The 288,358-nt window shown below is 38.7% G+C and overlaps 2 protein-coding genes and 2 non-coding genes across 5 annotated transcripts; 2 read left to right on the top strand and 2 right to left on the bottom strand.

Moving 5' to 3' along the window:
* Nucleotides 1-27,143: 27,143 nt before the first annotated feature.
* On the bottom strand, nucleotides 27,144-31,268 carry FOXA1 (forkhead box A1). Its single transcript, XM_031001986.3, has 2 exons — nucleotides 30,786-31,268; nucleotides 27,144-28,609 (listed from the first exon to the last, which is right to left on the bottom strand). Exons 1-2 carry the CDS (start codon nucleotides 30,855-30,857, stop codon nucleotides 27,263-27,265), a joined length of 1,419 nt encoding a protein of 472 aa, XP_030857846.1. The 5' UTR covers nucleotides 30,858-31,268; the 3' UTR covers nucleotides 27,144-27,262.
* A 15,837-nt stretch (nucleotides 31,269-47,105) lies between these two features.
* On the top strand, nucleotides 47,106-281,854 carry TTC6 (tetratricopeptide repeat domain 6). Of its 2 annotated transcripts, none has more exons than XM_055360775.2 (32): nucleotides 47,106-47,240; nucleotides 57,896-58,849; nucleotides 117,482-117,592; nucleotides 120,091-120,297; nucleotides 134,856-134,974; nucleotides 139,459-139,653; nucleotides 152,763-152,904; nucleotides 162,993-163,097; nucleotides 173,972-174,061; nucleotides 175,721-175,795; nucleotides 176,838-177,217; nucleotides 187,626-188,088; nucleotides 188,401-188,530; nucleotides 189,744-189,916; nucleotides 191,792-191,928; nucleotides 226,243-226,412; nucleotides 229,482-229,602; nucleotides 231,027-231,177; nucleotides 234,022-234,104; nucleotides 235,046-235,122; nucleotides 235,538-235,698; nucleotides 243,415-243,549; nucleotides 245,096-245,245; nucleotides 246,060-246,200; nucleotides 247,473-247,586; nucleotides 251,047-251,166; nucleotides 256,296-256,369; nucleotides 262,748-262,958; nucleotides 265,195-265,347; nucleotides 266,197-266,367; nucleotides 280,427-280,652; nucleotides 281,138-281,854. In XM_055360775.2, exons 2-32 carry the CDS (start codon nucleotides 57,911-57,913, stop codon nucleotides 281,272-281,274), a joined length of 5,661 nt encoding a protein of 1,886 aa, XP_055216750.2. In that variant the 5' UTR covers nucleotides 47,106-47,240; nucleotides 57,896-57,910; the 3' UTR covers nucleotides 281,275-281,854. The 2 variants fall into 2 exon arrangements, with proteins under 2 accessions (XP_055216750.2, XP_055216749.2); XM_055360774.2 differs by having other exon boundaries at nucleotides 47,106-47,300.
* Nucleotides 158,516-158,646, top strand: LOC115930703 (small nucleolar RNA SNORA42/SNORA80 family). Its single transcript, XR_004067318.1, has one exon. It is a non-coding gene; the product is annotated as a small nucleolar RNA SNORA42/SNORA80 family (small nucleolar RNA).
* On the bottom strand, nucleotides 266,805-266,912 carry LOC115930761 (U6 spliceosomal RNA). Its single transcript, XR_004067359.1, has one exon. It is a non-coding gene; the product is annotated as a U6 spliceosomal RNA (small nuclear RNA).
* Nucleotides 281,855-288,358: the final 6,504 nt, after the last annotated feature.

Here is a 288,358-nt window from a genome sequence, read left to right as displayed (position 1 = left end):
TCTACTATGTGCAAATAGCCCTGGACTGGTCGGCTTTTAAAAGCCATCCAACTTTTCACATTAACAAATCAAAGCATTATTATTTCAAGCATTGCAGAAGCTGCTTCCATGTCCTTAAGGTGACAAAGCATATGAGGACTTTGCAAGTACTTGGAGTGAAGGAAGAGAAGAGAATTCACAGAGTGAAAAGAGGAGAAAGAGTGCTCTAAAATATCACCAATGGACTGCAACATGTATGTATGTACACATAACTTTATGTGTATGTGTGTATATTATGTATGTGTTTATATATGTGTATACATACAATGAGAAGAATGAGTGAATTTGGAGAGAAATAGCCTTCGTTAAAGTACAATAGGAATAGGCATTCACATTTCAGTCCAGAGTTTTGCGTTAAAAATAGGCTTACTAGTTTAGTGTTAAGTCCTATGATACCAATAAACCAAAATATATCATGGTACAACAGAAAGTTTGATCAGTTTGGAGTCCCACATTCTAAAACCTGGCTTGCCCTAAAGTGTATTTTGAGATAACCTCATCAATCAATAGAATTATAATAAAAGAAATGACTTGTACATTGTCATTATAAAAAATTATTGTATAGGCCTAAAAAAGAAGTTAATTTTATCATAAATAAAAGAAGCTACTTAAGAGCTCATTTTAAAGATTCTAATTGCTATTGGAAATGAAATAGAAATTACCAGTAACAGCCAAAACTTGTGTACTTCATTAACCTACACTATTCTGTGTGCTTAATTTTGTTAATCTATAAAAGATAATATACTGTCTATTCACATCAAATAATTAAATGTATTTTGTTAGTGAGGTATAAAAGAGAAACTGGTAATAATTTCCAGCTTTGCCAAACAGAATTCATCCTGGCTGTTTTGCACAGAAGGTATGTGTATATGTTGGCCATAGAAGATACTGTCATTGACATTCTCACAGGGGATATCTGGTATCAACTTTAAAATACTTGTTTAGGAGAACTAATTTTTAAATATCAATTTTTGCCTCCTATTCGTAGGCTAAGTTTAATTTCTAATGAAAATCAAAACAGACTCTTTAATCTTTTTAAATAGCAGATTTTCTCTTTCCTAAAGTGCCTCAGATTAATTTCTTAATTTTTGTGTTCAGAAAAAAAAACTAGCATAGCTCTATTCAAACTTTATGCTTCTGTTACAAAATTGTTCATTATTAAGATCACCTTGAAGCAAAGATACCTTCTCATGTCGTCTTTTAATGACTTGCTACTTTGCCTATCTGGTTGTAATTTATCTTCAAACCATACCCCGATTGCTCTGTAGTAAATTTTGGATTTCTTCTCACATACAGTCTTTTTTTTCTTGGTAAAATTATCCCATTGGCCTTCTTAAACATAGTAAGCCCTTTCAACCTGTGACTATTTACATTGGTTTGATATCTTTCACTTATTTTCTTGCTGTATTGTAATTGTCTTCGAGATGTTCTAAATAAAATTGCACTTGGGTGATCCAGATCCAATGCTTATGTTCATGAAGAAATACTATCTTTAGAGTTGTTTCTAATTCTCACCTAACCTTTCCCTATCTTTTGACCAGGATTCCCAATACTGAGACCCTCTTACCTAGGACCTAGCCTGGATTCACCTGCCCCCTTGTGGTGTTCCTCTCTGAGAAGTTAATTTCTGAAATTTGGGACGGTTAATTAATTTCTGATATTTGGATTTGGCATTACATAGCCTGAGAAGAGAAACCTCATTACCATTGTCTAGTAGGCTAGAGTCGGAAAAGTTATCTTCTTTTAGCCACTGGCTAACATGAAAAGATGAAAGGTATTTTTTCTTATTCAGAGCACAAGAAGGAACTTGAGCACTATAAAGAAATGAGAAGTATAAAATAAGTGACGATGCTTAATTTTGTCTAGAATCAATATTAGTGACCTGCAGATTGATAAACTAAAGTGTTACAAAAATTCCATATAGCAACTAAATCAAGTTTATTCTTTGTCAGTGTCTCCATTTTTTAGTGAATGGAGAAGAAAGGGAGACTGGTATTCTATTTTATTTAAATTTTATATAGATTGCCTAAGCCTTTCATCAAGGATGAATATATAAATATAAAAAATAAATAAAATATTTTATAATGTATAGTCAAGTGTGTTTGATATAATTGATGCAAATAGATTGTTTCCTTTTCTCAAAAGGAATTCCTTCCTCACATGTCACAGCACTAACTTTTACTCTTCAATTGAAGTCAATAGAATTTGCACATGGAAAGGGGATGTGTATATTCAATGAGTGACTTTACCTAACCACAAATTCAGTGACATTTTTCAAGAATAAGGACTTCACAAATAGGCCTCTAGTTAATAACAACATAGAGATAAAAGCAAGGGAAAGGGGAAAGAAAAGTACTATTTTCATAAATAAACCATTTGTCTTTCTTAGGAGGAAGAGACAGATTAATAAATTATTATTGTTAGCAAGATCCCAGGTAAAATTTTAAAGATCTCCGTTTCTGTCTGTTAACTGTCAAATATTTTTAGCAGAAAACAGTTGTCTCTTTACATGGTGTTCTACCTCCCACCCTACCTGCACCCAAGCCTGTTTGGATCAAGAAATAGTGATACTCTGTGACATTTTAAATATCATGTCACCTGACCTGAGATCTAGAAGAAGAAACAGTATGCAAGCTTTAATAAAGCTATTTGCAGGCCAACTCCCAAATTTCTAGTATTTACCGCTCCTTTGCAGTTCCTCTTACATTTGTAACAGTTGACCTACTAACAGGTTCCCAGAAACACAGATTCAAATTTTGGCAGGCTTACCTCACCTCTTTGTCCTTCCAAAGTACATAAATGCTAAACTGGGTTCACAGTGAGAATGAGAGTCTCACTAACAAGACTTTTAAAACCAAGGCCCTTTCTGCTCCCTACCAAGTTACTGCCATCTTCTCCGAAGAAATAAAGTTTTGTCAGTGTGCCCTTGGCATAATTTCTTCAGCCTGGATTAAACACAGGTGACTGAGAGTCCGCCTTATCTCCACAGGGCATTAGTCACTCTATAAAAGTTAAATTTATTATGAAATGCTTTGTTTGTGTTAACATATATCTTCTCTGGGAAGCTGGAAACAAAGGCATGTCCTTTAAGACTCCACATGGGGAAAACACATCCTCCTTTGGAATTTAACCTTAATTTGAACCAAGATCTGTGAAAGAAAAGTACTTTAGTGTATTGTTCCCTTGCTCCACCCTTCTATCCCCTTATCTAAATGGAGTTACTGTTGCTTCGTGTTTTTTTAACTCTTCCAATTCCAGTCCTTGCTTTCCTGAGTTTAAAATTTATCCTGGGAAAGAAATATATTAAAATAATTGTGGCAAACAATTACACTTTGCTTTTAAGAATGAATTTTTTTGTAATATATTAATTCCATTATCCTTAAAGTTAAGTCAATGCACAGCCAGTTTATACATCTTCATTGTTCATTTTGTTGTTTTAAGATACATTGTAAAGAATATTTTATTTCCTAAAAATGTTATTTCCTGCATATCTTCTCTAAGATTCTCTGGCTAGCAAACATTGTTATATATGCATAGTTTACACCTTATTAGAAGTAAAAAAGAATTAAAAGTAAGAAAAGTTTCCACTAGGAACAATGATGAGGTACTATTTGAAAGACCAATTTTCGATCTGTTTTCCTTCAGTCTGTTTGCAAAGTCTTTGTAAGGGTTTCCTATGTATCTAAAATCCAGAGATGCTCCAACGCTCCTTTTCAGAAGCAAAAGCAGAACCTCCATTACTGCTGCCCCAGCATAACAGCCTGGTTGTTTCATAAGCATCAAAGAAAGCATTTCAAAAAGAAAATACTTTTATTTGACATTTTAAAAACACTGCTTCATATAAATGCTTAATATGTTTTAATAGTGTCTACCAACAAACATGTAATCATCCAAATGATTTTCCTTTCTTGACTTTTGTTGCATTAAAGAAAAATCAGAAACTAAATTCAAATATGTTTAAGTATTAATTTATTCTTAAAAACTGAACATAATTTTAAAATATACTTGTATGTAACCCCTCTCAAAATAACTATCCTCAGCATTATTGAATTGAAAATTTTGTAGCAAAAACAAAAATAATAATTTTAGAACAAAGCATTTACAGATTCCTTTGCTCACATACTTCATTATCTCACAGTATATTTTATTTAAATGGTAATATTGAAATTAGTTTGATAGACATATTTTTAAAATATGGAATATATATAAATAATGCATTTAAGGGACTGGGACATTTATCACAAGTTAATATCAAATCAAGATATCATTGTTTTCCCACCTCAGTTCCATCTATTTATATTAGTTCCACCCCAAGCAACCCTCATATAATGATCATTGAAGCTTAGTCTCTACTACTTGTTAGCACATGATTATATACTATCATTGTTATTTAAGTTCATAATATGTATCAAGTTTCTTCATGGAAATTATAAACTCACATGGGGTAATAATGAACTGACAACTTGAATACTTCACCTCTTAGACTCTAAGTTTTTGGTTCTCTTGGACTTTGTGCTGCATTAGATACTAATTTGATTTAAAAAAATAAAACTTTCTTAAAAGATGACAGCCCTGTTCCTCTTGATGCCTTACTAAATGCAGTCCCCAATTTTTTCCAAGGATGATCTGGATGATTATCTTCATGGCATATGTAGATGCCTGTATCGTTATTCATAGATAGTTGTACCATATGATAGGAAGGTCATAGGAAGACCTTTCACTGGAGTAAAATGGTCAAAATAACAGATGAACAAGATAATGGGAGAAGTGAAGATAGGTAAGTATAGGGTTGAATAGGCAAATGTTAACCAGAATTAAAGAAAATAATAAAAAGTGTGAGCTTTACAGGTGATGAGAAGAAACAATTTAGCAATAAAGGAGCAAAAGGAAGAGAAAGAACCAAACTAACTCTAAACTGTCATATGTATCCAGGGTGGTAAATTCCAAAACATTTGCAAAATTGGATGAAAAAGAGATTAATAGTGTGTGTGTTTATAAAAAATATAGACAAGAATGGTCTTCACATGTTAAATTTCAAAGATGCAAATATTTGACAAAACATTAGAATAATAAAACACTGAATTTCTTTATTGATCATGAGGAATATTACTTAACCATTAGCTGTATTACTAGACAAAACCATGTTAGATAAAATTAGAAATAAATAATGTTTGTTCACGAGAGTTGTTTATTTTTATCAATTCTTATTTATCTTTGAATCTTAGACACTTTAAAATGTTTAGCTAAATCAAAATAGTCCTTACCCAATGAAATCACAACATGATAGAGTCATGAGAAGTATGGATAATAAACTGTGGCAATGGGTGAGGGGTAGGGAGATAAGAAGACCGATTGTGAAACATCTAAGCTTTATCAATATATATTAATCATATAATGATTTACAAATAATGTACAGTACAAGGAAAGGTAAAAGTAACGCTCTCAGAGGAAATGTTTCCATTCTAGTTCTATTTGGAAGTCCTTGGGACAATTTGTGTTTTGATTATATTTAGAAATCCTCAGTATTTTGTCTTGGCCAGGTGTAGTTGCTCAGGCTTGTAATTGCAGCACTTTGGGAGGCTAAGGCTGGTGGATTACCTGAGGTCAGGAGTTTGAATCACCCTGGCCAAAATGGTGAAACCCTGTCTCTACTAAAAAATACAAAAATTAGCTGGATGTGGTGGCAGGTGCCTGTAGTCCAAGCTACCTAGGAAGCTGAAGCAGGAGAATCGCTTGGACCTAGGAGGCGAAGGTTGCAGTGAGTCTTGATTGCGCCACTGCACTCCAGCCTGGTGACAAAGAGAAACTCCGTCTCAAAAAAAAAAAAAAGAAAAAAAAAGAGTCTTCAGTATTTTGTCTAAAAGTGTATCCTGCAGAGAGGATTGAATGAGACAATAGAGGGGGGTTTATTGTTCGTATTTCTTAGTTATTTAGGCAATACCATACCTGGTGCTGGGGATACAAAGTTGAATAAGACATAGTCTCTGACCTCATGGAAATCACAGTTGAAAGGGAATTCACATAGCTTTAAATAATTGTAATACATTGTGTTAGGTGCCATGACAGACATAGGCTCAAAACAGGTAAAAGGGCGTCTTGTTCTTTCTGTGACATTAAGGAAGGTTTCCCAAAGGAGATGATGTTTGAACTAAGTGCCATTGGGATTGGCTATTAAGAAGTCCTGGTGACTTTAATGAGAGTGATTTCTGCTGAAATGAGAGACAAAATCCAGATTGCAGTGAACTGAGAGGTAAATGAAAAATGTAGAAATGGAGACAGTAAATATAGACCACTTTTCCCAGGAAATTGCCTTCTACCTGTTCTTACTTGCTGCCTCTGAAAAGATATAGTAAGGAATTTCATGTTACATAGCACAATTAAGTGCTGATTGTAGCAATGGATTATTTTCTGGGTGTTAGTGAAATAATGGCATTCTACTTGTACAAGCTCAGTAACATGAATCCTTCCATCAAGAGCCTCAGTACTTGAAGGAGGGTCATATCTACACCTTTGTATTATGAACATCTTTGATTCCCAATTCTATTTCTTTTTTCTACTCTGGAGCTTCACAGTCTCTATTGCCAAATACACCCAGATGAAATTTTCTCTTTGCTTCCTGTCTTTTATCTTTCTTATAAATTCTCCTTATACCTCTAACCATATCTCTTCAAGGGATTCAAATATTTTATCATCCATACATTATCTTTCTAATGTTAAATATTATTAACTGAATAAACACCAAACTTCTTAGAGCATTTAAGGCCCTTCAGACTTTTGTTCCAACCTACTTTCTCAGCTTTTATCTTTCTGTGACCTCCCCTTTCATGCTTCAATGTCACCTTGGGCTCTATGCACCCTGAACTTTCTGGCTTCCAATTTCTTACACTGTTAACTCTACGTGGACTTGTCCCTCACTGCAATCTCATATCTAAATCCTAGATCCTATCTGACATTTATGGTTTTACTCAGTTGTCATATTCTCTATAAAAGCCTTTTTTGTTTGTTTGTTTGTTTTGAGACAGTGTCTTGCTCTGTCTCCCAGGCTGGAGTGCAGTGGCATGATCATAGCTCACTGCAGCCTCGACCTTCTGGGCTCAAGTGATCATCCTACCTCTGGCTCCTGAGTAGCTAGGACTACAGGTGTGCACCAGCTTCCTGGCTAATGGTTTTGTTTATTTGTTGTGTATTTGTTTTCTCCATAGAGATGAGGTCTCTCCATGTTGCCCAGGCTGGTCCTGAACTCCTGAACTCAAGCAATCCTCCCACCTCAGCTTCCCAAAGTGCTGGGATTACAGGCGTGAGCCACCGCACCCAGACATTTTTAATCTTTCTGCATATAAATAACATTTCTTCTCAACTCTTGCTATTTTATATGTGCTTCCTATGTCTTTCATTCATTCATTCACTTATTCGTTCATTCCACAAACCTGTGTTGGGCACCTACTATGTGTCAGAAACTAAATTGGCCATTTGCTCTTTTTCTTCTAATTATTCATGTGTTATCTCATCACTCATATCACATTATAAATTCCTCCAGATCAAGGATCATCTAACATAACTCTATAAATAGCTAACACAATGCTTTACCCGTGTTTTCAACAAACGTGCTGAATGTGTTAATGAATAAATTAATCTCAAATGGAGATTCATCCCTGAAATTCGATAAGGCGAAGATAGCACCCAAATCATTTATCCTCCCTGCCATGAATTTCCCTCCTGCCATTATCTGCAAGAATACTGTTTGACAACTTCTCAGCTTAAATGTCTTTATATGGCATTTTTTAAAATGGCATTTATCTTCCTTATATTTATTCTCTTAACCTCTTCCCTGCCCTTAGCTCTGTCATTCCACCGAAAGATGCTGCAAGTTGTAGTATTAATCAAATTCTTCCACTTTATGTCCATTACTACCTCACTTAGCTGGTGACCATGCTACAATTTCTTTCTAAAAAGATTCATGCAGCCCCAGTGACTTCCTTCTTTCAATCGACACTACATGTGTTTTCTTTGAACATAGACTCAGATTATATGCCTTTCCAAATTTCTTCTCTTCCAACACACATTTTAAAACTGTGTAATACGGCCGGCCGCAGTGACTCATGCCTGTAATCCCAGCACTTTGGGAGGCTGAGGCAGGCAGATCACTTGAGGTCAGAAGTCCAAGACCAGCCTGGCCAACATGGCGAAACCACGTCTCTACTAAAAATACAAAAATTAGCTAGTCATGGGGGTGCACACCTGTAATGCCAGGTACTCAGGAGGCTGAGGCACGAGAATTGTTTGCACCTGGGAGGTGGAGGTTGCAGTGAGCCAAGTTTGCACCACTGCAGTCCAGCTTGGGCCAACAGAGTGAAACTCTGTCTCAAAAACAAAACAACAACAACAAAAAAAAACAAACAAAAAGACAGAACAAAACGAAAAAACTGTATAATACCAACACTAACACACTTTCATTTCTTTCCTAATCCCTTATCTTCTATTTGTCAACAATCTTTAGCTTAAAATGTTGGTCACCTCTGGAACATTCTATGTGTTCACTTCCACCAGCATAGTTTACTATCACTTCAGCTTTCTAGAACCCAGTTCGTAATCCATTTCCAAGAGAGTTTTTTGATTAACCTAGATTTGTGTATCACTTAATTGTTCAATTACTATATATTGTTTAACTACTATAGTAATTTGAACTAAATTTGTATTCAGCTTGCTCTCTGTAAGAGTACTCCATTATGGGCATTATCTAATCCAAACTGGGCAAACTACAATAGCAATCCTGTACACTGATCTGTATTCTAAGTGTGAAGATTTGCTCTTCATGATGATGTTAATCTGTGTTTCCTAGTCTTGAGAAATGGATTTTAAGCTGGGTTCTAGAGAGCTAAAGTGATAGTAAGCTGTGCTGGTGGAAGTGAAGATGTAGAATGTTCTAGAGGTGACTAACATTTTAAGCTAAAGATTGTTGGCAAATAGAAGATGAAAGAATACGAAATAATTCCAAGATCTTCAACTCTTCTGCATTACAATATGTAACCAAATGATCTTAATTGTCTAGTCAACCGAAGTTTACAAAAAATAAATTCTGCCATAACTGTGACTCAAATATATGCGAATGCATAAAACATGGGTAAGAAAGTGAATTTGAGGCTTGAACACAGGTAATTAAGAGGATCTTATAAGAATTGCCAAGACTTGATGGCTAAGGACTCAGGTTTAGAATATAATAAGGAAAGGTCTTCTGCTTCTGGCTATGACAGAGTTGCTAGAATCAGATGAATTCATCCACTGAGAATAACTATAAAACTTGAGAACAACTATAAAACTTGGACAAAATACAAAGCAAAACAAAACAAAATCTGAAAGCTCTGTAGAACAACCAGTGCAGCCAGGACCTCAGGGACCAAGATCCTGGAGAGAAGGAAAACATATTGAAGTGAGTACTGCTCTGAGTACAGCTATTTTGCCTTGGAATGTCTGCTGACTCAAGGCTTGGGGCATAGAGGCATAAAAAATGGTGCATTCTTGAGCCTGTGGCAGTTGTACTGGGCTGAGGAAACAAAAAATGGAGTTCAGAGTTAAATTAAGCAGTTATTACACGAGGGGCCAAGATCTAGAGAAAAGTACTATGGACAGCTAAAACCAACATTCTATGTGCATTTTTCCTTCAAGGCATTTTCTGATATCCAACAGGCTAAACTCAAGACAAGACACAGAAAAAAACAAGTAAAAAAAATACCTATTAGGAAGATTAAAAACTGGGGAGAGAATCTGTCAGTTCCGTGATTCTGAGGAGACAAAAGTTGGAGTGCAAGTCTCACCAAAGAGGAGAAACTCAGCTTTTGATTCACACCCTGGAAAATCTACATCATAAGAGTAAGGACAAATTATAACTAGATTAGCCTCAACTATACCAAGGTGATCTTCTCAAACTCTTAAAAAAATTAAAATCTCTGTAGAAAACAACAATATCAGCTAGAACCCCCACTATTTTCATACACAATATTTATCATTCAACTGAAAGTTATCAAGCATGGCAGACAATAAAACTAAATTACCAAAAACCAACACAAACAAAAAAACAGAAAATAGAAACAAATCCACATGTGATTCAGATATTGCAGTTATCAGACATGGACTTTAAAATCATTATAATCATTGTAATCAAATATGCTCAAAAGTGGATTTTAAATGGAAATTTTAAAAAAATTAAACGGAAATCTTAGAGCTGAAAAATATAAGAACTAAGTTAATAATTCAATAGATGGTTTTAGTGGATTAGACCTAGCAGAAAAGTGAACTCAAGAACTGAAAAGGAAATTCAGAAACTGAATTTCCTGAAAAGGAATTCAGGAACTGAAAGAGAGGCCAATGGAAAAAATCCAAATTGGAGAAGAGAAAGAAAAAAAGATGAAAAATCTATAAAACATTGTAAAAGATACATAGAACATAGTAATAGACTTGGTGTGTGTAATTGGGGTCCCAGGACAGAAGGAAAATGGGATAGATAGAATCAATATTTGAAGAGATATTGACCAAGAATTTTCTAAAACTGATGAACAATATGCTACTGAAACATGAGATTCTAAAAACCTAAACACATACACACACACACCCCCCTAGGCACATCATAGTAAAACAGCTAAAAAAAAACAAATACAAATAGACAAACCTTCAAAACAACCAGAGAGACAGCTCTACTTCCACTTAGGATGTAGAAAACCATAAGAAAGTGTCACACCTGCCTAAGAATGAGAAAAATAAATTATTATGTATCAAATCATAACTTTTTAGCCTATCAGAGAGTTGAGATTACAAAGCAACCAGGTGAATTAAATTCCAAAGAAGAATGAGTCCCTCTGAGGAGAAACGAAACACACGAATTGTCTCATTTTTTGGCAGAGCATGGGAGAAAGAGGCGGTAGCCATAAAGTGGGTAAGCAGGAAAGAAAATGTTAACAAAGCCATAAATGTACCCATGGACTAGCGTGACACTTCAGAATCCCCGGGAGTCCCAGAGCACAGAGGATGTTTGCCCACACCCACCAACACTTTTTCGTGGGCCTCCACTGGGTACTTATGAGAAAGATTGAGAGTAGAGCAGGGACCTGAGAGAGTCTTCTTTTCGATGGCAGATTTCTGCAGGGCCTGCCAAGGTTTGAGGCTAGAGCAGGAGTGCCTGGAGAAGCACACCCAAGGTCCAGGCCTCTTTTGAACACAGGTTGGTGAATGGCCACAGCTATGAGCAGGTGTGCATCTAGGAACAGGTATAAAACCCACCTACACTCTGGGTCCTCCACTGATTCGAGGCAAAGAGCATCTACCAAGTGGAGAGAGGCAAGAAATCTGCCCACACACTGGATCTAACCCTGCTTTAACATGAGGCAAAAGCTGTCTGCACAGGAAGAAGGGCAAGAACCTATGCCTTAGGCCTAGGTAAAGATTGGTGACATTTAGAAAGGTTCAAGAAACTCATACACACCGAAGACACTCCAATACAAGGTAGAATTTGGAGGAAGGGGCAAGGAACCTGCCTGTGTGTTTTTATGTTTTTAGAATCTCATGTTTCAGTAGCATGTTGTTTATCAGTTTTAGAAAGCCTGCACTGAACAGGAAGCAAAGATCGTCTGCTGGAGGATGCTTAGGTGTACAGATCTTGCCTAAAATCAAGAAGAGAGCAGGAGAACTGAGAAAGTCCTCCCCTTCCCCCACCAGAAGCCTTGTGTCTAGTAACAGGTAACAACAGCCATCTACTGTTGGAGAAAGAACAAAAGCATGGAAAGGATGGAGCAGGGAAAGAGGAAAAAAACAACCACCACTCTCCAGGACTCCAGGTCTTAACATTAAGCACAAAATAGGAGCAGCCTAGCCCACCACCGGAGGGATTTCAAGTCTGTTGTACACTGAAAATAACCATGGCTACAACAAAACCCAATTCACCGCAAATGCTGACTAAATTGACTAATAGCCCCATGCTAATAGCTTGATGGAAGGATAGATATTCCCACTTTGAACATTTGCTTCAGTGTCTACTCTTCTTCTATACAACATACCTGGCATTTAATTAAAAAAAAAAGACACATTTAAAAATGTTAAAAGACCTATGTGAAAAGATAAAATAGCAGAACCAGACCCAGAGGTGACTCAGAAGTTGGAACGACTAGAGACTACTAGAGACTGAAGAAAGGAACAACAGAGAATAAAACGACATATGGCTTTCAAAAGAGTAGGAGTAAGTCTGTCTTCTCAGAGAAACAGAAGCCAGAAAAAATGAAGTAGCATCTTTAAAGGGCTGAAAGTAAAACAACAGCAACAACCTGGAATTAAATTCCCAGCAAAAAGTGAAAGAGTATCACAAGCAGAACTTCACTAAAAGAAATCCTAAAGGAAGTCGAGTAGGCAAAAGAAAGATGGTCACAGATGGATCATACTGACAGAGGAAAGAATGAATATACCAGGAAGGATAAATATGTGGGATAAAGCAAATGAATATTGACTGCATTTTAAAAATAGAATACATGAAATAAAAAGTTCATTTTATTCTAAACAAACATATCTATTGTAATTGAAAGTTGAATGATTAGAGCTAAGTAAATAAAGCATAAGTTTGAGGAAAATATATATCCAAGTGGTCATCTCATATACATTTGAAGCTTCAATGTTGAGAAGCTCAGTATTTCCTGAGGTGACCTACTCAATCTAAAACCATGTTACAGATGTCTTCATATGAGCTGTAATCTGTAAGTCTCTAATTTCTACCCTCTGGCCCTAATTCTGCCCTCTATACTCACATACAATAAATGGTTCTAGTCTCCCTCACATATGCTTGAAATAACTGTAATATCCTTCAACTGTAACAGAAATATTTTATTCTGTGGCCAAACATCCCCATTCTAAACCATCCTTCACAAGGCATGATTTAATTCTCATCTATATTCACAATCTCCTAAAGGTCTTGCTTTTTCTGTGTTTCTCTATTTTTCTTTTTTCTTTTCCTTTGTGTGTGTGTGTGTGTGTGTGTGTGTGTGTGTGTGTGGTTTTTTTTTTCTTTTGAGTCAGGGTCTGTCTTGTCACCCAGGCTGAAGTGCAGTGGCGTGATCATAGCTTACTGCAGCCTCCAACTCCTGGCTCAGTGATCCTCCTGCCTCAACCTCTGAGTAGCTGGGACTAGGCACATGCCACCATGCCCAGCTAATTGTATAAAAAAAATTTATAGAGGCAGGGTCTCACTTTGTTTTCCAGGCTGGTCTTGAACTCCTGGCCTCCAGCAATCCTCCCACTTCAGCCTCCCAAAGTGCTGGGATTAAGTGTGTAAGCCACCACCATGCCTGGCCTATAGTTCTCAAACAAGAAGTCCTAACATATGAAACATGACCCTGTGTTGACCAGTGCATTCTTGCTTTCCCCATTTCATGTATGCAGCCTAAGATGACATTATCTTTTCTAAGGGAGGAAAAGCATGCCAGTTATTCCTGTATAATTTCTAATTTTACCTCTGTGAAAACTCTGGCCTCAAGAGGTTAGAACTTAACTGCACTCACTGGAAGCTTGTTGTTCAGAACCATTAGGCTAGAAATGATGTACAGGCAAGAATTGGCCAAAGAGCATCTGGAAGGTATTTTAACAGACAATGGACAGTATTATGGACTAAAATTGTGACCTCTGTAATGTCCAGAAAATAGAGATTGGGAATGGGAATTATTGACAGGGCATATTAATCAATTGGAGATATATGGGCAAGAAGAGAGACAAATCAATGATGACTATGACTTTTCGAGCCTGAGTGATTAAGAGTTTGAGAGAAATATAAAAGTCAGGAGGGATGCTCTGTTACTGAAAGAAATGTGTTTCTTTAATTTAAATATATTAAATAATCATGGAAATGCCTTGCAGACCGGTATAGAAATAAGAAGGGAGTTTTGTTCAAAGGGCAGGGGTGAACTTTTAGTTTGCTGTGTGATAATTCAAGCCATGAAACAAAGGAATGAAAGGCCTGTCAATATTCTCACACCAGACCATTAGAGGCATATCTATAGTTGAATAAGTTGGGTTTGTAGCTTGTTGCAAATAAGGGAGACTACACATCATGCAGAATTGTGTGGCATTTCAGTTAAGAGGGTGTTAGAAATGACATTATAGGATTGCGGCTTGTGTTAGGTTATTCAGTGGAGAGTTCAAGATAGTGGGACTTTGGCTACAGCTGTAATTTGTAAATAAGCAACAGTCACTCTTATTAGCTGGGATGAGGGGATGCTTGCTATAATTGTAGTTTACATAGTGATCTTGTTTTCATCTGTGCTTAGACAAAATTACAAAGTGTTCTTGGTTTTGTCTCACTTCACTCTGGTTACAGAGTGGCCTTGTCTGATGTTGGTGTTCCATAATTTCGTTTGGTGGGTATGTTTGCTTCAGAGAGCAGGCAGGACTCCTCATCCACGACCTTACGGAGGATACACTGGTATAGGAGTAGAAATGTTCAGTTGGGATAAGGGTAGATGAAGAAATAGATGACAGGTAAAATCATCTCTCTCTCTCTTTTTCTTTTATTTTTTTTTTCTTTTTCAGTGAAGTTAGAGACAAGGTCATCAGCCAAGATTGGGGAGAAAGGGAGATGAAAAAGCCTGGAGAAAGTTTAACTCATCTAAGAGGCTGTTTAGTGAATCAACAAAAGATGCCATTTTCTATTAAGTCATCTATTTTATTAAAGAGTTAAATGCAACTGTTGCTGTATATCATAAATTTATGAAAGATTTAGGAGTGGGAGTTCTTTTTTTCTCAAAAAAAATGAGACAGGTTACCATCTTTTTATATAGGAGTGGTACAAACCTTTTATTTGAAATACCCATCCTAGGGTAAATATTCATTGATACAAATAATTGGTAACCTTTGTTTTGGCTTTTGGACTGTGTCTCTCCAAGGAAAAAAAAAATCTTGCTGTTTTCAAAAGTTAAATAGAACATCAACCAGGGACCATGGCCATCCAGAAGACTGAGTTCCATAAAAATGGACTCCCCACTCCCACTTGAATCCTCTGTTTTTGTGTATCTAAATAAATAGACGCCTTGCTCATTCCTGGTATTAGGTGTGATTGAGAGATAACTCACTTAGCGGCAGCAGCAGCAGCAGTTTCTGTGCATGCTATAGCCCATGCTCTTGTGAGCATCAAAAGGAGATGAAGCCTGATTAACCATTTTGAAATCTATCGGATGAGAAGTCCTTACAAAACAACTTTTATACGCTTTAATTAAAAACGTGTTCCGGCAGCTCAGAGCTGAATGGGCTTCAGGGGGAGCAGGGCTGAGCCCGTTGCTATGACGACACCAAATCTTTTCACGCCTGGCCCTTCCTCAGCACACTCTGTCTAGCTCTCTCCAGCTATTAATTTGCTTCTGTCCCAGCTCTCACTCCCTCAGTCCCCTGGGCTGTGAGTCTATACATGACCTAATACCTTTTGCTGCTTCTATGGTACTTCCGTTTCTCTCATCTTTTCATCACTTATATTTCCTTGGGAATCTCTGTTTTCTGTTCCTCTTGAAAACAAGTTACCCGCCTGAGTTAAAAACACTTAAAAATGTTATTTCAAAGCATGGTAATCATTGTTTATTATCCCTAATGATAAATTCAATTGTAAGGGTCTTACGTATAGTTGAGAAGAATCTTACTATGTTCTACATTTTTTTATATTTCAGGTTGAACACTGGCTACTACACCACTCTTTCTGTTGCTGAGGGTAAGATGAAAATAGGAAGGAGTCTGTTATACTCTGGGAAAGTTAATTCGTGCTTAGTGTTAAAATCTCAGGTTATTCCACAAACAGCATCACCTGGTAACAACTGTAAGTGAACATAAGACTTTAAAATATGTGTTTACTACAAATCCTGAAAAAAAAAGCAGACCTTACTTTATTTAAGAAGGCTCTTTGGATATTTTAAGGTAGTACTCATTGTACAGGGAATTAAATAAAACTCAACACTGTCACTTGCTATATCATATGAATCATCAAGAATTGGATAGAACTTTCCCCTCTCAATACCCCGTAGCAAATTGGAAGGAAGCTGATATCTGTGCAATCTTGTATTCAATGGATGTATATAAATTATACTATTATTACACAACTTCTCAATGTCACTCTTTGACTCATCAGAGACCTTACAATCTTTCATTTTGCTTACAATTCCCATTCTCCCTGTTCACCTATTCTATTTTATAAGATGAGATAGGTGAATGGAATGCAGTGGAGATCATTTCTCAATATTTCTCATTTCCTCTCTCTCTGCTTACCTCACAATCTGTTCTTGCTATGGTTATACTTCTAAAGTGAATTATCTGTCAGACTAAAGGAGCATTTCCTTCCGAATTGCCTGACTCAGTGGAAATGCTGAAGTGTAAAAGACAGGTGCAGACTCAAGGGTTAAGCCTAGGCCTGGCTTTTCACTGTCCAGAGGGCGGGCTACTCCTTTGGCGCATTGGGAGCCCAGAGTCTGGTTTTGAGTCTAGGATGCCAAATCATAATGCAGTGCTCCAGATCCAGCTTCTGAATCTCTGCAATTGAAGTATAAAAGTTTTACTTCTCTTTGGAAGTTTTATAATGAACTGCCTTGGCCTATTTGCTGTTGAAAACTCTGACATAATATATTCCTGATAGGACACATGTAAACCTCTGGGTCACAAGGAACAAACACTCTGAAATCTCTCCAGTAAGAACAGTATTCTCAATGAACCAACTCCCAATTGGTTTCTAGTTTTTCTTTCTTTTAATTTAAGAATTTACCATATTTTAAGAAGTTGAGGTCCTGTAATGTCTTATCATAAATTATACTTAAAAGGCAAAGAGGCTTCATGACTTAGCATTTGGGTGACATCTCACAAATGGATCAAGTCTCACATTTATAATGCTGGTATCATTCAAAGGAATTTGGAGATTTAAATTTATTATTTCCCTCTCAGTATTAAGAATAGAAAATCAAATGCTTAATACATATTAAAGGAAGTTTCCCACCTGGGCATTTTATTTGGATCAATCTTATGTAGGAACTAAATAAAGTAAGTGTGTATAGACTGGCTGAATAAATGAAGAGACAAGCGTTCAGGTATCTGAAACAGGTTTGAGAGCTAATAAAAATGGATCCTCAAAGAGACATATTTAAAATGCAAGACAATTTTACCTTAATAAATAACCAAGAAAATACTCAGTTGGCAAAATGTTTTGCACCATGAATATAATTTCTCCAAGAAACTCAGGAAGTGGAAGGGAGTCCTTCAATTCTTGACATTTAAATCTATTCAAACCATGGCTTGGGAATATTCTGAGGAGAATAATCTTTAAGATGAGCGAACTAGAAGACAGAAAGAGTCTTTTCCATCACCATTTTCTGTGGCTTCATGATTCATGATTCAAGGCTGAAATGGGCATTGGGGTTGCACTTTAGAGAATACTGAACTTTCATTTCTGTTGAAATGCTTCACATCTTCTTCCTTCCTAATTCTGTTCCATGGCCTAAGACATCTACATGAAAATCATAGTATCTTTTGTTTAGTAATTCATCCATCCTATGGGGCCCTGCTCACCTGAAGCCACATAATCCTTTATGTGTGCTCAGACACTAGATAAATTGTTTATGTGATCAACCACAGGCCTGTCCTCTATCTTCTGTGGTCAGGTAGACTATATGTCAGAATTAAAGCTTTTGTGGTGGTTGTTTTGAACATATTGTTATGCAGGGAATAGTTCTTACCCTGGGTCCTGAGTCCTCTGAAGTCCTCAAAATATCATAAAAATTAATTCTTAAATAGCTATACCTACATATAACTTATTCTGATTATACATATTATGTTAAACTCTTATTCAAATTGTTAATATGTAAAATCTAATTCACTGCCATCTTTACCCTGTATAAACATCTTTCTCTTCCCAGTATTTCTAAGCATGTGACAATGAATATGCAAAGGAAGCGCAGCAGCCCACCAGGTGTGGGATATGTGTGGCACAATTCAAGACAAAGATTAAACCTCCACTTGATGTTGCAAAAGAGATTTTATAAAAGGTGACTGAAGTAAGTCACCACAATGTAAATGAACCAGCCACCAAGATTCAAACCTATTTTTAATAAGTTAATAAAAAATAGGCTAAGGGTCCAAAAGAGAATTCATTCATTTTTTGACAACCTGTAGAATCCAGAGTTTAAAACTCATCTAAAGAATAGAATTTCCCATACACTTCTTTATTAGACACTCAGAATATCTGCAAGGTAAATGTTTTACATCCTTTCTGAGGTAAATGAAAACTATAAAGACTTCACAAAAGTAAATATATATTTTAATGTAAATTACATTCAGGATGCTGCTCTATAAGACAAAGGGGAAGAAAGAAAGCCTGGAGCGAAGAACTGAAGTCTTTTAATCTTACGTACTGGAGAGGAACCCCCAGTGCTGAGGCCTAAACATTGAAGGTTGTAGTCAGAGTCAATGGGTTAAATTTGTAAAGGTTACTCTATGCTGAAGAGAATTAAATAATTAAGCCCCGTATCTCCTGATGAAAATAATGCCTCTCTGAAAGTCAAATCTGAAACACTTCTCTCGGTTGACCTCAAATCAGCATATTACTCAATTTCTTGCTTCCTTGCTTTCAGGACAGTTGTATAGATAGGAAGTTCTTGTGGATGCTCCTCTAAGTCGCTATATCTATTTGTGTGAATATATATAGATAGCTATCTACCTGTCTATATACCTCCTACAGCATGTGTGTGCTGGCTCTAATTCTCTGAAGAGAAAGGTGAAGAGTCCATTGCTTGGAGGTTGGGATAGTCATGACTCATTAGTGAGGAACGACCAATCCACAGTTACTACTGCAGAGCATTTCAATAAGTCTTCTGTTTGTTTAAAGTACTTTAAATTGTTATTATTATTATTATTTATCTGACTGAAATAAAACTTCAATCCGAACTTTCCCCAGTAATGGGGGTGAAGAGGGGGAGTAAGGTTGTGTAGGAAGCATCTCAGTAATGCCTTGAACTGCAATTTAATAAGACAACAGGCTATGAAGTCTTCTTTGATCATGAGTCTGAGAAATTCAAAATATAATCTCTCTCTTTCCCTCTTCTTCTCTCTCTCTCCCTCTCCCCCTCTCCTCTCTCTCTCTCTCTCTCTGTCACACACACACACACACACACACACACACACACACACGAGGTCAAGACCCGCAGTGTCTTAGTGGGTTTTCACCTCCACCTCCGTACAATCAAGAGGGCAGAGAAGGCGGGGGCTGGAGGTGGCTGAAAGGGCAGGGATGGCGGTGGAACCCGGGAGGAGGCGACATTCGTGTCAGGTGGCGGTCCCAGGCTGTGTCCACGGGCCCGGAAGCCGAGGGGACCAGGCATCAAGCCCCGCGTCCAGATCCCTGCACCCGGGGGCGGGACCTGGTGTCCCGCGGTCCCCGCCCAGGTTCCTGGGGCGCTTTTCCGCAATGGCTGGCGTGGAAGCGAGAGGGGGCCCAGTTTTTCCTTGCCAGGTTGCGGGTACAGCCAGCTCCGCGCCGGGGTTGGGCGGCGCGGCCGGGATGCTGAGAGCCCTGCGTGCTCAGCCAGGGGAGCAGGGCGGCCCTTCTGCCCAGCGCGCCCCGGGCACCAGAGATGGCTTCCCAGCTGGAGGCCGGGAGGGAGGAGAGTAAATACCCATTCTGCGGGGGCCGCCCTCGGGGGATGGTTGCGAAGGGAGAAACGAAAAATAAATCAGACAAGAGAGCCGTCCCGCCCCTCCTCGCCCGGTCCTGGCGGGCGGCGCCACTGGTCCTGCAGCCTCGGGCGTGCCCGCGCCCCCCGAGCCCAAGGGGCGTCGCAGCGGGCCGGGCGGGCCAGGACTGCGCCTGTGTGCGGGTCCCCAGGAGCGCTGCTCGCCTGCCAGCCCCGCCCGGCCGGGCTCCTCCGGCGGGATAGAGCCCTGCTTTGCTCTTTTCGTTGGCCAAGCACAATTGTGTTATTGGAGATAATGAATTCAATCCCCATCAAAGGGCATTAGGCTCGCCCGGGGCCTGGAGTTGCTGATGCCTTTTTTTTTTTTTTTTTTTTTTCAAACCAGGAATGAAAGGCTGAGGGGAAAAAAAAATTCTCTGGGGGAGCCTTTCCCCTGATCGCTGCTTTTGAAGTGAAGGGGCCCGGGCATTGTTGTTCACCTCGCGGCCCATACGGCTGAAGAAAGCCTGGGCTTTTGATGGGCTGAGAACCGCCTCGGCAATGAGCACTCCGTCGGGCCGCGCGGCCTGCGGGCAGCATATGTCTCAGGGCACCCGGGCACCGTCTGGCGGGTGGGGCCCAGGGCCCGGTGGGGAGGGGGTTCCGCCCGGGAGGCCGGGGCTGGAATGAGGCCGGCACCCGGTGGCGGGGACCCTTGGGCTTCAGGCCTCCGGCCAGGGATCTGCCGTTCCTCCCGCCCACCTGGTGTAGCGCAGGAGATCCACCTGTGGGGCTGATGAGTCCGACTGGGAGGCCGCACAACTCTTTGGGGGTGAGGGTGGGAAAAGCTGGCTTCTCCTTGAGGGCAAGGAGCGGGCTGGTCTTTATTTTTAAGCGCTGGGACCCAGCATCTAAGGTAACTGGCTCAGCTAGAGATTAATGAGTCTGAGTCCGTGAAGGTGTGCACTCGTCAAGAGGCCTTCGTGCGACACGTAGTTAGGACTTTTCACCCGTGACTCCGCACATAGCGCAGCGCGGCGGAGCTCTCGGCCCGGGGTGGGGTAGGGGGGGCGGACACTTCGCGGCAGGCGCGCGGCCCGCTCCGCCGGAGGGGCAGTTTCTCCGGCGTCCGCGGCGTCTGGCTGCGCAGTTTGTGCCCAGGACCGAGCATTAGCATCAGGTCACCTTTTCTAAAACTTGTTTCAGGCATTTAAGTTTACTTTCAGTGCCCCCAATGTGAACTTTCCCCACCTCGATTCGCTCCCCCACTCCTGGTCCGCCCCAGGGCTCTTTGGCCCAAGGGTCAGCAACCAGAGCTGTTCGGTTCCCTTCCCTGCCCTCCCCATCTCCAACCTCCCCCTCCCCTCCGCTAAGGATCCGGGTTATCTGCCCCATTAATATATTAGCCAGGCATGACACAAAGGAAGCGCGTGTCAGCAGAAGGCGGTGTGACTCCTGGGAGAGGCGAGGAAACCTGGACGAGGCCCTGCGCTACAATACGGCTCATTGCGGCTTGAGCTCATGAATCGGCCTCCACCTGCGAAAAGCGGCGGAGGACGCAGCGGTAGTTGGCGCCCACGGTTGAGCCGCTGTTGGGTTACGGGTATATAGCTGGACTGCGGTAGTGAAGCACAAAGCCCCCAAGTGGGACCCAGAGCTAGGGGAACGTTCCAATCATATCCTAGTCACCTGAATCATGCAAAGAAATTCCGCTTTCCAGGAGCACGGAACTAGGAGGGCGCCTACTTCCTCCCTGGTGCATAATGGGCCCTTAAAATTAAATATACAAAGGATACAAACCGCCGCAGAGCTCCTTAAAGTCTTTTCATTAAATTGTTTGTGTTTTAAAACAATCTTTGGCGTAAGAGAGAGAAACCAGAAAACTGACCCGGGATATGAGCAGGCAAGCAAAAGAGTAACAAATGTACTCCTTTTTAAAAGTGTGTGTGTGTTTGCGGGGGGGGGGGGGGGGGCGGGGGGATTGGCTAAGGAGGTTTCCAACTTAATTCATTGTTCCCAATTTGCAGGCAATGGCAATGCTTTCGGGGGAATTTCCAGGTTGTTTTTTTCTTGGTTTCAGAAATTAAAGGAAGAGAAAAGAAAAAGCCCCTGATATGTAATCTTGAAGGGGAGTTGAGAGACGCAAAAAGTTAAACCAAGGCAACCTCACACTTAAATTCTGAGTCAGGCCTGCCGTTGGTGTCACTGGCCTGGTTCTTGATTTCGCCAGTGACTTGACCCGCATTCCACCTGGATTCTGATGTATTCGAGCACGATTCTACTTAAGCCCTTTCCTTCCTGGATTTTGAGGGAGAATATCTTGCCTCTGTCCTGTAGGTTGACTGGAACATAGAGAACCCCAAAAGATCACGAAGTGGCACCCAGAAAAAGGAGGGCTCCTTATTTCCCGGGACTGCAAGGGGGAGGAGTGCTTACTCTCACCATGTGCTTTGCTCTTACACTGTAGTCACAGCTAACATAATTGGAGAAATAAGGAAGTTAAATAGAAAAAGAAAGGTGGCAAGTGAGGATTTCCCCCTTGTCAGGTGTTTTAAAATGTTTATAACAGGAAAATTCATGTATTTTACAAGTTAAAATTGAATGGCCATGGGTATTTTCCAGCCCCAGATTGCTTGGTAAAATGATGGTGGAGAACAAAAAGGTGAGGGCTGCAGTCCTAGCTGGCCAAAGTTCAAAGAACCATGCTGGGCTGGGGCTAAAAGAGAAAAACCAATGGAATTATTATGCCCCCAAACTTAACTATTTGGAAGAAAAAACACAAGATTTAAGGTAATCTGTTGTTAAATGTTATTTGGATACACTAACATCGTGGATGAAAATAAAACTTGTGTAAGTGGCTACTTTAAGAAACGCTTTACCTTTCCAAATCAATTCTATTTATAAACAGGAAGATTGTGAAATATTCACGTTTTTTTCATTTCATTTTCTTACATTCTTACTCTCATGAGAATCTATTGATTCTAACGATTCTTTCAGTTTGAGAAAATTTTGTTTTTAAATTTCAGCATAATTTGATTACCTATTTAGTTCTAGGTATCTTTAAAACAATCATCTTTTTGCATATAAGTATCTTGGAGTAATTAGGCGTGCTCTTAACTCCATTTAGTTGCAAAACACACTTTATTACAATTCAAATAAACAATTGGTATTTAATTTTTGAAGGCAAAATATTTCCTACAAAGGTATAAAATGTCTACTAACTTATTTAAGCTATTTTATTTTTCAACGAATTTTTTCCTGTTGACATTGAGGGATCACATTAAAATACATTATAGCTAAATGTTCTACAATATTACTGCTAAATCAACAGAAAACCAATTGATCTTGAGGAAAGGTTAATTAATTTGGGTGACAGGTCTTCTACTTTGGCCAGCATTGGAAGGAATTTGTATTGATCTCGGCAGTTTTTTGCAAAGAAACTTAAGCATGTTTGTGGAATTGAGACCAATTTTTTAAAATGCCAAAACAAGGGCTTACATTTTTATCACTTTAGGACTTCTTTTCTGCTATGGCTCGTTCAAATCTCTTAGACTTCTAAGAAATATAATGTTTTTTATGCTTTCAGTGAAATCAATTAGGTATCTAGCCTTCTGAAAATGAAAACAGGTTGGGAGCTTTACTAGGATCTTGTTTGTTTTCATCCCTCCTTCCCTAATAATTCTCATCAGTTTATCCTGTATGAGGGGGATCACAAAGGGACAATGGAAATTAAATTTTGCCTTTGATGTAAACACTGTATTAGCCATCATGTAGAAAATGGACGGAGCTGCCTTCTACTTCCGAACACTTGTGAGTTGTTTAGTTTTTGCTGAATAGAACTGGTGAGCTTTTCTTCTTCCCTATCTTTGGTTCTCTTTTTGTCACCTTAAAAATGTTTCATACCTGCCCTTCCTAAATGCAAGGTGAGAGTAACAATTGCAGCTCCCCTCCCCTGTCCTATGCTCACTCCCAAAACATTTGTTTTTTTCTTTTTTGTAAAAATGTTTGCTCGGTAGCGTTGGTGGGTCCGAGCGCCACCGGAGCTGTACACTTGGGTCAGGAGGAAGGCTTTCCCTCCTCGCCCCTCTTCGCCCCCTCCCTCCCTTCCCCGGGGACCCCTCCCCCCATCTCGGGCGAAATTCCTAAGACCAGCGAGCAGGAGCACCGCGGCGGGACGGTCAGCAGCCCCTTTCCGGCCCTGGTCTTCGGGAGCTGGTGAGGTGAAGAAATGTGGAAACACCCAGACGAAAAGGGGATGAGGTGGGGGTCGCAGGAAGGCGGCGCGCTCAGGCAGGGTCTCCGCACTTCCTCGGAACCACAGATGTTTTCTTCCTGACCCAGGGGCGCGGCGCCCCAGCCCCGGCGCCCGGGTGTTTGTGTGTCCGGGTTTCCGAGGAAGGGATTACGCAGCGGGAGCAGCCGCGGCAACGCGGGCCGCCGGGGCCGCAGGAGCCGTAACGAGGCGGCTGGCCTTCTTTGTTGACTTTTAGGTCCCGGGCTCAACAGGAGATTTATTCGCTAGGAAGGGAAAATGCCCAAACAATGAAGAACTATCTGCACTGGTCACCTCGAGACGCTTGCTGTCCTGCTCTGTCCGCCTTCCCTGGCAACCAGCTGTCCTGGCCGCCAACCCGCGCGCGTCCTAACGCGCGGGTGGCAGGTCGCATCGCCCAGAGGTGGCGGAGTGTGCGGTCTGAGAACTGCGAGAAGCCCACAAAGCAGGGGCTGGGCCTGCAGGCTCCCCGCGGTCCAGCTCCCGAGGCAGGTCTCCAAAGTGCCCCCGTCCCCCGCATAACTAGAAAATGTCTCCGGCAAGTAACAGAGCAAGAGCTAAGGCCAACTTAAGCTTGGTGGGGTGAAGGCAAGGCGCTGATGTTTCTAATACGTTGAAAAGGAGAAAGGCAACATCACAGAGAGGACAGCACAGAAGTTAAACATCTTAGATTCAGTGGGGGCGGGATTCCGAGGCCCAAGCCCACGCCTTTATATTACATTTGGAAGCTGAATTTGCCAACGTTTGTTTACCTTATGTAAATAAGAGTAACTGTTGGGATTGGAAGCTTTTTCCTCTCTTTGGGACTTTGATGTCCTTCCGAGGTCTCCAAATTAGGGTTTGAAATTATTCAAACCAGTAATTTCCCTCCCCTCCTCCTTTCATTAACTGAAGTGAGTGGGGGTTTGGGATTTCTGGATTTTTCTCAAGTGCTACATGGCACCCTTTCTCTCATCTGGGGAGGCAATTACGCGATAATTAAGCGACTCACACGGCTCTTTTTATCTTGTCCGCGGTGTGGAGTGGGGCGATCAAAGTAAAGGCTGTCCAAGTTCAAGCCCTGGTGAGGATGGAGTTCATACACAAGGGCTCAGGCAGGCAGGCCTCTGCTTGAGCTGGTGTTGTTATTGTTGATGTCAATCCGAACAAGACTTACAAAGAAATAGGTGGACTGGAAAGTGAGCCTGCTATCAAAGGAGATTAATGATTTTGTGATCCCAAGAAACGATGGAGTGTGAAGTTGCATTTAAAAGCTCCTTAGAAGGAAACAAATTATCAACTTTAAGTTCTTAGGAACGACATTTTTGAATCAAAATTTAAAAAAATCTTCACAAAATGCAAAATAGCGGCTACCCTAAAATGTCCTGTCGGTACAACGCTTCCCCTGCGAGAGTGAATTAACTCCCCTCCTCCCACCTCCTCCAGAGCTACCCTGATGGCTAAGTTTTGTTTCTCTTCTAATGAGAAGAGAGTTCATGAGTCTCCGTTGGAGACAACTTAATTCTATCAGCCACAGCTGATATTTTATTTTCATTGGAAGAATTCTCAGATAAAGAAAAGTGATACATTGGGGAAGGAGGAAAGGTAGTTAAATTAATATTTGATTTTGTAGTGAAAAGGCTCAAAGGAAACACAGAAGGCTTAAGCCGGTGTCAAAAAAAAAATGAAGTAAACATCACTGGGAATAAAGAATCTTAAAAATCTCAACTCTTGGAATACTAAATCAACTTATACACTTTACTTGAATTTCTTTCACTCCTTTTTACTAGCTACACATTCACTATAACAACAGACAAAACAATTTTATTTTCATTTTTGTCATTTATATTCAGTTCTAGAATTTGAAAAATATCGTATTCAGAAATATTCACTTCGGATTTAGTTAAGTGAAAAAAAATAACAGAAATGCTCTTTTGTTAACATTTGATTTATTTAAAGTCCTTAACTGCAAATGATCAAGAACATTTTCCACGGCTTAAAATCTGGTATTATTTTTGTTATTTAAATCAAAATATTTTTAATTACAATCACATTGATAAAAATTAACAATTTAAGTTGTAATTTTAACCATCATTTAAAGCAATTTCAGCTGTAAAGAAAAAGAATAAACCATGCAATAAATTAACACTGAGAAAGCAAAGAGAAATAATAATGAAACCCGTCTGGCTATACTAACACCATGTCCAACTGTGGAAAGTGCATAACACTGGATGAAACAAGCACACGATGGCAATGATTAAAATGGCCACAATCAATAGGATTTTTGAATCTTGGACCACCTTTTGAAATCCAGCTCCCTATAACTTATCTCTCCTCCAACATTGTAATATTCCCTTTTACTGAAAAAAAAATTCTTTAAATGGTATACACTCATACAAACTAATTTTATGTGTTATGTGACCTCAGAATGACATGACCATGGCACTCTGCAAAGCAAGAAGCAGAGTTCTTGAGGGCAATTCCTGAGGAATTGATTCCCAGGGCCATCTGTGGGTAGAGAGGACAAAGGGGTTGGGGTCCTTGTAACTTTCGGTCAAGCAACTCTTGAGAATGTATCATGTATATCACCTATCTATTACCTCTATATGTTATGTAAATATACGGAGGATGTCTACACATCTGAGCATGTGCATAATTAAATCCATACACAATATACATGTATTTCATTTAAAGACATCTGCTATCTGCATGTATCAGAAATGTAAACTGAGAAGCAAATGGCTCTGATGTTTATAATCTGTTTATGTCTTGCTATATAACAGCAGTATTGTCTTTCAATACTTTTAAGAGCCTCTAGTGTATACTTGTTTCTTCACCATTTCAATTCTTATGGTTAAGAGTATTGCCACAGACCTGTAAACTCTTAGGGGGTCAGGTAAGGAGGGGGAAAAAGCACAAACAAATATTTTACAAACTTGACCATCTTCCTTTTTTGTTTTTTTAAATAACCCTCCACAAACTAGAATGTCTGGAGGGGAAAGAGGGAAGAAAGAGAGGGGGGCAAGGAAGGAGGAGAATTTCATATATACACTTGTGGATCATTAAACTTCGCAGGAAAAAAATTGGTTTGGGGTTGTCTTTGTAGTAATATACACAATGAATTTTGAATACAATAATAAAGTAACAGTCTTTTGCACTGGGGGAAAGGTTGTGCATGAAAAATGAAATAAAAATAGTTGTTGGGATTTTATTATGCTGTTGTCGGTTTGGTTTGTGTGGTTTTGTTTGCTGTTGATTTTTTCTCTCTTGCTACCAGCATGGCTATGCCAGACAAACCCCCCAGTCCCGGGAGCTAGGAAGTGTTTAGGACGGGTCTGGAATACACACCTTGGTAGTATGCCGGCTCCAGGGCTGAGGGCTCGATGGGGCTCCTGGTGGTCACCGAGGCGCTGCCTAGAGGCAGGCTGGCGGGCAACGTAGAGCCGTAAGGCGAGTACTGCAGTGCCTGCTCGTATGCCTTGAAGTCCAGCTTATGCTGCTGCTCCGAGGAGGACATGAGGTTGTTGATGGAGAACGGGTGGTTGAAGGAGTAGTGGGGGTCCCCTTTCAGGTGCAGCTGGGACTCGTGGGGTGCCAAGCCGTGTGCCGGGTGAGAGGCGGGCACAGAGGCCAGCGCCCCGGGCCCGGAGCTTATGGGGGGCGCAGTTGAGGAGGCTGGAGTCTTCAACTCCGAGGCGCCCCCTGTCGCCGTCGCCCCACTGTGGTCCAGAGTCTGGGGGCTGGCGGCGGGCCCGGGGGCCGGCGCGCCCTCTAGTTGGCCGGTCTTCCCGTGCACACCCCGATGGAGGGGCGAGTCGGCGCTGGGGTTAGAGGCGCCAGAGGGGTCCTTGCGGCTCTCAGGGCCGCCCTTGGCGCCGCTGCCCCCGCTTCCGCTCCCGCCCCCGCCGCCGGCCCCCGGCTGCTTCTCGCACTTGAAGCGCTTCTGGCGGCGCAAGTAGCAGCCGTTCTCGAACATGTTGCCGGAGTCCGGGTGCAGCGTCCAGTAGGAGCCCTTGCCCGGCTTGTCCGGGGAGCGTGCCACCTTGACGAAGCAGTCATTGAAGGACAGCGAGTGGCGGATGGAGTTCTGCCAGCGCTGCTGGTTCTGCCGGTAATAGGGGAAGAGGTCCATGATCCACTGGTAGATCTCGCTCAGCGTGAGCATCTTGCTGGGCGCCTGCTGGATGGCCATGGTGATGAGCGAGATGTACGAGTAGGGCGGCTTGGCGTGCGGGTAGCTGCGCTTGAACGTCTTGGCGTCGCCGCCGCCGCCCGCGCGGCTGCGGCCCAGGTTGGACGGCGCGTACGCCATGGGGCTCATGCACGGGTTCATGGCGGCCGCGTAGGGGCCCAGGCCATTCATGGAGGCCGCCTGCTGCGCACCCATGGCGCCCATGCCGCTCGGGCTCAGCGCCGTACCCATGGCCGTCACGCCGGCCGCAGTCATGCTGTTCATGGCGCCCGCCGAGCCCCCCGGCATGCCGGCTACTGCGCCGGGACTCAGGCCGGCCCCTAGGCCCGGGTTGGCATAGGACATGTTGAAGGACGCCGGGGTCATGTTGCCGCTCGTAGTCATGGTGTTCATGGTCATGTAGGTGTTCATGGAGTTCATGGAGCCCAGGCCTGAGTTCATGTTGCTGACCGGGACGGAGGAGTAGGCCTGGAGTGGAGACAGCGAGTGAAGAGGCCCCGGAGCGGGGGGTTAGTGGTGGGCACTGGAGGGCGGCCGTCCGGGACCTAACCCGGGGGCAAGTGCAAAGCACTTTGCAGAACACGGGACACCCCCACCCGGGGCAAACGGCTAAGCGCCCTCCCCAGACCGAGCAAAGATGTCTTGCACGGCAGGGGGAAAATCCTAGCGCGGCAGGCATGAAAGATAAACGCTCACAGAAAATATGTCCCCAGGAAGATGTGTAATCGCCTTACACGCCAGGCTCAGGGGCTGGCTTCCAGGGCCCCCCCTCATCGCCTCCTCCATCCACGCCAGGCGGTATCCCAAGTCTCCACCCCAACCAGCCTCGGCAAAGCGCCCTTTGGGGGGAAATCGTTGATAGAGCAAATCACCTATGGACATGGGACCCCCTGAATCATTTGTTTCCCAACAAGTGGGTTTATTGTCCTAGGGGTTTTTGCCTATGGTGACTTTTTGTTGTTTATTGTATTTAGAAGTAGTGTTTTCTACCTGCTTGTAGCAACTGTAATGTTAAAAGGGAAGCAAACTCAGAGTTAAATAAGTTTTGGAAAAATAAAACTAAAAGTAGATCCATAACAGAAAGGGCTGGGAGGGGGTGCTATAATAATCTCAAAGTGCGATATGCATTTTATTTTAACATGACTTTACATGTACACCTTTGCAAGCTATTTAGAAACTCGCATTAATTTTGTCACTTTACAGTCCCCTGTTTGAAAAATTTGGTGACACAGTTTGTCAGAATATATCTTTTTTTTTCACATGCTGATGTTGCTGCCGATGATTTCAACGCCTGGCTTTGAAATTCCGTGAGTAGTCTTGAATAATTTAAAATTCGAAAATCAAATTCTACTTATTTTCTCTTAATGCTATTGTATTTCCTAATTCTCAGCTTTAACATGTAAGAAAGTACTTTCGCTAGGGGTCTTAATTGAATGGTGGGGTCGAGATGACTGCGTCAGAATTAAATCTCTGGAAGACCTCTGAGCTCCTTTTAAAATCATCAACAAGCGAAAATCCTTATCAATAGCGATGTGGGAATGCACTAGGTACAGTATTTTAAACATACAAAACCTAGGCATATTAAAAAGCACTCCTCTGGTAATTTAATAAGGAATAATGATGTCCTTAAGTTTATTTTAATCAGCAAGTATGACTCAATTTGAAAACATGAGAACAAATAGATTTAAATAGGAACACCCAGTAAACTATGGTATGCAAATAAACTCAGAGGTAAACTTGTGAATACATAAATCTAAATAAGTCAGTTACCATCAAAATATTACGTGATCCTATATTTTTCTGTCCACGTCTTAAAAGTATTTTTTACCTTGGGGCTTTATATTCTTTCCCTCTTCCCAAGATTATCCAAGGCAGTTCCAATACGCGTTTTCAATAATGGTAATTAAACTTTTGGAGGGTAATCGCCAACTGTTTCCAGAAAAATACTTTTAATAGGTGGTAGTCCTCCCTGTAACTGGTTTTCCCTGTAATCCTTTTGTGCACATTGTAAAAATAACCCCCATGAACGTGCCACCAAGGGGACAATGAAGAGAAACAGGTTCTCGGCCCAGAGTTGTGAATATTTTGGTCGCACTAGCGCCACCCAGCGGTTTTAGAGAAGGAGCACACTTCTCCCCAAATAGGGCTTTTGAAGAACAAGTTTTACAAAATTTAGAAATCGTTTCATTATTGAGACACCCAACTTGGCGGCAGAGCGCTTTAATCAGAAGACGTCTGCGAATTAAACGGTGGGACGAAGAGGTCGCCTTGCGGGTATGCTCCGGCTTTCTCAGAGTTGCTTCCAACTCGCACCGGCGCTCGCCCGCCCGCTGCACCCCGGGCCCGGCTCCTGCTCCCGCTCGCTGCTGGGAAGAGGCAAGCGCTTCCTAGAGCCGCTGTTTTCAAAGCCCGGAGTTTCCTAAAACTCCCACTCCGGCTGCGAGAGTCGGGACAGAGCAGGGCAGCAGGTCCCGCTTCCAGGCCCGGCCAAGGCCACACCGGCGGGCGGGCAGCGGTGGCACCGAGAAGGCGCCCCCGGCCCGCCTGCCTGCCTTGCCTGGCGCCCACCGCTCCCCGGCCTCCCCCGGCACGGGCTCCAGCGGCGCCCCACCGGCCGCCCGCCTCGCCTCGCCTCGCCTCTCACCTCCTGCGTGTCTGCGTAGTAGCTGTTCCAGTCGCTGGTTTCATGCCCTTCCATCTTCACAGTTCCTAACATCCTGGAGCCACCCTGCCCAATACAACCATCCAGCCCTGTGCGAAGCGACGGGCGGCCGCGCGGCGCGGGGCGGGGGAGGGGAAGTGAGCAGCTGCAGTCACCCGAGCGCCCGCGCGGGCCCAACGCCACCCGGGCGAAGAGGAAGCCCAGAGCTGCGGGGCGCGGCGTGCGCGGCGGCGGCGGCGGCGGCGGCGGCGCGGCGGGCGGGGGCAGCGCCGGGGGCAGGCGGCTGCCGCGGAGCGCGGCGCCGGGGAGCGCCTCCGCGGGAAGTGAGCGGGCTGCCTCTGCGAGGCGAGTGCAGTTGAGCTGATGTGGATCTTACGTCGCTTGAGTGCCCACCTCCTCGTCCTCTCCCCATTTGTCCGCCGCACAAAGACGCTCGCACCTACAAAGCCCGAGGTGCACCTGCAAGGCGGCCGCCCGCCAGTCCGGCCGCCGCGCCTCCCGCCCCGCCGCGCCACCGCTGCGCGCGACCCCTCCCCCGCGACCCCTCCCCCAAGCGGGGCCCTCACTTTGTTTGCAAAGCAGTGTAATTGGTTTAGGCCCGGAGGCTAGGGAAAGAGGGAAATGGGGTGGGAGGGGGTGTAACCCCCTTTGGAAAAAGAAAAAATAGGCGGGGCCAGGCGGGCGGGCGGGCTAGGGCTCTGGATCGGAACCTCGCAGCCGGAGAAGGCCGGGGGCGGTGGCGTCGGAGACTGGGCTTAGAGACCTTCTGGGATAACTGACCCCGGGGTCCCTCCCCAGAGGTACACGCCACCTTCCGAGCGCGGGCTGCGGCCCAGTCTCGCGCCCCTCCTGCTCTTTGCTTCCTCCCTCCTGATTCCTGACCCAAAGTTCAACCCCGGGAGACTGGAGAATACAGACTGTTTTTTTTTCTTTCCTCCTGAGAGCTTCAGACTAGAAAAGGGAAAAAGCCCCACTTTTGCTTCGTCACTAGAAACCGGGTCATCTGAGTCAGCCGAGCCAAGTGACGTTAGGCCGACCCGGGCCCCGGGCTAGCAGAGCGGAGGCGCTGCCACGAAACTCGTACCTGCGGCTAAGAGCAGGTGAGTCACAGCACCGGTTTATATCTTTATGACATAACTTTTTTTTTTTGTTACGCCTCGGTCCGCTCCTCTCCCCTTGTCATCAGTAGCGACCACAAAGAGGAAGAAACTGAGAGCAGATGTCTGTGTGATAGGGCAGGCGGACCCAAGTCGGGCCGTCCTTCCTCTGCCGGGCTCCTCCTCCCGCCCCCCTTCAGCCGCTTCAGGGAGTGAGCTGGAGACGACCGTCTGGTTTCTGATAGGAAAAGGTCAGGGGGAGGGGACATCTCCCATAACACGCGCGTTAGCTGGGAGAGCAAGGGCCTGGGCGCGGGAACGCATCTGCACTGCTAAAGAGATGCCAGGCAGAAGCCCGAGACTGCCCGCAGCGGCGCTTGGTCCTGTCTGTGACCCGGAGGGTCCGGGCTGAGATCTCAGGGGCTCGCTTGGTTCCTAATGGGTCCGGGACGTCGGTGGGAGAGTCTTCCCAACGCAAAGTCTCTTTACTCTCATGAGGCCCTGGGTGGTGGTTGCCCACTTGTCCTGGGAGAGAGAACAACTGAAGTGACCGGGTGATAGGCAATTAGTTGGTGATAGATTGGGAGATGGTGCGTGTGTTTCTGAGTTTGTGACTGTTTGTATATTTCTGAGCATGTGTGACTGAGTGTGTGTGTTTCTGAGTGTCTGTGACCATGTGTTTGTTGTACTGCCTGTAGAACCACTAGGTTTCCTTAAGTAACAATAAAATAAAATCTAAAGTAATTAAGAATCCGCAAAATCTTCTTGTTTTGCAAAGTTTTTAAAATGTTATTAATCTCATTTTAAGAAATGTGTTTTAACTTGTCTTCCAAACAGATACCTTTTTCCCTGTGCTTTGTTCTTTTAAATCTCTTTTACTTGAAATCTGGCAAGAGAATCACTTTAAATCCCTGAACCAAACAAATCTCTTAAGTCAGCAGGGGAGCAGAGAGTGAAGATGTGCAGTTAAGGAAATAAAAAAAGATAAAAGCATTGGATTACATTTTTTTTTTTTTACAAAAAGGGTGGGGGGGGGGGTAGAAACGTCACATCATAAGGAAAGGAATGAGTGAAATTAAATCCACCTGGAACTCAGTAGGGCAGGAACCCTCCCTAATGCAGCCTGCTCCTGTGACTGCAAGTTGTCCCATCAGTTTGTGTAAATGTATCTGCGAATTGTGTGTCAGAAACTAATTCTTTTGTGCAAAGTTCCCATTAGTAGCTGACTTTAGTTCCATTTGTAAAGTATACGGATGCTTAGCTTCCTGGGCCTGATCCGGGGGACTTTCAGTGCTAATGAGCTTCCTTGTTCCTTCTGGAGGTGATTCTCCAATACCCTCTTGGCTCTTCAATAACACCGAGCAAGACTAGGTTATTTTCTACCGAGAGTAACAATTTATGGATAATAATAGCTTTTATAGTGCACAAAAAAGTTGGTGCTTTAAGTAGGGGAAAAACACTGTCACCTTAAAGGGGGGGGGGGTCAATTAGAATATCAAATGTTCTTTTAGCCCACTTCCCAAACCTACTAAGTCTCATATTTTCAAAAAAAAAAATTGACTTAAAAAAAAAATCCACTTTTCATAGCGTGATGGCCGAAGCGGAATTTCTCCTAGGCTTCTTCAAAGCCCAAGACCGGTGATGCAGAATGGACTCTGCCAGCTTCGGAGCCTTGATCCAGGTCAGGGATCCCAGGTTCGCAGCCGGGGGATTTCCACGAACACAGCGCCTCCTGTCGTGGAGAGGGAAAGCTGAATTTTCCCGCAGGCGCCTCCGGGGAGCACCGCCAGGCGATACTGGATTGAACTCCGCACGCATCCCACAGTCAGGGATTTAGGTTCTTAGAGCCGAGGCCAAGATGGAAGGAGAGATGGCCGTTCGTCCAGCTCCCAGCCTCTCTCCATGTCAGTGGCCGCATTGCAAGATACCTAACAAATTTAGGAGGTGAGGTTCTAGTGTACCCAGATGCCCGCCAGTCACTTTCCCTGAGGTTTAAAAGCGAATCAGCAGGGTCGTGTTTGGTCTTTGACTTGGAAATGCATACATACATACATAAAGTAATGCTGCTGTCTGGGAGTTGCTGGCCAGTCGGTATCCAGGTCCAGCGGCTGCAGCCTGCTCTTTTCCAACCTCTTTTCCCAAATAGGCACCTACACTATTGCAAACTGTGCTTTGCAAGGATTGTGCTGCTCGTTGGAGGAAACCAGGCCTGTCTTCAGCTCTGGGGAGGATGGGTGGACTCGGGGCAGGGTACCCGCGAGGGCAGGCACGTGGCGGCTCCTGCGGTGTCCCGGGTTAAACTTGCCTGTGTTTAAGACGGGTCTGCGACAGCTTGGGGCGGTCCAGGTCGCGGGGACGGCGGGCTCCTCAAGTGGGGGATCCGCGGCAGTGAGGACTGTAGGGTGCACGGGTACTCCGGTTAGCCGCCAGCGGAGGAAGCGGCTCCGCCCTTCCCGGAAGCTGCCCTTGCTACCCCCGTGGGGCCTGCTCCCGGCGCAGTCCCGCAGTACCTGAGCGGCACTCGGTCCTTTGACCACGCTTGGCTGCCTCAGCTTACACTTCCCAGCAGGATCTGGCTGGGAGCCCCTTCCTCAGATATTCACCAGGCAGGTAGAAGCAGAGGGAGACGACGGCGAAAGGTGGAAGAAGAGGCCGCGGCCTCGGGCCTCGGGCCCCGGGCCCAGACGGCGGCCTCTCGCGGCGACAGGGTCCTTCCTATTTAGCAGGACCGCAGGGTGGGCAGACAGCAGGGCCTGGGCCGGCGGGGCTCTGCGGTGCCCATTCGAGTCTCTCCAGGGCTTCCCTCTGTGGCTGTCCCTCGCCTGCCCCCTTTCCTTGCCTACCCTTCCCTGGACGGGGTTGTTGTCAGGTGACGGCTTCAGCAACCCAGCCATGCTTGGTGTGGAGTGGTTCGAGTTCCTCCGTGGGCCCCCACCCCCCACCCAGATAAGAAGCTTAAGTCCTCCTTCTGCAGGGGAGAATCGGATGCAATGAAACTAAGACCTGTGGTCGTTAACGCGGTTCAAAGCCGACCCCAACTGGGACACGGCTCAGCTTAGAAGTGAGGAAGGCCTGGGACGCTGGAAACGAGGGGTCACACCTGCGTGTGCCTGGCCTTCGCAGGTGGATGTGTGCGCCGAGCTGGGGAAGGGGCCAGGGAGCCGCGAGACTGCGGTCCCCCGCGAGAGAGAAGTATGGGCCTGGCCAGGGTTCGAACTCCGTTTCTGCGCTGCCTTCCTTTTATTTTTCTTCCTCATCTTCCTTCCTCTCTCCCTTCGTTCCATCATTAAATCTTTAAGGGATTAATTCACAACTCTGTAGTAGGTAGGGGCCCTGGGACCACTTGACGGGCCTTTGCAGGCAGTTCTGTACAGAGTCCTAACCCGTAACGGGCCTCAACCCCGGCTGTGTGTGCGTGTGCTTGTGTCTGTGTGTCTTTGTGTGTAAAAGCAACGCATAAACATAACCAGGGCTTTCCCTTATTTTATTGAAGCAAACAAAAACAGCCACTGGGTTTGTCTTTTCCCCTACTCCTGCCTGAGCGCCGCCGGGTTTCTGAGCTGCTCTGGGCGCGGACCTAGCTCACCCGCAGCCGGATGTCGGAGCCGGAGCTGCTCCCCACCCGGCCTCGCCCGCGGGCGACAAAACCGTCCCTCTGGCCACGGGAGAGCATCGCCTTGCCAAAATCAACTCGCATTTTCATGTATTCAAATGAGAAAGACTGAGAAGGGCGATTTCCCCTGCTGGGCAATCGACAGCGTTGGAAGGAAGAAATGCCCCCTAGGGCCTCGCGGAAACGGGAACCAACCTCCCTCGAGGCCCCCGGAACCGATCTGGCGACCCCGCCCAGACCCGGGTCCCCGCGGCCGCGCGCGTCTCCCGCCGTTGTGGCCCCCGAGTTACTGACTTTTGTTCACACCGGTCAGCGCCTGTTGGAGGATGTGCTCAGCCCCAGCCGGTCCCTCCTCATCCAGCCGATCCCCCTCCTGGGGAGCGCGGTCTCTGCTCTGTGCTGCTGAAAGGATCCTCGGGCTTTCCCGCTCTACTTTAAAACCCCTAGGGCTAGGGGCCTAGGGGAGGGACTGGCAATGCACGCTTCACACAAAGAGTTGGAAAATTAGAGGGAAACGTGACACCTCTTAGGTATCCGTTAGAGCAGAAAGGACCTGAGCAGCTGAGGTCCTACTGCGTGCCACAGACTTGGCAGGGTGCTTGGAGATCCTGGCGTTTCCCCACCTGCTGCTCCTGTGTGCAAGAGCTGGGAGGCTGGAAACCTGGGCGAGGGTAGGTCAGCACCTCCATTCCTCTCCATCAGCAGAAGCCCGGGTTAATGCGGAGCAGTGATGGAAGCCGAGGGGCTTGGAAAAGTCAACTATTTCATCTCCTGCCTCAAGGCTGGCAGCTTAAATCTAAATCCATCCTGAAGGGTCGACCAGTGTTTAGCTTCTCCGTCCCAGGCCGGTCAGCCCCCGCCAATCCACTCACGCCCCTCCCCCACACACCCAGGAGCTTTCCCACGGTCTCTCAGTTGTCCCTGGTGGTTTAGCTTTGGCTATTCATATGTGATTACCCTCAAATTACATGGCACTATTTAACAGATGCTTTAATAACAATCATATGTCATATCCTACACTTAGAAAGAAAATAAAAATATATTCTGCCGGAAGTTTTTCATTGTATCAGTTTTCTGATTTCCCCCCATATTTTGAAATTATGCTTTGGACTGCTGACTAATTTACTGGCATGCCTAGAGGGAGATTATCTTCATTACTTAAAATTCGATTGGAGAGCACTGTTGGGTGGCTGCTTCTGAGACTTCCAGCAGCTATTCCAAGAGCTAACATCAGAGGAAAGTTTTGTTTTAAGAGTTGTGCATTTGCATAAAGTTTTTTGATTTTCCTTGTTCTGTGGACCACAGAGCAAAACTACTGCTTAGCTTACCTTGCAGTGAGTTTGCTTCTAAACAGAAACACTATGAAGCAGCCTCCTTGGCAGCATTTGCTTTTGCTGGGTTACTAGCAAGATTTGCAGGAACTCTGACCACTTTCTGAATGTAGTAATTTTGGTTGCCTACCAGAATCATGGATCAAAGTAAACAAATGCAGCAGCCACCACTGGACACTACCTGTGGTGGCAAGTCCAGAGCAGCCTCCTGGAGTCCCTGTTAAAAACTTTGCAGCCTTTCACAAACAACTGAGCCCTGCCCTCCTTAGGTCCACACCTTGCTCTGGATGCCTTGCCAGGTTCTTATCACACATCGACAGCAAATTCTGTTGGTTTATTTTTCATTTTTTTCTCTCCCTTACTGGTCTAGTAGCTCCTTGAGGGCAGGCACTGCTGTGGCTCCTGCTGCCAGAGCAAAGCCTGTAGCGTAGCAGACTTTGAATAAAGATTTGTTGAGTCAGTCAACTAACTAGCCCATCCCTGAGACTGGCCAGGTTAGCTTCAATCAGGGAAGAATTCCTGAGTCTAGAAACCATATCCGTCACATCCAAAGTCCCCAAGTGAGAGGATCTGAGGGACTTGATTCAGCTAGGTGCACTAGGAAAACAAAGTCTTTGTGGAATGAATGGGCCGATGGACTGAGTGAAGAATTGGATGGGAAAGATGCCCTGGCACAGCGAACAGGGTCTCAGACACCTGAGAACCTTGAGCTTCCAAACCCATTGGGTCTGGCTCTTACCCTGTCATCAATGCCTGATTTTAAGCAGTATAATCGGGTGGCATAACAAATAAATGCTCCCTTTCCTGGGCACCTGGACGTGGGCAGAATCAGCAGCTCGCTTTGCCCATATAGGGTGGTCAACGTGTGACCCAAAATCAAATATTTCACTTTTCCTCGCTGTAGAAAGGCAGCAGCCACACCTTTCAATAGCAGATATTGACTAAAAGTTGAAGAACCCCACGAATTTTCTGTCAGGCAACACTTTTCACTAGGAGCTGGAAAGGAAACATCGGTGTTTAAATAATATGTTTAAATTGGCAAACAAATAAAGCCGAGCCCACGTAGTGAGAAGGAAAAGCCTTGCACTAGAGCTCTCTATTAGTCCGAGGCTGCGCACCCGGCTTAGAGCGCGCTGAGTGTTGGTTGGGGCCCCTGCTCTTGGGGGCGCCTGGGGCTCTGCGCGCCCGCGGGGCGGGTTTGCGCACCGAGTGTCACAGAGGTGATCTTCCTCGGTACCGGCCTCTTAGCTCGCCGTGGCGGAGACAGCGCACTTGAAACTACCAGGCGTTGACCTTAATTGCCTCTCTGTCTTGTACCATAAGATACAGAGTGTTTTATTCTACATAAGATACAAAGTATTTTAGTCTACACACTTGCCATGTGTAATGTAATGATTTCCTTAAAGGACCACCAATCTCAGAACCTGTAGTGTTGTGGCAAGGTAATAACTGGAGACCTCTCGTGTCATTTTTTCGTCCTTAAATTTTATTTGCCACGAAAGCAGGAGTTGGGGGAGACGTTACAAGAGTAAACATGCCTACCTCCTCTTCTGGGCTGCTATCACTCGAGAAGGCACAAGGCTGTGCAATCCTCCGGCCGCATCTGGTGTCCTCGATGTTCCTCCCACCCCCACTGTCCCACCGGGTGGATGAACCCACTGAACCCACGGTTCAGCCGTGGCTCCGATGCGGCGGAGGATCTGCGCCCCAACCTTCCTGCTTTCAGGTCCTCTTCTCCAAACTGCACCTTACCCCGGCCCCAGTCACCGCTGTCGGGGAGAGGGGGTCGGAACTTGGATCAAGCCTCACCCACCTTAGAGACTCAGGTTTCGAGTTTTAGCAGATCTGGTGTAGATTTGTTTTCTTTCAAATGCTTTCGGGGATGCAGTTGGTGGCATGGATCCCACTCTTCTCACCCCACTGGCCTCCTCCCGCCAAAATACCTTCCATTGTGAATTGCTGGTCTCCACTGACCTCCTCATGAACCTCTCCCTACACCCCCGCCAAGAGAAGTAGTTTCAATAAATAAAGCCCAGTGCTGGGGTTGAAGGTCAGTTTACACTGCAGCAGGAGCTTCACGAATTCCTGCAGGTGCTGGATGGGAATAAACCACCGTCCCAAGAGATGACAGAGAGAGAGAGAGGAAGCGAAGACTACAGAAGCTGTGTGGAGATGCGGACCTGGCGTTAGGATTGGGGTGGGGCAGCATGGTTCTGACGCTGACCGCAGTGCTGCCGACCTCTAATATGCTAGGAAACCCAGCCAGGCCCTCTGTGCCTCCGTTTCCTCTTTTCCCAAGTGAGGAGCTTGGACCTGATGCCCGGATTCTGGCAATCGTCAGTTGTAGGAACAAAGTCTGGAGTAGTGGCTGGCATGAGAGTCAGCCCTGACGACCTCACCTAGGGAAATGAGGAACCCGTGTGAACCTAAGAAGGAAACCGCTATGGTGGTTGTGGTGGTGGGTGGCTCAGCTCCAGAAGTGGTGAAGCGACTTTCCCGAAAGGGAGGAAGACTCTGGGATAATTGGTACCGCAAAAATTTCCTTCCTTTTTGCTGAATATCCAGGTTTGTGGTATACGTTTTATGGTAAATTTAGGGCGAAAGCTTTCCTCCTTTTCACTGCCTGTCGTCTCCAAAGACAGCAGCAGCAGAAGAGACAGACCAACCTGTCCTCCCAATTTCCAAGCCCAGGCAAAGCCTCCTCAGGGAGGCGAAGGCTCAGCACCCTACACACTCCTCTCCCTAGGGCTGGCAGGCTCAGGCCACTCGTGTCTGAGGCTGAAGATCTCTGAGACTTTTACTCATTAGACAAACTCCATTGGGGGCGTATTCCATGCAATCGACAGTGCAGTCGGACATGTTCAGTGCAATTCCGGCTTGGAATCAGACCTGGATTCCAATCGAGATACTGCAGGGGACTAGTTCTCCCTGAGCCTCAGTTTTCCCAACTGTAAAATGGGCATGGGAGTACCCACCTCATACCAGTTGAGTGTAGATTGAGTATGCAATAAGTGGCAACAAAAAGAACCTTCACAATTCTGGGAGCCTGAGAGGTGCTGGATGCTGGGGCATGTAGTGGCGGGGGCTGCTGACAAGGTGTGCCTCCTGTGCTTTGCCTTCTAGATCTTTTGCATGTTGTCACCATTCTCTGCGTTGTCGCAGTTCCTCCAAGCTACAGTCCAGGAGGAGAAGGGAGCTCTCCCATGGGAACTGGGCTGCCGGGGGGCGGAGTCTCAGTGTCCACCAGGACCCTGCCTGGAATTTCCTAATTTCCTTGACTAGTGGAGCTACTCTCCACACAGTCAGTGATGGATGACAAAAGAAAAGCACCATCCGAAGGAGATCCAGAGACTGCATCAAGTTCACATTAAGGACCTTCAGGGGAAGGTGGTTCAAGGGGAGAGGAGATGAGAGGTCTTGAACCTCCTACCCTTTAGGTCCTGCTGAACCCGACTGGGGTAGCAGAACACATTGTCCCTTCCTCCCCCTAGGCGAGAGAGGGAGGATGCCTCCCCAAGAGTCTGCCTGTGCCTTTCCTGGGCTCCTGAGAGTATTGTCGGAGCCCACCTGAATTTACTAGCTGAACTTGTAGGCGTTGGGTGTCTGGGCACGCCTCTGTCAGAGACCCTGATCATCGCCCTGGCTATGTGTACCTCAGGCAAACACGGGGTTGTGGTTTGGATCTAGGAGGCACCCGGGAAGGAGAGGGAAGATGAGGAAGAGGAAGAAAATGAAGTCTAGGCTTCTGAGAGGCCAATCCATCCTCAGCACCTGAACTTGGGGAGAACTGAGATGAGAAAGCAAGACTCTTGATTTCACTTAGACACTTTCTCCTTCCTCCTCTGCCCTTCTCATGGACAGTAAGGACCACTTATGATTCATTTAGAAAAGTATACTTAGACATTTTCTAAAATCCTGACAACCCAAGATGTCATTATATCAAGGAAGCTTTAGTTGCTGTCTTCAAAAATTATTTTGATTTAAATTCCCTAAAAGTTTCTTCCTGGGGGTTGAAGTCCACCTGAAATGAAATGAGCATGCTGGGCTTATGGTGTATGCTTCAAATATTAAAGATTTAAATGTTACCTTGCATGTGCCAGAAAGCTTAGTGGGATGCTAAAGTTTAATTAAGATAGACAATATAGTCTGTGAAAAGACCAAATCACAGAGGGGCTTCAGTGATTTGTCTACTCAGATATAGATATGTCTGCTCAAGTGAAGACCAGAAATTGATTAAACCCTCCTATTGATGAAGTTTGGAAGGGCTGCAGTTCAGCTGTGGATCCAGGACTCTTTCATGAGAAATGTCCCACAAATTTTAGACAGAGTTTGGATGGGCTAAGAAGGTCCTGCATAACAGCTTCAGTAAGTTTCTGAATTCTGCTTCACTCAGTAATCAGGATCCGGGTGGATAAAATAAAATATTTCCTTCACTGGAAAACAGAAAAACAACATATCTTCAAAGCTTATTAATTTTTCTTGGATTGGTATGTGGGTGAGTGAGTATGGGGGAAGTGGGATGGTACACAGAAGTCTCAGGCAGTGATCTCTGGCTAAATGCAGCTTCTGTTTTTACAGCTTACTTGGGAGAGCTGTTAGTTTTTCTAAGCATAAACCAGGCATTGGTTCTCTAAGCTCAATGTTTAGGCTACAAAGCACATACAACAGTCTTACATATCTACCTTTAGAAAAGGAATGTCTCTGACCTCAAACTCAGCAAAATCTCTAGTGTATTACCATAGCTGGAGAACATCTAAGCAAAGCCCTTTGGAGGTGTAAAATGTAAATGGAATGCTAAACATCAGCTACTACCTCCAAGAAAAATAAATCCTTAATTCCTGGCCAAGTACACCTGCTTTAGACCAGGCTCATTAGTGTTATTTGTATCTTTTCTTTTTCAAATGGATAGTTTTATTCACAGGTCGTTTTTTTTTTTTCTGTCTGCTCAGTGCTTGCTATTTTTATCCTGCCTTAAGAACCCCCGAGGTCATGCCCCAGTGCCAGACTTCCAAGGTGCTCCAAAGAAGAGTGGTAGCTGACTTCCCAGGGGTCCATTTCTGAACTCCATAAGCTTAGATGTTAGAACCCCGTTGGAGTTTGGGATCTGGAGGGAAGCTTGGCAGATGTTAATTAGGTTACCATGGGTAAGGTGGGGTGAGCAGGTGCTTGAAGAAGTCTGGAGGTAATCAATGCCAGGGAGGACCCTAAGGCAATGGAAGGTGTCTCAATATGTTCATTTCTGTGGATCAATGGCAGTACAGGCAACTTTTGGTAAGGGACTCTGCGGGTTATTCTCTGTTATACTCTCTGGCTGCCCCCTTTGCCTGCTTCTCTTTAGGCCACGTTACTTAGTCTTCCTTGCCTTTGGACTTACAAATGGGTTTGACCAGTGGAGGACAATGGTGCAGGACTGAAGGGCAGGAGGGTAGAGTGTTAGGAGTACTTAGGCTTCCTGCTTTCTCCCTGCATCACTGTGGTTTTGTCCTTTACTTCCCCTCTGTGTCTCTACAGTCCCATCAGCAGCTCCTCTTCCACAGCTTCAGCTCTCGCCAGTCTCTGTTAACACCTCCTTTTCCCCCGTTGCCCCTTCAGATCAAAAGTGTCAATACCTTCCTAATATTGCTAGACCTTGAGTGACTCATTTTCTCTTGTTAGTTCCCTTTAATCCCACCTTCTAATTTTTTTCCCTAGGAAAACCCTTTCCTGTGTGCCATCTGTTTTCTGTGGGGCCCTGACTGATGAGCAGAGGAACAAGGATTCATGGAAGTGAGGTTTGATGTCTTCAGTTCTTGCCAGTTTGTCCTCATCGTGTAAGTCATCAAAAGGCTCTACTCCTTCCCTGTCACCATCTTGGAGTACAGCCATGAAGGCTCCAGGATTTCTGTGGTGGCTGGTTTCTACAGGAAAGGCTGCCTATGGGTCTAGCAGGAAAGCACACTCTGAGTTTATTTGCATTACATTTGCCATTTTAATTTGCTGATTTGCATTTGACATAATTGTTAAAGTAATTGATGCTAAAATAAAATATTGATAGTATCAAGTTTTTTTGACTTAGGCTACAAAGCACATACAACAGTCTTGCATATCTACCTTTAGAAAAGGAATGGCTCTGACCTCAAACTCAGCAAAATCTCTAGTGTATTATCATAGCTGGAGAACACGTAAGCAAAGCCCTTTGGAGGTGTAAAGTGTAAATGGAATGCTAAACTGAGCTTTGCTATAAATCAGGGACTGAGACTTTTGCTAGTGGTGAGTTGTGTTAATAGAAGCAGACACTAAACTAAGTCCAGTGACCGAGGGGCTCATGGGAAATGTCCTTGTGTGTTCCCCAAGGCCTCAGCATCTTTGGTTCCTCATCTCTAGAACATTAAGTCTAGAGCTCAGTCCTTTTCAGGTCTGTGTCTGGCAACAACTCAGTCTTGACTAGTGCTAAACCAGTGACATTATTTAGGTGTGACCATCAATGAGAATTCTATGTGCCAACATTGTGCTAGAAACTAAAGATACTAAATTGAAGACAAGATTCTGCCTTCCAAAGATTAAAACAAGGTTTAAATATTACTATTTGAAAATTTTGCATACTTCTATGTAGGAAAAGTTCATGAAAGTAGAATTTCTGGGTTAAAATACATGCAAGTGTTTAGTCTTTTTTTTTTTCTTTTTCTTTTTTTGAGACAGAGTCCTGCTCTGTTTCCCAGGCTAGAGTGCAGTGGTGCAATCATAGCTCACTGCAGCCTTGGACTCCTGGGCTCCAACAATCCTCCCACCTCAGCCCCAAGGTAGCTAGGACTATAGGTGCGTGCCACCAGGCCCAGCTAATTATTAAAATTTTCTTGTAAAGGTGGAGTCTTGCTATGTTGCTCAGAATGCTATATTTAAGACATTTGAGACATTTTGCTATATGATATCTAGCAGGATGCTCTCAGAAATCTATGAGTAATCCTGTTTCCTCACTCCCATGCACATACTCTTACTAACTTTGTAATTTGATTGATGAAAATTGCATAACATTGTTTTAATTTGTATTTATGAGATTAGTTGAGTTGAGTATTTTTATATCTCTATTGGCCACAATAGCTCTTCTTTTTGGAACTGCCATTCACACCTTCATTAGCCAATTGAAAATTTGGAGTGTCTACTTCTCATCTACAGAATATTGATCCCATGTCTGCTATAAATGTTGTGAAATTTTTACCAGGTTTTTATTTGCATTTTAATTTTATTTTTAAATGCATAATGCACATGTTTCAACAATCAGTATTTTTATTTATAGTTTCTGCCTTTTATGGTTTAGCGCTTACAAGTTTTTTTTGTGTGTGTGTGTGGTTTTTTTTGTTGTTGTTGTTGTTGTTGGTTTTTGAGACAGGATCTCATTGTGGCACCGAGGCTGGAGTTCAGTGGTAAGATCCTGGCTCACTGCAGCCTCGACTTCCTGGGCCTAAGCAATCCTCCTACCTTAGCCTCCTGAGTAGCTGAGACTATAGGTTCATGCCACCACACCTGGCTAATTTTTTTTGCCAGGTGAGACAGGGTTTCACTATATTGCTCAGGCTGGTCTTGAACTCCTGGGCTCAAGTGATTCTACTGCCTTGGCCTTCCAAAGTGCTGGAATTACAGGTGTGAGCCACCAGTGCTTGCAAGCCTTATCTACACAAAATCAAAATCTTTCATCCAGTTGGAACTTATTTTGTGCGCAATGTCAAGTAAAGACATGATTTTAATATTTTATTTCCCAAGTATATAAACCTTTAGGTGGGCCCTAATTGTGGGGAGCCTCAAATTCTCTTTGGAGAACTGTGTTCGGACTTTGTTCTGCGGTGATACATCAAAGGTGTGGGAGCTGGAAAGTCACACTGGCCCTGCTTTCACTCATACTGTAGTGAACTACAGGGGGCTTCAAAGCTGGGTAGCAAGAGGACTGGTGGGTGGTGGTTGGAAAGTGGCAAAAGCTAGAGGAAATCGTAGTGTTTCAATGACTACTTGAATGATTTTATGCTGCTCTTTTGAGTCTAATTCCCCTCTCTTTAAGATGTACTTGAAGTATTAACATTTCCATATGAAGGCATTATAATATCAACAAGTTTGAAATACCTTTAAATCAATAACTAACTCCTCCTCCTCCCACATTTTCTGTCTCCCACTCTCACCTTTTTAAAATGAAACTAGATCTGCCAGGCACAGTGGCTTGTGCATGTAACCCAGGCACTTTGGGAGGCAGAGGTGAGAGGATTCCTTGAGCCCAAAAGCTCAAGCCTGGGCAGCGTAGAGACCCCTGTCTCTACAATATATATAATTAGCTGGGCATGCTGGTACACTCCTGTAGTTCCAGCTACTTGGGAGACTGAGGCAGGAGGATTGCTTGAGTCTGGGAAGTCAAGGCTGTAATGAGCCATGTTTGCCCCACTGCCCACCAGCCTGGGTGACAGAGTGAGACCTTGTCTCAATCAATCAATCAATCAATCAATCAATAAACTAGACCTAGAACAGAGGTTCCTAGCACAGGATTACTAGCTAGGGGACCTCAGGTGAATTCCTTAATCTCTTTCTATAATCTCTTATCTGTACAATGAAGATGATAATACTGCCTAGTTCATGGATTGTATTATCCTATGATATGGATACCTGAGTCCTTAGTTACTGTTTTTTGATTACATGAAGTATTAATGAACACTATTTATTTGTCATTTAAATTGTTTCCTGACTATATGATAGACATATTTCAAGGTTACATTAATTTGAAATATTTTTTCAGTTTAGGAACATGGCATGTATATTATTTTTGTGCAGCATTTGGGAAGGTACCATGAACAATTAGTCACTTCACAAGCACTTTGGCTATTTGCTTATTATTTTAATTAGCAGGGAAAAGTAATTTACTCCTGGCCTGAAGGGGCTACTCCTACACTTAGAGTAAAGCTGCCCATACAGAGTGCTCACAGGGCAGTGAGATGTGATGTAAATGCAGTAAAATCGCAGGGTTGGCAGATCTTTTTCTGCAGAATGCTTCTCATCTTGAGAGCATTCAGCAACCATTTTTGAACACATTGTATTAGGGAGTGAAATAACAGACGTTAGAGGGTGGATTATGATCTCAGTTTTACAGATGAGCATGCAGAAACCCAGAGAGGGAAAGCAACTGGCCCACATGGTAAAGCTGTGTGTCCCAGGCTGGCTTTGTCTGTTCCTACAGCAGGAGCTACTTTCTGGGAGGCCTGAGGATGCCTGAGTGCATCAGTCTCCAAAGCAAGGCTGTTCAGATGCCCCGCTCTAGGGAACTGTGCAGCACAAGACTTTTATCGTGAACTTTCTGAGAAACATGTTGCCCTCTTCCAGCACAGATCTCATGGAGGATCTCTAGAGCGTTTATTTCTTTTGACTATTCACGGCAACAAACTCCAGTACATTTTATCTGCCATTCTCCCCACCTCATTTTTTAGTTGCCTGAATTTGGAGAGAGAGGGGTTGGTATAGAGGAATATAAAATAAACATGTGTGGGCCTGCTAAGTGTACTGAGTGAGCAAAGCACATTCATCTACACTATATTATCTAATTGGTTTTTCTTTTTCTTTTTGAGCTTTTAAAAAGTGGTGAGATATTACACAAGAAAATGAACACAACAGAAAACAATGGTTTATCACAAAGAGAATATCTGAGAAGCCATCACCAAGGTTAAAAAGTAGAATGTTACTAGCATCCCGACTGCCGTAGTACTGCCTGCCCACTCACCATCACTGTCCCACTCCCAAGATGGCTACTCTCTGGACTTTTATGGTTATCACTTTCTTGTGTTTATTTGTAATACACCAGCTGAGTCTACATCCATAAGCACCACAGTTTTTGAGCTTTGTGTGATGAAATCATACATTATGTACCCCTCGGTGTCTGGCTTCTTCGCTCAACATTATGTTTGCGAGACATTCATCTGTGTTGCTTCCCAAAGCTGAAGTTTTAAGTCTCGGGGTCCAGCATTATTCTTTTAAACGCAGAAAGAGCAAGAGTGTTAAGTAAGCAGTTGGTTAAGCTCCGCAAAAGCTGCCAATCCAGGCGGCTTCAGTCCAAGAGGCTCTTCGGGAGCAGCGTCTTTTTAGCGCCGGGAGAAGTGAGGCCTGGGTTTGGGGTCCAAGTCCGAGGCTGCCCCGGAGTGGGTCCCGCAAGGCGGGTGCACTTGAGGTGGGCGCCACGGTGCTGGGGGCTCCTACAGGGCAGAGGCGCGGAGAAGCGGGGCGGGGGAGGGCGCGCGGCTCGTTGCTGGGCGACCGAGCGCGTCCTCTCTTCGGTGGAGCCAGTCGAGCCCACCCGGCCCCTAGGCACCAGAAAGGCCTGTTGGACACTCGCCTAGCGGCGGGGCCAAGCTCACCGCCACCTGAACTGGAGCGGAGGCGCCCTCGAGGCCGGGTGAGACGAGAACGCGGCCTGGGGCGCGGTGACTTCGTGTGGGCGCTTTGCGAAGGAGAGGTGCGTTGTTTGGGCGGAGCGGTTGTCCCCTCTGTTCCGCCTCGCTAATCCGCTGTGGCAGGTTCACCCCGGCAGAAATCAGGGTAGAGAAAGGGGCTGGGGCACTGGGGCTGGAGTTTGGGCTGCCTTTCGTGGGAGAATGAGCACGGGTTGAAGAGGAGCTGGAAGGATTGAGAACCTGGTGGAAGGGAGTGGTAGGTGCACGACGCCAGACCGGGCTGTGGGGACAAGAGAAAAAGAGGCTAGGAAGGAGAAAGAGGGGGATTCAAAGAGACTTCGGGAGGTGAAAGGTCACAGTGGAGGGACTTTAATTTCCATCTACCTGACCTCTGCTGTCCCTTTACAGGGCAGCTTGTTTTGAGTAAACCTCAACCACCATTAGGTGGTTGCCCCCACTAGGGTCAATGTGTGTAGTTTCAGAATAGAGACCAGTTTCCTGAGTTTGGCTCCACCTCCTTGGTGGACGGTGAGACACTGTGGGCTTAATGCAAGGATTGTTGGCATTGAAACCCACGACCCACAGTGGAACTATTGCAAACTACTGCTGCAGAAATTTAAAGGAGATTGATAGTTTTTTTTAAACATGCAAATCTAAAAGTTGAACAAATTGCTTTTTTCATATCTACAACTTTATAGAGGCATAATTTATATTCAGTAAGCTGCACAAATGAACAGTTGTACAGTGTACAAGGTACAGGCATACAATTTGATGAGTTTTGACAGATTCATACACCTTTGAAACATCTCCTGCAATCAATATAACCGAACCTTTTCATTCTTCTGCCCTCTTTGCTCTTCATCCCTGCTTTTAGCCCACACCCTGTAACCAACCAATCATGGATCTGCTGTGTGACACTATAGAAGAGGTTGCATTTTCTAGAATTTTATACACAAGAAGGCATACAGTATATGCTCTTTTGTGTCTGGCTTCCTTTACTTGGCATAATGATTTGCCATGACCTTTGCCTTGATTACTGTAGCTTACTATAATAGGTTTTGAAATTGGATAGTGCAAGTCCTCTAGCCTTTTCTTTTTAAAAATCACATTGGTGATTTTAAGTCATTTGAATTTATGTATACATTTTAGATTCAGCTTGTAATTTCTATTTAAAAACCTGCTGTATTTTTTATTGGGATTGCATTGACTGTATAGATCTATTTGGGAGAATCGTGATTTTAAGAATATTGAGTCTTCTAATCTATGGACATGGTATGTCTCCATTTATGTAGATCTTTCATTTCTGCAAATAAGATTTTGTAATTTTCAGTGTAGAGATTTTGGACATTTTTTGTTAGATTAATTCCTAAATTTTATGTTTTGTGGAGGCACTAGTGTAAGTGGAATTTTAAAAATATTTTCCAGTTGTTTGCTGCTACTATATAAACATGGAACTGATTTTGTATGTTGTTAACTGTGTATTGTGCAACCTTGATACTTTCACTCTTAGTACATATAGATTTTTGTAGATTCCCCAGGATTTTTATCCTAAAAATTATGTCATCTGCAAATAGGGACACTTTAACCTTTTCCTTTTCAATCTTTATTACTTTTATTTCTTTACCTTGCCATATTGCAATGGCTAAGACCTTCAGTATGATGTTGGATATGCATGAAAAGAGTGAGACATTTTTTTCCTTGTTTCCAACTTTAGGGGGAAAGCATAAATATAATGTTAGCTGTAAATTGTTTGAAGATTCTCTTAATCAGATTGAGGATGTTCTCTATGATTCACAGTTTGCCTAGAGCTACTAATTTATTTTTATCCTGAATGGTTGTTGAATTATGTCAAATGTTTTTTACTACCAAAATAATCATATTATTTTCATGTACTCTGTTAATATAGTGAATTATATTGATTTTCAAATAAATATAATAAAATCAGATACTTAAATCAATTTTTCAACCCTCAGATAAACTCTATTTGGTCAAAATGTATTATCCTTTTCAAAAATATATTTTTGGATTTGATTTGCTAATATTTTGTTAATGATTTTTGCATGTATGCTCATAAGGAATATTAGTATGTAATTTTCTTTAAAAAATGCCTTTGTCAGGTTTAGTATTATGGTTATGTAGGTATCATAAAATAAATTTTCCTTCCTCCTCTATTTGCTGAAAGAAATTTATTTAAGATGGGTGTTATTTCTTTCTTGAATACTTGAGAGAACCATCCAGGGCTGGAATTGTCTTTGTGGTAAGATTTTTTGATAACAGATAAAATTTTTTAAAAATATAGAGCTATTCAGATTTCCTGTTTCTTATGTTAATTTTGGTAAGTTGCAATTTTCAGAATTGCCCATTTCATCTAAATTGTTAGATGTTGTTGGTATAGTGTTGTTTATCACATTTTTAAAATTGTCCTTTAGTATCTTTAGGTTTTGTAGTGAAATCCTCTCTTTCATTCCTGATATTGGTGATTTTCGTTCTCTTAAACAGGCTAGCCAGATGGGTTTTTAAATTTTGTTGAGATTTTAAAAGAACCAACTCTTGACTTAGTTAATTTTCTCAATTCTTTTTCTGTTTTCCATGTGATTGATTTATATCCTTATATTTATTATTTCCTTCCATTAGTTTGAATATGCATTATTCTTCTTTTCCTAGATTCTTAATATGGAACTTTAGGTTATTGATTTTAGACCTTTCTTCTTTTTGATTTCATCATTTAGGGTATAAGTTTCCTTCTAAACACTGCTTCAGCTACATCCCACACATTCTGATATGTTGTGTTTTCATTATTATTCAGTCTAAAATTTTTTTAAGATTTAATAATATCTTTTGTTTTTCATTTCCTTACCTATTGGCTTTTTAGTTGCACCTCTTTGTATTACTTTAAAAATGGTTTCTCCAGTAATTACAATATACATTCTTAACATTTCAAAGTCTACTTAAAGTTAATATTGAACTAGTTCACATAAAATGCAGAAACTGTACAACCATATAGTTCCTTTACCCACACCTATCCCAGTCTTTTTGGTTCTGGTTGTCATATGTACTGCACCTACTTACATAAACATCCCACAACACAATATCATAATTTTTGTACATTATTTTTAAACTTAAGAGAAAAAAGTAGCTTCATGCACTTACTCAGACATTTGACATTTCTCATCTTCATTCATTTTTAAAGATTTAAATTTCCTTCTGGTATCATTTCTCTTCTGCCTGAAGACCATTCTTTAGCATGTCTTGTAATTCCTATTGGCTGGTGAGTAATTCTCTTAGGTTTTTTTTTTTTTTAATCTGAATATGTCTTTATTTTGTTTACCTTTTAAAAAAGAATATGCATGCTAGGTATAGAATACTTGGTTGACAGTTTAAATTAATCAATTAATTTATTTATTGAGACAGAGTCTTGCTGTGTTGCCCAGGCTGGAGTGCAGTGTCACAATCTTGGCTCATTGCAGCCTCTGCCTCCTGGGTTCAAGAAGTTCTCTTGCTTCAGCCTCCCAGGTAACTGGGATTACAGCTGCCCAGCACCATGCCAAGCTAACTTTAGTATTTTTAGTAGAGATGGAGTTTCACCATGTTGGCCGGGCTGGTCTCAAACTCCTGACCTCAAGATATCTGCCTGCCTGGGCCTCCCAAAGTGCTGGGATTACAGGCATGAGCTACTGCACCTGCTCTGGGTTGACATTTAAAAAAAACTTTTAGCATGTTACAAATCCTGTTTCCCTGTCTTCTGTTCTTAGGGGTGTCTGATGAGAAGTCCATGGTCTTTGAATTATTGTTTCCCTGTCAATAACGTGTTGTTTCTCTCTGTCTGCTTTTGAATTTTGTCTTTGTCTTTGTTTTTCATCGCCTTACATATGATTTTCTTTACATTTATTCTGGCTGAGATTCACTGAGCTTCTTGAATTTATAAATTTGCCTTTCTTCAAATTTAGGAAGTTCTCAAACATAATTATTTTTTATTTTTTGAGACAGATTCTCTCTTTGTCACTCAGGCTGCTGGAGTGCAGTGGAGCAATCATTCTCCCTTTTCCTTGGGATACTAATTATCTGAATGTTAGCGCTTTTTGGTATTATCCTTACAGGGATATCAGGCTTTCTTTTTTCTTATAATGGATAATTTCTGTGCATTTATCTTTAAACTCAGTTACTCTTTTCTCTGACATCTCCATTTTCCTAATCAAATTTTTTTGAAAATATATTTTCAGGTATAAAATTTCTATTTTTATTTTTTTAATTTCTCTGCCAAGATTTTCTTTTTATTAATCTCTAGCATATTTTCCTTTACTTCATTGAGCATAGTTATAACAGTTGCTTTAATGTCCTTTTCTAATAATCTGAACATCTGAGTCATTTCTGGACTGGGATCTGTTCAATTTTCTTTTTCTTTTTATTAGTCTCTAGCATATTTTCCTTTACTTGATTGAGCATGGTTATAAGAGTTGCTTTAATGTCCTTTTCTAATAATCTCAACACCTGAGTCATTTCTGGACTGGAATCTGTTTATTATGTTTACCTCTGAGAATGAGTCAATTTTCCCAAGTCTTTTCATGCCAAGTATTTTTGGACTATATCCTGGACATTGTGAATGTTTTGTCATGTAGAGTCTAGGTTCTGTCATATCCTTTCTGAAGAATGTTGTTGTTTTCCATTTAGCAGGCATTTCACCAGTCAAACTCACTGTAAGACTTGTCTTACTCTGTGGTTGGTGGTTCAGTTCAGCTCTTTAAGCCTTTGCTGTACTACTTTGAGTTTGTCCTGCATATATGTGAATCAAAGGTCAGTCGGAGACGTGGGGTTTAGATAGAATTTGGGGATTATCTTCTCTGGGTCTCTTCCATCTGGAATTTTTCTCTCACTTCTCAGTGATGTTTGTTGTCTGGGCTCCTTTCCCTGATTCTTCTGGCTAGAATGATGAAGGGCTTCCTATCAATGTTTTTGACACTTGCACTATGCCATTTCTGCAGTTATGGACTGTGTTTGAAGAAAAACCACAATAAACCTGGAAACTTCTCTCCAGGCCAGTTTACACAAATGTTGACTTTCCTCTACAATCTTCCTGCTGTTGTTTACTCTGAAGAATTCTTAGGTCAATAAAAAAAATTTTCTCCAGACTTTATATGTTGCTCTGAGGAATTGATCTGTAAAGATGCATCTGTGAATTAGCCAGGCGTGGTGGCGGGTCCCTGTAGTCCCAGCTACTCAGGAGGCTGAGGCAGGAGAGTGGCGTGAACCCAGGAGATGGAGCTTGCGGTGAGCGAAGATTGCGCCACTGCACTCCAGCGTGGGCAACAGAGTGATACTCTGCCTCAACACTGCACTCCAGCCTGGGCAAAAGAGTGATACTCCGTCTCAAAAAAAAAAAAAAAGATGCATCTATGGCTCTCCAACAAATTGCTTTTGAAACTGACAGCAGGCAATATTTTAACATGTCAAAAGTACAATGACCATTAAATACACACACCCATCATTTTATTTTTATTTATTCTTTAAAAAATTTATTTTTATTTAAGACAGAGTCTTTGTCACCCAGGCTGGAGTGCAGTGGCACAATGATGGCTCACTGCAGCCTTGACCTCCTGGGCTCAAGCAGTCCTTCTACCTCAGCCTCCTGTCTAGCTGGAACCAGAGGCATGTGCCTGGTTAATTTTTTACTTTTTGTAGAGACAGGGTCTCCCTATGTTGCCTTCGTTGGTCCTGAACTCCTGGGGTCAAGCGATTCTCCGTTCTTGGCCTCCCAAAGCGCTGGGATTACAAGATGAGCCATGCACCTGGCCACATTTTATTTTTAAATTTTGGCTTTTTAAGCAATTAAAGGGAGTCCAAGAAGTGAAGACAGAAAGTGGAGAGAAGAAAAACGCAGGGGAGTATTTTGTTGTTTCATTAGCTGTTATGTATTTATATATGTATGTATTTTTGAATGTAAGTATATTCACAAGGGATATAGGCAAATTCTAAGTGACTGTTATAAAGGGCTGAGCTTTTAGAGTTATTGAAATTTCTGTGAGCTTTTGAATAGCTCAGAGAGAAGCCTCTTCTGAGCCTGAAAAATAGCTTTTTCTCTATTTTCTATATCCTTTTAAATGAGCACATGTAAGTGGTTTTTACTATTATTGGTATTAACAGGATTAAAGGCAGCAAAACAAGTATAGAAAGTGCAGAAAAATAGAAAAAAAATCACTGTTTTCCTATTCTCTTAGCAAAATTATTAATATGTTTATATATTTCTTTTGAGGCATTTTTTTTGTAAATGACAATGTGGACACAAACAGATCTCATTTCTCCCACTGATATTTCAGAAGCAAATATTGTTTTCCGAATATTTTTGTTTTCCTTGCAAGGCTGAAGATTTTACTAAATGAGATAGATTGTCCTTGGGTTAAGAAGTTTCTTTTGGAACTTTAGTACTGTGCATTGGAAATTGACATTGGCCTGAAGTTTAGGAGGTATGTCAGTTGAGATGATACTTGATTATGGACCTAGGAAAACCCAAATCTTGTTCTTAAAAGGTTATCCTTCTCAGTGTGGTCCCCTGACTGCATATAGGAAGAGGTGAAGGTCAGGTAATCCATATTACTTTCTGGGCCCATTCCTAATGTAATACTCTGATGAGCTAGGCCTAACATATGCAGACTGCTTTCCCTTTTTGAGGTGGGTTTGTGTAGCTTGGAACCAAGTCATGTGGTAATCTGCTCCATTTATTTCGACTTTAGTTACAGTCTAGAGCAAAGTTTTGGATTTTCCGTTCCAACAGGAGAAAGAGATACAATTGCAAGAGCCAAAGAGTAATGGTCTAGAGAATTCAAGTGTGCAGCCCTGCCTAAGTCTTTAGCCATTTTTGGCTGGAGAACTTTCTTCTGATGGCTGACCTGGTCTTGTGAGAGAGAAGAAAAGGCTGGCTCTTGACCCTTCTGACTGCTTCACTGCTCAGGCCTTGAACCTCCTGGCAAAGAGAAAGGAAAAGGCATAGACAGATTTTAAGAGCATTCTGTCTCGTTTTAAAGTGTAGGGTAAACATAATCAACCTGGTTTGTGAGCTGCCTATTTGACACATCATGTAGATGAACACTTTTTCCTTTAGAGACAACTACATTATTTTTCCCTTGGTATCTCCAAACTAGAACTAGTCTCTCTTAGTAAATTGCTCCTGTGAAAAAGAGAACATGCTATTTTCTCATGAGAATGAATGTTTAAAAGTCATTTTATGTATTTTGTGTTGTAGGAGTGGGTGGGGGAATTAAGGCACTTAGCTTTGATGGACTGGCCCATGAAGCACTGGTATACCACTCATCTTGAACGCACAATAGAAGTTCCTGTTGAATTTAGAAGTTCTATTTCCTGTTGGTTTAATTTTAGATAGAAAGAGCAACTTTCCTGTTAAGAACTCATGGGAGTGTACTGAGAAGTGTTAAACAATGAACACTTGTTATACTTCAATAGCAAACCAAAGGCCTAGGAGAAGTGGGAAAGCAGGAACTAAGAAATAAAAGGGAAGTGCAAGTGGGAGAGTCAAGTCAGATTCTCATCAGGTACTAATGTACTTCTGGTTTGTGCTCTGTTCCAGTTACTACCTTTCAACCTTTTGCAGGAAGAAACGCAGATAGTGTTGATATGAACATATTGCCACCTGTGCAAACAATAAGAGCCAAAATACTATGCGGGGCGGGGGGATTATACAGCATTTTTTAAAGTAGGGAAACTTTCTTAAGGGCTTTAGAAATAATTTCTAATGTTCATATCCTATGGCCTGGAAAACTGGCAACAGATTATTTTTACTTTTTAATATGAACCCTTGGTATGGATAGAATTGAATTGTCCAAGGTCTAGTCAGTCATGGAGCTAGGTAAGGAAAGAAAGCCTATTGATTCCCAGATATGATGAGCTCTTCGTGTAGCAGGGTCTTCAGTTAAAAGCAATAAGACTATATTTGGGGGATAAACAGGAGATTTTCTTCATACTATCAAACATCATGATAAATGAATAATTACAATTATAAAGATAATTATTTCATGAATTGATATGAGTCCAACTAAGAAATGTAGATAAGTGATAAAAATGCAAAGTAAAATAAAAATATATTTTCCACATTTAAGTTTTAAGTCTATATGGATTTATTTGGGTACATGTCATGAAATACACCAAAAAATTGCACCAAATAGTTGTCCAGTTGTCTCAGCACAATTTATTGAAAAATTCTTTTATCATCAATTTAATGCTGCCTTTATAATATAACTAATATTATATTTAATCCTTTTTCTCACTTTCTCAGTGTAGCTATTGATTTTAGCAGCAGTTTTTCAGTTCTAATTCTTTTATCTGTAAACCTTTTATTTATCTGGTTGCTCTTCATTGAGGGACAACTGCTCCCTTGTCATTTATGTTTTCCATTTTTTTTTTGGCTAATCCAGCCTGTTTATTATTTCAAATGAATTCAGAATTACCTTTCAAAGTTCAAAATATCATTTTCAGAGTTTTGCACTGGCATGAAACCAAACCAGTATTTTGGGAAGACCTGATATAATTAAAATATTTGGTCTTTCCATCAAGGAACATTAACTTCTTATTTAGTTGAATCTTTCTTTAATGTCCTTCAGTAAAATTTTAAAAAATTAATCACCTAGTTTCAGTACATTTTTCTGTTAGGTTTATGCCTAGATACTTACTTTAAAAAATATTACAAATGAAATTTTACCATTATAGTAAAAAAATTGTTTTAAATAGGGACAGGGTCTCTGTTGCCCAGGCTAGAGTCCATTATGTTTTTGATAGGACCATTTTGGTACAAAGAAATTATTGGGGGATATATATATATATATATATATAAAATTCAAATCCCTTGCAGAATCCTATTAGAGTTCTAGTGTCTGTGTTTTCAGTAGATAATCATATCTGGAAATAATGATGACATTCCAGAGGTGTTTCTGCCTTACTGTTTTATTTATTTTCAAAGAAACTTGACCTTGGGTATTCTCTAAAGACTTCTAGTTCATTGTATTTTGTTTTACTTTCATTGTTTTACCCTGATTTCTTGAAATGCTCCTCTTGGTGTGTTCTGTGGAACACTGTCCTCTTCGTTTTTCTAACTCTCTGATTACTCTTGCCCCTCCCGCCTCACACAGGTAAGTGTGCCACAGAACCTGCCATTGGTTCCCTATTTATATTTACTGCTAGCCTGGCTTTGTGTAATGATCTTTCAAGATCTCAAAATCTACTTATGATCATAGCTAGCTGGCCCTGCTGAATAATAGAAGTTTTTAAAATTGTAGTTAAAATCCACATAACAAAATTTGTCCTCTTTACCATTTTAAAGTGTACAGTTCAGTGAATAACAGAAGTTTTATTATGACTAAGACTTCATTAGGCTGACTCAAAGTCCCTATTTTTTGAAGGAGCTTTCATTGCTCCCATTCATTCCTAATCATTGGCCAGGTCCTGTCAGTTTTACCTTGCTTTGTCTCTGTTTTTACTCTGCTTCATTATCAAGGTCAGACTCAGGCTCCAGCTACCAGATTCTTACTTGTCCTGCCAGCCTTTATTCTTTCTTCTAGTCAATATATCAAGTTACTTTTCTGCTAAAAATTTTGAGTGGTTTCCAGTAGCTCACAGAAAAAGTACAGAGAGTGGCACTGAAGGCCTCATAATCTAGCTGCAGCCTGCTCTGAGGCTTCCCCCATTCCCTTCCTACACGCTGCTGTGGCTCAGGTGACACTTGGAGGGAGTGAGCTGGGTAAGGAAGGGGACACCTGGGACCAGCTGGAGAGAGAAGGGGAAACAGCTGTCTAGCCACAAGAACTGGGATTTGGCCCTTGCACTGACAGACCCTTCATTTTTCTTTTTTTTTCAGAGAAACTGCAAATCTGAATTGGTTTATGAAAATCTTCCAATTTAAAATAGCTGGCTATGAATTAAGATTGTGGAAGTAAGCCAGACATGGTTGCTCACGCCTGTAATTCCAACACTTTGGAAGGCTGAGGTGGGAGGATGGCATGAGCCCAGGGAGTTAGAGACCAGCCTGGGCAACACAAGGAGACTGAATCTTTACAAAAAATTAAAGTATTAGCTGGATGTGGTGTACCACATTTGGTCGCAGCTACTCAGGAGGCTTAGGTGGCAGGATCGCTTGAGCCCAGGAGGCCGAGGCTGCACTAAGCCATGATCATGCCACTGCACTCCAGTCACTTGGGCAACAGAGCGAGATCTTGTCTCAAAAAAAAGAAAAAATTGTTGAAATACTCTGAACTATATGGGCTGAATGATCCAGGCCTCAGGCCACAGTTTGTGGCCTTTATTCTGTTGTAGCAGGGGTCCTGGGGATTTTCTAAGCTATGTTTAGTATGATGCTGCTTGCCTGGAAGTGGAACATTACTAATTAGAGTCTAAAGAAGTGTTAAAAGAAATCCAATAGGGGTTTGGGAAGCCTCCACCGAAAAAACTGACTGTTTTAGAGGTTTTTCATGGTTCTTGTGAAAGGGCCAATAGGTGGATATAAAATTACATGATAATTTTACCCGCTTGTGCCTCAGGGAGCACAGTGAGGTTCTCTTATGAGAAGCTTTGCTGAGCTGGAATTTTATTCCAGTTTTGTTTTATATTTATGTATATACGCACACAACATATATGATTGTTTTGGGGGCTTACTTTACAGGTCAAATTTGTCAAGATGTCTATGATCCCGAGACACTTTGGCCTGAAATACAAAGAGGAATCGTATATGTTTAAAGAGCTTGAGAAAGTTCGGCAGGAAACTAAAAAGGATTTTCTCCGATTCAAGCAGAAGTTGGCCTCCAAGCCGGCTGTAGGTGAAAGCCCAGTCCACAGCCTCCATGCCCCCGGCCCGGCCCGCCCCGCGCGCGTTTCCTGCGCCGCAGCCCGGACGTCGAGAAGATACCCTCCGGCTAAAGGCCCTGCGATGTCCGCGGCCGCCCTCCTGCAGGAGGTGCTCGGAGGCGCGCCGCGTCCCTCGGGCCTGGGTGAGGCGGCGGCTCCAGGCAAGACCCGGTCGTTTCGCCCCCGGGACTTTTACTTGCGGAGCTCCGCGTTCCTACGGCACCAGGCCCTGAAAAAGCCCCCAGTCATCGCCTCGGGGTTCGGCACGGCCAGACCCGTGGTCCTGCTGCCGCCGCCCGAGCCGCCCGTGAAGCGCAGAGCGCGCGGGGTCTTGGAGAGCTCGCGGCACGCGGCTCCCAGGCGGGTCTTCGACTTGGGAAGGGAGCGCGAGGAGAGCCAGGAGGTAGCTCCTCTCGCAGGGCCCTGCATGGCCAAAGAGAGGAAGGCCAGCTCCGTCTCTGCAGAGGACAGCTACACGGAGGCCAGCAGCGGGCGGAGGAAAGTGAGGATCCGCAGCAACTTCGTGAGCGAGAGCGGGGCCCGCGAGGCGCGGGAAGCGGCGGGGTTAGGAGCCCAGGGAGAACAGGAGAGCTGGCCACCGAGCGACGCGCGGGAGGCCGCCTGGCAGGTGCTGCTGCCCTCCCGCGTGATCCCCACGTCCATCGAAGAGATCATTGCCTCTCTGCCGTCCGAGGCCCAGCTGGCCTCCGACCAGACCATCAAAGAGCTCATACGGAGCGTCCTTGGCCAGAACTACGACATTACAATGGAAGTAGGTGAACCAAAACAAAAGTAACATTTTTCCCAAATGCAATTTGGGTTACATTACATATGTAAGAGTAGTTTATTATGGATAATATTTCAGTGCATAAGGTGTCATGTATTATAACACAAAAACACTGGGGTGTTATTCAACTTCTTTGCATTTTGTTTGAATTTTCCATTTGAATTTTTGAATTTTCTGTCTTATCCTCTTTTCAAAGTGAAGGAAACTGAGCCATGATCCCAGAAACTGGTTCAGAGAACATTAGCTGAAGACTTCAGTAATAATGTCACTAGGAACCTTCTCCTTCAAAGGTTTCGTGATTATTTAGTGTTAAAGGAACCGGCATTTTATGTGAAAAACTCTTTTTTCTGTTACAGTTTAGTATTATTAGTAGTAAATTACAGTAAAAGTGCATTTATATTCTAAGAAGATCAGCATGTTACTATTTATAAGAATTCTATATTTTCAGTGAAAGTCATTCCTTAAAACATTTTTAAAAACTTTATTTTCTATGTCTTCCCAATCATAGAGATTTGTAAGTGCTTCTTGTGTGCCAAACTCTATGGGACACACTTCACATGCATTTTTGTCCCCATGACAACCCTATCAGGTCAATAGATACTAATAAAAGTCCTGTCTGACGTGGAGGCCTTCTAGCTTTAGTGAAGTTAAAAAAGATTGGCACAGTGTTCTGGAGCTAATGCATGGCAGAGCTGGGATTCCACCCCAGGCAGTCTCATCCAAGACACTGAGCTGGAACCATGCCCAGGACAGCCCATTGATTCACTATGACTTGTCCCTGGCAGGAAGCTAAGCTAGATGGGGTCATATTTAAGTTTAAGATATTTTGTCCATTATACAGACTTTGCTGTGGCAGGGACATTGACAGCAAAAGCAGTAACAAGGGAACTTGAGCCCCAAACCCAAAGAAAGAAAGAAAGAAAGAAAAAATATGAGACACGGTCTTTTTTGAGAATGACAGAAGCAAGAAGATTCTATTACTGTTCTTGGCTGCAGCTACAAATATCTTATTAGTACACAGAATACTGCTACTGCATTATGTCTTTAAAATTGTTTCAGCCCCAGAATACACTCTTGGCTGTGATTTAAGGAATGTGACCATAAAGGGAAGCAAAAACAGGTATGAACAAGAGTCTCTGGTGTTGCCTTTGGCCTAATGTTTGTGGGCAGAGTATGACAAATGTTCTGAGTTGAGACTCACACCTCCCCATTGTTACTGAACAAGATTAGGGTGACTGCTCAGGCCATTTCAAAATGGGTATTTCTAGTTAGATTTTCTGTGAATCTAATAAGAAAACAAATCAGGGATGCCCAATGAAGAGCCTTAGCAAAGAGAAGAAAGGCCTCGGTGTCCCTACTTCTGACATAGGCTCCATGCTCTACGACATAGTTAAGGTACTTGACATGAAGAGAGGATGGTATTAGAAACTGGTCCAGAGGTCCCGTACAGTTGAGGAAAGTTATACCTCAGAGCAGGGTCCCATAAGAAAGATTGTATTTTGACAGGCTCAAATGGACTTAGGGATATATGAAGAGAGACTATTAAATGAATAATGAACATTGCAGTGTATTCAGCTCTTCTACCAGAAGTGTTAATTCCTCTTGTGTTTTCTTTTTTTTTTTTTGACGGAGTTTTGCTCTGTCGCTCAGGCTGGAGTGCAGTAGCGTGGTCTCCGCTCACTGCAACCTTCACCTCCCGGGTTCACGCCATTCTCGTGCCTCAGCCTCCCAAGTAGCTGGGACTACAGCCGCCCACCACTATGCCGGGCTAATTTTTTGTATTTTTAGTAGAGACAGGGTTTCACTATGTTAGCCAGGATGGTCTCGATCTCCTGACCTCGTGATCCGCCCGCCTCGGCCTCCCAAAGTGCTAGGATTACAGGCTTGAGCCACTGCGCCCGGCCCCTCTTGTGTATTCTTTTTATGGCATTTCTCCTACATATTGTTTTATGTAGGAGAGTGGCATGGATCATGGAGCATTAGAATCAAGTGTATCTTGGACAGTATCAGGTGTCTCAGTCCCATCCCTGCCTCTCATTATCTTGATTTTTTGAGTGCAGCCTGGATTTTGTTCTTGGCTTTTAAAATTTTGACACCCCCACCCCACAACAATTCCAGAAGATAGAGCTTGCATTTCTTAAAGTAAAAGTGGCTTCAGAAGTTTTATTAGGGTGAAAAATGTACAAAGGGGAATTTGTTGAAATGGCACTGGGTGGTAGGTGAGAGATAGCAATAAGAATGCAAGTATAGGCCGGGCGCGGTGGCTCACGCTTGTAATCCCAGCACTTTGGGAGGCTGAGGCGGGTGGATCACCTGAGGTCAGTAGTTCAAAACCAGCCTGGCCAACATGGTGAAACCCCATCTCTACTAAAAATACAAAAATTAGCCGGGCGTGGTGGCAGGCGCCTGTAATCACAGCTACTTGGGAGGCTGAGGCAGGAAAATCTCTTGAACCCGGGAGGCGGAGGTTGCAGTGAGCCGAGATCGCACCACTGCACTCCAGCCTGGGGGACAAGAGCGAGACTTCGTCTAAAAAAAAAAAAAAAAAAAAAAAGAATGTAAGTATGCAAGTATAAAAGTCGTGTCCAAATTACGATTTTAAAAATTCTTAAGAAGATTCGAATAAGGACTTTTGTTTTAAACGTTTGGGGCTTATGTAAATGATGTTCTTTCCAGGAAAAACAAGGAACATGATTCTTCCCTTTAGAAATCGTAACTTGCAGCCACATAGCAATCCCTAGAGGGAAGCTGAGAGGTAAGATGATCTCAGCAGGCTGGACTATCTTTGTCGAGAGCTTGGGAAAGGACATTCCACATGCAGCACTTGGAGGTCCATAGTTACGTGGGCCTGGAGTTGCAAAGAATACGGAGGGTTAAACTTAGCTGTCAAATGTCAGACATCTAAACCGGGATTTCTCAACATTGGCACTATTGACATTTTGGGCCACTTAATTTTTCATTGAAGGTGGCTGTCCTGTGAATTGTAGGATGTTTCAAGGCATCCGTGGCTTCTATACACTAGATACTAGTAGCACCTCCCAAGTCATAACAATAAAAAATGTCTCTAGATGTTGCCAGATGAGCCCTTGAGGCGGGGGCAAAATTATGCCACCCTCTTTTATCCGATTGAGAACCACTGACCTAAACAGTATGCATATACCATGGCAGGAGAAGTAGAAATGTTACGAATGTTTGTTTGTTTTGCTAAGACATTCAATAGTATCAGTCACAAAAATACATTCTAATTACATGTGGCTGGGGTTCACAGACCACTTTCCAGATGTTAATTGGAGGATGAAGTATCCAGGTGGTCCTTGCTTCTGTCATGCGTAGTTGTTTTTGATCATATAACTCAAAAGGAAAACGGCTTAACATGACCTAGATAAGAGAAAATTCATAGTCCAAGGTCTCCCATAAGCAAATAACATACAGTCTACAAAAATGTTATGTCATAAAACTTATGCTTATGTTTGCCTCGGGGAAGATGAAATAGATATCCTTTTTCTCTATTCTTCCTGCTAAGTAAAACTAACTATAAACCCTGAACATTATATATAAAACAAATACCAGAAGACCCCAAAACGTGAATAGCAGAAGACAGCTCATCTAGGGACTTTGGGACACAAGGAATGAACTGGTGGTGAATTCTCTGACTTTTCTTTTTGCCTAATTTCTCCCAGACTTGTAGCTAAAGAAGCTGGTAACATACATAGGAATGCTAGTGGTTACAGCTAGAAAAATCTGCAACAAAAGCCTGCTCTTTAGCCAAAGGATCAGGAAAGGGGCAGCCTAGCAAGACAAAAAATTTTTAGACAATAACTATGTTACTCCAGCTAAATACTGCGGAAAAACCTGTGGCCCCACTCCCACCCCACCACTCAAGGCTGAATGGGGAGCCTGTATTTCTGATATAATTTGGGTATTTGTTCACACTCAAATCTCATGTTGAATTTTAATCCTCAGTGCTGCAGGTGGGGCCTGGTGGGAGGTGTTTGGGTCATGGTGGGATCCCTCATGGCTTGGTGCTCTCTTTGCAATAGTGGGAGAGTTCTTGCAAGATCTGGCCATTTAAAAATGTGTGGCCCCTTCCCCCCACTCTCTCTTGCTCCTGCTTTCATCATGTGAAGTGCCTGCTCCCACTTTGCCTTCCTCTATGATTTTTAGCTTCCTGAGGCCTCCCCAGAAGGTGATGCCAGATCTGTGCATCCCGTACAGCCTGTAGAACCATGAGCCTATTAAACCTCTTTTCTTTATAAATTACCCAGTCTCTGGTATTTCTTTTTTTTTAAATTGTATTAAATCTTTTATTTTTATTATTATACTTTAAGTTCTGGGATACATGTGCAGGTTTGTTACATAGATATACAAGTGCCATGGTGGTTTGCTGCACCCATCAACCCATCATCTGCATTAGGTATTTCTTCTAATGCTATCCCTCCCCTAGCCCCCAACCCCGACAGGCCCCGGTGTGTGATATTCCCCTCCCTGTGTCCATGTGTTCTCATTGTTCAACTCCCACTTATGAGTGAGAACATGTGGTGTTTGCTTTTCTGTTCATGTGTTAGTTTGCTGAGAATGATGGTTTCCAGCTTCATCCATGTCCCTGCAAAGGACATGAACTCATCCTTTTTTATGGCTGCATAGTATTCCATGGTGTATATGTGCCACATTTTCTTTATCCAGTCTATCACTGATGGGCATTAGGGTTGGTTCCAAGTCTTTGCTATTGCGAATAGTGCTGCAATAAACATATGTGTGCATGTGTCTTTATAGTAGAAGGATTTTGGGTATATACCCAGTAATGGTATCGCTGGGTGACATGGTATTTCTGGTTCTAGATCCTTGAGGAATTGCCACACTGTCTTCCACGGTGGTTGAACTAATTTACACACCCACCAACAGTGTAAAAGCGTTCCTATTTCTCCACATCCTCTCCAGCATCTGTTGATTCCTGACTTGTTTTTGTTTTTGTTTTGAGATGGAGTTTCGCTCTTGTTGCCCAGGCTGGAGTGCAATGGCATGATCTCAGCTCACTGCAACCTCCACCTCCCAGGTTTAAGCAATTCTCTTGCCTCAGCCTCCTGAGTAGCTGGAATTGCAGGCATGTCCCACCACACCTGGCTAACTTTGTATTTTTATAGAGACGGAATTTTACCATGTTGGTTAGGCTAGTCTCGAACTCCTGACTGAACTCAGGTGATCCGCCCACCTTGGTCTCCCAAAGTGCTGGGATGAAAGGCATGAGCCACTGTGCCTGGCCTGTTTCCTGACTTTTTAATGATTGCCATTCTAACTGGCATGAGATGGTATCTCATTGTGGTTTTGATTTGTATTTCTCTAATGACCAGTGATGATGAGCTTTTTTTCATATGTTTGTTGGCCACATAAATGTCTTCTTTTGAGAAGTGTCTGTTCATATCCTTCACCCCCTTTTTGATGGGGTTGTTTTTTTTCCTGTAAATTTATTTAAGTTCCTTGTAGATTCTGGATATTAGCTCTTTGTGAGATGGATAGATAGCAAAAATTTTCTCCCATTCTGTAGGTTGCCTGTTCATTCTGATGATAGTTTGTTTTGCTGTGCAGAAGCTCTTTAGTTTAATTAGATCCCAGCTGTCAATTTTGGCTTTTGTTGCCATTGCTTTTGCTGTTTCAATCATGAAGTCTTTGCTCATGCGTATGTCCTGAATGGTATTGCCTAGATTTTCTTCTAGGGTTTTTATAGTTTTAGGTTTTATGTTTAAGTCTTTAATCCATCTTGAGTTAATTTTTGTATAAGGTGCAAGGAAGGGGTCCAGTTTCAGTTTTCTGCATATGGCTAGCCAGTTTTCCCAACACCATTTATTAAACAGTGAATCCTTTTCCCACTGCTTGTTTTTGTCAGGTTTGTCAAAGGTCAGATGGTTGTAGATGTGTGGTGTTATTTCTGAGGCCTCTGTTCTGTTCCATTGGTCTATATATCTTTTTGGTACTAGTACCACGCTGTTTTGGTTATGGTAGCTGTGTAGTATAGTTTGAAGTCAGGTAGCATGATGCCTCCAGCTTTATTCTTTTTGCTTAGGATTGTCTTGGCTATACGGGCTCTTTTTTGGTTCCATATGAAATTTAAAGTAGTTTTTTCTAGTTCTTTGAAGAAAGTCAGTGGTAGCTTGATGGGGATAGCATTGAATCTATAAATTACTTTGGGCAGTACGGCCATTTTCACGATATTGATTCTTCCTATCCATGAGCATGGAATATTTTTCCATTTGTTTGTGTCCTCTCTTATTTACTTGAGCAGTGGTTTGTAGTTCTCCTTGAAGAGGTACTTTACATCCCTTCTAAGTTGTATTCCTAGGTATTTTTTTTTCTTTGCAGCATTTGTGAATGGGAGTTCATTCATGATTTGGCTCTCTGTTTGTCTATTATTGGTGTATAGGAATGCTTGTGATTTTTGCACATTGATTTTGTATCCTGAGACTTTGCTGAAATTGCTTATCAACTTAAGGAGATTTTGGGCTGAGAGGATGGGGTTTTCTAAATATACAATCATGTCATTTGCAGACAGAGACAATTTGACTTCTTCACTTCCTATTTGAACACCCTTTATTTCTTTCTCTTTCCTGATTGCTCTGGCCAGAACTTCCAATACTATGTTGAATAGGAGGGGTGAGAGAGGGCATCCTTGTGTTTTGCTGGTTTTCAAAGGGAATGCTTCCAGCTTTTGCCCATTCCGTATGATATTGGCTGTGGGCTTGTCATAAATAGCTCTTATTATTTTGAGATACGTTCCATCAATACCTAGTTTATAGAGCATTTTTAGCATGAAGGACTGTTGAATTTTATTGAAGGCCTTTTCTGCATGTATTGAGATAATCATGTGGTTTTTGTTGTTGGTTCTGTTTATGTGATGAATTATGTTTATTGATTTGAGTATGTTGAACCAGCCTCGCATCCCAGGGATGAAGCCGACTCGATCGTAGTGGATAAACTTTTTGATGTGCTGCTGGACTCAGTTTGTTAATCTTTTCAAAAAACTATATCCTGGATTCATTGATTTTTTTGGAAGGGTTTTTCGTGTCTCTGCCTCCTTCGGTTCTGATCTCATCTTAGTTATTTCTTGTCTTCTGCTAGCTTTTAAATTTATTTGTCCTTGCTTCTCTAGTTCTTTTAACTGTCATGTTAGGGTATAGATTTTAGATCTTTCCTGCTTTCTCCTGTGGACATTTAGTGCTATAAATTTCCCTGTAAACACTGCTTTAGTTGTGTCCCAGAGATCCTAGTATGTTGTGTCTTTGTTCTCATTAGTTTCGAAGAACTTGTTTATTTCTGCCTTCATTTCGTTATTTACCCAGTAGTCATTCAGGAGCAGGTTATTGCGTTTCCATGTAATTGTGCAGTTTTGAGTGAGTTTCTTAATCCTGAGTTCTAATTTGTTTGCAGTGTTGTTTGAGAGACTGTTTGTTATGATTTCCATTCTTTTGCATATGCTGAGGAGTGTTTTACTTCCAATTATGTGGTCAATTTTAGAATAAGTGCGATGTGGTGCTGGGAAGAATGTATATAGGTTTGATTTGGGGTGGAGAGTTCTGTAGATGTCTATTGGGTTCGCTTGGTCCAGAGCTGAGTTCAAGTCCTGAATATCTTTGGTAATTTTTTATCTTGTTGATGTGTCTAATATTGACAGTGGGGTGTTAAATTCTCCCACTATTCTTGTGTGGGTGTTTAAGTCTTTTTGTAGGTCTCTGAGAACTTGCTTTATGAATCTGGGTGCTCTTGTATTGGGTGCATATATATTTAGAATAGTTAGCTCTTCTTGTTGCATTGATCCCTTTACTATTATGTAATGCCCTTCTTTGTCTTTTTTGATCTTTGTTGGTTTAAAGTCTGTTTTGTCAGAGACTAGGATTGCAACCCCTGTTTTTTTTTTCTTTTCTTTCATTTGCTTGGTATATATTCCTCCATCCCTTTATTTTGAGCCTATATGTGTCTTTGCTCATGAGATGGGTTTTCTGAATACAGCCTACTGTTGGGTCTTGACTTTTTATCCACTTTGTCAGTCTGTGTCTTTTAATTGGGGAATTTAGCCCATTTACATTTAAGGTTAATATTTTTATGTGTGAATTTGATCCTGTCATTGTGATGCTAGCTGGTTATTTTGCCCATTAGTTGATGCAGTTTCTTCATAGTGTTGATGGTCTTTACAATTTGGTATGTTTTTGCAGTGGCTGGTACTGGCTTTTCCTTTCCATACTTAGTGCTTCCTTTAGGAGCTCTAGTAAGGCAGGCCTGGTGGTGACAAAATCTCTCAGCATTTGCTTGTCTGTAAAGGATTTTATTTCTCCTTCACTTATGAAGCTTAGTTTGGCTGGATATGAAATTCTGGGTTGAAAATTCTTTTCTTTAAGAATGTTGAGTATTGGTCCCCACTCTCTTCTGGCTTGTAGGGTTTCTGCTGAGAGATCCACTGTTAGTCTGATGGGCTTCCCTTTGTGGGTAACCCAACCTTTCTGTCTGGCTGCCCTTAACATTTTTTCCTTCATTTCAACCTTGATAAACCTGATGATTATGTGTGTTGGTGTTGCTCTTCTCAAGGAATATCTTTGTGTTGTTCTCTGTATTTTATGAATTTGAATGTTGGCCTGTCTTGCTAGGTTGGGGAATTTCTCCTGGATAATATCGTGAAGAGTGTTTTCCAACTTGGTTCCATTCTCTCCGTCACTTTCAGGTACACCAATCAAACATAGGTTTGGTCTTTTCACATAGTCCCGTATTTCTTGGAGGCTTTGTTCATTCCTTTTCATTCTTTTTTCTCTAATCTTGTCTTCACGCTTTATTTCATTAAGTTGATCTTCAATCTCTGATATCCTTTCTTCCACTTGATCAATTTGGGTATTGATACTTGTTTATGCTTCATGAAGTTCTCGTGTTGTGTTTTTCAGCTTCATCAGGTCATTTATGTTCTTCTCTAAACTGGTTATTCTAGTTAGCAATTCCTCTAACCTTTTTTCAAGGTTCTTAGCTTCCTTACTTTGGGTTAGAACATGTTCCTTTAGCTTGGAGGAGTTTGTTATTACCCACTTTCTGAAGCCTACTTCTGCCAGTTGGTCAAACTCATTCTCCATCCAGTTTTGTTCCCTTGATGGCAAGGAGTTGTGATCCTTTGGAGGAGAAGAGGCATTCTGGTTTTTGGAATTTCAGCCTTTTTGCAGTGTTTTTTCCTCATCTTCTTGGATTTATCTACCTTTGGTCTTTGACATTGGTGACCTTTGCATGGGGTTTTTGTGTGGACATCCTTTTGGTTGATGTTGATGCTATTCTTTTCTGTTTGTTAATTTACCTTCAAACAGTGAAGCCTCCCTGCTTCAGGTCTGCTTGAGTTTGCTGGAGATCCGCTGTAGACCCAGTTTGCCTGGGTATCACCAGTGGAGGCTGCAGAACGGCAAAGATTGCTGCCTGTTCCTTCCTCTGGCAGCTTTGTCTCAGAGGTGCACCTGCCAAATGCCAGCTGGAGCTCTGCTGTATGAAGTGTCTGTTTACCCCTGCTGGGAGGTATTGCTCTGTCAGGAGGCACGGGGGTCAGGGACCCACTTGAGGAGGCTGTCTGTCCCTTAGCAGAGCTCTTGTGCTGTACTGGGAGATCTGCTGCTCTCTTCAGAGCCAGCAGGAAGGAAGGTTTAAGTCTGCTCAAGCTGCACCCACAGCCGCCCCTTCCACCAGGTGCTCTGTCCCAGAGAGATGGGAGTTTTATCTATAAGCCATGACTGGGGCTGCTGCCTTTTCTTCAGAGATGCCCTGCCCAGAGAGGAGGAATCTAGAGAGGCAGTCTGGCTACAGCCAAGCTGTGGTGGGCTCTGCCCAGTTCGAACTTCCAGGCAGCTTTGTTTACACAGTGAAGGGAAAAACTCCTACTCAATCAGTGCCTCAGTAAGGGCGGACAACGCCCCCTCCTCACCCCCACCAACCTTGAGTGTCCCAGGTTGACTTCAGACTGCTGTGCTGGCAGCGAGAATTTTAAGCCAGTGGATCTTAGCTCGCTGGGCTCCGTGGGGGTGAGATCCACTGAGCGAGACCACTTGGCTCCCTGGCTTCAGCCCCCTTTCTAGGGGAGTGAACTGTTCTGTCTTGCTGGTGTTCCAGGTGCCACTGGGGTATGAAATAAAAACTCCTGAAGCTAGCTTGATGTCTGCCCAAATGGCCACCCAGTTTTGTGCGTGAAACCCAGGGCCCTGGTGGTGAAGGCACCCGAGGGAATCTCCTGGTCTGCACATTGTGAAGACCATGGGAAAAACGTAGTATCTGGGCTGTAGTGCAATGTTCTTCATGGCACAGTCCCTCATGGCTTCCCTTGACTAGGGGAGGGAGTTTTCCAACCCCTTGCACTTCCCAGGTGAGGTGATGCCCCACCCAGCTTCAGCTGACCCTTTGTGGGCTGCACCCACTGTCTAACCAGTCCCATTGAGATGAGCTGTGTACCTCAGTTGGAAATGCAGAAATCACCTGCCTACTGCATTGATCTCGCTGGGAGCTGCAGACCGGAGCTGTTCCTATTCAGCCATCTTGCCAGCAGGTATTTCTTTATAGCAACACAAGAACAGCCTAATACAATTTCCAGTATCAATGGGCTGTAACAAGTTCCCCCTACCCCTTCCCAGTGGGATGGAGACAGTGGAGTGTCTAAACTTTCAACATCGTCCAGAAGTAAAGAGGCCACCTGCTCCCTCTTCCCTCTGGTGTCAATGGAGGCCATGTGGAGAACAGTAATGAGACACTCCTATTCTTTCCAACTAGGATGGGATCAGCAGAGGCCTAGTGGGGAGCCAAAACTCCTAGTCCCACCATGCAGTAACAAGGAGGCCCCCATCCCTGGTGCCAGTAGAGGCTGAGTGGGAACCTAGACTTCTACCTCTATTTGGTAGTAACAGGGGAAGTGCCTCCCTGCACTGCCTCTTTTAGAGCAGTGTCAGAGAAAGCCAGCTAAAACAGAAAGTCAAAGTAATATCGAGACTCTCGTAATATCCAAAATGTCCAGGTTTTAATAGAAAATCACTCATTATGCCAAGATCCAGAAACATCTCAATTTGAAAGAAAAAAAAGACAATTAATAGATGCCAAAGTCAAGATGACAGAGATGTTGGAATTATCTAACAAAGATTTTAAAGCAGTTCCTCCACCAAAATACCTCAGTGAGCAATTATGAATGTACTTGAAACAAACAGAAAAGTAGAAATTCTTAGCAGAAAAGTAGAAAGTCTCAGTAAAGAACAAAAAAATCAAAGAAGAACCAAAGGAAATTTTTAGTACTGGAAAATATAATAACTGAAATAAAAACTCAGCAAATGGGTTCATTAGCTGATTGGAGAAGACAGAGAAAAGAATCAGTGAACTTGGAGAACAATACAGTATACTTGAGCTGAAAACAGAGACAGTAGACTGAGGGAAAAAAAATGACAGAGCCTTACGGACCTGTGGGACTGAAACAGAAGACATAACTTGGTGTCATCATAGTCCTGGAAGAAGGGGAAAAGAGGGCAGGACTGAAAAAGTACAAAAAGAAATAATGGCTAGAAACTTCCCAAATGTGGCAAGAGACATAAACCTACATATATTCAAGAAGATGCTGAGTGAACTCCAAACCAAAGAAATCCACACTAAAACCCATAATAGTAACACTTCTGAAAACTAAAGTCAAAGAAACAAAAATTTAAAGCAGTGAGGGAGAAGCAATATGTTGACCAATATGATAAAATAATTTGACAGTAGATTTCTCATTGAAAACTATTATAGTCAGAAGGACTTGACACAGCATTTTAAAATGCTGAAAGAAAAGAACTACCAGAATTCTATTTCCAGTGAAATAATTTCCTAAGAATGAAGGGTAAATCAACACATTCTCAGATGAAGTAAAGTAGGATTTTTTTTTTTCCAGCAGTTCTACCCTAGAAGGATGACTAAAGGAAGTTCTCTAAACAGAAAAGATTAGAAAAAAGAATTCTTGGAGCACTAGGAAGAAAGAACATAATAAACAAAACTATGGCTACATACAATAGATTTTCCTTCTCCTCTTGTGTTTTCTAGATTGTGTTTGATGATTGATGCTAGAATTATAACACTGTCTGATGTGGCTCTAAATGTAGGTAGAGGAAATATTTAAGACAATTACAGATAGAGGAGTTAAAGTGGATATAAAGGGAGGTAAGATTTTCATGTTTCACTCTAATTGGAACAATTTCCATTCTAGGAGAGCGTGCTAATGGTACTGGTATCACGTACTATCTAGAGAAATGACTAAAAAAGGTATACAAAGCGATTCACTCAAAAAACAGTATAGACACATCAAAATAGAATTCTAAAAAATATTGTTACCCATAGGAAGGCAGGTAAAAACAGAAAGAACAAAAAGAAAACAAAAAATAAAGTGGCAGACTTAAATCCTAAGATATCAGTAGCTGTAAGTGGTCTAAATGTACCAACTGAAAGGCAGAGATTGGCACGTGGTTTAAAAATATGACTCAATGATGTATTGTCTACGAGAAATGTTTTTCCAATATGATGATATTGGTAGGTTGAAAGTAAAGTATGAAAAATATATATTATGCATATATTAGTTGGGAGGAACCAGGAGTGGCTATATCAATACCAGATAAGGTAGACTTCAGAGCGAAGAAAATTACCAGAGATGGCTGGGTGCGATGGCTCATGTCTGTAATCCCAGCACTTTGGGAGGCTGAGGCGGGTAGATCATCTGAAGTCAGGAGTTTGAGACCAACCTGATCAACATGGTGAAACCCTGTCTCTACCAAAAATACAAAAATTAGACAGGTGTGGTGGTGCATGCCTGTAATCCCAGCTACTCGGGAGACTGAGGTAAGAGAATTGCCTTAACCCAGGAGGTGAAGGTTGCAGTGAGCCAAGATTGCGCCATTGCACTCCAGCCCCTGGCAACAAGAGCAAAATTCCATTTCCAAAAAAAAAAAAGGAAAAAAAAAAGAAAACTACCAGAGACAAACAGGGCTTTATAATATTGTAAAAGGATCAACACACCAGGAAGACAAATCACAGTTTTAGGCATGTATTTACCAAATAACATAGCTACAAAATATGTGAAGTAAAAACTGGAAGGAGAGATAGACAAATTGAAAATTATAGTTAAAAACGCGTAACACCCTTCTTTCAGCAATTGGTAGAAAAACTAGACAGAAGATCTCTAAGGATATAGAAGAACTCAAGGACTCTATCAGCCACTAGGCTGTAACCTACATTTTTAGAATACTTTACCCAACAACAGGAGAATACACATTTTTGTCAACTGCCCGTGGATCATATACTAAGATGGACCATATCTTGGGCCATAAAATGAACCTTAATACATCTAAAAGAATTGAAACTATATAGACTGTATTCTCTGACCCTATGGAATCAAACTAGAAATTGATAACAAAATGATGATAGGAAAATCCTCAAACACTTGGAAACTAAACAATACAATTCTGAATAATCCATGGGTCAAAGAGGAAGTCTCAGGGAAATAAAAAAAATTGAGCTGCTTTAAAAAAAAAAACATGTCAAAATTTGTATACCACAGCCATAGTAATGATGAGGGGAAAATTAATAGCACTAAATGTATACATTAGGAAAGAGAAAAAGGATCAGATCAATTATCTAACTTTCCACCTAATGTTATAATGGCTCGTTTACTGAAATAAGTAACATGGTATCCACTTGGAAGAAAATTACATTTAAAGCCATTTGATCCAAGCAAATTTTATTATAGTTATAGAAAAACAGATTTCTAAAATTCAATGAAAAGGCAGAGGAAGTAGAATGGTTGAAATAATTTTGAAAACGAAGAAAAAAGTGGGAGGTATCAGTGTACTTTATTGCAAGCTTTATTATTTAGGTATAGTAATCAAGACTGGTGATATTGGGGTGGAGGGGAGAGAGAGTGGAATAGAGAACACAGAAGTGGAGCCACACAGATATGCCCAGTTGATTTGACAAAGTGCAGAAGCAGTTAACTTCATTTCAACAAATGGTTCTGGAACTAGTAGACATCCACAGGCAAAACAACAACAACAAACAAAACAAGCAAACCAAACCAGAAAAAAAAAAGAACAAAAAACAAAAACCAAAAAACAAAACCACAAGAAAAAAAACCCACCTCAATCTGTCTCATGGACTTAAATGTAAAACAATAAAACTTTCAGACAAAAACATAGAAGAAAATCTTCTAAATCTCAGGCTAAGAGTCCTTAGACTTGACACCAAATGTCTGATCCAAAGGACAAATTGAGACATTGGACTTTACCCAAATTAAATTTTCTTGTTCTACAAAAGACCCTGTTAAGACGATGAAATGACAAGCTGTGGACTGGGAGGAAATATTTGCAAACCACACATTCAGTAAAGGACTGGTATCTTGAATTTATAAAGAACTCTCAAAACTCTACAGTAAAAAATCCAATTAGAAAATGGACACCATTGTGGTGGGTCATGCCTGTAGTCCCAGCCACTCACATGGCTGAGGCAGGAGGATCTCTCGAACCAAAGAGTTTCAGGTTACAGTGAGCTATGATCGTGCCACTGCACTCCTACCTGGGCGACAGAGTGAGACCGGGTCCTGAGGAAAAAAAAGAAAAAAATAGGCAAAAGACATGAACAGATATTTTACAAAAGAGGATATACAAATGCCAAGTAAGCACATGGAAAAATGTTTAAAATCATTCATCATTAGGAAAATGCAAATTAAAACCACAGTGACATGTCACTGCACAACTACCAGAATGTCTAAAATAATAATAAAAAAAAGTGACAACACCAGATGCCAGCAAGGAGGCAGAGATGCTGGATTACTCATACGTTGTTGGTAGGAATATAAGATGACATAGCCACTCTGGAAAACAGTTTGGCAGTTTCTTAAAAAAGTAAGCATGCTACTACTATGTGATCTAACAATTGCACTCCTGAGCATTTATTGCCCAGAATAGAAAATTTATGCTCACACGAAAATCTGAGACAAATGTTCCTAGTGGCTTTTTTCCTAATAACCCCTAACTGTCAACAACCCAGATGTCCTTCAAGGGGTAAATAGATATATAACTTAGGAAGAAAAGGAAATGAAGTATTGATACCTGCAACAACTTGGATGAATCTGCAGATAATTATGCTGAGGCAATAAAAGCCAATCTCCAAAAGTTAGATACTTTATGATTACATTTATATAATGTTCTTTCTTTTTTATTTTTATTTTTTTGAGATGGATTCTTGCTCTGCCGCCCAGGCTGGAATGCAGTGGTGTGGTTTTGGCTCATTGCAACCTCTGCCTCCTGGGTTCACGAGGTTTTCCTGCCTCAGCCTCCCAAGTATCTGGGACTACAGGCACCCACCACCATGCCCGGCTAATTTTTATATTTTTAGTAGAGACGGGATTTCGCCATGTTGGCTAGGCTGGTCTTGAACTCCTGACCTCAGGTGATCTACCCGCCTTGGCCTCCCAAAGTGCTGGGATTACAGGCGTGAACACTGCCCCCGGCTTATATAATATTCTTGAAATGACAAAATTACAGGAATGGAGAACAAGTTTGTGGTTGCTGGGAGTTAAGGGTGGGGCGGGGGGGGGGGCTGGGAGGGAAGTGTTTGTGGCTTTAAAAGGGCATTTTGTATCTTGACTGTATCACTGTTGATATCCTGGTTGTGATATTGTATTATCACACCCATTGTTTTGCACAATGGTACCGTTGGCAAAAGCTGGTAAAGAGATATCTCTGTATTTTTCTTACAGCTGAATATGAATCTACAGTCATCTCAAAATAAAAACTTTAATTAAAGATGTTAGCAGATTCTTTATAAAAGTGTGTTCCTGTTTTTATAAGTTATAAGAAGGTACATATGAAAATAATATATTCTCTTTAAAACCCCAACTCCCCAGACTAACCAATACTTATTGTTGTTTATCCTTCTACACTTCTCAATTCTTAGTACAAATGTGTGCGTACATACATACGTACAAATACGTTTTTCTTTGTAAAAATAAGAACATACTATACATATTATTCTGCAACTAACTTTTTGGTACATATCAAAGAACATACATTGCTATGTATAACTTACGATGTATTCTTTTAAGGAGTTGCATATTGCAGAATTCATAGTATTTAAATGTTTTCTTGGCCCTTTGCTTTTCAAATTTCATCTTTTCCTGTCTTAGGAACATACTTTTGCTCATTGAAGGTATAAATCAAATAACCTACCAGGATCTGGGCAGAGAAAAGCAATCTGTGTTGTTTGAATGACACCAGTACAATTGGAAGGGACTCATTTGGGCAAATCTTTTCTACTCAAAACTACAGACACTTTTATTACACTTTTCTCTTAACATTCCCTTCATGCAGTTTTTTGTCATCCTCACAGATGTAACAGCTTATGCTAGTACAAATGATATAATAATTAAGAAGTTTCCTTCTATTGCCAAATTAATTACAGTTTTTTTCTGTGTAAATGTGAAAGTTCTCACATAACATTTGGATGCTTTCAGTAAATACAAATGCTATGTATTTAATTTTTATTCATTTTTAAAAAATGGAAAGTGACTGGGTGCAGTGGTTCATGCCTGTAATCCCAGCACTTTGGGAGGCCGAGGAGGGAGGATCACTGGAGCTCAGGAATTCAAGACCAGCCTGGGCAACATGGCTAAATTTGTCTCTACAAGAAAAAAAAAAAAAATTAGCCAGCTGTGGTGGTGTGCACCTGTAATCCAAGCTACTTGGGAGGTTGAGGCGGGAGAATTGCTTAAACCCAGGAGGCGGAGGTTGCAGTGAGCCAGTCTTGTGCCACTACACTCCAACCTGGGTGACAGAGTGAGACCCTGTCTCAAAAAAAAAAAAAAGAAAGAAAAATAAGATATATATATCTATATATCTATATATCTTCATTTTCTTTTATATAATATATACTAGGTCACATACATGTATATGTATATATTAGGTCTTAAGGAAAATACCTATTTCTTTAGCTGGTTTTATTGTAACAAGGATTTCGAATCAAGCTAGAAGTTGTTTCTTCAAAATAAACTTATTCTTTGTTGGATACAGGTGCAGCTTATTTTCCATGAGAGTGTTTTTTTCAAGATTAGAATATAGAGTTACTTGAAAAATGAAATGCTAATTTATTATAGAATGCATGTATATTGTTTTCCATTTCTTAGTACAGATGCTACCCAACAATGATTTTTTTTTGCTTGTTTGCATAATTAAGTCCCTTAATTTAGACTCTAAAGGACAATGGCCAGGTGCATTTGAATTTTGGAAGTGATCAATTTCTATGCATACCAGAGTTTAAGATCTGCAGATGAGATAAAGTGAATAATTTTTAAATGTTGTTAAAAATAATTGCTTTTTCTGGCTATTTCAGGTACAATTACTTGGATATTTAGGGTAAAACCATCTCCTTCTAGTCCTCCATGGATTTTTTTAAAAATACATAACTCAATTTCACCTTTGATTTTGTAATGTAGAGGTTTTTTTTGTTTGTTTTGTTTTTTGAGACAGAGTTTTGCTTTTGTTGCCCAGGCGGAGCACAATGTCACGATCTCGGCTCACTGCAACCTCAGCCTCCTGGGTTCAAGCAGTTCTCCTGCCTCAGCCTCCCAAGTAGCTGGGATTATAGGCATGTGCCACCATGCTTGGCTAATTTTTGTATTTTTCGTAGAGATGGGGTTTTGCCATGTTGCCCAGGCTGGTCTCGAACTCCTGACCTCAGGTGATGTAACTGCTTCGGCCTCCCAAAGTGCTGGAATTACAGGCATGAGCCATCGCACCTAGCCAATGTAGACATTTTTAATGCTTTTACATTTTAAGCACTTGTCCAAGGCCTTAGAATCTTGCTAAGTGGGAGGTGAGGTGGGCCACAAGCTGACAAGCTGCATAGTTAAAATCCAGCACCAATTGCTGTCTTTAACATTGTAGATTGTTAGTCTACTTTAAGGATAATTTTTGTGATACCGTCAAGTCATGATTTTCATTTATTGAGTGTAAAACTAGAGGAAGGAACTTATACAATTTAAAACAGTTGCTTAACATGTAAAGTTGATATTAGAGCTTAAAATAATATAGTTATCTTGACAGCAAATTGAACCAACTAAATATCCCAGTTAGGTTACACATTGACATATTGTACATTGGAAGCTGTTTATTTTTTATTACTGAAAAGTACAGTATTTGGTTGCGATTGAAGTCAGCCATTCTGTAGCTGTGAACAGCCTGAAGCTAGGCAGCTGTATTCTTTACAGTGTTTGTTTTAAAGCAGAATAGGTAAATATGTGGGTTTTAGGGATGGGTAGATAAACAGTTTGACAGTAAAATCAAAATCTTGAGAGCTAGCCAACCACAATCATGTTTAAGCATCTCTTATCCCAAATGAAAACAGTCTAACAGACTGCACAGCACATTTTCTAGTTGTGTTGGATATGTGTTTCATTTTTGGAGGAATATTCTTTTATAAGTACCTGGTTTTCTCAGTTCATTGCTAAGGATGCTGAATCTTAGTCTCACTACAGTGAAGAGGGATAGCCTGACAAAATTAGTTGTATTTATTATCTTTGTGAGTTTTTATGAACATGGTAGGAAAAGCTTTAAATTTTTAGTCTATCTTATTGAAACTGTAAGTAATATGTTCTCATTTAATACATTTTCTTTGACATATTTTACTTTGTTTTTTCATTATATGGAAAAAAACTTTCATAGTCCTGGTGATAAATTTCCCCATAGTGTTTCTTTACTCTCATTTTTTACTAAAATAGTGTCTAGAGCTGGGAGGTAACCTGATGAATTTTGTATTATAGATAACAAAACTGAGACCCAGTGAGGAAAGTGACTTTTGCAAGGCCATACAGTTGATTAGCATAGTTGAGACTGGAACTATTTAGTTCTTCTGACAGCCAGTCCAGAACTGTTTTTATTCGGATTGCATCAGACGTATTACGTACATGCAGATGGCACTTTGCTTTCTCTGTTTTACTCCATTCCTACCTTCCTTTTTTCCTTTACTGACTTAAGACCTAGATGCTCAGGTATCCAGAATTCTTTGTCCCTTGACTTCTCTTTCAGATCTCTGCTTTGGTGGGAGGACCATTACACTTTCCTGTGTTTTGATGGTCCCATAGCCTCCGCTGGTAGCTTCTGAGCCTAGCACACCTGGGCCTGAGGAGGGTCAGCAAGAACTAAGGATTTGCTCATAGTGCCCTGTGGTGTTGGTAGGAGTGGTGGGTGTGGAATGAGACTTGGGCTGAGCACCTAAGGTAGCACACTTTGTCATCAGAGTGAAAGGATACAGGTGGGACAATCCGCAGGTGGTGGTGACATTTGCAATTGGTTATATGGTCACTAACCAGTTACATTCAGTCAAAACCCACTGATTTTGGCAACTTAAGTTGCTGTTAATATGAATAAAAGATAAAATCTTTATATGCCGTCCATAACAGACTGGCCTACTTTTACTTACTCTTCTTAGCTTTATTATTTTTGAAATCTTTAAACTGTTCTCAAAGTGAATACCTGCAAGTACTTTCTCGTCTTAGCCTGATGGGCATGGGTTATATGAGTCCCTATCTCTTTTTTTGGAAGAAGAGCTACTTTGACTCTTAACAATGGGAATACTTTCTGAGAAATGTGTCATTAGGTGATTTCATCATTGTATGAACATCGCAGTGTACTTACACAAACCTAGGCTACTACACACCTAGGCTGTGTGATACAGCCTGTTGCTCCTAGACTCCAAAGCATGTTACTCTCCTGAATACGCTACCCAACTGTAACATAATAGAAAGTATTTGTGTATCTAAACAGTGTAACTAATGTATCTAAACTATGTAAACATAGAAAAGATAGAGTAAAAATGCAGTATAACCTTATGGAATCACTGTCATATATGGGGTCTGTCATTGACTGAAATGTCACTATGTGGCACACAAAATGACATTTGAAATCTCATTATCTGGCCGGGTGTGGTGGCTCACACCTGTAATCCCAGCACTTTGGGAGGCTGAGGCAGGGGAATCACTTGAGGTCAGGAGTTTGTGACCAGCCTGGCCAATATGGCAAAACCTTGTCTTTACCAAAAATACAAAAACTAGCTGGGCGTGGTGGCTCACTCCTGTAATTCCAGCTACTCAGGAGGCTGAGGCAGGAGAATCACTTGAACCAGGAAGGTGGAGGTTGCCGTGAGCCGAGATTGCGCCATTGCACTCCAGCCTGGGTGACACAGTAAGACTCTGTCTCAAAACAAAACAAAAAACACCCCAAAACCAAAATAAAACAAAAACAAACAAACAAAAAAGAATTCTTAATATCTGTGGTGAGTTTTAGGGTCTTGTTGAGAATTTTCAACTTGAGAGAATGGGGTGTGTCTATGGCCTTACCAGGAATTCCCGAAAGCCAGGAGGAAGAGCCAATGCTTTGGATGTTATTTAAGGAGGGCTACAGGATTGCTATGATCACATGGCCAGCTGTTAATCAGCATACTCATCATCAGATTTTTTTCAGTCTTGGTAGTAAGTAAAATTCCCTGTACCCTTTACCCTTTCCTCACCTTTTAAAGAGGAAGCCTATCTTTTTTAGACCTCACAGATAATACAATAAATAAAATTCCTGTCATTTTCTTGGCTTACTACACATTTATTAGGCATACAGGAGCAGATTATAATAAAGCCAGACCTCATCATTTCAGCCAAATTTCCCCTCAAGAACATCACTAGTCTCAAGCTCTTCATCTCTTAATCATTGGAAATAGGGTTATGAAGAAAGGAAAGATTGAGACAGCTGAGACACTTTTCATTGTTCTGATTTCATTATGCTGTCGAGACCTGCCTAGTTGTATAGTCTTTGACAATCAATTATTACTCTGGAAAGTGATTATTAAACAGTTTACGGAATTATGGCTTTTTATGCATGACTGTTCTGTTGCTCTTTAGGGTTAAGTGAAAAGGCTTATTAAATATCCATTTACAATGGAATCTTTGAAAACGTTAAATGGAATGCATAATTCATATCAGCTGTCGCTAGGACAAAACCAAATCGGTTTAACTAAGTATCGAGTTGCAATGAAAGAGGGAGTAAGAGGCAGCCCTAATAGAACTAGTTCAGAGTAGCTAATGGGTCCAGATAATCAGAAAACCCAAAGTAATATTAATAGTGGATTAGACAGGATGAAAGTTTATTTCTGTCTTGTAAAAAAAGGTCTCATAAAAAGGTAATGCAATACCAATGTGGTGTTCCATAGGGCCAGGGATCCAGAATCGTGCCATTTGAGTGCTCCACTGACTCATCTGCATTCCCAGGGCCATCGTAAGGTCCAACGTAGCTGCATCAGTTATCACCTCTGTATTCTGGCCAGCAGGAAAGTTTTATACAAGAAATGCATGTGTCTGAGATTGCACACCACTTCTGCTTATATTTAATCTGGCAGAATTTAGCCGCATGATAACATCCAGCTACAAAAGAGGATGAAAAATGAAATCACTATCCTTGGCAGCCATATGCCAAGGTTCACATTCTATTACTATGGAAAAGGGTAGAAGAAATAATGAGGTAGTTTCTGACATGGTCTCTATGGCGATACACCTTGTGTAGAGACTCTTATGGCTCAAAGTGTTATTCACTCTTCCAGCAAAGTTTTTTTGAGCACCTGCAATATTTAGCCCTGTGCTTGGCACTAAGTATGGAAAGATTTTGTTATGTGACACAGTTTTTAGCTTTAAGGAATTAGATAACATAACAAGGGAGCTAGCAGACAATGGAAAAGGGTGGAGAAAGCCCTGGGTTTAGAGTTAGATGACCTAGGTTGGGATCCTTGATTTGTGATTTATTTGTTTCTTAAATTATTGGTGCCTCAGTTTTCTTATCTGTTCAATAGGGCTAATAATACTTACCTTAAAATACTGTGAGAATAAAATGTTCTTAAATATAAGACAATACATGTTAAATAGGCTGCATTTAAAAAGGCTCTTGGTACGTACTACTACATTGCATCCCAGTAAGGTTGAACTAACTACTTTCCAACTAGTAGGGAGTACAAGTCTGTTTCCCCACATCCTCACCAGCTTTGTGCATTATGGTACTTTTCACTCTTTGCTAATTTGAAAGGCCAGTAGCTTTCCAAAACTTTTCAGCTGTGGAAAAATTTCTTCAAATGAAATATTCAGTGAAAGTTCAATATCTCAAACATTTAGTAGCATGTCAGCAGTGTCTCAATTAGAAACGGAGGACTTGGTCCTACCTGCTCAATCCAGACTCTCAACAGCACACTTATTGGTCTTTAAAACAATTATTCATTCTTGCAATATAATTGGGTGCCTGTTATATCTGGCGCTGTACCAGATGCTTGGAAATGTCAGTAAATAAGTGAAATCCTTGCTTACAATCTAGAGGGAGGAGGCAGAGAGCAAACAAATCAGTAATGTCTTAGATGGCAATAAGTAACAAAAGGAAGAATAATTTAGGACAGAGTGATAGAATAATGGGGAAGCGAGAGACATTTAAATAAGATGATCAGAAAAGGACCATAGGAGAACATGACATTTGAGCAGAAGTCTGAAGGAAGTAAGGGAACAAACCATCCAATTCATGTATGAAGGAGAACATTCCAGGCAGAGGGAGGAGATAGTGCAAGGCTCCAAGGTAGAAATGTTCTGTGATGTTTGAGAAACAACAAGGTGGGGATCTTTGAATGGGGAGTATGGTAGGAGATGATGCCACAGAGGTAGCCAAGAGCCAGATCAACTGGGGCAGTGGTTCTCAATACTATCAGACCCAGCACACTTTTCTTGCTGGGTATATTTTGCCCTTTTTAATATCCTGAGCAAAATTCATAAATAATTATCGTTTACCTATTCATGCAATGTAAAAATTAATATAACACCCTTTTTGTAACATACAGGAACAATGACAGTAATATGTGGTTAAATCAATTATAAACGACTACACTGGAAGACATATGAAGTTGTTAGCTGCTTTTATCTACCCATAGTGAATCTCTTTGGGTAGGAATACAAGGAACCATAGTGTGTATGAAGGACTGGAAAATGAAATAACAGTGCAGTTGGCACTATAATACATTAGGATTTACGGTAGCAGACCAGGCATATGTGTACATGATGAGAAAATGGTAAATAACATTACATGAAGTTGGAATGTATGCCAAGACCAGTTATAGACTTTTGAAATGGAGAAAATGAGCTAGGCCTCTTTATAAATGTAATGTCAAAATAAATCTCTGTTGTGACATTGGACAAAGTGACAAAGTATCAGAAAACCAAACCAAACCAAACCAAACATCTCTCCCATCTTGAAATCTCAACACATCAGAACATATTCAGTTTCTGGTGCTTAAAAAGATGTTGGAAGACATATCTTTCAAAAGATGATGAGACTATAGGATGGATAGGAAAAAAGAAAGTAATACAAGAAGACATGAAATAGACCTCTGTGGACAATTTCAGGGTAAAACAAAAACAACAGGCCATTCAAAATTAATAATTTCAATATGTAACCTTCCCAATATAGAGGTATTATTTTGCTAAAATATTAAAACATTATATAGATTGGCAATAACATTTATTTTAAAAACCTCACTAATGCACTATTCCTTATTCCCAAATTTTACTTGTCTCTGCTAATTTAATTATGATTGGTTCTAAGTTTACAAAATGAACTTCATATATTCTCTGTATATATTTGTATATAACTGCTACCAATGCAGAGTGAAATAGGTGTGTTGTTTTGGTGACTATTAGCATAGTTGCTACGATTTACACAGTAGTTGCATTTCTGGAAAATACAGAATGGGTTAAATGAGGGATATATTTTGTGTTTAAAGATTCTGGCCTCATCTATTTATGAAACTTTTTTTACCCACATGAAAGTCTTTCAGGACATGTATTTCTTTGTTTTGTGGGACTGCCCTGTGAACTGCAGGATGTCTACCATATCCTTGGCTCCTTCTTGCCCACTAAATGCCAATAGCACTTTCTCATTCTAGCAACCAAAAATGCTGTCTCTCTCACCCACTGGCAAGCAATTTCTAAATGTTCTCTAGGGACTAGTACTGTCCCTTCTGAGAATCACTGATGTGTAGAGTCTTGTAGCCCATGGTAAGAAATGTGGATTTCACTCTGAGTGATGTGGGAAGACACTGGAGGGTTTTGAGCAGGGACATGACATGATCTGATCTTGTTTTAAAGGGATTATCTGATACTGTGTGGACAATAGATTATAGGTGGAAAATGGTAAAGGAAGGAAGATATGTTAGGCACCTGTTAAAATAATCCAGGTGAGAGATGATGGTGGCTTGGGCCAATCATGGTGACAGCGGGAAGGATGTGAGAAATGGTCACATTCAGCATCTACTTTGAAGGTTGCTTATGGTTTGTATGTGTGTTGCAGGAGTGGAAAGAGAAGAAAAGTCAAGGATGACTTTATGGTTTATGGTGTGTGTAGCTAACTGGTAGAATAGTTTCCATTTTCTGAGATGGTGAAGATCAAGGGTGGGGCAGCCCGATTGTGAGGTTGATTTTAGACATGTTAAGTTTGAGGTGCCTAATATACTTCCAAGTGGAGATATCAAATATGCAGTCAGTTATAATTCTAGGGTTCAGGTGGCAGGTTAGGGTTAGAGGGATGGGAAGTCATCAGTGATCAGATGGTATTTGAATTCATGAAACTGGAAGAGATGACCCAGGGGATAAGTGTAGCTAGAAAGCAAAAGAGACCTAAGGGCTCAAGGACACGCCACTGTTAGAGGCAGAGAGAAGTGGAATTAACGAAAGAAGCTGAGGGGAGCCTGGTAGAAGAGAAAAACCAGGAGAATGTGTTTGGTGGAAACCAAGTGAAAAAACATTTCAAGAAGGATGCAATAACTGTGTCAAATACTGTCAAGTCTAGTAAGATGAAGACTACAAGGTTTAACCATAGCGTTATAACTATAATATTACAAACACACACACACACACACATTCACACCTCTCCCCATCTTATAGATTTTATTGCTGTTGTACATGGGATGCATTTTCTATTTGCATTTTCAAATTGTTTATTACCATATTGGTTTAAATATGTTGAACTTGTGGAATTTCTTGTTTAATACTGTTGGTGTTTAATGAAAGTGGTGGTAATAGGAGTTCTTGTTTTATCCTTGACTTTAAACCAAAGGCTTCTAGAGTTTTACCACTAAGCATGTTGTTCACTATAGCTTTATGATAGATATTCATTATTAGGTTCACTTCCTTTCTCAGCTTGCCAAGAATGTTTATCACGAATAAGTGTTGAAATTTGTTGAGTACTTTTTCTCTTTAATCTGTTACTGTGATCTACTAGTTAATCTGAACTATCCTTGGATTCTGGGAAAAATGTTCTAGGTTACAGTATGTTTCTATACACTGATGATTTCTATTAGAGTTTTTGCATTTGTCTTCATAGGTGAGATTGTGTATTCTTTTTTTTCTTCTACTGCATTTGTCCACATTTGATATCAAGGTTGTACTATCTATCCTCATATGTTGGATGTCTGATTTCTTTTTCTGTTCTCCAGAAACAGTTCGTATAAGAGAGGGATTATATTTTCCTTGAAAGTTTGGTAATTTTCATCTGTAATGTTGTCTGGGCTTGTGTCTTGGGTAAAGAGATTGTAAAAAATTATCTCAGTTTCTTTAATGATTACTAATTTATTCAGGATGTTAATTCCAACAATGCCCCAGCTCAGTTTTGTGACTCATGTATTTCTAGGTAGTTATTCTTTTTATTCATGTTTCCCCACATTTATTATCATGAAGTTATTAATAGATTATTTCTTGTTATTCTGTGGCTTGGCCTTTTGATTTTATAGCTGTGAAGTCTGTCTCAGCATGTAGTGGGTTTGAATCTCAGTTTGTAAACAGAGATGTGCAAGAATCATGTTTATTTATCTACAATTTGGAGATCCACACCTCCCCACCCCCCAGGATATATAGAGTTTCTTAAGATCACATGCCATGCTGGACACCTCTGTTGAGACATCCATACTTCTATCTGATGGTCCACTTAGGTCTTCCCAACACTGTTAGTCCACACAGGTCCCTTCTAAATTGCCCCTGTTCCAATCTCCCCCTACTCTTGGGTGCACAGAAATCATTTTGCTGTTCTCAGGCTAGTCTGGGGCCTGCTAAACTTTTGTGAGATGATATAATGCTCCACCTGCCTTGACACTCCACAGGGCTGTTTGTTCTCTGGCATCTTACTGCTTCCTGGATTCTCCATGAGAAGAAGTCCCAGGTCTTTTTTGTTCTTCCTTCCCACAAACACATCTTTTTGTTTCCTTTGAGCTTAGCCCTGGGGAGCTGGGTATAAGCCCCTAGCCCAGGGACCCCACAACATTTATGTTTTCTTCACGTCCCTGCCAACTTCCTCTGGGCCAGGAATTCAATTCATTTCTAACTGCAGAGAAAGGAAATGATACTGAAACTCGTTTTGTTTTCTCCCAAATCAAATCACTTGTCATTTATTCTTTCTATTCCACCTGGTTCCCAGGTTTTTTGAAACCCGAAAGCCGGAAAGAGGCTCTTGTCTGTCATTTTATGCTCTGCGGTAGTGCCTTTTACCTGAGGCCATGGACCCTCAGTGGTCTATGTGGGTAGAATATTGGGTATGTGAGTTGGAGGGAAACATTGGTGGATACTTCACAACTATCTCTTTAGCCTCTTCATTTGACAGATGGGGAGATGGAGTCTCAGGGAAGTAACTCATTTGCCAAGGCAACGTATAGTTAGTGGTGAAGCAGAGACCAAACTGTAGATACCCTATTACTCCTGTATTCTTTGATGTTATATATTGTCAGTTATTTGAAACCCTTATGGAGTTTAGGTCCTACAACCCCATATATATTTCAAATAGATTTATAATTACATCGTAACTGCTATCCTTAACAAATGAGTCATCTTTAGATACTGACTTTTCTTGATATTTAGCGATTCAGTATTTTAAGGACAAGTAAGCTTTCTTTCATGCTTAGTCTTTCAGAAGAAACACTTTCTAAAATCTGCTATACTCGTTCCCCTTTGTGAAAGCAGGTGTTGCTTGTTCCTTCTTGCATTTCCATTACCTGGCACAGGTGTGCCCCGGCAGAGGCGCTAAGTTGATCTTTTTCTTGAGGACGAAGGGCACCATTTTGGATGTCGATCCTCTATGCTCTACTATGATATAGTGATGCCCCAAGATCTCATTGGGTGAGTGAAGCATTTGCCCCCAAACCCTGCATTCAGCTGTGTTTTGAATTCTTTTGTTTCCTTTTTTGTAATTTTTGTTTCCTCCTCCTCATTAGGCTGACAGTTGGCTCTGTTTTGCAGTCAGTATTTCGGTTTGCTGTTAAGTACCCCTTCTCTCACAGCTCTCATCCTAATATCTTATTCTATTCTGCCCTAGGCTTAGAAACTAGATAAATAAGCTTGGCTACATTGTTTGTAAAGTGAAAGTAAATAGCCTCCAAGGGAGGGCCTCAAAGCTTTCCTATGGGAAAGTGTGTGAGCTTCCTCTGCACTGGCCTTTGCTAACATCTCTTTTGCCTCTAAAGCCTTTTTTGCTTACATCCTGCTTCTTGTCTCTGCTAGATCTGTGAGGTCAGGTCGTTGGATGACTGCACACTGGATAGGTGAAGAATAACAGCTTGCTTTTTTTTCTTATAAATTGACTCAGAGATACTGTAAAAATATTTTTGCATTTGAATAATCCGTATTCTTAGCATGGCGCTATTAACTGGATCCTTTGCAAATCAGAATAAAAAATAACAGCCATAGAACCACAGAATACCTTTGGGCAATTTGGTTACTTACAATGCAAACTATAACGCTGACCTTGGGGGCTTTTGAACCACAGCTGTCAGTTTAAACAAAACTCCAAACCTAATTAAACATTTGTTGGATTGGATGCTAGTTTGAGAACTGGTTGGGCAGCTTTTAAAACTTAATGATGCAGTTCTTCACCAGAAAACATGTAGAAGTATTAATACTTGGTACATATATGATTTAAGGCTAACTATAAGGACTTCATTTCATTACTTTTTAGAAAATGGAGAAGAATTTCCTGCACACAGATTAATTGTAGTGTTTATGAATTTTCTTTACTTAGTTGTTACATTGTAAAATTGAGGTGAAGCTGTTTTCCCATACCCCTCTCTGCCCCTCCCTTCCCTGCTCCTTTTCTTTTTCTAATTCTTCTCTGTCAACACAATTCATACATTGTTCTTAGATTCCTGTCACTATCCATTTGAATATTTAAATAACCATAGTCAGGCCTTTTAACTTTCACTTGGCTCTTAGAAATTGAATATATGCACTGTTTATGTTATATATATATATATATATATATATATTTTTTTTTTCATCCATGATTCATTTTTGGGTCATTAATGAAAACAATGAATTTTCCTTTCATAAATATTTATCAGGTACCTTCAAGGTGCCACATATTAGAGATATTTAATCTCCCATATATACATTTTAATGTATGAAAATAAAAGGAACATTTCTGCACATAAGTTGTTTAGTGTGTCTCAAGTACAGAGGGTGCCAGGCACTGTGGTGCACACCTGTAGTCCCAGCTACTTGGGAGGCTTGAGGCAGGCAGATGCTTGAGGCCAGGAGTTTGAGGCCGCAGTGTGCTGTGATTGCTCCTGTGAGTAGCCACTGCACTTCAGCCCTGGCAACATAGCGAGACCCTGACTCTAAATATAAAAAAAAGTATAGCGGGCACAAATGGGGTGAAGCCAGGGTGGGATGCAGAGTCTAGAGGGAGATGAAGCTGGAGAGGCAGGCAGTGGTCAACATGTGGCCATGGAAAATAGTTTAGGTTTGATTCTGATGGCACTGGGCTGCCATTAGAGGGTTTGAAGCAGGTCAGTGATGTGATACAACTAAAGTCTTCAACAGATCATTCTGGAGGCAGTGCTAACATGGACTGGTCGGCAAAAGAGTGAGGAGCCGAAGCCTTAATCCAGAAGGAAATGAAATATGTCTGAATTCAGGCAGGGCAGTAAGGCTGGAGAGCAGGGCATGGTTAAACAGGACAGCAAGTACTCAGGTGATGGACTCAGAGTTAGGTGGTTGAAATGACAGTAAACTATTAGGTTGAACCATATGAAATTGCTGTTTCTATAGGTAAAAAATGATCAGATCAGCAATTTTATATGGTTCACCTTAATCCATTGCACAGGTTGAGGAGGGATGGTGAACACCCGATCAGAGAATAATTTACAGTAAGACTGGCTGTGATAGAAAGAAATTGGACTACAGCTGAAAGAGGTTAAATAGGGATTTTCTTTTAAATGAATGTTTATATGAGGAGAGGAATGATCTAGCAGAGAGAGAGAGAGAGACGGAAGATGCAAGAAGAAATAGATTTAATTTTTGTTGTTGCTGTTATTATTTTAGTGCTTTATTTTTGTTATATTTTAACTTTTATTTTGTTCAAAGTAATACATGAACATAGTTTTAAAAAATCATATAGTATGACTAGGCTTATTAAAGCAGTTCCTCATCAAACCCTTTTCACACCTCTCATTTGTACTCCGTAAAGACAACAACTTCCCAGGCTTTTAGTTATTTCATTTTATAAATGCCTTTATATTCTAAATCATATCTTAATGTTACTAGTTTCTGACTTCCCCCCCTCCATTAGAGAAGATTTGTTGATTCCTGTTATGGAATATAATTATTTATTGCTTTGACTAGCACCCACCCCTACCCATGGCACATGCACTTTCCTAGCTTCCCAACATAGCTAATTATAATTTTTGATGTCTGCAATATTATATTTAGGTAGATACCACAGGTAACATTTCCTTTGTCAAGTAGCTGCTTTTTCCTGTACAGTTCATGATTGTAAGGTTTATTTTTTTCACGAAATAACCTAATTTTTCTATGTGTGTATCACTAAGTTATCCCTAAACTCTTTATACACATTTAAATGTCTTCTTAAAATATTCAGACACATCAGGTAATCTCTCCTTTTTTTTGAGACATTCCTCTTGGAGCCCTTTGATCTCCTGGTATAATCAGGATTAATGGCCCTCTGGGCTTGCTACTTAGCAGTGGCCCCGGCCTTTGCCTTCATCTGTTGATTGGATCCCATATCTTCCCCTTTCTTAATTTACTAACTCTACCAACAAAGGATACATGGGAAATATATATGACATGAAATGATGTGGCTCCTTTTTCATTTATTTGTGATGGGTCCTGAGTGGTCCTTTCATTCCAACATCCTTCATTTCTGGGAAATTTCCTTTTAAAATATTTTCCCCTTTGTTTTCTCAATTCTCACTTTCTGTAACTTCTATTATTTGGATGTTGGGGGTCTGGACTGATTGTCTTATTTTTATATGTCTCTCCTATTTTCCTTTTTGTTCCCTCCTTTTCTGAGAGGATGTTTTCAATTTTAGCTTCTTACTTTGCATCAAAGTATTAATTCCTGCTAGCATGTTTCATGTTTAACACTTGCTGTCTTCTGCTATGGTGGGGGAGAGATGTTACTGGACTGTGTGGAGGTGGATCTAGGGAGGCTGTTTTCAGTCCACTTGCACTATCATTTTTGGAGTTAGGTGCCTCCAATTCCTAAATCTTTCTGAGGTCTTATGATATGACTTGTTTTGCTTCTGGGCTTTCATTTTAGTAAAATGTAGTTACATTTCTTAGAGAGTTGTTGATAAAATAATAAGAAAATATTTACAAGACATTCTCTTGTCAACTTATTCATATTTGTTGTTGTTTTTAAGTTACACCTTTTTAATTTATTTATACACTGGCAACATACTACATGCATTACAATAGTCGGTCACAAGAATAAATAACCATCTTGTAGAATACATTTTGAGGTTCTTACTGTCTATCGAGTCATGTCCAAAGTAAACTTCCTTTTATATATTTGTCCCCAATTAGAAGAGTGTTTATTTAAAGCAATGTCTTCTTATAGTTAAAGCTTGTCTAAGAAAATTGTTTCTATAGATGCTTAATATAGTTTGTATGTTTGTTCATGCCCAAATCTCATATTGAAATGTAATCCCCAATACTGAAGGTGGGGCCTGTTGTGAAGGGACTGGATCATGGGGATGGTTTTCTCATGAATGATTTAGCACCACCCCGCTTGGTACTGTCTTTGAGATAGCGAGTGAGTTATTGTGAGATCTGGTCATTTAAAAGTGAGTAGTTTGTAACTCAAAGGATAAGTGCTTGAGGGGGTGGATACCCCATTTTCCATGATGTGGTTGTTTCACATTGCCCCATAAATATATACACATATGTACCCACAAAAAATTTAAAAATGATGAAAAAAAATTAAAAGTAGGTAGCACCTACCCCCTCACTCTCTTGGAATATGGCATGGCTACTCCCCCTTTGCCTTCTGCCATGATTGGAAGCTTCCTGAAGCCTCCCCAGAAGCAGATGCCACTATGCTTCCTGTACAGCCTGCAGAACCGTGAGCCAATTAAACTTCTTTTCTTATAAATTACCCAGTCTCAGGTATTTCTTTATAGCAATGTGAGAAAGGACTAATACAATGCTTTTTAGAAATCCTTTCTTTATAGAAAATATATTAAACGTAGCCTTAAGAAAATAGAAGTTAGAACTGACAGAATTATCACTCAGAGGGTAAGCAGCTCAGGGATAAATTTTTCTCCTTTTTAATTTAATCTCATGAATTTAAGAGAAAATATATAGTTGATATCCAGACAAAATTCAAATTATTTTACATAATAGCACGCCCAGAATATGGTCAAGTCAGGTATTTGAATCTTTGAAAACTGTGGTTTTCTAATGCACAAGGAATGATGTTAGGTTTCCTAATCTGCTTATGTTAATCTGAAGATCATACTTTCCTGTTTATCAATTTGTTCCTTCCCTTATTTCTAAATTGATACTAAGTGCATGATTTTAGTACCCTGGGAATGGGTTTGGAAATACTGCGAGGGAGTTATTTTGGCTGCTCTTCGCATGTGCATTATAGTTACTGCCATTGACAGCTCTCATTCCCCCAGCTGTCAAACTACTTGCTTGTCCAGTGTAGCAGGCCCAGACATTTTGACACAAAGACTGGAAAAGCAAGAATCATGGCCAAATACTACCCTTGAATTATCATACTCTAAAGATAAATATTTACGATAAAACAAAAATTGATAAATATATTTATCTAAAAAGAGAAGCTGATCTAGAAGAGCAAAAACAAAAAACGTAAAATTCTAGGAACAAAATGGATAGTTTCTCATATTATTCTATTTTTAGTTTAACTTTCTGCATTTTATTTCCAGCAGTTTGAAAATAAAACTTCGTCTTTTAATTTCTGTATTGCTACTTTGCTACCATGCTATTAATGAGTCATGACATCTTGAATTTATGGGGTACAAGCAGCCAAGCAGTCTTAACCTTTTTCCTGGAACTCCCTTTGTGTTAGTTTGAAGTACCTTTCTTTCTCTTGAACTTTCTGCCATGTCTATGATAAAGGTATGTGACTTCCCTGTTCTAGATTTTTGTTTTCCTAACAGCTCCTCCCAGGCTTACTCAGCATGACTCAGCAGCATGAAAGGACCCCAGATAATCTGCACAGGGACCAACAGAGGACAATGAAATAAGACTGTGAATTTCCAAGAAATACAATGACATTCAGGAACAATTATTTGATACCACTACCCAGTATTTCATTCATGGACATTAATAGGGGTCTTTGTTACAAAATCCGTCTTCTTTGTAGTCCGCAATTGAAGGCTACACATCTTTAGACTTTTAACCATCTCTCTTGACTTCAGTTTTTGTTTTTTTTAATTTGTAAAGTTGGAATAATAGCAACTACCACATGGATTTGTTGTGAGCACTAAGTGAAATAATGATTGTAAGGTGTTCATCAATGCCTGGCACACTGTAAGTGTTCAATAATAGCTCTCATCTCCACAGTACCTTCTTTTGCTAATCTCTTGTTAGTTATCTAGCCTTTGGAGCTGGTTAGGATTTTTTTGGAAACAAACAAATGTCACTTAGAGCAATGTCTTGCAAATTAAATGTGTGAACACTTTGATTGGGGTGAAACCATCTTGAATCAAAAATCCAGGTGTAGCAGTGAAAAAGGAAGACAAATTTTCTTTTGTGAATGGCAAGTGGTCTCTGAAGTCAGTTCCAAAAGGCATCCCCAAAACTACAGACATAAGTATAGAGCTTCCAAGATAGACTCCTTTAAAGTAGTTGGCAACCTTGAGGGTGCAAAGAATTGTTGCTCTGCGTTAACTCACCCATAAAACATCTTTGAACAGCTACTATGTACCAGATATTGTTGTAAAGTCCCTGTTTTATCATCTGGTGAGAGAGACAGGCTTCAAACTCTAAACAACTTTGTAAGCTGCCTTGTGCTGTGAGAGTCTATGGGTAGTTAACCTAGTCGGGTGTGTGTGTGTGTTTGTGTGTGTGCGTGCGTGTGTGTGTGTATTGATGGGCATTTGACTTGACAGGATTGCCTTTACTTTAGTGTGAAGAATGAATAGCTGTGGTGGAAGGAGGTTAGAAGTCTGGGTTATAATGGTTAAGAGGCTCCAGTGGGGATTCCAGAGACTTTCAGGCAGCAAATTTAAGGGTTTAGTTAAATTAGATTTAGAAGGTGAGAGAAAGGAGAGACATCAAGGATGGCTCCTCCTTTTTGGCATTTTCAGCTGGCTCCTTGGAATTCCAGGGATGGGGAACACCAGGAGAGAAGTACCTTCTTGAAATCTGCAAGGAACTAGGGGTGGTTGATCCTAAAGGCACATTCTAGTAGCCTAAATGTATAACAACCTAAATGCCAAATAGAAGTACAAGTAATGTGGCCAGGAGCGGTGGCTTACGCCTGTAATCCCGGCATTTTGGGAGGCCGAGGCGGGTGGATCACCTGAGGTCAGGCGTTCCAGACCAGCCTGGCCAACATGGCGAAACCCCGTCTCTACTAAAAATACTAAAAAATTAGCCAGGCGTGGTGGCGCACGCCGGTAGCCCCAGCTACTCGGGAGGCTGAGGCAGGAGAATCGCTTGAATCCGGGAGGCGGAGGTTGCAGTGAGCCGCGATCGCGCAGTTGTACTCCAGCCTGGGCAACATGAGCGAAACTGTCTCCAAAAAAAAAAAAAAAAAAAAAAGTACAAGTAATGTGTTGTGGGATCAATAAATTCTGAGTGAGTGTTTAAGGAGTGGCATTTTAATAAAAAATAGTTTTCAAAAGGTGTGGAAGTTTTGGAAGCTTTCTATTTAAAAAAAAAAAAAAAAGACCGCTTCCATCAAATAAAACAAAAAAATCTTTCTTATCTTCCTGTGCTACCTGGGGAACTACCCAGGAGAGTGTTTGGGAAGTGAATTCCTGAGTGGGAGAAAAGCATAAACGAGGACGCCGAGCCAAGAAAGAGCCTGGTGTCTTTGGGGGACTGAATATCCTAATGTGAATGGTGTGAACAATCTACAAAGAAAAATGAAAAGCTTATTTGTTGGCTTTATGAATTGAAAATTATTTAATACACTATTATTAAGTAGATTTCTTTCAAAGATGATAATGTAGTAAAATAGTATTTTAATAAAAAATCAAGTTAAAGTAGAGAGGAAGAGCAGAGTGGTTGCTTAATTCTTAGGCCTAAATTCTAAATGAAATTAATTTTGGAGGAAGATGAGAATTTATCTTGTTTTTCAAACAACCTGGTATGAAACAGAGTGATAAAATCGGCATAGCCTATGTAACTCTATTACATAAAGGAGAGAGTTTGATTTTTTTTGTATGTACCAACCCTTAAAAACATTTTTGTCTGACATTGCAGGATGAAAAATTCATTCCTTTGGTTCATTTTAGAGATGCATTTGTTCCAAAGAGAAGTACTTTTTTATTAGTTGTCATTTATATCAAGGATGGCCAGACTTTTTCTGTAAAGAGCTAAATAGTAAATAGTTTAAGCTTTGTTGAACCAGGAGACAAAATCAAGGATAGTATTTCGGCACTTATATAACAAGAGAGAAAATAATTTCCACAAATTTTTAATTGATGAAATTCAAAACATTATTAATGGATACGGAAACTTAAATTTCATATAATTATTCTCACTTATGAAATATTCTTCTTTTAAAAAACCATTAAAATATAAAAGAACTGTTCTTAGCTTATAGGCCAAACAAAAACAGGTGGTGAGCCAGATTTGGTCTGTGGGCCCTTCCTTTGCCAACACTTATTTACATTACACTGTGAAAGAAAGAGTCTGTTAGTCATTTTATGGGATCAGGGTTTTCTCTTTGGAACAAAGGAGAGACCATGAGGACATTGGCCATTGTTACTTGAAAGTGTGTGTGAGGTGGTGGGGGCCTGGTGTGGGCATTTTGGGTTTGTCTGATCTTTTGGTTTTCTACTTTTAGAAAAGCCCTGGGTAGCTGGGAGCTAAATAATGTACACACATGGATGTAGTGTATGGAATGACAGACAGTGGAGACTTGGAAGGGTGAGAGGGTTGGCAGGAAATGGAGGATAAGAAATTACTTAATGAGTACATTGGGTTATTTGGGTGAAAGATACCTTAAAAGCCTTGACTTCTACACAATCTATGCACGTAGCAAAAACTACATTTACACACCATACATTTAAACAAGAAAGAAAAGAAAAGTCCTGGGTAAGTAAAATGTCTGAAAAAACCTTTAAAAATTTTTTTATTTTAGGTTCAGGGGTGCATATGCAGGTTTGTTATACAGATAAACTCACGTCATGGGGATTTGTTTTACAGATTATTTCATCACCCAGATACTAAGCCTAGTACTCAATAGTTATTTTTTTCTGCTCCTCTCCCTCCTCCCACCCTTCACCCTCAAGTAGGCCCCAGTATCTGTTGCTCCCTTGTGTCCATGAGTTCCTTCCTTTGTGTAATTTAGCTCCCACTTACAAGTGAGAATATGTGGTATTTGTTTTTCTGTTCCTGTATTCATTTGCTAAGGATAATGGCCTCCAGCTCCATCCATGTTCCCACAAAAGACATGATCTTATTTTTTTTTTATGGCTGCATAGTATTTCATGGTATATACGTACCACATTTTCTTTATTCACTCTACCATTGATGGACATTTAGGTTGATTCCATGTGTTTGCTATTGTTAATAGTGCTGTAATGGACATTTGTGTGCATGTATCTTCATGGTAGAATGATTTATATTCCTCTGGGTATGTAACAACCTAAATGGGATGGCTGGGTTGAATGGTAGTTCTGTTTTTAGCTCTTTGAGGAATTGCCACACTGCCTTCCACAATAGTTGAACTAATTTACACTCTTGCCAACAGTGTATATGTGTTCCTTTTTCTCTGCAACCTCTCCAGCATCTGTTATTTTTTTGACTTTTTTTAATAATAGCCATTCTGACTGATATGAGATGGTATCTCATTGTCGTTTTATTTTATTTTATTTTATTTTAATTTTGAGATGGAGTTTCACTCTTGTTGCCCAGGCTGGAGTGCAATGGCGCAGTCTTGGCTCACTGCAACCTCCCAGGTTCAAGCGATTCTCCTGCCCAGCCTCCCGAACAACTGGGATTACAGGCGCATGCTACCATGTCCAGCTAATTTTTGTATTTTTAGTAGAGACAGGGTTTCTCCATGTTGGTCAGGCTGGTCTCGAACTCCTGACCTCAGGTGATCCGCCCACCTCGGCCTCCCAAAGTGTTGGGATTACAGGTGTGAGCCACTGCGCTTGGCCTTCATTGTGGTTTTGATTTGCGTTTCTCTAATGGTTAGTGATAGTAAATTTTTTTTCATAAGCTCATTGGCTGCATCTGTGTCTTCTTTTGAGAAGTGTCTGTTCATGTCATTTGCCCACTTTTTAATAGAGTCGTTTGCTTTTTCTTGGAAATTTGTTTAAGTTCCTTATAGATGCTACATATTAGACCTTTGCCAGATGCATAGTTTGCAAAAATTTTCTCTCATTCGGTAGGTTGTCTGTTCACTCTGTTTATAATTTCCTTTGCTGTGTAGAAGCTCTTAGGTTTAATTAGATCCTATTCGTCAATTTCTGTTTTGGCTGCAATTGCTTTTGGCATTGTCATCATGAAATCTTTGGCCATTCCTATGTCTAGGATGGTATTGCCTAGGTTGTCTTCCAGGGTTTTTTTTTTAATTTTAATTTTTAGTTCTGGGGTACGTGTGCAGGATGTGCAGGTTTGTTACGTAGGTAAACGTGTGCCACAGTGGTTTGCTGCACCTGTCAACCCATCACTTAGGTATTAAGCCCATCATGCATTAGTTATTTTTCCTAATGCTCTCCCTCACACCTCACCCCTGGACAGGCCCCAGTGTGTGTTGTTCCCCTCTCTGTGTCCATGTGTTCTTATTGTTCAGCTTCCACTTGTAACTGAGAATATGTGGTATATTTGATTTTCTATTACTGCGTTAGTTTGCTGAGGATAATGGCTTCCAGCCTGGCTGCATAGTATTCCATGGTGTATATGTACCACATTTTCTTTATCCAGTCTATCACTGATGAGCATTTAGATTGATTCCATGTCTTTGCTATTGTGAACAGTGCTGCAATGAACATTTGTGTGCATGTACCTTTGTAATAGAATGATTTATATTGCTTTGGGTATATACCTCATAGTGGGATTGCTGGGTCAAATGGTATTTCTGGTTCTAGATCTTTGAGGAATTGCCACACTGTTCAATGGTTGAACTAATTTACACTCCCACCAATGGTGTATAATGTTCCCATTTCTCCACAGCTGTGCCAGAATCTGTTGTTTCTTGACTTTTTAATACTGGCCATTCTGACTGGCATGAGATGGTATCTCATTGTGGTTTTGATTTGCATTTCTCTAATGATCAGTGATGTTGAGCCTTTTTCATATGTTTGCTGGCTGCATGAATGTCTTCTTTTAAGAAGTGTCTGTTCATGTCCTTTTCCCACTTTTTAACAGGGTTGTTTGTTTTTTTCTTGTAAATTTGTTTGAGTTCCTTTGTAGATTCTGGATATTAAACCTTTGTCGGATAGATAGATTGCAGAAATTTTCTCCCACTCTGTAGGTTGCCTGTTCACTCTGATAACAGTTTCTTTTGCTGTGCATAAGCTCTTTAGTTTAATTAGATCCCATTTGTCAATTTTTGCTTTTGTTGCAATTGCTTTTCATGTCTTTGCCATACAATCTTTGCCCATGCCCATGTCCTGAATGGTATTGCCTGGATTCTCTTCTAGGATCTTTATAGTTTGGGATTTTACATTTAAATCCTTAATCCATCCAAGGTTTGAGGAAGGGGTCCAGTTTCAATTTTCTGCAAATGGATAGCCAGTTCTCCTAGCAACATTTATTGAATAGGGAATCCTTTTCTCATTGCTTGTTTTTGTAAGGTTTGTTGAATATTAGATGCTTGTAGCTGTACTATCTTAATTCTGAGTTCTCTATTCTGTTCTATTGGTCTATGTGTCTGTTTTTGTACCAGTACCATGCTGTTTTGGTTATTGCAGCCTTATAGTATAGTTTGAAGTCTGGTAGCAAGATGCCTCCAGCTTTGTTCTTTTCTCTTAGAATTGTCTTGGCTATATGGGCTCTTTTTTGGTTCCATATGAACTTTGAAATAGTTTTTTTCTAATTCTGTGAAGAATGTCAATGGTAGTTTAATGGGAATAGCATTAAATCTATAAATTACTTTGGGCAGTATGACCATTTTCACGATATTGATTCTTCTTATGAGCATGGAATATTTTTCCATTTGCTTGTTTCCTCTCTGGTTTCCTTAAGCAGTGGTTTGTAGTTCTCCTTGAAGAGGCCCTTCACTTCCCTTGTTAGCTGTATTCCTAGGTATTTTATTCTCTTTGTAGCAATTGTGAATGGGAGTTCATTCATGATTTGGCTCTCCACTTGCATGTTGTTGGTGTACAGGAATGCTAGCAATTTTTGCACACTGATTTTGCTGAAGTTGCTTATCGGCTTAAGAAGCTTTTGGGCTTAGAGGATGGGGTTTTCTAGATATAGGATCATGTCATCTGCAAACAAAGAAAATTTGACATCCTCCCTTCCTATTTAAATATGCTTTATTTTGTTCTTTTGCCTGATTGCCCTGGCCAGAACTTCCAATACTATGTTAAATAGGAGTGGTGAGAGAGGGCATCCTTGTCTTGTGCCAGTTTTCAAAGGAAATGCTCCCAGCTTTGCCCATTCAGTATGATACTGGCTGTGGGTTTGTCATAAATGGCTTTTATTATTTTGAGGTATGTTCCTTCAATATTTTGTTTATTGAGAGTTTTAAACATGAAGATATGTTGACTTTTATTCAAGGCCTTTTCTGCGTCTATTGAGATAATCACATGGTTTTTGTCTTTAGATCTGTTTATATGATGAATTACGTTTATTGATTTGCGTATGTTGAACCAGCCTTGCATCCTGGGACTGAAGCCAACTTGATCGTGGTCTTCTAGGGTTTTTATAGTTTTGGATTTTACATTTAAGTCTTTACTCTGTCTTGAATTGATTTTTGTATATGGTGAAAGGAAGGGGTCCAGCTTCAGTCTTCTCCATATGGCTAGCCAGTTCTCCCAGCACCATTTATTGAATAGGGAGTCCTTTCCCCATCACTTCTTGTTGTTAGCTTTGTTGAAGATCAGATGGTTGTAGGTGTGTGGCCATATTTCTGGGCTCTCTATTCTGTTTCGTTAGTCTATGTGCCTGTTTTTGTATCAGTACTATGCAGTTTTGTTTACTGTAGCCCTGTAGTATAGTTTGAAGTTGGGTAGCAACTTGCTTAGGATTGCCTTGGCTATTTGGGCTCTTTTTTGGTTCCATATGGATTTTAAAATAGTTTTTCCCTAGTTCTGTGAAGAATGTCATTAATAGTTTGATAGTCATACCATTGAATCTGCAAATTGTTTTGGGCAGTATGGCCATTTTAATGATATTGATTTTTTTTTTATCCATGAGCATGGAATGTTTTTCCATTTGTTTTTGTCATCTCTGATTTCTTTGAGCAATGTTTTGTAATTCTCATTGTAGAGATCTTTCACCTCCCTGGTTAGCTGTATTCCTGTATTCCTAGGTATTTTATTCTTTTTGTGGTAACGGTGAATGGGATTGCATTCCTGGCTTATTTCTTGGCATGACTGCTGTTGGTGATTTTTGTACATTCCTGGTGATTTTTGTGTGTTGATTGTGTATCCTGAAACTTTGCTGAAGTTGTCAGCTAAAGGAGCTTTTGGATTGAGATTATGGGTTTTTCTAGATATACTGAAAAAGTCTTTATTTCACCTTCACTTTTGAAATGTATACAAAATTAAATGACTATGGAAACTCAAATGATGTTTTTGAGAATATATCTGTGCTTTCATTCTAAAATTTGGGTCTTTTGCCTTACAAAAATGTAATCAATCATTGTATTGCACAGTTACATTTTTTTAAACATTATTTATTATGATAAGTTATCAAGATTTGTGAGTTGATTTGAAGTGTTCATCCCCAATTATCCTACTCATACTATCAAATTCAAACTTTTTTACCTTATTAGTTATGCCAGTTACTTCAGACATGCGGTGTAGGGTGTTATCATAGACAAAGATTTTGAGAAAATATTGGTGTTGTGTCACAGTTGGCTGTCTTTGAAAAATCAAACACTGCTATGATGAAAGTTAGTATGAGGTTCATGTGATGAGGAGGTCATGTTCCCAAATCAGCACTTACTTTAAAAAACCCTGTTGTCCTTGTCCTCTCCCTGTCCCTCTCCCTGTCCCTGTCCCTCTCCCTGTCCCTGTCCCTCTCCCTGTCCCTGTCCCTCTCCCTCTCCCTCTCTTTCCACGGTCTCCCTCTGATGCCGAGCCGAAGCTGGACTGTGCTGCTGCCATCTTGGCTCACTGCATCCTCCTTGCCTGATTCTCCTGCCTCAGCCTGCCAAGTGCCTGCGATTGCAGGCGCGCGCCGCCATGCCTGACTGGTTTTCGTATTTTTTTGGTGGAGACGGGGTTTCGCTCTGTTGGCCGGGCTGGTCTCAAGCTCCTAACCGCGAGTGATCTGCCAGCCTTGGCCTCCCGAGGTGCCGGGATTGCAGACGGAGTTTCGTTCACTCAGTGCTCAGTGTTGCCCAGGCTGGAGTGCAGTGGTGTGATCTCGGCTAGCTACAACCTCCACCTCCCAGCCGCCTGCCTTGGCCTCCCAAAGTGCCGAGATTGCAGCCTCTGCCCGGCCGCCACCCTGTCTGGGAAGTGAGGAGCGTCTCTGCCTGGCCGCCCATCATCTGGGATGTGAAGAGCCCCTCTGCCTGGCCGCCCAGTCTGGGAAGTGAGGAGCGCCTCTTCCCGGCCGCCATCCCATCTAGGAAGTGAGGAGCGTCTCTGCCCGGCCACCCATCGTCTGAGATGTGGGGAGTGCCTCTGCCCAGGCCGCGACCCCGTCTGGGAGGTGAGGAGTGTCTCTGCCTGGCCGCCCCGTCTGAGAAGTGAGGAGCCCCTCCGCCCGGCAGCTGCCACATCTGAGAAGTGAGGAGCCCCTCCGCCCAGCAGCCACCACGTCTGAGAAGTGAGGAGCCCCTCCGCCCGGCAGCCGCCCCGTCTGGGATGTGAGGAGCGTCTCCGCCCAGCAGCCGCCCCATCCGGGAGGGAGGTGGGGGTTCGGCCCCCACCCGGCCGGCCGACCCGTCCGGGAGGTGGGGGGCGCCTCTGCCCGGCCACCCCTTCTGGGAAGTGAGGAGCCCCTCTGCCCGGCCGCCACCCCGTCTGGGAGGTGTACCCAACAGCTCATTGAGAACGGGTCATGATGACGATGGCGGTTTTGTCGAATAGAGAAGGGGGAAATGTGGGGAAAAGATACAGAAATCAGATTGTTGCTGTGTCTGTGTAGAAAGAAGTAGACATAGGAGACTCCATTTTGTTCTGTACTAAGAAAAATTCTTCTGCCTTGGGATGCTGTTGATATATGACCTTACCCCCAACCCGGTGCTCTCTGAAACATGTGCTGTGTCCACTCAGGGTTAAATGGATTAAGGGCGGTGCAAGATGTGCTTTGTTAAACAGATGCTTGAAGGCAGCATGCTCCTTAAGAGTCATCACCACTCCCTAATCGCAAGTACCCAGGGACACAAACACTGCGGAAGGCCGCAGGGTCCTCTGCCTAGGAAAACCAGAGACCTTTGTCCACTTGTTTATCTGCTGACCTTCCCTCCACTATCGTCCTATGACCCTGCCAAATCCCCCTCTGTGAGAAACACCCAAGAATGATCAAAAAAAAAAAAAACAAATAACAAAACCCTGTTGTCTCAGACCAAAAGCTTCTTACATTGATAAGCAACTTCAGCAAATTCTCAGGATACAAAATCAGTGTGCAAAAATTGCTAGCATTCTTGTACACCAACAACAGGCAAGCAGAGAGCCAAATAATGAATGAACTCCCATTCACAATTGCTACAAAAAGAATAAATACCTAGGACTATAGCTAATAAGGGAAGTGAAGGACCTCTTCAAGGAGAACTATAAACCACTGCTCAAAGAAATCAGAGATGACCCAAACAAATGGAGAAACATTTCTTGCTCATGGATAGGAAGAATCAATATTGTGAAAATGGCCGTACTGCCCAAAGTAATTTATAGATTTAATGCTATTCCCATTAAACTACCATTGACATTCTTCACAGAATTAGAAAAAGCTATTTTAAAGTTCATGTGGAACAAAAAAAGAGCCCATATAGCCAAGGCAATCCTAAGTGAAAAGAATAAGGCTGGAGGCATCACACTGCCCAATTTCAAACTATACTAAAGACTACAGTAACCACAACAGCATGGTACTGGTACAAGAACAGACACATAGATCAATAGAACAGAATAGAGAGCTCAGAAATGAGACGTCGCACCTACAATCATCAGATCTTTGACAAAGCTGACAACAAGAAGCAATGGGGAAAAGACTCCCTATTTAATAAATGGCACCAGGAGAGGTGGTTATCCATATGTAGAAAATTGAAACTGGACCCTTTCCTCACACCATATACAAAAATTAACTCAAGATGGATTAAAGACTTAAATGTAAAACCCCAAACTACAAAGACCCTAGAAGAAAATCTAGGCAGTATCATCAGGATAGAGGTATGGGCAAAGATTTCATGATGAAAATGCCAAAAGCAATTGCAACAAAGGCAAACATTGACAAATGGAATCTAATTAAACTAAACAGCTATTCCACAGCAAAAGAAACTATAATCGGAGTGAATAGACAACCTACAAAATTGGGGAAAATTTTTGCAATCTATCCATCTGACAAAAGTCCAATATCCAGAGCTTACCAGGAACTTAAATCTACAAGAAAAAAACAAACAACCCCATTAAAAAGTGGGTAAAGGACATGAACAGACATTTCTCAAAAGAAGACATACTTATGGCCAGCAAACTTATGGAAAAGAGCTCAACCTTACTGATTATTAGAGAAATGAAAATCAGAACCACAATGAGATATCGTCTCATGCCAGTTAGAATGGCTATTATTAAAAAGTCAAAAAACAACATTTGCTGGAGAGGTTGTGGAGAAAAAGCAATACTTTTACACTGTTGGTGGGAGTATAAATTAGTTCAACCATTGTGGAAGACAGTGTGGCAATTCCTCAAAGAGCTTGAGGCAGAAATACCATTTGACCCAGCAATCCCATTACGGGGTATATACCCAAAAGAATATAAATCATTCTACCATAAAGATACATGCATGCAAATGTTCATTGCAGCACTATTCACAATAGCAAAGACATGGAATCAACCTAAATGCCCACCAATGATAGAATGAATAAAGGAAATGTGGTATATATATACCATGGAATACTATGCAGCCATAAAAAGAATGAGATCATCTCCTTTGCAGGGACATGGATGGAGTTGAAAGCCTTTATCTTCAGCAAACTAATGCAGGAACAGAAAACCAGACACCACATGTTGTCACTTATAAGTGGGAGCTGAATGATGAGAACACATGGACACGTTGAGGGAGAACAACACACACTGGAGCCAGTCAGTGGGTATGGCAGGAGGGAGAGCACCAGTAAGAACAGCTAATGGATGCTGGGCTTAATACCTAGGTGATGAGATGATCTGTGCAACAAACCACTGTGGCACGTTTACCTATATAACAAACCTGCACGTCCTGCATATGTACCCATGAACTTAAAATAAAAGTTGAAGGAAAAAAATGATGAACTGGCAAAATTAACCTTGAGCATCTTGAAGGAAAAGGGCTATGTGAGAAGAACACAAGCAAGTTAAGCAGGGTCAAGCTGAACTTGTGATGAACTGGCTGGTTAATATTTAGGGACTGTACCTCTCCTTAAGACCAGAATCACACTCTTTGTGATGAGATACTCAAACTCCAAGGCTGCACCAGGAACTGAGAGTGACCTGAAAGCAGCTAAATCAAGCTTGTCCTCTCATGCACACACCAGAGCCTTGATTTAGCATTACTTCTTTCCCCTCTTCTACCTCCAAAATACAGAGTTTACCCTATGGGAGCTAAATGAATATAGGATCACTAAACAACTTAACACATGAAATGATTCTAAGTGTAAAGTTGATTTTAGATCATCCATCTATATTATACTGCAACTTGCAAAAGCAGTGATTTCTAGTGTTTCAGAGAGTCCTTGGGTCCTGTGGAGGGGTGAGGGTAGGAATGAGTGGGTGGGCTGTGGTCCTTCCAGCACCCTCCATCGGCCTTCATGGCTATGGTCCTTCCAGCACCCTCCATCAGCCTTCACCTGACTGCAACATTGCCCATCGATCTGCTTTATACACTGGGCCTCCAAGTATGAGTTTGTTTGACAGATAGGTCCTACCATTTAAAAAAGTTGAAAGTGGCCAGGCTCAGTGGCTTACACTGTAATCCCGGCACTCTGGGTGGCTGAAGTGCGAGGATCACCTGAGCCCAGAAGTTTGAGACCAGCCTGAGCAACATAGTGAGGCCCTGTCTCAAAAAAAAAAAAAAAAAAAAAAGATGAAAGCCATGGATGTAGAGTATAGTTTCAATATTCTTAATTTTCCAGTATCATAGCAGTTTCCTGGAGCAATGCAGGTAGAGTGCCTGGTTAGGCCACCGAGGAGATTTCTTGCTTCTCTCAGAGGGTGGCTCTTTTGTCAAACTGCCCATTAACTCCCTTAGGAGAGAAAGGGATGGGAAGTAAGGAAAGATACCCTCAAAACTTGTTTGCTCAATCTGTGAAATTTACCCCCTTTTTGTAATTTATTACACATATCCTTTGAGGGGATAGGCGGGGGAAAGACAGTTACCCAACCCCTGTCCTGGTAAGGTCCACAGCAATTCAGGGCTCTCAGGGTTCCAAAGTTACACTGTGGGCTGGGACCAGGGATGCATTTTGACTTTGGTGGGCCTCAAGCACTTTTGCCTTTGGGGGCACTTCTTACCATAAAAATACTGAAAAAAAATGACTATGGTGGTATAAAAGTAAATATTATCCAGGCTGATTTTATTATTATATGTTCATTATTACTATATCTATTTTTCTTCTGATTTTTTATTTTTATTTCTTTAACTCATTCTCTATTATTGGACATTTATTGTATCTAATTTTTTACTTTTATAAACCATGCTGTTTTCTTTTGATTTTAAAATAAATTAAAAATAAAACATTTTTGTGGGTCCTTAAAATATCCCGGGCCCTAGGCACTGTGCCTACTGAGTCTACTGGGTAAGTCAGCCCTGCTTGGGACAGGGAGATTAGATTGGGGGAGAAGGACTCCTCTTCATGTCTTAGTGGGACAGTTTTAAGTTAATCAATTATTTCTTATTTCACTTATAGTACCCACGTTCTCATTTTCTGGTTCCCCACCCCCTGCCCAGCATATTAATACCATGAATCGGACGTGAATGTCATTGGGGTGGAACTGGAGACAGATCAGAGAGATGGAATCGCACCCTTTCCCAGAAGACCAAGGTTTTCGTATGGGGCTCTGCTCATCAAGCTTAACTTCTTCATTCATTGGGAGGTTTTCCCAAGTAACTCTCCGTTACTCGTGCAAATGAGATTTTGAAAAGTCTGTCCTGTCAGACATTGTCAGACATGCACCAAACATGTTTGAATCCCGTTTAGACTCAAGGCAGGGCTCCCTATATTTAAAAAACGTTAGGGTTATTTTTATTAATCTTTTCTTTTGATCTGTAAGAATACCTTAAAAGATGAAGAATGAGAATAAGGGGTGTTTATAAGTAGATATTGTTATTTCCACTGTCTGTGCCTTAAGTTAGGCTCTTACCAGCTTTCACTTGGATCCTTACAGTGTCTTCAGGACCAACTTTCAGTTTTTACCTCCACTAAAGTTTATTCACCAGACACTAGTATTAATTTATTTAAAAATTTGGCTGGGGCCGGGCATGGTGGTTCACACCTGTAATCCCAGCACTTTGGGAGGCTGAGCGGGTGGATCATGAGGTCAGGAGTTCAAGACCAGCCTGGCCAACATAGTGAAACCCCATCTCTACTAAAAATACAAAAATTAGCCGGGCATGGTGGTACACACCTGTAGTCCCAGCTACTTGGGAGGCTGAGGCAGGAGAATCACTTGAATCTGGGAGGTAGAGGTTGCAGTGAGCTGAGATCATGCCACTGCACACCAGCCTGGGCGACAGTGTGAGACTTCATCTAAAAAAGAAAATTTGGCTGGATACCTCCTGACTGCAGGATATAGTCGAATTCCAAACCGTAGATAGCATAGAGGGTTCTTCATAATTTGACCTTACTAGCATTATTTTTTTCTTTTTCCTTCTAATTTATTCACCAGTTGTATCAGTCAGTTAATGCTATGTAATAAACTCTCAAAACTAAAGGCTTAGTACCAAACAATATTACTATAGCTCTCACCTTTGTGGATTGGCTGGAGTCAGCTAATCTAGGCTGGGTTCTATTCTGGCTGGAGACTTTAGCTTGGTCAGCTCTGTTCCGTGTGGCACATTTAGACCAGGGACCTCCATGCACTTTTATCCCCCTGGAACTAGTGGATTGACTAGGCATGCACTTCTCATAGTAACAGAAGAAGTTCAAAAGAGCAACCTGCAAGCTCTTGAGTCCTAGGGTAGGAATTGGCGCATCGTTACTTTTGGCCCATTTTACTGGCTAAAGCAATAAAATGGATAAATCCAGAGACTCATGGATACATCCAGAGTCAGGAGGCAGAAAAATAAACTTTGCCTCTTGATGGAAAAAAACTGCAAAGTCACATGGCAAAAGGTGTGGACAGAGTGACAGGTGAAAAATTGAGGCTGTTAATACAAAATTTACCACACCAGCAATCCACTGAATTTTAAAATTTCCTGAACATACCATGTCTGTTTATGAAAGGGATGATAAGGATTCATTCCAGGTCATTGAGTCATGAGGAACCTTGGAAAGTTTATTATCGCTTAAAGACTATCGTGATGTCTCTTGCTTCTTGGTTCTGTGACTTCTTTGGTCCTTCCCTCACTGATTCTGTTAATCCAGACAGCCTTTCCATACCACCTACATGATAAGAGTCTGTTTCTGATGCTTCCAACTGAAAACCTTGACTGAATAGCTTGATAACTTGAATAATCTCATTGCTTCTGCCCAAAGATTGTCTTTCTTGCAAAGTGAGAGAAGAGAAATGAAAGAAGTGAATAATGTGGTAAAAGTTTCCACACCTTCATATAAATGAAATTAATGGAGTGATTTCCTTTTTGAATTAGAATCTGGCTGTGAGCAAAACCATGTTAGAGAACCAAATAAGCACACAACCATGGGGCTCATCACTACCCCTTGGAAGTGCATCTGGGGATGGGGAGTGAGGGAGCCAATGTGAAGATACTTTCCATCCTAACCCTGTTTGAGTACAGTAAGTGGCACGTGTGCACCTGCCCCAGGAGAAGAGAAAGGATCTCAAAATCAATCTAAGGAGTGTTTCTCCACTTGCAGTTCTCTTTGTATCCACTGGACACATTTAGTTTCTACTTCTTTCTTAAGAACTATTTTAAGGAAGTGCTGCCTTCTATTCTAAATATAATATTCCCCTTCCTTGCCCGAACTCCTTGGTACAAGTTTACTTTGTGCCTCTCTTACGACATGTATTATTGTTATTTATCTACACATCAATATATATGTTCATCTAGGCTGTGACTACCTAAGTGATCATAATAGACTTTTGTCTTTCTATTTTTAGTAGGATGGATCAAATGAATGCTGAATTTGTTTTATAAGACCATAAACAATCTGGAGGCAAGATTATTTATCTTTTGCTTTTTCATCCTTCACATCACCTCATATAATTCCTTGGACTTAGAAGTCACTCTATAAATAAATATTTGTTGAATGATGTAAACAAAAATATGCTTACTCTTGAGGCTCTGAATTTTATTATTGAAGTATTTATTTATGTTATTAAATCCTCTGTGAGATTAGGAGGCTTAAGAGAATATTCTTATGGATTCTTCTTAAAATTTATCATTTCCTCTCCCAGATCCATACGAGAAAAATTTGGAGGAGATGGAATTTAGTATGGAGAAGAGATAACTGATGGCTGATTATTAATGCTCTTTCACAGGTGATATGAATCAATCACTCTTCATCTTAATTAGGGAAGGTATATGTATTCCCTAAAATATAAACATAGGTTAGATGTTATTAAATACAGATTTCTGTTTGTTAGGGGACTTACAGAGTTTCTCTCATTGGCTTTGTTTAATAATAGGACAAAGAACTATGTTCTTGGTGTGGGCTTATGACAAGTCTTGCCTACAGAAAGCTCTTTAATTTTCTGTAATTCCATAGTTTTCACAAATACTGTAGCAATGACACATGGAATGTGTCTTTCAAAGTTACTGACAATATAGTGAAATGTTACGTCATTAAATACATTTCATGATATTTGGGATCATTATGTGGGACAAAGGAAGGCATATTAAGTATTACACAGTATGTTTTGTTAACACATGTACTTTGCATTTTTCCTAAGGATCTAGCACAAACTACCTCACTTTTTTTTTTTTTTTGAGTCTCCCTCTGTTGTCGAGGCTGGAGTGCAGTGGCATAATCTTGGCTCACTGCAACCTCCACCTCCCAGGTTCAAGCAATTCTGGTGCCTCAGCCTTCCGAGTAGCTGGGATTACAGGCGTCCACCATCATGCCCGGCTAATTTTTGTATTTTTTAGTAGAGATGGGGTTTCACCATGTTGGCCAGGCTGGTCTCGAACCCCTGACCTCAAGTGATCCGCCTGCCTCAGCCTCCCAAAGTGCTGGGATTACAGGTGTGAGCCACTGTGCTGAGCCAAACTACCTCACTTTTTAATGGGTTTTGTAAAGCAATATGTATCTTTTAAAAAGGCTAAGAAAAATTACGCAATATAGGTAATAATGAAGGAACACATACCTAAATAATAAAAATTATGAGATTTTGAGATTTTAGGTTCTTTAGGAAATGCCATGAAATATCTGAAGAGCTAGAGTTTTAGAGCCTTTTTAAAGTTATTTATTTCTGTGCAACAAATCACCCCAAAATTTAGCAGCTTAAAACAATGAACATTTAGTTCACACAGTTTTTATGGGTAGTGAATCTAGGAGCAACTTATCTATGTAATTCTAGCCTGTGGGGTTGTGTCAAGATCTTGTCTGGGGCTGCTGTCGTTTGAAGACTTGATTGAGACTGAGGGATCTGCTCCCAGGATGCCTCAGTCGTAAGACTGGCAATTTGGTGCTGGTTGTTGGCAGGAGACCTCCCCATAGGACTGCTTAAGTGTTGTTATCACATGGCAGATGGCTTCCCCTAGAATGAGTGATCCAGAGAGGGCAATGAGGAACTTGCCATATTTTTTTTTGAAATAGCCACACACTGTAATTTCTGCTATATCTTATTGATTACACAGTCTGCCCTATTCATTGAGGAGGTGACCATTCAGGAGGTGGGAATCATTGGGGATCATCTTGGACAATAGTTACTAGAGCCTTTTTGAAATAAGATCTGCAAATGGTAGTACAAATGTTTTTGTCGAACATCAGGATAGGTGAACACATATTAATTTGTTGAATTTTATATTAGTTAATATTAGTTAACATTTTGAACGGTTTTACAATAGAAAACATGTAAGAAAATTAATGGAATTTATTGTTTGATTCAGGAACAGCAAAAACAGTGTTTTTGAGATGTAGTGTCATTTGGGAAGACATAGCAAATATGTTTCCATCCTTCCTCAGTGATATGATTTGGCTCTGTATCTCCACCCAAGTCTCATCTTTAACTGTAATCTCACATGTTGAGGGAGTGTCCAGTAATCCCTATGTGGTGAGGAAGGGCGGTTCCTCATTCTGTTCATGATAGCGAATGAATTCTTATGAGATCTGATGGTTTTATCAATGGTATTTTTTCCTGTGTGCTCACACTGCCCTGTTGCCTTGTGAAGAAGGTGCCTGCTTCACCTTCCACCATGATTGTAAGTTTCCTGAGGGCTCCCCAGCCATGCAGAACTGTGAGTCAGTTAAACCTCTTTACTTTACAAATTACCCAGTCTCGGGAAGTTCTTTATAGGAGTGTGAAAACAGACTAATACACTCAGTTTGTGTCTTGGGAATTTTAGTTTTATGGAATACTGTTGACTAAATAAACAAAAGAGGCATATTAACTTTCAAAATTCATTGATATAGATGCATAATTATTTTCATGTGGTCTTATATTAAAACATGAGATAAGAACTGCATTTCCCCTCCCTCCATCCCTTGACCCAGAACCCAGCTCTTCTTCACATTTATTTTTCACTAGCATAACTAAAACTGGTACATCCTCTGATATTTATACTCTTATCCTCATCTCTCTAAATAAATTAGATTCCTATTGAACTTGGAGCCTGTGCATAATAATTATGCTTGATTAAATTTACTGCTTTGCATTTTGAAAAACATTATTCTTCGTCTGTTGTTTTCATCTCTCTAACTAACTGAAACTTCTTGAGGGAAAGAATCTTGACTTATATTTATTTCTCTTGGATTCCTAGCCCTGGAGTGCTGTGGCACAGTGCTGCTTGCATAGCTCATCATAACTCACTCAACAGTTGGTATGTAATTCAAAGGGATGTCATACTTGAAATATCAGATGCTATAACCTAGAATCAGGCATATTAACTTAGATTTCTCCATAGCCTTCTGAAACGAAAAGTCTGGATTTTTTGTTGTCTTTTCTAGTATGAATGTCAAGGAATAAAGAATAGTGCATTGCCCAACCATAGGTATTATCATATTCTGGAAATATTTTTTTCTGATTGCATTGCATCTATTTTAGATGACTTGATTTAAGCAAGCTTTTCATGAATTCCTCTTTTTTTTTTTTTTTTTTTACTAAAAGCACTGTAGTTTTCTTCTATAGGGTAGCTATCAGAGAAGTGATATTATAAAAAGTAGAATTTACTTGAAACCCAATAATGTTATGTTTCTGGAACTACTGTAGTTTTTGAACAGGTTTAAGTAATGGACTATGTTCTGTTAGGACTTTGCATAAAAGATGCTATACACATTTAGTTATAGATAGTGCCTGTAGCAATTTTGATGTTTAAATTTATATGGCAGCTGTTCAAATTCCATTTTTTTTCTTTATCAAATCACATTTTTAGAGCCAGCAGGTCTATGGAATACAGGGTCCAGTCACCCAGAACAATCATATAAATGTTTAATTTAAAGAGTCACAAGGGGTAAGAACGGATGTCAAGCAGCCCTGATACATTCTTGTGCCTGTAAGGAGGATTCCACAGGCCAGTGCCATCAGGGTTTTGCCTGCAGGAAGCAAGAGAAAGTTAATGCAGATCAGGACAGTTTCTCAAGAAAGTAACTTGTGTGGACAAATATTGTTTAGGGCCATACAATGCCTTTTCTTTCCTTCTTTCTAAACCTTGAACTTTACAGTAAGTTATCTAAAGGCAGTGCAGCTTGACTAAGTGCTGATGAAATCATAAAAGGGTATATTTTAGAAACACTCTTTTGGCCCATGCTATTTGGGCCAGTGTCATTTGGGGAGAACCTGGATTGCATGACGAAGAGTAGAGGGCAGCTGCTCTCTCTACTCCTCCTTTTAATGATGATTGAGAAAATACTGGGCCTGCCTAACAGGCCACAGGAACACTGCTGCTTCTGTTGCTGTCCATCTGCTTGAAGCAGTGTAGGGGAAAGACCATGTGGTCTGTTTGTTTTGAATACTAAACAGCACCCTTTAAGCCTCAAAGCTTTGGTTTCAGTGTCTGTGAAATTTTGGCATCCTTCGGGTTTTACTGATCCTTCAAGGTCCTTCCAGCTTGGACATTTTGGATTCTGTTACATGCCATAGTTGGAAACTGCTCTATGAAACACATTAAAAAAATGTATCCAGGATTGCGAAGCTGGATTGCTTACAGATTTATAAATTTTCAATTGTGTACAGAGTTAAAAAAATTTGTTTAACACTTTGGCAGACTCTGTGGAGAATGTAGAAATAAACTACTAGTCACAGTTTATAACTCAGGGAGACAAGGTAGAATTAATACATGTTAAACAAAATACTAATTGTGCTACTTAAAATTTTTCTTTTTGATTTTTTTTAGTCCAAAATCCAAATTTTCTGATTCAAGTCAATTTTTATGTCTCAGTCATTTTTTTTTGTTTTGTTTTCCTGACATTTCCTAAGGCACTGTTTTGGTAGTTTATAATTTTTGTTACTTTCATGATTTTGTTCCTTTTCTCATTTTCTAAATTTCTGAATTTGGTTTTGGTGAATTGATTTTCTGTCTGAATAACTCTACAGATTATTTTGGGAATTTTAGGTATATTATAGTAGCCTCTTCAAGTAACAGCTATGTGGTTAGTTCATTTCTTATAATTATGTTCTTTTCTGTTTCATATCTAGAATTTCCAGAATAATGTCAAATTATGATGGTACCAATAGGCATCCTTATTTTGCTTTTTATTTCAATGTGAACAATAACTAGTATTATGTATAAGACACTTTCTGTTTGCATGTATTATATCATTTAATCCTCATAATAAACATATGAGGTATGTGCTATTATTATTCCCATTTTACAAACTTGAGAGGTTGAATAATTTGTTTGAGAATATCCTAAAGTGACTGAGTCAAGATTTGAAGCCAAAAGCAGAGCATGTGTGCTCAACCACTTTATCATTCCACCTTCCATGTGATTTTCACTTGAGAGTACCATGAAGAACATTGTATGTTTTTACATTTGACTTATAAATTAATGGATTTCCTAATGTTGAATAAAGTGCATTATTTTTACTCTCACCTGTTACCTCTACATCGATTTGTGTTTCTTTGCTATTAAACTTTAGATCGAACACTAACAAAATTATTGTTGTCAATAAAATATTTTTTTACATTACATGTCTTTTTTTTATTTCTCTGGCTTTACTAGACTATAGACAAACAAAAATAAATCCTTGTGTCACTGGGCAGTGTAGTAACTATCACATATACATTTTACTACTATGTTAGTTAAAAATGTCTAAGGAGCAGGGAAATGACATTTGTTGTGTACCTGCTATTTTCAAGTGCTCATCACATCCAATTACTTTTTTTTTTTACACTGAGGTGAATTCATATAATGTAAAATTAACCATCTTACAGTACACAATTCAGTGGCATCAACATTTGCAATGTTGAGCAGCAATCACCTTCATTTAGTTTCAAAACCATTTCATCCTTCCAAAAGGATACACTATACACGTTAAACAGTCATTCGCCATTCCCTGTACCCCATAGGCCCTGGCAACAAGAAGTTGGCTTTGTTCTCTATAGATTTACCTATTCTGGATGTTTCATATAAATGGAATCATACAATTTATGACCTGTGGTGTCTAGCTTCTTTCAATTAGTGTAATGTTTTCAAGATTCATCCAACATCGTGGCATACATCAGTACTTCATTAATTTTATTGGTTGAATGGTATTCCATTGTATGGATATACCAAATTTTGTTTATTCATTCATCCATGAATGGACATTTGGCTTGTTTCCACTTTTTGTCTATTGTGAATAGTGCTGCTATAGCATCAATGTACAAATATCTATTGAAATACCTACCATCAGTTTTTTTTTTGGCATATTCCTAAAAGGGGAATTGCTGGGTCAGTTGGTAATAGTATGCAAGTTTTTGAGGAACCACCAAAGCTTTCCACAGTGGCTGCACCATTTTACATTCCCGATAGCAGCATATGAGGATTCTAGTTTCTCTCATCCTAGTCAAGTCTTGTTATTTTCTTTCTTTTTTTTTTTTATAGCCATCCTAGTGAGTATAAAGTGGTATCTCACTGTGATTTTGATTAGTGTTTCCCTGATTATTTGTGTTGGTCATCTTTTCATGTGCTTGTTGGCTTTTGTATATCTTCTTTGGAGAAATGTCAAAAATACTTTGCCCATTTTTTGACTATATAGAAATGAAAATTTGTTGTCTATCTCCTGTGATTATATTCTCACTTTCACCAAATAATTCACAGAGTTTTATAATTCACAGCAGAGAGTTAGTGCTATGACTTCCAGAATATTCTTGTTGTATGTTAGTGTCAAAACTCTTTCAAAGGAAAGAGTACTAGACAATTTTCTGTTGCATGGTGATATTAATGACAGTGATTCTGAGAGGAAAAAACTTGCTTTTCTTGTATGGGAAATGCTTAATTGAGAAATGCCAAAGTTGTTGACACTAAAGAATGATTAGTTAGAGGATCATGGTCAGAGATAGTGGGGTGGCCAGGACACTTACAACTGGTAGGAAGAGGAAGGGAGTGAAATTCTTAAGCTGAATAATCAGGGTATTTCCTTTGAAGCTTCTTTCTGTTTTTTTCTACCTTAAAAACTACTTGTGTTATTGCCAAAGAGTATTATTAACTTCAAAGCCAGGAGTCCATTGCCCATTTTTAATTTTTTTTTGGTCTTTTTGTTAACTTCTAAGACTTCCTTATATATTCCTAATACTAGACCCTTGTCAGGCAAATGATTTACAAATATTTTCTCCCATTCAGTGGGTTGCATTTTTACTTTCTTCATTGTGTCCTCAATGCACAGAAATTTTAAATTTGGTAAAATCCAATTTGTCTATTTTTTCTTTGGTTGCTTATGCTTTTGTTGTTATATCTAAGAAGCTATTGCCAAATCCAAGGTCATGAAGATTTATTCATATGTTTTCTTCTAAGAATCTTACAGTTTATAGGTCTTACATTCAGGTATTTGACCCATTTTTAGTTAAATTTTGTACATCATATGAGGTAGGGGTCCAACTTTATTTTTTTGCATGTAGATATTCAGTTGCCCCAGCACCATTTGAAGAGTGTATTTGTTTCCCATTGAATGTTTTTGGCACCTTTGTCAAAAGTCGATTGAGCATGGGTTGGATGAGTTTATTTTTGGGCTTACATTTATTCCATTGATCTAGATGTCTATCCTTATGCTAGTATCACACTGTTTTGATTATTGTAGTTTGATAGTAAATTTTGAAATAGGGAAGTGTGAGTCCTCCAGCTTTGTTTTTCTTTTTCAAGATTGTTTTGCCTATTCAGGGGAACTTTCAATTCCATATGAATTTTAGGATCAGTTTTTCTATTTCTGAAAAAAAGGCCCTCTTTTTTTGATAGGGGTTGCAAAGAATCTGTAGATAGCTTTGGGGAGTCTTGCCATCTTAACAATATTAAGTCTTTTAATCCATGGACATAGGATGCCTTTCCTTTCATTTAGGACTTCTTTAATTTCTTTCAGCAATATTTTATACAAGTCTTGTGCTTTTTTGGTTAAATTTATTTCTAAGTATTTTATTCTCATTTATGGCATTTTAAATGGAATTGTTTTCTTAATTTTGTTTATAGATTGTTCATTGTTTGAAAATAAAACTTATTTTTACATATTTACCCTGTACCCTACAACTTTAGTGAATTAGTTTATTAGCTCTAGTAGGTTTTTTTGTATTCTTTCTGATTTTCTGTATATGTGTAATCATATTCATTTGCAAATAAAGAGATTTTTTAGAATTACTGGTTTTTATTATTCTGACAGTGAACTTGGGGCAGTGTTCTTTGTGTGTTTCTGCTCAGATGTCATTGAACTTAGGGGGTTTGTAGCTGTCATGATATTTGGAAAATTTTTGGCCATTTGTGTGTGAATATTGTCAGTCACTCCCCATATCCCTTTCTGGAACCCCAATTAAATATATGTTCGACTGAGTATTTGTTCATTTTATTTCAGTTTTATTTCTCTCTGTGGTTCATTTGGCATGGTTCCTGTTGATATGCCTTTAAGTTAACTGACATTTTCTTCTGCAAAGTCTTTCTCTTCTGTTAATGCCACTCAGTGAGAATTTTATTTTAGATGATGTATGTTCTATCTACAGATGTCACATTTCATTCTGTTTCTTACATTTGCTCCTCTTTATGCTTACATTTTTATTTAATGTTGAACACTTATAATATTTATATTAGAAGTTTAAGATCCTTATTTGCTAATTCTGAAATGTATATCATTTCTGGGTCTTTTTGTATGATTTTCTTCCTGGTTATGTATCATATATTTGTGCTTCTTCATGTGACCAGCAACTTCTGATTGGATTTTGGACATTATGAATTTTACATTGGGTTTTACTGACTTCCTTTAAAGAGTGTTGGAGTTTGTTCTGATAGGCAGTTAAGTTACTTGAAGAGCAGTTTGATTTTTTCAAGAATTATTTTAAAGCATTGTTAATGTCCACAGAAGCCTTTACTCAAGGGTTAATTTAGCATGACTACTAACAGATGATCCTTCTGGCCTTTATAATGAATGTACCACGTATCTTGCATGTCTGATGGGAGACCTAATGAATCCCAACCTTGTGTGAGCTCTGGGAATTGTGACTTACAGCTCTTTAGTAATTGTTTTCTTCCCTGGCAGGGTTTCTTTGTCTAGCCTCATGGGTTTCCCCATTGCATGGGCAGACTTTCAGCCAAAGACTCAAGGACCGTGTGCCGATTTCTGGAGCTCTTTCTTTATGCAGTGCCCTCATCTCCACACTGTTCCTTACAAATTCTAGTCCCTTTGTCCTCCTCTCATCTGATTTCTGTCTCTTCAATTTAGTAAGATACTTGGGCTCTGTTTGGCTTTTGCCTTTTTGTGCCATGTTCTGGAAATTGTGTCAGGCAGAAATCAGGTAATTTTAGCTCTTACCTTATTTGTTTCCATTCTCTGTCATCACACTTCTGCACTGCCTGTTGTCAAATCCTAAAAGAGTTGCTGTAATATTTTGTCCAGTTTTATAGTTATTTATAACAAGAGGACAGAAGTAGAAGCCAATGGCCTGAATTAGATCCTTTTAATAAAGCAAATAAAAAGTAGAAAAATAAGAGTTTTAAGGTACAATGGGAGTTTGAATCTTGCCATTGACATTACTAAAAGGCTAGAAGAAAAAGGGACCTTAAAAATTCATGTAGGCCAGGCACAGTGTCTCATGTCTGTGTAATCTCAGCACTTTGGAAGGCCAAGGAGGGAGGATTCCTTAAGGCCACAAGCTCAAGATCAGCCTGGGCAATGTAGAGATACCCCATCTCTACAAAAAACAAAAACATTAGTTGAGTGTTGTGGTATGCACTTTGTAGTCCATGCCACTCGGGAGGCTGAGGTGAAAGGAACGCTTGAGCCCAGGAGTTTGAGGTTACGGGGAGCTATGATTGCACCACTGCATTCCAGCATGGGTGACAGAGCGAGTCTCTGTTTCAAAAAAAAAAAAAGTCATGTAGTTGAATGCCTATTTAAAAAGTAATAAGACTGAGGTGAAGGAAAGCAAAATAATGTGCCTGTTGATGCCTGATTTGTGGCTTCACAGTTTGGATGGACAGAACCTGAGTCTCTTTATTCCTACATCATTGTTAGTAGTTGGAGTGTACTATCTTCTTGCCATCTCAACTGAGTAGAGAGTATATCATTGCAATTGTCATTAGCTGTGGTAAAAATGATACTAACAGTCCATCCAGTGAGGTTTTAAGCATATTCCGTCTTGCCCTTGGTTGCATTAAATTTTAGTTTTGATTTTATCTTTCCTGTGCAGTGTTTTATACAATCTGACTTAATAGCATTGTTTTATAGCATCTGACTTAATATTACCTAATTATCTTGTTAAATCTAAAAATATATTTATAGAGATCAGCAAAAAGCCATGAAATTGAAAACATAGACAAAAATATTTTTATACTTATTTATTTATTTATTTATTTATTTTTTAAACAGAGTTTCCCTCTTGTTGTCCAGGCTGTAGTGCAATGGCATCATCTCAGCTCACTGCAACCTCTTCCTCCTGGGTTCAAGCGATTCTCCTGCCTCAGCCTCCCAAGTGGCTGGGATTACAGACATGTGCCATCATGCCTTGCTACTTTTGTATTTTTACTAGAGTTGGGGTTTCACTATGTTGGTCAGTCTCATCTCAAATTCCTGACCTCAGGTGATCCACCCATCTCGGCCTCCCAAAGTGCCGGGATTATAGGCATGAGCCACCACACCCTGACTTTATTGTTTTTTCTTTATTCATTTACCATATGTTATTGACTAGTTTATATGTATCTATTTTTCATTTACTACACAAATTGACTAGCATTTTAGTATAATGAATAATGTGCCTCAATGATTTTAAAAATTAGCATCACTTTGTTTCCTTTTCTCATTCAAGGATATTTCTTTAATGGGAAAAATGTACCTCAAAACATCACCTATGCAAGCAGAAACACCTGAGATACAAGCAGAGTATAAATTCCAGATGGGTGCTGAGGAATCGCAAATGGTAAAGTCTTTAATAAAAATCCTCCTTGCCTCTGTTAAAGTAACAGCATGCTTCCTGTTGCTTGAATGTTTATATAGAGAGTTAAAAAAATTTCTCTGATGTATTCTAGAAGTGTGTTTACCTGTGAGAGCATCTAACTTGATACCACACTGGGAGTCTTGGCCATTTTGGCTCACTGTTGCTGGCCACCATGGACTTTCTGAGCTAAGGCCCCAGACTCTTTTTAGAAGGGGAGGACTTTAACAATTCTGATTTAGAGACATTTAGATCTAGAAGGTAGGTGGATAATTAATTAAAAATTGTTAGCTTCTAAGAAAGCATTACTTTTGTCTGTATTCAGCTAGAAGAATTGTTAAAAGCATTGCAAGGGGAGAATTTTGTTGAGAAATATGGACAGTTGGTGACAGAAATTTGTTTTGGAAATAAATCTTTCTTTTTATCCATCATTGGTAAAATAACCATTGGATTCAAAGCAATCTGGAACATATTCCTTGTGAATGGAAAGTATCTCCTTGTGTATAGAAACTCACATTTACATAGAAAAGTGATAGCCTGATGGTCAGTTCCTCTACAAAGAGTTCATAAAATGTTACCATTAAATAACAAGCTCCTGTGGTTCCTGGAAATATGACCCCCACATACATAAAATTGTGATCATATTTCATTTTTAGGTTAGCATATCATGTTCAGAAAGTGCATGGAATTTTTTCTTTTCACAAAAGCTATGGGTCCTATAATGTGAGAGTTACCACAAATGGTAGAACTACTAGAGTTTGAGATGCTTTGGGGCCATATCTTTTTCTCCTTTCTATTCTTATCACTGGCCTCATGATCCAGCATGAGATGGTACTAGTAGCCCTTTGTAATAGTATGTGGATATATCAGTTAGGAAGCCTTACCACATATGCTATGGACTTAAGACTGACATCTAGGGTAGCTGCCTCTAGTTGACACCATTTACAAATATATATCAAAACTTCTGACCTCGATGCCTCTAACAGGTATAGTAAACTGAAAATACAATATCAGTTAGGTTTAGCCAAATAGAAATCTTCATTAATAGAATAAACTTAATACCATTCACTACATTCATGTAAAGTATAAGGAAAGATACCATTTTGAAGGAAACTGTGAAAAAGGCCAACAATCAGATATTTAGCTTAGATATCGTCTTGATTATTTAAAATAAAGAGTTAAACAAAAATATTAATTTATTTGTAATTCTGCTGGAACCGTTCCCTAAGCATTGACATTTACAGGCAATCACTGGACCTCTTCTGGCCTCTGGCTTTTTATAAGGAAGCTGACCCACTTCTTTAGAGGTAAAATACCTTTCGACTTGGTACCGGGTCATGGATGCTTCCATCCATCCCTCCTGCCCTCAGACATCAGACTGCAGCTTCTTTGGCCTTTGGACTCTTGGACTTACACTAGTGGTTTGCTGGGGGCTTTTGGGCCTTTGGCCGCAGACTGAAGGCTGCATTGTCAGATTCCCTACCTTTGAAAATTTTGGACTTGGACCGAGTCACTATTGGCTTCTTTCTTCCTCAGCTTGCAGAGGACATACACACAAACTAAGTACAAAAAAAGATATATCCCTCGTAAAGATGTGAGTCAAGCCAACGGAGCAGCTGAATGGCTCCCTGCTAAATATTCAAATGTCCCCCACCCTCTTGCAGTTAGATGGGGTCTTGTAGCTGTTTGTGGCCAATGGGGTGTGAAGAAAAGTGATATGGTCACTGTTCTGTGGTGACCATAGAAGCTGTGTTCTGGTGTGAAGGAACTACAACCTGGAAGCAGCCTAGAGGGCTGAGCTACCATGAGAAGTATACATGCCCTAAAGAGCCACTTTGATTTGTAGTGAACACACTGCTCCAGTGTGTCGAACCACTAATTTTTTTTTTTTGGTTGGGCATAGCCTATCCTGATGACCAGTGACAAAAATGAGGCTAAAAAAGTTTAAGTAACTTGGCTACGGTCAAACATCTATTAATTAACAGATCCAGGATTTGAATTCAGTCCCATCTGGTTAAAAACATTTTCTGAATCTTTCCATAACACCATCCAGTAGCTTTATAAAAACATGAGCTCCTGCTTGATGACTTGTGATATGGAAAAAAAAGAACCAACATGAGTTCAAGATTAAAGTTCTATTTTACAAAATTAAATTTCTTGGTCTAGCTATACCTTCTTGCATAATAAAGAAAATTTCATAGTATTTGGTATTGTATGCCATCTTTTACCCTTAACAACTGTGGGGTGGCTGTAGTTTCTGAGACAAGGGCTGAGGAAAATAATTTGCCAGCCTTCACATTTTTCTTAAGTCAATTTGACCTTCTCTTTCTAAATCTTCGGAGGAAACTCATCACCTATGCTTAGTTTCAAGCGTGCGTTTTCATATTCATCTTGTTGTCAGGTAGAAACTGTTGCATCACTGAAAAGCCTAGAAGGACCAATAAAAAAAAAAAGCATTCTTGCACATTTACTTTTTCCAACAGAGTGTGCATAAGGAACTTCCTGAAACCATGTCAAGTATTCTCCAGATTGAACAAGAGGATATAGAATGGGGACCCTCTGAAGCAGAAAGCATAGTATTTAAACCTCAGGAAATTTCGCAAGTTCAGCCAGCAGAGGAATTAAGTAAACCTTTGGAAGATGGACAGCCCACAAGTGATTCAAAAGAAGCCAAGTGGGTGTCTTTAACGGTAAGAAACTATTTATGTTGGAAACACCTAAGAATTATGAGAATTGAGGATGTGCAGGTGTGAAGAATTGGCTCAGGCAAGGACCAAGGTATGGGGCTGGGGGCGGGGGTGATGGTGTGTTCACTCTGAAAAGGGGGCCTCAGAAGTGCAAGTTGCCCACTTAGGAAAAGAAAACATGTTTTTTGAGGGTTTCTAGTGTCAACCCTAATTGCAACTCTGGGGAGAGAAAACAGATTTTCAAGGAGGGAAGGAATTTTTAGGTCTTTTAGAAATTGGCCAAGAATCTTCTAGTTACCATCTCGAGGAAGTCAGGAATCGTAGTCCAGGAAATAGAACTTGGTGAATTTTATAGCTTTTATAACTTCACCTCATTTAGGTTCATACTAACCCCTGAGTCTTTTTCTACTGTGAGAATGTTTACAAGATTCATTTTATCCATTGTTTACATAATTTTTATCATATTTGCATATCACCCTGCCTTTACTGTAGGGTTTAAGTTTCCTCTTATCCTTGGCTTTACTTTCTGAGGCTTTGGTTAGTTGTGGTCAACTGCAATGTGGAAATAGGTGAATACACATAGGACAATAAGATATTTAGAGAGAGAGAGAGAGATAACATATTCACATAACTTTTATTACAGTATGTTATAATTGTTCTATTGTATTATTAGTTATGGTTGTTAATCTTATACTGTGCTTAACTTATAAATTAAAGTTTATCATCAATATATATGTATGGGAAAGAGCATAATGTATATAAGGTTCAGTACTATCCAAGGTTTCAAGCATCCACTGGGGTTTGGAACATATGCCTCACAGATAAGGGAGGATTGTTGTATTAATTCTTTTCATTAATTTGAGTAACTTTTTTTACTTAAATAAATTTATTTAAAAATAGATATATTATTAGCATTAAAAAAACAGACCCTTTTCCTTGAACCACAGCATATCATCTTGATTATCACCAGAAATCCTCTCCCAGACTGATTCAGATGGATGCCTCTCTGGGTAATTCCTCTTCTTCTGGGTCTCCCCTCCCCACCAATGATTATGTTCCCAATACGCTTCACTGAGGTCAACTGGCCATTCCTCATTCTTCAATTTTTGCCCGAGACTCCCAACTCTGAAACCTGGGATTTGTCTGTGGCCTTCCTCTTCACTTGCTGTTTACATATAAATCAATCTCCAAGGCTTGGAATTTCCCAAATGTTATTCCCAAATGTTATTTTTCTTCTCTTTTCTAGTTACCCCATCCTAGTCTGGGTCCTGGTGACTTTATGTCTGAATTAATGCTGTGGTTATTCTTCATTTCTCAAGCCCTGTTTTCTCAGGTTTATCCTACATGACACTAGCCTATTGATCTTCCATGAATAACAGGTAATAAGGAAGATCCACAAGTAATAGTTGACCAGAGGAAATCCACCACTGCTTCCAGGGACAAGGGTCTTATCCTGTGGTTGGTGACTGACCCCATCAGTCATGCTCTTTACAAAGCATGCATTTGGATGTTTCTAAGAAGCATTCTAGGAAGAAGGTTTTGATCAGAGTGACTTGGTGAATGGATTAAAAAGACTCTAAATTGAAATGAGAAATGTTTCAAGGGGAGGAGAAGAGAATGTCTAATAAAATATTATGCCTTATTGTTGTGGGATATTGTGGGACCCTTCAGAAATGCCCTAAAATAGCACTGAACTATTCCCACCAAGTCTTCTCCAAGGATCATATATTTATTTATTTGTGTTAACATCTCAAGATCAGTTGTTATCCATGAACTTTACACTGTATGTGGACATTTGAGTCCATAAAGTTAGTTTCTACATTTCTGCTCAAAATGTTAGCAGAATGACGAACAATATACTCCAGCAAGCGTGTCCGGGTTGAGGGTTAAGGGGACAAGAAGACCTTTTCTGACATGATTAAACAGAAGTAGCACAGAGGTGTAATAAAGGAACAATGCAGGACTTTAATTGCTCAGATATATGTTGGAAGGTCTTGTTCAGCAGAAAAAGTAGAGAATTTGATCAATCCTTACCTAATTGGCATTTCTACTCTTAGAAGCTCGTTAGTATAATGAAGGTGATTAGTATTTTTGTCTAAATCATGACGAACAAAAGAAAGTTAGATGGAAATAATAGTGATTCTGTGAAGAAATAACTGACACAAAGCCAATAATAGGATGGTTGAACATTTTAGAAAATGTCAGTGAAAGTCTATAAAAATATAGATATGATCACATGACCTGATATTATAAATGGAAGAAAGTTTAACAGGTATGGGGATGCCCTAAATCTCCCAAATTCTCACAAAACATGTATGAGTAATCTATTGCATTTAGAGTTTTAAAAATATCCATAGAAATGCATATCCATAGAAAAATATAAAGGTGGCATGTTGCTATGAAATTGTACCAAGAAAGCCAAGATCCAGAATGGGTTTAGTCCTATGAATAATGTTAAGAACAAAAACAAGTATTTTTGATGTTAGTTTTGGAGCAAAGAGAGGGGGAATAAAAAGAAAGATAACTCTGTCATATGGATGAATAGTGTGATGACAAGAGATGACAGCTGCCTTAATTTATTTTTGGAAAAAGGTTGAGGTTTTAAATAAACAGAAGTATAGCAAAGAGAAAAGGAAGCTGATAAACTTATGCTTTGTGTCTTTTAAATCTGACAGGGAGAATGATCTTTAGAAAGAAGAATTCATAATAGAAACTTAAAGTCCAAGATTTGTAAAAGATTTTAAGAGTTAACGTGGATATCTGAGCCTGTTGGATGGCTCAGATAGATGGGTTTAAGCTTGTTGCACCTTTCAGCAGCAGCTTTGGGGAGCTGCTGCAGTGGGAGAGGTGCCAGTGCCTGGAGAGTGGCAACTGCAAATATGACTTTTATATTTTTTTAAGTGTAAGGGTTGAGATTTCTGCAATCTATGCATTGATCTTGGACAAAACTCTAGAATTATTAAATGACTCATTAAAAGAATTGTGTTTGAACCCTTCTAAAAGGAAGTGGTAATCACTTGGAGTATGGGTCCCTTAAGGATAAGCCATGGAAGACTAACCTCATTTATTTTCCTAGACTTCCTAGACTGAATATCATAAAAATGTTAGACCTGGTGTTCAACATGAGTCTCGTGGGAAGAACACAGGCTCTGCAACTAGATGTCCAAGGACCGAATCCTCTCTTTACCCTTTACTAGTAGTGTGACCTTAGGCAAAGTACTGAACTCTACTATATGTCTGTATTGTAAAATGAGGATAATGACAGTGCCCACCCCATATTGTTTTTGTGAGGATTATATGTAGATGCTACAATATAAAGCACTTAGAACAATGCCTGACATACAGAAAACTCAATAAACGTTAGTTATTGCTATTATCATTGGAATATCAACAACCTGCTTATGAAAGCCTCCCAATGTTGGTTTTGTAGAGGAGATTGTGGTCAGGTGGACTACTAAATGGATTTGTAACTACTTATGCAAAGGATGCACAACTAGTACATGGAAGTCTCGTGGACTGCTACAGGGCTGTGTCCAATTCAATATATTTCCTAATGGTTTAGATGATGTATTAGTCTGTTTTCATGCTGCTGATAAAGACATATCCAAAACTGGGAAATTTACAAAAGAAAGAGGTTTAATGGGCTCACAGTTCCACATGGCTGGGGAGGCCTCGCAATCATGGTGGAAGGTGAGACGTGTGTCTCACATGGTGGCAGACAAGAGAAGAGAATGAGAGCCAAGAGAAAGGAGTTTCCCCTCATAAAACCATCAGATGTTGTGAGACTTATTAACTACCATGAGAACAGTATGGAGGAAACTGCCCCCATGATTCACTTATCTCCCACTGGGTCCCTCACACAACATGAGGGAATTATGGGAGCTACAATTCAAGATGAGATTTGGGTGGGGACAAAGTCAAACCATATCAGATGAGAAAATGGAAAACTTGCTGATTGAATTTGTAGATAGCATCAAAAATTCTACTGGTAAGATTTGTCTGGAGAAGGTGGAGCAAGATGGTGGAATAGAAGGCTCCATTGATTGTCCCCTCCACTCCACAGTAAACCAGGACACAGAACCTGACTGTAACTTCATATCACTGAAAGAGACATTGAAGACAGAGAAAAAATAGTCTTGCATTGCTGACACCACCCCTCCCTGACCCGTTGGCAGCAGAGGGGTGGTGCAGAGAGTGTTTTTGTGCCCTGGGGAGAAGGAGAGCCAGCAAGTGTGAAGTATTGAACTCTGTGCTGTCTTGTTATAGCAGAACCAAAACTTAACCAAACTCAGCTGGTGCCTGCCCACAGAGGGTGCATTTAAATGAGCCCTAGCCAGAGAGGAATAGCTGATCTCAGTGTTCGGAGCTTGATTTCTTAAAAGCCTTGTCACCACAGGCTAACGTGCTCGGGGGCCCCAAATAAATTTGAAGGGCAATGTAGGCCACAAGTACTGCAATATGTAGGTAAGTCCTAGGGTTGAACTGGGCTCAGAGATAGTGGACTAGGGAGGCATGCAACCTACTGAGACACCAGCCAGGGCAGCTAAGGAGTGCTGGCATAACTCCTCCCCTAACCCCAGGCTGCATAGCTCATGGCTCCAAAAGCGACTCCTTCCTTTTGCTTTAGAAGAGGAGATGGAAGAGTGGGGAAGACTTTGTTTTGCGTCTTACATACCAAGCTCAGCCACAGCAGGATAGGGCACTGGTCAGTGTCATGAGGCCCTAGCTCCCAGACATTTCTAGACATGCCCTGGGCTGCCTTGAAGAGAAGGACCCAGTTGTGGTAAGATTCATCACCTCCTAACTGAAAAGTGCTTGGGCTCTGAATAACTAGAAAGGATACCAGTTGAGGGTCTTGGGTGAGACCCTGAGACTTGCTGGTCTCAGGCGAGAGTCGGCACATTCCCAGCTGTGGTGGCTACAGGGTGAGACCCCTGCTTGAGAAAAGTGGAGGCAAAAGTAAAGAGGACTTTGTATTGCACCGTAGGAACCAGCTTGGCTATAGGGGAGTAGAGCACCAAGTGGGCTCTTGGGGTCCTTGAGTCCAGGACTTGGCTCTTGTACACCATTTCTGGACCTGCCCTAGGCCAGAGGGAAGCCCACTCCCCTGAAGGATGAGTCCCAGGACAAGCAGCATTTACCACAAGCTGACTGAAGAGCCCTTAGGCCTTGAGGAAACATTGGCAGGAGTCTGGCAATACTCCTCGTGGGCCTCAGATGGCGGTGGCCACAGGGAGAGGCTCCTCTGCTTTTGAAAAGTGGGGAGAAGAGTGGGAAGGATTTCATTTTGTGGTTTGAGTGCCAGTTTAGCTGTAGTGCAATAGAATGCCAGATGGACGTCTAAGGTTTTTGACTGTAGTCGCTGGCTCCTGGATGGCACCTCTGGTTGCACCCGGGGTCTGAGTGAATTTGCTGCAAATGACATAGGTCCGGCTGGTTTTGCCACCTGCTGATCGTAGAGCTCTAGGTCTTTGAGCAAACATAGGTAGTGGCCAGGGAGTGGTTATAGCAGGCCTTGAGCGAGACCCAGAGCTGTGCTGGCTTCAGATCTGACCCAGTGCAGTCCTAGGAATAGGGGCCACAGGGGTGCTTGTGTCACTCCATCCCCAGCTCCAGTTGGCTCAGGGGAGAGAGAGAGAGAGAGAAAGAGAGAGAGACTTTGTTTGTTTAGGACAAAGTAAAGAAGAGAACAAGAGTTTCTGCCTAGTAATTCAGAGAATTCTTCCAGATCTTGTTCAAGACCATCAAGGTGGTACCTCTATGAGTCTGCAAGTACCACAGCATTACTGGGCTTGGGGTCCCCTGCCCTAAAGCAGATACAGCTGAGATCACAACACCCAACTCCTTTTGAATATCTGGAAAGCCTTCCCCAAAAGGATGGGTACAAACAAGCCCAGACTGCAAAGTCTGCAATAAATACCTAACTCTTCAATGCCAAGACACAGACAGATATCTACAAGTATCACAATGATCCAGGAAAACATGACTTCACCAAATGAACTAAATAAGGCACCAAGGGCCAACCCTGAGAGAAATAGAGATATATTCAAAATACATAGAGACATCAAAATACCTGTTTTGAAGAAACTCAAAGAAATTCAAGATAACACAGAGAATCAATTCAGAATTCTATCTTAGAAATTTAACAAAGAAATTGAAATAATTAGAAAGAATCAAGCAGAAATTCTGGAGTTGAAAAATGCAGTTGGCATACTGAAGAATGCATCAGAGTCTTTTAGTGGCAGAACTGATCAAGCAGAAGGAATAATTAATTAGCTTAAAGATAGGCTATTTGAAAATACACAGAGGAGACAAAAGAAAAAAGAATAAAACACAATGAAGCATACCTACAAAATCTATAAAATAATCTCAAAAGGGCAAATCTAAGTGTTATTGGCCTTAAAGAGGATGTAGAGAAAGACATAGAGGTAGAAAGTTTACTCAAAGGGATAATAACAGAAAACTTCCCCAACCTGGAGAAAGATAGCACTATCCAAGTACAAGAAGGCTATAGAACACCAAGAAGATTTAACCCAAAGAAGGCTACTTCAAGACATTTAATAATTAAATTCCCAAAGGTCAAGGATAAAGAAAGGATTTCAAAAACAGCAAGAGAAAAGAAACAACATACAATAGAGCTCCAGTATGTCCAGCAGCAGACTTTTCAGTGGAAACCTTACAGGCCACAAGAGAGTAGCATGACATACTTAAAGTGCTGAATAAAAACAACTTTAAACCTAGAATAATGTATCTGGTGAAATTATCCTTCAGACATGAAGGAGAAATAAAGACTTTCCCAGACAGACAAAAGCTGAGGCATTTTATCAACACCAGACCTGTCTTACAAGAAATACTAAAAGGAGTACTTCAACCAGAGAGAAAAGCATGATAATGAGGAATAAATAATAATATGAAGGTACAAATCTCACTGGTAATAGTAAGTACACAGAAAAACAGAATATTATACCACCATAAATGTGGTGTGTAAACTTAAGTAGAGAGACTAAATGATTAACCAACAAAAAATAATAACTATAACAAGTTTTCAAGATATAGACAGTACCATAGATATAAATAGAAACAACAAGAAGATAAAAAGCAGGAGAATAAAGTTAAAGTGTAGAGACTTTATTAGTTTTTTTTTCTTTTCTGCTTGCTTGTTTGTGTGTTTATGCAAACAGTGTTAGGTTGTTCTCAGTTTAAAATAATGGACTATAAGTCAGTATTTGGAAGCCTCATGATAACCTCAAAACAAAAATCATTCAACAGATACACAAAAAATAAAAAGCAAGAAACTAGATCATATCACCAAAGAAAGCCACCTTTACTAAAAGGAAGACAGGAAAGGAAGAAGGAAGAGAAGACCACAAAATAACCAGAAAACAAATAAAAAAATGGCAAGAGAAAGTCCTTACTCATCAGTCATAACATTGAATGTGAATGGACTAAACTCTCCAATCAATAGACACAGAGTGGCTGGAATGGATTAAAAAAATAAGACTGATTGATCTGTTGCCTACAAGTAATGCACTTCATCTATAAAGACACACATAGACTGAAAATACAGGGATGGAAAAAGATATTCCATGCCAATGGAAACCAGAAAAAAGCAGGAATCTCTATACTTATATCAGACAAAATAGATTTCAGGAAAAAAACTATAAGAAGAGAAAAAGAAGGTCACTAAACAATCATAAAGGGGTCAATTCAGCAAGAGGATATAACAGTTTTAATTATATATGCACCCAACACTGGAGTGCCCAGATTTATGAAGCAAATATTAGGGAGTCAAAGAGGGAGACTCCAATACAATAGCTGAAAACTTCAACATCCCACCTACAGCATTGGACAGGTCTTATAGACAGAAATTCAACAAAGAAACATCAGACTTAATCTGCACTATAGAGCAATGAATCTAATGGATATTTATAGAACATTTCATCCAATGGCTGCAGAATACACATTCTTTTCCTTAGCATGTGGATCATTCTCGAGGATAGACCATATGTTAGGTCACAAAACAAGTCTTAAAACATTAAAAAAAACCCCACCAATATTAAACATTTTCTCTGACCACAATAGAGTAAAACCGGTCAGGTGTGGTGGCTCACGTCTGCCATCCTAGCATTTTGGGAGGCCAAGGTGGGTGGGTCACTTGAGGTCAGGATTTCAAGACCAGCCTTGCCAACATGCTGAAACCCCACCTGCACTAAAAATACAAAAATTAGCCAGGTGTGCTGATGCATGCCTGTAATCCCAGCTACTCGGGAGGCTGAGGCATGAGAATTGTTTGAACCCGGCAGTTGGAGGTTGCAGTGAGCCGAGATTGTGCCACTGCACTACAGCCTGTGTGACAGAGCAATACTCTGTCAAACAAACAAACAAACAACAAACAAACAAAAAAACACAATAGAATAAAACTAGAAATCAGTAACAAGAATAATTCTGGAAACTATACACATTGAAATTAAACAATGTGCTTCTGAATGACCAGCAAGTCAATGAAGAAATTAAGAAGGAAATTGAAAAATTTTTTTGAAACAAATGATAATGGAAACATAACATACCAAAACCTGTGGGATGCAACAAAAGTAGTACTAAGAGGGAAGTTCATAGCTATAAGTGCTTACATCAAAAAAGAGGAAAAACTTCGAATGAACAATCTAATGATGAATCTTAAAGAACTGGAAAAGAAAGAGCAAACCAAACCAAAAATTAGTGGAAGCAAAGAATAAAGGTCAGAGGCCGGGCGCGGTGGCTCACGCCTGTAATCCCAGCACTTTGGGAGGCCGAGGCGGGCGGATTACGAGGTCAGGAGATCGAGACCATCCTGGCTAACACAGTGAAACCCCGTCTCTACTAAAAAATACAAAAAATTAGCCAGGCGTGGTGGCGGGCGCCTGTAGTCCCAGCTACGCGGGAGGCTGAGGCAGGAGAATGGCGTGAACCCGGGAGGCGGAGCTTGCAGTGAGCCGAGATCGCGCCACTGCACTCCAGCCTGGGCGACAGAGCGAGACTCCGTCTCAAAAAAAAAAAAAAAAAAAAAAAAAAAAAGAATAAAGGTCAGAGCAGAAATAAACTGAACTGAAATGAAGAAAACAATACAAAAGGTCAATGAGATAAGAAAGTTGGTTTTTTGAAAAGCTAAACAAAATTAATAAACCTTTAGCCAGACTAAGAAAAAAAGACAGAAGATCCAAATAAATAAACTCAGAGAGGAAAAACGAGACATAACTACAGAAATTTAGAGGATCATTAGTAGCTACTATGAGCAACTATATGCCAATAAATTGGAAAATTTAGAAGAAATGGACAGATTCCTAGACACATACAATCTACCAAGATTGAACCGGAAGAAATACAAAACCTGAACAGACCCATAACAGGTAACGAGATTAAATCCATAATAAAAAGTCTCCCAGTAAAGAAAAGCCTGGGACCCAATGGCTTCACTGCTGAATTGAAAGCACTAACACCAATTCTACTCAAGCTATTCTGAAAAATAAACTAGAAGGGAATGCTTCCAAACTCATTCTATGAGGCAGGTATTATCCTGATATCAAAAGCAGACAAAGTCACACCAAAAAAAAAAAAGAAAAAGAAAAAGAAAAAGAAAACTACAGGCCAATATCCCTGATGAATATTGTTGGAAAAATTCTCAACAAAGTATTAGCAAACTGAATTCAACAATGCATTAAAAAGATCATTCATGACAAAGTGGGATAAATCCCACTTTGGGATGCAAGGATGGTTCAACATATGCAAATCAATTAATGTGACACATCCTAGCAACAGAATAAAAGACCTTATGATCATTTCAATTGATGCTTAAAAACCATTTGATAAAATTCAACATGCTGTCATGAACAACAACAACAAAAAACTTCAAAAACTGGGTATAGAAGGAACATAGCTCAACATAATAAAAACCACACATGGTTTTTACCGGTGTGGTGGCTCACACCTGTAATCTCAGCACTTTGGGAGGCTGAGGCAGGTGGATCACCTGAGGCCAGGAGTTTGAGACCAGCCTGGCCAACACAGAGAAACCCCATCTCCACTAAAAATACAAAAATTAGCCAGATATGGTGGTGCATTCCTGTAAGCCCAGCTACTTGGGAGGCTGAGGCTGGAGAATTGCTTGAACCTGGGAGGCAGAGGTTGCAGTGAGCTGAGATCATACCACTGCACTCCAGCCTCAGCAACAGAGCAAGACTCCATCTCAAAAATAAATAAATAAATAAATAAATCCCAAAACCACATATGACAGACCCACAGCTAGTATCATACTGAATGGGGAAAACTGAAAGCCTTTCCTTTAAGATCTGAAGCACCTGAAAGATGCCCACTCTCACCACTGTTATTCAACATCATACTGGAAGTTCTAGCTACAGCCATCAGACAACAGGAAGAAATAAAAGGCATCCAAATTGGAAAGGAAGAAGTCAAATTATTCTTGTTTGCAGACGGTATGATCTTATATCTGGAAAAACCAAAAGACTCCACAAAAAACTACGAGAACTGATAAACAAATTTAGTAAAGTTGCAGGACAAAAAGTTGACATGCAAAAATCAGTAGCATTTCTATGCCAACAGTGAACAAACTGAAAAAGAAGTAAAAAGTAGTCCCATTTACAAAATACCTAGGAATTAACCAAAGAAGTGAAGGATCTCTATAATAAAAACTATAAAACACTGATGAAAGAAATTGAAGAGGACCAAAAAAAATGGAAAGATATTCCATGTTCATGGACTGGAAGAACCAATATTGTTAAAATGTGTATACTATCCAAAGCATTCTACAGATTCAATGCAATCTGTATCAAAATACCAATGACATTCTTCACAGAAATAGAAAAAATCCTAAAATTTATATGGAACTAAAAAAGGCCCAGAATAACCAAAACTATCCTAAGCAAACAAAAACAAAAACCATACAAAACAAAACAAACAAACAATAACGACAACAAAAAACAAACCCCAAACAAATAAAAACAAAAACAAAAAATCTGGAGGAAAATCACATTACCTGACTTCAAATTATACTGCAAAGCTATAGAAACCAAAACAGCATGGTACTGGCATAATAACAGACACATATACCAATGGAACAGAATACAGTACACACCTACAGTAAACTCATTTTCAACAAAGGTGTTGAGAACATATGCTGGGGAAAAGAGAGCCTCTTCAATAAGTGATGCTGGGAAAATGATATCCATATGCAGAAGAATGAATCTAGACCCCTATGTCTCACCATAGACAAAATCAAATCAAAATTGATTAAATAATTAAATCTAAGACCTCAAACTATAAAACTACCACAAAAACAAACAAACAAACAAACACTGGGGAAACTCTCCAGTACATTGGTTTCAGCAAATATTTCTTGAGCCATACCCCACAAGCACAGGCAACCAAAGCAAAAATGAACAAATGGGTTCATGTCAAGTTAAAAAGCTTTTGCACACCAAAGGATACAATCAGTAAAGTGAAGAGACAACCCACAGAATGGGAGAAATATTAGCAAACTACCCATCTTGCAAGGAATTAATAACCAGGATATATGAGGAGCTCAAACAACTCTGTAGGAAAAAATCTAACAATTTATTTAAAAATATGCAAAAGATTTGAATATACGTTTCTCAAAAGAAGACATACAAATGGCAAACAGACATATGAAAAGTGCTCAAAACTACAATGAGATATTATCTCAGCCCAGTTAAAATGGCTTATATCCAAAAGACAGGCAATAACAAATGCTGGCAGGGATGTGGAGAAAAGGGAAGCCTCATACATTGTTGATGGGAATGTAAATTAGTACAACCACTATGGCCAACAGGTTGGAGGTTCCTCGAAAAACTAAAAATAGAACTACCATATGATACAGCAATCCCACTGCTGGGTACATACCCCAAAGAAAGGAAATCAGTATGTCAAAGGGATATCTGCACTTCCATGTTGGTTGCAGCACTGGTCACACAACAGCCAAGATTTGGAAGCAACCTAAGTGTCCGTCAACAGAAGAATGGATAAAGAAAATGTGGTACATACACACGATGGACTACTATTCAGCCATGAAAAAGAATGAGGCTGGGCACAGTGGTTCATTTCTGCAATCCCAATACTTTGGGAGGCCTAGCCGTGTAGATTGCTTGAGCTCAGGAGTTTGAGACCAGACTGGAAAACATGGCAAAACTCCATCTCTACAAAAATACAAAAATTAGCCAGGCTTGATGGTGCATGTCTGTAGCTCCAGTTACTTGGGATGCTGAGGTAAGAGGATCAATGGAGCCCAAGGGGTTGAGGCTGCAGTGCATTGTGATCATTCCGCTGCACTCCAGCCTGGGCTATAGATTGAGGGCCTGTCTCAAAAAAAAAAAAAAAAAAAAAAAAAAAAAAAAAAAAAAAGACAGATTCAGTCATTTGCAACAACATGGAAGGAACTGGAGATCATTATGTTAAGTGAAATAATCCAGGCACAGAAAGACAAACATCACAGATTCTCACTTATTTGTGGGATCTAAAAATCAAAACAATTGAACCCATGGAGATAGAGAGTATAAGGATGGTTACCAGAGGCTGGGAAGGGAGGCTTGATGGGTGTGAAGTGGGGGTGGTTAATGGGTACAAAAAATAGAATTAATGAATAAGGCATAATACTTGATAGCACAACAGGGTGACTATAGTCAGTAATTACTTATTTATTTATTTATTTGAGATGGAATTTCACTCTTGTTGCCCAGGCTAGAATGCAATGGCGCAATCTTGGCTCACCGCAACCTATGCCTCCCAGGTTTGAATGATTCTCCTGCCTCAGTCTCCTGAGTAGCTGGGATTACCGGCATGCACCACCACGCCTTGCTAATTTTGTAGTTTTAGTAGAGACAGGTTTCTCCATGTTGGTCAGGCTGGTCTTGAACTCCTGACCTCAGGTGATCTGCCTGCCTTGGCCTCCCAAAGTGCTGGGATTATAGGTGTGAGCCACTGCACCCGGCCAGTCAGTAATAATTTAATTGTACATTTAAAAATAACAGAGTATAATTGGATTGTTTGTAACACAAAGGAAAAATGCTCAAGGGAATGGATACTCCATTTTCCATGATGTAATTATTATGCATTGCATGCCTGTATGAAAACACTTCATGTACCCCATGAATATATATACCTTCTGTGTACCCACAAAAATTAAGAATTAAAAAAAGATTTGATTAGTCAGATCTCAGATGAAATTTAATTAGGATAGCCTTAGGATCCACAAAGTAAGTGCATAGATATGGGATGACAAGATTTAGTAGCAAATGTGAAAAACTTCAGTGTTTTAGGCTGTAATGTAGTTTTGTGATGAAGCCACATAAATCATAGTTTGCATTGTTTGACAAATACCATCTCTTTTTCTGGCTGATCTGATTATATCACACCTCAGATATTATATTCACATCCGGGTTCCAACCCCAGGAGGAGTTCTGATAAATTAGAGACTATTTGGAAGAAAGCAGTGAAGATGACTAAGCATAATACTTCAAAACCATGTCATATAAGGTAGAATTGGAAGGACTGGGGATGTGTATCTGAGGGGAAAGCAGGCCCAGGGGAGTAAACTGTATTCTAATATTTGTCTGTCTCTCAAACAATTGAGAGCTAGATTGTGCTTGCATGGTTCCTGAGGTTTGAATTGAGACTGGTGGATGAAAGTTGTTAGATTCAATAATAAAGAAACCAGCAAAAATTTCAAGACTGGAAGACTTTCAAAGAGAAAGTGGCTGAGTTTGTATGTATTCAAGTTCTCCACTCCTGACCATGTTCCAGCCAGGTGATGACCACTTTCTGGAAATACCGTACAGGAAATTCAGATTACCAAGATGGTTAGGTGGAATGCTCTGTATTCATTGAACTTTCTTTATTCTTCATTACTGCATCACCCAAGAAGTTGCAATAGCTCCTTCTTTACTACTGTATCAAACCTAAACCGTACCTAACATAAAAAAATTAACTTCCTTTTATCTGGCTACCTTCTACTTATTCAACCATAGCTTTTCCCAAGGAGGGCCTCCCTGATTTCTTCCTTAAATCTAATCTCAACAAAATATAGAGAAACCCACAGAGAAAATATCTTTACATGAGTGATTACCATGAATTCTGCATAAGTTTATTCTGATAAACTGATCAAAACAAAAATATAGAGCACTAAAGTTCTTTTTAGCTTGTGGTTGTAACCAGCAGTCATGCCAAACTTTAAGGAAATAAGGGTAAGTTTTATTACAAATACCAATAAAGAAGAGTGCACTTATGGAGGGAAAATATATTTATTCTTCAATAATTTTAAGGTAATAAAAATGTTGTAAATAAACATGATACTAATATTTTTATTGTTATATAGGTATATATGTAAAATTTAGGAATGGATTTAGAGGAAACTATCAATTTACTTTTAGCATTCTGTTATAACATATACATAGAAATCTGGAGTTTAAATATTAGGTGACTCGCTAAATATGAGAGAAAGATCTAACTGTCATGTTACATCTTCCCTTAACAGCACACTTTATATTTTCTTAAAGGCAAAATCACCAGAATTCTTGCAAATCGAAGGAAAAGAAATTAAGCGAATGTGGAAACGTAAATCACTGAGACCAAGAAAGTCTTCAAAACCTCTTTGTGATAAAAAACTACATAAAAAGTAATTTTCTTAAATTTATAATTTTTCTATTGGAAGAGGAGTTATTCGGTAGCATTGAGACATGAAAATACATTTTTAAAAAAGAAAACTAAATGTTTTAGAAATTCATATATGAGACCTAAGTTAAACCTTCTCACAGGAAAAGTTGGTGGCAGATTTTACAGTTAGTGCTATACTTTATGCTTTTTTCTTTTTCTGTTTTTGACAAATGTACTTACTTTCATGATGTAACAATAGCTGGAAAAAATAACTTTGTGAGACTGAAGAAAATTAAATGTTAGCATGTTAGATTTGATATTTTTGGTCACTGTAATGCCTGATTTGGATCAATTGCTTATTATATTGGTTAATTTTTTTATGATAAAATAAAAAACAAGCCAACACAAAATGTGCATAAGCCATCTGTTTGGTAATTTAGATGGCATTATTTTTCTCTACCATTAATATCATGCTTCATCCTCACATCCATAATTTTAATGGAGTTTCTCGTTACACAGGAATACAACCACAATTTTAAATAATAGTGTGGAAATGCAATTTAGATTATGATTTACATTTTGATAGTCACCTTGTTGAAACTCTGATTTTCTCCTTATTTCATCACTAAGTTTTTATGGGTTAGTTTCTTCTAGATTCTTCTTCATTTAACTCTTAATGGGGGTTTGAAGAAGCTTTAATTATTAGCTTTTGTTGTTGCTTAGGGAACTGAAAGGTATGCTGGACATGGAAGACAACCTTTTTATGGCCAGCTCAAACTTTGTAAATGGATATTACTCACAATTTAGTAGCTGAGAATAGACTCATGGGAAAAGAATTCCAAAGTTTATGAAACAGTCAAATTGGCATTTAAGTGACCCTGTACATACCATTGCTTATCTGCATTGCTTTAAGCTCATTTAGTTAGCAAGATTATGTATTAAAACAAATAGTGACAGCAGACAACAAGTATTTTACCTTCAATAAATAGTTACTGTCAGATTATCAATGAAGCAGAAACTTCTTGATTTTTTTTTCTAAAAAACCTTGCATTTAGTGCATTAAGCAGAGTAGTATGGCCACACACAGAGTCAGAGTCTTTTCTTTTTTATGTCTTAGTGTTTCAAAGAATGACAAATAGTCCTGTTTAAGAAGAGTGTGCTATAAAAACACACAGCCTTTCCTGAGCATGCCAAAAATATTTGTAGATCTTATTGATATATATATAGTACTGCTTTAATTCATTAAAACAAAAATTAGAAATTTTCATTAGTGAGAAATAGAATGAGATGCAGAGGAATAAAAGTCTGATTTTTTAAAAATTATATAGTAAAAGAGAATCTTAGGGAAATGTTTCTGAAAGTCTTTTATTTACTGTTCTTTTTTCTTTAATCAGTGTTCAACCTAAATTTTCTCACTAGCCCTCAAATTAAATTGTATTCTTGGGAATTCAAACATCTATTGCAGCATATTGTTATTTAGGTCAATAACCAAGGGAAATTTATTTGCTTAATGTTAGTAGACTATAATGGGCGCATGGGAATTCAGATTGGTTGTGATGCTTTTTAAAGAAAATATAAAAATCAGTAATGTAATCTCAAACACATTCCACTAGCCAGGACCTGTCTCAGGTAGAATGATGGTGTAGGTGAGCTTGACATCAGAGCACACCTTTTTTTTCCCCTCTATTTTAAAAGCCCTTTGTTAGGAGCCCAAAGTACCTGGGAGTCCTGGCTTTCTGGACACCCCCTTTCACTCCTCCAGTTAGGCCTGTTTGTCTCAGGCATTTCCAGATGTTTAGACTTACCTCTCTTTTCCTCTTTCACATGAACACATTTCATATCCTATTTTTGTTAGGCCCTATGCTCTTTTGGAAATGCCATAGACCACTCTCTATTAATGATTCAATAGTGTCCATATGGGGCCTGGCAATGGGTCAGGTGCTGTGTAGTACAAAATAATAGTAACAACCTTAAAAATAAACCATTTCTTGAGATATTTCTACAGGCTGGGAATTACACATCTTCTATTTTTATCAGTTCTTATAAAGGCAGGGGTTAGGGATTTTTATCCTCATTTATCAGAAGACTTTTAAAGAAGTCAGTAATACAGTTGGCAAGTGTTAGAACTAAGATCCTGATCCAGGCCCAGCCAACTCCAAAGTCTATATTCTTTACACCATGCTAATCTCTGAATCAGTGCCAGCCATATTGAGTGGTCAGTGGACAGACCAGCATTAACCCTCTAGATAAAGGTTAAAATGGGTGACACAAGAGTAGAGCAACTTACAAAAAGAGACAGTTTGTAAAAAAGAAAAAAAGATAAACTTGGCAGAGAAGTCTGTCCTTGAGGTCTTGTTTGAAGAATATTTAGACATGGACAAAAGAGTAGACAGCACTGTATCCATAACTGAAGGGACTGACAGATGTAGCCCTGTGATTTGTCCTGGAAACTGATGAGAATAGCTAACTTCTGCCATGTGAAAGACACTGTTCTAAATGCATTCACTCTTCTTTCTTAAAGCAACTGTATCCAGGACAAGGTATAAAGAAATTAATTGACTTGCTTATGACCAAGTGAGAATTGTAAACAGTGTTTGAACCCAGGCAGTCTGACTCCAGAGTCTGTACTCTTAATCACTATGCTAGAAGTAAGTCCAAAGTCTAGGAGCCTTGAAACATAGAGAAAGGAAGTTAGCCAAATGCAGTAAGCAACAACCAATCAATTTGCTGGGTAAGGGAGCACTTAAAGGAGATCAATCTGGTAGAATTTTGCAGAGGGGAATAGACAGAGGCTGCAGTGCTCAACCCAACTGGTGAACGACTGCCTGCGCAGGCTGAGGTGATGAAGGGTATGCTGGCAGTGAGGATGGAGAAGGAACACACCTGAGCAACCCTGTGCGGGGGAGAAACTCAGTTTTGCATTGGATGTGCAGGTGAAAGAGAGAGGGGTCAAAGATGTTTTCTATCTTCAAAAGGAGGAATCTAGTTGAGGTAGTGATATTAGAGGTAAGATTTGGGAGCTCTCAGCACAGAGGTAATCGCTGAAACACTAAAGATGATTTTTCCAATGTACAAAGAGAAGTTCAAACCTCAGAAGCCACACCCAGTTTGGAAACTGGAGAAGGAAAACCAATGGCTAAGTCATATTATGATGAATTTGAGAGGTAGATGGAAATCTGGGATATTGCAGCTTTAAAGGCCCGTGAAGGAAGAGCAATTTCAACAAGTTATTCATATTCTCAGCTGTGTTTTGGGGGTCAGAAGAGAACATGACCTAAAGATCTAAAGCTGATTGGATTGGATTTGATTTGATGAAAAGAAGGTCATTTGGTTGTATAAGCTTTAATAGGAAGGTAGGGATGGAGTACTTCTGGAGAAGGGCCACTTCCACCCAGAAGTCACTAATAGGCAAGAAATGTGGCCAATAGCCAGTAATGTTGTGTTTGGATGCCAGGGTTTACCCACTAATTTTGTGACCTACCCAAAATAAGGATAATTATGCCTCCAATACAGCTTCGTTGTGGGAATTAGAGAAAATGTGTGTAGAGGACCTAGCGCAGAATCTGGCATATAGTAGGTGCTCAATAATTATTTGTTGATTGGATGACAGGTGGCACTGGGGATTAAGAAAGGAGATTTTTGGCTAGGCGCAGTGGCTCACGCCTGTAATCCCAGCACTTTGGGAGGCCAAGGCAGGCAGATTACTTGAGGTCAGGAGTCTGAGACCAGCCTTGCCAACACTGGGAAATCTCATCTCTACTAAAACCACAAACATTAGCTGGGCGTGGTGGTACAGGCCTGTAGTCTCAGCTACTCAGGAGGCTGAGGCAGGAGAATCACTTGAACCTGGGAGGCGGCGGTTGCAGTGAGCCAAGATTGTGCTACTGCATCCCAGCCTGAGACTGGGTGACAGAGTGAGACTCCATCTCAAAAAAAAAAAAAAAAAAAAAGCAGATTTTCATGTCATCCTCTCTACTTAGGAAAGACAGAAGAGAGATACAAGTCCAAGCAGAGTGGGAAAGGAGATGCCACACTGACTTAGAGAAACCCAGAGTTCTATCAATGCTAGTTAATGGATAATGCCCTACCTATATTGTTCCACTTCTTTAGGGACATTAGCATTTGACCAGAGTAGCAAAGGAGTAATACATGATGGCTGGGTATGGTGTCCACAGACTGAGTTTCAGAATTCAGGAGAGAAGAGGTTGGGGTGGGATGATAAAAGTTTGTTTTTAGGCTTGTTGGTCCTGAGATGCCTGTAGACTGTTGTCTGTAGAGGTGTAGGTTGAGCTATTCAGCAGGGAGTTGGATACAAGTTTAAAGCTCTGGACAATGGCCTGAGATTGTGATATTAAATTTGTTATATACCATTATTATAGTTTTAAATCAGATCTCCTACATTTATGTATGTCTTTAGAACCTGAACTAAATTGTCAGTATAAATGTACTTTATATCTAAAGGCCACAAAATGATGAAAGGAGCTCACTGTCTTTTCTCTGTTGCAGAATTCCACAAGACTACTCCATGCCGCACCTTCATGATCTGTGCATCACCATCCCAGCCCAGGAGCTGCCTGTTGACTTGCGCCTGGCTTCTCGAGTGTATCACACTGCTAACAGGAAAGGCCACGATACCCTGCTTGGAAAATTTGGAACCTCTTTCTTAGATGATCGCTTTACAGATGAAGAACAAACAGATAGGTAAGAGTTCCACTGGTAATTTGATTTTAAGCTAAATGTAAACTGTCATATAAATCCTGCCTTTGAGTTCTAGATTTTAAAGACTTGATTCTGTTCTTGGACACTAAAGAGGAGGGAGCAGTTTTTGTGTTTTTCTGCTGCTTCCTCAGGTATACAGTCTAGGTCTGTGTCTCCATTTCCCGACAATATTAACATGAACCCATTCCCAATTGTAAGGTAACTTTAGTATTCCCAGAGTGTTACATACATGATCTCATTTGTTTGTCATCACAGCTCTGGAGTACAAATGTGGAAATTGAGAGTAATAAAATTTAAGCAATTAGCTGCACATAGACAATTAAAAAAATCACAGATTTGACACTTGGACCCAGTCTTTTGAACTAGATTTCACCATCATTGGGTATACTTGGGTCCAGGGATCACATACAAAAGTCATTGCTCTTAGAGTTTGTTCTCCTTCTCCTTGGGTCTCACCTTCCTTTGGAATCTGCATATTCTTTTGTGGAGAGTATATAATTTATAGCATCCTCAAAAGAAAGGTGAAAAGGGAAGGAACCTAATGTTTATGCAGCAGTAACTGTATTCCGAGCACTGTGCTGTGTGCTTTGCATATGTTTCCTATTTAAATCTTCAACTGTAAGGGAGAAGTTGTAATTTCCATTTTATTCATGAAGAAATTTAGGGTTCGTGATACCAGGTTACTTGCTGAAGTTCTTATCTCTTGATAGTGATAGAATCCAGGTTTGTCTAACTCAGTTTTTCTCAGCCTTTTCATTATCACCCACTTAAAGAGAATTTTAAGGCTTTTTTTCTTCTAATCGCCCCTCCTGATTAAATTTTAATATGCCAGATATACTGTATATCTGTTTATATACTATATGAATGTATGTGCTTTATAAATAAAAAGAGCAAGCTTTAATCACACTGTGCTCCCCCCACCCAAAGCACCAATTTTTACCTCCTGGGAGGGATATCACCTGCCCATTGAGAATGCTTGCTCTACAGTCTCTCGCCTTTCAGAAGTCATGGTAAAAATACTGAAAAATGTACTGCATGTTTTAAGACAATTACAAATGTTAAATATTAAGTTAAATGGGAACTTTTTTAGTATTATAATTTAACTATCCTGGGTATATGAGAATACTATTCTAAAAGATCACTTTTAATAACACTATCACAAAATTATTAGTACCCATACTTTTCATGGTATATTTTGAATGCATTTTCTTAAACTTGACTTCTAGTAAAAATTGCAATGCTACTGCATCCTTTCATGAATTAAAAATTACCTGGTTTCCCAGTGATTAGCAATCACAATTGGTTTCTATTTGAATCCCTAAAAGAAGGTCATTTTTATGTTTGTTTTCTATGTAGGCAAAAAAAATTTTTAGGATTTGTCAGTCATAATTTTATACATCTGAAGTCTTTTAGTTTTGCTTTATCAAATTAAATTTTTGAAAAAAATTGTATATGAAGAATTTTTGAAATTTCAGAACTGCTCCAGTATCTCCAATAGAAAATAGCAGTTCAGCATGCCATTCTTTGGAATATATGTTAAAGCCTAAAGCTGGGAGTAGAAAATAAATACATAAACGTAATCTAGTAGTCATGAAACTCTACTATTTTGAGTCATTCCCATTAGCACTACGCAAGCCAAGCATCATTTGGAGGACTTACAGCTTTAATTATTCATGCAAAGTGTTAGAAATGCTAGTTTCTTTCGAATTCTGAAAATATTTTTCTTCAAGTAGACCTCACTTTCTTTTTCCAAGAGTCAGTAAACGTTCTATTTGATGAGGATAATTCTTGGCAATTTGTTCCTAAGTACCAAATAAGAAGTTAATTTAAGTACTGAATATTTAATTCTCCAGCATCTATCTCTTGAGGATTACCTTGCTAAACATAGCTTAACCTTTTCAAAATATATCTGTCTGCTGAGCCTACAAGTTTGGAGAAATGTATAATTTTTTTCTGCACTACCAAGCGTTCTCAAGAAAGGTAACTGTAAACAAAATGAATACCTTTTCATTTGATGGCTTTTTGCATTTTTTTGTGCAGTGATCAGTTAACTTCAAAGGTAGTAATAGTTGTGGTTGTATAGTTTTAATGTTTCCCAATTTTGTTAATCATTATTTATGGCAAACACCAAGAATATTTTAATGGAATTGGAAGGGTATATACTTAAGTTTATTTGAACAGCGGTGTAGTGTTCAAACTTACGCTTATTTTGCTAAACAGTAATTATGATGAGAACTATACAAATATCTTGTATTGGCCTTATTTTTGCTTTAAAAATGATTTGTATATTATAGAGAGAAGTTTGTAGACATGTAGTTCAAATTTTTGGTATGGAATTTTATATTTCAGGCTTTAAAGTAGGCAAAATGATTAAAGGTATTTAAAGACTTAGATTAATGTTAACAACTTGGTGAATAGCCTTTCAGACATCTCTTGTATATGTATGTGTTTAAACCACCCATGATATTCTATAGCCTGAGTTTCTTCATTCAAGATTGTTTGTGAACATTTAAATTATTTCATGATATTTACTACTTTATATAAAAATTTTTTAATAGAGACAGGGTCTTGCTCTGTTTCCTAGGCTGGTGCGCAATGGCATAATAATAGCTTACTGTAACCTTGAACTCCTGGGCTCCTCCCACTTCAGCCTCCTGAGTAGCACTAGGCTAATTATTATATTTTTTTGTAGACGTAGAGTCTCACTAGGTTGACCAGGCTGGTCTCAAACTCCTAGCCTTAAGTGATCCTCCTGCACCAGCCTCCTAAAATAATAGGATTACAGGTGTGAGCCACTGTGCCTGGCCAGATAGTTACTACTATAACCAAGCTATGGTGACACTATTTATGCCAATTTATGACACTGTTCTTTTCCTTACACCCTTGTCAAACTATGATTGTTACTCTTTTTGAATTTTTTCTAATCTTTTATTATTTTTATCCATTTCTTGTAAGGTTGAACATATTTTTAGATGTCTCTTGGTTATGTGCTTTTTTCCTTTTGAGAATTACCAGATCTGGAGTTGTCATTTATCTCTTTTGTATTGTTTTGTAAATGATCTTTTTATATTAAAACTTTAGTTGTTTGCCGTATATATTATAGATATATTTTCAATTTGTTGTCTGCTTTTCAGTTTTGTTTATAGTGTTTTATGCTATCAGAAATTTTTTAATGTAGCAATTTTTTTTATGTGTTCTAGTCTTGATGCTAATCTTAGAAAGGCTGTTTATACGTTTACATTTTAATGTATTCTCTCATATTTTCTTCTAGTAACTTTGTGGTTTCCTTTGGAAAAAATTAAATATTTAATCCATTTGTAATTTATTTTGATAAGAAGAACATATTTTAAAATATAATTTATTCAATGAATCTTCTTTTCCTTACTGATTTGAAATGCTAACTTTCAAATACCTTAAATTCCAACATGTTATTGAGTCTATTTATGGATTTCTGTTCCATTTCACTGATTTGTCTATCTAAAACTGCTTGTGTATTTGCTTGATTCACAATCAATACAGAGTTGGTGGCAAAAATGCTGTCCTACAAACATTGGCTGACCTTCTCAAATCAGGCACCCCTTATAGTCAGCTCCTGGGCAGTGAGCAATGCCAGGCTATGAATCCCAGACTTAACCCTCTAGTTGGCTTCAAATTAAAAAGGAAATTCCTAGTCAATTTTTGGAAAATATGTGGACAGATCATTAGTTTTATACATTAGAACAGCAGCAACAACGGAAAAACCAAAGGTTAAGTGTCAAAATTCAATGTGTAATTTCAATTTTGATTATTTTTTTACAAAAAACAATAAAAATATTTTAACAAATATGCAAAAACATGCAAGCAAATGCGAAAATGAAAAACAATTACTCAAAATCTTGCCATTTATAGATAACACTGTTAACATTCTTAAATATGGGATTCCAGACTTTTCCTTTTGCGAATAAATCATATAGAACAAAACTAGAATGATACTATATGCATAATGTTTTGTAACCTAACTTTTAAAAACTTATGTGTAAACATCTTTCCATGTCAATAAATATTGATCCGAGTAATCAAATGATATGCTTAACTCTGTGGTAGGCACAGAGGTAGGCACTAGAGAGGCATCTGCAAACAGGAGAGACATAATCACTGCCCTCAGGGAACCTGGAGACCAGTAAAAAGAAAGGTGAATTAATTACTGTGAATGCGACAATTAATACAGAGTTGTGCAGAGTGCTATGGAAACATGTAAGAGGAGTCCCTGATTATTTGGGGAGGTTTGAGGATTGATACCTAAATTGAAACCTGAAAGATGGATAGAAGATAGGAAGGAGGAGGGGAAAGAATGTTTTAGGTCTTTGGTACTCAAAGTATAGTCCACAAACTAGCGGCGTCACCATCACCTGGGAACTTGTTAGAAATGCAGGAAATTTGTATACAGTTTGAAGTTTGAGTTCATGCTGTGGGCAATTGGAATCCATCTGATAACTGGAAGTAAGTCCAGTATTAGAGAACAGGAAGAGCAGTGATACATTTGAAGCTAGAGCTGAGGCAGGATTTTATGGTTACCCCGTATGTGTGTGTGAGGGCACGTGTGAGTGCTTGGGGGAGGGATTCTTAGTCACAGTGAATTGGGAAAGCATTGATAGGTTTTCTGAGGAAGAATGACATGATCAGGTTTGCTTTAAGATATCACAGTCCTTGTCTTCTCAGTTGTGTTTGACACAGTTGATCACTTACTTTTCCAGAAGTCACCTTTATCCCTGGCCTTAGGGACCACTCCTTTCTTGGCTATCTTCCTGCTTCCCTGGGGATGGCTTCTCAGTCCCTCCTCCTGGTGTCTCCTCATCTCTTGACTTCTCAACATCGGAGTGCCCAGGCTTACCAAGGTGATCTTATCCAGGACCATGGCTTTAAATGCCATTTATATGCTGATGACTATCAATTGGTAAGAGAAATGCACAAGGATGATCATCATATCACTTTTTATAATAACTAAAAACTGGAAACAACCTAAGTGTCTATCATGGAAGAATTTTAATTATGCATTCAATAATGAGATGCATTGCAACCATAATAAAGAATGAGGTAGAGCTTTGTATTCTGAAAGGGTTAGAACTAAATTCAGAAACAACATGTGTATTATATAAAACAATTTTTTTCTGCGTGTGTGGGAGAAAATTCAAGAAACTGTTAATTGTGATCCTTTTGTTTTCATTGTACACTTAACCCATAAAAGTGAAAACCACTTTGTTTTATTTTTTGCTTTATTTATATGGCATATATTTCCATTTTCATTTTAGTCTGTCTTAGTTGTGTCCCTTGTAGATTGCATAGACTTAAATATTTTTTGAGCTTATCAGAATTTTTTTTCTGATAGTTTTTTTTCTAATAGGTTGGGTCACCCCATATTCATTTATTGTCCTATCAGATGTACTTGGTATTATTTTTGTCATTTTATATTCTCTTTTTCCTTTTTTGCTTCTTTGCTATTTCCTATAATCTGTTTTGTCTGTCAGCATTTGCCTATGTGTTTTTTGTTTGTATCATTATCTGATATCTAATCTTGTGATACAGAAATCTGAAACCAACCTGTTTTTCATTTATTTGCATGTAATATTTTTCTCCTACTCATCTTGATGCTTACAGAATTTTATGCTTTACTTTAAAATGAACAATTTCCCTAGCGTATGTTTGAGAGTGGATTGCTTTCTAATTAATTTTTGGGGGTACATGGAAAGCCCTTCTTATATGCAAATATAGTACACTATATTTCAGTATAAGACTTTTTTGTTTTATGTTGAGTAATGTTTCTATTCTACTTATTTTGTGCATTTCTTCAGGAATATCAATTAGCTGTATGTTGGATTTTCACTATCTTTCCTCTATATTTATCATTGTTTTGCTTAGATTTATCTCTTAAACCTCTGTACTTCAGTGGTTTCATTTTCTGTGGTATAAATTTTAAAAAGTCCTTCTAATTTTCATTGTGAGACTGCTATGGCATTTACAGATTTTTTTCTAAATTCTATCAGTCTCTTAAGAAAATCACTTTTGTTTATCTGAATTTTATTACCTCAAGAACACAAAGCAGAATCTTTCTAAAATATTTTTGTTTCCTATAATAAATCTTTCCCAAAAGGATGTTCTTTCTGTCACTTTTTGAATGCTATATTTCATTTTCGTAGTTTGGAGACTGTCTTCACAGAAATCATTTTGGGTTTTTCTGTGTACTCAACTTTGAATGAAGACAAATTATTTCTGGCTACCCAAAGTTAATATTGGATAGATTTACCAAGCATTTTTGACTGTTTATCTTGGAGGTATTAGAATAGTACTTTTAGATCTTAAGTAGGAGAACCAGAGATGCAGGTTTATGTTAGCAGTTGAGTCACTCAGAATCCTGAAAGGCATTGGGGGTGGGATGGGACAGGATCTGAAAAATTTGCCTCTATAGTTTCTCTCTGTGATCGTTAAAAATATTGTAATAAGGGTGACCTTTTCCTATCGGGTTTTCTATATGGTAGATTACTATAAGCTTTTCTTCTGTGCATACACATATGTATACATATATTTTATGAAAATGACATTATAGATGTTATTTTGATAACATATTCCTTTGAGGATATATATCTATATATATAAATACAAATGTAGAGACACATATATGAGTAATTATTTTGACTTGCTGTCTCTACTAATGATAGCTTACAAATCAAATGTATAAGGAGTGCTTTTATTTGAAAGATTTTATCCAAATCCTTCAAATAAGGTAGTAATATTGTTAAGAAAATGGAAAATTATCTAACAGAAAAATGCATTGAAGTACACTACATTTATCATATAATTTTGTATTAATAACAACTCTATGTAGTAGATAAAATCATTTTATTTCCCAAATAAAAAATACAGCGTAATGATTGACTAATCCATGTTTATGTAGCTAGTAACGGCTGGGATTCAAGCCCAGGTCTTTATAATTTTAAATGTGGCTTTTATTATATTCTGCTGCTTTGTGTATTTGTGAAAGGCCCTTTTATTTTTTCTCTTTATGCTTAATTCTGTACACTCGCTCTCATTCTGTTTTTAGGACCAATTTGACCTAATCTAGGAAGAATGTGAAGAGCCTTAGTTGGATAATCTGTGTGAAGCATATTTTACTTGCCCTTGGTGGTTTGTATTTGACCAATTGTGAACCAATTTTGGAAGCAGGGCTTCTGCTTATTCAGGATGAGGATTTTATCTTACTATTGCTTGTTCCCTCCTAGGAACTGAAAATCCTGTTTTGATTCTAGGCCAAGGATGTGGCCTTGGTCATTGTGGGAGACTTCTCTGTTGTTAATTACTGAAAGCTTTGCAGTCTCTGAATATTGCCTGGTTTTATACTTCCTATCACTGGTTGCCCCCCACCCAAATGTGCCATCATCTCATGCTAGACCTTTCTAATTACAGTACACCCAGGACCTGTGGTCTGTTACACTTCATTTGTAATACTCTGTTCTGTCTCATATGTTTTTTATTTCCTACCAGTGTAGGTATCTGCGACTGACCTTCCCCTACCATCTGCCATTTCTCAGTGATCAGGTCTAATCCTGGCCCTACCCCTACCCCTTACATGGCCTTGTTTCTTGCTGCATAATCCAAGCAGTGACCTAAGAACGTGAGAATCACTGTGTGAGTTGGTGATACATGTCACAGAAGTACATTGAACAGAGTTGTAAGAGATCTTAGTAGTTCCCTAGCCTAAGCCTCTCATATTATGGATGAGGAGACTGAGGCAAAGCTTTGCACTCTGTATCACAGTTGGTGGCAGAGATAGAACTGGAATTAATAGTAACCTCATTTTAAATTTCTGTTATATCCACTTTGAACAAATAGCCCCATCAGTATGACAGTTTGGGATGACAAAAAATCATTTCAGTATGCACTATCAATGTCTGGTAAGAGTTTACCCTTGTGTATTTCTGTTTTTACTTGGAAATACCCAAAAAGGAATTATTCGAAAATTTGTCTGTTTCCATAACTGCCAATATGTGAAAGCTGGATTTTTAAAAAAGTAAAGCAGCATCATTCCACCAGATGTCACTGTTTGCATGTAGCAATGAAGTTATGATGATTACAAATAGAATTTTCCCCTTCCCAATCATGTTTTGTGAAAAAAAAAATGTATATAGTTATACACTTACTCTTCTATAGACTGATTTTATCAAGAATGTATTTTCTGATCTTTTTAAAACATACATAATATTCATATGCCTCTGCTGCAGATTTCAAAGAAAAAAATTATAAAAGACTAAAGAAAGCTATTTGTAGATTAATATTTTCAAGAAGATGAAAACCTAAAGCTTTTTCCAGACCTTGGCGTCTGCTTTTTAAACAACATTCTCTGTAAGTTAATGTTTTTCAAATTGTGGATTGCGACCCAGTGAGTGGGTTGTGAAATCGGTTTAGTGGTTTGCTATGAGCACTTTAAAAAATGGTATCTAGAATAGAACCATTGCATGTGAGATTGACTTTGATGAAACTTTTGTATGTGAGCACTCTTCAAATTTCCCTGTATATATCTTCTATGGGTTACCTAAGAGTGACTGTGCGCAACATCCTGTGAAGCCTCTCTCAGGCTTTTGTATACCAAAGAGCAAGATAAACTTGTTAAGGAAGAGATAGTGAAGCTGTGATGGAGAACCTCTCTGTTGGGTTCATACCAAGGTAGGGGAAGATTGTTGGAGGGAGATCCCTTCTCCATGCTTCACAAGATGTAGCTCACAGTCACCTTTATGTAACTCATAGAAGATGTGTGCAGAGATTTTTTCAGAGTACTCACAGCTTAGAACAAATGTTGTCCAAACTTCTTTAACAGCATCATACAATCAGAAATATATTTCTCTCTCTGGCCTCATGGGAGACCAATATTGACCCAAAAGGAGGTTCAACTTTCACTCTGAGAGAGGTGGGCTTGTTTCCTTCATTCAACTCCCTCAATGATCATAAACAATAATGGTTGTAATATCAATCACTTTCGTAGCATATTCTGTGTGCAAGCCTCTTCACATACATGATTTCTAAGACATTTGACTCTGAAAAACTCAATCACTGTTGCCATTTGTAAATGAGGAAACAGACTGAAGAGGAAACATAGCACAGTGAGGGGCCCAAATTCTGTTTTTTAACCTCATTCCAAAGGCTCACTCTTTCCACTGTATCAGTGATTTTTAGTCTTCCTTGAGGATAAGAGTCATCTGGGTTGTTTCATAAGTGTATCAATTCCCAGAATCTATCCCAAACCTACTGAATTAGAATCTTCAGAGAAAGGGTCTGGGAAGGTATAGATTTGATTTCATCCCAGGATATTCTTATGATTAGGCTGTTTTAGGAAAGATTGAGTACCTTAGTGGTTTTCCATCTTCAGAGTGCACAGAATCACCTTCAGGGCTGGCTATAACACAGATGGCTAGGCCTCAGCTCCTGAGTTTCTGACTCATTAGGTCTGTGTTGGGGCTCAATAACTTACATTCCTAACAAGTTCTTATATGATACTAATGATGCTCGATAGGGAATACACTTTGAGAACTACCCAGCATCTCATGCCTTACCAATGATTCTGTTTCCCAGGGCAGAGTTTGGGGCTGGCTTTGGCTGTGAGACTTTTCTTACTCAGCCAAAATTCAACAATATTTATTTAGTACCTACTCCATTCAAATTTTTGGGAGACAGAAAATGAGTAAGTCTCACTTTTTCTCCCAAACAATCCTATGCTCTGCTGTGAAAAAGGCATACGGAATAGAATGCAGTATATTGTGTAATGAAAGAGCAGATCAAATGCAACAGGGAAACCAGGGAGTCAGACATGAATCTGGGCTGGATAGAGGAGGATTTGTAAAGGTCTTGTGGAGGAGTTGAGATCTGAAGGTCTTGCTCTCATCATTCTCCATTTCCATAGCCACTCATTACTATAATGGCGTGTTGATTTTGCCTGTTTCCCCTATTGCTCCTGGAGTAATCCCAGCACATAAGGCATTTTTTTTTTGCATTGCAAATGTAGCTTGGGTGGAAGGTTGGGGGAAGGAAGCAGACTTGGCAAAGCAGATGGTGCCCAGACTCTGAAAGAGACTGCCAGGGTCAGGAGCTTGGGTTGTATATACTGTGTGTGTAGTCAGTGAGATGTTTGGAGAGGGGGTGACTGATAACAACAGTTGCAGGGATATGTGGCTTGGATTGGAGGAGGGAGGGTCTGGAGGTAAGGGACCAGCAAAGATGATATCACAGGACTCAGTTGAGAGAAGATACAGTGAACAGGAGAGACATCATGGAGGGAGAATGAACAGAAATAGTCATTACTGTTGGGAGTGAGGAAGAGATTGGTGATGAAGAGATTTTCAGTCTGAACCACTGAGATAGTGGTGTTTTTCAAAGAGAACTCTAGAAAGGGATGGTTCTTTTCTCTGGACAAAAAGAAGGAAGCAGGGAAAATCCAGATAAAAATTTCCAGGTAAGTGCTTCATCTTTGTCATACAGGAGCATAAAGGCTAACCTTAAGTATGCCTTTCCACCAAGGCCCCCATTCATGTCTACCAGAGCTATGCACTCTAGAATGTCCGATGACCTTCACTTTCTTCCAACCAATCCATATTTCTGTTTATTTAGCGTGTTTTTGGAATGTGAAAGAGCAAAAGACAATAAGTTGTAAATGACTTTTACTATCCTGTTTCTGGCATAGAGCCAGAGAAAAGTAGAGCAGTGCTTCTAGATAACTTCTTAGTCACTGCTCTCCTCATCACCATCTATCTCTCTGTCCTCCCAACCTATCTTAGAAATACTTATTGATCCTGATGTCTGTATTCACTTGGCTCATTTTCTTAGTCCCTAGACCTTCCCCTGTTCTTTTGTTTTCCTGGATACACTGGAATTCAGGTTTGGAAAACAGAAACATCTTGTATTTGTCTGTTCATATGCTGCTAATCAAGACAGACCCGACACTGGGTAATTTATAAAAGAAGGAGGCTTAATTGACTCACAGTTCTGCAGGGCTGAGGAGGCCTCAGGAAACTTACAATCATGGTGGAAGGAGAAGCAAACATGTCCTTCTTCACATGGTGGCAGCAAGGAGAAATGATGAACAAAAGGGGGAAAAGCCCCTTATGAAACCATCAGCTCTTGTGATAAATCACTCACATCACGAGAACAGCACTATGGGGTAACCACTCCCGTAATTCAATTACCTCCCACCGGGTCCCTCCCACAACACATGGGCATTATGGGAACTACAGTTCAAGATGAGATTTGGGTGGGGACACAGCCAAACTATATCACAGCTTTAGCTATTTTAAGCAAAAAGGGACTTAGTAATGGGAATTTGGTGTTTTAAAATCAATGAGAGGGTTAGAAAAATGGGGCATTAGGTAGGGAGATCTCCCAGGGATGACTCGCAGAGCATGTTTAACTGGCTGCCTAGGGTGCTGCTGTTCCTGACAGAGGAAGGCGGCAAATCTGGAAGCCAGCACTGGCAACATACCACGTTAACTGAGATTCAGGGATTAAGTAGCTTTTACTGTCACAGCTTTGGACTCTGGAGCCACACTGTGTCTGTTTGACATGCTCACTGGCAAAAAACAAACAAGTAAAAAACACAACTCACAAAGTTGTAACTGGAACACAGCTACAGAAGAACTCAACATTGTTATGACTGTACTTGCCAACAGAAACATTAGAACCTTCTGCCTTCTAATTGCATTTGGTTAGTGGATTCTAAATAATATCTAGAACACTGGCTTCTGGAACCTCCGCCCCGAGTTAAAACAACTGTGCCTCAGCCTCCTGAGTAGCTGGGACTACAGGTATGTGCCACTACACCCAGCTAATTTTTGTATTTTAGTAGAGATGAGGTTTTGCTATGTTGGCTAGGCTGGTCTTGAACTCCTGGCCTCAAGTGATCTGCCTGCCTCAGCCTCCCAAAGTGCTGGGATTACAAGCATGAACCACCATGCCTGGCCAAGAGAGTTTTACCTCTCCATCCTTGGCAGTTCAGGAAAGCACATTAGAAGGAGGATGGAATGGGTGTTAAGTGGCAGTGGTATTTGCCTTGCTGGGAGTAGAGTTTTAATCTCTCTTTGACTTCAGGTATTTTAGTAGGTAAGATAGGAAGCTTTTATTCATGACTCTACTCTGACAAAGCCATATCTTCTTCAGCCTGCCTCTGAGTGGGTCTACTTCTTAACAGCAGGTATCATGGGATTTGAGGATTTCAGTATATTATTAAGCAACTGAAATCAGTTGGGTTTTTGTATGCTTAGTTTTCACATTTGGTAACTCATAAAGTGTTTCTTCCTATAATAGTATATCAATAAGTTAGAGGGAACAGTAGCTTTAAATGCTTCAATGTGAAATTGATATATCTATATTATGTATGTGGCACATGACTGTGCATATATTCTTAGATATTTTGTCTTTATGTTCATTTTATATTTATTTTACAGTTAAGTGTTGTAATACAAAAGTTAATGTATTTTTAAGCCAGTCTGTAGGTCAGTAATTAATGACACATTTTACCTTCAAATTTTGATTTATCTCATCTGTTTAGCTTACTCTTTTATTGATAAGTTTTGTTCCATATATATTCTTAAGTATATGTAGCTTGTAGCCTAGAAGAAAGACTTGATGCCTACACAGTTTTCTGTTCATCTCAGCAAGAAGGGAGAACCATAATGTGAGAAGGTACTTCTGCTTAGGCTGATGCTTTGCCCCACCCAAGAAATGAAACTTTGTATGTACGTGTGAGCTTGGAATGGGGAGTAGGTGAGAGATCAGAAGGTAGAGAAGTTTTTTTTTTAAACCTCTTTTGCAACTAGACTTTCATAGGGTGAATTTATTATTCCAGTATAATGAAACAAAACCATCATAAATATTACTACTAAAATGTATTAAGAACCAGATATTAGCATTTTTGGATTATTTCTCATTTTGGATTATCCGACTTCTACACAATCTCTGTTTAGTGCAGATGTCAAATGTCCATGTGTTTATTTCAGTGGAGTTATGAAATGAGGGCAAACATGTTATACTTTGTGAATTACTTAAAAAACAAACTTATTGTTCTTATCACATTGTAGAATATTGTATGGAATTCCTGTTATGGATGACAACCAAGAATATGTCCATATTCCTCCGACACCGCAAGGGATACCACCTGAATTGGCACAAGGAACTAGAGAGCGTGCTCACAAACCACACTTGGAAGTCTTGGGAGAGGAAGTAAGAACTCTCTTTAATATTAGTTTTTTTGTACCTCACAGGTCCTCAAACTTTTTGGCTTCAGGAGACTTTTTTCACTCTTAAAAATTATTGAGGGCTGGCCAGGTGTGGTAGCTCATGCCTGTAATCCCAGAACTTTGGGAGGACATGGCGAGAGGATTGCTTGAGCCCAGGAATTTGAGACCAGTCTGGCCAACATAACGAGACCTCGTATCTAAAAATAATAACCCACACGTCTGTGGTCCCAGCTACTTGGGAGGCTAAGATGAGGGAATCACTTGAGCCCAGGCAATTGAGGCCTCCAGTGAGCCGTGATTGTGCCACTGCACTCCGGCCTGGGCAACAGAGAGAGTCCCTGTCTCAAAAAAAAAATTATTGAAGACCTCAATAATTTTTTATGTGAGTTATATCTATTAACATGCTAGGAGGCCAATACAGCCTTGGGGAATTGAGGGACTATAACAAAAGATCTAGTATTTGTGTTATCACAAAAGATGGGGAGAGACTGAAAAGTATTGAAATAAATAATGTCTGAAAAGTTACCAGTTTGGCAAAAGGCAGAAAGCTATAGATTCAGGAGCCTGAGCAAATCCCAAACTGGAAAAATCCAAAGGAATATAGACCAAACCACATAATATTCAAACTTCTGAAAATGAAAGATAAAGAAAAACCAAACATCAATCTAAGAAAAGTGGGAATGGCTATATTAATATCAGATAAGATAGACTTCCAAGCAAAGAAAGTTCTCAGAGACACAGAGGGGCATTATATTAAGATAAAGAAAGCAACGAAAAAGAAACGACATGCTACCTGTAGGGGAAAAACAATTTGAATGGAAATGGGTTTCTCATGAGAAGTGATGGAGGCCAGAAATAAGTGGCAGAACATTTTTCAAGTGCTGGAAGAAAACAACTGTGTTCCCAGAATCCTACATCCAGAAAAATATCCTTTAGGAATAAAGGAATCAAGACATTCTCAGATAGAAGGAAACGAAGAGAATTTGTTGCCAGCATACCTAACCTAAAAGAATGGCTAGGAAAAGTTCTCTAAATAGAGAGAAATAATAAGAGAAAAAATCCAGGAATACGTAGAAGGAACAAAGCACATGTAAAGCAAAAATATGGGTAAGTACAATAAAATTTCCTTCTCCTTTTGAGTTTTCTAAGTTATGTTTGTCCATTGAAGCAAAATTTATCATGCTGATGTGGTTGTAACAGAATATAGAGGAAGTATTTAAGACATACTATAAATGGGAAAGGGTAAAGAGACATAAAGGGAGGTGAGATTTCTACATATCACTTGAACTAGTAAAATAATACCCTCAGTCAATTGTGGTAAGCTATATTTATAAAATGTAATACCTAGAGTAACAATTAAAAAGCTATACAAAGAGATATACTAAAAACACTATAAATAAATAAAAGTAGAATTCTAAAATACGTTCAAGTAATGTACAGGAAGACAGGAAAAAGAAAACAGAGAAACAAAAGAAACCAGACAGAGCAGACAGGAAACAAAATCTAAAATGACAGACTTAAACCCTAACTTAAATGTAAATGGTTTGAATTTAGCAATTAAATGACGGAGTGGTAAAATGGATTAAAACACATGACCCAGATATATAATATTTACAAGAAACAAATTTAAAACATAATGATATAGCCAGTTTGAAAATAAAAGGGTTAAAAATACACAAACACCATTCAAAGAAAAGTGGGAATGGCTATATTAGTATCAGATAAGATAGACTTCCAAGCAAAGAAAGTTCTCAGAGACACAAAGGGGCATTATATTATAATAAAAGTGTCAGCACATCAAGAAGACATGCCAGTCTTAAAAAATATATGCATCAGACAATAGAACTGCAAAACATGCAAAGCAAAATCTAAGAACTGAGAGGAGAAATAGACAATTCCACAATTATAGTTGGAGAGTTCAGCATTTCTCTCTCAAAAATTCATAGAACACTTAGAAAATCAGCAACAACCCCATCAACCAGTAGGTTCCAGTTGAAATTTATAGAACACTGTACCCAACAAAAGCAGAATGCATATTGTTTTCAGATGCCATGAAACATAGGATAGAGCAAATCCATAATGTACTAAAACTAGAAATCAGTAAGAGGAAGATAACAAAAATCTCCAAACACTTGGAATCTAAACAGTACAGCTATAAATAATCTATAGGTTAAAGAAGAAGTTTCAAGGGATTTAAAAAATACATTGAACTGAATGAAAATGAAAATACAACATATGAAAATTTGTGGGACATAGCTAAGCAGAATTTCTAGCGCTAAATGTTTTCAATAGAAAAGAGAAAGTCTCAAATTAATAATTTAAGCTTCCACCTAAGAACCAAAAAAAAAAAAAGAGCAAAATGAACCCAAAACAAGCAGAAGGAATAAAAGCAGAAATCAATGAAATTGAAAACAGAAAAACAGTAAGGAAACTTAATGAAAGAAAGAGCTGGTCATTTGAAAAGATCATTGAAATTAATCTCTGGCAAGACAAGAAAAAAAGAAAAGCCATAAATTACCAATATTATAAATGAAATGAGATGTTACTACAGACCCTGCAGATATAAAAATATTAATATAGGAATACTATGAACAACCCTACACATGCATACATTTGATTACTTAGATGACGTGAAGAAATTCTCGAAAAACACAAACTACCACAACTCACCCAGTATGAAATAGATTATTTGAATAGCCCTATAAATATTAAGGAAATTGAATTATTGATTTATAGAACATTCCCCTTCTCCCAAATATGTAAGCCCAGATGATTTTACTAGAGAGACTTCTACCACACATTTAAGGAACAATTAACAGCGATTCTATACAATCCCTTTCAGAAAATAAGAGGAGGGAAGACTTCTCAATTCATTTTTTGAAGCTAGTAATACCCTAGTATCTAAACTAGACAAAGACAGTGAAAAAAACAAAAAAGAAAGAAAGAAGGAAAGAAAAATGCAGACCAATATCCTTGCTATGGTTCAAATGTTTGTCTCCTCCAAAACTCATGTTGAAATTTAATTGTCGTAACAGTATTGAGAGGTGGAACCTTTAAGAGGTGATTAGGCCCTTATGGGTGGGAAGAATGCTATTAGAAATGGGGAAGTTCAGCTCTCTTTTTCCCTTTTGGCCTTTCTGCCTTCCACCATGTGAGGACACAGTAAGAAGGCCTACATCAGATGCTAGTGCCTCGATCTTGGACTTCTTTCCAGCCTCCAGAACTGTGAGAGAATAAATTTTTATTCTTTATAAATTACCCAGTCTCAGGCATTCTGTTATAGCAGTGCAAAACAGATTAAGACAACTCCTTATAAATATTGGTTATAAAAATCCTTAACAAATGTTAGGTCATAGAATTAAAAATATGTAAAAAGAATTATCCACCAGGACTTTAGGGAATTATTCCAGAGATTTGAGGCTTTCTCAGTATTGGAAAGTCAATCTACTGTAATTCATCATTTTAACAGAATACAGAAGAAAAATTGCATGATCATATTAATCAATGAAGAGAAAGCATTTGACAGATTTCATCACCCATTTTCATGATAAAAATTTTCAGAAAAGTAGGAATAGAGGGAAACTTCTACAGCTTGATAAAGAGCAGCTGCAAAAACCTACAGCTAACATAGTATTTAATGGTGAAAGCCTGATTGTTTCCCCACACCACTCTTATTCAACATAGTGCTGGAAATTCTAGGCAGTGCATTAAGGCAAGAAGTGGGAAAAAAAGCTTGCAGACCAGAAACGAAGCAATACAGCTGCCCGTATGTGCAGATGACATGACTGTCTACACAGAAAATTCTGAGGAATCAGCTGGGTGCTGTGGCTCATGCCTGTAAGCCCAGCGCTTTGGGAGGCCAAGGTGGGCAGCTTGCTTGAGCCCAAGAGTTTGAGACCAGCTGGGGCAACATGACAAAATCCCATCTCTACAAAAAATACAAAAATTAGCTGGGCATGGTGGTGTGTGCCTGTAGTCCCATGGCCTTAGGGCTTTCTGGAAGGGTGAGGTGGGAAGATAACCTGAGCCTGGGAGGTTGAGGCTGCAGTGAGCCGTGATCATGCACTCCAGCCTAGACAACAGTGGGATCCCCGTGTCAATAAAGAAATAAATAAGTTCTGAGGAATCTGTACAAGAAAAATCTCACAGAACTAATAACTAAGCTCAGTAAAGTGACAGGATAAAAAAAAAACCATGAATAATTCATTATATTTCTATGTGTCTATAGATGAACATGTACTGAAATATATACTGATATTAAAACTATATCATTTATAATTGTTAAAAACTGAAATAATTAAGTGTAAATCTAACAAACCATGTTTAAGAGTTAGATGCTGAGGACTACAAAATGCTGATAAAAGAAATAAAAGTGATCTAAGTAAATAGAGAGATTCCCTGTTTATAGATTGGAAGAATCAGGATAGTAAACATGTCATTTCTCTTCAAATTGATATACAGATTTAAGCAATTCCTGTCAAATTTCCAGCAAGGCTTTTTTTTGTACATGTAAACAAGAGTATTCTAAAGTTTGTATGGAAATGCAAAGAAAGTAGAGCTAAAATAATTTTGGATAAGAAGAATAAAATGGGAGAAATCAGTTTAGCTGACTTCCTGACTTACTATATTACAGTCATTAAGATGGTGTGGTCTTTGTGGATGGACAGGCCTATAGATCAATGGGACAGAGTAGAAAACGCACAAATGGACTCCTACAGATATGCACAACTGATTTTTTATAAAAATGCAAAAATTATTCAATGGTGTAGGATAGTCTTTTCAAACAATTGCTGCTCAATCAATTGTACATCCCTTAGCCAGAAAAAGAACCCTGACCTAAGTCTTGCATCCTATAAAAAATGTACTTAAAATAATAATTCGTAGACACATGTAAAATATAAAACTGTTAAACTTGTAGAAAAAACATAGGATATCTTTGGGATTTAGGGCTAGGGAAAGCATTCTTACACTTGACCCCAAAAGCACTATTTGTAAAAGGAAAAATAGATAAATTGGACTTCATCAGAATTAATTTTTTTTCTCTACAAAAGACCCTGTTAAGAGGATTAAATACAAGCCACTGACTGGGAGAAAATATTTTGCAAAACATGAATCCAGCAAAGAATTAGTATCTAGAATACATAATGAATTTTCAAAACACAATATAAAAATATCTAACTGGAAAGTGGGCAAAACCATTAATAAACATTTCACCAAATAGGATATATAGATGGCAAAGAAGCATATGAAAAGATGTGCAACATCATTAGCTATTAGGGAAATGCAAATTAAAACCACCATAAGATATTACTACAGAATGGTTAAAATAAAATAATAGTGATAACACCAAATGCCAATAAGGAAGTGGAGGAGAAATAGGATCATTGATATATTGTCTTTGGGAAGGTAAAATGGTACAGCCCTCTAGAAAGCAGTTTGGTAATTAGAAAAAAACCCAAAGTATGCATGCAGTTCTGTAAGATAAAGTGTCTGTCCAGGCATGCATACAACCCGGCAATTGCATGCCTGGGCGCTTACCTTACAGAAATGAAAATTTATAATTACATTATAATTTGTACACAAAATTCATCACAGCTTTATTAATAGAAGCCAAACTCTCTGTGGGCTTCTCACAGTGTACCCATGCCAGAGTAAACTGCAGCCTTGAACCATTGCTCAGCCTCCTTACCCATGAGCTATGAACACTGAAGCAGGTTGCACAGTGAAAAAAAAAAAAAAAACTCGAACAGGAAGCACTCTGGATAACCTTCAGTGGGTTAAGAAAACTGTGGTACATCCATAGATGGAATACTAATCACCAATAAAAAGGAATTAACTATTCATACATGCGATAACAATGAATCTTAAGAGAATTGGGCTGAAAAATCTAATTCTAAAAGATTACATACTGTGTAATTTCATTATATAACTTCCTCGAAATGACAAAATTATACAAATAAAGAACAGAATAGTGGTTTCCAGGTTTTCAGGATGGGGGTTAGGATGAGTATGACTTTAAAGGACAAGATGGATCACTTGTGATGATGGAAATGTTTTGTAGCTTGACTGTTTCATGACAACATGTTGTTTATGATATGGTACTATGGTTTTGCCTGATGTTGTCTTTGGGCTAAGCTGGATAAAGGGAAGATGGGATATCTTTGTATTATTTCTTAAAACCGTCTGTGAATCTACAATTATCTCAAAATAAAAAGCCTAATAAAGAAATTATGGTCAGTGGAACAGAAAAAAAAAGAAAAATAAGAAAAAAAAATGTAGCCTCAGTTAAAAAGATAATTGTTACATGATGATTTGTACAATAAAAAAGCTTGTTGCAATTGAAATCTGAAACTGTATTGATGACTTTCATACTTTATTATGTTAAAATCTATGTTTTATCTTGTACTTTGAATGGCTCTTTTACTCATGGATTATTTCAAATAACATCACACGTTGGTTATTTGGAAAATACTGTTCAGTTATTTAACTCTTCAAATGTTGACACATTTCAGTATAATACACAATATCAAAATAGCTTATTTTTAAAATTGTCAGAAAAGTTCTTTAGCATTGGGAACCTTGCAAACTCATGGTAAGGGACACATGTTTTCCAAAATTCTAATTTTTGTTCAAAAGCTCAATTTTTTTCATTGTCACAAATACACTCGGGTGTTTTATTTGAAGTGACCAGTTTGCTTCATCCCTTTTCAAGAAAAATCTTGCCGTATACCCAGCTCTCAATAAACATGGTTTGATGTTTGTTTTCTTAAATGAAAATGGAGGCTAGTTCAGTTCACAACTCAAACAATAGCACACATGCATTTCCTCCAAACCGCCATCATACTTCACCATGGCCACAGATATATTTTGTTTGTATTTCTCATTTAATCACATTAAATATTAAGATGTGTGGAGATTGAATAAAATTAAAATTTTTCCTTCTTTCTGGTGGGCATTTTTAAGGTGCTGCTGTCTTGATTCATGCTTTGGCACTGTGAGTTTCACCACATATATATATATATATATATGTATATATACACACACACACATATATACACATGTGTATATACACATGTATATACACATATACATATATATATATATATTTTCCCCCTCAGTGCAAATGTTAACGTAGTGAAAAAGGCAAATTATCTCCCCCAGGGTCTCAGACTACATTTTGAAAACTGATATTCTGCCTTAGGTTTCATTTAAATGAAATTTAACTTGACCCTGAAACTAATTTGCGTGTCTGTTTCCCTTAGTGAACAGAATACTCTGACCTTGGGTCATCAGTATGAACAAGAGTTATTGCATCAGCTCGTAGTATGCATCATGGCCTTAGGAGGTATGCAGGAACTGTTAAACACAAATTAACCCAGGATGCTTCAGAGTTAATCATTCAGTTTGCTATGCAACAGCCATTGTCCTTTCAAGTTCTGGCAGCTACTACCCCTGTTGCTTCTAATATTTTCCTAGGACTTTTCTTAGAAAGTTCTGAGCATTGCTGGGAGAACCAATTTACCATGGTTAGTCTTATTTACTAGTTTAATTTAATAAATTCTCTCCTGAAGGTGCATCTGTACTTTCCCTTGAGAGCAGACCTCCAGGGCTCGAGTGATCCTCCCACTTCAGCCTCCTGAGTAGCTAGGACTACAGGCACATGCCACTACACCTGGCTAATTTTTAAATTTTTTTGTAGGGTCTTACTATGTTGCTCAAGCTGGTCTTGAACTCCTGGCCTCAAATGGTCCTCCAGCCTTGGCCTCCCAAAGTTCTGGGACAGGTGTGAACCACCACACCCAGCCATGATGTTTCTCTGATTTGATTCGATTATGAGATTTTTGGAGGAAGACCACTGAGTTAAAAAGTGCCATTTTCATCAGGTATCAGGGGTATATACTATCGACATGATTTATTAATGTTGATGTTAACCTCGATCACCTGGCTAGGTAGTGTTTACCAGGTTTCTTCATTTAAAGTCTGTCTTTTTTTCCCCTGTCCATATTATTCAGAAGAAAGTCACCATACACAGCCACACCTAAGAAGTGGGGGGTTATGCTCCACCTCTTTGAGGGTAGAGTGTCTACAAAAATTTATTAGAACTCTTCTATGTAGGAAGTGTGTCTATTCTCATTCATTTATTTACTCAGTCATTTATTTATATCAGTATGATTTGTGAATATGTTATGCTTTGAGTTGTAATACAGTACTACATTATTATTATTAGTTTTGATAAAATTATTTGATCTTTGGCCATTGGGAACTCCTTCAGATGGCTTCTATGTCTCTTTTGACACCCTATCATTGTGGGATTTTTTTAAGAACACTTTCTTAATTTTTGGAAGTATTAGATATTCTAGGTTCATCTTGCATATTTCCTGCCCCAGTCCTAGAATCAGCCATTTCAACCAGGAGCCCTGGGTCTCTTTATTGGGGAATATAATTAAAAACTAAGATCCAGGCAGTAGGTGTGTTTGTTTCTACTGGGCACTGTTGCTTCTAGGTCTTGTCAGCTGTCAAAGCAAGGAAATATATGTGTGTACACAAACTTGTATAAATAAATACATGTATCTATACATATTTCTATATGTAAACATCTGTATCTATAGTAAGCTAAATATGAGTTCTTACTGATGCATCCAACTCTAATCTACCTCATGGGTCATTCTAGTTTCCTTCCTTTTTTTCTACTCCACTTCTACTCCAGCAGTGACAAACCAGGCTTCCATAATTCTCCCTCAATTTATTAAATTTTTCAGTGCCAGTGCACGTGCATAGAAGTATCAGAATTGTTAATTCATAATCATGTGGGATACAACTTTATTACCTAATGTATAATGCTATGTGCACAGTTCCTTTTGCCTTTGGTTTTATGTACACATTTCCAAAGTAACTGAGGTCAACAACTTTTCCTCCCACCCCCTTGGGTGAAATTGTTTCATACGTTTGTAATACAGTTAGATTGTTTTATGACATTCTGCATTCCATCATGGGATTCCTCCTGACCTCCTAAATGATTTTTAAAAATTCATATTAAAGGAGAGATCACGCATATTTAGGGTGGTATGGCTGTAGGCATAAATTTGCATTACATTAAAATTCACCCCTTGTGCTTCAAAGTTCAATGGGTTTTTAAAAATGTATAATGTCATATAGCCACAATTCCAGATCATACAGAATAGTTTCACATCCCTAAAAAAAATCCCCTAGGCCTGATTAATTTTTATTTGGAAAAGAAATACAGAAACCAAACTAGCAAACACCTGAGAATATGTTAGTAAGATTTTGGAAATGTTAACATTTTGTCATACTTGTTTCATGTTTTTTTAAAATAAAAATTTAAAAATTATTAAATTAAGGCCTTTTGTACTTCTTAATTCCATTTCTCTTCCTCCCTACCCAGCAGTTACTGGTACAATTATAGTAGTTTTTCCAGTCCATGAGTTTATACTTTACTAGATGTATTCATGAGCCTAACCAATAAATAATACATTTTTTGTGTTTTCTGGATACATTTATATAAATGACATAGTTTTATATGATTCTTTCTAAAACTTGCTTATTTTCTTCTCAATACCATGCTTCTAAGATCCATCTCTAGATCATAATTTTTGTGTTTTAGTGTGTTTTATAGTGTTTATGAGTATACCACATTTTATTTATGTTACTCTATTAATGGACATTTAGATTTGGTTTAATTTTTTATTTCATATGCTCTGTGAATATCCCATACTCATCTCCCCATGCATGTGTGCAAGAATTTGCCTACACTATATAGCTGGAAGTTAAATTCCAGGAAGATGTGGCACGTACACTTTCTACTCTACTAGATATGGCCAATTGGCCTCCAGCGTGTTCTACAAATTTCCCCAAGTCCTTAGCATCAGTTGGTAATGCAGACTTTTACATTTTTGCTAACCTGATGGCTGTAAAAAAATTCTTATCCATATTTTCAGAAGCTGTGGAACCAAAAATTCTCAGCAACTAAAAATAATTTTGACAGGAGATTGAGTTTTTACTCTCAGGGCCATTTCTTACTATTTCTAATAACCTTTTATGTTATTTTCAAAGATGTGTGCTTATCCAGAATTCACGAAGTTGTTTTGGAATACAGCGGCACCTAAATTCTCTGTTCCAGAATCTGTCATGAAGGAAACTCTATATCCAAAATATGAGGTAACATGCCGAATGGGTTTTCTCTATTATTGTTGTTGTTATTATTTAATAAATAAATTGTATAATTGGCTATGACATTCAATTTTACTGGACATTTATGTAAATTACCAGTTATTGCCATAATTAGGATTAATTGGATGTCACTACAGAAGTTATTTATATGTGTAAATAATTGTATGTATGTATACAAATATATACCTACATACTTATAAATTTATAATTTTATATGTTCGTATATGTGTGTGTGTATATATACACGTATATATGTATATATATAAAATTTATATATATATATATAAAATACATATATATATATATATATATATATATATATAATTTTTTTTGAGATGGAGTTTTGCTCTTGTTGCCCAGGCTGGAGGGCAATGGTGCGATCTTGGCTCACCGCAACCTCTGCCCCCTGGGTTCAAGCAATTCTCCTGCCTCAGCCTCCCGAGTAGCTAGGATTACAGGCATGTGCCACCACACCTGGCTAATTTTGTATTTTTAGTGGAGATGGGGTTTCTCCATGTTGGTGAGGCTGGTCTCGAACTCCTGACCTCAGGTGATCCACCCAGCTTGGTGTCCCAAAGTGCTGGGATTACAGGGATGAGCCACCATGCCTGGCCATAGTTTTATATATTATGTATGTATATTTAAAAAATGTTATACTTATCCATGTGACTTTAGCTAGTTAAGAAGAATATTCTGTTTTCTTTTTGAAAGAATGTTTTATTTGATTGAGAGTTCAAGATATAAAGCTACTTGAGTTGTTTAGAGATCTTCATGGTATTTTCATTTGTTTTTAAAATCACATTTTAAATTAATTTAATATTAAAAACATTTAATAATACCCAAATGTGGTAATCTTTTTCCTTCCCTTAAAGAAGAATGATTACTCTCATTTTATGTTATACTGATCATTTTAAAAATTAGAAAAATGAGGAGAAATAAAACAAAATAACCTATTATTCTTCTCCCACAGAGAATTGCTGCCCACTTTTTGGTTCATTTTCTTTGGTTTGTAAAAATTCTTCTCCTTCTTCCTCCTCCTCTTTTCTGCTTTTTCCTTTTTTTTTCTTTTACAATATTTCAGTGATGAGCATCATTGTACATAAAATTTTAGTGGCATTCAGGATTATTTTATTTGCACAGCGTTGTAGGCAGCTTACGAAAACACATATATCAGAAAAGGATAAAACAAAAAAGTTAAAGAAATTGTGGGGAAAACATAACATGAGTAATAGCATAATAAAGCCAGAGGTAAGATTAATATGAAGAAATTCAGTTCATGTATGCTGTTGCTTGAAATGGGGTCATCAATTTATCTCCCAGCTTTCCTGCAACCAAGGCATGGATGGAGTCTTGTTCATATTTAACCTGTTGATACTACATGTTTAGAATGTTAATATTGAAATATCTTTGCATTTCTTGGATTACTTGTTCATAGTGTATTATTGTTAAATATTATGTTGAATTCTTTTAGGCCATATTTTAATTTTAAATATATACTCATGGGTGAAATATCTGTGTAGTGTGTTTTTTTTTTTCCTTTGTCGGACTTTGCTATCAGAGCTATTCTTGCTTTATAAGGTTAACTGGATAGCATTTCATCGTTTTTAATATTCTGAAATTGATATGGCTTAGGAATAATCTTGAAAAGTTGGAAGAACTCACTGTTTGGACTCATCTGAGCCATTTGGTAAGGTAATTGTTTGATAATTAAGAATTTTTCTTTTCTAATTCTTAGCTTATTCATATTTACTATTTTTCTTGTCAATTGGCAACATATTCCTACAGTAAGCTATGTATTTAGTTGAGATTTATAAGTTATGTACATAGAGTTGCATATATTTTGTCAGTTTTAATATTCCTTTCTAATATTGCATCATTTTCTTTTTCCTTTCTGATGGTGTTTCTGATATTTTTTTCTTAGAATAGAATTTTTAGAAAGTAGTTTTTTTCTTTTTCATTTGTTTTTAAATTAAATACTTTCCCTATATTTGTCAGACTAGTATACTCATACCAGTATAACACCATCCCTTTTATTTTATTTTTTTAGAAAGATATATAATACATAGTTCCCTGGCTATTAGATATCGTGGCCAGTCAACCAGAAAAACACATGAGTTTAACCCACCATCTTTGACCAAAAACCTTTTGTATTAATTATTAATTCAATGTTGTTACTTCTCCCTTTTAACATATTTTTGATTATTGGCTTTCTGCTTTCCATAGCATGTTGACATTCTATGTTGGTATTTTTCTAATTTTTTTTTTTTTTTGAGACAGTCTTACTCTATCACCAGGCTGGAGTGCAGTGGTGCGATCTTGGCTCACTGCAACCTCTGCCTCTCAGGTTCAAGCAATTCCCCTGCCTCAGCCTCCGGAGTAGCCAGGACTACAGGCGCGCACCACCATGCCTGGCTAATTTTTTTATTTTTAGTAGAGATGGGGTTTCACTGTTTTAGCTAGGATGGTCTCGATCTCCTGACCTTGTGATCCGCCCACCTTGGCCTCCCAAAGTTCTGGGATTACAGGCGTGAGCCACCACGCCCACACTCTAATTTCTTTTGCTGAAAAAATTAATTTCTTCATGTTTCTTCTTTTTTAAAAATAATATAAGTAATTTATGAGTTTTCTTCTGTGTACTTGACCTTATTTCAAACCTTTTCATTTGCAGTGTCTTTATTTATTTTCAAAGTAATTTCTATTGCAATTTTCCTTTTCTTTTTGATACACCACAGTGTTCAAACATTTTAAAAAACTTGTTGGAATTATTTTGTCTAAATTTTATTCTTAATCCTTATTAGTGTAAGAAAATATATTCTTCAAAATACCAGTTTCTTGGAATTTACGGATATTTGCTTTGGGTTGTGCTAGATATCCCAATATCTCTCAGTTAATTCAGTGGTGTTATTTGTTATCACTTTGATATTGTGGCCAGACTAAGCAGAGCACACCTTAGGAATCAGATAGTCTTGAATCTGAATTCCACTTACTTCCTGGGTAACCTCGTACTGTTATTTTAACCTCATGAAGTCTCAGTATTTTTTGTTTGCCAAGTGGGTCTTTTGAGGATTTAATGAGAGACTATATGGTGCATTGCTCGATAAGTAGTAGGTGCTCAAATAATAATAGACTTAACTATTATACTGTAATATTGTTATATTTTATGTGGCATATTTATTTCATTTGATCTCATAAAGACTTTAATTAAATATGGATTTTCAATGAAGTTATGCTTTGTCAGTTTTTCCATGTGTTAGCCGGGCATGGTGGCTCACGCCTGTAATCCCAGCACTTTGGGAGGCTGAGGTGGGTGGATCACTTGAGGCCAGAAGTTGGAGACCAACCTGGCCAACATGATGAAACCCTATCACTACCAAAAATACAAAAAAAAAAAAACAAAAAAACTCCACGTGTTACTAACAGTTTTACTTTCTGCAATTAGAAGATGTTTTGTCTTTATTATGAGTTTTGTCTCTTACTGATTTGAAATGGCCCAGTTTGGCCTATTCAGTGCTTGAATTCTACTCTAGTATGTCTAGCCCTGTGTTCTTTTCTCTGTGTTCAGAAATATTTTTAGGTTAATACTTCTTATTGTTTTTGTTTTGTTTTGTTTTAGAGGTGCCATATAAGTAACATATGGTGTTTTGGTCCTACTATTATTATTTTATTTTGTGGTTTCTGTTTATTTAAAATTTCTGTTCTCTTTTGTTAACTCCCTACTGTCTGTGCTGTTTTCAGAGTGGCAAGGGCTATTACAATTACTTCAGAAATCACACTAGTGGTATGTGAATGCTTACTTGTAGTAAAAATTCAAACAATAAAGATGAATATGACATAAAGAGCATTCCCCCTCCTTAATGCTGTCCTTCTCCAGTTCTCTTCTCCCTGAAGTTGGCCATTGTTAAATGCATTTTGTATATCCATTCAGACATTTTCATTGTCATTTATGTCATGCAGGTGTGTGCAAATTAATACTTTTACATTTGTGGAGTTGTAATTTATATTATTCTACATCTTGTTTTTTTTCACTTAAAATACTTGAATATATATCTTTGCACACATATGTGTATTTTTCTGTTTGGAATTCCTAGTCAAAGTGTATGTATATTTCAAATCTTAGAAGATTATCATATATATTTGCATTTTTTAATAATGCAGTCTAACCTTTTCATTTACTTAAGAAAATACTTACATATTGTTTTTGAAAAATATGTCGTGAGCTAGAAAGAGAAAGTTAATGATATAAAGTGTATTAAAAGATTGCCTTCAATGCAGAAGATTGGTGAATATTAATTTGCATAAGTCAATATGGCATCCGTGAAAATATGATGCTCACATCTGCTTCAAGAAAATCTGCTGAGGGGGCATACTTGACTGGTGGCCTCCAGCTGCTGTCCCGCAGACCTAACATGGCATTTGCTCCAAGGCCATGCTTCCTTGGAGCTGCTCCCAGCCAGGGACTGAGCACAAGGTGGTTGCTAGAGCAGATGCATTCCTGCTTGATTGTGATTGCTTTCATGGGCAATTTTGGCTCAGGGACTTTTCATCAGCCTGGTTGAATCTTTCTTAGAACTGCTTCGTTGTCTGAAGCTCTTTCTACCTAATCCTTCCTCTCTCATCCCCTTTCAGAGATGTCAAATCTGCATAATGTTCTGAAGGTTCCCCCTGCCTACTCCTGCACCTTCTCATTTTATCCTATACTGTTGGCGTCTACTTCTACTTGAGCTGACACAGTAGGGAGTCTGTAATATGAGTGCAATGTTTTTTAAACTATATGTTTGTTTACAAAGTATGGGCATATATTTTTCTATCTATGTTTATAGGAAAGTGTGAATGTAGGGAGTTGAGGGTAGGCAAAATTGTTTTAAAAGAAGTGAAATTGTAGCAGGAATAGGAAGAATTAGTGAGAACTGGTGACCATGGAGTAACCCATTAGAAAAGTAGTCCGAAAGAAAATCAGTACTGGTGGTTGTCCACTCCCAATGACCAGGAGAGAAAGGATCCAACAGTACTTTCTGGCACAAAAAGATAGCTCAAGCTCACCTGACATTTTCATTTCACTGGAACTGGCATTGACTCTTTCTTCAAAGACTCCTGGTTGTGATGAATGGGAAATGATATTTAGATGCACAGATCTATGTGCTCTTATTTTTAAAAAGCAAATTTAACTTATTTTTTGTTTGATGCTGTCTTTTTTATTTTCACCTGTTATTCGTTCTCTTAAACTTACATTTTTCAGTTTTCCTTTTTAAAAAATAAAATTCAGTAGTCTGGATATAATATATTCATGATTTTACATTTTCATGGTTATTTAAAAATATCTGGCATGTATTTAAGCACATCAAGAGTCAGTCAGAATTTATATCCTTTCCATGAAGGATTGACTTTAAAATGTTTCACTTTACTCCTATCTGCCATCTGCCACATTGGAGACCATTACATATTTTTGTTCCTGATAATTTTAATGTTCACTCTGTGCATCAATAATTACATAGATTTAACTGTGTTTTTCTGACTTTCTTTCCACAATTTCTTCTGTCTTACATCATTTCCTTTCTTCTAATCATTTTTGTTTTCCTTATTATATTTTTGACTAATTCTTTCTGGAAAGGTTTGTGTGGTAAATTTTGGAGTACTTGTATTTGTGGATGTATATTTATTTTCCTCTGCCTCTTGCGTTCCAATTTGATGTGGCATAAAATTCTATTTTTCTAATTACTTGCCAGGCAGCATCCAGTCATGTTGATAATAAGTATTCGGACACTGTAGTTCTCATTCATCCCACTTGGAACTTCTTGGTCTTGTTTAAAATGAAGACTTAAGTCTTTTTACATGTCATTTTTCCATTCCTTCATCAGATAAATACATGCCAGTCACCTCTATGTGTGAGCCACTGTTCTAGAGGCTGGAGCTGCAGCAATGAAAATTCAAGGTCATTAATTTCATGGAGCTTACATTTTAGTATGAGGTACAGATACAATAAACATGTACAGTAGATTCTTGTCATTTGTGGTAGTTATGTTCCATAAAGTCACCTCAAGCACTGAATTAGTTGATATTGAACTGTTGCTCTTAGGGGAAGTAGAAGGCGAGGGTCCTGTGAGGCTCTGGTTTTCATCAGCTGATCAATACATAACCTTGCTTTATGGGGTTTTCTATTTAAAGACACCTTATTTAATATATATTGTTGATTCATTGCTACTGAAGTCATAGCTGACAGCACTATAACTCATGCCTGAAAGAAGCTATGTAACACATTTGTTTTCTCTGTAATGCACATTGCAGCCTTCTTGCACTTAGGAACACTAGCCAACACTTCAGCACTATACTGGGGACCATTTTAAAGAGCAAAATCACAAACCAAAAGCACAAAAATGTGAAAAACACGACACTAAATAGGCCTTGAAAAGGAAACTTCTTTACAATACGACAGCTGAAACAAGAAGGCAGAATGACATTTTGCTCAACCTCAGCTGGGTGTTTAAATCTGCCACTGTGGTATAGATTTGTCTATATTTTCCTGTAATAGTGTCAATGTTTACTTTATAAATTTTGGGGCCATGTTATTAGATGCATACAAATGAAAGATTGTTAAACATTGTTTATGAGTCAAAACTTTCAGTAACGAACTGAGCTACTTTATTTTAGTAAACACTTTTACCTTAGAGTCTATCTTTATTATTAATGCATTGACAACAATTTTCCTTCATTAAATATTTGTTCCCTTACACATAACCTTTCTGTATTCTTGTATTTTAGATGTGTCTTTTATAAACAACATGTGATTAGACGAAAACAAATACATTTGGATTTTTTTTGTTTTTTGATTGGACCTATTTAAAATTTACATCTACTTTTTATTGTTATTTTTATTTTCTTACCCATTGTATGCTTAATTTTTTGCCAATTATTTGGGTGTATTGTGTTTTATCATTTCTGTTGTAAAAGTTATATATAATTGATCCTTGAACAATGTGGGGGTTGGGGGTACCAATCCCTGCACAGTTGAAAATTCATGTGTAGCTTTCAACTTTCCAAAAACTTAACCACAAATAGCTTATTGTTGACTGGAAGCATTACTGATAAACAGTCAATTAACACATATTTTATGTTATGTGTATTATGTACTGTATTCTTTTTTTTTTTTTTTTGAAACAAGAGTCTCGCTCTGTCACCCAGGCTGGAGTGCAGTGGCGCGATCTAGGCTCACTGCAAGCTCTGCCTCCTGGGTTCAGGCCATTCTCCTGCCTCAGCCTCCCGAGTAGCTGGGACTACAGGCGCCCGCCACCACGCCTTGCTAATTTTTCATATTTTTTAGTACAGATGGGGTTTCACCGTGTTAGCCAGGATGGTGTCGATCTCCTGACCTCGTGATCTGCCCGCCTTGGCCTCCCAAAGTGCTGGGATTACAGGCGTGAGCCACCGCGCCCGGCCTTATGTACTGTATTCTTACAATGAAGTAAGCTAGAAAAAAGAAAATGGTATTAAGAAGATTATAAGGAAGAGAAAATATACTTACTATTAACTAAGTGGAAGTAGACGATCATAAAGATCTTCACTTTGTTGTCTTTTTTTTTTTTTCTTTTTTTTGAGACGGAGTCTTGCTCTGTCGCCCAGCCTGGAGTGCAGTGGCGCGATCTCGGCTGACTGCAAGCTCTGCCTCCTGGGTTCACGCCATTCTCTGCCTCAGCCTCCCGAGTAGCTGGGACTACAGGCGCCCGCCACCACGCCCAGCTAATTTTTTTTGTATTTTTAGTAGAGACGGGGTTTCACCGTGGCTTCAATCTCCTGACTTCGTGATCCGCCCACCTCGGCCTCCCAAAATGCTGGACTTACAAGCGTGAGCCACCGGGACTGGCCTGTTGTCTTTATACTGATTAGGCTGAGGCAGAGGAAGAAGAGGGGTTGATTTTGCTGTTACAGGGGTGGCAGAGGTGGAAGAAAATCTGTAAATAAGTAGATTTTCTGAACCCATGAAGTTCAAACCCATGTTATTCAAGGGTCAACGGTATGTTTTACTTATTCCTGTGGCTGTTTCCCTAGAATATGCATCTTTAACTTATCGATATCTAATATACATTAATACCTTTATACTCCTCCAGGAAAATACAGTGACTTCAGAATCCTTTGATTCCATTTACCCCTTCTTGACTTACGCTTTTACTTTGATAGATCCTTAGCTTTTAAAGTCCAAACTAAATTTTCATTTTATGTAATATACCTTAAATTTTACCCATATATTTATCTCTCTTTTTTTGGCTTTTCTTTTTTTTCCTCCCATCTCAGACACTTATATCTGGAATCATTTTACCCTCTGCCTAAATTGTATCCTATAGAATTTGTTTTAAGAGGAGGGGTAGAAGGTCTGCAAGTTGGTGAAAACCCTGGTTTTTTTTAGTTTCAAAATGTCTTCATATTATTTCATTCTTGAGGAATATTTTATCTGAGTATAATATATTGACAGATGTTTTAACACAATAATGATGTTCCATTATTTTCTGGCATTCATTATTGCTGTTGAGAAGTAAGTCTTAAATGTAAAGACTTTGAAGTTAATGCATCTTCTGCTTCTCCTAAACCTGGCTGGTTTTAAGTTTTTCATTTGCATTTCCTATAGTTTCACTATGATGTGTCTAGGTGTGTATTTCTTTTTATTTATCACATATTGAAATCCTTTGAGTTTGTAGTTGACATCTTTCATTAGCTATGGAAAATTTTTAGTAATCTCTATCCATTCTCTATTTCATTTTCTGGGACTTTAATCACATGTATTAGTTACCTTTTTTTCTCTTGAGCTTGGTATTGGATTCTGGACAATTTCTTCTAACCTATATTATAGGTGAGGTCCACGAATTCTCTCTTTAGTTGTGTATAATATACTGTTAAACTTGTTTTTTATATGGTTCTTCTTAGTATTTCTATTTTTCCCTAAATCTGTTATGTTATGGTGTTTTGTTTCTTTGTGTACCTGTCTGTCTTTAAACGTTTGCTTACCATTGTATTTAAAACATGATTTTAAGGAAACATTTGAGACTTAGAATGGCATTATGGCATTTTCTTCTTCCAAAGGACATTTTTGTTAGGAACTGGGGTCTTTATTTTCAGAGACAGCTTTAATCTAAAGTTGAGGCGTGAGTTTCTCTGACTACCCTCATGATAGAACCCAGACTAAAAGTCTGCATGAAAGTTGATTCCTTCCACCCACTTTTAATCTGAGGGTGTACCCCTGTGGTATTCCAGTTTATATATAATTGGGATGTATTATCAGGCTCCACATCTCAGATAGATTCTGGGCTTAGATTTTTTGTCACCCTTGCCCCAAGAAATTGCCAAATCTGCAACTCAGAGTTGTAGTTGTTTTGGCAAACATACTGAGAACAAAGCATCTTTGAATAGTAGGCTTACCTTTTCTGGTACCTTGTCTTTTCTCAGATTTTGGCTCGTTTTTCATCTTGTTAGCTCTCTGATGTTTTGACCATTGTTTTTCAAATTATATGTAGCTCTCAGTTGTCCTCAGCAAAGTTCCTAATGTTACCTAATTAGAAGCAGAAGTCATTATTGACTTTTAAGGAAACTGTTTCCATTTCTGTTTGCATCCCAGCTTTTATTGCATGCATACCAATTTCAACAATATCTTTGGGGTAGAGTAGGAGGATTTTTTTTTTCCATTGGATATCATATAAGTAACACTGTAAGTGCCCTCTCAAGACACCTTAGTTTGGGCATTATTTTGACAGTTTCCAAGGCTCCAGCATATATGTTCTTTTTTTAAAATAAGCAACCATTGATTGTTAATAAGTTCCGCAGTTTTGATATCTATGAAGCACGGTACTAAGGTTTTTGTCCTTATTGTTGTTAAAAGCATTCTTTTAAATATGTAATATCTGCTATTCCATCATATTTCAATATCTTGTGTAAGCATATGACAAAATGGTTTGAAAATCCCTGGTATACCATGTAGTTTGTTTTTAAAGAATAATGATGAAAGTGACCAAGTATCTTTCTGTTATGCCCAGTAATTATCTTACCATACATTGTGCTATCACTGCTTTCTGAAAATATAACTTGAGAGGATTTTTAGCAAAAACTCAATGCTTGGTGATTCCTAAGTTACCCATAGCCTTCTCCATCGTCAGTAATAATTACATAATATTTTTAAAATCTGTCTTTTATTCAATAAATATTTTTAAAATTTGTAATGTTAGTGTTCGAGACCTAACAATTTAAAAAAGCAAAGTAGTATGATTTAATTAATCATTAATCTACCCGGGTGTCAAATTTAGGTCTTCTAGGTTTCTGCATATCCAAACCACTGATTACAAGATAGAGAAGTAGCACATTTAATAATAACCTTAATCATTGTGGCAGTTTACTCTTACAACAATAAATATATCTACATACTTAACCGATAGAATTCAAAGTATAAAGCACTTAAGGCAAATTTCATTCCAGTTTACATTTAGAATGATTGCTTGTATTTAAAAATGAATATTCATGTGTTGACAAGAAAACTAGATATGTCTTGTTCATAATCCTGATATTAATATGCTACATAAATTCAGTGTTAACCTATGAGATCATAGGATCATTGATCACTCCTAAGATTAAGGATGCCAGAAATAATGTGGAAGTAACCATTTTGCTAAATGCCAACACTGAAGCCAAATTGCAGGTTTTGGCCAAATACTAAGGCTATAGCTGGACTTTGATGCATCTCTGGTAAGTGTTTTCTAGAATTATACTACTTTCATATGTTTTCTCTTTGGTTCTTTTGTTAATAATGTTGTACTATGAAGTAACAGTCATCATAGGCTTTTAAAAATTATTCCAAAACATAATTTAAAATTGTTATCTTTTTATCACAGAGTGTTCAAGCAAGCAGACTTTTAACTGATAAATTTTCATATAAAAGCAGTGTCATTACTTTACATCAACATAGCAGAACAAATTTTTGGGTATGTACAATTTTTGTTCTTAATTAGGATTGTTTACTCTATCTGCCTACAGTCCAGATATTAATTATGGTAATTCCAGAAATTATTTCTTGGGGCCAGGCATGGTGGCTCATGCCTGTAATCCCGGTATTTTGGGAGTCTGAGGTGGGCAGATCACTTGAGGCCAGGAGTTACAGACTAGCCTGCCCAATATGGTGAAACCCCATCTCTAGTAAAAAAAACAAAAAAATTAGCTGGATGTGGTGGCACGTGCCTGTATCTCAGCTACTTAGGGGGCTGAGGTGGGAAGATGGTTTGAGCTCAGGAGATCGAGGGCAACAGGGGGAGACTGTCTCAAAAAAAAATTTTTTTTTCTTGGTACTTCCTCATTTTGGAAAATGGCTCAGACCATTCAGTGCTATCCTTGCTGAAGATACATTTCTACTTTCTCAAATATGCTGTTTTTATGACTGTTAGAAGATGTTATTCACTAATCAATAGCAGGATATTTGTTGTGAGTTTTTCTAACATTTCTAGTTTTTTCACTCATTCTTGTGTAGGTCTTCAATATCAAAGGAACATGTTTATGAGTCTTTGACTAAATGGAGAAACTGTTTGTGGCCATGAAGCAGAGTAAGACTGATTGCTTTAAACGGTGATCAGATGCATAATCATGACTTTTAGTATAACTAACTACAGTGTATCCAATGACCTGAACTTTATGGGGTACAATTAGGACATGGTTTTATTTTTCTCTCACTAGTGCCTAATATAGTCTTTTCTTTTTGAGACAAAATCTCACTCCATCTACCAGGCTGGAGTACAGTGGTAAAATCATGGCTTACTGCAGCCTGGACCTCCCGGGCTCAAGTGATTCTCCCACCTCAGCCTCTTGAGTATCTGGGACTACAAGTGTGCACTACTACACACAGCTAGTTTATTTTTTATTTTTTATTTTTTTAGAAATGGGGTCTCACTATGTTGCCCAGACTGGTCTCAAAACTCCTAGGCTTAAGTGATCCTCCTGCCTCAGTCTTCCAAACTGTTGGGATTGCAGGTGTAAGCCACTGGATCTGGCCTAGATATTTCTTTATTGCTGTTTGCATCATTATTGTGCTTAAGGACATGGAACATAGCATTTTCTTTGTACTTTGCACTCTAGTTTAGTAGAGCTTTCCAACTCTTAATATAATAACACCAGTCTGGGTGTTATTATAGTAAGTGGTAACACTTGCGTGGTTTCCTGAACTAAAAGGTTGAGATTGCTCATGATTAGAGGTGACTGTCCAGGGGCTCCCACTAATGCAGCCCCAGGGTTAAGGGGATTCATGGCTCAGCATATCTGTCACACATTCACACACACCAGTGCCACCTACACCAGCTGGGTAGCTTTGCACTATACTACCTTGTACATAGCAGGTGCTTGGTATTTGTTATATCAAGTTGAATTTTTAAAAAAACATAGTTTTTATTATTATACACTTTTCTACATTAATTCATAGATTTTAAGTTCTCTTCCTCTATATAAAGTCAGTGACTTCAAACTCAGTATCTGTATTTTAATTAGTATTTCTGAATTTCATTAATTTACCTAAACAGTTATTAGCCAAGTATTATATATTTTAGCTTATCAAATAGTATCTGTGACTAATGTATATTTTTCATTTGATTATTTCACAGTGTTTCTTACCAAGAAAATCTGCATCATTTGAAAGTATCCAAAAATGGTTTAGTGCACAACCTACACAACTAAGGGTATCATAATTTTACAGTTTTTACTCTCTAAAAGAAACATTTATATTCCTAGGAATAATAATCACCTTATTTTTTTTAAAGCATATACTTCTATATTATATTCTCTAGTCTCATTACATATTGAGTTTTATATAGTTTCTTGAGATGGGGGAGTACAGTAAGTTGCAGATGGTCAATATCTCTGTTGTACTTTAGTACATATCTTAAAGTACATAACTGGCTTGTATGAAATTATTATGTTTGAAATTTGGGCCAAAATTGACTATAAAGAACTACATCTATATAACAAATTATTTATTAGCAAATGAAATGCATTTAACTTATTGACGATGGCTCAATAGGCAGGAAATGCTATATCAAAGGATTTAAAGTAATTTATCTTGTATAAGTAATGAGTATTAGAGTTTCAAGTATTAATGCATAATTATTAAAATTATATAATTATTAATGTTATGATAAATAATAGTATTATTAAAAATTAAGCTGATTCTCTAATGATTAGATAAAATAAATACTGTAATAGGTTGGGATTCTGTTACTTCCTATTATAAATATTGAATTGAAAGTTATTATGGAGAATATTTGAATGGTATTGTGTAGAAATTCAGTGTTGTTAAAGCGCTTTTGAAAGAAAACCCAAATTGATTTTTATGGAATAAGGCATTTTAACAGCTTTTGCCCCTTCTACCAGTTTTTTTGCATTAAATATAAAAGTACAGCATATAATTTATTTGGATATATAGAGAGCATTCTCTTTCAATTAAAATATAGAAAATCATAATACATATCTAATTTATAGTGCTGTTTACATATATCTAATGAAATGTCATATGACCAACCAAATTACTGTACTTTGCTTGAACTAACCCACTATTAACTTTATCAGCTGACTTTTGAATAATTTTAAGAATACTGATTTTTAAACTTTTAAATTAAGTGACCAAACCACATTAATAGTAATTGTAACAGAATTAATTAATTTTGAATGCATAGCAACTAAATTGATTTTACGTTTTTTCTACCTGTTTGCTTGCTTACTAAGCGAGTAAAATCTTCTGTAGACTTGAGGAAGGAGAAGATCATAGCTCCTTTGGAAATGAAGAATGATATGCAAAGCAGTATAAAAGAGGTTATGTTTCAGAAAGCGAAGGAATTGAAACATCAGCTCCAGCTCACTAAGCAAAATAAAACTGAGGAGCCCAACTATGTGAAAGAAAATAGGGATGACATCTTTGATAACATGTGCGAAAAACACAGTTTGAGAAATCTCTCTTTGACTCTCATTGAAGCGTCTAAAAAAGCTGGCATTAGTTACATTGTTTATCCCAAGAAAAAGAAGATGAGATGGAAGAAAAGATTGAAACAACAAAAACTTATATTCGTGTATGAAGAGTTATCCAAGCCTCCAAAATCTCTTGAAAGGTCTTGTTTAAGTGATTTTCTTATAGTTTAAGAAATATATTGTGGTTTTGACCTTAATTTTATAATCTCACCCCATGAAGTTATTATTTTATTCTGCACTGAATATATGAACCTTTTACTTTTTGAAAGACGAACCTCTGGCTGGGCGCCGTGGCTCATGCCTGTAATCCCAGCACTTTGGGAGGCAGAGGCGGGCGGATCACCTGAAGTCAGGAGTTCAAGACCAGCCTGGCCAACATGGTGAAACCCCTCTCTACCAAAAATACAAAAATTAGCTGGGCATGGTGGTGTGTGCCTGTAGTCCCAGGTACTCAGGAGGCTGAGAAGAGGTTGAACCTGGGAGGTGGAGGTTGCAGTGAGCCGAGATCAGGCCACTGCACTCCAGCATGGATGACAGAGTGAAACTCCGTCTTAAAAAAAAAAAAAAAAAAAAAAGACAAACCCTCATTTAAAAATATATGGATATCTCTTAGTATAAGTATGTGAATGATTCAAATGATAATCTAAATAGGGGACTGATTTAAGGACATGAGGTAAGACTAAATCAATTTGATGGCTAACTGAAATCTCCCAGAAAGTAAAAAACCCAAACAAGTTATTTGAAGTGATTTAGTAACAAAAAACAACTCCCGCTCCACACAAATTCTACTCATTCAAAATAGATATTTAAGTATTTTTAAATTTTAAATTATTGAATTGAGTTATAAATCTAGATAATTTTCGGCCCGGTGCAGTGACTCACCCTTGTAATCCCAGCACTTTGTGACGCTGAGGCGGACAGATCACGAGGTCAGGAGATCAAGACTATCCTGGCTAACACGGTGAAACCCTGTCTCTACTAAAAATACAAAAAATTAGCTGGGCGTGGTGGTGCGCCTGTAGTCCCAGCTACTTAGGATGCTCAGGCAGGAGAATTGCTTGAACCTGGGAGGCAAAGGTTGCAGTGAGCTGAGATCATACCACTGCACTCCAGCATGGGTGACAGAGTGACACTCCATCTCTTAAAAAAAAAAAAAAAAAAAAAATGGCCGGACGCGGTGGCTCACACCTGCAATCCCAGCACTTTGGGAGGCCGAGGCAGGCAGATCACGAGGTCAGGAGATCGAGACCATCGTGGCTAACGCAGTGAAACCCCGTCTCTACTAAAAATACAAAAAAATTACCCAGGCGTGATGGCGGGCGCCTGTAGTCCCAGCTATTCGGGAGGCTGAGGCAGGAGAATGGCGTGAACCCAGGAGGCGGAGCTTGCAGTGAGCCGAGATGTGCCACTGCACTCCAGCCTGGGCGACAGAGCGAGACTCCGTCTCAAAAAAAAAAAAAAAAAAAAAAAAAGTAAATAATTTTTTTAATATTGTAAGCTCTTATTTAGGAATCAACACAGAAATAGTTTTTTCCTTACTTGAAAGTAATAGTAGCCAGTATATTTAAAATTATGTAGGGACCTGAAATAATAACCACTGAAATTCCAAATGTGTTCATTATTAAGTATTCGGGACATAACTTTCTTATAACAAAAGTATTGTGCAAAATAGTTTCCAAAAAGATCTGAGGTTTCTTTTTAGATATCCCCAGACATCACAGAATTTATTAAACTTGTGTCGTTTTGAAAAGTAAAGACTTTCCTGATGGTAAGAGAATAAAAAAAAATTGTTCACTTTATAGTTATAAAGACTTGCTGTCTGTAAAAGAGTTAATTATTTCTTGAAATGGTGACTTATTGTCCTTGAGAAGACTGGGGCATAGTACTTCATAAGTGTGAGTGACAGAGTGGAACAGAGGCCAACCATAGCGGAGAATGCCATTCAAGTCTCATGTTCTCTGTATACTACATATGCTTAAGTTTCGTCTGCAACAAATATAGTATCTGGAAATTTTTTTGTTAGTTCATTTGTAGGAGACTGCAAGTAGGTTTTCTAAGTTGATAAATGTTTTAGATCAGAACCAGAAGTTTGCTTATACATTTTAAATACATTTACTGATTTTAAAGTATTATGAATCTTCACCATCCTGGAAAGGGTAATGCACACAGCACCATTTTGGCCACAACCTAAATGACTTCTATCTAAAAAAAGGATATAAACTGATCAAATGCTGTTTCTGTGGGGTGTGGTCTTCTTACTGACCTTTTATCATTCTGAATATTATAAAGTTTTGCCATTTAAAAAGATTTCTTTGCCTTCTAATAACTGACTCTGAAATTTGTATGTGCTGCCAATGGGTGTAACAGGAACCATAGGATGAACCTTTTGGTGGAGGCAGTAAAACAAACTGTGGGAGTATTGTTAGTACAGCTTTCCTACCTTTTTAAAAAAATCTTAATTCAAACTAATTTACTACATAAGAATGTAGATATGAATTGTTCAAAACTAACAACTATGGAGCAACTTGAAAAATAATTTTGTTCCTATACTTTGAGACTTTTTTCCCACTATTTTTTTTTTTTTTTTTTTTTTTGGAGACAGAGTCTCGCTGTTGCCCAGGCTGGAGTGCAGTAGCACCTCGGCTTACTGCAACCTCTGCCTCCCAGATTCAAGTGATTCCCATGCCTTAGCCTCCCAAGTAGCTGGGAGTACAGGCGTGTGCCACCACACCTGGCTAATTTTTCGTATTTTTAGTAGAGACAGGGTTTTGTCATGTTGGCCAGGCTGGTCTCGAACTCCTGACTTCAGGTGATCCACCTGCCTCAGCCTCCCAAAGTGCTGGGATTACAGGCATGAGGCACCGTGCCTGGCCCTTTCTCACTAATCTTAGTTTGATAATTCACAGATTTGCTTCTTACCATTTTATGTCCAACCATAAAGGTTATTTAATCACACCCATTCTTGGCTAGCCTCCCTTAATGGTGGGAAGCAGACTGCATATGTTCTTATACATCAAGTCAAATTATGGTTGTGGAAAGTCACTCCTGCAGAAAGCTACTGGAGCCATCTCACCCAGATTCATGCATTTCCTTTTATCCCCTTAGCCCTGTTGCTTCCCTCCTCAGCTAGGTCATGGCAGGTTGCCAAAGTTTGCAATAACTTTGCAGCTTCATTGTTTCTCTAGAAGTTTCCCTCTGCTTTGGTCTCTGAGCTCAGTGTTGACAGAGCAGCCTGAGGGTGTAGAGGAGACCTTCCTCAGTAGCTGGCTGACCCACAGTGAGCTCTTCCTATCGATGAATAGTGGCTGCCTTGACTCCCTTGTACCCACTGCCTTACCTCCTATGTGGGCTTTTCTGAATTGCTAGCCTCTTGATCTCTGCCAACGTTCTGTCTTCCGGGACTGAGTAACATTCTTCATCTGAGATCCAGGTTACCAGCCTGTTTGCCAATGGCATTCCTATCCCTCTGAATGCATCTTCTTGTGCCCCTTTCTAGAATAATTGTCCTTAGTCTTAACTCACTTGACCTGCTCCTGCAAGTGACCCTGTGGTCTCAGACCTGGTTTTCTTGGCCCATCTTGTGCTGCTGCATTCCTCAGAGAAGCAGAATTTATTTTCCTCCAAGCAGGAGTTGTTATGTTTTCCTTAGTTGTTTTATCCTTCCACTTTTTGTTTTTTGTTTTTTGTTTTTTTTTTTTTTTTTTGGAGACATGGTTTCATTTCCGTTGCCCAGACTGGAGTGCAATGGTGTGATCTTGGCTCACTGCAACCTCTGCCTCCCAGGCTCAAGGGATTCTCCCACTTCATCGTCTCAAGTAGCTGGGCCTACAGGTGGGTGCCACCAAGTGTGGCTAATTTTTGCATTTTTTTTTTTTTTTTGGTAGAGGCAGGGTTTCGCCATGTTGCCCAGGCTGGTCTTGAACTTCTGGTCTCAAGCAATCCACCCACCTTGGGCTCCCAAAGGGCTGAGATTATAGGCATGAACCACTGCGCCTGGCCATCAGGCCTATTTTGACTTTCATTTATCACTCTGCTTCTCTAAAAGCTGGCAGCAGTGATGTTCTAGGAGCAAGAACTCTGGATCAGGAATTTGTATACATCCATATCCCAACCTTCATTCACTAGATCCTCAGTGACTAGGCCGAGCTACTTAATTTCCTTGAATATTTGTTTCCCCATCTAGAAGATGAATAGCCTATCCACATGATTTCTGAAGTAATGTCCAGCTCAAATATCCCTTGATTTGGGTAGTAAAATCGTCCTTATTTTTATATCAACGATATATTGAGCAAAACATTTGAACTGTTCAAAATTTCTGTTTCCTTAAATTGTCTTACATCTCATCTCAGATTAACTGTATGTATACGTATTCCAACCCAAAGGCTTGACTTTCTCAGACTGGAGTGATAGCTAGCAGGTTAATTTACTCTGGTTCCTCCAAATGAAAAACCATGAACCATATTCATGGCTATGAAAACATGATTTAAACTTGCAGTACAGGAGGAAATACTTACCTTTTGGGGTAGATGTAAACAGCCAGTCCCCTCTTTTATCATGTTCCTTTTCTTTGTATTATTTACTTTCAGTGATCTGGGACTATAATTCTTCTTCATAAAAGTTCATCCACGGTCTGCATTTCCTTTCCTTTTTACATCCTTCTAGAAAGTTACACAGCAAGATCTTGTTTCCTTAAAAATATTGTACTTATTTTATTAATATTTGATAGTAAAAATAATACATGCTCATTGTAAAAACTTAGAAAATACAGCAATGCTACCATTGAGAAATAAGTCACAATTAACATATTTTTGGATGTTTATGTGGGAATATATTTTAACAAAGCTGTATGTATATGCATGTATGTGTGTATAATAGTGCTTGTATATCTATAAAGAAACCTTGAAATTATATACATCAAACTATGGCAGTGATTATTTCTGGAATAATGAGAAGGGATTTGTGGGCGGTTCAGGAGTTAGTCTGGGATATGTATAGCCTCAAACTTAGATTTAGAGGACCCCTCATTCAACTCTGTTATCTGGAATTTCCTCCTCATTCTTTTTTTTTTTTTTTTTTTTTGAGACGGAGTCTCGCTCTGTCGCCCAGGCTGGAGTGCAGTGGCGCGATCTCGGCTCACTGCAAGCTCCGCCTCCCGGGTTCACGCCATTCTCCTGCCTCAGCCTCCCGAGTAGCTGGGACTACAGGCGCCCGCCACCACGCCCGGCTATTTTTTAGTATTTTTAGTAGAGACGGGGTTTCGCCGTGTTAGCCAGGATGGTCTCCATCTCCTGACCTCGTGATCCGCCCGCCTCGGCCTCCCAAAGTGCTGGGATTACAGGCGTGAGCCACCGCGCCCGGCCCCTCCTCATTCCTGCCTCTGTAGTATCCTTTCTGCAGTTTCTCTGCCTAGTAATATTTCAGAGTACTGATCACAACTTTAGATGATACAGAAAAGTCAGGATATTGAAAGAGTGAAGCCTCTGAGTAGGCAAATGTGGATGGGACATAGAACACAAGTGATACAACTGAACTCCCAGGGAAGAGGTGTTGTGCATTATATGAAGAAAGCATCTTCCTTCCCTGGGAATGTATATTTTGTTTAAGAAAATGAGGTAAGTTTTCAAGTCAGATAGCTCCTATATTTTCAATGAAGGCAAAGTTTATCAGCTGAAAGTGAAGAGTTGGAGGGACTATAGTTAAATGTGATTTCTCTTATTAAATCATGGCACATAGTAGGAATTCAGCAACAATTTGATGAATGAATGAGTTCAGCCATTCATTTCTGCAACATACATTTATTGAGCACTACTCAGCAGTACTGCATTAGACAAGGAGCACAGGGCAAGGAACAAAATTGGCAAACTCCCTGTCCTCATAGAGCTTACATTGTAGTGGGAGAGAGTGGAGAGGTAAACAAATAACATTAGGAAGTGACAAATGTAATGAAGAAAATAAAGCAGTGCAACAAAGGTTACTATTTTAGACAGAGTGGTCAGAAACCTCTATAAGGTAGTGATATTTGAGTGTAGAACTGAATGGAATGAGGGAGTGAGGTGTTTGAATATCTGAAGTGGTCATAACAAGTGCAAAGGCCTTGAGTTGGAGACATGCTTTTTGCTTTTGAGGGACAGCATAGAAGTCAGTGTGGCTGGAACAGAGTGAGTGCAGGGTGGAAAGAAGCGAGGTTGAGGAAGTGGTCAGAGATAATACCACGTGGTGCCTTGTAGGCCAGAGTAAATTTGAAATTATTCTTAAGAGTGCCAAGAAATCATTGTGGACTTGAGAATGGGGTAGTGATGTTTATAGGTTATGGTAAAGACTTTGGATTCTTAATAGAAAAGGAAACACTGGGAGTTGGGAGCAGTAAGTTGATATGATCTAGTTTATGTTCCAGAAGGTTCACTCTGGTTACTTGTGGAAAACAGATTGTAGTGGAGCAGGGTGACCAGTTAGAAAGCTGTTGAAATAATCTAGGTGAGAAATAGTTTCTTGGTTTGGGGTGATAGCAACCAAAGTAGTGGAAAGTGGTTAGATTCTAGATAGATTTTAGAAATAGGGACAACAGGATTTGCTTATGGGTTGGATATGGGATACACACACACACACACACACACACATATACACACATATACACACATATATATACACGTACACATATATATGTACGTACGTATACATATGTGTGTGTGTGTATATATATGGAGAGAGTTGTCCCTGCCATATAAATGTAAACTTCATCAGATTCTCCTAAACTAGGGAAATGGAAAAGAAAGCATGTCAGGTCAACAGCTGCAAACCAGGTGCCAGGAGGTGTGTTCATTGCTTCAGTAAATATACCACATCTGGAACTAAAGCTGTAATTGTTATCACCACCTGATTAAATTTGTGATAATTTATAGTCACTTTCTACAAGCTATCTTGGTTTTACACTGGTGAAACAGGAAAGTAAAATGGAGATATGGTGGGAATTGCCACCTATATCCTTCAAGTCTCTGATGGTGCCACTAATGTGTAATTTCCCTGGAATCTGGTATTGCTTTTTGTTTGCTATCTTGGTGGGTAGTGATGTGAGATGCGATGAGGACAGTTTCCGAGATTTCCACTTGGCCCTTACTACCATTATCTTCCTCAGTCTACAGTTTATTCCGTTATTACATGTATTTACTGCCACTATACATTCTGGGACTAGGGAAATTATCAAAAAATGGGTGCATGTCTTACTAGGTCCACTGTTAAATGGTCTCAGGCCAAGATTCACTTGACTTTCGTAATTCTTTAATTTGATTGATAAACGTCAGTGGGATTTGTAGTGGGTATCTGTGGATTAGCATAAGGTCAGAGCCAGTATGTAATTACCCCTGGAAGGTTTGAGTATTCCCCTTTCTCATACCTTTAGAAGATTTCAGGGAAAATTCACTGTGTATACCTAAGCCACATTGCAGGATTCTTCCGCAGTGGGACTTTGCCCAACCTTCCTGTTAAGAGAGGTTTTGGACTATGAACTGGCTGGGGTCTGAGAGCTGGGTAAAAGATTGTGAACCTCCACTATAGCTGGTTAGGTTTGTACCAGAAGACCTGTAAGTTTTCCCATATGTAAGCCAAAGAACACCCAAGCAAGCTGCCCAGTTATCTCATCTCTAAGCACCTTTAGGCATTTAGTTACTGCCAGGAATCCTTGAGAGTTAAAATCCTGTTACTACTATTCTGTCTCTATTGCTTATTGTGGTCATTGTATCTACCATATCTGTAGCGGTAAACGGGATTTTACCACTCCAGGGTTCTATTATTCCCATTGGAATCAGTGAAACAAATTTCTTTGCTCGCGTTCCCCCACCGTCATTCTTTTCCAGCTCTGAGGTCAGCACCCACAAGGCTTTTCAAGGGTATTGTGCCCCCTCACTTATGCATTCTCTGGTCTCTCCAAGGGTTGGGACTTGACTAATCACATTCCCTATTGCAGACAAATTCCTATTTCCTGAACCTTAGAACTCATTCCTCTACAGCAATGGCTCTTATAGTGTAATCCATGCATGAGTGTTACCTGGGAACTTGTGAGAGGTGCAAGTTCTAGAACTCCACCCTAGGTCTACCGAATAAGAGACCCTGAGGGTTGAGCCTCAAAATCTGTATTTTTAACAAGCCTTTGGGTAATTCTGATGCATGCTGAAGTTTGAGAACCCTTCACTTAGAGTATTCCTGGGTGTTCTAGCTAAGGCTGTGTGTGGTGAGGCCAGCAGCCAGCAACCCAAGGTCACCTCCATGGAGGAGGTATGTGGAGGCTGAGGGACTGTAATGGCTGTGGCTCCATGAGAGGGTTTGGGAGTCACAGCTGAGTGATTTCAGGGCATGCTTGAGGTAGGTGCATTACAGCATATGAGGCAATGTCACAGTATAGTCATTGAAAGAAACTTATGCAGGAGAGGCCTGAGAGTCTCAGTTGGGGGATCTGACAATTCCTCAGCCAGTCTCCTCAGTAAAGGGAAGATAAGTGGAATTTGAAGATTTAAAATTCTCACTCTCATTCATACCTCCTTGCATGTTAACATCCCATATTTCAGTTTTCTACTTCTTGCCTACTAGCTTTATTACCTTGGTGCACAAAGTTTAGAGGTACTTAATAGGTACTGCAACTACTCTCTGGTCTGAAAGAAGTAGTCAACTGAACACACAATTTTTATAATAATTATTGTTGTCCTAATGACTTAAAGCTCCTTGATCTCCCAATGCCTTGTCTTCCACCTGAACATCATTCCCTGCTAACACTGGTGATATTTGACAAATTTTTATACCACCACATGCCATGGATTACCCATGTCCTATTTCAACCTGGCAAGGAAGTTTTCCTAGAATCCTTTGTGTGTGTGTGTGTTTCCTGAGTCCATCTCTGGTACTAATTACTTTGTCAGTGAACATCCCAATGACAAACACCACTCAGCTTAGGATAATATTTGGAGGTTATGATAAAGGAGAAATTTACAAAAATGTCAAAGTACAAGGAAACCAGAAATGATAATGCAGTATCCTGGGATTAAAAATGTGAAGCCATTTTCTACTCCTAAGTTTGAGAGAACAAAAAGAGGGAGTGATGACTAGAAGCTGAAAGAAAAGAGTTGTATAGAAGTGGTTTTCTTGAAAGCAGTAGTGATCTTTTTTCAAGGATCCTAGGTAGTTTGAGGAGACCCTTCATGAGGAAGCCAGAGGAATAAACACTTTGACTTCACTCTCCTCCTTCCCTCTGTTGGAGTTCCTAATTGGATAAACTTTATGAGAAGACAGAGACCAAGGGATCCTAAGGCTATAGTCTTTGCAGATCAGTTTCCCGAGACAGGGAGCAAGATGGAGAAGGGTAGAGATGAATATGGAGGTGGAAACAAAACATATCTGGCACAGAAGACCTTTCTAAAGTGACATTTGGTCAGAAATATGAATTGAGAAGGAGCCAGCCAGTCAGAAGGGCTGAAAAGGGCAATGGCCTTCAGGCTTGCTCAAGGATTATATGGCTGGAAAATAGGGAATGAGGGAGAGAGTAGTGGTGTCGAATATTTATGCTGGCACTTGATCATGTGGGGTCTTATGGACCATGGTGAAGGGCTTGATTTGCATACTAGGGGAAGCTCCTGGAGGAGTGATGTGATCTTATTTACATTTGTAAAACAAAAAACAAGAACTATGCCTGGCTGCCATGCAGAGAATGAATTAGACAAAGGGCAAAAGTAGAAGCAGGGAATTAAGAAATTATTCTGCTCTAAGAAGAATAGATGATGGTGGCTTGCACTAGAATGTGGAAAGGAATAGATAACTTATGAAAGTAAGGAAAGGGAAGGAAACTAACTTTTCTTACTTTTGTTCTGCTAGTGTTCAGCACTAGGTATTTCTCATAGTACATATTCAGTAAATACGAAGTGATAGGGTAACTTTTTTTTATTCCAACAGACTGAGTTTATTCGTATTTCCTATGGCTAGTACAGTAGCAGCCCTATGGCACATGCTACTCAATGAAGACTATATTGCAAAGGAAGAATTTGAGAAGGCTAATCCTAGACTTGTCGCATTTGAAAGCATATTAGGTATTATTTAATTTGATAGCCTACTAGGAGGAGGGTAAAACTGGGATGTTCAGTTGATAGTCTGGGGTGTAGTCAACTCCTGCCTTCTTCCCGCTGCCTCAAGTTCATGTCCTCTTTAACCTCTTGCATGGCATTTTTTTTCTCACGTTATGTTTACTTCCTTAATTCTCCATTGTAATTCCTCTGGTGGCTGGTATTGTAGAGGGTGTAAATTAAACTCAAAAGGCATATTGACCTCATTTTTTTAGTACTGTAAGGAGGCTACATCTTTAAAAACAGTCTTTTGCTTTCATAAACTTGAGGGAGATTCTTCATACAGTGTTACCATTTTATTAAATGAAAAGGAGAACTTGTGCATAAAATTAGCATGTAATTTTGTTTTGATAACAAATAGTAGTTTTGTGTGTGGCTGAGTTGATTTACTGATTAGAAAGATGATTGTATTTCTGTAATTAAAAAAAATCACTCTTTTAAAAACTAGATCAGCATCTCATGGAATACTTCCGGGACAGAAGAAATATTTGTTCAAAGTTCCATTATATGAACGTCAAATACGGTGTCCCAGTTTACCTTTGTATTTAAATTTTGAAAAATTCGTCCAAGCTAAGGGAGGAATTCCAGAAAATATTGATCCTCGGACATGGGCTCTTGATAGGCTCATTGAGTACAAAGATGCGAGCATACCTGTAAAAGAGAAAGATGATAAAATATCAGTTCCTAAAGACCTACCTGAAAGAGTGAAAGAACCACCAAAACTAAAATTAAATGATTATGTGGAGTCTGATCTTCCACAAGAGGTCATTAAATATTATGAATCTGAAGTGAAGATTTTGACTGAAGAAATAAATGATAAGACAAAATATCCTGCATTTGCATATTGTAGGCGTGGAGCTATTTATAGGAAACTGGGAAAGTTGCAGAGTGCCATGAATGATCTGCAGAGAGTAAGTTTTATTTAACCAAAATAGTAATATTCACCATTTACACTTGCTTCTAATTGTATAGTAATTTTTGCTGAAATTTTGAACAATGAATGTTTATAGTATAGCATGTGGAATTATTGTAACAGTATAATTCTTTGCATTTTCAAATAATTAATATTAAAAACATGATTTTTGTGTGTCAGATTGGGAGGTTTTATTTTATGTTACGTGCATACAAAGCCACTGGGGTGAACCGTGTTTTAAAAATTTATTTGATAGGATATCCTCCTTTAACAAATCAACTTTAACTGAATTTTTACATATATTTTCTAGGTAATGCTCTTGGAACCATTGTTTCTCAATGCCTATTGGCACCGACATTTAATTTATCTTTTCCAAGACAAAACTAATGAAGCTTTGGATGACTTGAATTATATACATAAATATAATAAAAATAATACAGGTGGGTTGTCTGTAGAGACAGTTATATTACCTACATTTTGACCTCAGCCTTTGTCATTTATTGGTACTATAAGGATACATAAATCAGTAGATATATGTCCCGAAAATGGCTTTCCTCAATTAAATTTTTTTACTTTTGTTATTGTAAATCCGGGGCTCATACAATCCTATAGTGTTTTTAAAATACTTACCATGGTTTGAAAGGTTATTGTCCTTGATATATATTGCAGTAAGTTGGTTCCTTACTGCTCATCTCACAACGAAAGAATATGAATTTAAAATAGTTAGTTATAGAAGTAATTTACAAATCACTCTTTGATTTGTGTGATTTGATCACATCTCTCTGAGTTAGAGTTACTGGGCGCCTAGGATTACTTGGTTGTATGAAATCTATATCTTTGCTCTTATGTACTATCCTCCAACCAACTTGAAGCACTAGACATGGAACTTTCTAGGAATGTGAAAATGTGATATTCACCTTTGTATCCCCAGCACCTACAACATACCCATAAAATAAAACATGAGCTTAAAAAATGATTTTTGACCTGTGTTGATCTCTGCTAAAAGTCCATTAAATTTTGTGTCATCACAACCTAACTTTTTACTATGATGATTAAAGGATTATGAAAAAACATTTTAGACATATGGAAAGGTAAAAGGTAATTTTTGTTATTTCAAATTGAAAGTACCTTTAACCATAAATGAGCATTTATCCAGCCTTTGAGAACAAATTTGGCATTGTCGAAATCAAAATTAAATGAAATGGGCCCAGGCACAGTGGCTTACGCCTGTAATCCCAGCACTTTGGGAGGCTGAGGTGGGCGGATGACATGAGCCCAGGAGTTTGAGACCAGCCTGGGCAACATGGTGAACCCCTGTGTCTATAAAAAAAAATACAAAAATTAGCTGGGTGTGGTGGCATGCATCTGTAGTCCCAGCTATTTAGGAGGCTGATGTGGGAGGATTGCTTGAGCCCTGGAGGTCGAGGCTGCAGTGAGCCATGATTGTGCCACTGCACTCCAGCCTTGGTGACAGAAGGAGATCCTGCCTAAAAAAATAAAATAAAATAGAATAAAATAAGATAAACTAATAAGAAAGTGTAATAGAGAAAAATTATTTTGACTACATTTGTGGAGGGAGAGGGATTACTCTTAAAATTTTCATAGGAATGAAAGGATTATAACTCCAAATTTTATCTTTTTAATTTTCTTTAGAGGCATATTTGTCAAAGGCAGAAATTTACAGGGGAAAAAAAGACATAACTTTGGCAATTCTAAACTATACCCAGGCAATTAAATGCAGGCCCACAGATGCTGATATCTATTTCAGGAGGGGTGAGATGTATGAAATAACAAACAAAGTACTGGCCATTGATGACTTTTCGAAAGTAAGCTTTATCACATATAATTCTACCATTTATATAGTTTAGATTGCGATATCCTCATGCAAATAGTACAGCAAGTTTTTGAAGGTCTTTTTGTATATATTATATAATCAAAATTGATTTATTACAGGTTGGGAGCTAGAGTTTTCATTACTGGAATTAATATTAACACTATGTTAATTATTATTTCTTAAATGGTGAATGAATGAATTTACATCAGAATTGAGTGTGGAGGCATTGAGATAACGTGTAGGGGGCCCAGCTTTTCCAGCTGCCTCCTCTGGAGCCATGCTACAGTGGTTAAAGAAGCCTTTGAAAATTGCTTCTTACCTTTAAACATTAAAGAAAAATATTTTCTACTTTTTAACTCTTGAATAGCTGATTCTTTTCTGCAGGGAACCTATCTGCTCTCAAAGAAGCTGTGCTTACTGGTTCGTTCATACGTTCATTCATTCATTCGCTTGCTTGAAACTATTTATTTACTATTATAAATTATGATATTAAGGCATTGTTACAAATTATGGTAAGTACTATGAAGGAAATAAGGATGGTGGGAGAGTAACTTATGTTTAGGAGATACCAGAGAATTGAGGAAATGAACTTTTTTTTTTTTTTTTTTTGAGGCAGATTCTTGCTCTGTTGCCCAGGCTGAAGTGCAGTGGTGCGATCTCGGCTTACTGCAAGCTCAGCCTCCGGGGTTCACGCCATTCTCCTGCCTCAGCCTCCCAAGCAGTTGGGGCTACAGGCGCCCGCCACTACGCCCGGTTAATTTTTTTTGTATTTTTAGTAGAGATGGGGTTTCACTGTGTTAGCCAGTATGGTCTCGATCTCCTGACCTAGTGATCCGCCCACCTTGGCCTCCCAAAGTGGTGGGGTGACAGGCGTGAGCCACCGCGCCTGGCCAGGAAATGAAGTTTTAACTGAACCGTAGTCAAGGCAAAATATTCCCCTGATTGCAGTACAATTCTAACTCTAATCTCCTGACTTTAAACTCCAAATTGTTATTCCTTACTGCAATTAAGAATTTAGAAGCAATTATATAAATTATTTAAATAATTTAAGTTTCCGTTTTCCCAAATGCCCTATTTATGAATCCATGACATCCACTTGACATTTTTCTGCTTGAGGAGAATATTATATATTTTGTTAACTTCTGGTCTAGAAATGACCAAAAAGCTCTTTTGAAGATGCTGAAATTGTTAGATTATCTATTCTCTTCGTTTCCCCTATCCTGCACCAATAGTTTAGAAATAGAGTAATGCAGTACATTGAGGTCAAATTTTGAAATCTTTAGGATTTTTTTTTTATTTTAAAAATATTCGGTCACCTCCTTTGTGTTTCAGTTCTTTTCTACTAACAATAGGTGAAGAGCTTTATAATTGATATATGATTTAGTCTGTTTCCTCTATTACTTTGTATGTCAATGTAAAATGAATGAGCCATGCCAATAATAATTCGATTGTCTTCCCCATTTTAATGGCTAGATTAATATATATTTTATGTGATTGAATCAGCCTTGATGTAGTCTCATATGTTACATCTTTAGGATAAAATGCTGAGATAGATCCAATGAACTCCACTCTAGTTGAACAATTCACTTATGAATTTTTATCAGCAAATTTTCAGTGGGCAGAAGCCTGGGCTTCCTGTATATGCCGGTTTTTTTTCTCTTAAAAAATACTCCCTCTCTAGAATTTGATGATGGAAAAAATCTCCTAAACATATATTCTTTAGCTACAACTCTGAAAATTTTGACATCTTCAGATGGTTTGCTTTTATTAACCCGAAGTTAAAAACATAGTTTTAGATCACTTATGTGATTATATACTTCATTTTTTTCATTTTGTGATGTTTATGTACCTCCTCCTGTCCCTATAGTGTATTTTTTATGATCCCAAAAGAACAGATGCATTATTGAAATGTGGGCTGTTTTATTATGAAAATGAAAACTGGTTTGCAGCCATAGAGGATTTTACAGCCTTGTTAAATATAGATCACCAAAATTCTCAAGCAAGGTAAGAATGATTTTAGATGTCGTTTTAAAATTATTACTATTATTTGAAATACATTTTCAGAACAGAAAATTGCTTGAAATACATCAGACAGCTCTTTAAAAACAATGAGTCAATTTTCAGTGCCACCAGTAAATGAAAAATCCTTGCCTACACCCTAATGGTGTGGGTAATTTAACGGGCGTAAATGACAATTTAAAATTGTTTCATTTGCATTTCCTAAATACTAGTTACATTATCAATTTCTAAAGCATTGCCTACCACCTTGCATCTCTTCTTCATATCCTTTGTACTTTGAGCACAGAAAACTATTCATACAGTTTCTTGCAGTTATCTTTTGTTTACTTATTTATAGAGACGGAGTCTCACACTATCACCCTGTCTACGGTGCAGTGACGCAGTCATGGCTCACTGCAGCCTCAACCTCCTGGGCTCATGCGATCCTCCCACCTCCTCCTCACAAGTAGCTAAGACTACAAGGCTGTGCTTCCACAGCCAGTTAATTTTTCAATTTTTTTTTTTTTTTGTGGAAATGGGATCTCGCTTTGTTGCCTAGGTTGTTTTTGAACTCCTGGCTTCAAGGGATGTACTATCTTATTGTATTGTATATTAAACTTCGTGCATTGTACAGTTTTCATTTGTACATAGCATAGTTTTCATTTTGTTGCTTTTCTTTTAATCTAAATTTTGTTTTGAAGTGGTTTAAAATATGTATATAATCATGTCTACTGATCTTTTCACTTGCAGTTTTTAATTTTAAATCATTTTTTAAAATATTATTTTATTTTAGTTTAAGTTCTGGGATACATGTGCAGAACGTGCAGGTTTGTTAGATACACATGTGCCATGGTGGTTTGCTGTACCCATCAACCTGTCATCTAGGTTTTAAGGCCTGCATGCATTAGGAATTTGTCCTGATGCTCTCCCTCCCCTTGCCCCTGACCCCCGACAGGCCCTGGTGTATGATATTCCCCTCCCTGTGTCCATGTGTTCTCATAGTTCAATTCCCACTTATAAGTGAGAACATCCGGTGTTTGGTTTTCTGTTCCTGTATTAATTTGCTGAGAATGATGGTTTCCAGCTTCATCTATGTGCAAAGGACATGAACTCATTCTTATCTTTTTCTTTCTTTCTTTTTTTTTTTTTGAGACAGAATTTCGCTCTTGTCACCCAGACTGGAGTGTGATGACACAGTCTCGGCTCACTGCAACCTCTGCCTGCTGGGTTCAAGTGATTTTCCTGCCTCAGCCTCCCGAGTAGTTGGGATTACAGGCATCTGCCACCACACCTGGCTAATTGTTGTATTTTTAGTAGAGACAGGGTTTTACCATGTTGGCCAGGCTGGTCTCGAACTTCTGACCTTAGGTGATCCACCCACCTTGGTCTCTCAAAGTGCTGGGATTACAGGCATGAGCCACCATGCCCGGCCTGGACTCCTTCTTTTTTATGGCTGCATAGTATTCCATGGTGTATATGTGCCACATTTTCTTTGTAAGTCTATAATTGATGGGCATTTGGGTTGGTTCCAAGTCTTTGCTATTGTAAATATTGCTGCAGTAAACATATGTGTGCGTGTGTCATTATAGTAGAATGATTTATAATCCTTTGGGTATATACCCTGTAATGGGATTGCTGTATCAAATTGTATTTCTGGTTCTAGATCCTTGAGGAATTGCCACACTATCTTCCACAATGGTTGAACTAATTTACACTCCCACCAATGGTGTAAAAGCGTTCCTACTTCTCCATACCCTCTCCAGCATCTGTTGTTACCTGACTTTTTATCAGCATTCTAACTGGCATGAGATGATATTTCATTGTGGTTTTGATTTGCATTGATGATCTTTTTTTCATATGTTTGTTGGCTTCATAAATGTCTTCTTTTGAGAAGTGTATGTTCACATTCTTTGCCCACTTTTTGATGTTTTTTTTTCTTGTAAATTGGTTTAAGTTCCTTGTAGATTCTGGATATTAGACCTTTGTCAGATGAATAGATTGCAAAAATTTTCTTCCATTCTGCAGGTTGCCTGTTCATTCTGATGATAGTTTCATTTGCTGCACAGAAGCTCTTCAGTTTAATTAGATCCCATTTATCTATTTTGGCTTTTGTTGCCATTGCTTTTGGTGTTTTAGACATGAAGTCTTTGCCCATGCCTATGTGCTGAATGGCATTGCCTAAGTTTTCTTCTAGGGTTTTTATGGTTTTAGGTTTTATGTTTAAATATTTATTCCATCTTGAGTTAATTTTTGTATAAGGTGTAAGGAAGGGGTCCAGTTTCTGTTTTCTGCATATGGCTAGCCAGTTTCCCCAGCACCATTTATTAAATAGGGAATCCTTTCCCTGTTGCTTTTTATGTATATATGTGTGGTGTTATTTCTGAGGCCTCTGTTCTGTTCCATTGGTCTGTATATCTGTTTTGATACCAGAACCATGCTGTTTTGGTTACTGTAGCCTTGTAGTATAGTTTGAAGTCAGGTAGTGTGATGCTTCCAGCTTTGTTCTTTTTGCTTAGGATTGTCTTGGCTATATGGGCTCTTTTGTGGTTCCATATGAACTTTAAAATAGTTGTTTCTAATTCTGTGAAGAAAGTCAGTGGTAGCTTGATGGGAATAACATTGAATCTACAAATTACTTTGGGCAGTATGGCCATTTTCACGATAATGATTCTTCCTATCCGTGAGCATGGAATGTTTTGCCATTTGTTTGTCTCCTCTCTTATTTCCTTGAGCAGTGGTTTGTACTCCTTGAAGAGGTCCTTCATGTCCCTTGTAAGTTGTATTCTTAGATATTTTATTCTCTTTGTAGCAATTGTGAATGGGAGTTCACTCATGATTTGGCTCTCTGTTCGTCTATTATTGGTGTATAGGAATGCTTGTGATTTTTGCACATTGATTTTGTATCCTAAGACTGCTGAAGTTGCTTATCAGCTTAAGGAGATTTGGGGCTGAGATGATGGGGTTTTCTAAATATACAATCATGTCATCTGCAAACAGAGATAATTTGACTTCTTCTCTTCCTATTTGAATATGCTTTATTTCTTTCTCTTGCCTGATTTCACTGGCCAGAACTTCCAATACTATGTTGAATAGGAGTGGTGAGAGAGGCATCCTTGTCTTGTGCCAGTTTTCAAAGGGAATGCTTTCAGCATTTGGCCATTCTGTGTGATATATATTATGGGTTTGTCATAAATAGCTCTTATTATTTTGAGATACATTCCATCAATACCTAGTTTATTGAGAGTTTCTAGCATGAAAGGGTGTTGAATTTTATTGAAGGCTTTTTCTGCATCTATTGAGATAATCATGTGATTTTTGTTATTGGTTCTATTGATGTGATGGATTACATTTATTTGTTTGTGTGTGTTGAACCAGCCTTGCATCCCAGGGATAAAGCCGACTCAGTCATGGTGGATAAACTTTCTGATGTGCTGTTGGATTTGGTTTGCCAGTATTTTATTGAGGATTTTCACGTCGATGTTCATCAGCAATATTGGCCTGAAATTTTCTTTTTTGTTGTTGTGTCTCTACCAGGTTTTGGTATCAGCATGATACTGTCCTCATAAAATGAGTTACAGAGGTGTCCCTCTTTTTCTATTGTTTGGAACAGTTTCAGAAGGAATGGTACTAGCTTCTCTTTGTACCTCTGGTAGAATTCGTCTGTGAATCTGCCTGGTCCTTGACTTTTTTTGGTTGGCAGGCTATTAATTACTGCCTGAATTTCAGAACTTGTTATTGGTCTATTCAGGGATTCGACTTCTTCCTGGTTTAGTCTTGGGAGGGGGTATGTGTCCAGGAATTTATCCATTTCTTCTAGATTTTCTAGTTTATTTGTGTGGAGGTGTTTGTAGTGTTCTCTGATGGTAGTTTGTATTTCTGTGGGATCAGTGGTCATATCCCCTTTATCATTTTTTATTGTGCCTATTTGATTCTTCTCTCTTTTCTTCATTTTATTTAATTAATTAATTAATTAATTACTTTTTCTTGAGACGGAATCTTGCTCTGTCACCCAGGCTGGAGTGCAGTGGCTCGATCTTGGTTCACTGCAAGCTCCGCCTCCCAGGTTCATGCCATTCTCCTGCCTCAGCCTCCTGAGTAGCTGGGACTACAGGTGTCTGCCACCATGCCCGGCTAATTTTTTATTTTTATTTTTTGTATTTTTATTAGAGATGGGGTTTCACCGTGTTAGTCAGGATGATCTCGATCTCCTGACCTCGTGATCCGCCCACCTTGGCCTTCCAAAATGCTGGGATTACAGGCATGAGCCACTGCGCCTGGCCTTCTTCTTTATTAATCTAGCTAGAGATCCATCTGTTTGTTAATCTTAAAAAAAAAAAAAACCAACTCCTGGATTCATTGATTATTTGAAGGGTTTTTCATGTCTCTACCTCCTTCAGTTCTGCTCTGATCTTATTTATTTCTTGTCTTCTGCTAGCTTTTGAATTTGTTTGCTCTTGCTTCTCGAGTTCTTTTAATTGTGATATTAGGGTGTCGATTTTAGATTGTTCCTGCTTTCTCTTGTGGGCATTTAGTGCTATAAATTTCCCTCTTAACACTGCTTTAGCTGTGTCTCAGAGATTCTGGTATGTTGCGTCTTTGTTCTCATTGCTTTCAAATAACTTATTTATTTCTGTCTTAATTTCATTATTTACCCAGTAGTCATTCAGGAGCTGGTTGTTCAGTTTCCATGTAATTATGCGGTTTTAACTGAGTTTCTTAATCCTGAGTTCTAATTTGATTGCACTGTGGCCTGAGAGACTGTTTGTTGTGATTTCCATTCTTTTGCATTTGCTGAGGAGTGTTTTACTTCCAATTATGTGGTCCATTTTAGAATAAGTGCTATGTGGTGCTGAGAAGAATGTATATTCTGTTGATTTGGGATGGAGAGTTCTGTAGGTGTCTCTTAGGTCCACTTGGCCCAGAGCTGAGTTCAAGTCCTGAATATCCTTGTCAATTTTTTGTCTTGTTGATGTGTCCAATATTGACAATGGAATGATAAAGTCTCCCATTATTATTGTGTGGGAGTCTAAGTCACTTTGTAGGTCTCTAAGAACTTGCTTTATGAATCTGGGTGCTCCTGTATTGTATTGGGTGCATATATATTTAGGATAGTTAGCTCTTCTTGTTGAAGTGATCCCTTTACCATTATGTAATGGCCTTCTTTGTCTTTTCTGATCTTTGTTTATTTAAAGTCTGTTTTATTAGAGACTAAGATTGTAACCCCTGCTTTTTTTTGCTTTCCATTTGCTTGGTAGTTCTTCCTCCATCCCTTTATTTTGAGCCTATGTGTATCTTTGCAAGAGAGATGGGTCTCCTGAATGTAGCACACCGATGGGTCTTGACTCTTTATCCAATTTGCATGTCTGTATCTTTTAATTTGGGCATTTAGTCCATTTACATTTAAGGTTAATATTGTGTTGTGTGAATTTTATCCTGTCATCATGATGCTAGCTGGTTATTTTATACATTAGTTGGTGCAGCTTCTATACATTAGTTGGTGCAGCTTCTTCATAGTGTCATTGGTCTTTATATTTTGGTGTGTTTTTGCAGTGGCTGGTACCGGTTTTTCCTTTCCATGTTTAGTGCTTCCTTCAGGAGCTCTTGTAAGGCAGGCCTGGTGGTGACAAAATCCATCATCATTTGCTTGTCTGGAAAGGATTCTATTTCTCCTTCACTTATGAAGCTTAGTTTGGCTGGATATGAAATTCTGGGTTGAAAATTCTTTTCTGCTGGGTGTGGTGGCTCACGCCTGTAATCCCAGCACTTTGGGAGGCCAAGGTGGGCAGATCATGAGATCAGGAGATTGAGACCATCCTGGCTAACATGGTGAAACTCTGTCTGTACTAAAAATTAGTCAGGCGTGGTGGCATATGCCTATAGTCCCAGGTACTCAGGAGGCTGAGGCAGGAGAATCGCTTGTACCTGGGAGGCAGAGGTTGCAATGAGCTGAGATCGCACCACTGTACTACAGCCTGGGCGAAAGAGCCAGACTCCATCTCAAAAAAAAAAAAAAAAAAAAGAAAAAAAGAAAAAAAAGAAAGTTCTTTTCTTTAAGAATGTTGAATATTGCCACCCCACTCTCTTCTGGCTTGTAGGGTTTCTGCAGAGAAATCCACTGTTAGTCTGATGGGCTTCCCTTTGTGGGTAACCTGACCTTTCTCTTCAGCTGCCCTTAACATTTTTTCCTTTGTTTCAGCTTTGGAGAATTTGACGATTATGTGTCTTGGGATTGCTCTTCTCGATGAGTATCTTAGTGGTGTTCTCTGTGTTTCCCGAATTTGAATGTTGGCCTGTTTCGCTAGATTGCGGTTCTCCTGGATAACATCCTGAAGTGTGTTTTCCAACTTGGTTCCATTCTCCCTGTTACTTCCAGGTATACCAATCAATCGTAGGTTTGGTCTTTTCACATAGTCCCATATTTCTTGGAGGCTTTGTTCATTCCTTTTCATTCTTTCTTCTCTAATCTTGTCTTCACACCTTACTTCAGTAAGTTTATCTTCAATGTCTGATATCCTTTTTTCTACTTGATTGATTTGGCTATTGATACTTGTGTATGCTTCACGAAGTTCTTGTCCTGTGTTTTTCAGCTCCATCAGGTCATTTATCTTCTTCTCGAAATTGGTTATTCTAGTTAGCAGTTCCTGTTAACCTGTTATCAAGGTGTTTAGCTTCCTTGCATTGGGTTAGAATATGCTCCTTTAGCTCAGAGGAGCTTGTTATTACCCACCTTCTGAAGCCAACTTCTGTCAGTTCGTCAATCTCATTCTCTATCCAGTTTTGTGCCCCCACTGGAGAGGAGTTGCAATCATTTGGAGAAGAGGCATTCTGGTTTTTGGAATTTTTAGCTTTTTTGCACTGGTTCTTCCTCATGTTTGTGGATTTATCTATCTTTGATCTCTGAGGCTGATGACCTTTGGATGGGGTTTTTGTGTGGGTGTCCTTTTTGTTGATGTTAATGTTGTTGCTTTCTGTTTGTTAGCTTTTCTTCTAAGAGTCAGGCCCCTGTTCTGTAGGTCTGCTGCAGTTTGCTGGAGGTTCACTTCAGAACCTGTTTGCCTGGGTATCACCAGTGGAGGCTGCAGAAAAGCAAAGTTTGCTTCCTGCTCCTTCCTCAGGAAGCTTTGTCCCAGAGGGGCACTGGCCTGATTCCAGCCAGAGCTCTCCTGTATGAGGTGTCTGTCGACCCCTGTTGGGAGGTCTCTCCCAGAAAGGAGGCACAGGGGTCAGGGACCCACTTGAGGAGGCAGTCTGTCCCTTAGCAGAGCTCAAGTGCTGTGCTATTAGAATCTTCCTTGTCAGGATCAGCTGCTCTCTTCAGAGCTGGCAGGCAGGAAAGTTTAAGTCCACTGAAGCTGCACCCACAGCTGCCCCTTTCCTCAGGTGCTCTGTCCCAGGGAGATGGGAGTTTTATCTATAAGCCCCTAACTGGGACTGCTGCCTTTCTTTCAGAGATACCCTGCCCAGTGAGGAGGAATCTAGAGAGGCAGTCTGGCCACAGCCGCTTTGCCGCACTGTGGTGAATTCCCCCCAGTCCAAACCTCCCTGGCCTCCTTAGCACTATCAGGGGAAAACCACCTACTCAAGCCTCTGTAATGATGGATGCCCCTCCCCGCACCAAGTTAGATCATCCCAGGTCGACTTCAGACTGTTGCCCTGGCAGTGAGAATTTCAAGCCAGTGGTTCTTAGCTTGCTGGGCTCTGTGGGAGTGGGACCCACTGAGTGAGACCACTTGGCTCCCTGGCTTCAGCCCCCTTTCCAGGGGAGTAAATGGTTCTGTCTCACTGGAGTTCCAGGTGCCACTGGGGTATTAAAAAGAACTCCTGCAGCTAGCTCGGTGTCTGCCCAAACAGCCACCCAGTTTTGTGCTTGAAACCCAGGGTCCTGGTGGTGTAGGCACACAGGGAATCTCCTGATCTGCAGATTGCAATAACCATGGGAAAAGTGTAGTATCTAGGCTGGGTAGCATAGTCCCTCATGGCTTCCCTTGGTTGGGGAGGGAGGTCCCTGGCTCGTTGCACTTCCCAGGTGAGGCAACACCCCACCCTCCTTCTGCTTGCCTTCTGTTGGCTGCACCCACTGCCTAACCAGTCCCGATAAGATGAACTGGTACCTCAGTGGAAAATGCAGAAATCACCCACCTTTTATGTCGGTCTTGCTGGGAGCTGCAGACCAGAACTCCTCCTATGCAGCCATCTTGGCTGATCTCCCTAAATCATTTTTAAGGTAAAATAAAGCTTATATCTAGAAAAGTGTACAAAATGGAAATGTATGCATAATGACTTATCGTAATGTCAATACCCATGTAACCATCATCAGGTCATTTCCAACAATCTAGAAACTCCCTCATGCCTTTGTCTTTCCTGGGGGAAGACAACCACTGTCTATTTTAATCACTTCCTTATAGTTCTTTATAGTTGCCTCAAATAAGTATGTGTTCGTAAACATTCTTAGTTTAATTTTGCCTATTTTTTGAACTTTATATAAATTGAATTATATGATAGTATTCTTTTATGTTTAGCTTCTTTCTCTGAGTATTATGTGCTATTGCATGTGGCTCTAGTTTCTTCACTTCATATTTATGGGATACAAAGTGATGTTATGATACATGTATACAATCTGTGATGATTGAATTGAGCTTATTAACATATCCGTCACCTCAAATACTTACCATTTTTTCCTCCTGTCTAACTGAAACATTGTACTCTTTGACCAACAATTCCCCATTTTTCATAACACCCAACCTCTAATAACCAGTATTGTTCTACTCTCTGCCTCTATGTATTTGTTTTAGATTCCACATATAAACGAGAACATTTGGTACTTTTCTCTGCCTGGCTTATTTTGCTTAACATAATGTCTTCCAAGTTAATTCGTATTGTTGTAAGTGGTGGGATTTCCCTTTTTTTAAGAAAAGGCTGAATAGTATTTAATTGTGTATATAAAACACATTTTCTTTGCTTATTCATCTGTTGATAGACACTTAGCTTGATTTCTTATCTTGGCTATTGTAAATAATGCTGTAAGAAATGTGGAGTACAGATGTCTCTTTGACATACTGATTTCAAATACTTTGGATATATACCCAGAAGTGGATTGCTGGACCATATGGTGACTCTATTTTTAGTTTTTAAGGCACCACCATACTGTTTTTCATAATGGCTGTATTAACTTAAAATCCCACCAACAGTGTACAAGAGTTCCCTTTTCTCAAAATCCTCGCCAAATTTGTTATCTTTCATCTTTTGGTAATAGTGTGAAGTGATAGCTCATTGTGGTTTTAATTTTTCATTTCCCTAATGATGTTGAGCATTTTTTCATATACCTGTTGGTCATTTATATGTCTTCTTTTGAGAAATATGTACTCAGGTCTTTTGCCCATTTTTTAATTGGGTTGTTTTCTCCCATTCTGAAGGTTGCTTCTTCACTTTAATTGTTTCCTTTGCTGTGCAGAAGCTTTTTAGTTTGATGTAATGCCACTTGTGTATTTTTGCTTTTGTTTTCATTCAATTTATGTGGTATATTACATTGATTTATTTACACATGTTGAACCAACCTTGTGTTACTAGGATTAATCCCGCTTGATCATAGTGTATCTTTCTTTTTCTTTTTCTTTTCTTTTCTTTTTCTTTTTTTTTTTTTTTTTTTTTTTGAGACGGAGTCTGGCTCTGTTGCCCAGGCAGGCTGGAGTGCAGTGGTGCCATCTGGGCTCACTGCAAGCTCCACCTCCCGGGTTCACGCCATTCTCCTGCCTCAGCCTCCCAAGTAGCTGGGACTACAGATGCCCACCACCACACCTGCCTAATTTTTTTTTTGTATTTTTAGTAGAGACAGGGTTTCACCATGTAAGCCAGGATGGTCTTGATCTCCCGACTTCATGATCCGCCTGCCTCAGCCTCCCAAAGTGCTGGGATTACAGAAGTGAGCCACCGCACCCAGCCCTGTATCTTTCTTTTAATATACTGTTGCATTCAATTTGCTCATATTTTATTGATGATTTTTGCATCTATATTGGTAAGGGACATTGGTGTGTGTTTGTGCTGTCTTTGGCTTTAATAACAGGGTAATGCTGCTTTAATAAAGTGAGTGAGGAAGTATTTTCTTCTTTATTTGTAGGGAGATTTTGAGAACGCTTGGTGTTAATTTTTCAGACACTTGGTAGAATTTACTGTTGACATGTTCTGGTCCTTGGCTTTTCTATGTTTTTTGATGACTAATTCAACTTCTTCACTTGATATGGTCTATTCAGGCTTTCTGTTTCTTCTTGAGTTGGTTTTGGAAGTTTGGGTATTTCTAGGAATTTTGTCATTTCTTCTAAGTTCTTCCAATTTGTTAGCATGCAATTGTTCATAGTATTCTTTTACATAATACTACTTTTTATTTCTTCAAGGGTAGTAGCAATGTTCACACTTTCATTTCTTATTTTTGTAATTTGAGTCATCTTTTCTTCTTAGTCGGTCTAGCTAAGGAATTGTCAATTTTGTTGATATTTAAAAACACCAACATTTGGCTTTGTTGATTCTATTGTTTTCATATTCTCTATTTCATTTATCTTTGCTCTAATCTTTATTATTTCCTTCCTTCTGCTTGCTTTAGGTTTAGTTTTCTTTTATTTTTCTTGGCTTATTAAGGCAGAAAGTAAGGTTACTGGCTTGAGATCTTTCTTCTTATTTAATGTATGCATTTATAGCTATACATTTCTCATTGCTTTGTTGCATCTCCTAAGTTTTGGTATGTTGTATTACCTTTTCATTTGTCTCAAAGTATTTTTTAATTTCCTTTGTAATTTTCCCTTTGGCCTGTCTGCCATTTAATTTCCACGTACTTGTGAATTTCCCAAATTTTCTTCTGTTATTGTTTTCTAGTTTTATCCATTGTAGTTAGAAAATATACTTTGTATGATCCATCTTTAAAATTTACTGGGACTTGTGTTATGGCCTAACATATGGTCTGTCCTAAGAATGTTCCAAGTTTGCTTGAGAAGAATTTGTACTCAGCTGTTGTTAGATGAAGTGTTCTATATATGTTTGTTAGGTCTAGTTAGTTTATACTATTGTTCAAGTCCTCTGTTTCATTGTTGAACTTCTGTCTAGTTGTTCTATTCATAATTGAAAGTGAGGTATTGAAGTCTCCAACTATTATTATAGAATTGTTTATTTCTCCCTCCAATTCTGTTAGTCTTTGCTGCATATATTTTGGGGCTCTGTTTTTGACTGTGTTTATAATTGTCATATCTTCCTGATTGATTGACTCTTTCATCAATATGTAATGGTCTTCTTTGTCCCTTGTAATAATTATTGCCTTAAAATCTATTTTGTCTGATATTAGCAAAGCTACTCCCAACTCTCTTTTGGCTAATATTTGTGTGGAATACCTTTTCCCATCCTTTCACTTTCAACCGATTTGTATCTTTGATCTGAATTGAGTTTTTTTCCTAGATATCATGTAGCTATATTATGGTTTGTAAAAATTATTTTCCCAATATCTTCCTTTAGATTAGACAATTTAACCTATTTACATTTAATGCAATTAATGCTAAGGAGAGCTAACTCTGCCATTTTGCTATTTGTTTTTCATATGTATATTTTATATTGTATTTTGTATATTTTGTGTATTATATTGTATATTGTATTTATATTTTTTATATTTATATTTTTTGTTTTTCAATTTCTCCATAATTGCTTTACTTTTTAATTGATTTTTTTCTACCATTTTGATTTCCTTCTCATTTCTTTTACTGTATAATTTTTAGTTATTGTCTTTGTGATTACCTTTGAATGATGATGTTAATTTATAATAATGTAGTTTGAATTAATATCAACTTAGTTTCAATAGTCTATAAAAATTTTGTGCCTGTATAAGTTTGTCCCCAACTTGATGTTGTTATTGTTGCAAATTACATCTTTATAAACATTAAAAAAATTTTTTTTAGAGACAGGATCTCACTCTGTGCCCCAGGCTGGAATATAGTGGTGCAATCACAGCTTACTACAGTCTTGAACTCCTAGGCTCAAGTGATCCTCCCACCTCAGACTCCCAGGTAGCTAGGACTATAGGTGCACACCACCACACCTAATTTTTTTTTTTTTTTTTTTTGTAGAGAGGCACAAAATTTAAATAAAAAAAAAAATTTGTAACCCAGGTTAGTTTCAAACGCTTCGCCTCAAGCAATCCCCCCACTTTGTGATCCTGAAGTGCTGGGATTACAGACATGAGCCACTGCACCCTGCCACAAATTACATCCTTATACATTGTATGCCCAGTGACATAGACTTATTATTGTTTTATGCATTTGTCTTTTATGTCACATAGAAGAAAAAGAGTAATTAGAAACCAAAAGTACTGTGCTATTGGCTTTTAAATTTACCTATTCATTACTTTTGTTGGTGTTCTTTACCTTGTTGTATGGTTTCAAGTTTCCATCTAGTGTCTTTCATGTCAGCCTTAGGGACTCCTTTCAGCCTTTTTTGTAAAATAGGTTTACTAGCAATGGACTTCTTCCGTTTTCATTTACTCGGAAATGCTTTGATTTCTCCTTCATTTTTGAAGGCTTGTTTGCCAGGTATAGAATTCTTGCTTGATTTTTTTTTTAAAGCACTTTAAATATGTTATCTACTGCCTTCTGATCTCTGTGATTTCTAGTGAGAATTGGATTAGTCTTATTGAAGATCCTTTGTATATGATGAGTCACATCTCTCTTGGTGCTTTCAATATTCTCTCCCACAGCATCCCCCAAGATTTTCTTTGTCTTTGGTTGTTGACAGATTGATCATAATGTGTTTCTATGTGAATCTCTTTGAGTTCATCCTAATTGGAGTCCTTGAACTTCTTGGATTAATACATTCATTTCTTTCATCAAATTTGGGAAGTTTTCAACCATCCATTTTAAAAGTGTTATTTCTGCTCCTTTCTTTTTTCTCTTCCTTCTGGAACTCACAACATATGCATATGTTGGTTGTTTCTTTTTTTAACTTTTATTTTAGGTTCAGAGGTACATATGCACATTTATGATACAGGTAAATTTGTGTCACAGGGGTTTGGTTTACAAATAATTTCATCACCAAGGTGATAAGCACAGTAACCAATACATAGTTTTTTATTCCTTAACCTCCCTCTCTCCACTCTCAAGTAGGACCCCATGTCTATTGTTTCCTTATTCGTGTCCATGTGTTCTCAATATCCAGCTCCTACTTATAAGTGAGAACATGCAGTATTTGGTTTTCTGTTCCTGCATTAGTTTGCTTAGGATAATATCCTCCAGTTTTATTCATGTCACTGCAAAGGACATGATCTTGTTCATTTTTATGGCTGCATAGTGTTCCATGGTGTATATATACCACATTTTCTTTACTCAATCTGTCATTGATGGGCATTTAGATTGATTCCATGTCTTTGCTATTGTGAAAAGTGCTTCAGTGAACATACACATGCATGTGTCTTTATGGTACAATGATTTATATTTCTTTGGGTATATACCCAATAATGCGATTGCTGGGTTGAATGGTAATTCTGCTTTGAGTTCTTTGAGAAATCATCAAACTACTTTCTTTTTTTTTTTTTGATCTTTTTTTTTTTATGATTATACTTTAAGTTTTAGGGTACATGTGCACAGTGTGCAAGTTAGTTACGTATGTATACATGTGCCATGCTGGTGCGCTGCACCCACTAACTCGTCATCTAGCATTAGGTATATCTCCCAATGCTATACCTCCCCCCTCCCCGCACCCCACAACAGTCCCCAGAATGTGATGTTCCCCTTCCTGTGTCCATGTGATCTCATTGTTCAATTCCCACCTATGAGTGAGAATATGCGGTGTTTGGTTTTTTGTTCTTGCGATAGTTTACTGACAATGATGATTTCCAATTTCATCCATGTCCCTACAAAGGACATGAACTCATCATTTTTTATGGCTGCATAGTATTCCATGGTGTATATGTGCCACATTTTCTTAATCCAGTCTATCATTGTTGGACATTTGGGTTGGTTCCAAGTCTTTGCTATTGTGAATAGTGCCGCAATAAACATACGTGTGCATGTGTCTTTATAGCATCATGATTTATAGTCCTTTGGGTATATACCCAGTAATGGGATGGCTGGGTCAAATGGTATTTCTAGTTCTAGATCCCTGAGGAATCACCACACTGACTTCCACAATGGTTGAACTAGTTTACGGTTCCACCAACAGTGTAAAAGTGTTCCTATTTCTCCACATCCTCTCCAGCACCTGTTATTTCCTGACTTTTTAATGATTGCCATTCTAACTGGTGTGAGATGGTATCTCATTGTGGTTTTGATTTGCATTTCTCTGACGGCCAGTGATGATGAACATTTTTTCATGTGTTTTTTGGCTGCATAAATGTCTTCTTTTGAGAAGTGTCTGTTCATGTCCTTCGCCCACTTTTTGATGGGGTTGTTTGTTTTTTTCTTGTAAATTTGTTTGAGTTCATTGTAGATTCTGGATATTAGCCCTTCGTCAGATGAGTAGGTTGCAAAAATTTTCTCCCATTATGTAGGTTGCCTGTTCACTCTGATGGTAGTTTCTTTTGCTGTGCAGAAGCTCTTCAGTTTAATTAGATCCCATTTGTGAATTTTGGCTTTTGTTGCCATTGCTTTTGGTGTTTTAGACATGAAGTCCTTGCCCATGCCTATGTCCTGAATGGTAATGCCTAGGTTTTCTTCTAGGGTTTTTATGGTTTTAGGTCTAACGTTTAAGTCTTTAATCCATCTTGAATTGATTTTCGTATAAGGTGTAAGGAAGGGATCCACTTTCAGCTTTCTACATACGGCCAGCCAGTTTTCCCAGCACCATTTATTAAATAGGGAATCCTTTCCCCATTGCTTGTTTTTCTCAGGTTTGCCAAAGATCAGATAGTTGTAGATATGCGGCGTTATTTCTGAGGGCTCTGTTCTGTTCCATTGATCTATATCTCTGTTTTGGTACCAGTACCATGCTGTTTTGGTTACTGTAGCCTTGTAGTATAGTTTGAAGTCAGGTAGTGTGATGCCTCCAGCTTTGTTCTTTTGGCTTAGGATTGACTTGGCGATGCGGGCTCTTTTTTGGTTCCATATGAACTTTAAAGTAGTTTTTTCCAATTCTGTGAAGAAAGTCATTGGTAGCTTGATGGGGATGGCATTGAATCTATAAATTACCTTGGGCAGTATGGCCATTTTCACGATATTGATTCTTCCTACCCATGAGCATGGAATGTTCTTCCATTTGTTTGTATCCTCTTTTATTTCCTTGAGCAGTGGTTTGTAGTTCTCCTTGAAGAGGTCCTTCACATCCCTTGTAAGTTGGATTCCTAGGTATTTTATTCTCTTTGAAGCAGTTGTGAATGGGAGTTCACTCATGATTTGGCTCTCTGTTTGTCTGTTGTTGGTGTATAAGAATGCTTGTGATTTCTGTACATTGATTTTGTATCCTGAGACTTTGCTGAAGTTGCTTATCAGCTTAAGGAGATTTTGGGCTGAGACGATGGGGTTTTCTAGATATACAATCATGTCGTCTGCAAACAGGGACAATTTGACTTCCTCTTTTCCTAATTGAATACCCTTTATTTCCTTCTCCTGCCTAATTGCCCTGGCCAGAACTTCCAACACTATGTTGAATAGGAGTGGTGAGAGAGGGCATCCCTGTCTTGTGCCAGTTTTCAAAGGGAATACTTCCAGTTTTTGCCCGTTCAGTATGATATTGGCTGTGGGTTTGTCATAGATAGCTCTTATTATTTTGAAATACTTCCCATCAATACCAAATTTATTGAGAGTGTTTAGCATGAAGGGTTGTTGAATTTTGTCAAAGGCCTTCTCTGCATCTATTGAGTTAATCATGTGGTTTTTGTCTTTGGCTCTGTTTATATGCTGGATTACATTTATTGATTTGCGTATATTGAACCAGCCTTGCATCCCAGGGATGAAGCCCACTTGATCATGGTGGATAAGCTTTTTGATGTGCTGCTGGATTTGTTTTGCCAGTATTTTATTGAGGATTTTTGCATCAATGTTCATCAAGGATATTGGTCTAAAATTCTCTTTTTTGGTTGTGTCTCTGCTCGGCTTTGGTATGAGGATGATGCTGGCCTCATAAAATGAATTAGGGAGGATTCCCTCTTTTTCTATTGATTGGAATAGTTTCAGAAGTAATGGTACCAGTTCCTCCTTGTACCTCTGGTAGAATTCGGCTGTGAATCCATCTGGTCCTGGACTCTTTTTGGTTGGTAAGCTATTGATTATTGCCACAATTTCAGATCCTCTTATTGGTCTATTCAGAGATTCAACTTCTTCCTGGTTTAGTCTTGGGAGAGTGTATGTGTCGAGGAATTTATCCATTTCTTCTAGATTTTCTAGTTTATTTGTGTAGAGGTGTTTGTAGTATTCTCTGATGGTAGTTTGTATTTCTGTGGGATTTGTGGTGATATCCCCTTTATCATTTTTTATTGCATCTATTTGATTCTTCTCTCTTTTTGTCTTTATTAGTCTTGCTAGCGGTCTATCTATTTTGTTGATCCTTTCAAAAAACCAGCTCCTGGATTCATTAATTTTTTGAAGGGTTTTTTGTGTCTCTATTTCCTTCAGTTCTGCTCTGATATTAGTTATTTCTTGCCTTCTGCTGGCTTTTGAATGTGTTTGCTCTTGCTTTTCTAGTTTTTTTAATTGTGATGTTAGGGTGTCAATTTTGGATCTTTCCTGCTTTCTCTTGTGGGCATTTAGTGCTATAAATTTCCCTCTACACACTGCATTGAATGCGTCCCAGAGATTCTGGTATGTTGTGTCTTTGTTCTCGTTGGTTTCAAAGAACATCTTTATTTCTGCCTTCATTTCGTTATGTACCCAGTAGTCATTCAGGAGCAGGTTGTTCAGTTTCCATGTAGTTGAGTGGTTTTGAGTGAGATTCTTAATCCTGAGTTCTAGTTTGATTGCACTGTGGTCTGAGAGATAGTTTGTTATAATTTGTGTTCTTTTACATTTGCTGAGGAGAGCTTTACTTCCAAGTATGTGGTCAATTTTGGAATAGGTGTGGTGTGGTGCTGAAAAAAATGTATATTCTGTTGATTTGGGGTGGAGAGTTCTGTAGATGTCTATTAGGTCTGCTTGGTGCAGAGCTGAGTTCAATTCCTGGGTACCCTTATTGACTTTCTGTCTCGTTGATCTGTCTAATGTTGACAGTGGGGTGTTAAAGTCTCCCATTATTAATGTGTGGGAGTCTAAGTCTCTTTGTAGGTCACTCAGGACTTGCTTTATGAATCTGGGTGCTCCTGTATTGGGTGCATATATATTTAGGATAGTTAGGTCTTCTTGTTGAATTGATCCCTTTACCATTATGTAATGGCCTTCTTTGTCTCTTTTGATCTTTGTTGGTTTAAAGTCTGTTTTATCAGAGACTAGGATTGCAACTCCTGCCTTTTTTTGTTTTCCATTTGCTTGGTAGATCTTCCTCCATCCCTTTATTTTGAGGCTATGTGTGTCTCTGCACGTGAGATGGGTTTCCTGAATACAGCACACTGATGGGTCTTGACTCTTTATCCAATTTGCCAGTCTGTGTCTTTTAATTGGAGCATTTAGTCCATTTACATTTAAAGTTAATATTGTTATGTGTGAATTTGATCCTGTCATTATGATGTTAGCTGGTTATTTTGCTCGTTAGTTCATACAGTTTCTTCCTAGTCTCGATGGTCTTTACATTTTGGCATGATTTTGCAGCGGCTGGTACCGGTTGTTCCTTTCCATGTTTAGTGCTTCCTTCAGGAGCTCTTTTAGGGCAGGCCTGGTGGTGACAAAATCTCTCAGCATTTGCTTGTCTGTAAAGTATTTTATTTCTCCTTCACTTATGAAGCTTAGTTTGGCTGGATATGAAATTCTGGGTTGAAAATTCTTTTCTTTAAGAATGTTGAATATTGGCCCCCACTCTCTTCTGGCTTGTAGGGTTTCTGCCGAGAGATCCGCTGTTAGTCTGATGGGCTTCCCTTTGAGGGTAACCCGACCTTTCTTTCTGGCTGCCCTTAACATTTTTTGCTTCATTTCAACTTTGGTGAATCTGACAATTATGTGTCTTGGAGTTGCTCTTCTCGAGGAGTATCTTTGTGACGTTCTCTGTATTTCCTGAATCTGAACGTTGGCCTGCCTTGCTAGGCTGGGGAAGTTCTCCTGGATAATATCCTGCAGAGTGTTTTCCAACTTGGTTCCATTCTCCCCATCACTTTCAGGTACACCAATCAGATGTAGATTTGGTCTTTTCACATAGTCCCATATTTCTTGGAGGCTTTGCTCATTTCTTTTTATTCTTTTTTCTCTAAACTTCCCTTCTCGCTTCATTTCATTCATTTCATCTTCCATTGCTGATACCCTTTCTTCCAGTTGATCGCATTGGCTCCTGAGGCTTCTGCATTCTTCACGTAGTTCTCGAGCCTTGGTTTTCAGCTCCATCAGCTCCTTTAAGCACTTCTCTGTATTGGTTATCCTAGTTATACATTCTTCTAAATTTTTTTCAAAGTTTTCAACTTCTTTGCCTTTGGTTTGAATGTCCTCCTGTAGCTCAGAGTAATTTGATCGTCTGAACCCTTCTTCTCTCAGGTCGTCAAAGTCATTCTCCGTCCAGCTTTGTTCCGTTGCTGGTGAGGAACTGCGTTCCTTTGGAGGAGGAGAGGCGCTCTGCTTTTTAGAGTTTCCAGTTTTTCTGTTCTGTTTTTTCCCCATGTTTGTGGTTTGATCTACTTTTGGTCTTTGATGATGGTGATGCACAGATGAGTTTTTGGTGTGGTTGTCCTTTCTGTTTGTTAGTTTTCCTTCTTCTTTTTTTTTTTTTTTTTTTTGAGACGGAGTCTCGCTGTCACCCAGGTTGGAGTGTGGTGGCGTGATCTCAGCTCACTGCAGGCTCCGCCCCCCGGGGTTCATGCCATTCTCCTGCCTCAGCCTCCGGAGTAGCTGGGACTACAGGCGCCCGCCACCTCGCCCGGCTAATTTTTTTTTTTTGTATTTTTAGTAGAGACGGGGTTTCACTGTGTTAGCCAGGATGGTCTCGATCTCCTGAGCTCGTGATCCGCCCGCCTTAGCCTCCCAAAGTGCTGGGATTACAGGCGTGAGCCACTGCGCCCGGCCTGTTAGTTTTCCTTCTAACAGACAGGACCCTCAGCTGCAGGTCTGTTGGAGTACCCTGCCGTGTGAGGTGTCACTGTACCCCTGCTGGGGGGTGCCTCCCAGTTAGGCTGCTCGGGGGTCAGGGGTCAGGGACCCACTTGAGGAGGCAGTCTGCCCATTCTCAGATCTCCAGCTGCGTGCTGGGAGAACCACTGCTCTCTTCAGAGCTGTCAGACAGGGACATTTAAGTCTGCAGAGGTTACTGCTGTCTTTTTGTTTGTCTGTGCCCTGCCCCCAGAGGTGGAGCCTACAGAGGCAGGCAGGCCTCCTTGAGGTGTGGTGGGCTCCACCCAGTTCGAGCTTCCCGGCTGCTTTGTTTACCTAAGCAAGCCTAGGCAATGATGGGCGCCCCTCCCCCAGCCTCGCTGCCGCCTTGCAGTTTGCTCTCAGACTGCTGTGCTAGCAATCAGGGAGACTCCGTGGGCGTAGGACCCTCCGAGCCAGGTGCGGGATATAATCTCGTGGTGCGCCGTTTTTTAAGCCCGTCAGAAAAGCGCAGTATTCGGGTGGGTGCGACCGGATTTTCCTGGTGTCGTTCATCACCCCTTTCTTTGACTAGGAAAGGGAACTCCCTGACCCCTTGCACTTCCAGAATGAGGCAATGCCTCGCCCTGCTTTGGCTCATGCACGGTGCATGCACCCACTGACCTGCGCCCACTGTCTGGCACTCCCTAGTGAGATGAACCCGGTACCTCAGATAGAAATGCAGAAATCACCCATCTTCTGCGTTGCTCACGCCGGGAGCTGTAGATGGGAGCTGTTCCTATTCAGCCATCTTGGCTCCTCCCTCGAAACTACTTTCCACAATGGCTTAACTAGTTTACATCCCCACTAGCAGTGTATAAGCATTCCCTTTTCTTGGCAACCTCAACAAGAAAATGTCATTTTAATAATAGCCATTCTGACTGGTGTGAAATGGTATATCATTGTGGTTTTGATTTGCATTTCTCTAATAATTAGTGATATTGAGCATTTTTTCATATGCTTATTGGCTGCATGTATGTCTTCTATTGAAAAGTGTCTGTTCATGTCCTTGGCCCACTTTTTAATGCTATTGTGTGTGGGTTTTTTTTGTTTGTTTGTTCATTTGTTTTTAAGTTCCTTATAGATTCTGGATATTAGACCTTTGTCAGATACACAGTTTGCAAATATTTTCTCCCATTCAGTAGGTTGTCTGTTTACTCTGTTGATAGTTTCTTTTGCTGTGCAGAAGCTCTTTAGTTTAATTAGGTCCCATTTGTCAACTTTGTTTTTGTTGCAATTTGCTTCTGGCATTTTCATCATGAAATCCTTGCTAGGTCCTGTGTGCAGAATGGTATTTACTAGGTTATCATGCAGAGGTTTTATAGTTTTAGATTTTGCATTTCAGTTTTTATCTTGAGTTGATTTTTGTATATACTGTAAGGTAGGGTTTTCAATCTTCTGCATATGGCTAGCCAGTCATCCCAGCACCATTTATTAAACAGGGAGTCCTTTTCCCATTGCTTGTTTTTGTCAACTTTGTCCAACATCAGATGGTTGTAGGTGTGTGGTATTATTTCTGGGCTTTTTATTCTGTTCTGTTGGTTTATGTGTCTGTTTTTGTACCAGTACTGTGCTGTTTTGGTTGCTGTAGCCTTGTAGTATAGTTTGAAAATGGGTAATGTAATGCCTCCAGCTTTGTTCCTTTTGCTTAGAATTGCCTTGGCTTTTTGGGCTCTTTTTTGGTTCCATATGAATTTTAAAATGGCTTTTTCTGATTCTGTGAAGAATCTCATTGGTCATGTGATAGGAATATTATTGAATGTGTAAATTGCTTTGGGCAGTATGACCATTTTAACAATGTTGATTCTTTCTATCCATGAGCATGGAATGTTTTTTTCATTTGTTTGTGGTCATCTCTGATTCCTTTGAGCAGTGTTTTGTAATTCTCATTGTAGGGATCTTTCACCTCCCTAGTTAGCTGTATTCCTAGGTGTTGTATTCTTATTGTGGCTATTGTGAATGGGATTGCATTCTTGATTTGGCTTTCAGTTTGGATATTCTTGGTATGGAGGAATGATACTGCTTTTTTGTACATTGATTTTGTATCCTGAAACTTTTCTGAAGTTGTTTATTAGATCAGTGAAATTTTGGGCAGAAACTATGGGGCTTTTCTAGGTATATAATCATATCATCTGGAAATAGGGATAGTTTGACTTCTTCTCATCCTATTTGGATTCCTACTTTTTTTTTCTCTTGCCTGATTACTGTGGCCAGGACTTCCAGTACTATGGTCAATAGGAGTGGTGAGAGAGGGCATACTTGTCTTTTTCTGGTTTTAAAGGGGAATGCTACCAGCTTCTGTCCGTCCAATTTGGTGTTGAGTATAGGTTTGTCATCAATGGCTCTTGTTATTTTTAAACATGTTCTTTCAATTTCAGGTTTTTTAAGGGTTTTTAACATAAAGGTTTCTGCATCTATTGAGTTAATCATCTGGTTTTTGTTTTTAGCTCTGTTTATGTGATGAATCACATTTATTGATTTGCACGTGTGTAAACAACCTTGCATCTCAGGGATAAAGCCTACTTGCTCATGGTGGATTAGCTTTTTGACTTGCTGCTGGATTTGGTTTGGTAGTATTTTGCTGAGGATTTTTGCATCTATGTTCATCAAGGGTGTTGGCCTGAAGTTTTCATTTTTGTGTTTGTCTCTCACAGGTTTTGACATCAGGATAATGCTGGCCACGTAGAATGAGTTAGGAAGAGGCTTCTCCTCTTCAATATTTTTGTAATGGTTTCAGTAGAAATGGTACCAGCTCTTCTTTACACATCTGGTAGAATTTGGCTCTGAATCTCTCTGGTTCTGGGCTTTTTCTTGTTTGTAGGCTTTTTATTACTGATTCAATTTTGGAACTTGTTATTGGACTATTCAGGGTCAGTTTGTTCCTATTTCAATTTTGGGAGGGTATATGCTTCCAGGAATTTATTCATTTCCTTTATGTTTTCTAGCTTGTGTGCATAGTGTTCATAGTAGTCTCAGAGGGTTTTTGTTTTTCTGTGAGGTCAGTGATGACACCCCTTTGTCATTTTTGATTGCGTCTGTTTGGATCTTCTTTTTTTGTAATTTATTAGCCTAGCTAGTGGTCTATCTATCTTATTAATTCTTTCAAAAACATAACTACTGGATTTGTTGATCTTTTGTATGGCTTTTCACATCTCAGTTTCCTTCAGTTCAGCTCTGATTTTGGTTATTTCTTTTCTGCTATCTTTCAGGTTGGTTTGCTCTTGATTGTCTAGTTCCTCTAGTTGTGATGGTAGGCTGTTAATTTGGCATCTTCCTAAGTTTCTAATGTGGGCATTTAGTGCTATAAACTTTCCTCTTAACACTGCGTTAGCTGTATCCCAGAGATTCTGGTATGTTGTATCTCTGTTTCCATTAGTTGCATAGAATTGTTTGATTTCTGTCTTAATTTCATTATTTATCCAAAAGTCATTCAGGAGTAGGTTCTTAAATTTCCATGTAATTTTGTGGCTTTTGAGCAATTTTCTTAGTATTGATTTATATTTTTACTGTGCTGTGCTCCAAGAGTGTGGTTGGTATGGTGGAGAGTTCTGTAGATGTCTGTTAAGTCTATTTGGTCAAATGTCAGGTTCAATTCCTGAATATCTTTGTTAGTTTTCTGCCTCAATGACTTGTTAATACTGTCAGCGGGGTGCTGAAATCTCCCACTATTATCTTGTGGTTATCTAAGTCTCTTCATAGGTCTCTAAGAACTTGCTTTATGAATCTAGGTCTCCTATGTTGGGTGCATATATTTTTAGGATAGTTAGATCTTCTTGTTGGATCGAACCCTTTACCATTATGTAATGCCCTTCTTTGTCTTTTTTGATGTTTGTTGGTTTAAAGTCTGTTTTGTTTTAAATTAAAATAGCATCTCCACCTTTTTTTCTGATTTTGATTGGCTTGGTAGGTTTTTCTCCATACCTTTACTTTGAGCCGATGGGTGTCATTGCATTTGGCGTACCACTGGATCTTGATTCTTTATTCATCTTGCCACTGTATGCCTTTTCATTGGGGCATTTAGCCTGTTTACATTCAAGGTTAGTGTTGATATGTGTGCATTTGATCCTGTTATAATGTTGCCACATGGTTATTAAGCAGACTTGTTTGTGTGGTTGCTTTATAGTATCATTGGTCTGTGTACTTAAGTGTGTTTTTGTAGCGGCTTGTAATGGTCTTTCCTTTCCGTATTTAGCATTCCCTTCGGGACCTCTTTCTTGCAAGGCAGGTCTGGTGGTAATGAATTCCCTTATCATTTGCTTGTTTGAAAAGGATCTTATTTCTCCTTTACTTATGAATGTTAGTTTGATTTGATATGAAATTCTAGGTTGGAAATTCTTTTCTTTAAGAATGCTGAATATGGGCTGAGGATGGATCACCTGAGGTGATCACCAGAGGTCAGGAGTTCAAGACCAGCCTGGCCAATGTGGTGAAACCCCGTCTCTACCAAAAAAATACACAACTTAGCCGGATGGGGTGACTATAATGTCAGCTACTGGGGAGGCTGAGGCAGGAGAATCACTTAAACCTGGGTTGGGCGGGGGCGAGCGGAGGTTGCAGTGAGCCGAGATGGCGCCATTTAACTCTAGCCTGGGCGCAAGAGTGAAACTCCATCTCAAAAAAAAAAAATTGCTGAATATGGGCCCCCAATCTCTTCTGGCTTCTAGGGTTTCTGCTAAAAGGTCTGCTGTTAGCCTAATGAGGTTCCCTTTGTAGGTGACCTGTCCTTTCTCATTAGCTACCTTTAGCATTTTTTTCTGTCATTTAGACCTTGGAGAATCTGATGACTATGTGTCTTGGGGATGGTCTTTTTGTGTAGTATTTTGCAGGGGTTCTCTGCATTTCTTGAATTTGAATGTTGGCCTTTCTAGCAAAGTTGGGGAGATTTTCATGGATGATATACTGAAGTAAATTTTCCAAGTTCCTTGATTTCTCTCCCTTTCTTTCAGGAATGCCAATGAATCATAGATTTGGTTTATGTACATAATCCCATATTTCTTGGAAGTTTTGTTCGTTCTTCTTTATTGTTTTTTCTTTATTTTTGTCTGACTGAGTTATTTCAGGGAACTGGTCTTTGAACTCTGAGATTTTTTTACTCAGCTTGGTCTATTCTGTTGTTAATACTTGCAATTGTATTCTGAAATTCTTAAAGTGATTTTTTTCAGCTCTATCAGTTCAGTTTGGTTCATTATTAAAATGACCATTTCATCTTTTATCTGCTGTATCATTTTATTGTATTCCTTAGAATCCTTGGTTTGGGTTTCAACTTTCACCTGAATCTCAATGATCTTTGTTCCTATCCATTTTCTGAATTCTGTTTCTGTGATTTCAGCCATTTCAGCCTGGTTAAGAGCCATTGCTGGGGAGTGAATGCGGTCATTTGGAGGTAAGAAGACGCTGGGTTTTTGAGTTGCCAGAGTCCTTGTGCTGGTTCTTTCTCATCTTTTTGGGCTGAAATTCCTTCAGTCTTTGAAATTTGTCTCCTTCGTGTAGGTTTTTTTTTTTTTTTTTGGATGCTTTTATCTTCTTTGAAGTTTTTGGGGGTTTGATTGTGGTATAAGGTGGGTGCAGTTGACTGGTTTTGTTTCTGGAAGATTACAGAGGCCTAAGTCTTAGCTCAGCACTCCTGGGCTGCATGTTCTAACTCTGGGGGAGTGGTATTAGGTTTCTGTCTTTGTTATCTGGCCCCTTAAGTTGGGAACCTGCTGTGCTGGAGGGGCCAAGGTGTTCCCAGACCACTGGCTGCAACACTTTGATGAGTGGTGCCAGCCAATGTGCTTCATTGGGTGGTGGCAGCAGGATCTGTGCTCCCTTTGCACATGCCAGCAGCAGTGGTGGTACAGTGGGGTGCATGCTTATCAGCTGGGGTGGTGTGCTGGTGGGCATAGGGATGTCAGCCTCTGTGTGGGTGTTCACAGTGACTGCAGTGGCAGCGTTGGGGGTGACAGGGACACTGGTGTCCATTCATGTGTTTGTGGCAGGGTTGGGTAGGGGTTCAGGTCCTGGTGGATGTTGCGCTCATAGCCTTCAGGTGCATGTTCTTATGGTGGCAGTGGCAGGTGTAGGGCTGGTGGTCTCTGTGTGTGCATTTGCACTGGGAGCAATGGCAGTGCAAGGCTGGGGGTGGTGGTGCTGATCTCCATGTGTGTGTCTGCACCAGCAATGGTGGCCCAGCAGTGAGGGTGGCAGAGTATGTTCATGCCAGCAGCTAGTGGCATGGTGGGGTGCACATGCAATTGCGCATCATTGAGGAAGGGATGGTGAAATCTGCCCACACGTGTGTGCACCTACAAAGTGATGAGGGAGTGGCCATTGATGACTGTGGGCCAGCAAAGCAGTGTTGGGGTGGCCCTGGTGGAGGGAGGTTGCAGGTGGGCCGGTGCCTGTCATCTGGAACTGCTCTGCTGGACCCCTCCAATAGTCAGGGGTGGTTTGCCAGTGCAAGAGGTATGACGTGGACCCCTGGGAGGCACCCTGGTTGGGCATCTGAGGCTGCACTATGAGCAGGTGCGGCCACCTTGGGGTCCTGGGAGAGGCCAGCAGACATGGGAGGGCACTCAAGTTGGACTGGCATCATCTCCAGGGCAAGGTTGCCCTGCTTTATTGAGGCCCAACAACTCCCCTAGGGCTAAAGTCTCCAAGGGGAGCATGGCAGACCTTGGGGGATGGGTATCCCTGACTGTGCTTCATTGCAGACTTTCCTGCTCCAAACCCTCTGGGCTTTGCACAAGCTGGAATTTTGCCCCACCACCTTTCTAAGAAGCTCTCTCTGCCAGCTTAAGTGTCCACGGGGGTCATGAGGTCTCCTGCTGTCAGGATTTCAGAAGTCTGTGGTGAGAGCAGGTTGCTGCTTTCCTGCTCAACTCATCCTTTCCCCAGGAGTCACTGAGAGCCAGAAATGAGTCCCAGTTCATGGTAGCCCCATGCAGGGTTCCCAAGTTCCCCCCATTCAGTGCTTCATCTTTGTCCTCCTTCTGTTCATTCTCAATGCATTCCCTATGAAGATCTGCTGAGAGTGCCAGTCTTTCTGATGTCCGTGTCCCTCAGTGGCAGATGTTCCTCCTGTCTGTGACTAGTTGGTCTGCTTAGAAGTCCTTTTTTTGGCTTCCTTATTTTGAAGAATAAATGCCCCTTGGCCATTATATACTTTTAGGTGGATCATTTAAAAATAGTACTGCATTTTCTTTGTCTTTAAAATTTTAAATCTATATTCATGGTAAAATTGGTCTCTATAGTGACTACTATATTTCAGCATTTGACTACTTTTTAAAAAATTGATTAAGTGTTCCATCTTTTCTTAGAAACATGTCCTTTATTATTAGATATTTTTTGTTCTTTTAAAGTTTGGAATAACTTGACTCTAAAATTATCCCAGCTTACAGCCATTTGCTGAGACGACAAAATTTTTCGAAACTCTTTACAAATTATTCCCTTTTTATTGGTCTATTCTGGTTGTCTACTTCTTCAATTGAAGGGACATTACTTGCAGGAAGGGATCAAATTAGTTGGAGGACAACAAAAAGGTTAATTGAAGGTATTATTAGGTAGTGGTGTCTCAGGGGGCCTCATATGCCATTTTTAAAGAATTGGCCTTATCCCATTACCAATATGGGCCATGGAAAGAAAGTTTTTGAGAAAGTAGGTCTTTATTATATTAAAGTCAAATTTTATCACTCCGGCTCTAGGAATAGAGTAAAATAAGAGCCCAGGTGTGAGCTGATGAAGGTCTGAATTACTGACGAAGTTGAAACAAAAGAAGAAACAAATGCAAAAGTCAGTCTGTTTGAATGAATGAATTAATTAATTAATGGCATGCTACACAGAATATTACAAAAGGTTTATTCTGTAAAATTTTAAGTTCAGAAACATATATATGCTCAAAATTAATTAGTAATATTTTTTAGCAGTGAATACTAATTAAAAATAAATACAAAGCTTTTCTATTTATTAGAAAATTAGTGAAACATTTTTTTCCTCAACTTTTAAGTTCAGGGGTACGTGTGCCAGATGTTCACATAGGCACATTTTTGTTACATAGGTAAATGTGTGCCTTAGTGGTTTGATACACAGATCATCCCATCACCTAGGTGTTAAGCCCAGTATCCATTAGTGATTCTTCCTGATGCTATCCCTCCCCTCACCCCTCTTCTGATAGGCCCCAGTGTGTGTTGTTCCCTTTCATGCATTCATGTGTTGTCGTCATTCAGCTCCCATTTATAAGTGAGAACATGCAGTGTTCGGTTTTCTGTTCCTGTGTTAGTTTGCTGAGGATAATGGCTTCTAACTCCATCCAGGTCCCTGCAGAAGACATGTTCTCATTTCCTTTTATGGCTGTGTAGTATTCCATGGTATATATGTACCACATTTTCTTTTTTTAAATTATACTTTAAGTTCTGGGTTACATCTGCAGAATGTGCAGCTTTGTTACATAGGTATACATGTGCCATGGTTGTTTGCTGCACCCATCAACCCATCACCTACATTAGATATTTATCCTAATGTTATCCTATACCTAGCCTCCCACCCACCATGGACCCCGGTGTGTGGTGATCCCCTCCCTGTGTCTATGTGTTCTCATTGTTCATCTCCCACTTATGAGTGAGAATATGTAGTGTTTGGTTTTCTGATCTTGTGATAGTTTGCTAAGAACGATGATTTCTAGCTTCATCCATGTCCCTGCAAAGGATGTGAACTCATCCTTTTGTATGGCTGCATAGTATTCCATGATGTATATGTGCCACATTTTCTTAATCCATTCTATCATTGGTAGACATTTGAGTCAGTTCCAAGTCTTTGCTATTTTGAATAATGCCACCATAAACATACGTGTGCATGTGTCTTTATCATAAAATGATTTATAATCCTTTGTGTATATGCCCAGTAATGGGATTGCTGGAGCAAATGGTATTTCTAGTTCTAGATCCTTGAGGAATCACCACACTGTCTTCCACAATGGTTGAACTAATTTACACTCCCACCAACAGTGTAAAAGTGTTCTATTTTTCCAGAACCTCCCCAGCATCTGTTGTTTCCTGACTTTTTAATGATTGTCATTCTAACTGGAGTAAGATGGTATCTCATTATGATTTTGATTTGCATTTCTCTAATGACCAGTGATGATGAGCATTTTTTCATATGTCTGTTGGCTGCATAAATGTCTTTTTTTGAAAAGTGTTCATATCCTTTGCCCATTTTTTGATGGGGTTGTTTGATTTTTCCTTGTAAATTTGTTTACATTCTTTGTAGATTCTGGATATTAGCCGTTTGTCAGATGGGTAGATTGCAAAAATTTTCTCCCATTCTGTAGGTTGCCTGTTCACTCTGATGGTAGTTTCTTTTGCTGTGCAGAAGCTCTTTAGTTTAATTAGATCCCAGTTGTCAATTTTGGCTTTTGTTGCCGTTACTTTTGGTGTTTTAGACATGAAATCCTTGCCCATGCCTATGTCCTGAATGGTAATGCCTAGGTTTTATTCTAGGATTTTTATGCTTTTAGGTCTGATGTTTAAGTCTTTAATCCATCTTGAGTTAATTTTTGTATAAGGTGTAAGGAAGGGATCCAGTTTCAGCTTTCTACATATGGCTAGCCAGTTTTCCCAGCACCATTTATTAAATAGGGAATCCTTTCCCCATTGCTTGTTTTTGACAGGTTTGTCAAAGATCAGATGGTTGTAGAAGTGTGGTATTATTTCTGAGGGCTCTGTTCTGTTTCATTGGTCTGTATCTCTGTTTTGGTACCAGTGCCATGCTGTTTTGGTTACTGTAGCCTTGTAGTATAGTTTGAAGTCAGGTAGCGTGATGCCTCCAGCTTTGTTCTTTTGGCTTAGGATTGTCTTGGCAATGTGGGCTCTTTTTTGGTTCCATATGAACTTTAAAGTAGTTTTTTTTAGTTCTTTGAAGAAAGTCATTGGTAGCTTGATGGGGATGGCATTGAATCTATAAATTACCTTGGGCAGTATGACCATTTTCACGATATTGATTCTTCCTACCCATGAGCATGGAATGTTCTTCCATTTGTTTGTATCTTCTTTTATTTCATTGAACAGTGGATTGTAATTCTCCTTGAAGAGGTCCTTCACATCCCTTGTAAGTTGGATTCCTAGGTATTTTATTCTCTTTGAAGCAATTGTGAATGGGAGTTCACTCATGATTTGGCTCTCTGTTTATCTGTTATTGGTGTATAGGAATGCATGTGATTTTTGCACATTGATTTTGTATCCTGAGACTTTGCTGAAGTTGCTTATCAGCTTAAGGAGATTTTGGGCTGAGACGATGGGGTTTTCTGAATATACAATCATGTCATCTGCAAACAGGGACAATTTGACTTCCTCTTTTCCTAATTGAATACCCTTTATTTCTTTCTCCTGCCTGATTGCCCTGGCCAGAACTTCCAACACTATGTTGAATAGGAGTGATGAGAGAGGGCATCCCTGTCTTGTGCCAGTTTTCAAAGGGAATGTTTCCAGTTTTTGCCCATTCAGTATGATATTGGCTGTGGGTTTGTCATAAATAGCTCTTATTATTTTGAGATACGTCCCATCAATATCTAATTTATTTAGTGTTTTTAGCATGAAGGGCTGTTGAATTTTGTCAAAGGCCTTTTCTGCATCTATTGAGATAATCATGTGGTTTTGGTCTTTGGTTCTGTTTATGTGCTGTATTACATTTATTGATTCGCGTATGTTGAATCAGCCTTGCATCCCAGGGATGAAGCTCACCTGAACATGGTGGATAAGCTTTTTGATGTGCTGCTGGATTTGGTTTGCCAGTATTTTATTGAGGATTTTTGCATCGATGTTCATCAGGGATATTGGTCTAAAATTCTCTTTTTTTTTGTTATGTCTCTGCCAGGCTTTGGTATGAGGATGATGCTGGCCTCATAAAATGAGTTAGGGAGGATTCCCTCTTTTTCTATTGATTGGAGTAGTTTCAGAAGGAATGGTACCAGCTTCTTTTTGTACCTCTGGTAGAATTTGGCTGTGAATCTGTCTGGTCCTAGACTTTTTTTGGTTTGGTAGGTTCTTAATTATTGCCTCAATTTCAGAGCCTGTTATTGGTCTATTCAGGGATTCAATTTCTTCCTGGTTTAGTCTTGGGAGGGTGTATGTGTCCAGGAATTTATCCATTTCTTCTAGATTTTCTAGTTTATTTGAGAAGAGGTGTTTATAGTATTCTCTGATGGTAGTGTGTATCTCTGCGGGATCGGTGGTGATATCCCCTTTATTATTTTTTATTGCATCCATTTGATTCTTCTTCCTTTTTTTGTTTATTAGTCTTGCTAGTGGTCTATCAATTTTGTTGATGTTTTCAGAAAACCAGCTCCTGGATTCATTGATTTTTTGAAGGGTTTTTGTGTCTCTATCTCCCTGAGTTCTGCTCTGATCTTAGTTATTTCTTGCCTTCTGCTAGCTTTTGAATGTGTTTGCTCTTGCTTTTCTAGTTCTTTTATTTGTGATGTTAGGGTGTCCATTTTAGATCTTTCCTGCTTTCTCTTGTGGGCATTTAGTGCTATAAATTTCCCTCTACACACTGCTTGAAATGTGTCCCAGAGATTCTGGGATGTTGTGTCTTTGTTCTCATTGGTTTCAAAGAACATCTTTATTTCTGCCTTCATTTTGTTATTTACCCAGTAGTCATTCAGGAGCAGGTTGTTCAGCTTCCATGTAGTTGAGCAGTTTTGAGTGAGTTTCTTAATCCTGAGTTCTAGTTTGATTGCACTGTGGTCTGAGAGACAGTTTGTTATAATTTCTGCTCTTTTACATTTGCTGAGGAATGCTTTACTTCAAACTGTGTGGTCAATTTTGGAATAAGTGCGATGTGGTGCTGAGAAGAATGTATATTCTGTTGATTTGGGGTGGAGAGTTCTGTAGATGTCTATTAGGTCCGCTTGGTGCAGAGCTGAGTTCAATTCTTGTTAACTTTCTGTCTTGTGGATCTGTCTAATGTTGACAGTGGGGTGTTAAAGTCTCCCATTATTATTGTGTGGGAGTCTAAGTCTCTTTGTAGGTCTCTAAGGACTTACTTTATGAATCTGGGTGCTCCTGTATTGGGTACATATATATTTAGGATAGTTAGCTCTTCTTGTTGAATTGATCCCTTTACCATTATGTAATGGCCTCCTTGTCTCTTTTGATCTTTGTTGGTTTAAAGTCTGTTTTATCAGAGACCAGGATTACAACCCCTGCTTTTTTTGTTTTCCGTTTGCTTGGTAGATCTTCCTCCATCCCTTTATTTTGAGCCTATGTGTGTCTCTGCATGTGAGATGTGACTCCTGACTCTTTATCCAATTTGCCAGTCTGTGTCTTTTAATTGGAGCATTTAGCCCATTTACATTTAAGGTTAATATTGTTATATGTGAATGTGATCCTGTCATTATGATGTTAGCTGGTTATTTTGCTTGTTAGTTGATGCAGTTTTTTCCTAGCATCAATGGTCTTTACGATTTGTCATGTTTTGCAGTGGCTGGTACCAGTTGTTCATATCCATGTTTAGTGCTTCCTTCAGGAGCTCCTGTAAGGCAGGCCTGGTGGTGACAAAATCTCTCAGCATTTGCTTGTCTGTAAAGTATTTTATTTCTCCTTCACCTTTGAAGCTTAGTTTGGCTGGATATGAAATTCTGAGTTGAAAATTCTTTTCTTTAAGAATGTTGAATATTGGCCGCCACTCTCTTCTGGCTGTTAGAGTTTCTGCTGAGAGATCAGCTGTTAATCTGATGGGCTTCCCTTTGTGGGTAACCTGAACTTTCTCTTTGGCTGCAGTTAAGATTTTTTCCTTCATTTCAACTTTGGTGAATCTGACAATTATGTGTCTTGCAGTTGCTCTTCTCAAGGAGTATCTTTGTGGCATTCTCCGTGTTTCCTGAATTTGAATGGTAGCCTGCCTTGCTAGGTTGGGGAAGTTCTCCTGGATAATATCCTGCAGAGTGTTTTCCAACTTGGTTTCATTCTCCCCATCACTTTCAGGTACACCAATCAGACATAGATTTGGTCTTTTGACATAGTCCCATATTTCTTGGAGGCTTTGTTTATTTCTTTTTACTCTTTTTTCTCTAAACTTTTCACTTCATTTCATTAATTTGATCTTCAATCACTGATACCCTTTCTTCCAGTTGATTGAATTGGCTACTGAAGCTTGTGCATGCATCACATAGTTCTTGTGCCATTGTTTTGAGCTCCAGCAGGTCATTTAAGTTGTTCTCTATGCTGTTTATTCTAGTTAGCCATTCGTCTAATCTTTTCTTAAGGTTTTTAGCTGCTTTGCTTTGGGTTTGAATATCCTCCTTTAGCTCGGAGAAGTTTGTTTTTACCGATCGTCTGAAGCCTTTTTCTCTCAACTCGTCGAAGTCATTCCTCATCCAGCTTTGTTCCGTTGCTGGCGAGGAGCTGCGTTCCTTTGGAGGAGAAGAGGTGCTCTAATTTTTAGAGTTTTCAGCTTTTCTGGTCTGGTTTATCCCCATATTTTTGGTTTTATCTACCTTTGGTCTTTGGTGATGGTGACATACAGATGAGGTTTTGGTGTGGATGTCCTTTCTGTTTGTTAGTTTTCCTTCTAACAGTCAGGACCCTCAGCTGCAGGTCTGTTGGAGGTTGCTGGTGGTCCACTCCAGATGCTGTTTGCCTGGGTATCACCAGTGGAGGCTGCAGAACCACAAATGTTGCAGAATGGCAAATGTTGCTGCCTGATTGTTCCTCTGGAAGCTTTGTCTCAGAGGGGCACCCGGCTGTATGAGGCGTCAGTTGGCCCCTACTGGGAGGTGCCTCCCAGTTAGGCTACTCGGGGGTCAGGGAGTCACTTGAGGAGGCAGTCTGTCGATTCTCAGATCTCAAACTCCATGCTGGGAGAACCACTACTCTCTTCAGAGCTGTCAGACAGGGACGTTTAAGTCTGCAGAAGTTTCTGCTACCTTTTGTTCAGCTATGCCCTGCCCACAGAGGCGGAGTCTACAGAGGCAGGCAGGCCTCCTTGAGGTGTGGTGGGCTCCATCCAGTTCGAGTTTCCCAGCTGCTTTGTTTACCTACTTAAGTGTCAGCAATGGCGGGCGCCCCTCACCCAGCCTGGTTGCTGCCTTGCAGTTTGATCTCAGACTGCTGTGCTAGCAGTGAGTAAGGCTCCGTGGGCGTGGGACCCTCCAAGCCAGGTGCAGGATATAATCTCCTGGTATGCCATTTGCTAAGACTGTTGGAAAAGCGCAGTATTAGGGTTGGAGTGAGTCAATTTTCCAGGTGCCATCTGTCATGGCTTCCCTTGGCTAGGAAAGGGAATTCCCAGACCCCTTGCACTTCCTGGGTGAGGCGGTGCCTGGCCCTGCTTTGGCTCACCATCCATGGGCTGCACCCACTGTCCTGCACCAACTGTCTGACAAGCCCCAGTGAGATGAACCTGGTACCTCAGTTGGAAATGTAGGAATCACCCGTGTTCTGCATCGCTCACGCTGGGAGCTGTAGACTGGAGCTGTTCCTATTTGACCATCTTGGAACCTCCCACTATTTTTATTTCTTCTAAGTATGCAACCTAGCAGCTTCTTTCTTCTGTTTTTCCTTGTCATCTTTATTTTATTTCTAAAAATGGATATGCTTCACATTATTAACTAATTGAAGATGAGTTTTTCGGCATTGATCTAAGTCAGTGATAATTTCAAAATTGGAGTCAGAAGTTAATGATAAAGGAATCCAGTTTACACAACTAATGCAATAGCTTTCATCCGTGAAAGAGCAGACTTTCACGTATTTGGATGTATCTTCAAGCTCCAGAGAAAAACCTCCTAAAACTTCTACTCACTAGGGCCCATGTTCTGCAAAATGGATTATTTTGTTTTTCTAGGAAGCAATTTTGTATAAATTAGTGCTTAATACATTTTTGGGAATCAATAAATAATAAATGTCATACTTATTGACATAGCTCCTTGATAAATGTAAGAAATAAAATTAGTAAGCATATAATTAATATGTAGAATGTACCTGATAAGCATATAATTATGTATACAATAAAGTGTACTTCAATTTATAAAAAGTTTGTATCATTTTTGCTGTTAACATCATGACTAAACTCTCTTGTGAAGCAAGGAGAAACATTTACAAATTGTTATTCAAATATAAAATGAGTTGTACAGGTTTACCAAAAAGAGAAAATGTATACTTTACAGTACTTGTTAAAACAAACTTTTTTTTCCTAGGACATACCGAGGAATTGCATATGTTAAACGGAAATTTTATAAAGAAGCAACTCAAGATTTTTCTGCTGCAATTCACTTAGATCCTAATAACTGGTTAGCGTTGTATTATCGAGGTTGCTTATTCAGAAAGAGTAACCCTTTTAGAGCGCTACAGGATTATAGTGTTTCAGGTACTTTGCCTTCAATTACATGTATATAGCAATCCAATCTGAGATTCAACAGCTCAGTTTCATAGTGGTGAATGGTAATGTGGGTTCACTAATGTAATATGTATACTACTATATACTAATATACATTATAAGTATATATTACATGAGCTTACACATTTTAATATTCTTATATAGGTATACAATATATGAATATATAGCTATAATGGTTTAGCTATAAGTGTTTCTAATATGCCCTTTATGTGTGTGTGTGTGTGTGTGTGTGTGTGTGTGTTAACTGTGACAAGGGGAGAATGTGACAGCAAAGAAATCTCTTTCTATAATATACTGGGTTCTGAAGATTTTTCTGGAAACCCAGTCCTGTTTCCTAGTCAGCTTGCTAAAATGGCAGTAAATTGTCCTGGTGGGCTGCGTCCTGCTCCATAGGCTCAGCCCAAGGGATTTGTCAAATTCAGAGTTTTTAACCCCTAAACTAAAAATAGGTTTTGAGAATCCTTGGTAGCTAAGGACACCAACAGCTAAAAATGGCCATTTCTGTGTTACTCTCAATCAGCACACTCCTGGTTTATGCATGTGCCCAGCACAATTGTGAGCATAGAGTCAGTGCTCAGTAAACAGCCTCCAACAGAACGAATGAGTCCATCCTGACTGATGAAATCCAGCCTGAGTCTAACACTCCAGATATGCCTGTGTTCACCTGGGTGCAAAGTTCTAGAATCCCATCATCCTAGATTAGACAGTGTCTAGAGATGAAGAGACAACTAGATATCCACAGGGAAGAAGAGCTAAGGTGATAGTTACTTGATTGTCTTAAGTCCATTTGCCTTCTGAGGTCACCCTTCTAATTAATATTAAAATAAAATAACTCAAATTTCATTCTGTGTGTTGACAGGAGTCTAGTGTCCTCCCCTCTATTTCCAGTGATTCTTGGGAAAGGGGACTGAGGATTTTTGTCTAATTCTTTCATCATCTTTGAGTCCAATTTCAGCTTTTGGCTGGATTTCCCATCTTTGCCCACCCTCACTTCTGTGGCTACTGTTCTCTCGGCTTTGCTTTTTCCCAGGTCTGTCCTTCATTCCCCAGTGTAACATCAACACAAACCTGTTATGTCTACTAATCTGTTACTGAATGCTTTAGGGTTCAGAGGATAAATTTAGCACAGATAACTTAAATTTGAAGATCAAACCACCCCCATTTCTAGAAGTTTATCTGGCTCTATCAGCCCTATCCATCTGCCACTGGCCACATCCCTTTCTCTCTGATCTTCCTCTAAAGGCCTCTTTCTCATATTTCCCTCTTATACAAGTTTTGGGCTTCTCATGCCCTCCTCTCCCCACTTCTAGGCTATCACAATAATTGAACAAAATTCCTATTATTTAATTATCCAGAGCAGACAAACTTGATTTCAGCCTCCATCCTTTCCTACCAGACAGCCCAAGGAGTTTTATCACCTGCAACAAAAAAGGACTCTCAAGATATTTTGCTAAGCTAATAATAATAATAATGATATCTAACATTTATTGGGCATTTTGCTACTTGCAAAGTGCCGTTTAAAGTGCCAAATAAGAAGTGTCTCAGTATTCAGAGTAATGCTAGGAGCTTGGTACTATTTTCATTCACATTTTACTGATGAGAAAGCCATAGCACAGAGAGGTTAAATAATATTTTTTTTCCTTTTTCCTTAAGAAGAGTTTTTTTTATTGTTTGTTAAGAGCAGCCACCCAAACTGCAGCTGATTTTTTAATTGCTAGCCAATCATACTGTGAACTGAGCAGTTAGATTTTCTTCAAGTGATAACAGTCATGCGCCACATAATGATGTTTCAGTCAAAAATGGACTGTATATACTATAGTTAAACCTGATATATGGCAGTTGACATTGGCATTGAGGATCAAGTAGGGGAAACGATTCATATTCATTAATGGTGTTGGGACATTTGGTTTCCTCTATTATATATATATATATATATATATATAAAATATACTCTCTATGTATATTCTATGATATATTCTATATTCTGTATATATGTATATATATATAAATATATACCATCTAGGTTTGTGAAAGTACACTCTATGATGTTTGCACAATAAAGAAATCCCCTAATAATGCATTTCTCAGAACATATCCCTACTGTTAAGTGGTGCATGACTGTACTTACTTAATGTGTATGATCATTGCTGACACTGGCTATAGTTCCCTAAATCCAGTACCGTGAATATTTTTGTCCTAGACTGTAAACATTATGCATATTTTGGCAAAACTTTCCACCTTAAGGCAGAATGTCATGAGAATCTTTAAAGATATCTGTCAAAACTTGTGGAAACCCCATCTAATTCACTAACATGTTTTGAAAGTGAAGGGGCAATCAGTAGGCGAGAGACATGAGATGACCTCTAGACAGGTTACTGATGAGAGTCACACACCTGGATTACTGAGAGGAGGTTCTTTTTCTCCCTTCCATTATTAGGGATGTGCATCTCAGGTAGCTGTCATTTGGGATGTGCATAGTCAAGCTGTCCACCTTACCTCCAAGCTCTGCTTGCCTTGGTGTAGCCTCTTTGCTTGTCCATCCCGGTTTGTGTGTAAGCCTGACCTCTGCTTTCTGCCTTCAGGACTAGTACCCAAGCCTGTTCCTTGGCCAGTAACAATGGCTTCCTGATAAAATCAGGCCATCAAGGGTCATGGCACCCTTCTGACTGGAGTTGGATTCTAGGCCAGTCTTTGCCATTGACTGGTATATCATGACCATGGTCAATGTACTTACTACCCCCTTTGGACTTTAATCTCCTCACCTATACGGTGAGTGGACTATGCTAGATTCCAATCAGGATTTAGTTCAGCTCTAATGAGTTTGTGAACCACAATTGCCACATTGTTACTAATAAATACATTTTAATGTACAATACTATTATTTAACTTACCAAACAAGTACACTCATCATAGATATGTTTCTATTTTATATAATGTTAAAAAATGAGAATAAGCAATAGGAAGGTTACAGACTAAAGTATAATTCACATATGGTTATTTTAGAACCTGAATGAAATACATTTTTTTAAAATTTTTAAGCACTCATAAATGATGGCTATGAGAATCTTGGTTGTTTTCTACATCGAGGAATAGTCTATGCACATCTAAAACTTTGGCTGCTGGCAATTTGTGACTTTGAAACTGTCATTTCTCTAGAAAGGTATGTTTTCCTTTTCATATTTATTGATTTCACTTTTGTAAAAAATTGAAAACCTGAAATGGGAGAAAAAGTTTCTTTCCCCTCATCATTGATAACCTAGAAAAAATGAGACACTTATAAAGTCATCCTAGAATTAGAATACTACTTCTAAAAACAAGATTACTTCAAAAATAAAACCTGTTCTCAACATCTGTTTGCCTTGGGTGTTTTTGCAAATTTTAGAAGTTAAATGGGTTTGACAGGAGTTAAATCTATGGATAAGAAATCAACACTATTGAGGATTTTGGAGATGCCCAGGCTAAAGCTTTTTGAAATTAACTTCATGGAAAACTGTCATTAAGTTTTAAAATAATGAAAAAATATTCTGCTTGGTGTATGATTGCTATGGACAGCATACAACTCAATGGAAGACAACCTTCTATTTAGAACTTCTGGCTTCATTTTGTTTAGTAAAGCAAAATAAAAACACTAATACCATGTAGACCATATGTTCAGGGAGAAATATAGACTGAAAGTTAAATGCACTAGTCAGAAAGTCAAACTGTAAATCACAGAATTTAATTAAAAATTCCCCTTTTTTCCAAAGAAGGATTTATGAAAAGGGAAGGTGTCAGAAAGAGTAACTAATCATGCCAATTCCTTGCCAACCAGCAGACTGTTTACTTAATCTATCCAAGGTAAACTTTGAACTTGACACAGGAAATTCATGGAGCATGGCTCCATAATGACCACAGTGGTTTTCTTTTGGACATTTTTGAGCCAGAAAGAAAAAGAAAAGAGTGTCAGTTTCAAAGAGACAGAAAACAGGAAGTAGGAACTTTGGTGTCTAGGCAAGGGGTCAGGGATTCTGTGAGGTTGGATTATTGGATGGGTGGTTTTCATTTTGAAATAGAGGCATCAAACATGATAATTTCTAAAGTTATTTCTCTACTGAAAATCAGTTGATTCTAAGAGAGATAAATAACATTTATTTGATACAGAAAAGCTGTGTTAATATGTATGTGGAGAGGATTTTAACCCCAAGCCACCAAGCCCTTGAATATGACTATTTCTCACTGTCACTTGTGGCCAATAGAACATAGCCTGAGGTAAAGACTCTTTAGTTGAGAAAAACTAAGCTTGTGACTCAAGATAACAGAAAGGTAAATCAAAGAAGAGTAAAGTTTTGCTAAAAGTCTAGGAGACTTCAGGAATTCTGTTCCTAGCGCAGACCCTAAAAACATTAATTCCTTACTAAGGGTTTCATAAAGGTGTTTATAGTTTTTCATAGAGAGCAGCTAACTAATTTACTTTCCTTTGTAAAACATTAAAAAATACTCTGATGAATACTGATGCATCTGTTTCATTCAGTTTATTCCTAATTGGAGAACATTTGGAATAATTAAAAATGTTTAACAAGATTTCACTTTCTCATTTTTTTTTAGAACTATTACTTTGGCTTATGTAAATATTGGCCTCATACATCTGCTACACCTGGATAACTACACGGAAGCCATTTGGCAATTTTCTGAGGCTATTAGAATTGATCCTTTATGTATTCAAAGCTATCTTTGTCGGGCAGAAACCTATTTTAAGGTATTTAAGGCTCGAGAACCTTGATTTTTTTAAAAAAACTTTAATTTTCTGGATATTTGTTCAACATAATTTTAATATATATACATATTTTAGCTAATTGTAGGGGCTAATGCATTTATAAACAATGTGTTAAGCTGATAGTTAACTCTAATTACTCATTTATAAAGCCTCTACTTTCAAGGTGTGCATTTTTATGTCTTTCACTTTTGAAAATAATACCTTTTTTTTTCTTAATTACAAAAGCATTATATACTTATTGCAGGTAATATATGCATGCGATAGGAATAAACTAAAAACTATTATCTATAATTTTATTCTCTAGGGATAGCTGCTATTAACAATTTGAGTCTATGGTCCAATGTTGTGTGTGTGTGTGTGTGTGTGTGTGTACAGGTGAGTAAGTAGGTTCATACAATGGGATCCAACCATAGAATGGGATACTGACCATTCATACTTACTTTTAATTTTGTTTAAGTTTTATAAGTTGTTCACATTAAAAATAAATGTTATATGCCCCTGCTGTGACAAATTAAAACAGCACAATAAATAGGAAAAATCCTCTCCAATTCCCGCCAGATCTGATTTTCAGAGATAACGCTGTTAACTCTTGTCTCTACCCTTCAAAGTAGACACCCATTTATACCACTTCACCTCTAACTGCCCTGTCCAAATACTGGTTTCTCACCAGGATGGATTTTCAAATAGCAGCCACAGTGATCTTGCCAAAACATGTCAGATTATTTCACTTCTTTGCTCAAGCCCTTCAATAGCTTCCCTTGTGTTTAGAATAAAAGCTAAATTCTACAAAAGCCAAAGGTCTGCAAGACCCCCACAGGAGCTAGCTCCTAATTGCCTTTCTACCTTTGTCTCCTGTCTATGCTGGTTTCAGCCAGGATAAGCTAGGCTATACTGAGGTAAAAAAACAAAAAAACAAAAAACCCAAAACCAAACCTTCAAAATTACTGTATTAAAACAAAGGTTTATTCCTTGCTCACACTGTATGTCCACAGAGGATTGCCTGGAGGCTCTGCCTCCATTGTCTACATCTCAGGACCCAGTGTGACTAGAGTCCCATTCAGAGTCCTTACTCTGCTGACAATGGAGGTAGGGACCTAGGGCAGGTTCAGTGTTGCCACTAGGTCATGTTAGTTCTTGACTCTGTCAGGGAAAGGATGGACAATACTCATAGTGTGTGGTTCTTTTGCTTAACCTAACCCTGTTGATGAAGGTAAGACCATCTGCGGAAGTTGGAGTTTCCTCTGAGCACATAGAGAAATGGAAACACTAGCATGATAGCAAGGTGTAAGGATATAGTCAAAGGCTGTTCTGAGAGACGAAAATCTCTGTGCAGTAATGATTGAATAATTTGTGGTGCATTCACATCATAGAATGTAACAGAGATGGTGACAAGAATGAATAGAACTATGCTAGCTGACTTGGAAGGTTTTCCATGAGATATTTTTAAGTAAGAAAAGTAGGGCTCACAAAAGAGTGTGAAGTGTGTACAATACGATTCCATGTAAATAAAACAATTGTAAATAAACCCTTGTGTATGTATGTACAAGAATATATACTCCCATTATGTGGGTTCAGCCTCCAGGGTAAATCTAATCTAAGGCTACCTGGTAGTGGTCTAATGTCAGGGAAGCTTGTGAGATCTGCGAATGAGCCTCCATTTGTCTTAAGTCAGGATTTCCTCAATGCATAGACATGTATGGTTGGTAGAACAGGTATAGCAATGTGGACATATGACTATATGATTTATTAATTACACCATCCTGAATAGGGTTAGCTTAGGAAGCAGCAGACATGAAGTTCCACAGAAATTTTCCAATTTGTTTAAACAAATCTCAAACTTCCTCCTTTTTTGTTTCCTCTTTTGAGTCCATCCACCATTTCCTCCAAACATTTATACCATCTCCACAGGTACTGCCTGCTTCCATGCACAAATTAGTTTTGTACATTTGCTTCTTTGCATCATTGTGCCGTAACAATAAAAGGATTGGTTGGTTGTCCCAGGTTAATTTTGCTCTGGTCTGTAGAGTGCTCTTTTGGTAATATTTTCAATGATAGTTGATTTTGTCCCCAAAGTTATACAAATTCAGTTTCTGCGACCAGTATTAAGGGAATAATTAATGTTTACTTTTCGTTACATATTGATGGTAAGCAGATTACTTTTTCATCATTTTTTATTTTGTTATATTCATTCATTCATTTACTTAATTTTTGTGCAGGCCTGTTTTTCCTCCCTTATTTTTAAGTGGAATAGAGTTTTAGTTTTTATATTACCCTCCTTTGCATGCTACTTTATTTCTTAGTCTTTATTCCTATTATTGTTTTTGTCTAGATGGGGTCTCACTATGTTGACCAGGCTGGTCTTGACCTCCTGGCCTCATCAAGCGATTCTCCTATCTCAGCCTCCCAAAGCACTCGAATTAGAGGCCTGAGACCGGCCTGCATGCTACTTGATTAAGATGGATCAGGTTTGCTGAAAAAGTTGTTAGGGTTGAGGGAGAAAAACTGAAAACTAAATGATAAAAGAGAACACAAACACGTACACAATCCAGAATGTATTATATAATCACATTTATGTGAAATAGTATATGTAGATATGTATAATTATTATTTAAAATTAAAGATAGATGATTTTTAAAAACTAAGAATATATCATAAATTTTTCTTTTTACTTCTCTGTATCCCATTTGCTTTGTAGATTCTTAAGAAAAACATGTATGTTAGGAGATGTCCCTGCAAAATTTCTGTAGAAAGGGTGGGAGAGGATAAATATCAGAAAGGAAGCAATCGATGTTATTAGGAGCTAAGTTTCTGTTTCTCACTCAACAGTTGCATAAATTGAAAAAGGCAGTAAATGAATTGTCTCGTGCTATCCACCTTCAGCCAGATGGAATCCAATTATACATAAGAAGGTATGAGCATAGAAACTGAATTCTTCTTGGGATAACTTAGCATCAGAGAAATTGAATGGGGATCTTCAGTTCCCTCTTGAACCTTTCAGGCTCCCCATTTTACATTTAATCTCCCAGCAATTGCCATTTCCCCACCAGCAAGCCAGTTTGTTAAACTTTAAGATAGTTTATTACATAAGATAACCAGATTTTTCCCTTTGCTCTACCCTTGCATCAAAATATACCTGTTTAGTGTTTATGTTCTTTGAGACCTTTTTAAGCGACTAGTCATATGGTTATCACGTATCTCATAAGAGTAAGGTAACGTATTTTGAACCGTTGTTTTGATTATGTCCACAATCAAACATAAGCATGTGTACTAAACATAAACCTCTGCTAATTCAGTGAAAAGAAGTGACATACTGAATTGTATACCATTTCTACAGGTACTGCCTACTTCCATGCAGTATTTCAAATGCAGTAGGACTTTCTATAAAGATATCCTTTGCAAGTTATGAGTTATCACTATCAAAAATATAATCTTTTAAGGATTTATAGACCTGGGAAATGGAATGTGACAATGCTTTACTGATAAGGGCTTGCTTTGTCCTTGAACCACATTTTAGCAATTTATGTAGATACCTCCTTCCTTTTATATGCCTTGAACTTTATCTTTTAATAATTTCTCAGCAAAAAGTATAACATTTTAAATACAGATAATTGCAAAAAGAGATTTGTGTATTTTTCTTTCAGTGTTACATTTCCTAAGTTTTCTCATCACATCACTATGCTAATTGATATATTTAGATTATATAAAATGTCTATAATTTTCACTTTTTTATGCATACATAAGTAAATAAGAATGAATATATTGTAAAATTGTAAGTAACTGATTATAAGAAACTTTATTTTAGAAAGTTAATTTTTAGCTGCTTAGAATCAAAATCGATTATTTCTTCCAGAGGACAATATCTTCTTATGATGAAATGTTATGATCTTGCAAAGTTTACTATTTATCAAATAGCAGAAATGGGCAAAGGTAAGTATAATTAATTATAACTTTTAAGAAATACTTCTTTAAAATTTTTATGCTATTTTGCAATAGTTATGTATAAATAGCATGAAGGATCCAATTGAAAGTCAAATTAGATTTTCAAACTTTAGTTTTATATGTACATTGCCAATTAGTAAAATGATTCATAGCAGTGAATTTTGTGAGGAGATTTTTATGGGAAATATTAAGCTTACAATTTTTCTATTTTTTGTTTGTAATTGGAATGTCTTGTTGGTTACTGGTAGTAAATAGATCTTACTATAATTTGTTAATTTTATAATTTATTGATTTGTTAATTCATATTATAAAGACAAATTATTGAATTACTCCCTTAGAATAATTATATTCAAAATCCTTGATAACCTGACAAAGATATTGATAAACTTTCCTTCCCTTTTAGGTCTCAGTGAGTTGAGTCCTATGCAGCAAGCCCTTATTTATTCATTTTGTGAAAACCATGACAAGGCCATTGAGGTCTTGGATGGAATCAGCTGGAATAGAGCTGAGATGACCATGTGTGCTCTATTAGCAAAAGTTCGAATGAAAGCCAAGAGAACCAAGGTGAAAAGTCCTCTGAGTAATGTTTACTAAACCTATTAATGAAGTGTATATATTGTGCTTAGTATACCACTTTAAATATTTTTCACAAAATTAAGTCATACTATTTATTTATTTTTCTGTGAATTAACATTTGGGTTATTTTCTCTCTTTTTTTTTTTTTGCCCCCTCTTAAGAATAAGGCTGCCCTAAATATTCTTTTTCGTGTATTCAGTCAGCATGTGGAGTAGTTTTCCAGGTTATATTTCAAGGAGTGCAATTGGTGGTATGTAGAGAATGTGAATGTTTAACTTTCAAGGAAATGACGCGTTGTTTCATAGGGTGGTACCAATTTATTCTCCTACCTGAAGTGTAGGTGTATTCCTGTTCCTGTTGATCTGCATCTTTTACAATAATTGATATTGTTAGGCTTTATTTTTGCCAATTTGGTGGATAAAAATTTATGTCTTGTGGTCTTAATTCACACTTCTCAGTTTGAGCATCAGGTTGAGAATCTTTTTATGTTTATCAGCCACTCATATTTCCTGTTCTATCAATTTGCTATACACATTTTTCATTTCTCTTGTTCTTACTGATTTTAGGCATTTAAGATATAAATTCTGTATACTAATCCCCGATTGTGTGCTGAGTATCTTCTTACGGTTTGTGCCTCGTCTTTTGTCTCTATGGTGTCTTCTGATGAACAAAACTTCTAAAGTTTAATGTAGTTGAATATGTCTATTTTAAAATTTGTCATCAGGGCGTCTTAAAAAATATCTTGTTTAAGAAGCCCTTTTCTACTCCAAGGTCAAGATATTCTTCCCTATTTTCTTTGGAAAGTTTAAGTTTTCCTTTTTCCATTTGAGACCCTACTCTATCTTAAGATTATTCTTTTTTAGCATGAGAGAGTGATAAAATTTCAGTTTTCTCCATATGGGTATTTAAATGTTTCAGTATCCTTTATTGAAATGTTCTTCTTAACCCAAAAATCTGCAGTGCTACATCTATCTTATTACAAGTTTTCACATATGTGTGGATCATGTGCTATTTTAGATTCTCTGCTCTGTTCCTTTGGTCAGTTTTTCTATTACTGGCCCAGTAGTACAATGTCTTAATTGCTATAACCTCATTGAAATTATTGATAACTGGTGGAGCAAGTCCCCACACCATATTCTTCTCTAGGAAGCTCCTGGTTAATCTTCAGCATTTACTCTGCCATATACATGTTAAATTTAGCTTGCCCAAGGTCCATTAAAAACTCTCTTGAGATTTTGAATCTTTAGATTATTTTAGGGAGAATTGACATCTTTATGATATTGAATTCTTTAGTTTATGATCAGAATGATGTATTGCCCCATTTATTTCACTTTTTCTTTTGAATATATTTTACATATCCATTGCTAAAAGTTTCCTAGTTTTCCAGTTTTTTTTCATAGTTTTTGCTACTATTATAAAGGGTATCTTTTTAAAAAAATTTGTTTGCTGATGGTTTATAGAAATGACACTGATTTTGGAATACTTATCTACTGGCTGACCACCTTGCTAAACTTGCTTATTATTTCTTAAAATGTTTAGTTCTGTTCTTTTGGGTTCATAACTAGGAAAATATGTCATCTATAAATAATAATAGTTTTATTTTTTTCTTTCTTTTTATGTATTCTGTTTCTTATTCTTGTCTAACTGTGCTGGCTAGAAACTCCAAGACAATACTGACTAAAACTAGTGACAAAGACACCCTTATTTTCTTCCAAATTTTAAAGGAAGTTTACCCCACTAAGAATGAAGTTTGGGATTGATTTTTGTAGATAATTTAAACAAAATAAAGATTAAATAATCTTTCTATTTCCATTTTGAATTTTATCAAATTATTTTTCATCAGGTATTGAAATTATTATGTTTTTATCCTTTAATATGTTAATGTAGCAGATTATATGTCACATATGAAATTAAGTAATCTATGACATTATTTAGTGTTAGACCAACCATGCATTCCTGGGTTAAACCAACTTGATCAGAATATATAATCTTTTTGTAGACATCGCTAAATTTGAGTTGCTTGTGAGGATCTTCGTGTCCATATTTATGAGTGAGATTGGTTTTGTGGGATTTGAGTATTGATCTCATAGGATTATTTGGAGAGTATTTCTTCTTTTCTGTGTAGTGAATGAGTTTGTCTAAAGATTGTAAGGATGTCTTCTTTGAAAGATTATTTAATGCTTTAATATCTAGTACATGGCACACATTTAATAAACATTAGCCGTTATTATTCCTATTTTTTCTCCCTGGGCATTTTAAGACTTTTTATCAGCTTCATTCCATAAGCATTTAATCATGAGAAACTACCTTTAGTATAAAAACTAAAAAAACTTTCTTGACCTCACCAATTATTGGCTTTTTTCTCTTTACTCTGGCACAACCAAATCTTGGAAAATTGTTTATAGTCCTTATCTTCATTTCCTCACTTTCCACTCATTCTGCTGCTCACCACAATCTGGCTTCTTTCCCCTTGTGATGGACACATGATAAGGTGACCCTCAACAAGTTATGCCCTTGTGTGACCTTGAGTGTGAGTGGAACCTATATCTCACTTCTAACCAACAGAGTATGGGAAAGATGATGGGATGTCACTCCCATGATTATATTAGGTTATGTAGTAGAATGGAGAGAGAAATTCCCTTCCTGGCCTTAAAAAAGCAAAGAATTATACTATGAACTGCTTGTGGAGAGGGTATCATGGTAGGGAACTGCTGTGGCCTCGAGGACCTCAGGACAATCTTCAGCCAATAGCCAGTAAGAAGCCTGGGCCCTCAGTCATGCAGCCATAAGGAAACGAAACCCACCAACAATCAGAATGAGCTTAAAAGAAGAAGAGAAAAGAAGTTTTCAGATGAGAATGTAGCACAGTTGACACCTTGACTGAAGCCTGGGAAACCCTAAGCAGAGGACTCAGCTAAGCTATGCCCAGGCTCCTGGCCCCTCACCTCTGCTTGTTTGTCAACAATATTCTAAACTATCTCCTGTGAGATAAGAAATGTGTGTTGTTTTAAAGCATTAAGTTTGTGGCATTTTTTATTTTTTGCAGCAACAAGAAAATAATACAGATGCAGTGTTGCTGTAACAAATACCTGCAAATGTAGGAGCAGCTTTAGAACAAAGCAGTGGGCAGAGGCTGAAAGAATTTTGAGGAACATGACAGAAAAAGCTTCAATCACCTCAAACAGACTCTTAGTAGATACCTGGTTTTTAAAGACACTAGCATTGAGGACTCTGAGGCAAATGAGCAACATGTTATTATTTTTATTTAGTGGTTCAAAGCTTAGTAAAATTTTCTCATTTAGTTGTATGGAAAGAAGAACTAATAATTCAGGAGCCTGGATATACAGCTAAGATAATTTCCAAGCAAGGCGTTGACAGTGCTGCCAGCTTTCTTTTGCTTCTAATAGTAAAGTGTGAGAAAGGAGAGATAAGTTAAGAACTGTTAAACAAAGTCAACCAGGACTTGCTTATGAGGAAAATTTTCAACTTCTCCAGATGGCAAAAGAGGACAAAATTCACTGTCAAGAGAAAAGGACAAGGTGTGGCCGGACAACACTTTGCTAAGATCTTAGAAGGATCATGAGGGCAGAGTATTCAGTCACACTAGTTCTTTTTCCTTTCAAGAGATTAAGGGCATAACTTACAAATCTTCTTAACCAAACCAGAGGATCTCCAGAAGCTTAAGGGCATTGTCCCTCAGGCATCTCAGCAGTAGGCCGAAGTAGACAAGGAGTTTTCTTGAAAAAATTAGTGGATGTGGCTTTTGTCTAATGAAGTGAATCCCTGTGAAATCCATGGAAGATCTCCAAAGTTTTTAGAATTATTTATTTATAAACACTGACAATTTGGACTCAGACAGAGAGAGTACAAAACGAAAGAAGGCTGTCAGACCTCAAAATCATTCTGGCAGGAAGTAGGTTAATAAAACAACTCAGCTGCAAACATGTACAACCTTTCATAAAAAAGGAAAAAGGACCCAGAAGGCAAGACTAGGAACCCACAGGATGACACTAAGTGCCATAAATGTTTTGAAACCTAATCAAGAGACTGAGCATTTGCCCAAATGTATTTCAGAACTGCCATGGACCAGTGGCTCATTTTAATCTTCCATTTTCCCCTTTTTAAACCAGAATATCTGTGGATATTATTCTATGCCTGTCTCACCATTGTATGTTGGGTGTTTTGGGGACAGATAACTTGTCTCTTTAATTTCACAAGTCCACAGATGGAGAGGAATTGTGTCCCAAGAGTGGGAGCTGGTGGATTTTACTTAAATGCCTCATCCAGACTTGGACCTGCTTTAAATGATGAAATTTTAGATGTTGAGCTGATGCAATAATGAGCTGAGACTTTGGAGGACCTTGGAATGGAGGAATATATTTTGCGTGTGGCAAGAATGTTGAATTACTGGGGGCCAGATCATTAGAGTCATCTGGTAGACACACTCTAAGATTATTCTTAATCATACCCTATGTTATCTCCTCCCCTTCCTTGAGTGTGTGCAGGACCTGTGACTTGCTTCCAACCAATAGAATATGGCAAAATTGGTGGGGTGTCGCTCCCTCAATTATGTTGCAGTATATAAGACCTCCTTCTTAGCAGAGTAAAGAGAGAGAGGTTCTCCTGCTGGCCTTGTTGTGACTTCTTATTGAGAGAGTGATGTGGCGAGGAACTGTGGGCAGCTGGGACCTGAGTGCAGCCAACAGCCAGCAAGCTGGTATCTCATTGTGGTTTTTATTTGCATCACACCAGTCAGAATGGTGATTATTAAAAAGTAAAGAAACAACAGATGCTGGTGAGGTTGCAGAGAAATAGGAACACTTTTATACATTTCAACCATTGTGTAAGAAGATTTGGCGATTCCTCAAAGACCTAGAGGCAGAAATGCCATTTGACCCAGTGATCTCATTACTGAGTATATATCCAAAGGAATATAAATCATTCTGTTACAAAGATACATGCATGTGTATGTTCATTGCAGCACTATTCACAATAGCAAAGATACGGAATCAACTTAAATGCCCATCAATGATAGAGCGGATAAAGAAAATGTGGTACATACACACGATGGAATATTATGCAGCATAAAAAGTAATGAGATCATGTCCTTTGCAGGGACATGGATGGAGCTGGAAGCCATTATCCTCAGCAAACTAACGCAGAAACAGAAAACCAAGCCCTGCATGTTATAAATGGGAGCTGAACAATGAGAACACATGGACACAGGGAGGGGAACAACACACACTGGGGCTTGTAGGAAAAAGGGTTGGGGGAGACAGAGCATTAGGAAAAACAGCTAATGCATGCTGGGCTTAATACTTAGGTGGTGGGTTGATAGGTGCAGCAAACCACCATGGCACGTGTTTACCTTTGTAACAAACCTGTATATCCTGCATATGTACCCTGGTACTTAAAATAAAAAAAAAAAAATGAAACTGGGGCTGTCAGTCCTGGAGTCTCAAGGAAATGAAGGCTGCCAACAACATGAATGAGCTTGGAAGCTAATTCTCCCAGCCAAGTTTCCAGAGGAGAATGTAGCTCAACCGACACATTGATAGCAGCTTTGTAGGACCCGGAGCAGAGGGCCCAGTTAAGCCATGCCCAATCTCCTGAACTGTGGAAACTGTGAGATGATAAATACATGTTACTATCATTTGCTAAATGTGTGGTAATTTGACCTGTAGCGATAGAAAAACGAATGCACCTCTGGTTTGGAATCAAGCACTCTTGCTAGCTTCATTGACTTTCTTTTTTCTCTTTTTTTTTTGAGATGGAGTCTTGCTCAGTCACCCAGCTGGAGTGCAGTGGCACAATCTCAGCTCACTGCAACCTCTGCCTCCTGGGTTCAAGCAATTCTCCTGCCTCAGCCTCCTGACTAGCTGGGATTGTAGGCACGTACCACTATGCCCAGCTAATTTTTGTGTTTTTAGTAGAGATGGGGTTTCACCATGTTGGCCAGGCTGGTCTTGAACTCCTGACCTTAGGTGATCCACTTGCCTCTGCCTCCCAAAGTGCTGGAATTATAGGTGTGAGCCACTGTGCCCAGCCTTCATTGACTTTCTTATTGCAGATTCTGTGATCATTACTCAGTATGGATCATGTCTACTTTTTTGTTCACATTTGGAGATTTTGGTCTCTGTATTATTTGAGGACTGCTTTTTAATATTTGCTTTAATCTCCTCCTCCCAGCCTGTCCTCTGTGACTCTAGCTGGATACCTGATGTCACCATCAGCTACCCTCTTCCACCCAATCAATAGTGATGTTTTCTTGGTTCTACTTTCTAGATATTTCTCAAACCCACTTTCTTTATTTCTGTGGTTATTATCCTGGTTTGGAGCATATAGTTTAAAAAATTTTTTTGAATTATATAGCCGCATTGTTGTACTCTTCCAAGCTTTTATCCACACAGCAGCCACAGTACTTTCTGCAGACTATAAAGATGACTTATCTGTAAGCCCCTGCAGATGTCCCTCAGATGACACCGTGGAGTAGTGAAAGAGAGAGAGATGGAGGAAGCAGGAGGAAGTGAAGATATGTTCATTTTAATTTAAATGGGTTGGAAGTCTTGAGTAGACAAGTTTTTATGGGCTCAAGGAGTCAGTGAAGGGGCAGAAATCCAAAGGAGGAAGGAAGTAACAGGCTGCTCAGGTGAGGCAGGAGAAGATGGGGCCAAGGACAGCTTTTGAGGAGTTAGCTCTGCAAGGAATGAGAAAGAAAGCAATTCAAAGACAGGAGAGAAAAAGGTGAAAGTGAATGAAGATATAGATTCATCGAAAAGTAGAAAGGGGGGAAATTGAGACAGTAATCCACTTTTTTAGGCAAGGTCATGTGCTGAGAGTGAGGACAGAAGGAGGGATGTTGGGTGGCTTGCAAACATATAGAGCTAATGCTCAATAGAAGCCATAAAGGACACTTAGCATATCCAAGTGAAACCTCATTGTTTCTTTAGCAACTTAAGACAATTAAGAAGATGGTATAACCAGTAACAAGTATTTGTCTTTCTATATACAGATATACAGTGGGTAGTTAAGTATTAAATGGCATTTCTATCTTTTTCATTAATGAGACATTTGACTTTTTCATTTAATGAGACTTTTTCATTCATGAAACTTTTGACTATTTTGAACTTTTTCATTAATGAGAGTTTGAACGTTTTCATTAATGAGACTTTTGACTCTTTTGAATAAATAAATGGTTGAGTTTTGGAGGTAGTTTATTTTTTTGGTGCCAATAAAACCCTATTAGGAGGACAGCAGGACACAATACAAATTGATTAAAATTATGTCAGATATTATCAGTGGAGATCTTTTACTACCTAGTAGCTTCCCAGTATTCCATTCAGAGAAATTATTAGGAAATTGTCAATAAACTTGTTCATAAATTTAAGCCTGCCTTAAGCTTGTGTATATAGCCTTTAGAATTCAGAAATTTTAGTTCCAAAAATCCATGTCCATAAGCCTGCTTAAGTACTGTCTTGTAGGATAGGCACCTGGGTGGGACTCATGAGGGTAAGACTTCTGAACTGGGTTCTCTTCTTGTAGTGTACTGACAAGACCTGTAACTTCACCAGGTCTGTTTGTCCCCAGATAAAGTAAGAGTAGAGGTGTGTGCTCTGTGCTCCTTTTAACATATAAGGCTGTAACGTTAAATCTATAGTGGAAAGAAACATTTCTTGCCCCCTCCCTGCTTTTTTATCATTATAGGAAGCTGTGGAAGTGCTTAAGAAGGCTTTGGATGCCATTTCTCATTCTGATAAAGGACCAGATGCCACAGCAATTTCAGCAGACTGTCTGTATAACTTGGGTCTTTGTTACATGGAGGAAGGCAATTTACAAATGGTATTTCGTGTATTTAGGAGTATAGATTATTTGTGATTTTAGAGACTGGTTGCTTGTATGCAATTCTGTTTCTGAAGGCCACCTATAACCTATACAGTGGGCAACCAGTCCAAAGCTGCTTATGAAGCTTGGCTTGTTATAGTGAATCTGCACCCTGCAACACCCAGGACATTGTTTTATTTAATCAACATGTTTTATTTGATGCTTGTTTGTCAACAATATTCTAAAGATTAATATGCGTTTCCCACCAGAACAATAAATCTAACTGCAGGAAATTATTACAGTAAAATAATTTTATCACAGTAGTATGAATTCACTTATTAAATTTTAAGTATTTTAAGTGCTTTAACATAATGTAGAATAAATGGAAAAGATTAGGGCTTTCTGGCTTTTGTTATTGATCATTGAACAATTCAAATCAGATTGAAACTGGTTGTTAAGATGGCCAGATTTACTGAAAAACAGTTGATTCAATTATTACATATTTATCCAGTCTTTGGTGATTTTAGGCGATTCTTTACTTCAGACTTGTCACTGATATGACAAATATGTAAAATAATTGATACTATCCAATGGCTAATGTTGGATATTCTACAACTCTAGCTCAAGACACACACACACACACACACACACACAAACACACACACATCATTCTAATTCTTATGTTCGTGGGGTGGACATTGTTTTAAACTGGTATTGGTATAAATGAAGAAAGAGGTGCACTTGATTAGTTGTTCTATTAAGAAATGCCAGTAAATATGAGACAAATTACAAATATTTTACATGTTTTTAGTCCTTTTGAACAACCAGAGCAAACTCAGCTTTGCTTTAAAATGCGGGGAAAAATTTTAGAGTTCTATTGTTCTGAAGTGTTGTTTTTTTGTTTGTTTGTTTGTTTGTTTTTTGAGACGGAGTCTCTCTCTGTCGCCAGGCTGGAGTGCAGTGGGGCGATCTCGGCTCACTGCAACTTCTGCCTCCCAGTTTCAAGCGATTCTCCTGCCTCAGCCACCCGAGTAGCTGGGATTACAGGCTCACGCCACCGCACCTGGCTAATTTTTGTAGTTTTTGGTAGAGATGGAGTTTCACCATGTTGGCCAGGATGGTCTTCATCTTTTCACCTCATGATCCGCCCGCCTTGGCCTCCCAAAGTGCTGGGATTACAGGAATAAGCCACCACGCCTGGCCTGTTCTGAAGTTTTATAATGATGCATTTGCTGGATCCTAATGAAAAATAAATGTGCTGGTTGTGATTTCTTTGAAGCAATGAAATCTGAAGAATAATTAAAATTATACCACCTGAAATATTGTAATCTAACAATATGGATTATGTAGACCTAGTCTGCCTTTAATTATAATAATCAACCCTACTTGTTTCTAAATATTAGTTTTGTTTGTTCCATGAGGTCCATTAGGAGAAATGTATTTAAAATAATCCAAAAATAGAGTGAAACTTTTCAACAATAATTATATACTGTAATTCGTTAACATTTTAAAACAATATATTATATCACTAAATGGTTTGCATTTTGACAATATGCTCCTGTAGGCTTTTGATTCTTTTACAAAAGCTGTGAAAGCAAATCCAGATTTTGCAGAAAGCTTTTATCAGCGAGGGCTTTGTAAAGTGAAACTCCACAAGGATAGCTCGATTCTGGATTTTAATCGTGCCATTACCCTCAATCCAAAACATTACCAGGTATTTAAACAGATGTTTTTAGTGAGTTGGAAAGTGTTAAGTTTGGTAAAACTATTAAAATCTTTTATGTGCCATTGTTATTAATTACCAACAATCAGTTTCTTATACCTACTTTTCACTTAACTTTATTTTCATAATCCAAATAGCTGTATTTCTCCTTAAACTAAAAGTATTATTTCCATCAGTGATATTCTGATATATATAAACGTATCTGTGAATGTGATATATGTAAATATTAATGTGGCTATTAATAATTTAAAGTTTATATACTCATTAATTTTACTTACTTTTTGTTTTGATGTTACATAGATTCCTGCCTTTTAATAGACTATACAGGCAACACAAAATTCAGTAGGTGAAGCTTGATTGCATCTTGATTTTAGGAATCTGTGAAATTTGAATCTGGTCTAAGTGTTAAATTATTTTAGGAAATTTCTATAAGTTATCTTGGATATATAATGGCAGTGTGGTTATGTACGAGAATGTCTTTTTTTCACAGGAGATGCATACTGGAGGACTTGGGGTAAAGTATTACCATATCTACAACTTGTTTTCCAATAGTGCAGAAAAAAATAGATAAATATGGCAAAATGTTAATAATTATTAACTCCAGGTGATAGGTATTTATCATTCTTTCAATTATTCTGTGTCCTTTGAAGTTTTTTTCTAATAAAAGAAAAATTTTAAAAAGACTATATTTTAATACCCTTTTTGGGAGGCATAGATTTGTTCCAAGTATCATATATTTTGGTAGAATTGGTGCTTTTACTAAAGCATCCATTCCTGCTTTCTCTCTCTCTCTCTCTCTGAATAGGCATATTTAAGCCGAGTAGCATTCTATGGTTTAAAAGGCAGGTATTCCAAAGCAATCTTGAATTGTAACAAGGCTATTAAAATTTACCCTGAAAGCGTACGTGCCTATCTCTACAGAGGAGTTCTGAAATACTACAACAAGGTAGGGCCATTTCCTGCCTGGTTTACCGAAATTTGAGGGTGGGCAGATTCTCTTATGCTAGGCAGGGGACTCACTTACTTTTTTTCTATGTGGTTGGGAATCACTATGATATGAAGGGCAGAACTACATAGAAAACTTTACACTTTCCCAATTCATATTTTTTTCACAAAATATTGGTATTTATTTTTGACATTTACATTTTAAATAACATTTATTATTTATTTTTATTAAGAATGTAGCATATATTCATTGTAGACAATTTGGAAAAATATGGAAGGGAATAAAGGATTATTATCTCACCATCAATGATAATTCCTGGGTGCATTTAGCATATTTGTATTCAGTCTTTTATTTTCCTCATAATATATGATATATATTTTCCAAAATTTGGACTATGCTACTTATATAACTTGTGTGGTGCCCTGCTTTTTACACTTAATCTTTGAAGATAATATTTTACTGACTGCATAATATTCCACAATGATTTATTTTAAATTACTTTATTGTTGAACTTTTTGATTGTTTTTAAAATTTTTACTATTATACTATTTAAAATAATATAGTTATATACAACTGAGAACAAAATTGCTGCTTGGGTTTATGATTGGTTCTTAAACAGAAGTTACTGGGTTAAAAGGTGTGAGTGGCACCATTGATATGTGATACTGCACTGAATACTTTATTTCTCTCTACTTTTCTGATCTTTCTTTGTAGCTATTTTATATGAAATATTTTGCAAATAATACCTTAAAGCAAAGGTAAGACCTTGCATTATGTGTTAATTCTATGAAAATTACTATCTATAGAAATGGGTGATATAAGGTATCAGAGAAGAATCAAAGAGGAAGCAAAAGAGAACGTGGGTAGAAAACATGACGATTATGTGATATGACAGTCAGAGTGACAGAAGCAAGCAAGCACTGGTGAATGTTTGCTGCATTAATATGGGTGGCTTTATTTTATTTTACCTAGAAGTATGATTTTCTCCTTGCCATATACCAACATTGGTAATAAGGTATTTGCCTAAATTAAAGTTGTTGATATATTTAATTTTGTTTGCAGGTAAGAGAAACTATAATGATAATTTCTACCAGGAGATTTTCTTAATTAACTCTGTGAAAGATTAGCTTCAATGTCTTACTTTCACAGATGATACAAAGAATGGTTAAATGAGTGTTTCAAAAATTCTGATAGAAACAAGAATTTATTTTATGATTAAATTTCAGTCCATTATGATTTTCCTTTCTTACGTAATTACTTTTTTCTTTTTAGACTTATAAGCTAGCAATTACAGATTTAACTACAGCTATCAGCATGGACAAAAATAGTTATATAGCATTTTATAACAGAGCATTATGTTACACCAAGATAAGGGAACTTCAAATGGTAAGATGACCATTTTAGTAAACAATGTGTTTAAAGTGTTTAATAAATAACATGCATTTAATAGCTTGTTGATTTCAATCAATAAATATTAATAAACAATACGTTAAAGCATTTGTAAACTCGTTTAAGGCATTTATAAAGTATTTTCTTATTACTTCTGCTACAATTTTCAAAAGGAATTCCTAGGAAATATACACATATAAAACTTAAGAAACCAAAGAACCATTTCAAAGAATAATTTCTTTGTTGGTGCTCACCAAATTTTCTTATATAATTTCTGAAAGAAGTCAAATGAAAAATTAAGTTGATAATGCTTATAGAAGCATTTAAAGGCATTTATAAATTAAATACATTACATAATTATCAATTGAATAAATGTTTCTACCATATGCAGAATTTTTTTTTTTTTTTTTGAGACGGAGTCTCACTCTGTTGCCCAGGCTGGAGTGCAGTGGCGTGATCTCGGCTCACTGCAACCTCCGCCTCCCGGGTTCACGCCATTCTCCTGCCTCAGCCTCCTGAGTAGCTGGGACTACAGGCACCCCCCACCATGCCCTGCTAATTTTTTGTATTTTTAGTAGAGACAGGGTTTCACCATGTTAGCCAGAATGGTCTCAATCTCCCGACCTCGTGATCCGCCTGCCTCGGCCTCCCAAAGTGCAGAATTTTTAAAGCAGTAGCAATCACTAGCAATATTGTGGTTTCAAAATTTTAATATTAGCTAGAGCAGTTTGTGTAGGCATTCTTTTGTTTGGTCCTCAGACCACACATGTAGCAGGGAGGATGGAGTGATGGTTTTCAGCTCCAGGGACCAGTGACCAGGTTTGGCCTATATTTTGAAGGCCTGTGGGCTGCAGCAAACCTTTTTTTCCATTTGTCTTGATCCAGCATCTACCTGTGCAAACTCTTGTTTATATTTTGTAATCTTACCTACTCTCTTCTCTCTTGTCGGTTTGGTCCCTTTTCAATGAGGATTCGTCACTGGGGAGCAGCTAGTCTTGCGGTCTTTCAGTGTAGTGTCCCATCCTCTTTCTCTGTTACTTGTCTCCCTCTCCTTATTCCTGCCCATGTCCATAGTAAATGACGCATTCTTTTAAAAGGCTAGGTCACATTCCCGCTGTTCCGTGTTCACACACTCTCCATTCTGTGAAACGTGGACAGTGAAATCTGTTTAAAACATTTAGTAATTTAGAAATGTACAAGCTTTAGAAGGGAAGTTGAGAAACATTGTCTCTACCTGAGAGGATGTAAAATTCCTGGTAACCAGATTATCAGGTTTCCTCCAGAAATGTTGATAAATGAATAGCTAATTTTTAACAAGGGGATTGTTAAGATGCTAGGAGCTGATTGAAAGATCATTTATTAGAGTGACCTGCACAACAGGGGCCTTTGAGGATTCCCTCCCCAACCCCATTCCTGCCGGAAAGGTAACCCTGAATAGGAAAACAATGGGCTGAGGCGAGGAGGGAACACCCATTGTTTTGTTATCTCAGATACGCGAAAGAGCCAGTGCCCTGTTAATTAAGAAAATGCAAAACTACCTAAATCAAGTAAAACTGAATTACGATAATAAAATATTGGTGATTTCAGAGCTGCCAGGACTCTGAAGCATTTCATCCAATCTGCTCACTTTACAGATGAGGAAATGGAAGTAGAGAGAGGTTTGAAAACCCATCCAAGTCACACAGAGAGAGTTAGTGACCTGTACTGGTGTCCACACATTTGTTTGCTTCTGGGTTAACAGTGTTTAGGTGGCTTTGTAAAACCGTCTGACCTCCAGCATGTGGACTGGATGTCATTAAGCAGTGTGTCCTCCTCCCTTGCTGTCTCCCTCCACCTGTTTCTCAGCATTCCTGCCATCCCTAGCCTGAGAAAAACCAAGTAACCTTCTGCAGAAAATGCACTTAGACATTCTCCCAAGATACAGTTTCATAAAAACTAAGGGAAGATGAATTCTGGTTCTAACACTTTATATTAATAAAAATACTGAACAGTTACCATTTATTTAGGGCTTATTGTGTGACAGGAACTGAGCTAAATGCTTCACTGACATACAATCAAAATATTTTTAAGCAGATCCTTACGACAATATGATGAATTTTTAACACCCCAATTTTGCAGATGAGGAAGCTAAGGCTTAGTGTTAAGTGATTTTCTCCAAATCAAGGGGCTAGTAATGATAACAGAGGCATGGCACAAATCCAGGAGAGGCCAAGGCCCTGACCCCTCCTCTTAATCAAAACCTGTGTGCTCCCATCCCTACCCCTTACCCTCGTTGACCTTTACGAAATCTTATTTCCCAGTTTTTATTTCCTCTTGTGTTGCAGATTCAGCTGTTTAGTGGATCTCCAAGGCATCATACTGGTTTCACATAATGTGACTTAGTAAAAGAAAAATGTTAGACAATTTGTGGCTAATATTCTAGGTTTGGTTTTTTCTTTTTTGACAAATACTACTGATTTTTTTTTATAGTCCTGGCAATTTTTATTTTTAATTATGCCACAACATACCTATAGGATCTTTAATTGCACATTTTTTAAAGACACTTGAGCACGCAACATTAGGAAACACCAGAGGAGGGCAAATGAGCAAATATAAAATGCTCTTTGTCATTTTCAGTTGGCAGATGCTACAGGCATAATAAGATTTAGCCCTTTTCTGATCAGACTATATGGCTCTTTTGGACAGAATGTTCAGTAGGAAAATGATTTAAGAGATTCAGCTCCAACCCAAGTTTAGGATGCTTCTAGTACCTGGTACAGAGTAGAAACCAGTAAAATCTTGTTTAGTCAGTGAATGTAAAAAAAAAACCAAAAAGGTAAAAGTAATGGAGAGGGGTCTGAGTTGATTCTCAGATTACACTATGTGTCTTTTAAAAAATGAATATATTTATCAAAATATTTTGAGGTAGCTTTCCTACAAGTGCTTATTTGTTAGTTTTAAGATCTATTTTCATTGATTCATGATTTTTTCATTGGATACAAATTTATTGAATGCATGCTATGTGCAGGCTTGATTCTTGTTACTGGGCTTAAAACAGTGAACAAAATGGGTAAGCTCTGGCCTCACAGAGCTTAGGAAAACAATACAACACTAAAAAGAAATTACATTTTTAATGGTAAACACAGCAACAGTCATTTGATGAAACTACCGAGTCGAGGCAGAATGCTAAGTCCCTCCCTTCCAGCCCGTACACCAGTGAAAATGTATAGGGTGACTTGCAGGTAAAACATGAAATGCAAGCACAGTGTGCACTGCTTATTGGAAAGTATCAAGGTCCATCATACATTTTACCTAAGGGTACCCTTTAAATCTAACATATGATTATTTTGGCCATAAATGATAAAACAAATTGAAGAACTAACCATTGGGTCCTAGTTTGGACATAAATACATTTGTCCATAGCCAGTGAATTCAGGCTCTAAAAAGTTGAATCTATGTTACAAATGATTATTTTTAGGCATTAACAGATTATGGAATTGTGCTGCTTCTTGATGCTACAGAAACTGTAAAACTAAATGCCTTCCTTAATCGTGGACTCATCTACGTAGAACTAGACCAGTATGGCTTTGCACTAGAGGTAAGCCTTCCTGTTGTGTAACCCACTTGATTTTGCACATTGACTTCTGAGAACTAGTGAACAAGATTTTATTATTATCAACTGGCAATATTAATGAGTGGTAGCTCAACTTTAGCAAGAATTCTATTAAAATACTTGAAATGACTAATAGGCTCTTTGAAAAAATGTATATTTTTGCTTTGTTTGGATTACAGATAAACAGCCAATACATTTTTAAACATTTCTAATTTGATCAAGACCATCACTTCTCTTAAGGGAGTACAGACAAAACTCAAGTTACTTAGTAAATAAAATGATTCCTGTAACGTGTACTCTGCTGTTTAGTGGTAACTTTCTCAAAGTTTTCCTCTTTTCCCTTTGCAAATATAGCAAAATAAATCTGTTTCAAACAGGGCAGGAAATAGTTACTCAGAATGGGCTACTGGTAACAGGCTTTAAAGTGAGTGGTGACAGGCATTCAGAATCATACTAGAAAAAAGTATAGGCAAGGTTTTCAAAAGAAACAGGTAGTTTAAAATGTATTTCATTAAAGAATAATTAAATAAAATTCATCATTCTCATTTTTAACTTTTTATTTTTATTGTCTGTAACTCTTGGATTAAGAAACAGAAGGTAAAAATTAAATAGCAATTTGAGATATATAGTTAAATAATAACAGTTTTGCTTCTTTGTTTCTGAGGAACTGCAACGTAACATTATGGAGTGGAGTGCATCCTGTTCTTTTCACCTCCCAAGATGATTATTTTTCTATTTCTGGAGTCATTTTTTTGAGATTCTGTCCAAATAATCATTTACCTTTGAGGAAGTTTACACTATGAATAAATGTAATCCCAATGTTTGAATACCTTTAAGCTTTTTGATATATTAAAAATATTTTTGAGCTGTATCACTAGGTATACCCTCAGGTAGATGGAAGTAAAGAACCTCCCTGTTTGTAGTAGGCAAGAAAACGATGGGCAACAGTGTTGAGGTGGAGAGAGTGAGATAGTGGAGGTGGGGAACAAGGGACTGCAGCTGTTAGAGAATTAAATGCAAGGCCCATGTTATTCTCTGAATAAAGATTTATTTAGTACCAAGCAACCACTAAACAACTATTGCACAGTTGCTACACACCGGGTCCTCAACAATGCTGCCCAATTTATAATTGTAACTTACAGAGGAAGAAACTGGTATTCAAAAGAGGTTAAATAAGGTCTTTCCACAGTAAGTACTGGGGTAAGATCTGAACTCAAAACTCACTCGATTCCAAATTCTGTCTTCTTTCCGGCAAAGCGCTGGCGTTAATATATGGAGATAAATGAGACAGAGTTCCAGTCTTTGAGGAGCGGATGGTCTAGGGAGAGTCATTCTTGTCCCCTCTTTCCTCACACCCCACATCTGACCCATTAGCAAGTCCAGTCAGCTCTACCACTAAAGCATATTTTGAATTAAATCATTTCTCGTAATTGCCACTGCTATCTTCCTTTCAACCAGTAAGTACTGGGGCAAGAGCAGAACTCAGGTTTCAGAACTGAATCATCTCTCTCCTGGACTACTGTAGTAGCTTCCCAACTGGCTTAAGGTTCCCCTCTTGCCCCTCTACATGCTATTCTCTAAACAGATGCTAGAGAAATCTCTTAAAAATATAAAGTAGATCAAGTTATTCCTTTGCTCAAAACCCTCTGATGGCTTCCCATCACACTTAGAATAAAATCTGAACTCTTGACTGTGGCCGAGCAAGACCTTACTTGATATGACTGCTGCTCACCTCTGATCTCATTGTCAAACATTCTCTTCCCTCCACTAGTCATGCCACCCTGGCCTTTTCTTATTCCTTGGAAATGCTGGGCTCCCTTGCTGCCCCAGGACCTTTACACGAGCGAGTCCCTATGCATACAGCACTCTTCCTCCTGATCTGTGTATGATTCATGCCCTTGTTTCATTTAGGTTTCTGCTGAAATGTGACCTCTTCAGTCAAAAAGGTAGAAAATAAACTAAAATGGAATATAAAAAAATACTAAAAGAATCCCAGATAAGCCTAGGAAGGGGAAGCAGAGGAACAGAAATGGAAGAAACCATCAGAAAAGAAATAATAAAATAGTAGACCAAAATCCAGCCACACCAGTAGTTATATTAAATGGAAATAGTCAAAATACAACAATGAAAATCATGATAATGTCCGATTGGAATTTTGTAAAAGTGCCAACTATATTTTGGCAACCAAAAACACATTTTAAATATAGTGATATAGATAGGTAACAACAAAAAGCTGGAAAAGACATACCACAGAAACAAATTGAAAGCAAAAAATTCAGTTTTTCTCTATGTGAAGTTAAAAAATTAAAACAACTAAAAAAAGATGTGGGCAGGGGAAGAAGCAATGAAATATGTAAGACTGAGTAATTAGAGGTTTGCATGAAAAACCAAGAGAAAGCAGAATCTTTAAAAACAGTTTTAGTGGGAAAGATTGATTAACAGAGAAGCTGACTAGCTTCAGTGCTGAAAACATTAGTTAGTTGAGAGCTGTATGCCCTTCATAGGAACACTTTGTTCAGGAAGCATTTTGACTGGGCTTGTTTGTGAAGTTAATGGCTAAGTTAACCAGAAGTTAATGGGTTAAGAACATTTGTTTTCCTCTTTTCCCTCTTGAAAACCTACCAAGATAATAGTAAAGGAATAAAAAAAGATATAATGCTGCAAGGTTACAGGTAGTAGAGAAGAGATGTTCAGGCACCTCAAACTGCCATTCTCGATCTAAATGCCTCAAACTTAAATATAAATGGGTAGCCAAGGATCAAAGCTTAAGGGAAATGAAATAGAGACTAAAACAAACAAACAAGTAATCATAAGTGTATAGCAGTGGTCCCCAACCTTTTTGGTACCAGGGACCAGTTTCATGGAAGATAATTTTTTCAGGGGATTCAGGCAGCAGGGTGGCGGGGTGATGGTTTCGGGATGAAACTGTTCCACCTCCGATCATGGGGCATTAGATTCTCATAAGGGGCACATAACCTAGATCCTCACATGCACAGTTCACAATAGGGTTTGCACTCCTGTGAGAATCCAGTGCTGCTGCTGATCTGACAGGAGGCACAGCTCAGGCAGTAATGCTTACCTGTGGCTCACCTCCTGCTGTGATTGAGATGTAAGACTGAGATGGAGATTGAGATTGAGATGTAGATCTACATCTCATATACCAGGGGTCCCCAACCCGTGGTATGTAGAGCTGTTGGGAGAAGGAGAGGCATGTGAAGTGGTAGTGTGAGACAGCTAAATTCTATTCTATGTGGTATACATTAGTGGCTGTGTGGTTTGTTATTTATCATCCTTATATTAGAGAGATAATTAATGCAGAAGAGAAAAATTATAATATTAAATAACAGTGGCTAACTTTATTCTAAATAATGCTAATAGTCATCTTTTATGTCTATTGTTGATAATTACTGCCTAATTACCATGTAGTATAATAATGATTATATATAGAGTCAAGTTCACTTTTGTAAGTTTCATCTGATTACAAAACTAAATTTATTTTAGCCTTTTAAGTTACATGGTCATCCTTGAAACTTCCAAAATTAATGGGAATGTTTGTAATAAAGCTCACTTACACTTGTAAGTTTGCCTTAATTTTAGCAAAAAAAAAAAAAAATCCTCCTAGAGAGACGTCTGGAAGCATTTTATTAGATTATATTTGATCAGACAATAATTAAAAAAATTTTCTTCCAAATAGTTCCATTTGGTATCAAATATGCTTCTTGAATCAATGTGGCGTGTCCACATCTACAGATTGGTCTGTGACTAATACTGCGTCCTCCAGCAGGATCTCTGAGTGCTCAGATTAACCTTAATACTCCCTCTTCCACCCCCAATAACAGCAGAAAATTTATCCTACCCTTCAAAGACAGCCTCTTCCCTCTGACATAGCCAGGGAGGGTTTGTGGAAGGGAGGAGGAGGGGAGGGAGAGAGAGAGTGTGGGCTTTGATTAGCTCCTTTCTGGCTGGGTAGTGTCCTTTGGGGCTGCAGATTTCTGCTGTCTGGCTTCCAGGAAGGAAGCCTGGAGGGATTTCCTTTTGCCACTCCACAGAAGAGTGTAATGTCCCCACTGCTCTGCTTGATCAAGTGAAATCACAACAAATACTTTCCGGGAAGATTCCTGCTGAAGCAGTCTTCTGGGGAAAAAGCAGTGCTATTTTCATTCCTTCATAGATTCAGGACTCTTTCAGAAGCCCTTCCTATATTATAGCAATCAGTAAAATCAATCTACATCTCATATATAAAACGTATGTAAATATCATGCAGTTGACATAATATTTTGTTTTGCCATTATATATTTAAATATTTTCTTAATGTAAATGTAGCGATGTTCTTATTTTACTTTAGGCCTCAAATATTTCTGTAGGACTTTGAAAAGCCATGAGCTTCAGACACTGTCCCTGGGGGCCTGATAAAGGAAAGAGCTCTGGGCTACGGTGGCAGGATCTCTTGTGGACTTAGCCCTTCCAGTGCTTTGAAACAGCCTCTTCCTAGGGGCCACTGGGATCCTTCCCAGCTGATTTCCCTAACTTCGGATCTGGGGATTAGAGTTTCCATTTCTCCCTTGCAGGAGAGCTTATGGATCCTTGACAAGAGACAATTTCTCACCAGAAGTGTGGATTCCAAAGGCAGGAGCAGCCCCAGCTCATCCACACAGACCATTTCCCCAACCTGGATGCCTGCTTGTCCTATAGTCACATAACATCAAAGGTTCTCTCCCGGGGCATTTCCTTTCCTGTCTAGATAGAGGTCTCCAGAGGAGTTCACTGGGAATAAACAATAGAAAGAAAGTAAATGAGATAGATACCTCATTACCCATTGCAGGTCAAAACCATAGGAAAAAATCCCCATTCTTGAGTAGAGACCAGTAGTACAAGATTCTGAGTGAGTCTACAATAATAGGTTTCCTTTGTTTCATCTGTTCTTATTTGATGTGACACTACAAGGAAAATATAAAGTTTTAGAAAGATGTGTATTTTAATGCTTTTGTCACATGTATTTAGGAAGATGTATATCTTAATGCTTGTGTCACTGTGGAATCACAGTTAGAAGGAAGTTTAAGATAGCACGTAAAATAATGTTGCAAGATTAACAAAAGCTTATAACATTATTTCAGGATTTTAAACAAGCTGCACTGATAAGCCGGACTAACGGGAGCCTTTGTCACGCCACTGCCATGTGCCATCACAGGTATGGAGTGCAATTGATGTCAAAGTGGAATCAAGCAGGACCATCAGACTTATCTAATTATCACCCCATAAACAAGCCAGGAGAGAATGGAAGAAACTGGGAGAAATTGTGAATGTGATAGAGTACAAAAATGGGGAGGGACACAAAGAGTTCCCTGTGTAGACACGGGGACCACACTTAGTGTTCCTCAGCACGCTTCTGCCTTCTAATAGACTGTTTTACACAAATTAGCAGGCAAATGCTTCCATCATGGCATTGGGCAGAGTTCACCTGATCCAAGCATAGGTGCTGGGAAAGGATCGTGGCAATATGTAGAATAAAATTATGCATAGCTCGAAATATCTAAGCATAAAATTTATTTTGTTCGTAAAGTGGGACTATTATAAAGTCTCCTGGAAGAAAGGGTGATTTTTAAAAATTATGCATTTTTAAGATAATTTTGCATTTAAAAACATAACTGAATCTAATACTAAGTGAAAAATCACCAGCAAATATCTATAAAAAACACAATACTTAAGGCAAAATCACTTCTTCCTGGGCTTATTATAAAAATAAGTTATAGAAGAAGAGATGAAAACACATAAGGTTAAAATATAGAAGATAATCACCTTAAAATATACTCTGAAATAATATTATAGTATATAGACTTTGTTAGCCATAATGTTTATGTTTCTACATATATATTTTACATCATAAAACTAACTTTTGGTAATTTTGCTTTTAAAATTATTGAGATTCAGCCTGCGAGGATTTTAATTTGTGATGAAATGTATTTGGTTAAATAATAGTTTATAGCTTTTGTTCCCCTAAGAAACAAATAATACCAGTTAATTTGGAGGATTAAGTTAGAATAGTTCCAAATTATGTAGACTGGGCTGTATAAATACCCAGTTTAGAGAGTAAAACATAGTTTGAATTATTTAGGAAATTGACATCCTTTTCTCTTTGAGGACATACATAGTACAGCTACATTTTCCTATGAAAGTTTTTTTTTTTAAATTTTATGAGCAGAGTAATACCATAACTGGAACTTCTGAAGGTGTCTTTGTGTTAAAAGGCCTAAACTGGTCTCAGACCTTTCATTTTGTACAGACAGCAAAACCCAGTCTTGCCATTGTCTATTTTAATCCAGCAACCTTTGTACAATCTATCTCTTTAAGTAATTGTCATTCTTAAGAAGAGATGGAATAACGATGACTGATGTGTTTGTTTTGGTGGGTAGGTGAAGACCAAAAGTGTCCGAGCTCGTTGCATTCTGTTAAAACTAAAAACAGGCTCCAAAACTACTCTCTACCTCACTCCTATGTTTAGCAACCATTAGAGCCAGTAAATATCTCTGTATGTCAGTTCACAATCTCTTTTATGAAATGTAATCACCGGCTATATACGGGAGAGCCTCCTTAAGCTGATACTGCTTTGCAATTCCAAATAATCAACTTTCATAACCCAACTAGAATCTCTATTGTTCTTTAATAAAAGTAGAATTTAAATCAACTGTAAACCTCTAAAAACTCAGAGTCCCAGTTCCACGTGTTTCGAGTTCTAAGTTTCGCTGAATTTCACAATATGGAGTGTTTAGTGATTGGTTATATTTATTTCAGGAAAAATATTTTTTGCTTTTCTAAGTGAGCTATAACAACCTTATACCACAGATGCATGGACTGTAACTATGGGGATTCATTCCTGATGTGTCTTACAGTAGGGAAAGTAAACATTTTCTCATTAGGAAAAATTCTTTAAATAAATACATTTTTAAATTTTAAGGCTTTGATCTTTGATCTCGTGGGGTTGCAGACTTTTGAAGTATCCTTTGTATATCTCTGGTTCTCACTCTTGTGGTTGCTAAGAGACAACATTCCTTAGGCTTGAATATCCTACTTGTTGCCCAATTTAGTCACCACGAGTGTTATGGTAGAATTAATTTTTAGAACTGAGAATGCCACTTTCATATTTCAAAAAATAATATCATAGAGGGAGATTACTCAGAGTTATATATCCTATCTACTTTTTACTTCAGCACATTTATTTTACTATTCTTACATATTGGTGCATAAAATATTTTTGAGTCTTTAACTCTTCAAGCCAGATTCTTTAGTTTGGAAGGGGATTTGTGATTTATTTGTACAACTCAGTAGGGCACATCTGGTCACGTATGTGATTAATTTGGAAAATGCAGTGGGCCTTTGTGTCTGTGGCCTAGTGGACAAGCTCAGCACATGATCCCTTGTTCACAGAACGTTGTAAGTAGAATCATGCACCTCCAGTAAGTGATCATATTGCTCTAGATTTATGCAAACACATTTTATTTTAGAAAAACTCATTTAACATACTTTTACACTTGTGGTAACTGATGCTTAACAATTTATATCTCATTGAACGTGTAACCTGACAAGAACGTAGATATTCTGCCACATTTTCCTATTGGCTAACTGTCATGCAGTTACTTAACAAGGGCTTCAACCTGTAGGACACTGTGACAGACACATATTCAGAGATGAAATTACTGTTTCTACAGTGGCATCTGCTCATTTTTTTTTCCTGGTCTGTTGGTGCAGGAGGCTGGGAAGCCTCTGATTTTCAGCACTTTCACCTCCCTGGACTTGATTTTAGTCACTATCGGCTTTGAGGAGCTTGCTAGCTGTCTTTCAAGATCTCTTTTCAGCTTTAAGATTTAGTGATCATTTACTGGGTCTGAACAGACTAGCTGCTCATTAAGCATTAGTGCTGATAACTTGATGGGTACAGAAAAATAGCTTCAATCACTGCCATTTGGTAATTCACAACTTATATGACGTGGTGAGCTTCAGTTCGCTGCCTCATTTTTCTAATGGGTTAGGCTATACAGAAGGCAAGATTGTATTTCATAAACCGTATATTAGAATATGTACTCACAAAGGATTTTTAATTTCACTGGGTAAGAGGGGCCAGGGTGTATGATGCAATTTGGATGTCAGTATTACTAGGGGCATTTCAATGAATTTGGTGGAGAATATGAGAGAAGGGGATTTCCCTGGAAATGTCCATTGACATGGTCACCGTAGGTATGCATCATAAGTAAATGCTTCACTACCCACAGATAGAAATACTAAACACAACAAAACCTGTCAACTAAATGCATTTTACACAGAATGACTATTATTCCTGATAAGGAATTATTGTTATACTATAGTGAGAAGGCACTTGGAAAGGCAAAGTGGTCTTCTTCTTCTTCTTCTTCTTTCTCCTCCTTCTCCTCCTCCTCTTCTTCCTCTTCATCCTCATCCTCTTCCTCTTCCTCTTCTTCTTCCTCTTCTTCTTCTTCCTCTTATTCTTTCTTCTTCTTTCTTCTTCCTCTTCTTCTTCTTCCTTCTTCCTCTTCTTCTTCTTCCTTCTTCTTTCTTCTCCTCCTCCCCTCCTCCTCCTCCTCCTCCTCCTCCTCCTCCTCCTCCTCCTCCTCCTCCTCCTCCTCCTCCTCCTTCTTCTTCTTCTTCTTCTTCTTCTTCTTCTTCTTCTTCTTCTTCTTCTTCTTCTTCTTCTTCTTCTTCCTCCTCCTCCTCCTCCTCTTCTTCTTCTTCTTCTTCTTCTTTTCTTCTTCTTCTTCCTCCTCCTCTTCTTCTTCTTCTTCTTCTTCTTCTTCTTCTTCTTCTTCTTCTTCTTCTTCTTCTTCTTCCTCCTCCTCCTCCTCCTCTTCTTCTTCTTCTTTCTTCTTCTTTCCTTCTTCTTTCTTTTTTCTTTTCTTTTTTTTTTTGAGATGGAGTCTTACTCTGTTGCCCAGGCTGGAGTACAATGGCATGATCTTGGCTCACTGCAACCTTTGCCTCCGGGGTTCAAGCAATTCTCATGACTCAGCCTCCTAAGTAGCTGGGACTACAGGTGCATACCACCATGCCTGGCTAGTTTTTTGTACTTTTAGTAGAGAAGGGGTTTCACCATGTTGGCCAAGCTGGTCTTGAACTCCTGACCTCAGGTGATCCACCTGTCCTGGCCTCCCAAAGTGCTGGGATGACAGACATGAGCTACTGTGCCCGGCCTGACTTTTACTTCTTAAATAGTGCCAATTATTAGGAAAGAGAGCACAATTTCATTGTATACTACTTGAGGAAAGTGACCTTGTGTTGTCCGAGTAACTCAAAAGGCAGCATCTGATTCCCATATGTGGATGTTAACCTTTGCTTGCTTGTAACATCAGAAGCAAGCTTTCTTAATGCTTCACTGTGGATTGTTGTGTGATCTTCTAGAAGAACACCTGTTGCACCACATTTGGGAAAACATGGAGCAAGTATTGCATGTACCTGTTATTTTTCATGGCCTGGACAAGCATTAAAAAAATACTGTATCACATTGTGAGAAACTGAATTGCCTTTCAGTTTCAAAATGAATTCTTTCTCAAACCTTCTGAACACATCAAGGAGAATGTCTCAGCTAAGAGCTAGTCTTTTTTTTTTTTTTTTTTGAGATGGAGTTTCGCTTTTGTTGCCCAGGCTGGAGTGCAGTGGCATGATCTCAGCTCACTGCAACCTCCGCCTTCCAGTTTCAGGTGATTCTCCTGTCTTAGCCTCCCAAGTAGCTGGGACTACAGGGGCCTGCCACCACACTTGGCTAATTTTTGTATTTTCAGTAGAGACGGGGTGTCACCATGTTGGCCAGGCTGGTCTGGAACTCCTGACCTCATGATCCACCCACCTCAGCCTCCCAAAGTGCTGTGATTACAGGCGTGACCCACCGTGCCCGGCCAGAGCTAGTCTTTAAAAACTTTGTAATCAATGGTGCAGCACTCAGGCTGTTTTCTGCAGAATAAAGTATCCAGCTCCAAGCTTATCATTTTAGCTTATTATTTTATTTATGGCATGAGATAATTTTTCAACTTATGGTATTTAAATTAATTTGCTTTTAAAAATAAATTTAGTTAAGTAAAAAAAATAAGTTGACTTAAAAGAAAATATTTAGTAAATGATAGTGTAGGTGGAACCTGGGGCAACTTTCATGAAGGAAGGGGTAGTTTGGGAATCACTGGTTTAAGAGATACTCTTGAGTAACCTCTAGAAGATGATAATTTCTGGAACAGTTTATCCTGGGCTCCATGTATTTTATAAAGGAAAAATGGGCAAAGTAGTGATACATCTTACTAAAACTTGAAACCTGTTTGAGAAGTAATGAAGAGAATGGAAGGAAGATATAATCTTTATTGGGTGAATGTTTCTGTGCTAGGTGTTCTTCACATGTTCTTATCTGTTCCTCATAACAACCTTGAAAAGTTAATATTAATTTGCATGTTCAGGCTCAAATCTAAACTCCAAGACTTTCTTCTGGCTACCTTGTTGAGATACCAGCTCACTGGTTCTTGTGCACCAACCACAGGTATATAATAGGTGCAGAATGTGTGGTAGAGGTGGCTGTGTGGAAAAGCATGGATTTTGGAGTAAGGCTTACATGAACCTCAGATATTTTCTCTGTGCAAACATAGTATGGTAGTTACTATGCCATTACCTGTGTGCAAACTTTTCTGTGCCATAATTTTCCTTTCATATGTAAAATGTAGATAATTATAACTAGCTTACAGAATTGTTGGAAGTATTAAAGGAAATACCATATGTTAAGTATTTAGCACAGTACCTGGTAAGTAAACACTGCTAGTTGCTAGTATCCTTATTCCATTCCATTTTCAAAAATCCTAGACTCTCTCCATGTTAATTGAAACTAAATATTATTATTAGATATGCATATGAAATGGAGAAGTGACTTTATATGCCCATGAACAAATATTTGATGCCTTTAACAGCCTTAACCTCCACCACGAGAGAGTAATCAGGGAGGATAGAGAGAGTTATCATTTAGCCAAATACGTTCACAAGTTGATAAATAAAATGCATTTTACTTTTTTCTCTCCCCTCCTCTCCTGGTGTCCACAGTGAAATGGCCTGCCTTTATAGGAGATCTGATGGAAGGACTCCCATGTGATGAAAATCTGGCTGTTTTCATTGTATAAGGAAATATTAAATACATATAAATAAGTTTAATCTAATTTCGAAAGTACATTTCATCAATAGTAGCATATGTTTTTCTATACTGGTAATTGATACCTGTTAAAAACAGATTTAAGAATGCCATGTGGACTTTAATAACTTGAAAAAGATCCAGAATATCATCCCGTCACATTCTGCTATGAAAATGACCCTTTCTTGCCATCTTTCCTTTTACCAAAATCTTCAAAGGACCTGTCACACTTCCTTAGGTCATATGGACTTATGTGCCTACCTCCTACAATGGGTAATAGAAATGGAGATTTTTTAATGAGTCAATTCAAATCTTTATGGAAAAGTCAGTTATAGGAAAACATTGTATATGTCACCAGAATGCATCAGTTCACCAGAAGGCGTCAATATTTTTATTTATTTGCAGAATTAATGAGTTTGAAGAAGCTGTCAATTTCTTTACCTGGGCTCTTAAAATTAACCCATGTTTTCTGGATGCTTATGTTGGACGGGGAAATTCTTACATGGAATACGGTCATGATGAAGCCACCAAGCAAGCACAGAAAGACTTTCTGAAAGCACTGCATATTAATCCAGCATACATAAAAGCCAGAATTAGTTTTGGCTATAATTTGCAGGTAATATAGCAACATTTTGAGCATTAAAAGCATGTTTTGGGGAGAAATAATATATTTGGCTCTTTCCTGGCAATGGGAGTATATGTTATTTCTTTGGTTATGAACATTTACCTTTTCTTTACTTTTAGGTTCCAGAGTAGCAGTGGGAGCAGGGGTTTAGTTAGTTATAGAGAGACTGCCTGGATCTGGATCAGCCTGGGGAGCTGGTAGGCTGGTTAGATGAAAGTCTTTTGAACCTGAGCTTCCTTTATGTCTGCACCCCTCCCTACCTTCCTCCTCACTTACAAACAACTTTTAAAATTTGCCTGATGAAGTTCATCTATAAGAACCTGGGTAACATTTATTTTACTAGCTTATATACCTAGGCCCCACAGGTTTTGTCCTGTTGCATTAGTGGAAAGCTAAAGGGAAGAAAATTAGCCATTACTGGATCACAGTAGAAATTTGCAAAGTCCATTTAAAGAGAGGGATTTCCAAGGCAGCTAGAGCTGACTGCAATCCAGTGAAATGTGTTAAGATCATCATCATTCATTGCATTCAACAGACATTAACTGAGCACTAAATGTAGAACGGAAACTGCTCTAGGCCTAGGGATATAGCATTGAACAAGATTATGCTTCCTTCTTCTTGCAGAGTTTACTACCCAGTGGAGAGATAGGCATCAAACAATTAATCGTATGAATAATTGATTATAATCATGATAAGTGCAACAAAGGAAAAGGATGAGTTTTAGTATAACTTGTAGAAAAATAACCTAGCTTTGTTTGAGAGGTGAGAGAAAGTTTTTTGAGAAATTAACAATGTTGAGGTGTGAAAGCAGGGGCCGTGGCTAGGATACAGTGTTCCGTAAAGTGGAACCAGCCCATCAGAAAGTCTTGTAAGAAAGAGACGAGGGCCCAAGTGAATGGAATGTTATGGGCAAAGGGAGCAGGGCATGAGATGAGGCTGGAGTTAAAGGCCTTATGGTCCAGTTAAAAATGTGAATTGCATTAATAGGAGAAGTGACATCAAATTTGCATTTTATGAAGATCTCACTGGGTGTATAGCAACCTGAAAAAGAATTGAAAAGCACAGGAGTGTAAAGAATTGAGTCAGGAAGGAGGACTGCAAAAGGAGAGTTAGGCCCATCTGAGTTCTGTCCAGGGAAAGAGCAACAGTTTGTTCAACAAATACTTACAGATTCCCTTACTATTTGCCTAGCACTAGAAATATAGAAATGAGCACAACAGATGTGGTCTGGAGCAGATGACAGAGATCTTACTGTGAGGCAGTTTGCTATTTAATATCCTAATAATCTAATCTCAATTTGCCTGATTCCTTGTTTATTAAATGAGCTTGTGTTGACAGTGTGGATTTACAAATGGTTTACCCAGAGAGAGAAGATTTGATGGTCAGGAAACAGGGTCTTGTTCCCTTAACAGTTGTATTTCTTTTTACTTTTATATGAGAGTCCCTAGGCTCAGCTTGGTTAAAGTGAGTCAGCTTCCGAGATCTGGCAAGATGGGTTTTTTTAGCCCATCAGAAAAAAAGACAGACTCCAGACTGTACTGAATTTATTAACTCACTGCCTTCCTGTGGAGGCATTTAGTTGCCAGCTGGTCTTCTCTAGGAAGCACTCTGACATCGTTCTGTTAACAGTGCCCCTCTCCTGACCTTTTTCTTTCTTTTCCAGTTGGTATAAACAGAAGCTTGGTAGATTTGCATGTATTTTCCATGGAATACGTATAGTGATACTAAAACTCCAGATGCTGGCGTGATTTATCAGAATATGTTTTACACCATTAGTTTCTTAATTTATTATTCAATACATATTTATTTTATTATGTATATTATGTATATATTATCTATAACTGGAGATTCAGTGCCAACCAAATAAATACAATCCCTCCTTATGTGTGTGCAGCTCAATGCGAATTTTTCTGTGTTAGTAAAAACCACTGGCGTTTCACATGGTGGCTATGATTTTATGTTGTCCAGGATTGGTACAGGAGATGACTCTGAAGTTAAATTTATTTTAATTAATTAAAATTTCATCATAAATACTCAGAGGTAATTAGTCAACTGAATGCAGCCACAGTATGCATTCAGTATGCCTACTTTCTGGTTTGAAAGAACTTAGATTTAGCATGGCATAAATATACCCTTACTAAAGGTTTTATTTGATGGAGTCAGAATCATAAACGTTTGTCATGTTATGGAGTATTTCCTACTTCGTGTAACTGGAAAATTATTTTAGGCCCAAGGAAAATTCCAGAAAGCTTGGAACCACTTTACCATTGCCATAGATACTGATCCAAAGAACTACCTAGCCTATGAAGGAAGAGCTGTGGTCTGTCTTCAGATGGGTAATAATTTTGCTGCAATGCAGGATATTAATGCTGCCATGAAGGTAAAAACCATCTTAGATTATATTATTATTAGCATAAATTAACACTGTCAATGAATAGGTTCAAGTAAGAAGTTCTCTGTTAGCTTTTTAAAGCGACTTATGGAGAAAATAATGTTTTGTATTTTTTTTTTAACCCAAGTGATCCCTAGGGTAAAGAGTTATGGCTTGCCAATTTTATAACCAAAATGCACTAAAACCCCAAAGTTCTGATAAATGTTGATCGCTTTCAGTAAATACGCTTTATACTTTCATGGGACATCAATATTATTTTGTAATACAAAGTGAATGCATAACATAAAATAATGTTCTATGTTTGAAGGAACTAAAGAGAGAACAATGTAAATCCCCAGAATCTTCCTGTAGTGAAATGACAAGTAAAAATCTCATGTTGAATGCAGTGACAGAAACTCTTCTTTACTTCTAGCTTTTGGGTTTTGATTCTGTAGATTTGGGCAGATGTTGTAGTGTTTGAGATGAGTAAAAGGAAAGAACTGAAAGATAATTGCTACTACATAGGACAAATAAGCCTGTTAACTATTCAATTTAATTTATTCTCTAGCTTAACAGCTAAACAGATAAGCTTTTCCACTTTGTCTATTCCTTGGAAAGGAACTGAGTGAAAAAACACTAAGATTATTTGTTTTATTGCAACCAAATCAACAAAGTGTTGACACTAAACCAACTTCATACCAACTCCTTTCTCAAAATATTTGTTCTACTGGAGTTTTACATGCACTATAAAATTACTCATTTCCCACAAGTAGATTCCCTAATGTTCATTTTGGCAGACATGACATCAGAGGTAAATACTATTCCCCAATGTTAAATAATCATAATGTTATACTGCAGATCAGTACTACAGCAGAATTCTTAACAAATCGTGGGGTGATTCATGAGTTTATGGGCCACAAACAGAATGCAATGAAAGACTACCAAGATGCAATTTCTCTAAACCCCAAGTACTCGCTGGCTTACTTTAATGCAGGAAATATCTACTTTCACCACAGGCAGTTTTCCCAGGTAATGTGAGTTTTACTTAATGCTTTCTTTTTGACATGGAATGCTTTCTTTATTATATATAGCTTCAAAATATAATTCATACAATCTCAGGCTAATAATGCATTGGCTATTACGTCTTTTATTTAAAATGTTATCTTTCATAAGAATGTTTCTAATTTATCCATTAAATATTTATGCCTCTATGGATTTATTCTCCTCATTATCATCAACACTTGTAAACATTTTTTTCTTTTATATTTTATCATAATAAATGTCTTTCTAGAATCTTATTGAGACATAATTGACATACAACAAATAGCACATATTTAAAATGTACGATTTGATGTCTTGACATATGTGTACACCTGCAAAATCATCACTACAATAAAGATAATAAACATATCTATCAGCACCAAAAGTTTTCTCATGCTCCTTGATATTTTATCCTTCTTTCCCTGAAAAATATGAAACGCTTCATGAATTTGCATGTCATCCTTGCACAGGGGGCTTGCTAACCCTCTGTGTATTGTTCCAATTTTAGTGTATATGTTGGCCGAAGTGAGCATCCAGTAAACATCCTTTTGGACTTCCCCAAGTGTGAGGACTTGCCTTGCGATATCTATTGTCACTAACTTCCAGCCTGGAATCCTCTGTTCTTTCCCCCACTTAGACTTCCTTCAAGACCCTCCTTATGATTATCTAACTCACCTTAATTTATACTTTTTCCAAATTTCTGCCATGGGAGCACTGGACTGGGAATAAGAAGACTTGGATTTTAGTTCTGGTTTTGTGTGACAACTTAATCTCTTTGGACTTCAATTCATAATGTCTGAAACAAAAATGTTGGGTCATTAGATGATGATATTTTCTATTTTTTGAATTTATTTCATTTGAATCATAATGTATTTACATGATTCAAACTCTTTATTTTTAAATTTTTGCTTTTTATTTATAGTCACTCTTTTTTCTGCTTCCCTTCAATTTATCTTGTTATTCTTTATCTTTTTGAGTTGGAAGCTTAATTAATTTATTTTCACCCTTTCATTTATATTGTAATAAGTTATTAAAAGTATGCCTTTTACCCAAGTACTGTTTTGGCAGCATTCCACACATTTGGCTCTGTAATGTTTGCTTGTTTAGCTCTGGTGAAATACACATAACATAAACTTTACCATCTCAACCATTTTTAAGTGTACATTTCAGTAGTGTTAAGTATATACTGAAATGGTTTTATTAATGTTTTCCCCAGATTTTCCACCTGTAATTTCTATTTCCCATTTGACTAAAGAATAAATTAACAGAGCATTTAACCAGATGGAAGGACATTTATATTTTCTACATTCTGGAATTTATTGAGTTTTAATGAAGTCTAATATAAAAACATTGTTTTGAATATGTCAGGGTCATTCCTAAGAAAGGGTATCTACTATCAGGATGTGGATTTAAGTCTACATTTATGAAGTCTATGTTATTAATTAGTTTACATTCATACTTTTTTTTCACTTGGTTTATCTTGGACTGAGAGATTTATTCAAGTATCCTGTTATTAGAGGGTTCCTATATATTTCTCTTTACATCTCTTGTAATGCCTGCTTTGTGAAAATTGCTGCTACATTATTTCGTGTATAGATATTTATACCTAATATATATGCATTATGAATTATAGCCTTCAGCACTACAGATTTCCTCATTTGTTTCTTTTAATACTCTGTGGAACAAATTCTCCTTTGTGTGATATGAGGATCGTGACCTCTGAGACCTTCTGATTTGCTTTGCCTGGTATTCCTTTGCTTTTCCTTTTATTTTCAAGTTTTAAAATCCTTTGTTTTTGGTATGTCTCTTTTATACCGTATAGAATCGGATTTTACTTTGAGAGCTAATTTGAAAATATTTTTCTTTTAATAGGCAAGTTAAGCCCATTTAATTTTGGCATGATCAATACATTTGATCTTAGTTCTGTTATTTTATGTAATGCAAGTGTGTTTATGTTAAAGGTATTTTGAAAGTATTTCACTCTCTGGTTTTTTATTTTTTGGCTTTTTTCAGTTTTTGTGATATTTAGGAAGGTTTATAGTTTTGTTGTAGTGATTATCTTTATAAAAATAACGTTAATACTCTTAGTTTAGTTTCTCTACTATGAACAACAATAAAATTACCCTGTAAACTCCTCCTCTCTCTCATTCATTATTCAATTTTAGTAATTTTTTTAAAAAAGTTTATCCTCATATTCTTAAATATACTTGAGCTTATTATGTCAGCTTGTCACATAAACTTAGTTTCCACAGTCTCTTGGGTGTAAAAATTGGTACGAATTAAGGTGAGTTAGATAATCACATCATAGGGATGGTCTTGAAGGAAGTCTAAGTAGGGGAAAGAACAGAGGATTCCAGGCTGGAAGCTGGTGACAATAGATATTGCAAGGCAAGGGCTGACACTTGGGGAAATCCAAACGAATAGTTACTGTGGGTTCACTTGGGCAGCACATAAATTAATTCTCCCGTTTTGTTGTAAGTTTTATTATTTCTACACTGCCTGAAGATTTAATATTTATGTATTATTTTGTTACCCTTATTGCACATTTTAGTCTTAGTTCTTCAGTTAAATATATTCAGTTCTCATCACCAGACTATTTGCCAAACTCCCCTTCCCCACAATAATTTCTTGGTTGTCTGAAATTAGTCCTCTGGTAGAGTTCTAAGGAGGGGCTCCTGAGAACAATATTCCTTGGAGTTTTGCATGTTGATAGCTGTTTGCCTGTAGCCTATTTTATACCTTAAGACAGCATGGCTCCTTGACTCGTTTTTCTTTCCTTGAGTGTCTTGTAAGTGCTGCTTTCTTTTCTGGTGGTATATGTTGGTGTCAAGAAGCATGATGCAAAACGGATTTTCTTTTTCTTAAAAGCAACTTGCTCTTTTTTGTCAAGATAACCACATTTTTTTTTAAGGGAAAAGTTTTACCAAGGTGTGCCTTAGAGTTGACCGCTGCAGGTTAAATTTATCAAGTACACAGTATATGTTTTCAGTACATAGATTTCAGATAAGTGTTGTTGAATTCAGTTAACATTTTTTTTTTCTGTTTCATTGTTCTGATTTTCTTCACTGGGGATACCAATTATATAGATGTCATATATTCCTTAATTTTGATTTATTCTTAATTTTTTTATTTCTTAATGTCTGTTTCATTTTCTTTGTTTTTCTTTTGTATTTTTCCTAAATCTTTATACTGTTTCCTGAGATACCTGTTATACCTGTGGGCCTCATAAGTCAGATTTCGTTTTTATTTTATTTTTCTAGTTCTATCCTATTTCCATGCCATTTTTTCCTGGTCACCTCTTTTCTGGGTTCCTGTATTTCTGATTCATTTTTTCTTGACAGCAATTGCTTCCTTAAAAATTTTTTTCTAAAATAGATTTTTTTAATGAATTTTTTTCAAAATCATTTTATTTCAAAATGTTATATTTTTTATTGATACATACTAATTGTACATATTTATGGGGCACATGTGATATTTTGATATGTGCATACAATGTGTAATGATGAAATCAAAGTAATTGGAATATGCATCACCTCATTTATCATTTCTTTATGATGAGAATATTTCAAATCTTCTAGCCATTTTGAAATATACAATAAATTATAACTATAGTCACCCTGCTGTGCTATCAAATACTAGAACATATTTCTTCCATATAACTGTATTTTTGTTCCCATTAACCAACCTGTCTTCATCCCCTTGCCCACCCCTCCCAGCCAATTGTAACCATCATTCTACTCTCTCTGTTTATGAGACAAAGTTGTTTTTTTTAAGCCTCCAAATATGAGCAAGAACATGTGTTGTCTTTCTGTACCTGGCTTATCTCACTTACCATAATGTCCTCTATGCTCACCCATGTTGCTGCAAATAATAGGATTTTATTCTTTTTAATGACACAATAGTATTCCATTGCATATATGTAATACATTTTCTTTATCTGTTCACCTGCTGATGGACACTTAGGGTGATTCCATATCTTGGCTATTGTGAATAGTTCTGGGACAAACCTGGGAGTGCAAATATTTCTTCAATATACTGATTTCCTTTGTTATGGATATATACCCAGCAATGGAATTGCTGGATCATATGATAGTTCTATTGTTTTGAGGAACCTTCATACAGTTTTCCATAATAGCTCTACTAATTTTCATTCTCACCGTTAGTGTACTAGAGCTCCGATTCTCTGTATTCTTGCCAGACGTGTTTTTTTGTGTGTGTTTTTCTTTGTTTGCTTTTTTCTGGACAATAGCCATTTTAACTGAGGTGAGATAATATCTTATTGTGGTTTTGATTTGTACTTCTCTGATGGTTAGTGATGTTCAACTTTTTTTTTTATAGATCTGTTGGCCGTCTGTATGTCTTTTCAGATCATTTGCCCACTTTTTAATAGGAATGAGATTTTTTTTTGTTGCTGTTGTTTGAGTTGTTTATATATTCTGGTTATTAATTCCTCATTGGATGAATAATTTGCAAATACTTTCTCCTATTCTGTAGGTTTTCTCTACACCCTGTTGATTATTGCCATTCCTATGCAGAAGCTTTTTTAGCTTGATATAAACCCACTTGTCTGTTTTTGCTTTTGTTGCCTGTGCTTTTGTGGTCTTAACTCTCGAAAAACCTGTGCCATATTAATCAATGTCTTGAACCATCTCCACAATGTTTTCTTCTAGTAGTTTTATAATTTCAGGTTTTACAGTTAAGTCTAATCCGTTTTGAATTGACTTTTGTACATAAGGAGAGACGGGGTCTAGTTTCTTTCTTCTGCAAATGGATACCCAGTTTTCTCAGTTTTGTTTATTTGGGTCTTTTCTCTCATTTTTTAGTTAGTCTAGCTATCAGTTTTGTTTATCTTTACAAAAATATAACTTCATTTTATTGCTGTTTTATATTTCTTAAGTCTTTATTTCTGCTCTGATATTTATTATTTCTTTTCTTTTTCTTTCTTTTTTTTTTTTTTTTTACTAATTTTGGGCTTGGCTTGTTCTTGCTTTTCTAGTTTTATGAGGTGCATTATTACATTGTTTATTTGAAATTATTCTACTTTTTTGATGTAGGCATTCAACTCTATAAACGTCCCTCTTAGGTTTGCTGCATTTCATAGGTTTTGGTATGTTGTGTTTCCATTTTCATTTGTTTCAAGAATTGTTTTGATTTCCTTCTGAATTTCCTTATTGACCCAATGGTTGTTCGGGAGCACATTATTTAATTTTCATTTGCCTATTTAATTTCCAAAGCTTCTCTTGTTGTTGATGTTTTATTCCCTTGTGGTCTGAGAAGATACTTGATATGATTTTGATTTTTAATATTTGTTGAGACTCATTTTGTGTTTTAACATGTGGCCTATCCTGGAGAATATTCCATGTACTGATAAGAATGGATATTCTGGCCAGGCGCGGTGGCTTATGCCTATAATCCCAGCACTTTGGGAGGCCGAGGTGGGCAGATCACGAGGTTAAGAGATCAAGACCATCCTGGCCAGTATGGTGAAACCCCACCTCTAATAAAAATACAAAAATTAGCTGTGTGTGGTGGTGCATACCTGTAGTCCCAGCTACTCAGGAGGCTGAGGCAGGAGAATCACTTGAACCTGGGAGGCGGAGGTTGCAGTGAGCTGAGATTGTGTCACTGCACTCTGGCCTGGTGATAGAGTGAGACTCCATCAAAAAAAAAAAATAAAAATAAAAGGAGGAGTATTCTGCAGCTGTTGGATGAAATGTACTATAAATGTCTGTAAGATTCATTTGGTCTATAGTGCAGTTTAAGTCTGCTGTCTCTTTGTTGATTTTCTGTCTAGATAATCTGTCCAATGCTGAGTGAGGTGTTGAAGTCTCCAACTATTGTTTTATTATGAATGGGTCTAGCTCTCTCTCTTTACCTATAATAATTGCTTTATATATCTGGGTGTTCAAGTGTTTGATGCATATATATTTACAATTGTTATATTTCTGGCTGAGCTGATCTCTTTATCATTATATAATGACATTGTCTCTTCTTATGTTTTTTAACTTGAAGTCTGTTTTGTCTGATATAGCTCCTTCTTTTGGGTTCTGTTTTGTAGGAAATATCTTTTTACATCTCTTAACTTTCAGTCATGTGTGTCCTTAATGGGTGAAATGTGTTTCTTGTAGCCAGCATATAGTTGCATCTTGTTTTATTATCCATTCAGTCAGTCTATATCTTTTAATTGGGAAATTTAAACTGGTCACATTCTGAGTTCTTTCAACAGGTAAGGACTTATTTCTGTCATTTTGTTGTTTTCTTATTGTTTTCTATATTTGTTCCTTTTTTTTCTTTCTTATTGCTTATCTTTGATAATAAAATTTGGCAGCTTTCTATAATGATACCATTTGATTCCTTTCACCTTCTCCTTTGTGTGTCTGTTGTTTCAGTAAGTTTTATATTTTAGTGTATTTTTTATGATGGTGGATATTGTCTTTTGGCTGACAGATGTAAAAATCTCTTAAGCAGTTCTTGTAGGACTGGTCTCATGGTGATGAATTTCCTCAGTCTTTGTTTGTCTGGGAAAGACTATTTCTCCATCATTTTTGAACAATAACTTATGGGTATAGTATTCTTGCCTAACAGTTCTTCTCCCCCACCCCCCAGCACTTTGAATATATCATCAAATTCTCTCCTGATTTATAGGATTTCTGTGGAGAAATCAGCTGTTAGTCTGACAGAAATTCCTTTATATGTGACTTGATGCTTTTGGTGTTTTTAAAACTCTCTTTGTCTTAGACTTTTGACAGTTTGATGATAATGTGCCTCAGAGAGGGCCTTTTTGGGTTGAATCTATCTGGGGACATTTGAGCTTCCTGTATCTATATGTATATCTCTTCCAATATTTGGGAACTTTTCAGTTATTATTTTACTGAATAGGTTTTCTATGACTTTTTCTTTTCTTTTGAACTCCCAAAATTGAATATTTATTCACTTGATGGTATCCTATATATGATGTAAGCTTTCTTCATTCATTTTTATTCTTTTTATTATTGTTGTCTGACTAGGTCATTTCTAAAGACCTGTCTTCAAGTTTAGGAATTATTTCTCCTATTTTACCTAGTCTATTGTTGAATGTCTTGATTGTATTTTTTTATTGCATTCATTGAATTCTTCAGTTCCATGATTTCTTTTGGTTATTTTCTTATGATATCTATCTTTGTTTGATTTCTCATCTAAATCGTGAATTTTTTTTTATTTCTTTATATTGTTTATCTGTGTTCTTTTGTTCTAAATTTCTTTAAGGTCAATATTTTGAATTCTTTTTCAAACATTTTACAAAATTTCTTTTCTTTGGGGTCTGCTACTGGAGATTTATTGCACTCCTTTTGAGGTGTATTTCTTTGCTTTTTCATGTTTCTTGTGTCCTTACATTGATATCTGCTCATCTGGTGTAACCATCACTTCTTCCAATTTTATTAAGTGGCTTCCATAGGGAAAGACTTTTTTCTGTAGATATATCTATAAAGTGAGTTGAATAGGGTACTTTGGCTTTGGTTCTGGGTGGGCACCAGAGAGTATTATAGTCTCCATATGATTACTTCATCTGTAATCAACATCAGTGGTGTCTGTGAGTTCCTTGGTGGCTTAGGCTGTGGTTATTTGTGGACACTGTGGTGAAGCTTTGCTGGAAATGGTGATGCCAGGCAGTCCAGTCCTCAGGCCCTGAGGAAGCACATGGGGGCCATTGCAGGCAGTGGTTTTTCCTGGGCGGCCAGTCTTTGCACTCCTGACAGGGCGCATAGGCACTGGCAGTGAGGGCGGTAGGCTGGGAAGGTCAATCTTTAGGCCACTGGGCTGGGTGTGTAAGCACCAGTGGTGTCCATGGCAGGGTGAGTGTGGTGTGAAATGTTATAATTTTACTTTTCATTGTAGAAATACTATTTTTTCCTGGTGATTTTTTAAATTGTCTTTGAGACTTTGAGGGTAAGAGGTTTTTTGTGTGTGTGTGTGTCTTTAAGATGAGAGATACCAATTTATGCTCCAATGTTAATAAGAATAAACTAGTAAATTTTTGGTAAATGAGAGTGTCAGGGATAATTAGGATCAAAATCTTTGAGAATTTGATGAAGTTAAGAGTTTGGAAGTTGCAGATGTGGCCCTTGATGGGAGCAGAACACACTACCCATTATGTCATTAGGGAAGGCAGAGGGTTTGGGCACAGTTGAATGTAGATTTTGATAGTATGTAATCCTATCTATTGATTATATTTTCTCCATGGATACAAGTATTATTCACCAGTTAACAGTGGGAGTGAATGGTTAAGAAAGAAAGACAAGATGGCTAGAAGTTTTAAAGAGAAGAGAGAAAATGTTAAATAATTGTGTTAGAAAGTGGTAAGATGAACATATTAGAGTGTAACAACATTAAGTCCTCATTTGAGGTTTGTAGTTTTAAATTTCAAAATGAGATCTTGAGCCTTTCTTGCTTTGTATATAATTCTCTCTATATGGATTCAATACTGCTTTATGTCATGCAGTTGTTTCTGTGTTGATCTCTATCTCCTAACTCTGTAAGCTGCTAAGGGGCAGGAATCACACCCTGCCCTCTTATCTCTACATTTCTCTGCTCAGAAAGTCCATTTATTCTCATGACTTACACTACTTGAAACCCTCCTTCTTTCTTCTGAGCTCCTAACCCATATTTAAGAGTTGCTAAAACTGGATATTTTACAAGTTCATTAAAGCCCATTCTGAATTGATCTCTCCATCCATTATCCTCAGCCGAGCTTTCTTCATGTAAATCCTCTCTCAATTCGAGTTGTCATCTTCCATAAAGTCACTTGAATAGAAATGTCAGAGTCAACCATAACTTTCTCTTTCTTACATCCTTAAGCTAATGTCATCTAATCCTGTCAGTTTTACATCTATCCTGTCAGTAAAGACAATTGCTCAAAGATCAATTGTCTCTAACTTGACCAAACTCAGATCACTCTCTGGCTGGATCCTAGAAATGTTTATGTGCATTGTAGTTACTTAATGTGATCAAGGCAAATAAAATTCCCAGGGCAATTTTCTATTTCCATAGATGTTTAAGATCTGCATGAAAGGGAGATCTTCACCTTTTTCACTCATTTGTCTTTGATTACTATATGGGCATCATGTAGAAAAGTATTTGGTTAGATCTAAAGTGTGGTTTAAATTTTTTTTTAAGTATAACTCTATTCCCTCCAAAGTATAGACAAATTATCTGGGCATATATTTCATCTAAAATATGTCCCATCCTTTGACTTGATATACTGTATGCCTGAGCTTTACAGTGCACACTCCCTCCAGAGACTAGCAGGCTTTGGGAACAGGTGTTCAGCTATTCTAGTATGCTTTGAGCCTCCTTCGTAGAGAAAATGGCTTCTATTCCCTGTCACCCTCTACCCTCATCCCCTTATTTCTTACTATAATGGAGGTAAGACTTAGGCTAGGAGGAAGGGTCCCTCATCTGATCTAATAAACTCTAGAGGGTTAAAAAAATGTATGTAATCTGGCTTCTTTTATCTTTAGTGACTTAATGATAACCACTTAATGTGATTTAATGATCTTAAACCACAGTTGGATGTGCTACTTGCATACATTATGAACTACAGGTGACATTAAAAAATAACTGGATCTGCTTTTTAATTAATTACAACATAAGGGCATTAGACCAATTATTAAAAAATCAAGACCATCTGTTGTGGTAGATACCTTTAGCCTCTAACTGCTTCTTAGTTAATATTCTGATACTTCAAGTAACCTCATTAAATTTATAGGTTTCATTTTCTAAGTAATATATTTGGAAGCTATAGTAGAAAGTTACACAGTTCAAAGTTCTTTTCTCTTACCTGAGAAAAAGAATTTGCTTTTACATGATTGAAGGTATGCCTTGTGATGTATAATTGTGTCTTCTTTATTGATAATTTATTGGTGAATTAAAATGAAGTCTAAATTACTTTAGGAAGAAAGTCTTGGCCTGGCTTGGAGTCTTTCCCTTGACTCATTTCTGAGAACTGTGGGTGCAGCCTTCTCTTCAGGAGTGAATCCTCTTCAAACTCTTCACAGAAGGATGTCAATTCTGTCCCCCCTCCCCCCAACCTGTCCCAGGGATGAGATGGATTTTACATCTTGAGCTAATTACCTAATTAAGAGGAAGCAAAGTTCATGGAGTATTGCCTAAAGGTGATGTTCCCTCTCCATGTATAGACACTGGGAAAAACATGATATATAAGTAATAATTGATTGAGTCCTTATTATTTTCTGCATATTGTTCTCAGTATGTTACATATTAGTTCACTTAACCCTCACATCAACACTGGAAGTGGAGTTTTATTTGTTACCTTTGTTTTATAGATGAGGAAACTGATGCAAATAGAGTTTTAGTAACTCACCCAAAGAAGAGGCAGGATGTAAACCCAGCAATCTGACTCTATGGTCTGGGCTCCCAGCCACTGTGCAATCAGTGTTCCATATCACCCATGATGGAAGTGAATAGAGGACAGATCTTCGGGGAACATAGAGGAAAATAGTTCAGTGACAGAGAGAATTTTAAGAAGGAAGGAGAGACCAAATGTGTCCATGCCACGGAAATGTCATGGAAGACAATAACTAGAACGTGTCCATTAGGCTTGAGGACATCTGCAACTTTAGCAACAACAGAATTCATGGAATAGGGGGAAATAGAAGCCAGACTGTGTTTGGGAAAAAGTTGAGTGTTAAGTAATTGGCGAGTGGCAAGCTATACTGTGAAAAGTGACTCTCTCTTCAAGGTAGGTTTTAAAGTAGGAGCCAGGTTTTCATCCATCAGGGAGTTAGAGATTTCTAAGTTGATTAGCAGGATGTCTAATCAGCATCTCAACTATTTGTGGTGAAAGGCCAGTTAAAAAAATTGTAGTATATTGTAAATCAATATACATTGCTAAAACCCAATAAAAACAAATTACTAGAAATGTGATCAAGTGCTGGGATGTCATAGCCATGTCAAAATGCTATAAAAGTTACTTATTGTTTATTCTCAATTTTGGTACTTGCAGAGCTCTAGCAAATGGTTCTTGGACCAGTACTCCAATACCGTTTTGCAGACTAACTTGAGGGTCCCTTTCAGATCGAAGATGAGTTGTGAATAATCTTGAGTCTTTGGTCTTTTCAACAAGCTGATATTTCCTCTCTTTTTTATGCCTTTTTATGGTGTAACTGAGTTTCTATCTCTCTTTGTATGTCTTAGAACCTTATTTTGAAAATTCCCTTGTGGTTGAGCTCTTACTTTGTTTTTGTACACAAAGTGTTACTTTTCTTTCTTCTTTTTTTTCTTGTTTACTTTTTTAAAAAATTATAGTTTAAGTTCTGGCGTACATGTGCACAACACGCAGGTTTGTTACATAGGTGTAAATGTGCCATGTGGGTTTGCTACACCCATCAACTCATCATTTACATATCCCTCCCCAACCCACTGACAGGCCCTGGTGTGTGATGTTCCCCTCCCTGTGTCCATGTATTCTCATTGTTCAGCTCCCACTTATGAGTGAGAACATGCGGTGTTTGGTTTTCTCTTCTTGTGTTACTTTGCTGAGAATGATGGTTTACAGCTTCATCCATGTCCCTGCAAAGGACATGAACCCATCCTTTTTCATGGCTGCATAGTATTCCATGGTGTATATGTGCCACATTTGCTTTATCCAATCCATTATTGTTGGGGATTTGGGTTGGTCTTTGCTATTGTGAACAATGCTGCAATAAACATACGTGTTCATGTGTCTTTATAGTAGAATGATTTATAATCCTTTGGGTATATACCCAGTGATGGGATTGCTGGGTCAAATGGTATTTCTGGTTCCAGATCCTTGAGGAATCACCACACTGTCTTCCACAATGGTTGAACTAATTTACACTCCCACCAACAGTGTAAAAGCATTCCTGTTTCTCCACATCCTCTCCAGCATCTGTTGTTTTCTGACTTTTTCATGATCACCATTTTAACTGACATGAGATGGTATCTCATTGTGGTTTTGATTTGCATTTCTCTAAAGACCAGTGATGATGAGCATTTTTTCATAAGTTTGTTGGCTGCATAAATGTCTTCTTTTGAGAAGTGTCTGTTCATATCCTTCACCCATTTGTTGATGGGGTTGTTTGTTTTTTTCTTGTAAATTTATTTAAGTTCTTTGTAGATTCTGGATATTAGCCGTTTTGTCAGATGGATAGATTGCAAAAATTTTCTCCCGTTCTGTAGGTTGCCTGTTCACTCTGATGATAGTTTCTTTTGCTGTGCAGACGCTCTTTAGTTTAATTAGATCCCGTTTATCTATTTTGGCTTTTGTTGCCATTGCTTTTGGTGTTTTAGTCATGAAGTCTTTGCCCATGCCTATGTCCTGTATGGTATCGCCTAGGTTTTCTTCTAGAGTTTTTATGGTTTTAGGTGTAACATTTAAGTCTTTAATCCATCTTGAGTTAATTTTTGTATAAGGTGGAATGAAGGGATCCAGTCTCAGCTTTCTGCATATGGCTATCCGGTTTTCCCAGCACCATTTATTAAATAGGGAATCCTTTCCCCATTACTTGTTTTTGTCAGGTTTGTCAAAGATCAGATGATTGCACATGTGTGGTGTTATTTCTGAGGCCTCTGTTCTGTTCCATTGGTCTATATATCTGTTTTGGTACCAGTACCATGCCTGGTTACTGTAGCCTTGTAGTATAGTTTGAAGTCAGGTAGCGTGATGCCTCCAGCTAGCCAGACTAATAAACAAGAAAAGAGAGAAGAATCAAATAGACACAATAAAAAAATGATAAAGGGGATAACACCACCAATCCCACAGAAATACAAAATACCATCAGAAAATACTATAAACACCTCTATGCAAATAAACTAGAAAATCTAGAAGAAATGGATAAATTCCTGGACACATACACCCTCCCAAGACTAAACCAGGAAGAAGTTGAATCTCTGAATAGACCATTAACAAGTTCTGAAATTGAGGCAGTAATTAATAGCCTACCAACCAAAAAAAATCCAGGACCAGATGGATTCACAGCCGAATTCTGCCAGAGGTGCAAAGAGGAGCTGGTACCATTCCTTCTGAAACTATTTCCATCAATAGAAAGAGAGGGAATCCTCCCTAACTCATTTTATGAGGCCAGCATCATCCTGATATCAAAACCTGGCAGAGACACAACAAAAAAAAAAAAAAAGAAATTTTTAGGCCAATATCCCTGATGAACATCGATGCGACAATCCTCAATAAAATACTGGCAAACTGAATCCAGCACATCAAAAAACTTATCCACACACGATCAAGTTGGCTTCATTCCTGGGATGCAAGGCTGGTTCAACATATGCAAATCAATAAATGTAATCCATCACCTAAACAGAACCAATGACAAAAACCAAAGTGTTACTTTTCTAATTTGTATTTTATCCTGTTGTTGTGGCCTTCTTTTCTATTTTATGCTTTAACATTTTTTAGCTGTATACAGGGATCTGGGATTTGGGGTAACAGGCAGTGGGAGGTTTTTTTTTTTTTTTTGAGATGGAGTCTTGCTCTGTCACCCAGGCTGGAGTGCACTGGTGCGACCTCCACTCACTGCAACTTCTGCCTCCCAGGTTCAAGCAGTTCTCCTGCCTCAGCCTCCTGAGTAGCTGGGATTACAGGTGCCTGCCACCATGCCCAGCTAATTTTTGTATTTTTAGTAGAGATGGGGTTTCCCCATGTTGGCTAGGCTGGTCTCGAACTCCTGACGTCAGGTGATCCACCCGTCTTGGCCTCCCAAAGTGCTGGGATTACAGACGTGAGCCACCGCACCTGGCCAGTGGGAGCATTTTAACCCAGCCAACAGGAGTATTATATCGTTGACATTGTCTAGAATTGCTGACACATGGTAATAACAAAAAGCAGGTCAACTTTTGGTTGGGTTTAGCTTTTTACATTCTCTGCAGACAATGCACCTCTGTACCTGGGATGAAATGCTTCTGTTGACCTCTTGGTATGCCACTGGCCTTAATTTAAAATTAAAAGTAAAAGTGCTTCAAATTTCTGTATAGTAAGTTGCCAATTAAGATATATCATTATCTTCATATTTTGTAGGCCAGTGACTACTTCTCAAAAGCTTTAAAATTTGATCCAGAAAATGAATATGTTCTCATGAATCGAGCTATTACAAATACAATATTAAAGAAATATGAAGAAGCAAAAGAAGATTTTGCAAATGTAATTGAAAGCTGTCCCTTTTGGGCTGCAGTATATTTTAATAGAGCACATTTCTACTACTGCTTAAAGCAATATGAACTAGCTGAGGAAGACCTTAATAAAGGTACAACTTTTGGTAATTATTTTGGTAAGATTACAGTGGTTGAAGTGATTATTTTTAAGCTACAAAAGAAGAAAATCATTAGGTCTATTTATTTAGATAAACTTACATAAGAATTAGTGTTTTTAGATATCATGTCATTAATATAATCGATATAGGTTCCTTTATGTAATGTCTTAACTTAAAGCTGTGGTAAACTGAGATGTAGGGAATTATTACAAAACTATACACAAACAATGCCAACCTTTCAAAGAAAGACATTGTACTGTGTTTCCCCAAGTTAGTTTGCTTAGAAAGATTCAATATTTTTAATTTAACTAAATAGTTCTGTTTGAAGAAAAGTGTTTTCAAATTAAAAGTATTAAAGTTCTTGATTTCATCCATTGAGTTAATTTTTTTAAAAGTTCTTATCAAATTTTTTTTTGTAAAAAAAGAGACTATTTTTTGAGTGCTGACTTAAATATATCTTGATTTTTTTTCTTTTGCAGCCCTGTCTTTGAAGCCTAATGATGCTCTAGTATATAATTTTAGAGCAAAAGTTCGTGGTAAAATAGGTCTGATTGAGGAAGCTATGGCTGACTATAACCAAGCACTTGATCTTGAAGACTATGCCTCAGTTATATGATTACATAGACTTTGGTTGCTATAGTAGTTTACACAGCTGTTCTCTCTGAAACGGAAACGTATTTGTTGTCTAAAAGGTTCTACCATTTTCATTATTGTATTCGTTATGCTTAATCTTCCATATAACCTTCTATGCATTTTAATAAAATGTTTGTTATACATTAATTATAAAACATATATCATTTGCTGCATATTTGGAATACCTCGATAACTGAATTTTTCCAAGGTTGCAGAATCTAAAGGAAAATGTTTCTTAAGGAATTAAATAGGAATGTTTCTTAACATTTAAAATATTTTCTTTAATTCTTTTTGAAATAATACTATACATTGTAGAAAAAGTGTCATTGACCTTTTCATCAATCCTTGCTGACAATGTATTAAACAGTATACAGATTTAAAAATAAACAAACTGATGACTATGAAAAACTGAACTCAAGTACAACCCTTCTCTTTTCCTTTAAACAATATGTATACTGGTCAATATTCTTCCTGATACCTATATTCTTCCAACAGACAAACGTGTTTCTCTTTTACATGTGGCCTGCCTTCTAGGACAGTACCTATAAAGATTTTGGACATCATGTTTCCTTGAGATAGTTCCCTCTGCCTCTTTAATGCAGCTATCATAAATACATGTAAAATTTGTATATAATTCATGCATTGCAGGAGTTGATGAGTGAAAATAAAACAACTAAAAATTATTTATAGAGTGTCTCTGAGGAATCTTTGAATGAACCAGAGAACTCTTTCCCTTTGCCCCACTGATAACAGCAAGGCTTCCTTCTTCCTTTTTTTTTTTGGAGACGGAGTCTCACTCTGGCCCAGACTGGAGTGTAGTGGTGCTATCCTGGCTCACTGCAACCTCCACCACCCGGGTTCAAGCGATTCTCCTGCCTCAGCCTCCTGAGTAGCTGGGATTACAGGCGTGTGCCACCACACCCAGCTAACTTTGTGTATTTAGTAGAGACGGGGTTTCACCATGTTAGCCAGGCTGATCTCGAACTCCCGACCTTGTGCAATCGGCCCGCCTCCGCCTCCCAAAGTGCTGGGATTACAGGCATGAGGCACTGCGCCAGGCCCAGCTTCCTAACTTTTAATTTACTCATATTTGCTTCATTTGGTTTGTTTTCCTTCTTGGTTTTATTCTTCCAGTGCATCTCCATCTCCTCAGAGACCTGTGTTCACTGTGAGCAGGCGTTTGGAAAGAATACTTCTCTCCACTCAGCTTTCTTTGTTTTTAGTTTGATGTACCAGATTTTCACAATAGAATGTTGCTTTTTATTTAATTAGTTAATTAAGTAATTCTTTTTAAGAGGAAGGATCTTTCTCTGTCGCCCAGGCTGGAATGCAGTGGCATGACCATAGCTCACTGTAGCCTCGATCTCCTCAGCTCAAGTGATCACCCTGCTTCAGCCTCCCAAGTAGCTAGGACTACAGGCATGCAACACCATGCTTGGCTAAATTTTTATTTTTTGTAGAGGCGGGGTCTTGCTATATTGCCAGGCTTGTCTCGAACTCCTGGGCTCAAGTGATTCTCCCATCTTGGCTTCCCAAAGTGTTGGGATTATGGGCGTGAGCCACTGTGCTTAGCCAGAATGTTGATTTTCATTTGTAAGCCACTGTGGGATGCTTCACACTGTTTCAGGAAAATTTTCTTGGTATGGTGTGTGGGTCCATGTGAGGATTAGGTCATCCCTGGTGAGTTATTTCACTTGGTAAATCAGATTAATTTAATAAGCTGCTTCATATCCTCTTGCTCTCACTTATCTTCAGGCCCTTTCATCTCTGCCCCAGCCACAGATGAGATGCAGACAAACCACATGCAGCCACAGACAGCCCCTCGGCTCCCGCCTGTGCCACACATCACTTGCCGACTGCCCTGGGGCTTCTCTGTTGAATGAGGTGATAGAGGCTGTGGGATTCTCAGTGCCTGCCCCTATGCACTGTGGACGTGCAGGGGACAGTACCTGTCCAATGAACCTTTTTGGTGATTGGAGAAAGGAATTGGTAGATAAATTCTAACCCCTACCATCTCTTCTTGGTGGAATGTCCCGAGACACTGAGTGTACGCAGCTCCTTGGAGGATAGTCCTGAGTGATTATGCAATCAGTTGCACTTACTGGTGGCCACTTTCAAAACACACCTCATGCTGGTGCTTCTGTCTTCCCTGCCTCACCCTCCCTTCTCAGTGTCTCTGCTTTCCTGGGATAGTACTTCTCGATAAAGTAGTAACACAGAAGCATTTGCCTCGGGGTCTACTTTCTGGGGGGAGCCCAAGCTAAGACAGTTAGTAATTTAATATTTTCTTCTAATTGTACACAAATACCTATAACATGAGGCAGGATGTGATAACTATTGGGGAAATGATACAATCCAAGGGTCATGAGAGCAGAGTAGGACAAAACATGTCTAACTTTTCAAAATGTCATATGTCCCCTGGCTTGTATCCCCTTGGCACCCACAGTTTCTGCATGCACTGACAGAATCCTATTGCAAGCACCTGTGATTTTCCATGGGAGGCATTTCTTTCTCTCAGTCCATGCCCAGGCCAGGCCTTCTGAAGAGGAGCTAATGACACTAGGAGGAACCTTCAGCTAATGACAGAAGGGAATTAAAGGATAAACTCTCAGCTCCCTTGTCTTTTGAAGGGATAGCTCTCCCTGACTTCCCCGGTGGGATTAAACCCCAGTGGCCCACCGTATAATTTTCTCTATAGCCACACCTTTTGTTGGCTTTTTCCCTTCCCTGTCTTACCTCCCTCTCCTCGGGCAAAGGCAAAAGCAAGCTAGGATCTCCTCCCAAGTAAACTACTTGCACTTAAATAAATAAAACCTGTCTCAGGATCTAAGATGGTGGCATTGAGGAAGAGGCATCTAAGCTGGTCCTGAGCAGGGGTAAATGCCCATGGGCAGAGGTGTTGAATAGTAAGACCCTCCATACAGACTGAACGTCAGGACAGAGATACAGCAGTGGGAAAATAAAGAAGCATATTTTGGAGAGAGGCTGGAGTAGAGTTTTTATGAGTAAATGATAGTAGGAAAATAAAGCTATGTAGTCAGAAGGAGATAGAGAAAGAGGGGTTTTTTTCTTAGTCATTTTTTCTCCCTCTGTCTTCACATTAGTAGACTGCGGATATTTTAGCATCGCCGATAAAATTGGACTTATGAAAATTGATCAGTACTCTATGGAAAAATGTTTACCTTGTCCCGTATGTGCTCCACTCTGACAGTTGGAAGATCCAGGGCAGATAAAGGGAAGAATAGCAGGATGAAGGAAGGATTGAGAGGATGGAGAACAAGGAAGAAAGTAGCTTCAGGAGGTCACAGGATCTAAATGAGGCACTCATACCCTAAGGGAAAAGGAAAAGGATGCCTAGATTTCATCTTTTCTAATTAGCTTTGCTTGGTTTTGATCCCTTCAGCAGGTTCCCTGAGTCTACATGCCTCTCACTTTTGTAGGACTTACTGGTTGGGTTTCATTTATTTACAGTAAGTACACAAACACACAGGACTTCGACTGATGATTATCTCTGGGAGGTAAAATTGGAGGGAGAACGGACAAAGGAAGAAGATTTTTTATTTTGTTTTATTAAAATTTTTTACACATCAAGATGAAAGAGGAGTAGTGGAATTATAGATGACTTTTTCAATTGTATGCACTTCTGTAATTTTTAGTGTTTTTTTTTGGTTGTGTATTTTTTTTTTTACTAGAATATAAGCTTTATAAAGACAGGAATTTTGTCTGTTTTGTTAAGTGCTGTGTCTCCAATGCCTGCAGTGCCTGGCAGCTAATTTATGCTCACAAAATATTTGTTAAATAATACACAAATTACAAATACCAGGGATCACCATTATTGTATGGATATTGTGGTGTGAATTATTTGCTTGTCATATGCCCTTCCGACTTCTTGCATGCCTTCCATAAGACAGAGACTGAAAGCTAAAAGTTTTGTCTCCCAAATCTCATTGCAGCTAGCAGAGTTCCTGATGTGATTTAGTTTCTGCCAGTTTGATGCAGTCTGATGAGGCTGAATTGAGGCAGTATCATCCAAAGCACCCTTCTGCTCATGCTAAAACAATTGGCTAGAGTAGAGTTGTCAGATTTAGCAAATAAAAATATAGAATACCTGTAGTATGGTTTGGATTTGTCCCTTCCAAATCTTATGTTGAAATGTGATCTCCAATGTTGGAGGTGGGACCTGGTGGGAGGTGATTGGATCGTGGGTACAGATCCCTCACGAAGGGTTTAGCACCACCTTTTTGGTGATGAGTGAGTTCTACCTCAGTTAGTTTACTGGAGAGCTGATTGTTTAAAAGAACCTGGCTCCTCCTCCTCCGTTTCCTGTTCCTGCTCTCACCATGTGCCTGCTTGCACTTCACCTTCCCTGATGATTGTAAGTTTCCTAAGGCCCTCACTAGAAGCTGAGCAAATGTTGGCGCCCTGCTTGTAAAGCCTGCAGAACTGTGGGCTGATTAAATCTCTTTGTAAGTTATCCAGTATCAGGCATTCTTTGTAATAACACAAAAAACTGACTAATACAATCTGGTTAAATTAGAATTTCAGACAAATTATGAATAATTCAGGGCTCCCAGTTAAACACAGGGCACTCAGTTAAATTTGAATTTCAAATCAACAAGATTTTTTTAGTATAAGTATATCCTATTATATGGGACATACTTATACTGAAAATTTTTCTGAAATTTAGTTTCAGAAAAACATTTCTGAAAGAAAATGTTGTTGATCAGAAATTCAAATTCAAACGGGCATCCTGTGTCTTATCTGGCAATCCTGCTCTGGAGCCAGCCATCTGGCCATGGCTTCTGACCTTAGATGGGTCGTATGTTTCCCTGGAGCCTACAGTTGCTGCGCCCATTTCTTTATTTTCAGGCTTCCTCTCTGGCAGAGCAGCAGCTCCCCCAGTTTGGCCAGTCTTGTGTTGCTCTTCTGGGGGCCAAGCCTAGACCCTGCTTCTCTAGATTTTCCAAAGATGTGAGCACCCATGTCCTTGTAGAAAACCCCTTTCTTTGTAAAAGAACTAGATTGCCTTTTGTTATCTATAGCTGAACTCCCACTGATACTTTTCTGTTTCCAAGATGTTTTTTTCTTTCTAATTTAGAGCTTTATTTTTCATTTGACATGGATGAGAGTCTCTTTTCTGCAATTTGGCATTTCTATAGTTTGGTCATGGGAAGAAGAATATATTAGAACTAAAAACTAATAATCACAATACTTAGCACTTAGAGGTATAGCATTCCATGCCTCACCTATGTTGCCTCTACTTTCTCTATAGTCTTGTAAGGTAGGTAGGTATCATTAGATGAGGAGACTAAGGCTCAGAAGGATTGAGTTGTATGATTGAGGTCACAAAGGTAGTGAGTGGTGGGGATGAGGTTGAAATCCTGTTCTAGTGCCTGCTCTGCACTTCCTGCTCCTGTTCACCTGGAAGAAAACCAAGGCAAGATAAATGCATGTTCTATTAAACAATCTTTATTATAATGATATTAAAGCTCTTTGGCTTCCTAATGATTTTTTTGTGAAGAAAAAGGATTTCCAGTCTTTCACACTTTTTTTTTTGTGCTGGCTTATATTCGTATATTTATGCCTATGTCTGTCTGTCTATCTCTTCATTTATCTATCCATCCATCCTAAAATTAGAGACAGGCACAATAGTAATAAGGTTATCTCAAGCTTTTAATATGAAATACAGTCAATGTGCAGTGTCTTATATTTCATCTTTAACAATGAAGGCAAGATAGGAATTGACACCATAAAGTTCAACATGCAGGCAGTAAGAAAGGGAGAAAGAGGAAACCATTATTTGTTAAAAAAACAACTATATACCAAACGCCAACTGTGGCTTAAGGTTCATTTTGCCCTTACCAGTGAGTCAGTATTATTATTCCCATTTGACAGAGGGAAAAAAATGAAGCCTACAATGGTTAAATCAGTTTAGAGTACCCGTAGTATAACAATGCTACCCAAACTTCATTTCACTTTTACTTACTCTCTGTCTCTCTCTCTCTATATATATGTATATATGTGTGTGTGTGTGTATATATATGTACATATATGTGTGTGTGTGTATATGTATATATATATATATTTTTTTTTTGAGACACAGTTTCACTCTTGTTGCCCAGGTTGGAGTGCAATGGTGCAATCTCAGCTCACTACAACCTCCACCTCCCGGGTTCAAGCGATTCTCCTGCCTCAGCCTCCCGAGTAGCTGGGATTACTGGCATGTGCCACCACACCTGGCTAATTTTGTATTTTTAGTAGAGATAGGGTTTCTCCATGTTGGTCAGGCTGGTCTCGAACTCCCAACCTCAGGTGATCCGCCTGCCTTGGCCTCCCAAAGTGCTGGGATTACAGGCATGAGCCACCACGCCCAGCCAATATATTTTCTTAAATTGACTTGCCAGTATTAATTGAATTTATTTTCAAAGAAGGAATTTGTAAAAGTAAATGCATGGCTATTGAAAATTTGTTCTACATAAAATCATCTCATTTTATTCCAGTCATATTATATTTTGGGAAACATTGTACTTCACAGTATTATTGTTTGATGGGTATAGCTAGAAGAGTAATCAGAGTGCGGGAGGGAAGAACATCAAATGCCAGCTGAGATGGGTGAGGGAAAGAGAATGAACAAGAAACATAAGGTGACTGCCAGGGCAGACAGGTCAGAGTCAGAAGCAATAATAGCCTTTAACTTTGAGAGTCCCAGTCTACATTCTTAGTGTGTTGTAACAGTAAGATCTTACTCCCAGAGCTTCTCCAATGTCACAAAAAAGTTTTGTTAGTCAAAGCCTTGGACTCATTGATTTCCAAAAATAACAGGAATCTTAATGACCATTCACAATGAGGTACCAGACTTTGTTCAAAATCTCTTCCTCTTCTCACTCATCTTTGCCTGGCTGATTTATTCTCAAGAAGGGCCTTACTTCCCTATCTAGGAGGGTGGCTTAGATCTTTTGTTATATATTCCCACAGCACTGTCACCTTCTCTTTGGGAATGCCCTTCACATCTGTGTATCCTTGTTTAATGGTTGTCTTCCTCACCAGACTGGAAACTCTTTCTCACC

Source organism: Gorilla gorilla, chromosome 15, assembly GCF_029281585.2.
Source record: "Gorilla gorilla gorilla isolate KB3781 chromosome 15, NHGRI_mGorGor1-v2.1_pri, whole genome shotgun sequence".
In the NCBI taxonomy this organism is placed as follows: Eukaryota; Metazoa; Chordata; class Mammalia; order Primates; family Hominidae; genus Gorilla; species Gorilla gorilla.
This window is presented reverse-complemented; position numbering and strand designations above follow the sequence as displayed.

Coding starts and splice junctions, on each gene's coding strand:
- FOXA1 (XM_031001986.3), bottom strand. CDS start 30,857: ATGTTAGGAACTGTGAAGATGGAAGGGCATGAAACCAGCGACTGGAAC. Junction 28,610..30,785: donor ACTACGCAGACACGCAGGAG/GTGAGAGGCGAG, acceptor TCTCCACTCCAG/GCCTACTCCTCCGTCCCGGT.
- TTC6 (XM_055360775.2), top strand. CDS start 57,911: ATGTCTATGATCCCGAGACACTTTGGCCTGAAATACAAAGAGGAATCG. Junction 246,201..247,472: donor TTCTGAAATACTACAACAAG/GTAGGGCCATTT, acceptor TTTTCTTTTTAG/ACTTATAAGCTAGCAATTAC. Junction 247,587..251,046: donor AGATAAGGGAACTTCAAATG/GTAAGATGACCA, acceptor GATTATTTTTAG/GCATTAACAGATTATGGAAT.